At 41.9% G+C, this 284554-nt stretch overlaps 8 protein-coding genes and 1 long non-coding RNA gene across 13 annotated transcripts; 5 read left to right on the top strand and 4 right to left on the bottom strand.

The window, feature by feature from the left end:
- Positions 1 to 27036: 27036 nt before the first annotated feature.
- On the top strand, positions 27037 to 65593 carry LOC116695521 (glycine receptor subunit beta). Its single transcript, XM_032525826.1, has 11 exons — positions 27037 to 27289; positions 37549 to 37672; positions 50983 to 51089; positions 55808 to 55875; positions 56028 to 56254; positions 56497 to 56579; positions 57348 to 57485; positions 58948 to 59100; positions 62716 to 62864; positions 64106 to 64267; positions 65218 to 65593. Exons 2-11 carry the CDS (start codon positions 37554 to 37556, stop codon positions 65521 to 65523), a joined length of 1512 nt encoding a protein of 503 aa, XP_032381717.1. The 5' UTR covers positions 27037 to 27289; positions 37549 to 37553; the 3' UTR covers positions 65524 to 65593.
- Positions 46623 to 48890, bottom strand: LOC116695684 (uncharacterized). The gene is made up of 3 exons (XR_004333533.1): positions 48880 to 48890; positions 47379 to 47383; positions 46623 to 46862 (listed from the first exon to the last, which is right to left on the bottom strand). It is a non-coding gene; the product is annotated as an uncharacterized LOC116695684 (long non-coding RNA).
- A 5459-nt stretch (positions 65594 to 71052) lies between the features above and the next one.
- LOC116701446 (glutamate receptor 2) lies at positions 71053 to 138599 on the top strand. Its single transcript, XM_032535157.1, has 21 exons — positions 71053 to 71451; positions 82593 to 82733; positions 94152 to 94391; positions 94918 to 95039; positions 95604 to 95678; positions 96609 to 96662; positions 99459 to 99617; positions 101415 to 101590; positions 101960 to 102056; positions 102151 to 102258; positions 102835 to 102907; positions 103786 to 103848; positions 106823 to 106965; positions 107491 to 107706; positions 109052 to 109206; positions 109868 to 110066; positions 110295 to 110542; positions 117801 to 117915; positions 122200 to 122334; positions 126450 to 126625; positions 133723 to 138599. The coding sequence occupies exons 1-20, from the start codon at positions 71349 to 71351 to the stop codon at positions 126618 to 126620; spliced, it is 2793 nt and encodes a 930-aa protein (XP_032391048.1). The 5' UTR covers positions 71053 to 71348; the 3' UTR covers positions 126621 to 126625; positions 133723 to 138599.
- A 2969-nt stretch (positions 138600 to 141568) lies between these two features.
- On the top strand, positions 141569 to 150364 carry LOC116695540 (zinc finger protein 239). The gene is made up of 3 exons (XM_032525864.1): positions 141569 to 141795; positions 144573 to 144657; positions 147643 to 150364. The coding sequence occupies exons 2-3, from the start codon at positions 144640 to 144642 to the stop codon at positions 148744 to 148746; spliced, it is 1122 nt and encodes a 373-aa protein (XP_032381755.1). The 5' UTR covers positions 141569 to 141795; positions 144573 to 144639; the 3' UTR covers positions 148747 to 150364.
- A 13852-nt stretch (positions 150365 to 164216) lies between these two features.
- On the bottom strand, positions 164217 to 184359 carry tmem132a (transmembrane protein 132A). Its single transcript, XM_032535170.1, has 14 exons — positions 184267 to 184359; positions 181019 to 181032; positions 180403 to 180640; positions 179708 to 179920; positions 179395 to 179600; positions 177258 to 177398; positions 176882 to 177139; positions 176621 to 176767; positions 174796 to 174961; positions 173521 to 173723; positions 172472 to 172767; positions 168274 to 168340; positions 165268 to 165442; positions 164217 to 164432 (listed from the first exon to the last, which is right to left on the bottom strand). Exons 1-14 carry the CDS (start codon positions 184357 to 184359, stop codon positions 164217 to 164219), a joined length of 2433 nt encoding a protein of 810 aa, XP_032391061.1.
- A 17801-nt stretch (positions 184360 to 202160) lies between these two features.
- cd5 (CD5 molecule) lies at positions 202161 to 210866 on the bottom strand. 2 transcript variants are annotated; one of them, XM_032525940.1, is made up of 6 exons: positions 210596 to 210863; positions 205551 to 205949; positions 205010 to 205141; positions 204162 to 204212; positions 203613 to 203678; positions 202162 to 203189 (listed from the first exon to the last, which is right to left on the bottom strand). In XM_032525940.1, the coding sequence occupies exons 1-6, from the start codon at positions 210645 to 210647 to the stop codon at positions 203119 to 203121; spliced, it is 771 nt and encodes a 256-aa protein (XP_032381831.1). In that variant the 5' UTR covers positions 210648 to 210863; the 3' UTR covers positions 202162 to 203118. The 2 variants fall into 2 exon arrangements, with proteins under 2 accessions (XP_032381841.1, XP_032381831.1); XM_032525950.1 differs by lacking the exon at positions 203613 to 203678 and having other exon boundaries at positions 202161 to 203189; positions 210596 to 210866.
- A 9060-nt stretch (positions 210867 to 219926) lies between these two features.
- Positions 219927 to 228428, bottom strand: vps37c (VPS37C subunit of ESCRT-I). 3 transcript variants are annotated; one of them, XM_032525889.1, is made up of 5 exons: positions 227754 to 228428; positions 227303 to 227419; positions 224989 to 225160; positions 224156 to 224238; positions 219927 to 222016 (listed from the first exon to the last, which is right to left on the bottom strand). In XM_032525889.1, exons 2-5 carry the CDS (start codon positions 227393 to 227395, stop codon positions 221297 to 221299), a joined length of 1068 nt encoding a protein of 355 aa, XP_032381780.1. In that variant the 5' UTR covers positions 227396 to 227419; positions 227754 to 228428; the 3' UTR covers positions 219927 to 221296. The 3 variants fall into 3 exon arrangements, with proteins under 3 accessions (XP_032381780.1, XP_032381773.1, XP_032381766.1); XM_032525882.1 differs by having other exon boundaries at positions 227303 to 227415; positions 227750 to 228428; XM_032525875.1 differs by having other exon boundaries at positions 219928 to 222016; positions 227303 to 227412; positions 227751 to 228422.
- Positions 228429 to 242408: 13980 nt separating this feature from the next.
- Positions 242409 to 253463, top strand: tmem176 (transmembrane protein 176). Of its 2 annotated transcripts, none has more exons than XM_032526001.1 (7): positions 242409 to 242596; positions 245023 to 245151; positions 246652 to 246762; positions 247058 to 247114; positions 248638 to 248643; positions 249811 to 249927; positions 252499 to 253463. In XM_032526001.1, exons 2-7 carry the CDS (start codon positions 245026 to 245028, stop codon positions 252556 to 252558), a joined length of 477 nt encoding a protein of 158 aa, XP_032381892.1. In that variant the 5' UTR covers positions 242409 to 242596; positions 245023 to 245025; the 3' UTR covers positions 252559 to 253463. The 2 variants fall into 2 exon arrangements, with proteins under 2 accessions (XP_032381892.1, XP_032381883.1); XM_032525992.1 differs by having other exon boundaries at positions 242549 to 242596; positions 245024 to 245151; positions 248638 to 248784; positions 252499 to 253462.
- A 22570-nt stretch (positions 253464 to 276033) lies between these two features.
- Positions 276034 to 277863, top strand: LOC116695598 (putative claudin-24). Its single transcript, XM_032525978.1, has one exon. The coding sequence runs from the start codon at positions 276184 to 276186 to the stop codon at positions 276856 to 276858; it is 675 nt and encodes a 224-aa protein (XP_032381869.1). The 5' UTR covers positions 276034 to 276183; the 3' UTR covers positions 276859 to 277863.
- The last annotated feature ends 6691 nt before the right edge of the window (positions 277864 to 284554 follow it).

Consider the following 284554-nt stretch of genomic DNA (forward strand, 5'->3'; position numbering starts at 1 on the left):
TTGTTTCCAGCTGCAACAGTTGCAAAGCTCCTTATTCCTCCTGTAGGCTACATACTGTACCTTCTCCTTACATCTCAGTCTGAGTCAGAAAAGATAATGAGCTACCCTACTTTAAACTGCATTTATAGAGAAAATCGTCTATTCTGATTAAAATGTCCTACCAGTCTTTTTTTTTTTTTAGTTTATTTGAACATGTAAAAAAAACATTAAATAAATATTTTTACATACATTCATGCATACATACAGTATATAATAAGGCCGTGTACTTCTCAGCACAATCTCCCAACATTGAAAGTCATTTAAACAAAAAAATTCCCACGTTCAAAAAGAAATAGGAAGAAGTTCATAAACAACTTATCAGGTCCGACCCCCTTTGTCTATTGTTATCCTTTAATAAATACAAAATCTTATGCTTCACTTATTACACATCATAGACACAGATGCATACATACATACATACACACATTTACACTGTTTTGGTTTCTTTTCTTCCCTTTCTTGATCTTTCTTTACCATCTATCTATAGCAGATTAAATAATAACACATCCATACTAGACTTAGTATATAGATATATTAGTGTATAGATATATTAATATAAAGATATCAGTATATAGATATATCGGTATATAGATAAATCGTCATATAAATATATCAGTATATAGATATATTAGTATATAAATATCTTAGTATATAGATATGTCAGTATATAGATATATCATTATATAAATATATCAGTATATACTAGTACATAAATGCCAAGCAACCATACAGTCATTATACAGTACTATCACTTTAAATCCTTTTCGTATCCCTTTAATATTTTCCTTTTAAATAATCTCTTGAAATTGCTCATTGTTGTAGATGATTTCATCTCTTCACTGCAGCTGTTCCATAAAGTAACTCTTTTAGTTGTGATGCAGTGATATTCAGCATTTGTTCTTTTAAGTTTCTTTTTAAATACAAATGTTCCTCTTAAGTGATGTTTGCCGTCTCTTATTTGAAACATCCCCTGGATACTGTTCGATAGCTGATGATTATTTATTTTGTACATCATTTGTGCAGTTTTGAAGTCAACAATATCTCTGAATTTTAGTGCTTTAATTTAGAAAAACAGTGGATTAGTTGGTGCTCTATAAGTGGTTGTATTTACAATTCTTAATAATGATGAGATACCCTACTTGTAACCACATTTATAGAGGATGTAATCCGTTCTGATGGACGTTTACCACGTAACAGAATGAGCCACCTTTAAAGCACTCATTATGCTTATTTTCAGCTTCATAATTGTATTTTGAGGTTGTACCAGAACAGATTCACGTAGGTAAATTTTCAAAAAACACCATATTTTTGTTGTACTGCACATTGATGCTGCTCCTCTTTTCACCCTGTGTGTTGAGCTCAATGTTTTAGCTCCAGAGTGAGACATCTCACTTCTGTTCCATCTTTGATAAGCATGCTAGTGTGATCCAGAACCAACCCACCTCGGCCGGATCCGATCTAGCATCTATCTACAGGTAACGGCTTATTTAAATATTTCATATGTAAGTTTTAATTCTGCACCGTGTCTAACATCACAGTAACAGCTCTATGTCCACTGACTGCCTGGAGGGTATCTAATGTTATTTTTTTATATTTAAGTGTACTTTTGGAAATTGCTCGACAATGCCCACTGAAGTTGAAAACATATTCTGCCAAGAAATGGTAATTATAATGAATTACAATGTTGTGTATTAAATAGCAACAGTCATGCAAAGTGTATATGATTTTGACTAACCTTCCTCGTGTTGTAAAACACTACAAAATGTTTATGTTTACCATGTTTTAAATTGTGGAAAATTAGCGTCAGCCACTGGCAGTCACTTTTCCAATATGGCGGGTGACTTTGCCTTGTATACCAGCCACAGTGGCGGGTAGATTGTAAAATATTCTGTGTAACGGATTGGACATCTTTTGTCTACGAATGCTGTTGCTAAGTAACAACAATTCACAATGGCGCGCGTTACGTTACTGCAAATGAATCCCCAACATTTCCGGATTTTGTTGCTTCATAATAAAAACATTCAAATACCGAAATAGCGAGGACTTTCATTGTGAAGAACTTATAGGAGATGAAACCATTCGCTGCCGGGGCTTTGACCACACATATTTCCGTCAACTCCATACCTTTGTCAAACAGTTTACAAGTGCTAGTCCATGACACCATGTAGCTGAGCTGAGATACAGACAAAAGGAAAATTACCATGTGGCGAACACATCTCCGGTTTTAGGAGGCCTGCCGCGGAGTCAGCAGAGCAACTGTTGAGGGCGAAGTAAAGAAAAAGAGAAGGTATTTTTCGAAGTGGTGCATTGATGATGAAGGGAAAACGAGGGAATGGTTAGCCTACCTTCCCGACAACCCCATGCGTAGCAGGTATGCTCCTTATTCAACGAAGGGACTGTGTATGTATTTAGCATGGGTAATGCGCCCTCTGCTGGTGGATTAGTGTATGTTCTGTTTTCTTTCCCGGCGCTCGTCAGATGATGGATCTGGCCGAGAGCGGCGTGTGTTGACCAGCGCTGTGTTTCTCTTCTCTAAAACACTGAACAGTTGCAGCAGCAATAAATGTCCTGTGCCAAAGCCCGAGTCTCCAGTCGCCCTGCTTCACACGTCAGACACAACGCAGGTAACCGGTGCTGAGGCCAGGTTACATTGGTGCCGGGACCCAGATCCATCGGGGATCAACACCTGCTTGGTCACCGCAGGTTGCTGAACACAATCGCAAGGTTTTCTTTTGAGAATGCACTGATTTTGTCACAGTACTTCTTCACTTCTCGTTGAAGTGACGTCACTTTTATTGAGTGTTATGTTTTTTTGTCTTTTCCACACAAAAAAGGGGGAAAAATTAATTTAATGAATGAAGTAATACTGTCACAGTTGGAAAACAATACTTAAAATGAAATTAAAGTGAAATTTCAGTTGGATTTTTGTGTATGTTTTGCTAAGAACTGTTTTTGTTGTTGCCTATTGTAATAAGGGTATTTTCAGTTTTTTGTGGCTCTGAATTAAGTGTTAAGTGAAGAAAATGACAATTAATGTTGTGAAGGGAGACAATGTTCCCTTTGTTGATTCTGGACTTAGTTCGGGAGGGTGAGACTTAAGTGAGCTGTGGAATACTCCAGTTAGACTCCAGGTAAAGAGGGCTCACCTGCCTTAAGCTCCACCAGGATATCTAATAGTCTATTCGCTAACAGTAGACCCACTGCATTGCTTTCAGCTATCCAAGATATTGCTGACCCAGCTCTAAGTAATCTCAAAACGCACATTGTCCAGCATGTGGTATGTGTATCAGCTCAATTAAAGGGGGAGGTGAAAATTGATGAAGGTGCACAGGCTCAGAACTGAGGTGCAGGCCAGATACTTGCTGACTCTACCCTTAATCTTACTGGTATGAAGTTGGTCATGCAGTCCGATGTGAATGATCTCCTGTTTTTAGAGGAGATGGCTCAGACAAGCATCCTGTATACGAGTGGGAGGAGTTCAGGAACAGTTGCGTGAGAAAGAGAGGTTTGAAACTTGAAGAGCAGTCTGAAGAGATTCTATCACAGTTAATGGGTAAAGCTAAAGACGTAGTGAAGATAACCCTCCGTAGCAACCCATCACTGAAGCCCCACGAGAAACCAAAAGTAATAACCAATATACTGAAACAACATTTCTTCAACCATACCCCTTGCCGACTTCTACAGCACAGTGCCTGTTGCAGGAGAGAACCCAGTCGAATATTGGATCTGCCTTGACTGTCGATGCAGCTGAGCAGACAAGTGGACTGCTAGTGAAATACAGCAACATGTCGACTGTTATCAGATTGAACTGAAGGAAAAGTCACTTAACAAGCCAGGTTGCAAGACCCTCATTGGCCTCCTTGAACGTGCACTTGCTCAAAACAGTCAAGCAACAGCAGTCAGACAGCACTCATCTGACCAGTTTGAAAAGAAATTCTGCAAGTCTGTTGAACACTCCACGCTGGCTCACTGTAGACATGAGCGCTTGTGCTTGTCTTGCTTCAAGCCCGGTCACATCAAGAGGAGCGGTCCAGATAACCATTTCCAGACAGAAGCATCTGGCAACAGAGTCACCCCGATTAGCAGACTTTATAATAATTGACCCGCATTCCGGGGAGGGGATATGGAGGAGGGTGAAAGTAGTAGCAAAGAACACATAAAGAGAAGTTGAACTGTTCTATGCTCCTGTCAGTGTGAATAACAAATTTCAGTTGAGAGGAATGCTCGATTCAGGCTCCATGGCCTGCACTTTCAGCAAAGAAAAGGATGCTCGATGAAAGCATATTGTCAGTGCCAAAACAAATGGATGAAGAAGTGGTTTCAGTGGGGTGTAGAGGGAAACTCAGAAAACCAATGTGCATTTACGAGGTTGAACTGAAGGTGTATGGGGAAGGTTGCATTGTGTTAGGGTCTGCTGCTGGTAGCGCTCTGTCTCTGCTCTCCTCCTCCCCTCTGTCTGTCCCTAATGGCAGGAGTGACGTCTGGTGTGCAGGAGTCAGGGTTGCAGCTGCAGCTCATCTACTCTAATCACCTCTGCTTCAAATACCCGGTCAACCTCCCACTCTCCGTCAGATCTTAGTCAAGACGACCATGTTAGTCTTGCGGTTGACTCTACCCTATTGTACTAGTTTTTGTGATATTTGATTGTCCTTACTATTCTTTGTCTGCCACAGTTCCGTGAACCTGACTCCTGCTCTCCACACTGGATCTCTGGATTATTGGACACAGACCCTCGGAAACACGGTACCACACGCGCTCTGTACCCCGGATTCCCATTGGATTTGGACTTGGGTTTTCCCTGTTGCAACTTGGAAATTGGAATAAACCTGTTAACCTGTCATTTTTGTCTCTGTGTTGCCTGTATTTGGGTTCAACCTAGTTCCACACGTAACACATTGTTCTAGTCCTTGTAGTCAACAGATGACCTAATCATTGGCACAAATGTGATTAAGTTTCTCATGCACCGGTTTAGCGGCTAGTCACTAATGCCAGTTTATGCCAGGATTTTGGAGATCTTTCGGGGCTTTTGAAGTTGAGAAAACCGCTCCTCCAACACATCCTAACAGAAAGGGATCAACAAGGGATAATGCAGAAGTCTGTGAGTGACTATGTCTCACCGTTGGTGTGGATGGAAGTTTGAGGATCTGCACAGATTTTGCTTTGTTAGGGTTCTTTACATTCATCCCTTGTTTTTCCCCTTCAAACTGTTTTTGTTTGTCCTCTCTGTGTGTTGTGTGGGTGTGTCTTCTCCTGGATCGTCACCACCTGCTGTGCATATTCACTTAACTGTAGATGTCCGCATCTGTACCCTCTCCCGTGTACCATAAGAGTGTTGGCTGAATGCAAGGACACCCACCCCCCCCCCTCACCAATCAGACAGTTTGGCCTGCTTTGGGGGGAAACGCCTTTTTAGCACAATGGATTTGGCATCCAGCTTCTACAATGTACCCTTAGCCGAAGAGGACAAAAAATAGTCTTCACTACGCCACTAGGCCTACATGAGTATAACTGTATGCCGCAATAATCCTGCATCATTCATTTCATTTATTTGAAAAGGGGACAATGTACACTGATCAACCATCGAAGCAAATGTAAGCGTAACCGAGTTAGCCATAGGCTAGTTTTCATCGGCAGTCCCATTCATGCGCACAATGTTTATTTGGTGATTTCAACTTCAGCAGCTTGTTATGCTACTTGGATGACTTGCTTGTTTTGATGAGGAGGCCTTACAGAGGCTGATAAATTGTTTTCAACGACTGCGAGGCCACAATCTCAAATTAAAAAGTGCAATTTGATACGAGCGTCCGACTTTTTAGACCATATCATGAACGGCAGTGGGGTGACTGGATCCGGTAAAGGTTGCAGTCATTTCCGAAATGTCCAAAACTGATCTCATGGAAAATGATGGGTGCACAACCTTGGTGCGGAGGATAAAATCCTTTTTGGGGATGATCTTCTACTATCAGCACTTTATTCCAAACTGCTCTTCCATCGCTAAACCACTCTTTGCTCTCACTGCTGGGCAGAAGAGAAGAGGAAAGTGAAAGTAAGGAAAATGCCGGGACATACAAGGAAAAAAATAACTGATGACTGGAGTCCAGCATGTGACAAAGGCTTTGTCAGTCTGATAGAGTGTACTGAACTGTGTGGTTCTTGGGTGAATAAAGCTCACAATGTGCATCACTAACACTCCAATGTGATGTTTACATAGGCAGCATAAAATGAAATACAGGTATGCCTGTTTTTTTCCAGTAAACCCACGAGGCACCGTCTTCTGTGTACTTTTTGAACAAAGATGCATGAAATCCTTTCTGTCCATCTGCGTTGGGTGTGCATGAAGAATGACATGACGGAAGCCATTGAGGCCAAGTTGGTGGGGGAGCTGCAGAGTCGCCATTTGGCAGTGCCGATGTTGCGCCGACCACAATTACGGTGCCTCAGATCGAACCAAACGACTGTTGGGCAGTGCTGAAAGCAGCCAAGGTGGACTTTTTAAAAGTCACTGGAAAGGTGAACAATGACAAAACTTCAACCCAGGAGCTGATAGAGGTTGTCTTTGTAATGTACTTAAACACCTACAGCAAATCGGTGTGCGAGGCGCACATTTCAGCCTGCCAAGTGGGGTCGGGAAATACACCAGTCAACCAGTGCTCAGGAAACTGGATATGTTTTCTTCCACACAAACAAGAGGGCAGCCCATGTCCAACGATGCCTATTTGGCTGTGTGTGACTGCCACTCTGAACAACTGACCTTTGGCAGGTTAATAAAACCACTCCAGGAATTCATTCAACCTAATACCCAGGCTGTATACCAACGGGGTAAAATGTGATTATTTTGCCAGCGAGATTAAGGTGAACGAGGAGCTCCAGTTTGACTGTGGAGTGGTCTCAAAGGCCTTTGGAGGAGATGGCGTAGACCTTACTTGGCTCTGATTTCAATCTCTGCCAAGACACCGGCTTTCAACGCAATCAGAATAGGGATGTGCCAAATACAAGGAATGAAAGAGGAGGTATGGCGGATTCCGTCTAAACCCCAAAGAGGACGCAAATAAGTCAATAGAAACAGAAGGTTGATAAGTATAGGAAAAGGTTAGATAGACTGACTAAGAAGCATTCCACTGAGCAGTCCCCAAGAACTAAAGCAAGAAAACAGATGAGGGGAGGACATGGTAATGTCAGGAAGACACTTGTGTTCCATAACACGTTAGTCTCACAGCTGCAACAAACCTACTAAAAAAAAAATTAAAGGAAAACAAATATATAAGGTGGACATTGCTGGAAACATTTTGAAGAAGTAGCATTTAGTACATACATCACCCCTGCAGTGTACCTCCAGAAGAAGCTCCCCTTGGCCAGTCTGAGTCTGACAGCCCTGTCTGCTCTGGACCTTCTTTTGAGAGGCCACTAACAGGCAACCATCCAGTTGAAGAAGTTTTTTTTTGCCATATTACCAGGTACTTTGGGATTTTTGTTACCTCATGTCCTTGCCCTGATTTCAAAATCTCATCCATTTCTGGGCAGGCTGAGTGGTTTGCTGAGGCACCTCTTGCCAGCAGACCAGGATATCCAGAGAGAACTTTGGTGGTTCAATGTTGACCTGACCGTCCCCAGTTTTAAGGAGGGAGTGAGCATCATGAAGTGGTGGGGTCATGTCTTTGTCAAGCCAGATAAGTACCCCTCCCTGAGTATGATGGTTAAATGTTGCCTCTCCAGCTTTCACGGACCAAGAGTTAAGTCTTCTTTAAGTTTGATGAATTGTGTAATTGACCAAAGGACGGCAACATGAATGTTCCAACATTTAATGCAACCCAGATGGTCAATTACACCCTGCAATCCAGGGGGAAGACAGCCATGCAGCTCTTCATAAAGGAGGATGTGAAGTTCGGGGAGACAGAACACTATGCAAGAACATCAACTCTGCAGCAGCCATGCACAAACGCCAGCAGAAGATGAATAAGAAAGTAAAGCCGCAGTAGAGCAAGTATGGCTCCCAAGCCTCTGGCAGTGCTCAGCAGACAAGAAATAGACTGTTGAAGAAGAGAAAAGGGCGAGGCTGAGACATGAAAGCGGGCCATGGAGACACTGGTGGGCCAGGCAAAGAAGAAAAATGTAGATGTGGTTCTGAGAGTAATGCAAAATGTAAATTGTTATCTTTGCCAATAACATTGTATTGGCTGTCGATCATGATGGAAGAGTAGACAAGTTAAGGACAGCTTGTCCACCATCTCTTGTGGGGGTTATGCATTAAGCCATTTGTGGTGCCCTTACCACATTGTTCCTCATATATTGTAAATGTTAGACTCAGTGTCAGGCTGGCCTGAAATGGTTTGCATAATACTTAGTAAGGAGGCCATAATATTTTTGAAGTTAAGTTTATCCTGCTCTCTCCAGGTTGGCACAAAAATTGCATCTCCAAATGCATCAGATTGATGCTTTAAAATAATACATTTTCTTCTGGGGGAGCATGCCCCAGGACCCCCCTAGAAGGGTAATATCCTTCTCACCATTATCACCCATGACCCGTTTTCATGCCTTGTCATATCCTCTTTTACATCTCATTTATCAAGCTGTCACAAGCAGTGTAATGTTACACATACTAATCAAAGTTTATATTAGAGAAACAACAGAGTATCGGATAATGGGTCAGACATTGATAGTGAAGTACAAACAGTGCAGCAAGGTGTCTAACCCAGGGTCAGCCCAGGATAAATTCACTGAAAACATTGCTTTTTCTTTTTTTCTTGGCTTACCAGCAAAGTATATGGTTACTGCATCTACAGTCTCAGAGAATGCACATGAAAAGCAATACTACAGGATATGTAGCACGAGTTTACTATGGATTTGTTTTAAAGAGGTCTCCCAGAATATGGGGTGCAAGATGAGGCTTTACCAAATCTAGGAAACTGAAATCAAAGTGTATAGCATCAAATGCTAAATCCTATACATGCCGACGAGAGCGTGCTATGTGATATTGAAGATGGTTTGGTCTCTAAATCTAGTGAACTGTTTGCCTCTGACCAACATACTGTAGACCTCATGTTGTTTCAAGATGCTTTTGAAGTCACCAACCGTCTTGGGTCTACCAGGCTAAAACACAAAGTTCTTGCCGTGTACTACACTTTAGATAATGTCTATGCACACCATCGATCCACCGTTGACTGCATACAGCTATTTTGTTTGGAGAAGGACTATGAGTGGTTTGGACCGGAGAGAGTTTTTCATGTTTTGTAATTAGACTTGTGACCTGGAGTCAAAAGGCATTTGTGTTGAAGGGAAAACCTTCTGAGGTGCTCTTGCCTGTGTCATTGGAAACAATCTTAGGTCCCACAAGCTCAGGGGATTTACTGATCATGTTGGCTGTGTAGAATATTTTTGCAGGTACTGTCATATTAAAAAAGAGGATTTTCAAGGAAATCCTCTTTCTATAGGCACTGAGCGAACGTCAGCTAGTTACAGTGAATCATTGCTGCAGCTGGAACATAACCCAGATATCCTAATGCACAAAGGCATCAAGTCAAACAGTGTTTTGAACAAACTCACACATTTTCATGTTTGTGCACCAGGACTCCCACCCTGCCTTGTATGGGGCGCCGTTTGTAAAGCGGCTCGTGCTGAAAATAACACCAACATTTTGTCACATTTAGCTTTAAATAATGTTTAAAAAACTGGTATGAAATTTTGAGGGTCACTTTCTTGCACATTTACAACAATATTTGTCAACTTGGAAATATTTTAAATAGTTAAATCCAAATATTAAATGTTACACCTAAATGTTAAATGTTAAATCTATATGCTAAATCTAAATCTAAATGTTAAATCTAAATCTAAATCTAAATGTTAAATCCAAATCTAAATGTTAAATCTAAATATTAAATCTAAATCTGAATGTTAAATCTAAGTCTAAATCTAAATGTTAAATCTAAATATTAAATCTAAATCTAAATATTAAATCTAAATCTAAATGTTAAATCTAAATCTAAATGTTAAATCTAAATCTAAATGTTAAATCTAAATGTTAAATCTAAATCTAAATGTTAAATCTAAATGTTAAATCTAAATCTAAATCTAAATGTTAAATCTAAATGTTAAATCTAAATCTAAATGTTAAATCTAAATCTAAATCTAAATGTTAAATCTAAATGTTAAATCTAAATCTAAATCTAAATGTTAAATCTAAATGTTAAATCTAAATGTTAAATATAAATCTAAATGTTAAATCTAAATCTAAATCTAAATGTTAAATCTAAATGTTAAATCTAAATGTTAAATATAAATCTAAATGTTAAATATAAATCTAAATGTTAAATCTAAATGTTTCAGGTGAAACTAAATATTTAGCTAATATGCAAATTAAATGCCGGTAACCGGAAGTAACAAAATAAAAGCTCGAGGAGGTCAGTGTATGTTTATAGTGTCAAATAACGAATAAAAATCATCTCATTGGGAGATATGGACTCTTGAACTTGGATAACCGTGAAAATAACTACCTAAAATAATAACTTTGACTGGTCTGTCACGTTCGCTTGCACTAAGGTCAGCAAGAGCCTATCCCTGCCCGCCCCCGACAAGGCACGGTACTGTTGGCCATGGTCACACTGCGAAATGTTAACGAATCAGCGTTAGCCGAGAACATCGCCAGAGCCGTCCTGGTGGCTGTACAAACTTATTCAACAGCGACAGCAACAGCCTCAGGGCCACCTCGGTAAGCATGTTTTCCAAATCACGGAGCTAGCATTGTCTTGTTGTCAAGGTAGTAGCAAATATCTACTGGCTAGCTACCGTTAGCTAGTTTAGTTAAGTTAGACTTGACAACAAGACAATGCTAGCTCCGTGTGCAAGAATGTGACCCTCAAAATTTCATACCAGTTTTTTAAACATTATTTAAAGCTAAATGTGACAAAATGTTGCTGTTATTTTCAGCACGAGCCGCTTTACAAACGGCGCCCCATAGCCTTGTCCATGATTTATTTGAGGGCACAGTTGATAAGGATTTGGCGATGTAACTGCAGTTTCTAGTAAAATCAAGGTTAAGTTATGATGTATTTAACCGCAGAATTGTGACTTTTAGAGGTGAGAGTCAGACAAGGCTATTGTTCTACCTGCCAATGGGACCAAACTTGGGGACATGCTGCCCAAAAAAAAGGAGTACATGGAAATGATGCATCTCCTCATCCCACGTTAAAAGCTTAGACCCAAACATCATTACCTTTGACATTATTCAGATCTCACATTACAGTGTGTAATGTGACCCTTAATTTGCATATGGACTATGCGATTTGAGTGTTCGGGCAAGTAAGAACTTCAGAAACATCACAAAAAATCCCTTTCAGAGAGGCATCAGCTGCTGCAGGCCTACCAAAGCAAGGGCAATGTGTTCTCTCTTGAGTTGATCATGTTTGACTGTCCAAGGTTTTACTTAGTGTTGTATGATAGTCAGGTTAAGGACGCGCTAAAAGTGTTTGATGTCTCACCATCAAATGCGGTAGTGACAGACAAAATTACTGTACGATGCACATGCTATGCAAATGAAATGCTTGTAATTTTGAGCTGCGAGGGTGGAGAGTTAACTCTCGGGCTGATTGCATGCACTGTAGTGAAAAAACAAGGCTTTTGAAGTGCTTCTTTTGCTTTGACAGAAAAGAGCAAGTCTTGATTCAGATCATGGTGTTTTTGAAGTAGAGAGTAAAGGTGGTACTTTTATTTGCAAAATTCTTGATGGGCTTTTTGATTACATCCCCCTTAGACACTACCATAGAGGTGGCAGACTGCTGGTTGCTGTTGAAGTAATACATTTGACCAGTTCAGGTCTGGCCAGAACTTCTCTGACTCCAAAAGAGCAACTTACAGATGTTCCCTTTAAGTTTTAATTCACTAGGAGGACGATAATCTGTTAATTAGTTATTAGTCTATTGACTAGAGTTCTATGACAGGGGATTGCAAAACAGCCGCTGCAGACAAAGATGCAAGCTAACACAGCTATGGAGACCAACATTGACCTAATCATGTCTTTTCACATGGGTTCCAGCTACATCTCAACACATTCAATACATATACTGGTCTGCTTTGGTTATGTTACTCACTGTCACTATACTATCCCACCTAGGGGACTGTCTAGGCAACGTTTTTTTAAGTAATGTCCATCTGGACGTCAGCTCGGTGTCGGCTTTGTAACCCCTGGAATCTGAGTGTTGGAAAACATGGTCCCAATTAGGACAGAACTCTGTGCAGAGATAGATTTGATTGGTAACCCTCCCTCTTGCCTCGAACCCAAGTTGTTGGCCTGAACATGAGTTCACAGTAAATGACTGCGTTCTGCCCCTGGTTAATGTTATTGAGTGGGTTGCAGAGCGTTGTTTTACTCGTTGATGGTTGTTGGTGGTAGTTGTGGTTGTGCATCAGTGGTAAGGGTTACATTTGGATTTGTAACATTGAGTTTGGCTATTTCTTTGTTTCATAGTAGCTGTACATCGTGCCATAACATTGGTACGAGTATAATTAGTGAAGCTGTGGAAAGGAAACCCATCATTCTGAGACCACATTATGTTGGCGATCCATTTTATTGGGTTTCTGGTTAGAGACTCCTTAATGATAAGTCTAGTTCACTTTTTCCACTAATGTGGTTGAGGGATGCTATCTATCTATATCTATCTATCTATCTATCTATCTATCTATCTATCTATCTATCTATCTATCTACTTTAGTTAGCAGGGCGATTGATGAGAATGTGCTTATTAAATGTCTAATATCCCCTTAAGCCTAATTTTCACCTCTTGTATTTCTCCATCTCCCTGATCCAAGGCTCAGCTCCATGATGTACATCTGGTAATTTCTTCTCTAGTGTAGTTCCATATCTGTATGTCCCCATGGCTGATATGTGACAGATTTAGGATCCATAGGATTAATTAATTAAAGGAGCCATTGGGTGTGTTTGCTGATGCTGTTGTGGCATCTGAGAGGCCTGTGGCTGTGACATTGATGGATAAACAGCAAGCTGCCCAGAAGCCATAAAACCGTGCTCCCCTGCTTTTAACCCCCCTCCCCCAGGCCCCAGTACATCTGAACTCATTACCATTACCCATGGTGGGGCCTGAAAGGAGTCCAGAGGATGGGGCCTGTGAATCGAGTGAACCAGGAAATTCCTTTTCTTGAGGCTATGTCTGTGTGGTGGATTGTGACTGAGGGTTCAGGGGATCAAATGTGTGCAATAAGCTGGATGATGGATCAATTGTCTTAAAACTTGGTAGCAACTGGCACTAAAGCTGCTCATGCTTGACAGACTGGGTGGTGTCATGATGGTGACTTTGCATAAAGCTTCTCCATCCATGTACAGACCCATTACATCAGGTGTGGAAATTTTAGATGCCATCAACTGGTATTTTTTTTTTTTTTTTTTTTTTTTTTATATTTGTTTTGTTATAACTCCTTACACTTTTCGGTTCCCTGTATCTGTCTTTTATTGTCTGTAAAGCGACCTTAAGTGTTCAGAAAGGCACTGTTAAATATAATGTATTGTTATTATTATTATTCCAAACTGGTGATAGTGCTGTCTGGGGAAAAACTCAAAAGGAGAAGGGAGGATGGAGAGGGCATGGAAGGCAGAATAGGATAGCAAGGGATGGACAGGTAGGAGAGGACAGCGAGGGAAGCACTGGGAGACCGGGCCAAGGCAGCCGAGGAGTAGACACTGCGGTACGGGGTTCTGAGTCACCCATGGGGCTGAAACAACGATCAAGCCAGGATGGTAAGTAGAGCCGGAGTTTAAATACTGAGCTTGATTGTAGCTGATACCTGGAAGGTGTGTACGGCGGGAAAGGTGATGGTGAGATGACAAACAGGTGTGCGCAGTCAGCTGGCTGGTGAAGGCAGGAGGGGGAGAACGGGGGAAACACAACAGAGACAGGCAGAGGCAGGGCCAATAGAAAAACTGACAGGACACAGTGGAAAAAAAAACAAAAGAGAAAATGTAAATAAAAACAAATACTCCCAACTAGCCAGCCCCAACCATCACCGTTGATAGTTTATTTTCATCAGTTAACAAAATGCAGTGAATCAACATTTGGTGGGACCACCATTTGTCTTCCTCTAGGCACACTTGCACCCAGTTTTTGAAGGAACTCAGCTGGTAGGTTGTTCCAAATATCTTGGAGAACTAACCACAGCTCTTCTGTGAGTGTAGGCTTCCGCAAATCCTTCTGTCTTGTCATGTAATCCCAGACCCACTCGATGGTGTTGAGATCAGGGCTCTGTGGGAGCCATGCCATCACTTCTTGTTCTTCTTTACACTGAAGATAGTTCTTAATGACCTTGGCTGTATGTTTGGGAATCGTTGTCCTGCAGCAGAAGGAATTTGGGGCCAATCATACGCCTCCCTGAAGGTATTGCATGATGGATAAGTATCTGCCTGTATTTCTCATCATTGAGGACACCATCAATCCTGACCAAATCTCACACTCCATTTGCAGAAATGCAGCCCCAAACTTGTGCTTCACTGTTGCCTGCAGACTCTCGTTATTGTACCTCTTACAACAAACTGCCTTCTGCTACCATCAAATATTTCCTTTGGACTCATCAGTCCAGAGCACCTGCTGCCATGTTTCTGCACCCCAGTTCCTAAGTTTTTGTGCATAGTTGAGTCACTTGTCCGAGGTCTGGCTTTTGGTGGCAATTCTTCTATGAAGACCACTTCTGGCCAGACTACCGGCCTTTTTGCAAGTTTACCTATAAGAATTGGTTTGAAGTCAAAGGGTAGTAACACAAAAATATTGATGTGATTTAGGTTTTTCTTTTGTTCGATCACTGTGCATTCTGCATTATTAACAGTATATATATTTTTATATGTATATATATTATATACATTTTATATTTTTTTCAGCATTTTTTCACACCTGCCCAAGACTTTTGCACAGTACTATATAACAGTATATACTGTATATATACTGTATATGTGTGTGTATATATATAATGTATGTATACATACACATACTGTATACATTAGACAAATACAACAATTAGTTTGTTGAGCAATAGTCAAATTTGATATGATTACACTTACAGGTTTATCTTAACTTCCACTACGCTCAAAAGATTTCACTTTGCTTTATTATTAAACTATACTTGATAGTGATGCTAATTGGATTTTTTTTCCTGACCGATAGCCGACCCGTGTTAACCGATCATTGACTCACAACAGGCAACGGAGTCCCACTACATGTCTAGGACAATCGGGCAAACTTTATGCACTCCGTGTCCGTAGACACTGTGGACTTCAGTTGTGCAGTCGTGATGTTGGGCATTGTTGTGGACACGTGAAGCCACTTTCCTGGAACCACTTGTGCGACCGACACTAGTCCGCAGCCGTCGTAATCAGTGTCCACCTCAGCCCCCTGCGAGGTTGTCAGCTGTGTGTGCCAGCAGGGCTTAAAGTACTCTGGAGTGGTGCTGGATTCCCGGCATATGACTATTTTTGGAAAAATAAGAATAAGAATTATCTCCTGACTCTGCAGCTCCTCTCAGCTCTACAGAGTTTTTAACTCATTGTATTTTTGGTTTTAAAGTCAAATAATAATAATAATAATAATTTGATACATATCGTCCTTCTATGTAGTCATTTTGTATTACTTCGAGTGCTAATTTTGGGGGAGGACAAAGGCTAGGTGGGCCGACGCCACAGTGGGCCTTCGTTGCCGTTAGTTCCTGGCCGTCGGCGTGGTGTGTCAGGGCCTTTTGTTTTCCAGGTTTTGTTACCAATCATTTATTCCAGTTCCCTAGCCCCTCCAGCTGTGCCTTGTCTCGTGTTTAGTTCCTTTTGTATTTTACCTGTAATGCTCTTTAAGTTGTTATGTTCATCTGGTAATAGGTTTGCAGTGTGTATTCCTTGGCGTTATAAATAGTAAGATATTTTTGTTTCTCTATTCTGGCTGCTGCTTTTTCTGCATTTTGGGTCTGAACCATATACGGTTAATAATAATGGACAGATAATGCATGAGATCACCCATTGGTTTGTGAAGATCTGCAATGAGTGCTTGAGTTTACCCTTACGGGCGCAGCCACCCTGGTTGTGGATGTGACCATCATAGATGAGAGGGAGGAGTGGCGTAATGTTATACACTTTCACTGGCAGTCAAAAAATTAACATTATTCTGTGTTTGCAGAAGATTTAAAGGATTCCAACACGTAGCCTACCCATGTGCAGTGATTCCTTTCAAGTAAACACTTCAAATCTGACTGCAGTAGATGTGACAGAAATGTTGTGTTAATCCATACCTCCGTTTGTTTCCTGTTTTTTTGGTTCATTGTCAGAGTCATACAATCCAATATTGTATTTGTTCGACAAAATGGGATGCTATGACCAAAGTCAATTTTGGCCTGTGGATGTCCTCAGGCCTGGACTCTTGTCAAACGTGAGATATTTCTGGCAGAAATTAAAATGTACGCTCAAGACGTCGTGGCCGCCATGTTTGTCATTTAATAACTTTTCATCTTTAAGGTTTTATGATGGCACAGATAAGATTTGAAGTCCATCAGTTGAAATCTCTAGGAGGAGTTTGTTAAAGTACAACATGATGAAATGGCCAAAATCACAATAATTTTGAACTGTCAATTCCAAATGGCGGACTTCCTGTTGGATTTAGGGTATGGCGCCAATGAGCTACATACATTATGTGTACCAAGTTTCATTACTTTAAATGTACTGCAGGAGCTTAATTATTTTAATTTGGTATGGGCACTTATCATGATGCGACCGCCAGTTTTGGTGAGTTTTTAAATAGCTTTTACTGCAGTACCTTGAGTGTATTTTACTGATAATATTTCTGTACTTTTCCTAAACCACTGCAGACATTTGAATGCAGGACTAACCTGTAATGTCTTCACATTAATGTTCGGTTATTTAAGATATCAGAGTATTTCTTGCATCACTGGCAAAAAGTCAGGAAAATGTTCTTGAATCACGTCCAACTCAAAGAACCCAACAGCATCAATATCTTTAACTTCCTTCCATCCTTCCTTCTGTTCCTCTCTCAGCCTGCAACTTATCTGGAAGGTATTTATTACTCAACCTTGGGTTTAAATATGTTGTAGTATTGTACTTGTTTAGAGATTATTATTAACTACAGTAACAAGTCCACTGAGTGTAGGATTTAAAAACAGATCAACTTTGGCGTCATCCAGTGGCCGCATCAAAAAACGATCCTGGGCACAGAGAGATGCATGCCTCTGTTTCACAGACACACAAAACAGAACACAGAAAACTTTTACTTGTTATAAAAAATTTCAAAACTGTGGTATTTCTACTTTTACTTAAGTAAAGTAGGAGTTCTTCCTTCTCCACTGACAAGCCGACCTCACTTGTCACTTGATCATTGAAGCAGTGCATTTTTCCCAAATTATATATTTTATAGAGTCCAATAGTGTTTTACCAATGAGTCCTCCAAACCTTACGACCATATCAGTTGTTTGTTCCTACCCTCTGGTACGACCCACAGGAACATTTTATAAGTTAGTGCCCCTACTGGGGGCAGGAGATACATCCTCATATCTAAAATGGAGGAAACACTTTGTAACAAGGTACACAACAAAAGGGTAGTTACTGTTTTTGAAAGAGTAACAAATGATTAGTTACCCTTTTTAGAAGGGTAGGTACCCTTTTTCAGAAGGGCAGTTACCCTTTTTCGGAAGGGCAGTTACCCTTTTTGGGAAGGGCGGTTACCCTTTTTGGGAAGGGCGGTTATTCTTTTTGGGAAGGGCAGTTAACTTTTTTCAGAAGGGCAGTTACCCTTTTTTGGATGGGCAGTTACCCTTTTTCGGAAGAGCAGTTACTGTTTTTCAAAAGGGCAGTTACCCTTTTTCAAACGGGCAGTTACCCTTTTTCAGAGGGGCAGTTACCCTTTTTCTGAAGGGCAGAAAAAGGGTAACTGCCCTTCCGAAAAAGAATAACCGCCCTTCCCAAAATTTCAGTCTCTCGATGTGCAAAACTGATAGAGACATACCCCAAGCGACTTGCAGCTGTAATCGCAGCAAAAGGTGGCTCTACAAAGTATTAACGCAAGGGGGCCCAATCATTTTGCACGCACCACTTTTCAGTTTTTTATTTGCTAAAAAAGTTTAAAATATCCAATAGATTTCCTTCCACTTCACACTCCATTTTTTCTTCACAAAAAACAAAAATGTTATATCTTTATGTTTGAAGCCTGAAATGTGTCAAAAGGTTGAAAAGTTCAAGGGGGCCGAATACTTTCGCAAGGCACTGCACACCTTTGTGGGTGTATACAGCTCCCGCAACGACCCTGGCCAGTATTAAATCAAATTTCTCTACGGCCGCGGCCTCGGCCTTACGTTTTTTTTTTTCATATAGTACTCAAAATGCGAGAAATTACTACTAATTATTATTATAATTATTAATTATAATGGTATGGTAAAAAAAAAAAATCCGAAGTAATGTCCTGAAAGTGTGAAAGTCCCAGAGACCCGAAGGCCGAGGCCTAACTTAGACACTAACACTAACTTCCTTCTAGAGTTCTGGTTGGTGCAAATGCTGCAGAAAAACAGGAGGTCAGAAAACATCAAATAAATATATAATAGAAATAAGTTAATTTTCAGGACAATACTTTGGGTATTTTCAGGACAATACTTTGGGTATTTTTTTACCCTACCATTATCATTAGTAGGGATGAGCCGAGTACTCGGCTGAAACGAGTATCCGGTACGGATAAAGCACTTTTGCCGAGTACAAGTATTATACGAGTAATGCGAGTCAATATCTGTACTCGGATTCAATGCAAGTCTTCATTGACTGTGTCTCCGTTCTGTGATAGGCTAGTCACAGTGCTAGTCACAACGCCTCTCCCTTACACTATTCTGTGATAGGCTAGTCACAGCGCCCCTCCCCTACACTATTCTGTGATAGGCTAGTCACAGCGCCCTCCCTACACTATTCTGTGATAGGCTAGTCACAGCGCCCCTCCCTACACTATTCTGTGATAGGCTAGTCACAGCGCCCCTCCCCTACACTATTCTGTGATAGGCTAGTCACAGCGCCCCTTCCCTACACTATTCTGTGATAGGCTAGTCACAGCGCCCCTCCCCTACACTATTCTGTGATAGGCTAGTCACAGCGCCCCTCCCCTACACTATTTTGTGATAGGCTAGTCCCAGCTCCCCACAACACAGATTCCTTCCTTCTTGTTGTTGTGTCCAACAGGCTGTGCTCACTCTCACACGGAGAAGTGAACAGCTCTCTCCCTCAGGTCTGCGGGCTTTTCCGTTAACATTTAGGGTTTCTTCAGCTTCAGGTTTGTTTTATACTTAGGTTCAAACTAGAACTTAGTAACCAGGAGACTTCTGGTAACCGTGGGGTTTGTTCAGACATGGTGTTGGTAGAATGCGACTCGGGTTGCATCTCTGCCGTCAGAGTTTTTTTTTTTTTTTAAACTGCCTGCTGGTTCTAACCAGTTTTTTTGAGAGTCTGAAACGTTCTTGCTGTGTTAAAAAAATAAAAATAAAAGGCAGTTGCGGTATAAATGAATAATATTACAAATTAAGATACACACACAAACACATTCCAACCCCCCGCCCCCCTGTCTCTCTTTGTTTCTCTCTCTCTCTCTCTCTCTTTGTTTGTCTCTCTCTCTCTCTCTGTATCTCTTACTCACTCACAGACACACACACTCACACATGCCTGGTGTGAAAATAAAAAAGAACCAAAATAGAAAAAGATCATAGAAAAATTTAAAGTTAAAAAAAGAAAGTTATATTATTGAGTATGAAAACTCTTGTTCATTACATTTTACTTAATAATTGCAACTTCATTGTTGCAATTATGTATTTATTGTTGCAAAACTGTATATAGTTCGTTTGTTACCACGACAACACCACTGATCTGCAGCTCAATGCTGATGCTGTCATGGAAATAGTTTTCTAATCAGCAATAAATATAACAATTTCTGATCAACTCATATCAATTGCAGGCTTAAAATAACATACCGGTTAAAGCCCCGCCCATTTCAAAACAACCCAACCCACTTCCGGGTTAAATTCGGTCCACTTCCGGGTTAGGCCCCGCCCAGTCCGAGTACGGATACGGATACAGATACTTCATGTGGTAAACAGATACAGATACAGATAATGCTGTACTCGCTCATCCCTAATAAATAGTAATTACTCACATTTTGAGTACTATATAAAAAAAACCCTGTAATTTATTGATTTGTTTTTGAGTATGTTGGACCTTCTATTAGGTTCAACACAATCAGCGTTGATTGAACTAATTCTATCAGTTGTTCTGAAACCAAAGACTTTGAGTTTCACCTCTCAGACTCAACTCAGGATAAAGCTCAGAGTTTGTTAAGCCTGCTTCCTGAAACAAGGCCCTGATATGTGATAGGATGTGGTAGGGTTAATGAATACGTCTCAACACTTTGCCCACTCTGCCCTCAGAAGCGTTAACCCCTTTTTCAGATAGATGGCCTGTCAACACTTTTCGGCCGAAAGACGATCCAGTCTGGGAGCAGGAGTGAAACTTAGTTCAAATTGTTAGCTTAAACATTTGAATTAGTAATAAAGTGATTAAGGCATTTTCTTTTACATACTGATTCATCATCTATTGATAAACAACAATATGTTTGGTGATCTAATTAAATATAAAAACAGCATAGGCCTAGCTGGGGTCAGCTTTTTATTTACTTTAAGATTAGCATTCAGTAGCATATGTAAATGTACTGTATTTATATAGCGCTTTTCCAGTCTTAACAACTACTCAAAGCACTTTTACATCATACAGGATACAGTTCACACACATTCATACACTGTGGCTGGGGCTGCCGTACAAGGTGCCACCTGCTCATCAGATAAACATTCACACACATTCACACTCCGATGCGCAGCACCGGGAGCAACTCGGGGTTCAGTGTCTTGCCCAAGGACACTTTGACAATGACTGCAGGGGCGGGGATCGAACAACCAACCTTCCGATTGGCAGGCAACCGCTCTAATACTGAGCCACAGCCGCCCCAGCATACCATTTTTTTAAACAACCACTTGCCTTACTACTTAGGATTGCTTCCGAGTCACAAAAAAATGTAAAGTTGAGATTTATATACACGTATTTTAATTCCTGATTTCCATCTATAACACATCAAAGACAATCGATTACGAGATTGGGTCGTTTTCCGTTTCCCTATTTACTAATGTGCTGTATTTATATAGCGCTTTTCTAGTCTCAACTACTCAAAGCTCTTTTACATCATACAGGAAACATTCACCATTCACACACATTCATACACTGTGGCCGAGGCTGCCGTACAAGGTGTTTTGGTTTTTTCATTTCAAAACAAAAATCCGTTGGCCGCCAAGTACATGATATGGTAGTAGAAGGAGTTGTGTACTCTGTATTCTTTAGTGCATCCATCAATATGCTATGTTGAAATGGCTCAAGAGAGACTTTAATGTTAAGGCAACCAAAACGAAGAAAAACTCACACACCTCCAGCAGGCTATGATGTTAGTCCAAAAAAGTGCCAGCTAGCTAATGAAAGCTGACAGTTAATTGTTTAATTAATTGTTAATTCGACCTAATAAAAATCCACACTAAGGGCAAAATCAAAAATTTGTCAATCAAGGCCAAACCTAATTATACTTGTGGACTACAAGTAGCACAAGACAAAGGGATTGTGATGTTCAATCCACATCTGCAGACAGCAGACGGCCTTGCTTGGTCGATACCAAATGAGAAATGGGGGGGGGTCATTCTCATTCTAAGACACAGTGTAACTTACATATATAGTTACGCAATTTGGTGATGAAAAAGAAGATTTGAATTACACGTTTGTTATATCATACAGTATGTTTGATTTGTTTGTCATTTTGTCATTTGTTAATTTAAACTGATATATTACACACATACATCCCCTGCACTCCTGCGGTCACATCTGTCGTCAGTTACGCATTACGTTATTAAATCCTGCCACGACGAGCCAACCTCTCCGACACCCTGCCACTGAGTGTGCTTTTTAATCAAAATATATTGCTACAACCTGGTCCAGCAATACTTTAGCTAGCTAATGTGTCTTTTTGGTTTTGGTTCTGCACAGTGCTGTGACAAATTATGCTAATGCTAATTCCTATGCTAATTTAGTTTACACACAAAGTCATGGCCAGTCCATATTCACTTGGCTAACACTAGCTCTCCCAAAATAATTTTAATAGCCTATCTAATGTAACATCTGTTCATTCAATGTGCGCTTTTTTTCTGCTGTTGTTCAATTGACTGTTTTTGAAGAAGTAGTAGGCTAATCTGTTGTTTTTCATTTTATATAGTCATTTTTATAACATTCTTTCTTGCAGACTTGCATGCACTTAATAATTAATTAGGCTGTACGTTGTTGTGGCGCCATACACAAGCAGTGAATTAACCAGGTTATCATGTAGATACATGCATAAATAATGATTGTCTTCCCCTCCAGCTAAGGGTCAAGGTCAAAGTTTATTTATATAGGACATTTACAAACAGTAATTACTGCCCCAAAGTGCTATGCAGAGAACAGCATAAGATAAAAAAGGTAAGCTGAAAAAACCTTCTAAAACAGAATATGCCAAAAACAATAAAAACAGACAACAGATAAAAACTATACTAATTTCACAGCTCAGTTTATGATAAAAGCCAGTGCAAAAAGATCTAAATCTCTCAGTAGAAGCAGCTGCTCTTATGTTGAGGGGAAGAGAGTTCTAGAGCTTAGGACCTGCTACTGGAAAAGCTCTGTCCCCTCTGGGTCTCAGTCTGGATAGAGGACAGTCCAAAATCAACTGGTCAGTGGACCTAAGTGCTCTGACTGGAGTCTGCAAAATCAGACTTTTAAAAAGTAATTAGTTACAGTTACTAGTTACGTTTTCCACAAAGTAACTAAATTAGATACAAGTAGAAACTAATGACTTCAGAAAGTAACTAATGCGTTACTTTCAAGTACATTTTTAAACGCTCAAATGTGACGGAACATAAAATACAAGTGTATGTTCAATTATTTATGGTAAATCTGAATATTATAATGAAATGGACACTTAACACAAAATGTATTCACTCTTTATAGTGCAAATAACATATGTGCCCTGATGTTTATACTTGTGCACTTTTGTGTGCATCAAGCCGGCGTGTGTTGTGTGTGTGTGTGTGTGTGTGTGTGTGTGTGTGTGTGTGTGTGTGTGTGTGTGTGTGTGTGTGTGTGATGAGTGACAGCGATTTGCTTCGGAGCAAGTAGCCTCTCTAGAGTGCCCCCCCCCCCCCCCCTCTCCCGTGTTTTCCTACCACGGTGGAAAATCTTTCGGCTTACCATCTTACTCAACCTCAATTGTCAGCATTTATGCGCTTGTCTCGTGCACGGCCCACTAACCAAGGAAGAAATTAAGTTTGCCTCTAGGCGGATCAAGTAACGGTAACGGCGTTACTAAGATGTGAAGAGTAGTCAATTAGATTACTCGTTACTGAAAAAAGAAAAACTTTTTTCAGTAATTCAGTAATTCAGTAATTCCCATCACTGGTCAGCATTCTGAACTAATTGTAATCGGCGAACTGAAGACTGATCGAGGCCATAGTACAATCCAGTAGTCCAGGCGATTTGTGATCAGGGCATGCACAACTGTTTCCAGTTGGCTATGCGGCAGGTAAGGCTTGACCTTCCCAAGAAGTCTGAGCTGAAGCTTGTTTTTACCACTGAGCTAATCTGTTCATCCAGTTTAAGAGAATTGTCAACAAAAGCACCAAGACTTTTAACAAATGGGCAGCAGTTTGAGGATATTGGGCCAAGAGCACTGTTAAAACCAGAGACATCGTTTCCCCAAAAATTATAACTTCAGTTTTTTGTCATTTGACATCCGGTCTTTTACTTTATACATTCAGACATTTTCTCAGTGCTTCAACTGAGTTTGTTTTAGTATTCAGAGGTAGGTAAATATGGACGTCATCTGCAAAGCAGTGAAAGGAAATGTTGTATTTTTCATGGATGAACTGGATGATGTCACGGCATCAATTCTAAATGGTGTGCTATGTCTACGTGTTAAAAGCTGCATACTACTGTGCGTTGTCAGATAAGTTATGAAATACACTGATCTCAAAACAAAACTATTTTAAACTTTTATCAATTTTATTCAATTTACTCTTAGGCATGAGCAAGACATATTAGATAATCTACAATGTACTGTGTACTTTGACCTCCATCCATCCATCCATCTTCATCTGCTTATCCTGTATCGGGTCGCGGGGGCAGCAGCTCCAGCAGGGGACACCAAACTTCCCTTTCCCGAGCCACATCAACCAGCTCCGACTGGGGGATCTCGAGGCGTTCCCAGGCTAGGTTGGAGATATAATCTCTCCACTAGTCCTGGGTCTTCCCGAGGCTCCTCCCAGTTGGACGTGCCTGGAACACCTCCCTAGGGGGGCCCAGGAGGCATGCTTACCAGATGCCCGAACCACCTCAACTGGCTCCTTTCGAGCAAAGGAGCAGCGTCTCTACTCCGAGCTCCTCTCGGATGACTGAGCTCTCTCTCCCTATCTCTAAGGGAGACACCAGCCACCTCCTGAGGAAACCATTTCGGCCGCTTGTACCCTGGATCTCGTTCTTTCGGTCATGACCCAGCCTTCATGACCATAGGTGAGGGTAGGAACGAAAATGCCCGGTAGATCGAGAGCTGCCTCGGTCATCCAGCTTTGTCCAGCTTGGCCATATTTGGTGCACGAAGGGACCCTCAACCGAAGTATACCGCCGGCTCTCCATTTCCACCAGACTCGTCTCCTTCTCCGCATCCAAAACACCATGTACTGGTTAACCATCCCCCCAGGGTAGGACAAGCTAACGATCGAATCCTCCATCCGGTTCGTGAAACCGGTCATTTCATGAGGTTCTCACCGCCACACACCCGCTGTCAACACCTGAGACTTCCAGGGAGGCGAGAAGTGATACCCTGAATGGACACCATCGGTCCCCGAAGGGAACAACCCTTCCCGCGCCCAGCTACGCCTCAGAATCCGTCCAATTCAACATTCCAAAAACCCTGCAGGGCTATTTCATACTTCAATTGTTTCCAGCTAATACTGCAAAGGGAACAAAGCTACGCATTTGGTTAATCAAAGATTGATACACCCTAGAAATCGGAAAACCCCATCATTGTGTCCCAGCAGACTTCCACTTAGTTTCGTGTCGGGGGAGTCGGGTCGGAGTACGGCTTCCAGATCCAAAACCATGAGACTGGTTGGGCATACTCCCAGGCCCCTCCAGATCCTTGCAAGAGTAAAGATCTGATCCGTGTTCCATGGCCAGGACGAATCCGCATTGTTCCTCTTCAATCCGAGGTTGACTATCGGCCAAACCCTCCTTTCCAGCACCTTGGAGTAGACTTTACCAGGGAGGCTGAGAAGTGTGATACCCCTGTAATTGGTACACACCCTCTGGTCCCCCTTTCTGAAGAGGGGAACCACCACCCCGGTCTGCCACTCCTTAGGCACCGTCCCAGACTTCCACTTCCACTTCCCCAATAAAACACCTGAGGGCCATATTTTTCGATATTTTCAATTGTTTCCAGCATAAATTGATGTAGAAATGGGTAAAAATAGGTACAGAATGTGTTTAATGCTCAAAATTATACATCTCCTCACAAAATCTGAAAACAAAACCTATGCCATTGGGTTGCCAGGCAAGCTATGACTGGTCCAGCTGTGAGTGTGTGTGTGTGGGAAGGGGGGGGGTGCAGATACTGGGAAACGTTGGACCACTATTGTACGTAAATGCTAAATGCTAATACCTGTTGATACAACAACAATGCAAAGGCTCTTAACCATACAGTTTTGCACATATCATGTAAGATATGACTCGACCTTTATCCATTTCTTTGCACAAAACTCTCCAGAAATTGCTATTTAATGGTTTATTTTTCCAAAACAATTCCCAGGGGAGGGCATACCCCCTAGGGAGAGCCCCCCAATCCTCCCACACATAACAAATCCCAATTTAAACCCTGAAGGATAATGATGCTGAATGAGCCAAAGAAATTGCTTTGTACGCCGCAAAACGTGGGTTGGCCCCACCAAATCTCACTCCAAGGTTTTTGGAAAAGTTGGCAGCTCTGGAACACTGCCAGTGTGCGGAACTCGTCTGGTGAGTATTTCAAAATAAAACAGGAAGTCAAGACAAACAAAACACACATGAACTAAGAGCGGGGACCTGGACCTGACACCCACTAACGTATGGCTTCTGCCTGCAGTGAGAGCCAAAAACAATAAGTTACTTGCAAAATAACGAGACGCTTTACTCAAAATCACAAATGTGCTAGATGCAATAGAGGAACAGTGAGGGGACTCCATTTTGTCTCCTCCTCACACCCTCTGAGTGATTTCAAAAGCATCTCTGCATTTGATGCTAGTTAACATTACTTGGCAGCAGGTAACGTTAGCCTACATTTATCTAATAGCTCACTTAAATACGGTTAAAATGCTGACATTTTTAAAGTATGGCTGTATTTTACTGGATCCGATTCCAACACTGGGACGTACAACAGTCTGCAGCTAAAGACAGAGTAGCTGCACCATAGACATTGATTCCCCAAGACAGACAAGTCATACAGCAACATTGAGCATCGATCCAGAAATGGAAAAGGAAAAGATCGCTGCGGAATGGTGATATTAACAATTACAATACTGAGTTAACATCAGGAAGTTGTAGGTCATTCATGTTTTATGTCAGTAATTCATACTTTAACTGATTAGTTTCTATTAGATGAAGGTTTATGGAGTAATATTGCCTAGAAAAAGCAAATATAAGGTGAAAACAACTGGTAGAAGCACAGAGCCTTGTGACTAAATTTAGTGTCCATGGTGGATGACTTAAACCTGCTTTCAGTGACGGGCTACACTGACGCAAGAGTGTGTTTTGTCAATTTGACTATCTCTCTTTGTGTAGTGGTAACTGGTAGCAAAAACAGAAAGTATTTCTTTTATTACTAAATCATCTCATCTGGGTAAATTAATACAAAAGCAGCCGATTAATGATGAAATGTCAGTACATCTATTAACAAGAGAGAAAAGTGTCCTACTGTGCTACCACCCCCTAGGAACTGGGAACAGGATGCAAGAGCAGTGCAGATAAAGGAACACACACAGGACAGCGCAGCAGAGAGAGAGGGAGAGAGAGGACATGCAGTTGGGCTACAGCAGCTCAGTTACTAACCACTGACTCCCTGTAATGCCGCAGAACTGATGATCTGACACTCTAGAGGTAAGAATCAGCCAAGTATGCAATGTCTTTCTATGTCTTATGGTTCTTTGCAGTTGCAGTCATTGTGTACAGCATGTGTGTGTGCGTGTGCAAGAGAGCGAGAGAGAGAAAGAGAGCAATACAGAGGGAGTACTAGATCTCGTTACCTCAGACTGAAGGGCAATGCCTAGAATTTTGGTGCTGTCCTGTCCTTGTGTACATGTATGTGCGCACAAGTCTTTGTGAGAGCCTGTTTTGTACGTATAGGAGTGCAGCACATTACACTTCCATGACTTGTTACATTTGTCCTGCCTAACACATAGAGAACCATGTCTGTGTGTGTGTGTATGCGTGTGTGTGTGTGACCATAACGGCTTCAGCGAGCTGTGTCATCGCATCTTGACAGCGTAGTCTAACGCCGCAGTCCACCCCCCCTCTCCACCCCCACCACCTCCACCCCCTCACACTCCTATAGTCCCCTCTCCTTCCCTCTCCCTATCCACCTCTCTCTTTGGTTGATTCTTATGTTTTATAATATATAGTTTTGACTCTCCTGTCTATTATATTTTACTGTTATACAAATGTTTAGACTTAAAGGCAGGGTCTAGCCTCTCAAAGACCACAATAAAAAAAAAAAATTATATATATATATATATATATATATATATATATATATATATATATATGCATTTCTGAATCCATTTGTATACGTGAAATGGGTTTTGCACAATTGATTGCTTCCTGTCAGTTTGTGGGCCATGTGACATTTGTTTGCAGATTTTTGTCCCATTCATACCAAGGCGGCTCTGTACAAAAGTATCTGTGTTATGTGCATTTACTAGCTACACCAGCAGGTGACAACATTCCCTCACATGAGCTGATGGACATACAGTCTGTACTGAAATAAATCTAAAACTAGCAAGGGCATCTGCACAACATGAGAGTGGAGGATCTATATTTAACCAAACGATCATGATTCAGGATCAGGATCATCATTGTCATCTACAGGTGAGTGCGCTGGGCTTGTTAACTTGGTTGTTATGCACGAGCTAGCTCACATTAGATCACTGAGTCAGTAAGTACTGAGATATTTTGAATGTAAGACATGAATATCAGAAAAAGATGCGGCCAACTCCATGGATATTGTTAATGTCAGCTAACGTTAAACACAACCAGCATCTGTGGGTGGAAATGCATGTATGAAATTTAATTCCCAATACAACAGGAATTCAATAGTCTACATTCACCACTGTCAGGTGATCAGTAAATATTGTGGTTCCATAGTGATTGAATCAGATGTAGGACAGTTGCAAAATGATCATTATCCCAGTGACAGTAATTTAAAGGTTAAATTCTTTGTAAGCCATAATGTTTGTTTCTGATACACGATTGTGAAGTTTTGTCCAATATATCATTTCATACCTTTCTTTCTACCTGTCTTCTCAGCAGCACCTTGTCTCCATCCGTCCTGTCTCAGAAGTTAACGTCACTAGTCTCCATGCCAGCATCAACACTGCATTCTACTGCTGCTCCATTTAAATGTTTCTGTAAAAGGATATAGTTTACTTTTTAAGAAGTTATTACAATGTGTTTCTATATTCAGATTTAAATAAATACAAGTCTGCTTTTGAAACCTTTAGTTTAGTCATATGAGTAAAGTGCCAAACAAATAGCTCTAGTTAATAGGATTGACCCAAATGCTTATTTGAATGATTATTGTTATTGTGTATGCATTACCCCATAATCCCAAATAGCTCATAAAATAAAAACTAGTATTCACTCACTTGAATGGTGTTAAAGAAATTAACATAAGTAATCCTCGCTCACTTGCCGGCAAAAGTCTGTTGACTGATGAATGCAACTGTGTTGCAGTTAAGTTTTATTTATTTTAGGTTCCACTGTGTTACACTGTGTAAGTGAAGTTTAAGTGAAGTATGCATGTATGTGCAAGTAAAGTGCGCATGTACTGCAAGTGAAGTGTAAAGGCTATCTATGTAAAAGTGAAGTGTAAATGTATGTGTCATATACGTGTCATATATGTATATATGTCTATGTGCAAGTGAAGTATATGTGCAAGTGAGGTATATATGTATGTCTATGTGCAAGTGAAGTATTAATGTGCAAGTGAGGTATATTTGTACAGTTTGTCTATAATTCTGGAGAATATAATGTCAAGCTAGCTGTAAAGATGAAGAATGCGTTCCCTGCAACCACCTTTACGACGGACAGCATAATATACGATTGTGCATGTGAAGTACATACTTATGTGCAAGTAAAGTATGCATGTATTGTATGTGCAAGTGTTTAGTACTAGAACATACGTCAAGTATTCCATTTTGGCTAAGTCAGCTAACCATAGCACCACACAAAACCAACTACATTTAATGTGGTCACTAATGTTACATATCATGACAGCATGCACATGCCCAGTAATCATTAGCAATACACACTTACAACCCATGGACAGTGAACACAATCACGACATTTTGGAACGACTATTTTTATATATAATGATAATTTTTCCAAATAAATCTTAAAATACAAAAACAAAGTCCACGCTTCTGTCCTTTTGGATTAATTAGTTGATGACGGGGTCATGCAACTGGTCCTTTGTTTTTAACTTCATCAGCAATTCCTTCTCAATGGAAATTAAGGCCAAGTCTGACAGTTGGATCCAGCTCACTCATGTTCCTCAAGTAGGTTTTCATGTGCTTCAGCATACAAATTCATATGACCTCTCCAAAGACGCAGTAGACACAGGGATTGTCAGGATGAGACATATGAGGTTGTACACTTTTTTTTTTACAAGAAACTGAGCTCTTAACCTGAAAAGACATGCCATACATGACGGTGTGTTCACTGTATAGTCAGGGGCTTGTTGAAATATGCATCTTAGCTCTCCATCAAACCTGAAAAAGCAGCATTAGGAAAATGGTCACTGTAATGCAAGAAATGTGGACGTCTCCATGAGTGAAACCTTGGTTTGGGAGAGTTTCAAAGACAACATTTGAGTAGGAGAAGATACCGTTGAAGGGATTTCAACCAAAAACAGCAAATAGGGTGATGTATCCATCAGCACAATGGACAGTGTCAGCATCAAACTCTGCGTACTGGTCTACGATGCTCTCGAACACCTAGGGGAGTTGCTGTGCATGGCTTTTCATCATATGGAAACATGGAATTTATTGACAATAAACATTGTTATTATTTACCTTTTACTTTCTTTAATGTTAATTTATAATCAGTGCATTTTGTGTTTCTGAGTGGGTAAATTCATCACCTACACTATAATTCTTATGATTATTATTAGGGTTCAAACCCCAAAGGGGTAGAACCATATTGTTTTGCTCCGGTTTATCATCATTATTTGTCGTCTTCCGCCACGGCTCAAACTGCTGTGAGCTGGAAAAACAAAACTTGGCCGAATTTTTGAAAGGCCACGCCACTCACAAATAAGTCCGATTGACTTGAAATTTCTCACACATACAGTGCAGGCCAAAAGTTTGGTTAAACCTTCTCATTCAATGCGTTTTCTTTATTTTCATAACTATTTTCATTGTAGATTCTCATTGAAGGCATCAAAAATATTAATAAACACATATGGAATTATGTACTTAACAAAAAACTGTGAAATGACTCTTAAATAGGTCTTTTATTCTAGATTCATCAAAGTAGCCACCCTTTGCTTTATTGATAGTGCTGCAAACCCTTGGTGTTCTCTCGATGACCTTCATGAGGTAGTCACTTGAAATGGTTTTCACTTCACAGGTGGGCCTTATCAGGGTTAATTAGTGGAATTTCTTTCCTTATTAATGGGGTCGGGACCATCAGTTGTGTTGTGCAGAAGTCAAGTTGATAAACAGCCAATGGCCCTATTGGACAACTGTTTGAATTCACTGAAACTCGCAAATTAAAGCAAATATTGCGGAAACTTGAGAAGATTTGGCATTCCACCAAACTAGAAAATTCTTGTTTAATTTGGCAAGATAGTCTTAAAACGTATAGGAAGGCCCTCCGTAATGCCAGAGCATCGTACTACTCGTCGTTTATGGAGGAAAATAGGAACAACCCCAGGTTTCTTTTCAGCACTGTAACAAGGCTGACGGAAGGTATTCCCATAGCCCTTAACGACTTTATGAGATTCTTCAATGATAAAATTGTGACTATTAGAAGCAAAATTCACCAAGATCTGCCTTTACCTGACTTATCTCTAAACTCAGGAACCTTAGAAACAGCTGTAAAACCAGATGTATGTTTAGACTGCTTTGCTTCACTTGATCTTTATCAATTTAATTATATTATTTCTTCATCTAAACCATCAACCTGCCTCTTAGACCCCATCCCGACTAGGCTACTTAAAGAAGTTTTACCATTAGTCAACACTTCTCTACTAGACATAACCAATCTATCTTTATTAACAGGCTATGTACCACAGGACTTTAAAGTAGCTGTAATTAAACCTCTTCTGAAAAAGCCCAACCTTGATCCAGATGTTTTAGCCAACTATAGACCTATATCCAACCTTCCATTTCTCTCTAAAATTCTTGAGAAAACAGTCGCCAAACAGCTGTGTGACTTTCTGCATAACAACAGCTTATTGGAGGATTTTCAGTCAGGATGTAGAGTTCATCATAGCACAGAGACAGCACTTGTGAAAATTACTAATGACCTCCTAATTGCATTAGACAAAGGACTTATCTCTGTACTGGTGTTCTTAGATCTTAGTGCTGCATTTGATTCCATTGACCATCATATCTTATTACAGAGATTAGAACATTTAATTGGCATTAAAGGAACTGCTCTAAGCTGTTTAAGTCTTATTTATCAGATCGATCTCAGTTTGTTCATGTTAACAATGAATCCTCCGTGCACGCCAAAGTTAGTTATGGAGTCCCACAAGGATCTGTGCTCGGTCCAATCCTGTTCACTTTATATATGCTTCCTTTAGGCAATGTTATCAGGTAACACTCCATAAACTTTCATTGTTATGCAGATGATACTCAATTATACCTATCAATCAAGCCGGATGAAACTAATCAGTTAGCTAAACTTCAAATGTGTCTTCAGGATATTAAAACCTGGATGACCTGCAATTTTCTTTTCTTTAAAGTTATTTTTTGGGGGTTTTTTCCCTTTATTAGGCAGACGAAGATGTGTGAAAGGGGGAGTGACATGCAGCAAAGGGGCCACAGGCCGGATTCGAACCCGGACCCACTGCGTCGAGGAGTAAGCCTCTGTATATGGGCACCTGCTCTACCCACTGAGCTATCTGGGTGCCCAACCTGTAATTTTCTAATGTTAAACTCAGATAAAACTGAAGTTATTGTTCTGGGGCCCAAGCACCTCCGTGACGCACTATCAAAAGAGATAGTTACTCTGGATGGCATCACCCTGGCCTCCAGCACCACTGTGAGGTATCTTGGAGTTATCTTTGATCAAGACATGTCCTTTAATTCTCACTTAAAGCAAATTTCAAGGACCACCTTTTTTCACCCACGTAATATTGCAAAAATCAGGAATATCCTGTCTAAAAATGATGCAGAAAAATTTGTCCATGCATTTGTTACTTCTAGGCTGGATTACTACAATTCTCTATTATCAGTCTGCTCTAAAAAGTCCATAAAGACTCTTCAGCTGATCCAGAATGCTGCAGCACGTGTTCTGACAGGAACCAGGAAAAGAGATCACATCTCTCCTGTTTTAGTTTCTCTGCATTGGCTTCCTGTAAAATCAAGAATAGAATTTAAAATCCTTCTTCTCACCTACAAAGGTCTTCATGGTCAGGCACCATCTTATCTTTAAGAGCTCATAGTACCTTACAACCCTACAAGAGCACTACGCTCCCAGAATGCAGGGTTACTCATGGTTCCTAGAGTCTCTAAAAGTAGAATGGGAGCCAGAGCATTCAGCTATCAGGCTCCTCTCCTGTGGAACCAGGTTCCAGTTTGGGTTCAAGAGGCAGACACCGTCCCCACATTTAAGAGTAGGCTTAAGACTTTCCTCTTTCTCAGATCTATCTATCATATAATCAAGAATATAATAAAACTAGAGGGAGGCAGGGCATACAGCCCGATCCGGTTGGGGAGAGTTCTAGCCTGGCCAGGTTCCTCTCTTTACCATGTCTCTCTTGGTTATGCTGTAATAGTTTTAGACAGCTGGGGACTTCCTTTGACACACTGAGCTCCTCTCTCCTCTATCTTTCTATCTTTCCATTTATGTGCATCCATGTCCCAGAAATGCTTGTTACTAACTTAGCTCTGGGGAGTCATTCCCCGGAGTCCTTATGTTCGTTTTCGCCCAGCATGTTTCCTTGGATCAGGGAGGCTCCAAAATCATGGTAGCAGCTGTCGCCATGGTCCTCCTACACATTCTGCGATGCCATGTTCATCTTGCTACACTCTGCTGTGCCCTGCTACGTCCTGCTGTGCCTTTTAATGCAGCACAGTGCCCTGCTATGCCATGAACTACTACAAAGAACTGCTACAAACTACTATTTTTTAATGACTGTTATTGCCACTCTTCATTCTAACCCCAACCGGCCCGTCAGACACCACCTACCAAGAGCCTGGGTCTGTCCGAGGTTTCTGCCTAAAAGGAAGTTTTTCCTCGCCACTGTCGCACTGTTGCTTGCTCTGGACGAAACTACTATAACTGTTGGGTCCTTTTAAATACGGGAGTGTGGTCTAGACCTACTCTATCTGTAAAGTGTCTCGAGATAACTCTTGTTATGAATTGATACTATAAATAAAATTTAATTGAATTGAATGTTATGGCAAGAAACAATCAGCTAAGTAAAGAGAAACAAGGGGCGCCTGTGGCTCAGTGGTAGAGCGGTTGCCAGCCAATCGGAGTGTAAATGTGTGTGAGTCTGATGAGCAGTTGGGACCTTGTATGGCAGCCTCGGCCACAGTGTATGAATGTGTGTGAATGGTGAATGTTTCCTGTATGATGTAAAAGCGCTTTGAGTAGCCGTTAAGACTAGAAAGGTGCTATATAAATACAGCACATTACAAGGATTGTGAGTTTAACCCAAAGCGGGCGCCAAAAATACCATAAGTATGTACCGCAAAAGGTGGATCGAATTTCACCAAAATTGGTACACAAGGGCGGGTAGTAACCATAATCTGAAGTGTCATTTTTATTGGTGCATGTGGGCTATTTAGCAGTATATTAGCTAATTATATACCTCATCCATGATGACATGTACAGCCGCATGTCATTCTTCCACCTCTGGTTGTCAGGGGGGTGCCCAGCTAATGATGTGGGCCCCCCCCCAAGGAAATTTTGGGGGGGTTGGGGGAAAAACCTGGTCGGGGTTTGGGGAGACGAATTCATCCCCCTTTGACCAGGCCCCTTAATCAAAAATTTGACCCGGGTTTTAATAAACCCAGTGTCTGCCCCCCGACTCAGTCATTTTAAAACAAAGTTTTAACAAAAAGGCCTATACTTTAAACTAATTTTGGGAAATTTAAAACTACCAATTTTCCAAAGAAGAAAAAAGAAAAAGGAGAATTAGATTTTGGGGCTATTAATATTGAATTACTAACAACCTTCCCAAAAATTTTCAGAAAGGAATTGTCCGGTACTTTTGTAAGATTTTTTATGCTGCATTCAAAAACCATTGCCCTACCATCCTTAACCCGAACTTTAAAAATTTAGTTGGGGATTAAAAAAATCACATTCCCGCGGGTTTTTAAGGGCCTTTTTTATCGTTGATCCCCTTATTAGTTTTTCCCTAATATAAAGCTTCCCTACAATATTTTTAGGAAAAACCTCAATTTCCCTTTTTTGTTAGGGGGAATTGGGCTCCCAATTTTACCCACAATCAGCCAGACGAAAACCCGTTTAGTTAGCTAAATTTAGCATTCATTAAGTATTAAAATAAAGGGTACCTTCAAATTTTTTAATTTTAAAACCCCATCTCTTTTAAAAAATTTCCCCGGGAAACTCTTTCTTTACTATTTTTCAGGGGAAATCGGACGCTGGTGTGAATATCGTGCTTCACAATAAAACAAAAATAATAATTTTTTGTTTCTCTAGTAAATTAAGGAATTTTAAATCTAGATTGGTGGGGATCAATCCAAACTTGTGAGGGACAATCTAGACAAGGGTTCCCCCCACGTAGGGAAGTCTTATCGGGGTGTTTTTTTCCTTCCTACGCATTCGTTAAAAAATCACTGTGTTTAGGTTAAATCACCACAAATTCCCCCGTCTTTTTCCCTAAGTTTTAAACCCCTTTTCCCAAAAATGGGTTTTTCCCGTTCCTACGACACCTCCGGGTTTTTGGGCCCTCAGTCCCAGGGACGAAATGGGGTTGGCGGGGTTTGTTAACGATGAACAAAAGGCAAAAAAAAAACAGGGGGGTCAGGAAAAATAGCCCAAAATTTAGCGCCCAAAATTTAGGGCAAAACGGAAACTAATCATAGAAAAGTAAAACTTTCACTTCTAAGGAGAAACACAGCCGGGCCCTCCCGCTGACGAAAAATCACAGGGCAAGACAGCACGGCTCCGTCAAGTCGGGGAAATAAATGAAGGGTTTTGTTAGAAACAAAGGGGGTTTTTTTTTCTATAGGGGGAAAAATTTAATGTTTTGGGGGAAAAAAGGATAAAAGGGGGTTTGGGCTAGGGGTTTCCGGGGCCCCCAGAAAGGGGTGGGGCACTTTTACTTTTCATTTTGAAAGCATTCCCCGCATTTTGGTTTATGGGTTTTCCCGAAAAATATTAAAATCTTTCAAAACCCAATAACCCAAAAATTTTAAAACCCGCTACACCCTTCCTTTATTTTTTTTCAAAAAGGTTTTCTTTTTTTACAAATTTTCCCCCCTCGCTGAACCCGAAATTCCAAAAAACCTTTTTTTTCCACTGCTTTGACTGCTCCAATTTCCTGGATTTGTGGCTGGCTACCGCCATCCCACTTTTTTAACTAGTTTTAGGGTCCCCTCTTCAGCCTATTAATTACCAATTCATATCTAAGCTATCTGAGCTGCTCACCTCTGCCTGCTCCAGGTCCCCTTCCACACTCCTCCTTGGTGACTTTAATATCCATGTGTACTCCACCGACTGCACACTAGCCACCAAATCTCTATCTCTACTGGACTGCCTCAACTTCACATAGCATGTCCAAGGTTCCACCCACACCAGAGGTCACACATTGGACCTTGTGTGCTCTACCGGCGCTACACCCCTCCCTCTATAATGCCTGGACCTTGCTGTCTCTGATCATCATGCTATCCTCTTTGCTCTCTCAAAATATCAAATTAGTGAGCACCCTAGCTCTAACAAATGTGTTATCCACCCACTTGGCCACCAAAACAGCCCTGACCACGGTGGATGCCATGGCAGCCCACTATAACACTGCACTGTCTCTAAGCCTAGACTTTCTCGCCCCCCTTAAAACTTGTACGGTCTCCTTCACCTGTTCTGCTCCTTGGTACACCGCAGAACTTCGCTCCATAAAAGCCTCTGGTCACCGACTAGAGAGACTTTATAAAAGAACTGATCTCACTGCCCGCCTGTAGGCCTACAAAGGACATGCTGTTGAAACTATTTCCAAAGCCCTTATCGGCAACCAGCAAAACCAACCCCCACCTCCCACTCCGATTCAGCTCTGGCGTGCCTCAAGGCTCTGTGCTTGGACCCATACTCTTCACCCCTACTCATGCTCCCCCTTGTCAGATTATCCGGCAACATGGTCTCACTTTCCACTATTCAAACTGAACAGCAGTAACAGAAACAGTACCTCTCCAACCGCCTCCATCCATACACCCCACCCCAAAACCTGCGGTCCTCAGACGCTGGCCTGCTTTGCATCCCCCACACCAGACTCTGTACCTTTGGAGACAGAGCCTTTGCAGCCTCATCACTCTGGAACACCCTCCCAGCAGATAGCCAAAATGCAAAAACACTTGGACATTTAAAAAAAAAAACTCCGTTTTTTAAACTCTGTTTAAGGAGTAAACAACCTCATTTAGCTTCACCACAGTAATTCTGTTGTTTGGTTTCTTGAAAGGCTCTATATAAACAAAATAAAATAAAGAAAAACGTATTATAGTAATTTACAATAAAAACAACAGAGATGGAGCTCCCCTTAAAACAATGGGGATCAGTGTTTGGTTGTTAGGCACACTCAATTTCTCACAAAAAGTCATTAGAATTGATCATTAACTCTTAAAAGTTGTCAAATCTAGCAAAATTGCTAAATTGGCAACACTGTTAAGATACTTCTTTAATTATGTGTTACATGTACCATGTGTTACAGCCAGCTTTTAACTCTGTTTCAGGCACCATGGCTGCTGGATTGAGGCCGGTGATCTTGTTGCTGTCGTTGCTGTGTTGTTGGAAACTGACCATGGGCAAAGAAGGAAAATCCAAGGGAAAGGCAGGCAAGCAAGTCGTCTGTCCATCGTAAGTTCACATACTTTATCTCCAAGTTCATCTCAATACGTTACCATTTCTATCACCATTTTCTTACCAATGCCATATTATCATTACTACTGATACTGAGAGCAAGGCAATGCAAGGATATTTTTAGTTGTTTTCAACACAAGTTTTGTTTTTTCATTGTATCTTTATGTTTTCTGCAGTATTATAATATGCATAATCTTCAGGTTTAGACAAATACTGTTTTTCTGTTGTCTTGTTTTGTAATACTCATGTAACACTAATTAGTTTCATTGGCTACTTGGCTAATAATTATAATAAAACGGTTGCAACAACTGACCAATCATTAAATTTGTCAATACGTGTATAATAGCTAAGCCTAAAACTTAAAGCCACTGAGGGGCTGCTATATGGACTTAAACTTACCGCTCAGTAGCTTCCTGTTGAAATCACAGACTCCAATAGTTATTGTTACATTTTGATGGTCATTTATTGATCACAAAGTTCTTCATAAATCCATGTGTCCATTAAGCTCCATCAACAAACATTTCATCATCCATGTGGGGCACAGGGCTCCACTATTACAATAACATCTCCTGCTTTTAGATTTCTCTTTTTTTTAATTTAATTTTTGCCTTTCCTGCAGAAAAGGTATTCGAAGCGAAGATATTCTTACATTCTATATACAGATCATGTGATTCAAAGAATCCAGGTGGCAATGGTTGTTGTCCTTTCATTAGGAGAATATGGTTGGGAGTGAGTAGCTCAAGATCATGTAGATCATCTGACAGCTTGGTGATAGGCCGAGCATTTAAAATGGCCTCAGCCTCACACATAACTGTACTGCCCATCATCTTCCAACATCTGCTGATGAAGAACGAAGCTGAGAATTGTTCTTATCATGCGGATTACTTGCTCCCATAGGCCTGCGAGTCTGCAGGAGGATTAAAACACCCCCTGACTCTATGTTGCAGCAACATTTCTCATCATCAACTTCAGGCAGAATCCTCCCCTTTTGGCAAATCTGCCATATTTTGCTCCAGCATTCTGCCATTGTATGTTCTACAGAAGGAACATTCTGTTCTGATTTAGTAGGAAATATAATATTTAAATAGGGAACCATCACCTTATTGTGGTGGAGAGATTTGTATGTCCCTATGAACCTGAGAGCTGTGTTGTCTGGAGCTGTGTGCTCCTGGTAGGGTGTCCCATGGCAAATTGGTTTCAGGTGAGGGGCTAGACAAAGACTGGTTCATAAACCCCTATGAGTCATTGAGGAAGAGTTGAAGTTACCCCGCCCAAAGGAAGCCTGGGGACCCCATCAGTAGCCAGGCCCAGATGGGGGGCTCGTCAGTGAGTGCCTTGTGGCCGGTTTGCCACAGAGCGCAGCCGGGCACAGCCCGAAAAGCAATGTTGCACCTCCCTCTCCATCCCATGGGCCCACCACCTGTGGGAGGAACTGCCGGTAAGGTGCTGGCTCTGGGGAGGTTTGTCTCCTCTGACTGTTGTTTGTGCATATGCACCAAACAAAAGCTCTGAATATTCGGCCTACTTGGTGACCTTGAATGGAGTTCTTCATGGGGCTCCAGTGGGAGACTCCATAGTTTTGCTGGAGGACTTCAACACGCATGTTGGCAATGACGGAGAAACATGGTGAGGCGTGATTGGTAGAAACGGCTTCCCTGATCTGAATCCGAATGGTTGTTTGCTGTTGGACTTCTGTGCTAGTCATGGATTGGCTATAACAAACACCATGTTCCACCATAGGTATGCTCATAATGGCGGTTTTCCACTGCGTGGTATCTACTCGACTCGCCACGGCTCTACTCGCTTTTTTTGGTTTTCCATTACAAAAAAAAGTCCCTGGGACCTGCTACCAGGTACTTTTTTTAGTACTACCTCAGTCGAGGTTCCAAGCGAGCCGAGGTGATACCAAAAGGTGACGTGGTTACCTGCAGACTGCTGGTTGGTTGGAGAGAATCGTCACTTATGACCGCGTTGTTAGCAAACCAGAATGCGGAGTGTGTGTCCCAGAACAAACGGACATTTAAAACAAATCTAGCCGGACACCGACAGATTATCCACTCTCTGCACTATTCTCATCTTTTCAACTGTTCGGGGCTACTAGCGGCTTCATGTCGTTTCCAATATTGCACACTGTTACTTTAAAAAACAAGACAATATATATATATATAACAAAAGTTTTATTTAGCTTTTCAAGTAGCGCATCAAACCCTCCGTACGTCCCGGTCTTTTCCTCTGCACCCTGTGACAGTGTCCCCCCTGCTCTGGCTGTCCCAGATGCATCCCAGTCGTTGTCATAAGACTGTCCGTGACTCTCATACAGATTATAGAACCAGTAGTCAGAACCAGAGGTTTCACCGGTCGGACATCGCCCCCAGACGTTTCTGCGGCGGCGATTTTACAAAGCGTGAATGCTCTGAAACACAACAGTCCACATCAGTCATGTTGGTGTGTAATCATGGTTGTTCATTGTACTTTATAGCGTATATAAATACTGACTGCGACGCTGAACACATGCAGATGTTAGCTAACGTTACCAGGAAACTTAACTTACCCTGTTGTGTCGGCGAACAACGCTCATGTCGACGTCTCAACTCCTCAGAATTCCCAAACTCCCTTTTTTTTAGCGGGGTGATTTCTGTTGCTTCCTTCAGCTTCTTTGAAACAAAACATTTCTTCTGGCCGCGGCGAGTATGCCGACGTGCTGTTGTGAGTCGCGCTGAAAATTACGTCATCACGCGTTGCTATAGTGACCAGCCACGCTCAGGCTTTACGCAATCTGCAAAGGAAAACGAACATAGAATGGGCCGAGGCGAGCCGAGCCGTGCCGAGCCAAGCCGAGGCGAGCCGTTACCAGCAGTGGAAAAACGCCATTAGTGATCAATTTAAAATCGTTTTATCTGATCTTAGGCTGATCTTATCTATTGGACACTCGGGTGAAGAGAGGGACGGAGCTGTCAACCTATCACCATCTGGTGGTGAGTTGGGTCAGGGGGTGGCGGAAGACCTGGACAGATCTGGTAAGCCCAAACAGGTAGTGCAGGTAAATTGGAAAGGTCTGGAGGAGGCCCCTGTCCGACGGACTTTCATCTTACACATCTGGCGGAGCTTTTCGCACATCCCTGTGGAGGCTGGGGCCCTTGAACCCAAGTGGACAAGGTTCAAAGTTTCCATTACTGAAGCTGCGGCGGAGAGCTGTGGTCTTAGGTGCCTCAAGGGGTGGTAACCCATGAACACCATAGTGGACACCGGTGGTCAGGGAAGCCGTCCGACTGAAGGAGTCTTTCCAGGATATGTTATCCCAGAGGACTCCCTAGGCAGTTGCAAGGTACCGAAGGGCTTGAAGGGCAGCAGCCTCTGTCGTGAAAGAGGCAAAGCCGCGGGTGTGGGAGAAGTTCAGAGAAAGCTTGGAGAAGGACTTTTGGTTGGTACCAAGGTGCCTCTGGAAAACCTCAGTAGGGGGAAGCGGGGAACCATCCAAGCTGTGTACAGTAAGAGTGGCAAAATGTTGCCCTCAACTGAGGAGGTAATAGGGTGGTGGAAGGAGCACTTTGAGGAACTCCTAAATCCAACTAATTCAGAGGCTGAGCTGGCGGATGATGGGGGATTGTCGTCAATTTCCCTGGTGGAAGTCGCTGAGGTAGTTAAACAACTCCACAGGGGCAAAGCCATCCAGAAATGCTGAACGCTCTGGTGTGGAGGGGCTGTCTTGTATGGCATGTCTCTTCAAAATTAAGTTTGGGACGGTGCCTAAGGAGTGGCAGACCGGGGTGGTGGTTCCCCTCTTCAAAAAGGGGGAACAGAGGGTGTGTGCCAATTATAGGATTATCACACTTCTCAGCCTCCCTGGTAAAGTCTACTCCAAGGTGCTGGAAAGGAGGGTTCGGCCGATAGTCCTTCCTCGGGTTGAACAGGAACAATGCGGATTCCGTCCTGGTCGTGGAACAGCAGATCAGATCTTCACTCTCGCAAGGATCCTGGAGGGAGCCTGGGAGTATGCCCAACCGGTCTACATGTGTTTTGTGGATCTGGTGAACGCGAATGACTGGGTCCCCTGGGAGACACTGTGGGAGGTGCTGCGGGAGTATGGGGTGAGGGGGTCCCTTCTCAGGACCATCCAATCTCTGTATGACCAAAGCCAGAGTATGTCAGACTTGTCTCAGGTGAGGGTTGGCCTTCGCGCTTTGTCACCAATCCTATTTGTAGTATTTATGGACAGGATATCAGGGCCTAGTCGGGGTGGGGAGGGGTTGCAGTTTGTTGGACTGGGGATCTCATCACTGCTTTTTGCGGATGGTGTGGTCCAGATGGCATCATTGGCCTGTGACCTGCAGCACTCACTGGATTGGTCCGCAGCCGAGTGGGATACAGCTGGGATGAGAGCCAGCACCTCTAAATCTGAGGGCATGGTTTTCAGCAGGAAACCAATGAAGTGCCTTCTTCAGGTAGGGAATGAGTCCTTACCCCAAGTGAAGGAGTTTAAATACCTTGGGGTCATGTTTGCAAGTGAGGGGACCATGGAGCAGGAGAATGGCCGGAAAATCGGCGCAGCGGGTGGGGTATTACATTCAATTTATTGCACTTTTATTACAAAAAGAGAGCTGAGCCAGAAAGCAAAGCTCTCAATCCACTGGTCAATTTTTGTTCCTACCCTCACTTATTGTCATGAATGCTGGGTCATGACCGAAAGAACGAGATCCAGGGTACAAGCGGCCAAAATGGGTTTCCTCAGGAGGGAGGCTGGCGTCTCCCTTAGAGATAGGGAGAGAAGCTCAGTCATCCTTGAGGAGCTCGGAGTAGAGCCGCTGCTTCTTTGTGTCAAAAGGAGCCAGTTGAGGTGGTTTGGGCAGCTGGTAAGGATGTTTTCTGGGCGCCTCCCTAGGGAAGTTTTCCAGGCACGTCCAGCTGGGAGGAGGCCTCGGTGAAGACCCAGGACTAGGTGGAGGGAATTACATCTCCAACGTGGCCTAGAAACACCTTGAGATCCCCCAGTTAGAGCTGGTTAATGTGGCTTGGAAAAGAGAAGTTTGGGGTCCCCTGCTGGAGCTGCTGTCCCCGCAACCCGATACCGGGTAAACGCACAAAGATGGATGGATGTATGGATGGATGGTTGGTTTTAGCTATTCAACAGATGTGTGTGTATGTGACTGTTGTGGCTAACAGTGTTAGCTGTTTACAACATGTGTGTGCGTGTCTGGGGTGAATGTAAATGTGTGTGTAAGTAAGGTTAGTGTCAAAGAGGGGAGGAAAGAATGTTCTAGAGAAAGGAAAGACACTTCGGATCTTGATTATCGATAATGACCAGTCCTCTCATTCACCCATGTCTGGAACTAACGTGAAGTTAGGACAGACTCTGACATTTTTGTCTGAACATGATCACGTTCATTATTCAAGCTAAACAGCTGATTCTTCGCGGAGATAAACACAGTTCCGTCTGGTCACACAAGACAGGCTGTAATCAGACGGACCCACGGAGCCTTTTATCTCGCTCAACAGTAATTTGACTCCGTGGGCGGAGTAATGTCGCATTTACAGGTTTACAAGCTACAATATTTAACACGACATACCAACCATGCACCTTGATCAGTGGTGCCTTCACAGCAATTAATGGGACAAGGCGGTCTCCGTCAGATGAGCACCAATACCACTTATTAATCAGTTCACAGTTATATCGTAATACAGTTGCATTACCAGTTACTACACTCATAAACACACGTGCATGTTTTCATAAGATCCACGGTGCTTACAGCACCGAAATTAAATGTGAATTGTTTCTAAAATGGAAGTTTTGGCACAAGCTTGGGTGCTTACCTATTTCAACCAGTCTTGAGGTGGAAAGCAGTGATTTTCGTGTTTCAGGATGTTTTATAGTTTTGCCGGGTGCGTTAGAGGACTGTTAGCCAATGGTATTGGGACTTCTAATCTGGAAACACAGCTGGTATTTTCTGTGTAATAACCATGAATCAGTGGGGCAAAATGCAAAATTACCATCTATTTCTTTCTATTTAATCCTCATGTTGTCCTCGGGTCAAATTGACCCGTTTTTATATTAATGTTCTTTTTAACTACCTAATTGTAATTACCCAAAATAACATGATTGATTCCACACAATGCTCTTTGGGGTGATTTTGGTGGGTGGTTTTGAGGTGTCTTATTCAATTTTATAGCATTTGTATTATGTAATTTGACATATTTCAGTCTGTGATTATCCATCAACATACATTTAGTCGAAATAATTCCTAATTTCTGCTTTTCTAAACACCTTCCACCGTCAAGCCCAGGAGACTGGGATCATCGACACTCAGTTTTTTTGACTTACAAAGTTGGAAAGTGGGACATGAAGCACAATGACCAGTTACAGTCACGGACATAATACAATGATAATTGTAAAAACAATATAACTACATGAAGCACACCGTCAGACCAATATGAGCTATAAATCCTCATCAAAATATACATATTGCACGTCAAACTTTCTGACAATAATTAACCGAGCTATCAGAACAGTATGTCAGCCTCTATTTCACATACTGAGAATGCTAACAGAGGCATGTAACGTCTTGAAGCAGATAGTATGGAGAGATGATAACACAAACCATGAGGCTTCTGACTACATCCCAAGGTGCAAACCTGCTGCAGTTCCGCCTACATATATTACCCCATTATTATCATGTTATTACAATATTAATACAACTATATTATCATTACCCAGATATAGTATATTGTTTTTTTCCACATGTGTGTATGTTCCTTTAAGAACTGTAGGAGCTTTTCATCCTGGGATTACATTTAAAAGAGCAGTATGATTGGACCAATTTCAAAAGTATGTGTTTTGATTTGTGGCGTGGTTTTGTGGAATAGTCTTGGCGTATAGATCAATGTATAAATATAATTGTTTTACTATAGTTTTGAAAATACAGATTTGAGGACGGAGCGTGTAAATGGTGCTTGTTTTTTGCTTATAGCTTTGTAGAGTATGACATGAATTGGAGTAGTATTTTTGTATTATTTTAAATAACTGTTGTTTTTTTCTGTTTTAGTTTAATTATTGGATTGTGAATTTGTCTATGGTGGACTGGGGGTAGGACTTCCTAGGCTTCTTCCTATCCCTTTTCAAATGGGTCTAATGGGTGTAACCTTCCTATTTGGTTGTCTTCATATTTTATAATCAATAAAGATTGCATTCATTAGGTTTTGAACACGAGCAGAAATCTTAACTTGAATACACCTGACCTAGTCCGGGGGCCTCATGTCTTAAAAACTACGCAGAAAAAAAGACTATCTATGGATTTTTTTAGAAAACTGGGCTACACCAGGTCCTGGACACCTTTCCTTTATACATCACAATCAACATGAACTACGTGAAAGAGCCACTGACCCTGCAGTGTCTTCTCCCATCAATTACTATGCAAATAAATATCACAAAGGCTAATCCTGCAAAATGCAAAAAAAGGAAAATTTCAGACTGTGAGATCAAGGTGCTGATAACAGAGATGGAGGCAAGGAAGAATATTTTTGGAGGTCTGTCATCAGGTATAAGCAACATAAAATCGTCAGAGTGGGAAATTGTCACTAGGACTTTGAATGCAGCAGGTTCAGAGAACCGGACCTTGGCAGAAAAAAAGGTCAGTTTTGAAAGAGGAAACCAATAGTGTCAGCGCATCAACTAAGTGTTGCAGCTACAGGTGAGGGGTCGCAAACTCCGGCGCTCACAACACAGAATGGAAAGGTGGCTGCAATTACTCAGTAGTAGTAGTAATCTCAGGAATCCTGCGAGCATGTGAGAGGAACTCAGACATGTTGGTTACTCCTGTAAGTATGAAATATTTATACATAAATACACCACGACTCACACAGACACATTTACACAACAGTTAAAAAAAATAAAAAAAATACATTCAGTGTCAGTACACACACACAATACGCTTCCTAAACCAACTGTTGTAATGTAATTTATTGTCAGAAAATGTAGAACCTGAGAAGTCCGGCGCGAGGGAGACCCAGGCCAACCCGAGGAGGAGGAGAAGGGGGACCCATGTGAGACCAGGGAAGGGGAAAGTGCACACACTGGATTCGCCGGGCCACGTGCTGCTGCTGCTGAACCCACAATGCGGACTGGTCTGGTTTAAATGGTTTATTCCAAATTCGAAAAACTCAAAAATGGACGCTGGGTGTAGAGACAGGCAGTCAGGGTAGTGAGTGGTGGTCTGCATGCAGATTGGGGACAACAGGACAAGGCTGGTGAAATATGTTTTGCATTGTACTGTATAATTGACTGGATGGAAGGCCCAGGCAGTAGATCGATAGCACAGTTATAGGGGCGGTTAGGGGGCAAAGACAGGGCTCTCTCTTTATTAAAAACATCACATGTCATGATAACCAGGGGGCATTTTAGATACTTAGACAGATCAGGTAGAGAGACCTCAGCAAGAAGAGACGTTAAGAGCTCCACCTGTAGGAGGTAGGGGAGTGACACAGTTAGCTCCATCCCACAGTCTTCCTGTCAGTTAAGAGACTAGTCTATGTGCAGGTTATGTTGTTTAAGCCAGGGGTTCCCCAACATGCGTGGATTATTTGAAAATAAATGGTTTATTGGTGATTGCCAGAGATAAACCAGGGTTAAAGGAGAGGATTACCTTGGCAAAGACTTCTCTATACAAGGCTAGTGCTGGGATGGGTCTGGGAGCAGGCCAGCGTCTGAGGACTTCAGGTTTCGGGGTCAGGTGTATGGATGGAGGAGGTTGGAGAGGTACTGTGGAGATACAGGACTTGGGATCCAGTGAAGGTGGATGAGGGTTGGTGGGATATGCTGCCAAGTCTTGGTGTGGGTGAGGACCCTGGCGGGTGACTTTTGGACATACTGGAGCCTGTCTAGGGTTTTGCATTTGTTTTGACATGTACTTTTGTGAGAACCCCCAAAAAAATACTATTTAAAAAGAGAAGCCTTTCCATTTTATTTTCCATGCATCGTTATTTAAAAACGCAATTTTCTAATTTTGCGGTTGATGAATGTTAGTAGCAAAGACTAAAGGGAAAAAAATGAGCATATTTATGTGTGGTTAGATTCAACATCAAACTTCATTATTATGTGTTTTAAATAAATTACTTCTTTGAAATAATTTATGGTAGGCCTATCATATTACTTATTATATTCAGAAGATAATCCTCATATCAATCACCGTGGTTACGGCTTATAGCCATCCTAACCTTTGTAGCCTTTCCTGATTCTACCTTTTCAAAATTAAGAAGTGACTAGTTTGAGGAACATTTTTCATAAAATTTAAAGGATACGTAGATTGTTTCTAAGGTTTCTGTTCACAGAGTAAGATGTATGTAGCTTTTTATATATACAACATGTGTTTTGGCCTTTTTGCACACTTCTACCTCAGCCTACTGCACACAGACAAAAGTACTTTTGCATATTCTGCTGAAATAGAGACCTGTGGACAATAAAGTACCACCTGCAAAGTCTCAATGATATGTAAAAATTGAAATGTCGTAGGACTATAGCGAACACATCAGTAAAAAGGTCCCAACCTGGAGCATAACATATGTCAGTCTTAAGAGAATGCATTACTTCGGCTTTGAAAGATTGACCTCTGAACCTTGAACCCAGTACCAGTTTGAAAGCTTGGGATTTAGCAACAGAAGGTGCTATACACATAGGACCAAATTCTACTAGAAATACACCAATATAATTAAAAACTACAACTCCTACTAGAGATGCGCCCCAGCACCTTTTACAATACTAGTCCACTTGTAGTTTTTCCGGAGTGGGTAGGTGGACTTGTTCGCCCGCCGGCTGACGTCACATCCGGAGTATTCCGCTGACTAACTTAATGGAACAAAACTGAGCAACGTGTCCTTAAAAACACGGTGATTGTTGTCCGATTCTCTGATATGAATGCCTGCATTGCATCCTGGGATATCGGCTTTGAATGTGCCATTTGAATGTGGACATTTCACAAACTCTAGTGAGACTGGGTTGAACATTAAATGAGAAAAGTTGATCCACAGGAGAATAAATATTTGAACGCATTACAAAATGCCTAAACGCCTTACTAGATTATATTTCAATGTACATTGTATTTTTGTATATTTAATTCTGATAGATGGATGCACTGCCGTCTACTGTATCAGCATTTAACTGAGACGGTTTCATAACTTGTGAAAAAGTCTCGTAGTCACTTAGCAACCCGCTTATTAACGCTCTGCGGTGCCCTGCTACGTCCTGCTGTGCCTTGTAATGCCGCACAGTGCCCTGCTATGCCATGAACTACAACAAAGAACTACTAAAAACTACTATTTTTTGTGACTGTTATTTCCACTCTTCATTCTAACCCCAACCGGCCCGTCAGACACCGCCTACCAAGAGCCTGGGTCTGACCGAGGTTTCTGCCTAAAAGGAAGTTTTTCCTCGCCACTGTCGCACTGTTGCTTGCTCTGGAGGAAACTACTAGAACTGTTGGGTCCTTGTAAATTCTGGAGTGTGGTCTAGACCTACTCTATCTGTAAAGTGTCTCGAGATAGCTCTTGTTAGGAATTGATACTATAAATAAAATTGAATTGAATTGAATTATCCCTGCCCACGATTGAGGTCAGAAAGTTCTCCACCTTTCGGCGAAATTCGCAGGGTCACTTAGGGGATTTGTGCAGTTTTATACGAACCCCAAAAATATTTGTACACGTCTTCCATCGCTACCCCAAATAAACACAAACGAAGAAAAAGCCCCCAGCCCCCACCCTGCCCACTCACAGACATGCCATGGAGACATGCACTGGAAAGGTCACGACTCCATCAGTGGAATTATTATACATCCATGTCCGAGACTCACTGGCAACATGGTTGGTGGTAAGTAACGGTATCTAACGTCACAGTATCAACTGGAACGGCTTTAAAGATGTTCCATCAAGCATGCACCCAAACTTCTTAATGTTGTAGTGGTGTCTTAATGTTGTGATTTTATTGTTGGTACTATTGTTGTGGTGTTATAATGTTGTGAAATTGTATTGTAGTTGTACTGTTGTCTTCATGTTGTGGTTGTTGTTGTTGGTGTCACTGCCCGATATGAGGCAAGTGCATATTTGAGTTATGCAGATGTAAACAATTTACGGCATAACTGTAATACTAACATTTGTGAAATCCATGAAATAATAAAGTTGTCTCTTTACAAACTATAACAGAAGATGGAAATCATTTCAAAAACCTTGTAGCCATCTATGATTGATTGATTGCTAAAGTTACTTCAAAACGCCATTCAAGTGACAGTTAATTTTCAATTTTGACGGCAAGACAACACAAGGGTTAAAAGTCAGTTTACCGGGCTTTAGGCTCCTTCATTACAGATTGAATACACACAAGATGTTTTGTGGCACCACTCTCCCTGTCATGCCCAGCTCCAACTCCTAGGTCATGTTTTCAGTTTTATTTCACATTCATCTTACTTTGCTCACTTCCTGTTTTATTTTGATAATCACTGGTGTCGACAAGATGGACCCTGAGAAGGTGCGAGTGGTGAAGGATTGGTCAACTCCCACAAGGAGGTAGCAATTTTAACGTTTATTGGGGTGTGCTAACTTCTATAGAAAAGTCCTAAGAAGCTGCAATACTGTTGCTGCCCCTTTGCATGCTCCTAAGCTCAGGTTCCAGTGGACCCCCCCCAAGCCAACCAAGCCTTCACTCAGCCCCAATCCTGATCATCACTTTTGGTCAAGGTGGATGCTCCACATGAGGGAGTGGGAGAGAACCAAGGGATGGAAAGTTACACCCCTGTGCCTTCCTTCCCAGGAAGTTGTCGGCTGCAGAGAGAACCTATGACATTGGGAACATGGAGCTGTTAAGTTGGCCCTGGAGGAGTGGCGCCACAGGCTGGAGGGGTTGGAGCTGCCGTTCCTTGTCTGGATGGACCACACGATCTTTGAATATCTACGCACTGCCAAGAGATTAAACTCCCGACGTGCCAGGTGGACATTTTTTTCCAAGCATTTCCCTTTTAACTTGTCTAATCAAGAGCTGGAGAAGGGACTGTGCTGTTTGGTTCCTGGAATCCATTATCAATCTGGGTTAAGTACGCCCACAACACCCTACCTTATGCATCCACCGGCTTTAGCCCCTTCAAATGTGCCTATGGCTACCAGCCTCCCTTATTTTCTGTGCTGGAGAAGGAGGTGGGGGTCCCATCAGCTGGTGCTCTGGTCCGCAGGTGTAGGCGCACTTGGACCCGCCAGATCTGAGAAGTTTGGCACATTACAAGAGAATGGTTGATCGTATTAAGTGGGCTAAAGGGTGTGGCTGGCTATCCGAAATCTCCCACTGCGCATGGAGAACCGTAGTGGCCTACACGGTCGCTGTATGGAGAAGGGGGCGTGGTCTGCAAAATCTGGTCAACTGGGATGGATGTGGACCTGAGGAGAGGTCATGCGTTTCGGCCAGCAATACCCTGGACCCTAACCTCATTCGGGAGTTTCACAAGCAGCACCCAAATGGGCTTTGGGCGTCAGGAGTCGGTCCTAGAGGTGGGGGTACTGTCATGTCCAGCACCCGCTGCCTAGCTCCCACCCATGTTTTCTGTCACATTCATTGTACTTTGTTCACTTCTTGTTTTATTTTGATAGTCACCGTGTGTTTTAGTTCCTTTCCTTCTGGTCTTTGTCTACCTTCCCAGCCCTAATGTCCTGCACCTGTCTTTAATTGTCTCCCCTCTTCCATCATGTGTATATATTCACTCCCTTGCTCTTTGTTTTCTGCCAGTTTGTCTTATAACTTCGAGTTTAGTGTTCCAGCTTTTTTTCCCTGTGAGCTTGTGTTTTTTTGACGTGACTCTGAGTTCAGCGTTTTTTGGATACTGTCGCCTGATCTACTTTTTGTTTACTAGCTGGCAGAGTTTTAGGAGACTGTTGCCTGTTTTGTGAATAGAAACTTTGCTCTTGCTTGTGAGATTGCAGCCTTGTGTCAACAATTAGCGCTGCCAGGCTACCGACTGCGGTGTGATTGCTGAGCACAGCAAAATACAACTGTTATTATAAGGGCGGGTGAAAAGAATCATATTTTCTTTTTATACCACCCCCCACCCCCCATAACTAACTAAATGATTATTAAACCCATTTAGGAAAAGTCATAAACTAATAGGTGAAGGGGTTTTATAATTACAGTTACATGCATGTTAACATGCATGTAACATGGTGGTTCTAGTGTTAAATAATGATTTATTTCTGGCTCCATTCCATTTCCCAGTTTTCCCAGAGGAAAACATAGCATTTTAGATTATTGTTAATAATTGTTGTTAATGGTTTTCCTTTCTCTTTAACAGCCAATTGACCCCAGAAGATTTGGCCGATGTTCCAGCGAATGCCACCTCCAACATCTTGAACCGTCTGATGGCCAGCTATGACGCAAGAATAAGGCCTAACTTTCAAGGTAATAATCACACTGCACAGGTATGTGATGACCTTTTCCTTTCAGAAAGACTGTGGCCACACATTACTAACTAGTCAATTTATGTGTTATATATTTTCCATTAAGGGATGGGTTCAACGTTTTTTAAATCTTGGCACATTACTGAATTTAGCAAAGCTAAGTTGCTAAATTCAACTGTTAACGTCATCTTCAACCAAAATGAAAACAACCAATCAGATCCAGGGGGACTCTCTAACTTGATCAAGAGCAGACTCTTTAGGCAAGGTAGGCAACTACCTGGGGGGCCATGATGTTTGTGTTATGATGTTTAGCACACACACTATCCAGCAGAGACTAAAATAAAGAAAACCCTCGGTTTCAGGCCTGATGCGAAGCTTGGGAGCAGGGTAATCCAAAATGTATCTGCCTTACTATCTGCCAAAATAATAACAACATGTTAACAAAATAATAACAAAATATAATATTCAGAACCTGGGGGATGGATCCTGATCAGCCCTCATGAAGACATGGGAAAAGGATCTGGATATTACACTGGATGTCGAGGAATGGGACGGAATATGTAAGACTGTCCAGACTCTTTAGACTTGGATTGACATACTGAATTGTTGGAAATGTAAGACAGAGGAGGGCCAATTACTCCATGGTCCTGTAATAAGGTCAAGGAATTTTGGACGGGGATACGGGATATCCTGTGTCAGATTGCAGGGACCTAGATTCCATTCAGCCCAAGATTATTTGTTCTTGGAGATCCTAAACAGGATGGTAAAACACATGAAGACGCTGGGTCCAGACTAGTTTAATGATAGCCACACAGATTATTTAAGAGGATGGAAGACTGAAGCAGTGCTGTCAGATCAAAAGTGGCAAGGTGGCTATGGTGGCTGCATTTGAAAAGATGTCCTATGAATCATCCATCCATCTATCTTCATCCGCTTATCCGGTATCGGGACGCGGGGGCAGCAGCTCCAGCAGGGGACCCCAGACTTCCCTTTCCCGAGCCACATCAACCAGCTCTGACAGGGGGATCCCGAGGCGTTCCTAGGCCAGGTTGGAGATATAATCTCTCCACCTAGTCCTGGGTCTTCCCCGGGGCCAACTCCTGTCATATAAATGGTTTGCAATTTTGAATGGCTATACTAGAAAATGGGGTAAAGTACTTTCTGGAGGGCCGTGAGTTTTTGTTTTGTTTACAATTTTTCTGAATTTTCTGTTGGTCTGTCCTGTTTCCCTGCTGTGTTTGGTTTCTCCCTCTCTCCTGCCAAAGCCAGCTGACTGCGCGCACCTGCTTGTCATCAGTAATCAGCTGCTCCCGCTGCTCACCCCTGCTTGTCATCAACCATCTCCAACAGTATTTCTACCCTGGCTCTCCATTCTCTAGCTTCACTTGATCGTTGCTCCGGTTGTGCTGCACTATCCTCACGCCCGTTCCGCCGGTCAGCTGGCTTCACCTCTTGGTCCTCCTCCTCCTACGGCTCCCCGTGCTTGTGTCTCCTCTTCGGCTCAAGCTCCCGGTTCTTCCATGCTTCACCTCCCGTGTCTCCCCCTCGGCTCCCAGTTGCCATATATCCTCACTTCCCAAGATCTCCCCAGCCTCTTGTCCTCTGTGTCCTTGGCATCAACCTTCCCACTCCCCTTTTCCCTTTGTTCCCTAAATAAATCCTTTTTTCTGAGCCGTGCATTTGAGTCCTCCTGTAACAGGAGGGGCGTATACTATGGGCTTACTATTGTTTATTTGGTTATTATTTTTTTGTATTCCAAATTAAGGTTATTATGTTATCTTGTCTCATGTTTTGTCTGAGTAAGTGGTGGCCAGTGAGGGTGTTTGGGCGGGAGGAGATGTGTCCCTGTTTTTTGTTTTGTATGCAGTTTTAAAAATAAAATAATACACTGCATACTAATAATAAATAATTCTCAATCATAAAAAAGAGCAACAAACTGTGCGGTACCTTGGATAAGAGTTCTGAGTCCAATTTGCAGCTTTTAACAATCTTTCAGCCTGTGAAGCATAGTCCAGGGAACTCTGAGCGTTGACTTGTAGCACATGTGATAAATCTTACGGGTTTCCATGATGAAAACAATCAATAGGAGCCAATAGCATAAGATGGATTAGCTATAAAGTGCCTAGGAGTCCCTTCCCTTTGCTAAGGAATGCTAACAAAATACACTCATTGGCGAATTCACAGAGCTGAAATCCAGTGTTGGGCAAGTTACTTTAAAAAAGTAATTAGATATTTATTGATCCCAATAAAACGGGAAATTACAGTGTTGCAGCAGCAAAATCAGTCACACAGCACAGAATATAAATATAAATGAAATACTAGGATACAATATACATAAAATAATAATAGGATAAAATACAAGAACAAATACTTAAATATTTACAAATTGAGAAAACAAAAATGTGCAACTGCTTCAATGGTATGATAAAATGTAAATAGACCAATTGTGCAGCTTGCAGTATTGTGATGTCTCAGAGTCTTATAGCACCCAGTCATGAAGTGTTAGAGAGTTTTATTGCCAAATTATTAGTCACAGTTGCTTGTTACTTCTTCCAAAAAGTAACTAAATTAGATACTCAGTTACAAATTATTAAAGTAACTAGTAACGCCGTTATTTATAACGCCGTTATTCCCATTACAGCTGATGTGTGCATTGCTTGCAACCGCTATCTCCACTGTTTCATGGTCTGATTCACAAAAGATATTGTACTAATGATATTATAAACAAGCATATAATGCTTTCATCTGATTGCATGTGGTAAAGTATAAATGTTACCTTTGCTGAAAAACCACAGTAGACAGAAAGGAAAAGAAACATTCAAATGTTTTTCAGACTGCTAGGCACAAGTCCTCACGACTCACAAATCCCAACTGTTATCCAGCAGTCATTACAAGCTGCCGGCTGATCGAACCTATATTTTGTGACCTCATCATCATCTAAGTCACAACAGAACCAAACCCACACTGCCGACACTGACAGGTTTTTCATAATTTATTCAAAGAAAAAGCAGTGACAGCAGTGGTGTTAATGGCTTTTTTTCAACAGGAATGGGCTAATATATTGGGTTCCTGTGCCATTAGCCAGTCGGTAAGCGGTCTCCTGGGTGCATTCAAGGGCTCTGGGCCCTTGCCTACCTGAGGGCTGCCTCAGGTAACCAACAGAACATCACAATACCAGAGCTGAGTCTGGTGAGTGGAGAGAAAGCCTTACTATAGTCCTGAATAAAAACGCTTATAGAGACCCCAGGAAAGCACCAGCCACTCTTCCACTGCCCACTTCTTTTCTGGATCCACAATGATCCTCCCACACTAAAAGATGCTTTTACAAATAGTTTGTTTTCCAGCGTGCACCTCGGCTGACTGGGAAAAAAGGAGAATATCGTCTAAGTAGCAAAAACAAACTGGTTGAAAAAGTCACTGAGAAAATCATTAATGAAAGCCTAGAAGAACGCGTGTTTATTAGTTTATGTGCTGATTATGTTGTTTCAGCCAGGGGGGCTCCAACACTACTGGGTTAGGGGGTTTGGTGATTATTCAAGTTCAAACAACTTTATTTATCCCAAAAGGCAATTCAATTCAACACACAGCAGACAGGAGTCCAGGAGTATGTCAGAAACAACACATGAGGGCAATGAGTAAAATAAATAAATGCATTAAAAAAATAAGGTTCCCAGAGAAATAAGGCACAAGCAAGACCTCAGAATAGCAAAATAAGATGTTCAGTCCTAGGTTTCAAAGTATGATAGTGGACAGAATAAAGGACTTTGAATTCTGGGTGATTACCAGAGAAGAACAGGTTATAGGGGAGGTTTTGTGGGTTACATCAGCGAAAAAACCTCCCCATATAAAGCTGGTGATGGGATGGGTTTTTTCCAGAGGGTCCAGATTTCACCCCAACTGCACCGCCAACCCCTCATCCAGGAGATTTTCCTCCTCTCCCCATGATTTCACAAGCACCTATACCGCCTTCAGACTTCTCGCCCTATACAGATAGTGAGATGGCCTTTAACCCTTGTGTTTTCTTCCCGTTAACCATGACCTTGTCCTTCCAGGTCAAAATTTTTTTGTGCTTTTCCAATGTTTTTGTTGCTTTTTCTGATTTATGTGTCACTTTTTCCATGCTTTTGGGGCTTTTTTTTAAAACCTCATGTGGTTTAATAATAGGTCTTACATTTATTCTTGGTATTCGTGGTCAACAAAGCTCATTTATATCAAATTATACATGAGTTTTTAGTTAAAAAGGCAGAAATTATGAATTATTTTGACCAATAGTTAAGATCAGAAGATGTTGCGTGGATCAAAGATGGGTAGATGTCAAAGTTCAGTCCGGATACTGTTTTGAAACCATAAAAAAAAAAAAAAAATTCAAATGCTATAAGATTAAATAAAAACACCCAAAAACTTAAATGAAAGTAATCATTAATTTTACCTGAATAATGTGGAATCATTTATGTTATTTTTGGGCAATTTGGTTGAAAGAAACCCACATTTCGGATATAAAACTGTACGTTCAGTGCATTCATGTGGCATTTTCTAGTGGAGAAGGTGTTTTTCTCCAAATACAGTAACTGATCAGCATCTGTTACTGCTTGTAAATTCAAAATGATCTGTTACTGTTAAAGAATTGAACAGTCTGGGGTCGTATTGCTTTAAGTTTGTCTCATGTGTGTGTGTGTGTGTGTGTGTGTGTGTGTGTGTGTGTGTGTGTGTGTGTTTCAGGCATCCCAGTGGAGTCCAGGGTGAACATTTTCATTAACAGCTTTGGGTCCATCCAGGAAACTACTATGGTGACACATTACACACACACACCACAACCACACTTAGTGTTATTTTTTCTTGTATTTAGTTTATATATTGTATTTAGAACAAATCTTTGAATATATGTGCAACTGCTTAAATAGTATGATAAATCTGTAGATGAACGTGTCTCTGTCTACAGGACTACAGAGTGAACATATTTCTTCGTCAGAGATGGAATGACCCTCGCCTGCGACTTCCCACAGACTTTAAGAACGACGCACTGACTATTGACCCCAACATGTTCCAGTGTTTGTGGAAACCAGACCTTTTCTTTGCCAATGAGAAAAACGCAAACTTTCACGATGTCACCCAGGACAACATTCTCCTCTTCATATTTAGGAATGGAGATGTATTAATCAGTATGAGGTACACACTCACACTTTTTTTGAAATCTTTTTTTATCAATCTCCCTCTTTGTATTATATGTCTCTGCATTCCCAGCTACACAGCTGCTGCTTATGCAGTCGACCACTAGAAGACAGCATAGAGAGAAGATCTGAATAAGTGTAAACAAGTGATACATGTAAAATGCAATAAGTAGTAGTTTGTGTGCGTGTGTGTGTGTGTGTGTGTGTGTGTGTGTGTGTGTGTGTGTGTGTGTGTGGTAGGCTGTCCGTGACGCTGTCCTGTCCCTTGGATCTTAAACTCTTCCCGATGGACACACAGTTGTGTAAGATGCAGATGGAGAGCTGTAAGTACACACACACACACACACACACACACACACACACACACACACACACACACACACACACACACACACAGATGTTGGATATTAAGTCAGTAACCGCTTGTGACAAGTATTACAGTCAACTGTTAACATTCTCAAAGCCAGGATACACACCTTTGATTACTTTAAAGTGTGAGCAACCTATTGTTTTTGTAAAAATTATTATTTTTCTGGTGCACAATCGCAATTTTAAGGCATTCGGATGGTCAAAAACTCACAAAATTTGAAAAAATCTGGACAAACCAAAAAAAAGACATGAGGTTGGGCGTTGTATGCAGCTCTATATCACCCCCAAACACAGCCCAGGGTTGGGATGAAGTTCCTATGGTGTTAACCAAATTTTGCTCAGCATTGCTAGCATCTTGAGCATTACATTTTTTTAGAAAATGAAGTCACACATAGAGGAAGTGGGACTTCCTTTGGGCGGAAGTGGCTCAGGTGGTAGAGTGTTGTCTTGGGCAAGACAATGAACCCTGAATCGCTGCACCATCGGTGTGTGACTGTGTATCTGATGAGCCACCAGTACATGAATGTGTGTGTGAATGATCCTGTACTATGTAAGAAAAGCGCTATATAAATACAGTCCATTGTATATTTTAAAAGAAAATCAGAAGAACATGAAAATCTTAGCTCATAATGTACAAATAATGTGTTTGAACCCAATGCCTGATGTGGTAAAACTGGGGATGCTGAACATATAGATTGTTCATTTTCATTTTTATGTTTTAGTTGGCTATACCACCAGTGATCTTGTGTTCATGTGGCAGTCTGACCCAGTTCAGATGGATGAGATTGCTCTCCCTCAGTTTGACATCAAACAAGAGGACATCAGATATGGGAACTGCACAAAGTACTACAAAGGAACAGGTTAGTATTTATTTTATTTTTTTGGCCATTTCAGCCTTTAATGGACAGGAAAGCTAGGTGAGAAAGGTTAGCGAGAGGCATAAGCCTCAAAGTACAGTATATGTGTGCCTGCTCTACCCACTGAGTCACCACAGCCACACAGGATAGTATTTATGAGTAACATAATTATATATAATACATACATTGAAATAACTAAAGCATCAACACTAACACAACCATAAGGATGAATGTACCAAATAAGCGAGTTACAACTGCCACTACAAACGTCCTGCAGGATGTAAAGGGGTTTTAAGCCCATTCTACAACATGACCCAAATCCCATTCAACCAGCACTAGAGTTATCTTAGAGTGTCATGTTTTACAGTCTACTGTTCTATGTGCTTCTACACAAGGGTTTCAATTAAAGGTCAATGTGTGAATAAGGACTAGAATGTGAAATCTCGGCCGCTTGAGTATTCATATCGCCATGTGTGTGCTAGTCCCACTTCTTTACAATGATGACTGAAAGCTCTGCACATTCTGACGCATGGCTTAGATCTGGTTGTTGGGGGGGTTGTCTGCTGTCTGGGACATGACACAGACACACGTACCCTCCTGCTACTATGATGCCTGTACTTTTATCAAAGATAAGGTTGAACACTTCTTTAAAACATGTTGGGTTGTCTTCATTTGGTGCATAGATATGGCATAGCAATCATCTATTACTCCATTTACTGATATATTTACAGTATATATGTGCCCCTTGAGGCTTAACCCTCATGTTGTCCTCGGGTCAAATTGACCCATTTTCCTACATCAATGTTCTTTTTGACTACCCAAAATAACATGATTGATTTTATCTATGATTGTATTTGATTTGACATGATTTTATGGCATTTGAAAAACAAATTGAAGTGGTTTTGAAATAGTATTGAGTAAAAGTTGACATATTCCAGTATGTGATTATCCATCAACATCCATTCCTTTAATTTTAGTCTAAATAATTCAAGATTTCTGCTTTTCTAACTCAAACATTAGGTATAATTTCCTATAAATGAGGTTCATTGGCCATAAATTCCAAAAATAACTGGAAAACTAAAGTTAATAAGTTAGTGTTACGTAGTGTTGAAAATGTCAAAAATGTGACAAACGTTGAAAAAAGGGAAAAAAACGTAAGAAAAAGTCAAAAACCAATAAAAAAGCGTCAACAAAAGTGTTGATTTTCAATTTTGACGGGAAGACAACACAAGGGTCAATATTGAGAGGTGGTTGGGATATGTAGTACTCTACTTTTTAGTGTTGGCACACCTTCTTTTTGCTCTAATATGTAAGAGGAGAAGAAGACTTTGTTTGACCATCTTCTACTGAGTTTTTATGATGATTAATGAGTTACCTGAAATAAGCAATCCCACATCCAATGAATCAAATAACAACAAAAAAGAAAACAACACAACATGGCTTATACTGCTCTCTCTGTTTCCAGGATACTACACCTGCATTGAGGTCATTTTCAAATTGCGTCGGCAGGTTGGCTTCTACTTGATGGGAGTTTATGCTCCAACTCTGCTGATTGTTGTTTTGTCCTGGTTATCATTCTGGATCAACCCTGATGCCTCAGCTGCACGGGTGCCATTGGGTGAGTACCACACATGTATATACATTTTTCATGCTGCATTTGCATTTTACTTTCCTGTTTGCAGTATGCGACTCACAGTTAGGTGCACCATGCAATGCAGAATTCTGCTACTGGCTATGCTTTTGAGTTTTTTTTGCAGAGTAAAAAAACAGTACAGGTGTACATCAGTACAAATGTTAGCATGGATTTAGCTGAGTTTTTAAGCTACATGCCTATTGACACACCTGGTAGCCCCATCTGACTGTTGACATTACTTCTCCTGGTGAGATTTGATATTTGTTTGAGAACTCCGAAACAAAAAGGATAGGTTTTCACTCTCTACCTCGCCTGCTTGCATAACTTCTAGGTTAAGGCTGCCAATTATCAGTATTGTTATCAAGGGTTAATCTGGAATAGCGTTCAACACCTTCAATTAACAAGTCAATTAATCTAATTGGCAGTTTCATACATCAGTGTTACCCGTTTGTTTAAGAAACACAAAATATCCATTTTATTGTTTTCCCTATTATTCCTCAGCAGCGGTTATCAGTCCCTGAACAAGGCAAGTGTGTGTGGTTAGTTAACATGTGTGTAACAATAGCAGGAAGGGCGAGTGTCAGTTATCTAAACTCATAAAGTCAGTAACAATGACAGATAATGTTCAGTTAAACAGATCACTGAAGCCTTTTCCCCTCGTTGTTCACCATGCCGTTTGCTGGGAGTGATGTAGCCTTGATGTGTTTTATATGGAGTGACTGCATCGGACTCCGTTGGGCCAGATTGCCTAAACTTGAGGATTCACTGTGCTAGTGGAATCAAGCTGGACAGTTTTACAGTAGATCCTGCAGCCGTGTATTTCAGGTTGAGGGGGCTGAAAAAAAGAAAGCCTTTTTGCCAAGCTCAGTACGAACTGATGGGAAGGTAATGAAGGCCTGGGGGAGTACGCTGTGACTGCAGTGCTTGTGTGACATGTAACTGGATAAATAAGTTGGCAGCAATCCAAGGATGGATTTGTAGATGAAGCTATACCAGTGCAAAAGTGTAGGTATGAATAATAATGGCCAATTGAGCAGAGAGTACAGAGTGCAATGAACCCGTAATTAATGGTAGTGCTCCGTGATAGACAGCATCTGCAGAGAGCTGGAAGACACATTCACATAAACAATGTCGCCATTATCCAGGAGAGGTGAGAATGTGTCAGAAAGAAAGATTTTCATCAATGTAAATGCCTAGGTATTTATAAGAGGCTACAATAGGGGTGCCTTGGTGGATGTAACAGAAAGGAGAACTGCTGACACCTTGTTTTTGTCTACAGCATTCCTTTTGTTTTCTCAGCTTATAACACCAGTTTGTGATGCAACAGGTCTGACTGTATAGCGTCAAATGCAGCCTGCAGATGTTCAAAGACCAGGGCAGCAGTGTCTGCACGACTATAAACAGTTGTGTCATCGGCATACATGTGTTAAGATGCATCATCAACATTCTGACCCACATTTTTGTGAAGAGAGCGGGCCCTAAAACTGACCCTTGCGGCACACCTTTGGTGACTTCTGAATAACTGGATGAGAGACCATTAAACTGCAGACACTGTTTACAACCAAAAGTAGTTTACAAACCAGCCAACAGCCTGGTCTGAGAAGCTTATATTGGCTCTTCAAGAGGAAAAAATAGTTTTTATATTCTTTTTATAGAACTTAAATCTGACTCTTTCACAGTGACTCCTCAATTATTAAGCTGATTTAATTTCCTTTGCGCATGAGATTTGAAGATGTAGACATTCAATTAATTAAAGATATGTTGGAATGAATTAGACTCAAGCCCTAACCCCCCTGTAAAGGGACTCCTTGTGTACATTAAAGCCATGGCCCCACCCTGTACGAGCCTCTGGATAATGGGCTGCCCCGTCACGCTGAGGACCATGTTAGTTCCTCATCTTGTTCAACTCCCCACTAAAATCAGGACAGCAGAGTCCTTGACCATCAGAGTCACTGACCAGCAGAGTATCTGACTAGCAGAGTCCCTGACCATCGGAGTCCTTGACCAGCAGAGTCCCTGACCAGCAGAAACCCTGACCAGCAGAGTTGCTGACCATTAGAATTACTGACCAGCAGAGTCCCTGACCATCACAGTCCCTGACCATCGGAGTCCCTGACCATCAGAGTCCCTGACCAGCAGAGTCGCTGACCATTAGAATCACTGACCAGCAGAGTCCGTTACCATCACAGTCCCTGACCATCGGAGCCCCTGACCATCAGAGTCACTGACCATCAGAGTCCCTGACCTTCAGAGACTCTGACCATCGGAGTCCCTGACCATTGGAGTCCCTGACCATTGGAGTCCCTGACCATCGGAGTCCCTGACCATCAGAGTCCCTGACCAGCTTCAACAGCAGATTAAAAAACACCTTACTCCGACTGCAGCATGGCACCTTGTGTCGATGTCAGCACTTGCTGTAATGATGTGTCATTTCTCATAAACACAGAGAACCCTCTAAGAACATGTACTGGAACACTGAGTGTGCACTGGAAAATTAGCACTTCAGGTTTTTATGCCATCTAGCTCTTGTTCTTATGGAGGTTTTAAGCACAAACAGCAAGTTGTTTTTTTTAAATGAATGTAATAGTATGTACTGAGTATATACTATGCATACTGTACATGGTTGGTACTGGTACTTATGAGACTCTCCAGTAGAACTGATTTTCTCAATTCTGTCTTCATCAGACAATCCATCGTGCTTTTAGTCCATTATTCCATCCATTGATCAAACCAGCCTCGCTTTATCATGCCCTCTCACAATCTAGTTGATTGTACTTTACATGCTGACATCATCACACACCTCAGAAAGTCCCTGAGGGTCACTAAGGACCCAACACACACCCACACAACTGCCTTCCTGCTTGTTGGAGGACCCCCAAAACATGCACCAGCAGGCTGACTAACAGCTTTTTTCCCCAGGCGATAGGACTGCTTAATAAATCACTAACACACACACACACACACATACACACACACACACACACACACACACACCCTGTGTGCAATAGTCACTTGCTGTGTTCCAAATATGTTTTCTTTTTACTTTTAGTTAGTACTGCAGCTGACCTGACAATACGAAGTACTGTTGTGTGCAGTATGCATACAATTAGGACACACAATGTGTCTTAAAACTTTGACCCTCTTACTCATATATGCTGTACAGAGGATTGTGGCTCAGAATAGCCAGAAAATCACGCTGGCTCGCATACTGCAATGTGAGCGGATGCAGTCAGACATCCTGCTAATTTTGGCAGACTACTATGGATTGGGATCTCTTTCTGGCATATTAAGCAGTATGGTAGTATGGGTATTTGAACAGACCCGCTGTTTTGTAAATAGGCCTTGGATGTACAATATATTTTTTATAATTTTTATAATTGCTTCTTATAGTATATTATTAGATTGAATCCTTTTTATCCTTACATTTTCTACGTACTGTTTCTGTCTTTACTGGAGCCTATCAGGATAAGCGTTTCACACTTTACACCACTTTTTGGCTCCCCTTTTCTTCCCTCTCTAAGTCGTTTTAATTTGTCACTTATCTGAACATATTCATTCACACGTGGTAACCTTAATGTGTTAACATCTGTGTGTTTCCAGGTATTTTATCAGTCCTCTCTTTGTCCAGTGAGAGTATGCTCCTGGCAACAGAGCTACCGAAGGTTTCCTACGTAAAAGCCATTGATATCTGGCTCATTACCTGCCTCCTTTATGGGTTCTCCTCACTGGTGGAATACGCTGTGGTGCAGGTCAGCTAATACACACACACACACACACACACACACACACACACGTAAAACTGTACATATACATCTCCATACTCATGGGTTATACCTCCATGGCCAGAGAGTCTTGGATTATGAAAGAAGGAGAAAAAACATACATATATGTGTGTACATATATATATATACTGTATGTTTTTTCTATGTATGAGTATATATATCTCTATATATATAGATATATATCTCAGTATTTTCCGGGTTAAAGATTTAGTTGAAAGTTAAAGTCATGTAATATGTCACAATCACTGTTATTTTTTGTGATCAAAATAAAATGTTTTGTTTTTATTTTTACAATCGTTATGAAAACACGTTTCACCATTAATATTATTTGGTTAAATTTGTTAGGTTTGCTACCTTGGCATTAATGTTGTTAATAGCTAAACTCACATCGTCTTCGCTGTAAGGAAAGGATATACAAAGAGATTCATCCAAGAGTGGTTGGATTTGGGGACTGTCCGTTGCCTTTCAGTAGAGATCAGTGCTGCTCGCAGTCCATTTGTAGGACTGTGGAGAGGTTTGTATTTATACTGTTACTGTATATATACTATACTATACTGATATACTGTTATTTTACTATGGTCAGACAGAGGAGTAAGGGGACTGACTGTGAATGCCTTGATATTAAAAATCAAAAAAGGTCAGAGATAAAGTAATCCACAGTAGGCTACGGCTGCCAAAGGAAGAAATGTGGGTGTATGTACCAAAAGAGTCTCTTCTTACTCTTACTATATATATATATATATATATATATATATATATATATATATATATATATATATACTGTATACACATATATACTTCAGCTCAAACTATTTCTTTAAAATGTAATAACAAAGTGTACAAAATATCTGCACAGATACGTAGTCACTCACTTTGTAGACAAATGGGTCTAGATTTGAGATGTTTTCTTGTTCATCCTGATGGTGGCAGTTGACAGTTGTTGTTTTTTCAGTTATACCGCGAGTATTTTTATTGTTTTCCTTTGCAGTTTTTTCTTCCTCCTCAGGTGTTTCATTTTCTTCCTCAAGGTAAAGTTTTCAGTGCAGATATTTGGGAGTTTGTGTCATTTTCAAAAACAAAAAAGGACCAAATCAGGAGCTCATTTTGATGCAGCTGCTTCTCATGGAACTCTTTCTCTGATCTTCGCTCCCATAACTTCTCTCTCTCTCGCTCTCTTGCTCTCTCTTTCCCTCAACCTTTCTCTGTAGGTGATGCTGAACAGTCCCAGACTGATTGAGGAGGAGAAAGCCAAAATGGCCACGAAGGAGAAAGCTTTGCAAGAGAAAGAAGGAAAGAATAAAACTTCAAATAAAATTAACAACACAGTGAATGGGACTGGTGGAACACCCATACATGTCAACACTCTGCAGGTAAATGGACCAGCAGTGTGCATGAATAGATTTCTGACGCTTACATTATTTATAGTAATCATCACATGCATCCTTTGAAGAAAATCACATGTATTGTAAAATGTTTCAAGCCTCCAACTGAGCTTGAAGACGTAGATGTGACGTGAGCAACCTGTCTGAAAGTTGTAAGTCTTCTGGTAGCTGTGCAAGAGAAATCTCAATCATTCCCAATCAGCAGAGATAGAGAGGTAGGTATATGTTAGGAGATAACATAGACACAGGCTAATGACTGCTAACTAACATGCTAGTTAACATTAACATAGGCACAGGCTAATTACTGCTAACTAACATGCTAGTTAACATTAATATAGGCACAGGCTAATTACAGCTAACTACCATGCTAGTTAACATTAACATAGACACAGGCTGATTACTGCTAACTAACATGCTAGTTAACATGAACATAAACACAGGCTAATTACAGCTAACTACCATGCTAGTTATCATTAACATAGACACAGGCTAATTGCAGCTAACTAACAAGCTAGTGTGCTTCTCCTGACCTGCAAGCTTTTCCTGACAATAAAATGATTTGTAGGTATGTGACAGTAAGCATGATTATGACACAATCGTTAGCCTGTTTTTTCAAAGACGTCTGCGACTCATAACGTGAGATATAAGGTAATGGAGCCTTTTATACATTGTCGTGTGTGAACAATGGACAACTTAAGATTTTAAACGCTTCAGATGTAAAGTTATTTGCTGTCGAAGTGGCGCCAAAACGAATAGCAGTCAATGGAATGCTAACAGCAGGTGAGTGCTTTGTAGCATTAAAATGGCGCCATAGGAGCTACGCTTCGTGGACGCCCGCTTACCCCCTTGGCTAGAACTAGAAAGCTGTAAGACAAGACCTGACCTCATGATGACTCTCAGTCCCTGACAATACTCAGTCCTTCTCTGTCTTTCACCAGGTGGTAGAAACTCGCTGTAAGAAAGTTTGCACCTCCAAGTCGGACCTTCGCTCCCATGACTTCAGCATTGTGGGATCTTTACCTCGAGACTTTGAACTTTCCAACTTTGACTGTTACGGTAAACCAGTTGAAGTGTCAGGGGCCCTCAAGTCCCAGACCAAAGCCAAAAAGAAACCGTCACCCAACCCTCTACCTGCCGCTCCCAAAACGCTGACCCTATCGACCCTTTTCCCCCTTTACCTTTTCCTCTTTTTTCAAGTGGTCTACTGGTCTGTCTTTTGTGGGGGGTGGAGAGGGGCGGTTTGAAATAAAAGGGTTTTTCATCTGTAGTTTTTTCCCATAGATTGAAACTCCCATTGCCCTCCAAACGCGTGCAAATTCATATCCTAAACTATATACTTTCCTTTTGCAAATTTTTAGCCGTTTACGGCTCGAGCCGCTTGGCCCCGGGGGAGAACTTTAGGTTTTGGCTTGATTTCCCCTTTAAACCCCCCCGGATTAAGAGCACGCAGTGTGTCTCGTCTATCGGACGGGGCTTGGTAAACCAAAACCCCTGTTGGTGTAGTGTGCTTAAAAAATATATCTTTTTTTAATGGGGGTTTAAAAATAGGTCCCCGGTAGTTTTAAAAGGGATTTTTTTGTTTTCAACCGGACCCTATGTTTTTTGGTTTAATGCTGATGATCTTTGAAAAAGGTCGAAAAAAAAAAAGACAGGCAGTCGGGAGCCCGCGAAAAACCCGTTCAATGTAAGTATTGGGGTATTTGGTTTTTCAGTTTGGGGCCAAAAAAGTTTGTTTTTGCCGTTGACAGGCCGGGGTTTTTTTCAAGGTCTGACAAAACATTAAAAGGGTCCCCTTTTGGGAGACCCCTTTAGTTTTAAAAAGTAAGCCTTTAAATTTATATGAAACAGCCCGAAATCCCTCACCAAACCCCCCCAGACTCCGTGTAAAAATCCTCTTTTTTTCATGTAAAAAAACATTTCATTTTAAACGCCAGAAACAAAAAAAAAAAGCCGTCTTTGTTTTCTCTTTCCCCGTTCCCCAAAACCCCTCTGATTGAATAAACTTAAATCCCCCATTTCAGTGGAAATTTGGCTAACAACTTAAAATACTGATTTTTCCATGGGGTTGGGGGGATTCTGGCTCTATCGCTAAAGTAGTGATTTTTAAAAAAAGGGGGTTTTGGGGGGAAATGCTGGCTCACTAAAAATAGGGATTATTTTCATGGGGGGTGGTGGAGATATGCTGCTCTATACACACTAAAAGTAGTAATTATTTACATGGAGTCTGGTGGAGATATGCTGCTCTATACACACTAAAAGTAGTGATTATTTACATGGAGTCTGGTTGGTTTGGTGATGGTTATTTTGGGGCTGTTTCATGTTAAACTATAAAGATCTTACTCTGTAACTAAAAGGTCTATCTCTGTAGGGATCCTTTCCAAAATGTTGTCAGCCACTTTGAATAATAATCTGAGTCTGTCTACGGCAAAAACGGAACTTTTAGTGGACGCTAACTCTGAACATCTGTCCAGTAAGGTTACATTGCATCCCGGTTTACAGCTGCCGGTTACAGCATTCTCACTCAATACTGGAGCAATTTCAAAGATTGTTGTTCACATTAGTCACTTAGACACCTATGCATAGGAAAATAGTGACCAGGTTAAAAAGAAAACACACAAAATTACCTTTTAAAAGGTATAGAACTCCAAAACGGCCAATAAGACATGACAAGGAAATAAATGTATGAAAGAAAGAATAAACATATTATTAAATAATTGAATAAATCATTACAAAAAATAAAATGTCTGTTGTTTCATCATCCCATTTTAAACTCTTTTATTAAACGTATTTTTAAAGATGTATATGTCATGGTTATAATGTGGAAATAATCTTGTATAAAGGAGAGGGGGGGGCAAGTAAACCCACACAAACATGGGGAGAAGATGCCGGGAGGCGCAAGGCTAGAGCGTCCTGACAGGGAGCATCACTGGGCAAGTTTCTCAGAACGTGTAATATCTTACTATTTACTTATTACTCCTTAAAAAAGTAATAATATTAGTTTACTTATATAAGTATCAAAAGTAATTGCTTACATCAGTTGTTATGTTGCTATATTACGTTTGCGTTCCCACCCCAAAAAAAACCGCACAACCTCCCAGCTCCTTTTTAAATAATTCTACTTCATTGGAACTATGAGTAAAGGTGCTGTAGGCAGGATTGTAAAGAACCAGGACTTGGGCTGAATCTCATTTCTCTATCTTACCCCTTCCCCTTACCCCTTTCCCTAGGTTTTGCGCGTTCACGTGAGACAAAGTGCTGTCCCGATACTCTTTTTATTAAGGGCTAGGGCTAAGACAAAGGGGTGTATACCCCTTCAAACCTAGGGAGGACGCGAGCTTACTTGTAAACAAGGGCTATTGTACAACAAGCAACAAAGGCTGCCGCAGCGACCTGAGACACCCATAAATGTAAGTATTTTTTGACTTAAATATTTGATTAAAAAAATTACAACAGTCTTGTTTCGTGGTCTATACAGTCCTGTTTATGTGTACAGTACTTGCCACCATGTTCTTAACCCTTGTGTTGACCTTCGGATCAAATTTGACCCGTTTTTAAAGTTCTTTACATCAGAAATTTGATTTTTTTTTTACCAAAATGCCCAAATATAACATGGATGCAAGCATGTACGTTGTATGGAACCCAGACTACATTCTTTGCAGGTGAAATGAACGATTACATTCATTGAACCTTGAGTGTTTTATTCAATTTATTTCATTTAAAAAACCTGTTTATACATGTTTTAAAACAGTATCCTGACTGGACTTTGACATAAACCAGTCTGGAATCAACTCAACATCCTTTGAGCTTAACTATCATTTGTCAAAACAATTCATAATTTCTGTCTTTTGAACCAAAACATTAAAAAGGTAAAATGTCATATCAATTAGGTTTATTGACCATGAATTTAAAACCAAACTTTGGAAAAAGATAACATCTGCCTTTGCACAACCAAAGACACAAAATAACTGTAAAATACACTCACCTATAGGATTATTAGGAACACCATACTAATACTGTGTTTGACCCCCTTTTGCCTTCAGAACTGCCTTAATTCTACATGGCAGTGATTCAACAAGGTGCTGAAAGCATTCTGTTAGAAATGTTGGCCCATATTGATAGGATAGCATCTTGCAGTTGATGGAGATTTGTGGGATGCACATCCAGGGCACGAAGCTCCCGTTCCACCACATCCCAAAGATGCTCTATTGGGTTGAGATCTGGTGACTGTGTGTGCCATTTTAGTACAGTGAACTCATTGTCACGTTCAAAAAAACAATTTGAAATGATTCGAGCTTCGTGACATGGTGCATTATCCTGCTGGAGGTAGCCATCAGAGGATGGGTACATGGTGGCCATAAAGGGATGGACATGGTCAGAAACAATGCTCAGGTAGGCCATGGCATTTAAACCATGCCCAATTGGCACTAAGAGGCCTAAAGTGTGCCAAGAAAACATCCCCCACACCATTACACCACCACCACCAGCAGCCTGCACAGTGGTAACAAGGCATGATGGATCCATGTTCTCATTCTGTTTACGCCAAATTCTGACTCTACCATCTGAATGTCTCAACAGAAATCCAGACTCATCAGACCAGGCAACATATTTCCAGTCTCCAACTGTCCAATTTTGGTGAGCACTTGCATATTGTAGCCTCTTTTTCCTATTTGTAGTGGAGATGAGTGGTACCTGGTGGGGTCTTCTGCTGTTGTAGCCTATCCTCAAGGTTGTGCGTCTTGTGGCTTCACAAATGCTTTGCTGCATACCTCGGTTGTAACGAGTGGTTATTCAGTCAAAGTTGCTCTTCTATCAGCTTGAATCAGTCGGCCCATTCTCCTCTGACCTCTAGCATCAACAAGGCATTTTCACCCACAGGACTGCAGCAAACTGGATGTTTTTCCCTTTTCACACCATTCTTTGTAAACCCTAGAAATGGCTGTGCGTGAATATCCCAGTAACTGAGCAGACTGTGAAATACTCAGACCGGCCCGTCTGGCACCAACAACCATGCCACGCTCAAAATTGCTTAAATCACCTTTCTTTCCCATTCTGACATTCACTTTGGAGTTCAGGAGATTGTCTTGACCAGGACCACACCCTTAAATGCATTGAAGCAACTGCCATGTGATTGGTTGATTAGATAATTGCATTAATGAGAAATTGAACAGGTCTTCCTAAAAATCCTTTAGGTGACTGTATATAACTATATAAATGCATATGACACTTGTCAAAACCCACGCAATCGACAAAGACACACTTGCAGACGCCATCTTGGAAGTTTGTGATCAATTTTGCAGGGTGATGTAACGAAGTGCTGACTCGTTTCATAGGGGTATGTTTTCAGCCCTAGCCCTTACCACTTGGTTTCAAAAGCCAAGGGCTAGGGCTAAGGGGTAGGGGTAAGATGGAGAAATGGGATTCAGCCTTAAACTCAAGTCCTTATCTCTTCCTGGGTCCAACGATGGTTTACGCCACATAATAACAAAGATTTCTCAGTTATTATTTTTAGAGTAATGTTAGAAGGATAGAAGTGGCACGACTCAAATGTTTATCTGATATAATCAGAATTAGCTTAATGCGCCAAATGTATTTGTAGACATTCAAGGAATTTGACTCTGGTGTTTTGCATTGCTCTCAGTGAACTTAAATGAAATATACAGCTAAGAACGAGAACGTCTACAAAACTACTTTTGAACGTACACGTTCCACCAAAACAAGTTGTTTCCCGAGGCTATTTTGCAGCGGCACCGTTGCTCCGTCTGATGCTTAGCGCCGCCCAAGATGATTGTGATTGGTTAAAAGAAATGCAAATAAACCAGAGCATGTTTTTCCCCCGTCCCAGAATGCTTTGTGGACTAGCCAGACCCTCCTCTGCCGATTTGAAGCCAATTGGAAAGGCCGCAGTTTGCCAGAAGCAGCAGCCATCTTCTTTGTTTTCAAGTAGCAGGGAATTCACGTGAAACCATCGCATCTGCCATGCTTATGTTAAGCCCGCCCACCGACTCTATACACGATGTGATTGGCCCGACAAGAATTTGTTTTTTCTCACTCCATGGTTTTTTTCTGGCTCCCTTTCTAGCTCCATGGTTGAATTGGTACGCAAAGAATAATATCTGTGCATGTAATGTATTATATATATACAGGTTTGTATACTGTATATCATTCATGGCAAAATGTTATGTTATGGCTGTTGAGAGTATTTTCTAAAGGTTTGGGGTGATATAAGGAGACATCCAAAATCCCTTCTGAAAGATCCTTTGACTCCTATATATGTCAACAATATCACATATTTAAGAAGATAATGCCTTATTTGCATATTTAGACCTCAAATTTCAGTAAACTTGTAATACAACACATATTTGTCATAATGTCAGTAACCAACAGGGCTGTTAGTTTATCACCCCCCCCCCCACCCCCCTCAATTCACCTGCAGTATCTCCCCTTGATCCATTCAGCTTTACATAAGTTAATATAATATAATCTATGGTATTTTAATATTATAGTGTAACATATTTTTGTTGCTTCTCTAGTGGACTATGTTTGTATGTGTTGATGCTATTTAGTATGCCTATTTGTGTATTTGCTATTGGACAATTGTATTATTCTTATATGAATGATGTCACTGTGTGCCACCATAGGGACAAACTGAGAGCTGGCAGCCTTCAGACAGGCCTGTTATTGTGTGATATCAGTTATAAAAATGATACCGAATAGTATGTGTTAGTCCTCCAGAAGGCTATGCATCTGTCATGATGACATATACGGCCGACTGCTAGCTTCCTCAAGCCTCATTTGGCTCTCATAAACGCTGTTTTACGTTTGGCTGTCGGTTGCTCTCGGTTCTTCCTCGTGCCTCATCGGTATTCCTGGGCAATCCTAGGCGCGCGCCCCCAGTCCAGCAGCAGCAGCAGCAGCAGCAGCGGCGGCCGCGGCACGCGCATCTTCGGGGAGAGGAAAGGGCATCTGCAGAGCTCGAGACGCTTCCGAGGAAGAGCGGGAATGACGCCATGAGCTCGCGCCGTGTGTGATGGAGGAAACGTTTTGGTAGTTTTTGGCGCTGCCGTGGCTGATGTGGAGTCGCGTGAGGAGCCTCAACACCACCATGAAGCTGCTGTTTGTGCTCGCGCTCTTATGGCGCGAGGCGCTGTGCGGATCTCCGAGCGTCCAGATCGGTAGGGTTGTCTTTTCTGTCGTCACCCCTCCGTTCTCATCTTCACCTCTCCCGTTCAGGCTAACAACGACGGTTTGTCTTAACCATTCTCGCTGTTAGCTTATCTCCATCCGACGTTCATCGCTCCCTGTCTTCCTCCCACTAAAGCGGGCCTGTTCCACTCTGTCCTTCTGTCCGCTCTCAGTAACATGAGGCCTCCTGACAGCACGGCACGGCACGGCACTGCCGCTGCAGTGTTCTAATTATATCAACATTTTCATCTTTTATATTATGTAGGCCTATGTGCTTATTTGCGCGTGCATCTAACCACCAGTGCAGCATGCTGTGCATGTGCGCGCGCACGCATATGTGCACGCCTCCATGTCTTTAAGGTGTTACCTGGCACATAGTACATCCAAAAGAAATAGGTTGCCTCCATTCTCTTGCCTTTATACAGCGACCACTGAGACACATGCTAATATATTAGAATATTAATAGTTAACCTACTTAAAGGAGCAGCGTGTAGGATTTCAGCAGAAATGGAATGTATATGAAATAAAAAAGGGGAGGGGGGTTGATTATGCACAACAGAACAAAACATGCAAGAATTAAACCACCGTTCCAATTCCAAACCTATACCATGGATATAGTGCCACTCAACCAGCCATGCCAAAACACTTATTTATGAACATGTAAATAAGTGTGTTATTAATGGAAAATAATCTCAAAATGAAATAGCACAGCGTAGTGTCAACATAAAATACAGCACGTTTTCACATCCCGGTGAAAAAAGCAGAGGCATGCAGACCAGAAAAAGGGAAATCCCCCAGAAAATTGCACCCTAAATATAATATTCATAATTATGTACAGTGTTTCCGCTAGGGTGGGGGGGTAGGGTTAATGTTAGGGTTGGAAATGTGTGGGGGTGCACTTGTGGCATCACTGCCAACCAGAAGCAGCACTATAGAATAGTGTAGGTGTAGGTGTTATGGGTCCTGATCGTGGTCCTACATGGACAGATTATGCTGGTTGGACAACGAATGGCAGCAGGCAGGAATGATTTCCTATCAGTGGCGGCTGAGCTGCTGTCTGATGTAGAGGCGTAACGTATTAAATCAAGACAGTTTCATAACTGGTTAAAAACTCCTCGTACTCGCGCGTTAAATATAAGGCTGGGCAATATGGAGAAAATCAGATATTGCAATATTCTTGTCCTAATACCTCAATGTCGATGTTGTGGCGATATTATAGGGTTGACAATTTGTGCTTTAACAAAATGTCTTTACAATGAGATTTTATATAAGTAATCATCAGTAATGTAGTTATAATTACAGAGTGGGTAAAGGTAAAAATAACAGAAGAGCTAGAACAGTCTGGAAAGTTCAGAAAATGACATCACTTTACTGTAATGCAGCCTTTAAAACCAGGAAAAGACAACACTTAAGCCATTTATTTTGATATCTAAAATCTAAGACGATTTCTAGTCTCATATCACGATATCGATATAATATTGATATATTGCCCAGCTCTAATTCAACTTCCATGTTTTGGAACAGTTGGTTTCTACACCTGATGCAAACCGTACGGGAGTACGCATGAACTCTTAAGTAGACTAAGGCTCGGATCAGGTCCCCGATGTAAAAGCCCATTATATTTTTATATTTTGAAATGCCACCTGTGTGTTCTTCTTCAAAAAGGCAAAAAAAATATGTTTCCAACATACATTTGTGCATAAAGATGTTACCGAATGCAGAAAATGAAGTGTTTGACGCTCAAAATGTTCTAGGGGGGGGGGGGGGCAATCAGTAAAGCTACGTCATTGTGATGAAACAGTATATGAGAGGTTGTGCCTGACCAGCTGGGTGATTTCATATGTCCAGGTGAAGTGATCAAAGATGTGGACGCCCAGGATTTAAAGCTGCTGACCCTATCCACCTCACATTCACATATGTGTGTTGATAGTGTGTTAGGCATGGGGCCAAGGACACATCCTTGTGGGATACCAGTGTTCATCGAGATTGTAGGTGTTCCCTAAGTGAAACAGCGTGTAGTTCCTTTTCGGCAACAGTTTGTTTTATTTGCAATCATTTCTGAAAAGTATCAAATTTCTTACAATTACAGTCCAGGATATACAATCCAGTCTCAAGGCAGTTCGTGAAATGTCCACGTAATTAAATCTATTGATTTGTGTACACAGACATGTTTATTTCGTTTTGTTTTTCGTGATGGTCAGCACGTTTTTTCAAACTAATGTATTTCAATGGGAAGCATCTTCCGTGATCACAGCACGATTCTTTCTGCCATATGGGCTGCACAAAGAAGCTGTATACACCTTTGCTATTATTGGTATATATACCAATAATGGTCCCTATAACCGCTGTTTAATCGCCATTCACCAGATCTTATCATGGTTTATGCCTATTTCTTTTAATGTTATTATTTCTGTCTTGTTGCCAGGAGAGCTGGATTGCTTTGTTGTTTATTGATATTTTAAAACTATAATGCTACAGCTATCAACATTTACACCATGATCACCACTACTGTCATTACTAAACATTGTGCCAAAATATGAACAATAACGTAGGGCTTATTTGCTAACTTTAGCTACCGTTACCTCCAAAAAATCCAGCAAATAGACCGCCCCGCAGGAGACTGTTAACTGAAATAGGTGATTTAATGTCACTGCTCATTTTGCACAATTTAGCAACAAAACAAAATGCTGAGGGAACATTACTTTGTTTTATCATGTTGGTTTTAAGTGGTATGTACCCCCACTAACCTGAAGGTGCATCAGTTCCAGAAGCATTGCATCTCCAGGCACCTGCAGTACCTGCAGTACCTGCAGTACCTGCAGTACCGAAGTATTGGTTCCCTTTCGGCCCAAGGTTTGTAAATCTACCTACTCGTACTGTAGGAGGTTCGGATAGAAAAGAGAATCGAAACTTGTATGTATCGTGATTTTTAAAATGGATTCTTTTCCTCAGAATCAGTAGTTATTCATATTTTTATTAATTAATTAATTTAATGATTTAATGATGAAAATTTTCAGTTTATATGGAACCGCCGATGGCGACTACACAGCATATCTGTTTACCGCAAAAGCAGCAAATGCAGAAAATCCATGTTATGTTCTTCTTTACAATGAAATAAATTTCAGACTGACTGACTTGTAATGTGCATACTTCTTAAAAAACGCAGGTTTTTAGAAAGGTCTCATGATATATTGTCTCTAGAAGTGTATTATTCTACGGAAGCCGAGAACAGCCATGGATTTTTTTTTTAATGCACTGTTATCTCGTGATAACGACTTATTAATTCGTTATCTCAATATAACAAAGTTTGTTTTCTCGAGATAATGACTTACTTATTTCAATATCTCGACATAAAGATCTTTTTATCGAGCTAAGGAATTAATTAATAATGTGTTTGTCTTGAATTTAAACTAATGCGCTGCCACGAACGGCTTCCGCAGATGTAGCCTACCGGTAAGTTGTGCGATCCATCTGTACACAGATGGGAGGCTGACAAACTCCTATATATCCAGCTGCTTCAGCTACGGTAACCTAAATGTGGGCTAACGTTAACTAAGCAATGTGATGCGAAACGTAATTAAATGTTTATTAATTCATTTAATAGTGCTTTGTACGGAAGCCGTTCGTGGCAGCGCATTGGTTTGAATTCAAGACTAACACATTATTAATTAATTCCTTATCTCGAATAAAACGATCTTTGTTGTGTCGAGATAACAAAATAATTAATTTGTTATCTCGAGAAAACAAACTAATTAATAAGTTGTTATCACGAGATAACAGTGTATAAAAAAATAAAAACCCATGGCCGTTCTCGTTTTGTTTATGAAGGAAAATCAAATCCCAATGCTAAACACTGTTGAATCACAATATTTCTAGAATCGCAATAAATCAAGATACAAATTCAATGGGCAGCCATGTATAGGGAAAGAATCCCATCGTCCAGCCCTATTTGGTGGTCCAGTGACTCAGGTGTATCACTCTGGAGGATTTCACTCTCTGATTGGAGACTGCAAAATAGGTGTGGAGTGAGGCCATGTCTGGGGATATTTCCTGAGAGGGTTTATTCTCCTTGGGATTTATAATTGCACTTTCAAAAAAAATGCCTGCTACGGAGTCATAACGTGAGGTTCAAGGTAATGGAACCTTTTATAAATTTTCATGTTTCTTAATAAACAATGGACAACTTAAGTTTTTAACGCTTCAGATGTAAAGTTATTTGCCGTCAAAGTGACGCCAAAATGAATGGAAGTCAATGGAATGGTAACGGCGGGTGAGTGCTCTCTAATTAGCATTAAAATGGCTCCATAGGGCAGTCCCTCCAGGATTTTGCGGCCTTTTTTGAGATTGTTGCAGCCCAAAATGCCTGATGTTGCGGGAGCTTATGTAAAAATTGCGATTAAAAACGTTTTTTGTATGTTTGTTGTAAGGAAGTTGCTGGAGACAGAGAAAGCAAAAAAAAAACACAAGCAGGGCCTGCCATGGCTTCTTGTATTTGGTCCGAAAGTCCAAACCATCCAAAAAATGCTTTCACACTATAAACAAACCGGGCCATGGTTCAGACCGAGACCACCTCTTTTTATCGTCCCAAAACTTGGTCTTTTGATGAGGACCATGAGTCCGGGGGAGGTTTCACACCGATAATTTTGGTTTGGACCAAATGACGTATGTGTGAAAACGCCCTTAGAGCGCTGTGGGATGTAAACAGCACTGAAATAGGTAGATGAAAGGGTCGGCACTTCAACAGTAGCAGTTCCACATCTGCCAATCTGTGTTTGTAGAGGGTCTGTACATCTCCACACCATGCAGTGTTTACAAAAATGCACTTACCTCCCCTGTAGCCTCATGGGAAGCATTGTGTTCTCCTCAGTGGACGAGTGAGTTTGTAGCTGAACCACTGAGTCCGGCCCCTGGATGACAGCCATGTCTTTGAGAATATTAGGCCACAGTTGTGTTGTTATCCTGGCTCTCTGCTCAGCAACCTTATTTTCCAGTGGCTACGTTAGCTAGCAGGAGGCTCGGTAGCAGTGTTCCATTAGCACGAGCTTTAAGCCAAGCATGAAGGCCTCCCCTCCTTCCTCGCTTGTGCCTCAAGAGGGGTCTCCTCTGGTTGCATCTTTACTCGTGTGCGGTTATTGAGGGCCTCCTCGGAGGGGGGGTGGCTTGGTGTGGAGTAAACAATGTAGTCCAGGTTTGGATATATAATACCAGTGAATACTATGTTGTGTTGTAGCCTAGTGATGTCAATGCCTGCTTGTCAAAAGTCAGTAGTGCGTAATATTTATTTAAGGTAGTACAAGAAAAAGGCTGCATTCAGGAGCACGCAAAGATGTCTGCCACTGAGGGCGCCATCTCAGGAGTAGTTATATGTGCAGCAAGAGACCGTCACTAGCCATAATGCCACATTGGGCAAAACTGTGGTGACAAAATACGTCCAAAGACATATAAACACCCGGCAAAGTACTCAAAACCATCTCTGTGGTGGTTTCTGGCTACAGTAGGTGTCTCCAGGTCCAGAAGGACTGACACAGCTGCAATGTATAATATCAGATGAAGAGCGCCCACCCCCCCTTCATGCCCAGAGCTCTGCCAGAAAGACGTCTGCTGATGTACTGCATGTACTGCATGTACTGAGCTGCAGTAACATAGAGACAGTCAAGGGCACGCTTTGAACGCATGATGTGAGTGGCACCGAAGAGAAATTGGAGCCAACATTTTAAAGGTCTGCTCTACGCTCCATCCACATCGTCCCCTCCCACTCATGCTCCCTGCTCCGCTCACATGCTCTAGTGTTAACAGCGGAGCTCTGCCTGTCCATCTCAGCCAAGAACGTGGAAATATCTGCCTGAGTTATAACCTAGCAGTCTAACAGTGTTTCCTTTATAAAAGTACAAGCCTGGCAGGCCCTGTAAAGTCAGAAACATCAGGTTTTTTTTATTCCAACAACAACGCCAAATATCCATTGGGGTTTCCCTATATTATGTGCAGCATCGCTTCAAAATATATGCAAATTAGCACATATTTAATTAGATATAGGCTATTTAGCATATTTTAACATAGAATTACAGAAAACTCGCAATACATTTTTTTCTGCTATTCATGATGAACTGTTAAAGTGTCATGGTGATATCTGTAGGTTAAAATGTTCGCCCTATTCACCTGTAGTGTCTCGCCTTCCAACCTTATCCCACTCTATATGGCTTTGGGTGTAGTGCCTTATTTAAAGGCATCGAAACAGGTCCTTTGAGGGTAGTGTGAACTGGTTGTGTTATTCGGATAAAGATTTGAATTCAGTGCCCTCAAAGCGCTGGCTGATCGTGCTCAGGCCATTAGGAATCCACTGGTCCACACTGATGGGAGGATGTCTACGTTGCCAGGGCCCTATTTTACCGATCTGAGTGCACGGATACACTTTTGCTAGTTTGATGGCGGAATAAAAGAGTCCATACGCTGGGTGCATGGTCCTAAAGGGTTGTACTTAGTGTCTTCATTAATCAGAGGTGTGTTCTGGGTAACATGCAATCAACCAATCAGAGGTCCTCTCCCATTCCCTTTAAAACCATAATATTTTTATTTTCAATCTTTTGCGTGTGTGTGCTGCTGCGCTTCCCTGTGTGTGTGTGTGTGTGTGTGTGTGTGTGTGTGTGTGTGTGTGTGTGTGTGTGTGTGTGTGTGTGTGTAACAGGCATAGTGTGCACGCACTGTGCACGAGCCTAGGCACATTTTAATAATGTGATGTTAAAATAACAATTAAATGCTGCGCTATTGACTTTAGAGGTTTTTGTTGGTCAATGGTGTGATCATTTTCTGCTGCCCCAAGACAGCAATACGCCCAGAATGCACCTGAACACACCTCCCTGTAAGACCAGCACGCCCAGAATGCACCTGAACACACCTCCGTGTAAGACCAGCACGCCCAGAATGCACCTAAACACACCTCCCTGTAAGACCAGCACGCCCAGAATGCACCTGAACACACCTCCCTGTAAGACTAGCACACCCAGAATGCACCTGAACACACCTCCCTGTAAGACTAGCACGCCCAGAATGCACCTGAACACACCTCCCTGTAAGACCATCACTCCCATGGGTGTAAAGATGGGCACAGGTGCATTTGCTAGTTAAATGATACACAGGACGGGAAACCGACTGCGTCGGTCTTGAACTAGCAATGACTCGTGCCTTAAACGGTACACATTACAGTAAACATGTAAAGCATGTTGAATTGGCACTTCCTCCGCTCTCTACCAAATTGTACCCAACTGAACTGGAAACCACGATGAGAACCAAACACTAGAGTCACTTGGCAACCGCCAAAATCCTGTGATTTTCCTGTACCGAAATGGGTCATCAATATTTTATACTGCACCCTGCGTGGGAGAGGAAAAAACATAACACACACATTTGGATAAGCTGGTGGATGGAGATTGTGAGCCATGCAGAGAGAGCTGTGGCTGGGCACTGCAACCTGAAGTGGATTATAAAATCAGCTAGAGGTGTGGACTGTGTAGGCGCTCCATGGGTGGTTGCATTGCTTTGTCGCTTTTAAAATAGCTTCAAATGTGCTGCGCTGAGCGTATGTGTGTGTTAGAATGTGCCTGGCTGTATTCATGTTATTCATGTCAGTCCTCTTTTTATATTAGATTTGGTTATGATTTTACTAGGGTTTTTGTTAAGCCAAGGACCGGTTAACTAAAAGAGAGATGGAGCAGAGACCCACTACTACATATACATTCATATTCATTTACAATGAAGTTGCATATTAAACTGGTCCTACAATAACTTGGGGGCAGCCTAAAGCCTTTATACCAAGCATGGCTATCATCAGACCAAGCTCAGTCTTTTAAGATTGAGAAGCATTTTCGGGAGTCTGCTCTGTATTTTCTCTGCACAAGAGGCGGGACCAACGGGCATAGTTCAAATGACTCTGTACGCAATTGGATAGTCCTTCCACCAATCAGACCAACAATCTGGCTGACGACAACGGCATCAACTGGTGGCTGCGTTTTGGTTTTACCCAGTCTACTTCTTACTTTTTTAGTGCAAAAAATACTTAGCTATTAAAACAATAGTTGTTGGCATGATTTTATAAGTCATGTTATAATGTTAAACATACATGTGGCTCAGTGATTCCTTAGGATTAACTGTATCCCACGGAGATGACCTTAGTGACCAGCTTACCTGTAGGCCAGTTAGCTTTTATCACTCATGTCTTTTTCCCAAATAGGCTGATTTTATCTTGATAATAATTTCTTGGAATCTTAGAATCCAAAAAAATTACTACAATTTGTGGCCTCACTGCAGTAACTCGGAGGACCCCCTAGGGGTCCCAGACCCCTCTATTGCAGATTTCTGGTTTTGTATGTGGTAAAGAAGGTGGATTTTTGGCTGATGAACTGATTTCATAGTGAATGGTGATGGTGTGACTGTCTTGCACAGGCTTTCTATGAATATTGTAGTGTTTTGGCCACCCACACTGAAATGGTTCAAAAATGAAATAAGTTATTGTTATTGCATGTTCAATAAATCATTTAATCTAACCATATGTCCTTAGCAATAAACAAGCATTCTTTAATCTATCATTTTTAATTTAATTCTAGTGTTTTAAGATACAATACTATTTCAGTTGCACTTTTGGTAAGAGGAAACGTCAGTTGTTTTGCACAGTTTATAGAAATAAAGGAGTATTTTTACTCAGTTGATTCTGAACTTTGAATGATGAGTTGGGTGTATTGTTACATCCCTGCGTCAACACTGACTGAGCCACACTGGAATGGGATCTGATCATTACGGGTTCAACTATAAATCCACCTTCTTTTGGACCAAATACATTTTTTGACCCACTTTTGGCGTGGTGAACATTATTCTGCCATTACCATATCATGGTTGAAATACAGAGTTATTCACTATCAGTGAACTAAAACACCCTGACCCCAGTAATGTTTCTACTGTCCCCCACTCTATAAAAGGATTGACAGCCGGCCACAAAAGAAGTAGGAGCCCATGGGACGTCCTGACTACGTTAATGGTCGGTTATTATAGTGGCCTTGTTTCTGATGACAGAAGCTCAGCGAGCATGTTAAGACTTGTCAGTCACAAAAGCTAATAATTGTGCCTCAGTGCAAGTGGCCATACTCGCCCTACTCGGGGCCAAAGATCCTGTGTGTGTTGTGTGGGGGGGGGGGGGGGGGGGGGGGGGGGGGGGGGGAAATGACCTCATTCTGCCAGCTTCACCACAAGGGTTTCAGCTGAGCTGAGGTACAATTCTTTTAATTGATATTGATTTTTTTTCTTCTTCTGCAATGTAAGTAAGTTTCCGTGTTACCACATGCCGGTATGCTCTCACTGATAGCATTCACTATGCATATCTCAGTTAGGGGGGGTCAAAACAAACTAATCTGAGATAATGACCGAGGCCTATTTTTCATGTGACACGCAAGCGTGTTAGAAGTGTTTCCATGCCAAATAGAATATGAAAAGATGTTTCTGTGTCATTAATTTAATAAATGACATTTTGATGTTTGAAAGTCACTAGGTTTTGACCTAAATGCAGATATAAATGTTATTAAAAAAAAGAAATATTGATTTTCAAATTTTGCACCTGTCAAAACACAACAAAATATTCTGTAGCGTATATTCCTTCAATACTGCCGACGTTGTCATTGCTGTTATCAGTATATATTTATGTTTAACGTCAAGTATACGACTGCTCACAACTCTCTCCCCATATGTCATTTTATCAATACATGCATCAGACGAGTTTCTGGTGTGCAAAGACATAGAAAACGCCACGCAGGCAGTGTGCAGGAGCGACAACAGATTGGATTTGGTGGTCTTTGATGCAGATTTAAGGAGTCTCCCCCTGCTGGAGATCAGCTATAATGCAGCTTTAAGGAGTCTCCCCCTGCAGGAGATCAGCTATAATGCAGCTTTAGAGTCTCCCCCTGCAGGATATCAGATATAATGCAGCTTTAAGGAGTCTCCCCCTGCAGGATATCAGATATAATGCAGCTTTAAGGAGTCTCCCCCTGCTGGAGATCAGATATAATGCAGCTTTAAGGAGTCTCCCCCTGCTGGAGATCAGCTATAATGCAGCTTTAAGGAGTCTCCCCCTGCTGGAGATCAGATATAATGCAGCTTTAAGGAGTCTCCCCCTGCAGGAGATCAGATATAATGCAGCTTTAAGGAGTCTCCCCCTGCAGGATATCAGATAGAATGCAGCTTTAAGGAGTCTCCCCCTGCTGGATATCAGATATAATGCAGCTTTAAGGAGTCTCCCCCTGCAGGATATCAGATATAATGCAGCTTTAAGGAGTCTCCCCCTGCAGGAGATCAGATATAATGCAGCTTTAAGGAGTCTCCCCCTGCTGGAGATCAGCATAAATGCAGCTTTAAGGAGTCTCCCCCTGCTGGAGATCAGCTATAATGCAGCTTTAAGGAGTCTCCCCCTGCTGGAGATCAGCTATAATGCAGCTTTTATGAGTCTCCCCCTGCTGGAGATCAGATATAATGCAGCTTTAAGGAGTCTCCCCCTGCAGGAGATCAGATATAATGCAGCTTTAAGGAGTCTCCCCCTGCAGGAGATCAGATATAATGCAGCTTTATGGAGTCTCCCCCTACTGGAGAGCAGATATAATGCAGCTTTAGGAGTCTCCCCCTGCTGGAGATCAGATATAATGCAGCTTTAAGGAGTCTCCCCCTGCTGGAGATCAGATTTTTTTTAAAATACATTGGCCAATATATCAGAATATTGAATTTTAAAATAACCAAATTATTTGAATCGGTATCGGCCTTAAAAATCGGCCGGGCTCTACTTCCTATTGCACGTTGTTTTTGTTGTGTGCCTCTAGTAAAGTGCATTGTCCTCTAGGACTACAACTACCATTGTTCACTAATTTGGGATTCCAGAGGCATATTCATGGTATCCACCTCGCTCCCAGATGCCACCTGGTGGTTGTTGGAGTTGTTCAAATAAAATGAAAATGCTGCACAGGGCCGTTAAAAGAACAACTGATATTACTTAATGAATGTCTACGTGGAGCAGTATTCAGAGTGTTTAATCCTGTTTTTTGAATACTTATTGTATAAATGTCCTGTCTTTCTGACCATGGTCCTGTCTGTGTGTCTGTCTCAGGTGGTTTATTCCCCAGGGGTGCAGATCAGGAGTACAGTGCATTCAGAGTTGGCATGTTTCAGTTTGGGATGGCAGATTTCAGACTTACTCCACACATAGATAACCTGGAGGTGGCCAACAGCTTTGCTGTCACTAACTGCTGTAAGTATCACTTTTCATATATTTTCTGAATACAATTTGATAAACAGATCTTATCAGATATTTCTATGTGTACTGTGTTTTTTGAGGCTGCTATCAATATCCATATTTGATCTGATGTTATTATATATATATATATATATATATATATATATTAGAGCTGGGCAGCAATTACAATTTTTAATTGCGATTAATCGCATAATTTCCCAGATTAATCGCAAAATGAAATAATGAATTCAAAAGTAGTGTATATAGTGCTATTTTTTTTTTTTAAATGTTCTGCCATATGAACAAAAGTGCCGTAACATTTGTTCTGCAAAAACTTACCAGCATTTTGTTTATAAAGTAGCAGTTAAATAAAATGTTTAGTGTACATCTCAACTCAAACAATGTATTTATCATGTCCAGAGTTGAATTCCATCTGGTTGGAACGTGTTGCATAAGCGACTCCTCCTTATGTACACGTTATTCTGTTGTTGCTCTAACTCTGCAGCACTTGCTGGACTGGGTTTAGAGCCCCACAACTTTTCTGCACTTTGCAAGGACACTGTCCAACAGTTGTTAACAAGCTGTTAAGCAGAGACACTGAGGGACACTGTCCAACGCACTGTTAAGCAGAGACACTGAGGGACACTGTCCAACGCGCTGTTAAGCAGAGACACTGAGGGACACTGTCCAACGCGCTGTTAAGCAGAGACACTGAGGGACACTGTCCAACGCGCTGTTAAAGTAACTGTTTAACGTAAAGCAGAGACACTGTGACAGAGCGCTGGAGACTGTGCGCAAAGCAGGGGACATGATCAGAAGGCAGAAGGCTCGCAGCAGCGATCATATTTCGTATCTATTCGTGCTAACTGTGCTAACTGCGGTGACTTTATTTGACACATTCCACTGCTGTGCAACTTCAATAAGTGTCCCGCGCATGTTTCAGCATAATGTCTCTCCTCTGCTTTCAGTCCAGTCATAGCATAGGGCTGAACGATATTGTGTTTTAGCATCGACATCGCGATGTTCGCAAGCGCGTCACATTGCAGGACGTTATGATGTTGACGCTAATCCTTTTTGGCTTAGTAAACGTCCACCGTTCTCCTTTTACATGATTATTACCGTCCGACCCTTCCCCTTTAAGACAGGTAGCCATGTGGACAGCGTTTGTATTTGAAGTTAGTCCGACAGGGTTTGTTATGGGAAGTGAGGATTTTCGTGTGCAGAAAAGTAGCGTAGGCTGCCGCTGACACAGGGATGCGCGTAGTTTTGATGGGTAGCCTAGTCAGTGAAGTTGCAGTAGTCAGTGTTTTATGTTCGCTGCAAAAACAAACTAAATCACCTGATTAATGCAACATAATCACAACGTCTCCCGGTCATTTCCCCTCGCAGAAAGTTGCTACCAGCCAGGCTAAAGCTAATATAGTTAGCCTAAAGAAACAAGCAGAAAGCTGTGACCAGCCAGGCTAAAACTAATATAGTTAGCCTAAAGAAACAAGCAGAAAGCTGTTACCAGCCAGGCTAAAGCTAATATAGTTAGCTAAAGAAACAAGCAAAGCTGTTACCAGCCAGGCTAAAGCTAATATAGTTAGCCTAAGAAACAAGCAGAAAGCTGCTACCAGCCAGGCTAAAGCTAATATAGTTATCCTAAAGGGGTGGCTGTGGCTCAGTGGTAGAGTGGTTGCCTACCAATTGGAAGGTTGGTGGTTCAATCCCTGGCCCTGCAGTCCCATGTCGAAGTGTCCTTGGGCAAGACGCTGAACCCCGAGTTGCCCCCGGTGCTGCGCATCGGAGTGTGAATGTGTGTGAGTGTTTATCTGATGAGCAGGTGGCACCTTGCATGGCAGCCTTGGCCACTATGTATGAATATGTGTGAATGGTGAATGTATCCTGTATGATGTAAAAGTGCTTTGAGTAGTCGTTAAGACTAGAAAAGCGCTATATAAATACAGCACATTTACATTAGGGCTGCACGATTATGGCCAAAATGATAATCACGATTATTTGTTGATTTTAACCAAAACAAATTTTATCGTCACGTAGGCTATTTATAACTGCGAGAGGGAGTGTGATGGACGCTACTCACAGAGAGACGGCTGATCATTGTGAACGGGTACAGCACGGGTCGAATGGTGGATACACACGCTCGTGTAGAATGTGTCTGTATCGTCACTGCGCTGCATTTTATGAACATGATATTCTGGCCATGGGTCAAATCTCTGGTCTATGGGGCGCCGTTTGTAAAGCGGCTCGTGCTGAAAAAACAGCACCTTTTGTCACATTTAGCTTTAAATAATGTTTAAATAACTGGTATGAAATTTTGGGTCACTTTCTTGCACATTTACAACAATATTTGTCAACTTGGAAATATTTTAAATATTTTAAACCCCAAATATTAATTTTTTACACCTAATTTAAAATGTTAAATCTATTGCTAAAATAAAATCTAATGTTAAATCTAAATCTAAATTTTAAAAATCTAACAAATGTAAATCAAATCTAAATCAAAAGTTAAACAAAATATTAAATCAAAATCTAAATGTTTCAATAAAAATCTAAATTTAAAATCAAAATTAAAAAACTAAATCAATTTTAAAATCAAAATCAATTAAATGTTAAATCAAAATTTTAAAATCTAAATCTAAATTTTAATCAAAATTTAAAATTTTAAAATCAAAAATCTAATCAATGAAATCAAATTAAATCTAAATCTAAAATTTAATCTAAATCTAAATTAATCAAATCTAAACAAAATGTTAAATCAAATGTTTCGGGGAAACAAAATTTTAGTATAGAAAATTTGCGGAAACCCAAGTACCAAAAAAAAGCCGAGGGGTAGTGTATTTTATATGTAAAATACCAATAAAATCCCTCTGGGGAAATTTGGACTCTTAAACTGGTCCGTAAAATACTACCAAATAATAAACACATTTGGAAAAACTGTATTTAAGATCCTTGAGTTTTTAGTTCACTTTTAAAGGTGTGGAATTATACCCTTTAAAAGCCACCCCGGGGGGGCTCACTTTGACTGGTCTTCACGCCCTTTCCCATTGGTCCGAGCCTATCCCCCCCCGCCCCCCGAAAAGCCCTGACAGACCGCGTGTCCAACAATCCGCGTTAGCCGGAACCCAGACCCTTCCCGTGGTTTTAACAACTTTAAACCACAGCGCACCTCAGGGCCCCGCGGGCCACCTGGGAAAGCATTTTTTTTCCAAAAATCCCGGAGCTAGCTTGTTTTTTTGTAAAGGTAGAAAAACTCTCCTGGCTGCTACCTTTTTCCTATTTATTAAAGTTACCTTAAAACAGGTTGCTAGCTCCGTGATTTGGAAAAAACTTCCCCGAGTGGCCTGGGGTGGCCCTGGGCGCTGTCGCTGTTGAATAAGTTTGTTCCCACCGGGACGGCTCGCCGATTTCTGGGGGCAAACGCGATTCGTTAGCATTACCAAGTGACCTGGCCAACAGTACCGTCCCTTGGGGGGGCGGGGGGGGATAGGCTCTTTCCCTTAAGCAAGCGAAAGGAGACCAGTCAAAGTGAGCCCCCCCTGGCTGGGTATAGTGGTATAATTCCAACCTCATAAATGCCTAAAAAAATCAAAATACTCTTCAATACAGTTTTCCCCAAATGTGTTTTTATTTTTAAATTTTTTTTCCCCTTTTCCAATTTCAAGACCAATCTCCCGGAGGATTTTTTTTCGTTATTTGACACATAAACCCCCGACCCCCGAGCTTTTTTGGACTTCCGGGTTTCCGACATTTTTTTGATATTACTAAAAATTTAGTTTCACCCGAAAAAAATTTAGAAACATTTTTATTTAAAAGATTACATTTGATTAGATTTTAAATTTTAGTTTTTGATTTATAAAAAACATTTTGATTTAGTTTAGAAACAAAATTTAGATTTAAAAAGATTTAATTTAAATTTAATTTAAAATTTTAATTAATTTGATTAACATAGATTTAGTTTTAAATTTTAATTTAAAATTTGTTTAGATTTTTTTAAATTTAGATTAATTTTTATTTAGATTTTAAAAATTTTAGATTTAGATTTAAAATTTTAATTTTGATTTAACTTTAGATTTAATTACATTTTGATTTAGATTTTGCATAGATTTAAAATTTAAAATTTAGGGGTAACCCTTTAATTTTGGATTTACTATTTAAATTTTCCAATTGACAATATTTTGTAAAGGGGAAAAAAGGCCCTCAAAATTTCAACCAGTTTTTTAACATTTTTAAAGCAAAAGTGACAAAAGTTCTGTTTTTTCAGCCAGCTGCTTTACAAACGGCGCCCCTAGGTCCGGTCCAGGTCCGTCCACGCTCCGTCTCACCCTGTTTTCTCTACCAAATGAAGTTAGTTGCATTTAAAAACTCTTTCTTTTTCTTTGTCTGGCGGCCGGGGTAGCAGTTACCACGAAAACTGGTACAAAACAGGTTTGCCCCTCACACTTACAAATTTCAGCTGTTTAAAAAAAAAATTTTAAAAAAGGACAAATGTCGAAGTGTGACGCGCTGTGTGCCGGGGTGCGCAGATAAAAAAAGAAGGGAAAATTCACACGACAAAAGGGTTTACAGAAAAAGGGGCTGTAGCAAATTAAAACCCTATTTAATAAACAGCATTTCAGCGGATGAGGCATAGGCCGGGGCTCCTGAGAAAACTAACAGCTAAAAAACCTACTACACCGCTACACTGGTCACTGCTTTCCTAAAAAAGGGGGTAAAATTTTTTTTTACGGTAAACTGGGAAAACCCTTAAACCCCGAAAACCCACTGCTTTTGTTATTTTTTCCTCCCATTACTCTGCCCCCTGTAACTGTCTCAATAAATAATAAAATAAATTTTTTTATATACCCCCTTTCTTTCAAAAAAAAATTCAAAGTGCACTGAAACTAGCACCTACTGCAAGAGAAAACTCTGCTGGAATATCAGACAAGTTATGGAGCGGTTTTCTTTTTCAAAAAAAAACGGGGCGTTCTATGAATACCTTTAAAAAAAAAACGCTCGATCACGCAAAATTTTAATGTGGGGAATCAAAATCTGTCGCGATTAAAAATTTTATTAATTGTGGCCCTATTTACATTAAAAAAACACGAAAACTGCACCACCCGGCTAAAGATAATTTTTACCTAAAGAAAAAAGCAAAACTGTACCACCAGGCTAAAGTAATATTTAGCCTAAAAAAACCCGCAGAAAGCATCTACCCGCCAGGCTAAAGCTAATATAGTTAGCCTAAAGAAACAAGCAGAAAGCTGTTACCAGCCAGGCTAAAGCTAATATAGTTAGCCTAAAGAAACAAGCAGAAAGCTGCTACCAGCCAGGCTAAAGCTAATATAGTTAGCCTAAAGAAACAAGCAGAAAGTTGCTACCAGCCAGGCTAAAGCTAATACACATAGCCCAAAGAAACAAGGGGTCCGTCTGTCCCAACTAACGTTACGGTTTGGACCTGCAACACTGGAAATGTAACACTAATCTACAACAGAAGTCTGTGTCTGATCTAACCTCATTTCCACTGATTTAATTGTTCTTGGATACAGAGTTTGTTTCTAGTGCGCGTGACATGCAGGTCTGATCAATTTATCAAACTAACGAGCTGGCCCAGCTAGTCGACCACAACCTGAAATTTAGAGGAAGCAACATGCCGTCACTGTCATTCACGTTAGCCTGGATTGATTATTATATGAATACAACGGTGTCATGCTAGTCAACCAGCGGATTTCTACCTAATTTCCCTTCAAAACCACTTCAGAAGAGTAACGTTAGTCACAGCCTACTTTCTTTGGTGTTTGTAAAGCATTAAAGTTCAACAAAGAATGGTTCACATTAGAAAAGATTCTTTTTCACTTTTTACTCTAATGTAAATGCACTCCCCTACAAAATCAAATTATTTCCAAATAGAGTTATTTATGTAATCTTTAAAAAAATTACCTTTTCTTTTTTCATATCGCAATATATATCGCAGGGGGAAAAAATATCACAATGTAAGATTTTTCCAATATCGTGCTGGCCTACTCCCGACGCCTTGATGGAATTTCTTCAAATTTAGCCCAATCGCCCACTTGGATTCACAGATGAACTGATAACAATTTGGTGGTTGTCCCACGCGTAGTCGTGAAGATTGTTTTCACCCCCCGGCCTCTCTTCCATTTGCAGTAAGTGTATTTAACTGCTGCAAGACCTGGGATCTGCTCTCAACAATCAGCATTTTCTTCAGTCAGGGGGTGTGGGGGGAATCTGGGACAATGAGATTAGAGGGGCACAATTTGTAACCTGGCAAATTCGATCTATTTATCATCTGCTGTTTATTTTTTTTATGGATAAGACCAAATTAGTCACGGAGTCCTCACGCATCACGCAAATAGAAACAGATGAATTGGTAAGGTGATGCGTTGCAGATGTCAGCCACTGAGTTCCCTCTGATCAGGGCTGTGGATGCGGACTCCCATGGAGTGGGCCCGGATGCCCTGAGGTAGGCTCCACTCCTTCTACATTGGGCTGTAAGGTTGCTGCACTCCCGTCCTCTCTAATAGAAAGGAAGGACGGTGAGACCGACAACGCGCTGTCATTCACTATCTTAGCCAACATCAAGGCTAGGAGGAGCCAGGGGTACCAGAAGTAAATCCTATCGTGGTGCCAGAGAACAGGTTTCTATTATCTGACTCCCTTTGAAAAGACTTTACCAAGGGATGTGCAAAAACCATCTTTCTCCCTAGCCTTGTGGCAGGATGAAATGGCTGCAACATACGTTTTAACTGTCGACATAGCCAAATCATCATCCACCAGCATGAAAGTAGGTTGAGAGGCAGAGGACACAACGTGGGTATTTCTCAACACACCAGTGCTATAAAGCGGACCATAAACAACGCGCTGTAGTAGAGGGAGCTCCAGCACTCTACATAATACACACTACTGCAGGGGGCCGGCCTAAATTTTCCAAACACTCCTGTTCAGAGGCCAGACCCACAGCTGTGGGCTTATCGTCGGGAGGTGCAAGATCGCAAGTCCAGCTGTGACAGTGTGTCTCTGTGCCATGCACGTTGTGCATTGTCTTGTGAGGTGAACAGATCCACCTTCACCCGCATGAACCTGTTTTACAGCATCTGAACTAGAATGGTATTCAGTTTTCACTCACCGTGAAAAGGACCCTCCTATTGCTGTGCAGTACTTCCGATGTAGAGCAGGTGTCTGTGTGACCACACCAGCATGCTGCTGGCTATTTCCAATAGCCGGGGAGAGCGAGTTCCGTCTGTTGTTATTACTACATGCCTGTTTGACAGTATCAGAGCACAGTGTTTCAGAGCTTTCAGTACTTTCAGTACTGTGAGCAGCTCCGGGCCATTTCTGTGGAGGGATGGAGGGCTTGTCCACTTCCCTCCCACAATCTGGGACCCACACTTCCCTCCCCAGCTGAAGAGAGATGCATGCATGTATACTGTTATGTGTTACCCGCATCCGGTAGGCGGGCACAGAACTGGCAGGCAGACTATGGATTGAATGCTAGCCTGGTGTGGAGGGGGCCGAGGCAAGGGCCCCCTGACAGCAGGACGTAGCCTTTTTTTAATTAAAAAAGCCAGTGAATTTCTACCACTGAATATGTCTGCATTGAAATAATATGTCTGAAATTTTTGCTTTTGAATTTTACAAATTTTCAACAACACTTTTTTTTTTACCTTTATTTTTAAAGTTCACAAATTCAGAATATTGAATTCAACGTTAAAATATGAAATTTGCCAATTTCAGATGCAAAATTCAATGTCTAAAATTCAGTGTCAACATCCAAGATCCCAAGTAAAAGCAATCTGCTATTTCATCACTACATTCACTTCTGACATTTTATTATGCGAGAAATCAACTGTGTAGAGTTTGAATATATATAATAATAATAATTGCACATATGTTCCGCCCGTCCTGTGATGCTTACACACCCCGCTACCAGCTGGAGCTCTCTCAAGAGACTTGGGGACAAGAGGCTTTTACATCCTTGATCGCTCGTTTAAATATCACAACACAAATATCAATTATTAATGGGAATCTAGGGTCATCTGCCTTATTGGAAAAAAGCTTCACAAGCGATTGCGGGCGTACTGAGCTCGCTGATCGGCTGTCTCTCACTCACACACACACACACACCACACACACACACACACCACACACACACACACACACACACACACACCACCTGCCACAGAGCTGGCAGAGGAGAGGGACAGAGCAGCATCTGGCAGGGCAGAGTTGTAGTATGGTCCTCTTTAACATAGTTGGATTTAACAGGGGGAGACTTTTGCTCAAACTTTTAATTAAGTGAACAAAACAGTTAGTTTTTCCACCTTTATTTGATATGACAGCTAGGTGAGAAAGTGGAGAGACATGCAGGAAATGGTCACAGGTTGGATTCAAGCCCTGGACCTCTGCGTCGAGACATACAGTAAACCTCTCAGTATACTGTATGTGTGCCTGCTCTACCCACTGGGCCAACCCGGCCACAAAAACAGTTAGTTTTAGTCAGTGTAAACTAATGTTAGAGTCCCGTTGTGATTCAGGTCTGATAATGACTCTCTGAATGTATACACACTGGTCTGTCCTACAGATGTACATTAGTGTTATGCTGAAATATATATTTTATATAGATGTACACTTATACATGCCCAGAGACAACAGATGAGAATTGGCATTGTGATATTTGGTGCAATTTATTTATTGTACACTGCCTGATTTAAATAAGCCAATAAATAACTGAAAATTATAAGCTTTGGCATCTCCCATTTAGTCTCAATAACATATTCTGACGCTTAATAACATATGCCACTATTTATTATTTACAAGTATGTTACAGAGAGATGGAAGCAATGGGAATGAGGACTCTATGCATGCAGTATACTCTGCCTTGATCAGAGCCTGATGGAATGATGGCCTGAGGCTCAAAGCTCTGCTATTCAAGTACAGAATATTGTCATAGCAGTGAATGCATAGAGTCTTCTTTTTCTGCTTGATTCACTCTTGTTTGTTACCTGCTACAAATTTATAATTTATGTAAGATGTGCAGGGTCCTGAGATTCTTTCATTGACTGAGCCAGTTTGGGATGTTAGTGACTAGCTGTACTGCAATCTCGGTTCCAAGAATGAGTGGGTCGACTTTACAACTTTTAATAAACAGCTGAAGGAGCGGCGGTGCGCAGTGTACATAGCGGAAACCCTGTTGTGCGTCTACCCTCTACCATGGCGGCGGAAATGTTACCGTGGCGGGCCGCCATCAGCATTTCAACAGAGGAAACACTGCTTACCCTCAAACCCCTGCCCTCACACTCAAATAGTCTTTGCTCATGCTTAGATTGGCCTTGCTTCTGTTTCTTGTTCTCTTTCAGTTAAATTAGGGTTTAGAAAGATAGATAGGTAGACAGATAGGTAGATGTAAGTTGATAGATAGATACAGTAGATATATAGATAGATAGATACAGTAGATAGATAGATAGTCCTTAACATATCAGTGCATCTAACAAAAATATGTTAAACAGTTACATAAACACATTAAAAGGAATAGAGAACAATAGCTGAATGGTTTAGTGCAAGATGTGAAAAAATCAGATCAGCATTCCGCTTGCTTTCCCTGCCACACACACACACACACACACACACACACACACACACACACACACACACACACACACACACACTGAGGTCACTCACTTAATAGAGTGAACACTTATGAAGGAGTGTTGTCATGGTTGAGTCATGTTCATAAATTGCAAGGTCAGCCCACAGCATGACCTTTTTCTGAGCAGAGAAGATGAATATATGCATTGAGACAGTATGTAATGCACATGTAATATCCCAAGGAGATGGAACAAGACTTTTTATTTCTAGTGTAAGAAGGTCATTGAAGTAGGACAACTAATTATAGCTGGAGATAAAGTGCTTCTTCTTCTGTGAACCCCCTTTAAATAAAAAGCCCAAGTTCTTACATCACAGCAGCTGTTCGCTCCCTTTGATGACATATCTAACATGCTGGGGGCCACCCTGCTTTGCATGCAGGGCCCCCAGCCCTCTCGGGCTTGGACCCCTAAAAATGTTTGTCCAATGACTGATGCCTACCATACCCTAGAAGACTTTAAACGGACTAAAGTGTGACACCATCTCACGTCTAAAGACAATCATCTCACATCTAATGTTAAAGAGCCCATATTTTGAAAAAAATCTATATTTCTGTGATTTGGGGTGTTATTTTGTGTCTCTGGTGCTTCTACACACATACAAACTTGGGGAAAAAAACCATCCATGGTGTTCTGAGTGAGATCCGGTTTCTGAATGTCCTCTGTCTTCAGTCTCCGGGTGAGCTGTTCAACATCTGCACGGCTTTCTACGTCACTAGAGACGAGGTGGCTAACCCTAGCATGCTAGCTTGTTCTCAATGGCAAAACACTGCTCCAACAGCCACTAGGTGACCATAATCTCCAAAAGAACTACTTCCTGTCCCTGTAGTGCAGGTATTCCTTAAGTGGCCCTGGTCTAGAAGAAGTCTCCAAGCTAATCCTGCCTTGGACTGACTAAAGCTGGAGAAAGAGTTATCTAGCTGATGTGATCTTACCTAGCTACTGAGCATGTGCAGCTCCCAACAAAGATGGTATAGAAGTGAGATGTCTCACTCTGTAGCTAAAACAGAGACTCAAACACACAGGGTAAAAACAGGATCTGCAGCATTGTGCAGTACAACAAAAATATGGTGTTTTTTGAAAATGAAACCATGGAAATATATTCTGGTACAACCTTAAAAATACAATTATGAACCGGAAAATGAGCAGAATATGGGCGCTTTGAAGACATAATATTTAAAGACTAGGGATCTCACAAGGTCACACATTGCAAGACTACAACTAATGTCATTGGATGACTCGCTTCAGAAGGGTTGAATATCAGCAACTTTCCCTCTTAAGCTTTTAGCTTAGCGTCATAGCAATCAAAAGTAGCACTGACTTCCTGTTCCATTGGTTGTTGACAATGTTCACATGATTTAACTTCACTACCAAGACTTAAAACTTAGAATAATATCAAACAGGTTGGATTTTGTTGGAACGTCAAGACGGGAGACAGACAGACAGCGCGCGTGTGTGTGTGTGTGTGTGTGTGGTGTGTGTGTGTGTGTGTGTGTTTGTGTGTTTTCATGCTATGTTCATTGGTGGTGTTAGGAGGTGTGTGGCACTACACTACTACACACACAAGCTCAGAGTACAGAAAACAATACATATCGATCCTTTTTACACTCTGGTTGTCCAACTGTCCGTATTTATTTAGACATCAATTTACACTTAATTAAGACATATTTAATAGGTATTTGACCCTAATGTTGATCATCATCTTCAGCTATATACAAGCCTTAATGTTTTTACAGCTGGCTAAATCTCCTTTTTTGTTACAGTTTATTTAAATGTTTCCCTCTCTGTCTCCTAGTTTGTTCCCAGTTCTCCCGAGGTGTCTACGCCATTTTCGGCTTCTACGATAAGAAGTCGGTAAACACCATCACATCCTTCTGCGAGACACTCCACGTCTCCTTCATCACGCCGTCTTTCCCCGCAGAAGGGATGAATCAGTTTGTTCTCCAGATGAGGCCGGACATCAAGGGGCCGCTGGTTTCATTAGTGGAGTACTACAAATGGGAAAAGTTTGCCTATCTCTACGATAGTGATAGAGGTAATGGAAGTGTTTCTTTTGTATCACATGAAGCATTGTGATTTTAGTGCTGCTGCTTACTGTAACTTCTAACACACCTGCAATTACAGGATCCTTTGATTTGGTGGAACTGATTTGAACTCTTTTTAGAGTCTCTGGTAGACAAGCAATGTAAAACATATTTTTTCAATTTCTTATACATCTGTGATCTAGCATATTATCATTCTGGCATTTTGATATAAGCTCATATATTGGCGATGTTTTTGTTTATACCCTCCTTTTAGGCAAGTCTAGGTGTATTAGGGTTTGTGTGGGCCATGTTAAGTTTCTAATTGGATTTCATTCGCATATGGTACACACAGTGTGATGAAGTACTTTGCCAATGAATTTAATTCATTATTACTTATCAACCATATCCCAATATACATTACTGTGACATAGAATTCAGGAAATTCAGGAAAAGCTGTAAGTGGTAAGTGGAATGTGTGTGTGTGTGTGTGTGTGTGTGTGTGTGTGTGCGCGTGTGTGTGTGCGTATGTGTGTGCAGGTCTTTCTACTCTTCAGGTAATACTGGACACTGCAGCAGAGAAGAAATGGGTGGTCACAGCGATAAATGTAGGAAACCTGAAAGATGAGAGGAAGGATGAAGCGTACCGCTCCCTGTTTCAGGTACTGATCTTCTGTTCATACACAGCACTGCACACTGTTCCACTTTCGAGCTAGATTCATCATTTCCACACACAAAGTATCTGGAAACCAAATGTTTCCCACGGCCGGTGACACAAACATACACACACACACAAATGCAGAGTGGGTGTTGAGACCCCGCATGCGGTGGTCTGATGCTCCTCTCCCTATCCTCTTGGAGCCTCTGAGGAACAGTGGAGGGGGGTCAGCCGGCATCCAAAACACCACCCACCCTTTATTTTTTCCTTGAGAGGTTGTTGCTCTCTGTATGACGTTTTATCATTATTCCTGTAGAAGCCCACCACTGTCGTGTCATCAGCGAACTATATGATGTGATTAGATTTTGACTAGTTGTGCAGTGTGTGTGAAGCAAATTTTCAGTCATTGGTTTAAGGGATTTTGGGGAGGTCTACATTGGTGCATTAACCCACCAAGTCAAGTGACAAAAATAGAACAGAAACCCGGGTACAGCTTCCACAGTTTGTCCCTGACCTCGCCTACGCTGGCTGACTCTGATGAGTCTGTGCTGCAACTTGTGTTTTTTAGGACCTGGAGATCCGTAAGGAGCGGCGCATCATCCTGGACTGTGAACAAGACAAAGTCAAAGACATCATGGAACAGGTTGATACCAGTCTTTTCACTACTATTAATATTATAAGGCAATATCTATCCATCAACATAAAGCATCTTCTAACCATTCTACATACTACAGATCCATCTTCTGCACTATATTATATCTGTCAAATACATTACCATTCTTTTTTATTTCTGTATGTTTGGTTAGCTTAGTTTTTGTTATAACTCTCTTTTTAAATACCTGTTTGCAATGACACAATGGCCATCTGGAGCACCGGGAGTTTTCCCAGTGGGCTGCTTGATAATTGCTGCAGATTTAATGCAAAATATACATGGTTTTAAAAAAGACAAGCCCCTGCTTGAGCAGAAATAACCAAATGTTGTGCCAAAAAGGCTGAGTTTTACAGTCTGTAAAAAAGCAGATAGAACATCCTGCTAAATCCTTGCCAAATGAGAAAGAAAGAATGAGTCTCTCAGAGAACTGCTTGCTCAAATTGTGTTCTCAACAGCATATTATTGGCTCATATATTTACCACATGTCTGGTATAGGCACTAAGTAACAAGATTTTTTTTCCCCTAGCTATTACTTTCATAATTGCTGCCAACAAATGCCACCACAAATACTCCCCTCCTCATTCTTCAGTATTGCAAAACAGAAACAGAAATATGAGCTGGCCGTACTTGCTGGCCGATAAAAATCCATGTACACAACATTTGTTTTCCTTTTATGAGTTGAGAATGTTGTTCTACTTCTTCAACTAAATAAACCATTTAAAATCCCTGTGAATTATCCTTTGTATTTATAAGCTGAAAACTGTTTATAATCTTGTGAAAAGCAGACCTTTTGGTGATACATGGTTTTCACGGGACAAACACAATAGACTGGCAAATGGTACACATCGAGTAATGCATTTGATGTTCATGACAGTTTTTTATAGTATTATATTATTGAGCTTGTTCTCTTTTTCCCACCAGGTGATCACCATAGGCAGACACGTGAAAGGATACCACTATATCATCGCTAACTTGGTGAGTCCCCGTCAGTCTCTGGTCCAACTTGACCAAACGCTGCTATGTTTGGCTGTGAAATCAAGATAGATAGTGATGTACATGTATGTTTATATATCTATACATATATATATATATATATATATATATATATATTATATATAGCAGAGCAGGTAGTAACATGTGCAGGTAATCAGACAGGCGGCAGGTTCAGCTAGCTTACAGGGAAACAGATTATACACATTGATAACAGGGTGGCAGAAACAGCTGCAATAAGGCTCAGATGCAACAAAGATGACCTAGCAATGGGTAATTGCTGGCTGATTGGTGTATATATAGTCGGGCAGTGGTCCCTGAATGGGTTACGGTCCTAAATTCTATTCCAATTTGATTTAGAGGACATGGGTACATTCATTAGAAACGTTACTCAAACATGTTGCAAATTTCGGTAACATGCTTTTTTTCAACATCCATTCTGTTTCACATGAAGAACATGCAGTGTCTAGGTTATCAAGGTCTTGCAGTTAGCTCGACCTTAGTTTACACAGCATTCTGGGATGGGAGAAAAGAATTCTCTGGTTCTTGGCATTTCTTTAAACCATTCACAATCATGGGCAGTGCTGGACACAATGACGGTGCCTCTGCAAAATGGTCTCAGGAAAGAACCTATTTTGGTGAAGCATTAGTACGTTCAAAAGCTTTTTTTGTGGGACTACAGAAAACGCCAATTGGACACATAGTGTAGCTATCTGTCTGGATGTACCCTGCAGAGATCTGAGGAGTAGTTATCCATGGTCAAAGGGAGTCACGTCATCGGCTGGACGGAGATTGTGGCTTGAGACAAAGCTCCCAGCCCAACTTTGTCAAATACTTGTTTTGTATGGTTCCTACTCCGGTATCCTACCACTGTATGCTCAACATAGTTACGTATGGCAGAATGGCAAGCCAAGGTAAAGCACAACGCAGCGATACTGACGCTATTGCAGATCTAGTACTGGAAAAAAAGTTACCTCGAACCCCAATTTTCTCAGAGCCAGTCTCAGATTCAACAGGTAAGCAACGCAAGTATTCTGGACAGCCACGGCCACGCTTTTTGGGAGATGGAGGAGAAGCAAGCAGACATGGAGGACAGGAACTGAAGATGCAACATCCGCATCGTCGGGCTGAAAGAGGGGCTAGAACAGGGGTGGGCAATTAATTTTTGCCGAGGGCCGCATGACCAACCCGAGCACTGCGGGAGGGCCACATCGACAATATTTCAATTAAATTTTGCTCAGTATTATTTTTGATATACCGTAAGATAAATGGTAATAATTTCATTTAACCTAACTTAACTTTTTACAAAAGCAGATTGCTTTTGATGGTTTTATTTAAACTCTTAATCCTTAAATATTTATTAGGCTATGTGAAATTAAAATGAAAGTAAAATAAGAAAAAAAAAAAATCATTGAATTGGTGATTGAAACTGCATCTCTGGGGGTGTGAAGTTTGGTAAAAAGTCCTAGTTGGGTTTGCAGTTTTACCATCAACCGTCAGCCTCCCTCGCGCGTCATCAGACAGATTCCCGTATTTATCCTCATGCTTCGTCGTGTAGCGGCGATTCAAATTATAATCTTTAAACACAGCAACCTGTGAACCACAAATTAAGCACACGGCTTTACCTTTCATTTCTGTAAAGAAATACTTGGCAGTCCATGTCTGGTTGAAAACACGCATGCGTCATCAACTTTTCTTTTTTTAGCGTGAGCGGACATCTCGGGGGGAACCGGACATCTCGGGGGGGTAACTGGGCATCACTTGTCGCTGTGCACCTTCACTCACAGGTTACGCACGGACATACGTCCATAAATAACACTTTTCAAAATAAAAGCAGCACAGTTGTATTGCACGCACGACATAGATGTTTTTTAAAATGTATTTTGTAATTTGTGATTGCCGCTGTTCACCTTCACTCACAATCATGCACGTGCATACGTCCACGTATACAATACAAATAACGCTTTTCAAAACAAAAGCAGCACCGTTGTATTGCACACTCGACATATATATTTTAAATTTATTTTGTAATTTATGATTGGCAACACGCGGGCCGGACTGGGACGCACAAAGGGCCGGATGTGGCCCGCGGGCCGTAAGATGCCCAGGTCTGGGCTAGAAGGTGCTAATGCTGTCCAGTATCTCTCAGGGTCGCTGCCTAAGTGGCTCCCAGATCTAGTAGATGTCAGATAGAGATTATTAGAGCCCACCAAATTTACAGTGACAGCCCAAAGAAGAATACCAATATCAGTCCTATGCTGATTTTCAACGTGCTTCGTTACAGGCAATTCAGGCAGACAATTCTACAAGTTGCGTGGAAACCCCTCCTCATAATTAAGGGCAAAAAAATGTAAGTGTAAAAAAGTAAAAAGGGGGAGGTCTCAAGAGTGTGATAGAAAAGAAGTCTACATATTTACCGCTAATCATCTATTCACAAGCCTGGTTATTTTTCAGTAGGACGACTCAAACTTGTGGCTTAAACTGCTACTGACAAGCACTGTTCTAGGCTAATAACAACCTCTGAAAAAGGTGGTAGTTATATATTAAATTTAGAAATGGTTGGTGGTGTTAACATCACTATTTTTCACTATGATGTACTTTAAAACACCAGTAGAGCCCTGCTACAGGTATATGTAGGGTTTCAGTAACAGACACATGCTATGTTCTTTAATAGAATGTGTCTGCATCACATGGCATGCATAGACTGAGGTGCCATCAGATCCTCTCAGAGTGCAAATGCAAAGTGCTCAACTAACAACTTTTCTGTTGTTTTTGTTCCAGGGTTTTGTAGATGGTGACCTCTCTAAAATCCAGTATGGGGGTGCGAACGTGTCTGGGTTTCAGATAGTAGATTTTGATGATCCTGTGGTGGCCAAGTTTGACCAGCAGTGGGAGGCCCTGGAAGAGAAGGAGTATCCTGGAGCTGATGCACGTATCAGAGTAAGATTGTAAATTAACTTCTGGGATGATTTATGCAGTCATTGAGATTTTGTGTACTGACTATATTTGTATGTTGCTATGTGTATATCGATCAGGGATGTACCAAATCCAGGACTCGGATTTGGCAGAATATTGGGCTTTTTGACGAGGTTGCTCAACTTTAGAATTCATTTCCACCAAACCTTACTCTTGCACTAGGCGCCTAACGCTGGTCGACGTAATGACGCCAATGTTGATCACGGGAAGGTATTGGTACGTGGACCGCTCAGTGCAGTAGGCTGTGGCAAAGTAAAAAAGGAACTCGTGAGCAGAAAAGGTGTTGTTTGGCAGTACTTTCAACAAAAAGAAGGCCGTGGTGACGAGGACCCTAAACAATACACTATATCGCCGCTGTTAAGACATTTGTGTATGAAACATCCGAAAGAATATGCGTTGTGCATGAAGGAATCTACAGACTGCAGCCAACATGCAGCAACTTCAGGCAAAGGAAGGACAATAATGTGTTAATGTTAATGGAGGATTTTTGCTGAAATGTGCCATACAAATAAAGCTGCCTTGCTATGAGGATGGAGGAGATTTTGGATTTGGCAGAAGAATCTGGATTCGGTGCATCCCTAATATTTATATGTTGCTATGTGTACTGACTGTGGAAACAATTATTCGTCATGATAATCTAAATATAGTCTGATATGCTGCTTTAAATGACTTGATATTGTTCCAGAAGAGAAAGAGGCTGTGAGAAGGATTCACATTACCTGGAGCTAGTCCAAGGATCTATTAAATTTATTTATATAGCGCCAAATCACAACAACAGTTATCTCATTGCGCTTTCCATAAAGAGCAGGTCTAGATCGTACTCTGGGATGTTATTTACACAAACCCAACAATTCCCACCAAGAACGAGCACTAGGCCACAGAGGCAAGGAAAAACTTCCTTTTAAGAGACAGAGAAACAGAGAGAGAGAGAGAAAGACTGACAGAGAAGAGACAGAGAGAGAGAGAGAGAGAGAGAGAGAGAGAGACATGGAGAATTTTAGCAGAGGGGGTCGAGCAGGAACATGGTGGCTGCAGCTGACTCCAACCATAGATCCAGACTCCACAGATCCAGAGCCAGAAACACTTGCAGGAAGCGATAGGAGGAGAGAGGAGAGGCCGAGAGAGCACAAGACTCCGGGGGCGAGAGAGCACAAGACTCCGGGGGCGAGAGAGCACAAGACTCCGGGAAAGGGAAGAAGTTGAGTTAGTAACATGCATTAATGGGATGAGGTTAATGATGAGGATCACTGTAGTATAATCATGCTAATATTGGATTCATTACTCTAACTCAACTCTCCATGCATTATGGCTACACAAGCTTTAGTTGCGAAGCCCTTTGTAATGTTTGATGTGAAATGCTATAGCTTTTTGACATGATATGAACTTTTAGGGCTTGCAACGACCAACACAAGCAGCACCTTGATCGTTTCGCATTTTCCTAAATTCCTTTTGTCAGTGTGCAAAGTATTCTGGTGACCAGTGCAGTGTGCAGGAGGCTTAAACACCTGGAAGGTCCATTCAAATTGGGCAGCACAAAACCAATTGTTGGAAACTCTGTGGAAGCCATGTCTTAGAACCACGCCTATATCTGGCACAACATAACTCTGTGTCATTAAAGTGGCAACCCACTTATATGATTTTAGATGCAGTTCAGCAGGCCATGGTACCCACAGTGGATGGTGGCTTTCAGAATTTCAGAACGCAGCAGGTATCCGGTTATTAAGGTGTTAATGTTTTTGTCAATGTTTCTGTGACTTTCAGTATACCTCTGCCCTCACCTATGACGCCGTACACGTGATGACCGAGGCGTTCCGCTTTCTTCACAAGCAGAGAATAGACATGAGTCGTCGTGGCAACAGTGGGGACTGTCTGGCCAATCCAGCGGTTCCCTGGGCACAGGGGGTGGAGATTGAACGTGCCCTCAAACAGGTGAGGATGGATTAAACTCTCTGGACTGGCCCAGGTCCATAACAGCTGTTTAGAGTTAGGGGTTAGCCGTGGCGGGATACTAAAAAACCGAGACTGTGTTAAAAACTCTTCTGTGTCTAAACTGGCTCTGTCAAAAAATGCAGGGTCATCCAACAAAAAACCTGGCGCAATTTTAGCTGCAACGCAGTGAGCATCATTGGCAAGGCAAATGTGTCAATTGAATGATTGGGCTTAATTGTTATCGTGTGTTTATGAGTGTGTGGTGTGTGTGTGTGTGTGTGTGTTGTGTGTGTGTGTGTGTGTGTGTGTGTGTGTGTGTGTGTGTGTGTTGTGTGTGGTGTGTGTGTGTGTGTGTGTGTGTGTGTGGTGGTGTAGTGTAGTGGTTTAACAGGGAACATTCAGTTTGACCAGTACGGGAAGAGAATCAACTACTCAGTGACAGTCATGGAGTTGAAAAACAATGGACCTGTTAAGGTAACAAAAGAATCTATTTGCCATGTCATGAACACCATTATGGCATGTAGCTATGTGATAAGTAACTATCTGGGTATGTGTGTGTGTGTTTTAGATTGGCTATTGGAATGAGGTGGATAAAATGGTGGTGACAAAGTCCGACCTTTACCCCAACGACACCATGGGAATGGAAAACAAGACAGTCATCGTCACAACTATACTGGTAATAAACAAATGAATATCACTCAATTTTGTTTGGAGGCACAAAGGTTTATCTTAAAATGACAAATCCATTCCTAGAAGCAGTGTTTCCTTTAGGATTTTTTTTTTTAACAATGGGGGCAGGTCTGTCCAAACAACCGACTTAAAAAGAGTAGAATAATCATCAACACAATAAGATGTGGAATTAACACTGCTAGATGCATTAATGTCTTTATAATACACAGTGTAACAATTCTAGTGAAATAAAAAAAAATTATTAAAAGAATTGTTTATTTGTAATTCATATTATTAGAAACAATTAGCATCACATACCATCAGTACAATCCTTGAAGTCTCAGGGTAAGATGAACCAGTTATACTGGGTTACAGTGGTTCCCATAGGTTGAGTGCTCTGGGGCACATCTAGAATGCTTAGTCTCTTGGGACTGGCTGAATGGCCAGTGACAGTGGAGCTCAGACATTAATATTTTATAAATTATGTGGTGTTGTGTTTGGTGTGGACCCCAAGAAGAATAGCTGCTGCCTCAGCTACAACTAATGGGGATCCTAATAAATGGAATGAAACTGACCAATCTAGGTTTGCATAGGCAATGTTCTGCTAAACGCAGATGAGGAATTAAACAAAAACTGCAACATCAAACACAGGGATGGTAACATTACACAGCATACAGTATATAGATTGGGATCAGAGTGGATTGTATGAACAGATCTGAATGATAGTAGAGCGATGCTCCGGGGAGTATAACTGCACGTCAGCCCTGCAGCCTGCAGAGGTAAACCCTTTGCAAAGTGCTCGTCTCACCATCCTAAACCCTCGCAACTCTCCCTGGTCAACATTTTTGGTATCCTAGACATGCAAGAGTTTCATAGTTCATTGTCCTAATCTCATCTGATTACTCTACCATCTATTATCAGCTCAAATTATAACAATATAATTGTTATTGGTTACTTAAATCTACATATTGCCCTGGTAGCTCACCTGGTTGAGCGTGCACCCCATGTGCCAAGGCTCAGTCCCTACCGCAGAGTAGAGATGGGAAGTACAAATACTTTGTTACTGTACTGAAGTAGATATTTCAGATATTTTTACTTTACTATTTATTTTTGTACCAACTTTTTTTTTTTCCTCCTTACATTTTACTAACTTGGCTAAAGTAACCGTTATTATTTTTTTGCGTCATCAATACTAAATTCAGCTAATTGTTGTTTGTTTTAGTAACTTTATAAACTTAACTTTATTTATTATTATATGTAAGGTGTATTTTAGGTTTTAGGTCTCTGCACTTTTCCTGTCTTTAGCTATAAATAAAGGCCTAAAATGCCCAAAAAATAATCTTAAAAAAAATAAATGAATTCACATGTTGACAATAACCTAGATAAGAAGGTTTTTTGAATTCTGAATCTATTGGAAGACCTGATAGCACTGTGTGTGGTGTGTGTGTGTGTGTGTGTGTGGTGTGTGTGTGTGTGTGGTGTGTGTGGTGTGTGTGTGGTGTGTGTGTGTGTGTGTGTGTGTGTGTGTGTGCAGGAAGCCCCTACGTGATGATGAAGAAGAATTCTGAGCTATTTCAGGATAATGACCGTTATGAAGGTATGTTTATATACTGTATTGATTGAGTGTGTGTGTGTGTGTTTGATTCTTTAACCAAGGATGATTAGAATACATGTGTATTGTTTCTTATCATAAAAGCATGAGAGAATTATTGACAGAAACCTTATAATTTAAAATTTTCCAAATGTGTCCACTGACAAATAATAAATGATTGCTGATGTAGTCTTGCTGTTTGTCTTAGTTTGCTACAATTCTTGAGATTCTTGATTAGTTAGAGTAGTGTGAAAAGTTTTATCTTTTATCGTATTCACGTAATAAAAAAATTGCATATTACACGGCGGCAGAGCTCTCGACCCCAGAGGATTAAAGCTACAGAAATGGGTTTGTCCCATTTCCCCAGGCCCATACAGGGCTCTCTATAAATAACACACAATGGTAATGCCGCCTTCTAATGAAGCATGAATATACAGCATTTTAAGATTTTCACACAATATACATAATATGTTGGTAATATACAGTTCCACGTCAGTGCAATGGCGCCTGTGTTTGGCTTTGCCGCTGCGGCTGGTTGCTCGTCCCAGCAACCAGTTTCCTGCGCTATATTGCTACTAAATGTTGGCGTGGGTGTACGATCGCCAAACAATGCTGCTGATCCGATCCTCCATGGGGGAGTGTGGTGACGGATGCACCTTTGCAGCCCCGTTCATATGTCCGCCTGCAACTGGTATGCGACATGGAGAGGGCCTAATACGACCTAAGAATAAACGGCAGAGAAAGAGAGGAAAAAGGGCAGGGAGGCAGGTTCATCCAATAAAACTCCTGAAGCTGGGGGTCTTTGACTGTGACTCCAGACCTTCATGTCTTCGTTCTGTCTTCCCTGGTGTCCTCGGGGCTCTGGTCCCGGTGCCCTGGAGAAAACCTACCGCTGGTTGCGGTGTGTGTTCTGCGCATCTGAGGTCGCTGCCGTGAGCCTCTTTCTCTGCTTCAGGTGCTCCTGCACCGCTCAGGATGGGTTTAATAAATGCCCGTTCTCTTTTGCTTAGTGATTTATTTTCTTCCAGAAACATGGACTTCATGTTGCTCACGGAGACGTGGCACCGGGAACTGGAATACTAATTCCCTGAATGAGCTCTGTCCTGTGGACTGTACTTTTATCAGCACATCACACTTTTTGATCAAGACTCACAGGCCGTGGTGGAGGTCTTGCTGTGGTATAAAAAAAACATTTCATCTGTCAGTCAATGAGCGCTGCCACGTACTCTTCTTTCAAACTACAGATTGTTGGTTTCAATTTTAAATTTCTCTCTTCAGCTGGGCCAGGTCCCTGGCTGTTTTAAGCATGCTCTTGTTCAGCCTATCTTGAAAAATAACAATCTAGATGCAGCTTTGTTTAAAAACTACAGGCCTATTTCTAAATTGCCTTTTATTTCGAAAATTTTAGAAAAGGTTGTTGCAAACCAGCTAAATAATGATTTGGATTCTCATAACATCTTTGATAAGTTTCAGTCTGGCTTTCGTAAAAAACATTCAACTGAGACTACTCTCCTTAGAGCCTCTAATGATATTTTGATGGCTGCTGATGGGGGTAAATGTTCTGTGCTGGTCCTACTAGATCTCAGTGCAGCATTTGATACTGTTGATCACTGCACTCTGATTAGTAGACTGAAAACAACTGTAGGCCTCACTGGATCAGCTCTGGAATGGTTTTCTTCCTATCTTTCAGATAGGAGTTTGGTTGTGTCCATAGGAACATATATGTCAGACTCTGCTCCTCTGTCTTGTAGTGTGCACCAAGGTTCTTTGCTCGGCCCCCTGCTGTTCAGTCTGTATTTGCTTCATCTTGGAGAGATTATTAGTAGATTTGAGGAAATATCTTACCATTGTTATGCTGATGACATCCAATTATATTTATCTTTTACTCCAGATAGGCTAAACAAACTGTCCTTGCTGTACACTTGTTTAGCCTCCATTAACAAAGGGATGGCTGACAACTTTTTGCAATTAAATTCAGATGAAACTGAGGGGATGATTTTTGCCCCAGACAGCATTACCCCTAAGATCAGGTAGGCCATTGGGGCACTCACTCTCTGATTATAATGTTGTGCGAAATCTGGGTGTCATTTTTGACAAATCTATGTGTTTTAACAGTCATGTGAAATCCGTGGTTTGTTCCTGTTTTTTCCATCTCAGGAAGATTGCTAAGATCAGATCTGTGGTCTCTAAAAAAGTGATGGAGATACTTGTTCATGCTTTTATTTCTTCACGTTTGGGTTATTACAAACAGTGCGTACACTTGTTTAAACAAATCATCCATGGACAAATTCCAAGTTGTACAGAATGCAGCAGCAAGACTTTTGTCTAAGACCAGCAGGAGATCACACATTACTCCGGTGCTTAAGGCTCTTAATATGCTACCAATAGGTTTTAGAGTGCATTTTAAAATTTTAATCACTACTTATAGAGCCTTGCATGGTCAAGCTCCCGCTTACATTAAGGATCTATTACACCCCCACACTTCTGGTCGCTCTCTAAGGTCTTCAGACCGAGACCTTTTAACTGTCCCCTGAACACGTTTTAAAACCAGGGGTGATCGTGCCTTTTTTGTGGTGGATCCAAGGCTCTGGAACTCTCTCCCTTTAGCTTTGAGAGCTTTGGATTCTGTGGAAACTTTTAAAAAACACCTGAAGACACATCTTTTTAGACAAGCTTTTAACTAGCAATATGGCTTAGTATTTTATGTGTTGCTGTTTTATTTGTTTTTACTGTAAAGCACTTAGTGACCCTTCTTGTCTGTGAAAGGTGCTATATAAATACATTTTACTTACTTACTTACTTTTTGAAAGTTGTTGTATGTCACCATATATGTAACCATATGTTTCCCCATTATACCCAGGATGATTTGGATGGATAGCTGCTGATTATTGGATATTTTCCCCACTGTAGAGTGTATTTGGAGACGGTTTTCTAACACTGCTGATCTTTATCTCTTTTCGTTTTCTCTGACTGATGCTAGGTTACTGTGTTGACCTGGCCGCAGAAATTGCAAAGCACTGTGGTATACGCTACCAGCTAAAGATTGTGGGAGATGGCAAATACGGAGCAAGAGATGCAGAAACCAAGATCTGGAATGGCATGGTTGGAGAGCTGGTGTATGGGGTAAGATTTAGAGGCACAAACAATAATATAATATGCTTTCTGAAAATTCAGTTTTTCTAGTGTTGAAAGTAGCAGTGAGGGATGTCTAAGTTCCTCCGTTGGCTAATGTCATTACCAAGACAGATTCCTCTCCAGCTGACATCATAAACCAAATTAGGACCAGTTTGGCTGTTGGGAACCCAGCCCCTTGTTTGTCTGGAACCTGAGTGGCTAGGCCGGCTGAATAATGTAATAAATGTCTGGCTTTGTAAAAAATGCCTGTTGCTTTGACTCCTTCGTCTGAATCTTCTGTGAGCGGAACTAAGACATGAGGGGGAGGCAAGGGAAGGAATCAGGGATGCACACACTGGGAGTAGGGAAAGGTCCCGGTGAACCAGATGACATTGCTTTCAGACAGCAGGAGAAGTGTTACACCGTAAAAAAACAAGTGCCTTAGTAAAATTGTCTTGCACGGTTCTTTTTCCTCTATCCAATGCACAGAACCCACTGTCAAACCCTCTCCTTGTGTCTTTGTCTCCCCAACAGAAAGCAGATATAGCAGTCGCCCCGCTGACCATCACTCTTGTCCGTGAAGAGGTGATAGATTTCTCCAAACCCTTCATGTCTTTGGGAATCTCTATCATGATCAAGAAGCCGCAGAAATCCAAACCAGGAGTTTTCTCCTTTCTGGACCCACTGGCCTACGAAATCTGGATGTGCATAGTCTTTGCCTACATAGGTGTCAGTGTTGTTCTCTTTTTGGTAAGTCAGTCTGTGTATGTGTACACGACTGATGTGTTTAATTCCTATCAGAAGGACTCTACTGTTCCCTTTGCTGTCAGTTTCCTAATGTGGCTTTGTTATGTGCATAAATCTTCTGCCTTGAAAGTGCTTACTGAATATAGTTAAAGCTTTAGTGCATACATTTTTGATATTAATGAACGTCCGTAACATTCAAAGCATTGCCAAATGAGTTGCTACAATGGATTACAGGGACCTGCAATTGACCAAATTCTGTGAAACTGTTGCTGACCAACCCCCATGAGTTAAAATCCTGAATCCCAAACATGACTCGTACGTGGCATGCCTGCCAACATACATCTGTTGCAGTCAGCCCCCTGTGTGTTAAACAGAACGAACACACATTTCAATGAACGTACTAAAACATATCCGACCTTTTAAGGGGATTGTGTTTATCTGTATGTCAAACTAATCGCCACTAACGTCTGACTGCACAGCAGTCCAGAGCATCTCTCACACTACACTCTTGCACACTCGTGTTACAAATCAGCACACATGAGACGAAACCATCTCTCTTCAGGCTTTCCAGATCAGTAATACCCTTGTTATTACACCTTAGGTTGTTTTATCAACTTTTATAAGAGTGTTTATCCGAAAACTCTGGCTGTGCTGTTCCTTACCGTACCGGCTACTGTCCTTGGACTGCAACGTCAATGTGTGACGTCATATGAATGTGCTGCATTCTCAGTGTTCTTCTGGACTCAAACTAAGCTCTTAAAGGTCCCATGGCATGAAAATGTCACTTTAGGAGTTTTTTTAACATGGTGATAGGTGTAAACCCAGCCCTGGGCATCCTGCTCTGTCTTTGAGAAAATGAAAGCTCAGATGGGCCGATCTGGAATTTTGCCCTTTATGAGGTCATAAGGGACAAGGTTACCTCCCCTTTCTCTGCTTTGCCCGCTCAGAGAATTTGGCTCACTCATGAGAGAGAGATATCATGGCTTTCAAACAAGCAAAGTGACAGTTAGTCAAGGTCAACCCTCCAGCCTCCACCTTGCACTTTAAAGTTTCAATTTCACAACAGAAAGTTAGCCACTAAAATACTTCATAGGCAGACTGATATAACAACCCCCCTTCCCCCCGGCTTACTTCAGAAACCATGCGTAACTGCCAGTGATTCCACAACTTGTGACCGTTCATGCTTCCTGTACATTAAACTTTTGCTTCTGTTAATGCAAAATATTGCTTGTGTGCATTCCCCTGTATGAAAATCAACCCCTATCTGCCAAAGTAAAGGGGGGTGTTTTCATGTAGGGACAGCATAACAGGGAAAATCAGAGAAATACATCCTAATCTTATCTTGCAGGTATCCAGATTCAGCCCCTATGAGTGGACTCTAGAGGAACCAGAGGACGGAGCGTTGCCGCTGACAACCGAATCCACCAATGAGTTTGGGATCTTTAACTCCCTCTGGTTCTCTTTGGGGGCGTTTATGCGGCAGGGTTGTGACATCTCACCAAGGTTGGTATGCAGTTAAATCACAACTCTTCCCATTGCTTTAGTGTATATTATTTATAATTAATTTCTGATATATTGTGTTATACATGATGGTTCTCAGTGGCTGAGTTTCTGAGGTTGTAGTTATGGATCAAGTTGTATTGAACTGCTCTGTACTAAAAGGCCTTTCTAATAATTTATCAACTCTAATTCATATGTGTTTGAGAGATGGGTAACTGTGTGGTCTAGTGGTGGATGTAATAACAACAAAGTAAATATCGGACCTATTCTCTGTAAGAGGATATCTCCAGAACATTCTGACAAACATTTTTTTGACCTTTTTTTGTATCAGGACCAAACTCTCGCCAGATCTGTCGTTTAGCTGTGGAAGTATCTCATGTTAGCAAAAGGAAATAATAATAAATTATACAAACTTTTCATCTATCCACATAATGTTCACTACACTTTCAAATGAGGCCAATACCCATTAGGAGACAGGAAGTGAGGACGGTTTCATACCATTGGCGCTGCTTGAAATGAGCTATCTTTAGTATAAAGGATCTTTGCTACTTCTGATCTCTGAATTCACCGTCCTCCAAACTCAGCCACGAATTTCTGAGTGCTTACGTTATGACAGTGTAATGACAGCATACTCTGGTGTGTGTGTCTGTGTGTGTGTGTGCAGGTCTCTGTCAGGTCGTATAGTTGGGGGGGTGTGGTGGTTCTTCACTTTGATCATCATCTCATCATACACTGCTAACCTGGCTGCCTTCCTGACGGTGGAGAGGATGGTTTCTCCCATCGAGAGCGCTGAAGACCTGGCCAAACAGACAGAGATAGCGTATGGAACCCTGGACTCTGGATCCACCAAGGAGTTCTTCAGGGTAAGGACCTACCAGGGGAGGGGCGAAGTGTCCAGGGGCGTGACGGGTTTGTGTTTTATAATGAGAAACATTTACCATGTTTATTAGGTCACAATGGTACAGATTTCTTTCCAAGGAAACTCCACAGTATACCTTTGAAATACCCTAGGATTAAAATGTACCTAAAGGTACCTAGGTTGTACAAACCAAGTTGTAGTATGTCATCTGTGTCTGTGTCTGTGTTTTTAGCGCTCTAAAATCGCCTTGTTTGACAAGATGTGGCAGTACATGAAATCCGCAGAGCCTTCCGTCTTCGTCAAGAAGACGTCGGAGGGCGTCCTACGTGTCAGGAAGTCCAAAGGGAAGTATGCCTATCTGCTGGAATCCACGATGAACGAATACATCGAGCAGAGGAAACCTTGCGACACAATGAAAGTGGGAGGAAACCTGGACTCCAAAGGCTACGGCATCGCCACACCTAAAGGATCTCCATTAAGGTGGGTGGATCAGTATAACAATGCTAGCCAACCTGCACTGCCATGTACCATTCACACTACTAACCTGCTGCCTAGTGATTGTCCCTCTCCCCATTCACAGCCTATTACTCCACACGTTTTAATAATCCCTGTACAGTTGAGGGTGGATTCAGAATCTCCCTCACTCAGCGCTCTAAAGCCTTAACATAACGATCAGACTACACTTGCTGACCCCCTGCTATAGCAGTCAGGTGGTGTCAGCCAGTGTGTGAGCTGTGGCTGTGTTCATTTGCCCCATGCTCAGGAAACCAAAGCCCCATGGGGAGCAGTGTAGCCTGGTCCCGAGCAGCAGTGCAAACTAGCTGTTGCAGTATGCGAGTGTGATGAATGGGGCATGGCGGCTTACTCGTTGTTATAATAATCCACCTACCCTGATGACATCATCTCAGTGGTTTGTATTTTTACCATGGTTACCACCTCTGACCAACGGCTGGTGGTGGTTCCCGTGACAACTGGGGGAGGGCTGTTTAAGTTTAAAAATTTCAGGTCTTAAAGAAAAACTTCATCCCAAACATTCTAAGCATGTGTTGTATGGAGTCTAAAGTTAGTATTATGTAGTGTCTTAATATTATTAATGTGAAATATTCTCAGCTATCCACTGCTGTATCCATTTCTATTAAAACTGATTGTTCTTTTGTGAGAATATATAACAATTATGATGAGCTCGCTCTTTAAGACCTGGATAAAGGAGTTTTTGTTGTCCGAAAGGTTTATGACCTAAACGTGTGTGTGTGTGTGTGTGTGTGTGTGTGTGTGTGTGTGTGTGTGTGTGTGTGTGTGTGTGTGTGTGTGTGTGCGTGTGTGTGTGTGTGTGTGTGGTGTGTGTGTGTGTGTGTGTGTGTGTTTGTGTGTGTGTGTACATATTATAAATGTGCTGTCTCCTTCCAAAAGAACTATGTTATATTCTAGATTATAGACAATATATTATGCAGAAAAGATGTCAGTCATTCATCCAAATCCCTGAGAACGTCCGGTTTAGTCCAGTTTGACACCCAGAAATATTGTTACTCCTGTCTCTCAGCATTCAAAGTAGCAAGTTTCTAAGTGGCAGTTTCTTGAGGCCAGACAAAAATATTCAACTAAGAAAAAATAGTCCCTCTTTGTTCTGGTTGCACCTGCATAGGCCCAAAATTTGTCTTCTGTATATTAAGAGCCACATATGAAAAAGAAACAGGTGTGCGTGTGCAAGTGTGCGTGTGCTGTGTGTGTGTGTGTGTGTGTGTGTGTGTGTGTGTGTGTGGTGTGTGTGTGTGTTGCGCTGCATGCTACTCACTGAGTTTGTTTCTCACTCTAATGTCTTTTCAGCCCACTACAGGTGGTTGTATGGTTCTGTGTGCCCTGCCTACTCTCTCCTCTGTCTCTTTGTGTTGCTGTCGACTTTCTTCTGCAGAATGTTTTCAATGACGATTCCAGTTACATGAATTTGTTGAATTTGCAGTTAAAGCTTCATTAAGCGATTTCTGAAACTGAAACTGTTGTCATAGCAATAACTTATTGAGCCCAAACCTGTACAAATGCAGATTTTTTCTCAGAAGACGTAGAAGTTAGCTGGATGACAATTAACAGGATTTGTTTTAGCTAGCTAACATGATGTAATGCTGGATTAGGTTAACAATTCACTCCATTTTTGGCATTGTTAGGCAAAAAGTCTTTAATAAGCTTACAGCATATTGTAATTCAAGTGGAATTTGCAGGTTGGTGGGGTTAACCGTTAGCCTAGCACAAATATTGGCTTGTTTCTTCTATTTATGTTTTCTCTCACACAGCCTTTCAGCCGGTCCTTGTTTGGATGGCAGCATTAAGGCACCTGTAGATAGATAGACAGATAGATAGATAAATAGATAGATAGATATTGATCCCAATAAAATGGGAAATTATAGTGTTACAGCAGCAAAATCAGTCACACAGCACAGAATATACACATAAACGAAATACTAGGCTACAATATACATACATACAATATACATGAAATAATATCAAAATAAAATACAAGAACAAATATTTGAATTTATACAAGTTGAGAATAAAAACATTTTTTTAAAACTGCTTAAATAGTATAATAAAATGGCATTTTTCCGGCTCCCCCTTGTGGTCCCCACCGCTGCAGCCTAAACACACAACCCCCATTCAAAATGAAGCCACGGCACCGCTTACTGCTGCCATCCGAACGGGGACATGCCGGAGGCAGTGTGAGGGGGAACGTTAATGCGGCAGACCAGCCTGTTCAATTCAATTCAATTCAATTTTATTTATAGTATCAAATCACAACAAGAGTTATCTCAAGACACTTTACAGATAGAGCAGGTCTAGACCACACTCCAGAATCCACAAGGACCCAACAGTTCCAGTAGTTTCCTCCAGAGCAAGCAACAGTGCGACCTGTTGTTGCCTTGAATCACAGTACGTTATCTCACAGGGCTTTGCAAAGAAAACAGGATGTCAATCTCATAGAATTGCCATATATAATGAAATGAAAGATTAGTATTGTACCATCAGATGAGCCGGTGCATACCCATGCTCGTCTGATGGGAGGGGCTTTACGGAGAGGGGAGAGGAAGAGGTTTAACTCTACTATAAAGCCTCCGGAAGCTTTAAGCCATCAACTCCAGGGACAAATATCAGAATCTCTTCTGCTTTCCCAGTGTTCACTCACTTTACCAGCTAGTTGTTAAAGTTGGCTTTTCAGCACTTTTTTATCCAATCATATCACTGGAACGTGCCAATGAAGAGAGTTCAGTTGGGTGTGGTCATTGTGGGGGGCGGGGGCTCAGAGAGAACCACTGGGCTTCAACCAGATGGACTTGTGAACCAAAGTTGAAAGAGCTAGAGAGTTGGGTGCTGACTCTGAGGTCAGCAGCCCAAGCTACCCTTTGATATTACTTGACTCATCTTTAATCAAATCGCTTAATGGAGCTTTAAGTCTAACTAATAGATTAGCTGGGACTGCTGTTGTTGTACTATAGCATGGTAGAACCAGAGACATATTTGTTTTTATTTCTACAACCTTTGAGTAGGAAATCTTTAGATTCAGAGCTTAATACTGGTTGAATTATTCATAGAATTCCATGTCTCTGCTCCTAGCATGATCTTATCTTGTTGTCATCGAACGTCTTTTTCCCCTTGTTCCCACTATTGCATTCAAAGTAGATGTTTAATGGTATAATATCAATGTTGGGTTCAGTTCAGAAAAAAATACACTCACAACCCTTTGGCATGTAAAAAACACATTCAAATTTTGAAAATACAAAGATATAGTCATAACAAATGATTTTTGAGTATTTGCAACTAATCAAATCTGAGTGAACTGAGCCCATACCAAGTTATTTGTCACATCAGTACACTACATAATATAGAGAATGTTTTAGATGACTTTCAAATATTAGCCTCCATTAATCACCACCATACTTGAGGTTTGCTATTGACAAGCTTGATTCAATAATACAAAATACCACACCCCTATTAGCACCAATTTCACCGCCTTTTCATCTTGCCATTACATTTTTACTATTGTGTAAAAAGCTCTTCCTGCTGGGTTGTCTATTCTCCTTTTCAGGAGTTAATTAGTACATGTAGGCACTTTAAAAGATACAAAAAGGCACTGGCCTGACCAGTCTTGCTCTGGTTTAGGTTAATGAGACAGTTTATCCAAAAAGAAGCCTGAATGGATTTGAATTTAAAGCCTAAATTAATTGAAGCCTTTTTTAGAAATGTGCCGTGTTCATGCTACGTGGAATGATAACATTAAGTACAAAGCTAGCCCAAAGTTCTTTTTCTAACTTAGTTGGGTGTTGTACTATGGAATATATAGACCACTCCTGGACTGCTCTCTCAAAGCCTCAAGGTCTGTTGTAAAATGTGTCATAAAGGGGACAAAATCTGGCTTGGGCTGCTGGCACACCTTTGAGAGCCTCAGTGCAAACTATAAGAAAAATGGGTTTATGGACAAAGCATGCAAGCCACTCACCCGCTTAGCTGCGGTAAAAGCTAAGAACCATGCAATCTTAATGGAGAGAAACCTCAACCCTAGATCTTCTATGGGCTTTAACGGGTGATGAAAGAAGGGAGTGTTCTGCCCACGTGACAATCTGACGTACTGTAATTGTAATTTTCCTGTGTGTTGTCCTATAATGCAATGACGTATCTCCACAGCGTGAGGGTTAAAGGTCTACTTCCCATACAGGGGTCTCCCTCTGGACAGTAGATCTGTGCGCCTGTTCAAAATACATATGCTGCTCCAGATAATTATTATATTATTTTCTGGGCTTCTTGTGTTGGAGTGAGTGCCACCCTGGGAGTTGATGCAAGCTACCACAGTCTGTTTCAGTGCTAAAAACACTGCCTCAGAGACCAAATGCCCTTCACTGCTCTGCCCAAGATTTTGACATTTTGAGGAGCCCCAATGTTACTACAGATATCACTGAAGACATGAGGCGGACAAGTTGCAGGCAGAGTCTGAACGACACAACTTTCCCCAGCTGACAAATGGAGAGTGACACCGTATAAGATGCTATTGCCCCTTCTGATAGCCTGACACAAATGTTTTGCACATTGCACAGGATTCTAACCAGCTCTCTGTCCAACTTATTTGGATCCAAGAGCCCTAATCACCAAATCCGAATCCCAGTCTGCCTGCTCACGTGAGTGTGAGCATATGAGATAGTAAATGTATGAAAATATTCAGAATTTCCTGTGGAAACAAAATGTGGAAACGTGTCAGGAAGATGAGGTTTGACTGGTCTGTCACAGGTTAGTATTAAAGGAAATTTCCATAGTAAAAACACTAAATGAAGTTAGAAAAAGAACACTTTAGTCTACGAGCTTGTGGCATTCTTACTTTTTCCCAGGTATTGAACCTGGATTGAGGCTGGCTAAGTTTCAAAAGCCTGGATGCTCAACCACACAACCAACGATTAATCCTCACTAGTTATTTATTTACTGTTGGACTGGCAGTAGGATGCCCAAACACCAACTACTAAAATCCAAACAGATTTCATACTGTTGAATAGCTGGTTGTAATGTTAGCAGCTTTGCCAACCATTCTAAATACATTTCTTCTATCAGTCTGTAAATTAATCCTGGTCAGAATAACCAAGAAGAACCATTCCATAGCTTGACTTTGCTCTTGTGCTAAACAAATTATTTGCCCATAAGCCATCTGCTTCACCAAAGTATACATGAATTTGTCCCTTTGCTCTGCTGAAATAACAGCTTCAGTTACTTTTGGTCTAATGATGCAATCATCTACCATAATTTGAAGTAACTGTTTAACAGATTTAAAAGTACCCATTAAAACTAAATGCCCTTTTCTTAAATGTAAAGACAGAGTCTGTCTCCAGAACCCAGACTGGGAGCTGGTTCCACAGGAGAGGTGCCTGATATCTGAATTCTCTGGCTCCCGTTCTACTTTTAGAGACTGTAGCAACCACAAGTGCTCTAGTGGGGCAGTAGGGTACTATGAGCTCTTCAAAATATTAGTGCCTTAACATTTGGAGCTTTGTAGGTCAGAAAAAGGATTTTAAATGCAATTCTGGATTTTACAGAAAGCCAACGCAGAGAAATCTCTTTTCTTAGTTCTTGGCTGTACACGCTACATTGGTCAAAGAGCCTTGTGGAACACCGTTGCTAACTTTAGTGTGCATGGAGGATTCATTGTTAAATTGCAAAATACATAAACTGAGATTGATCTAATAAATAGGAATGTTATAGTCTCTGCAACATGATTTTATGATCAATAGTGTTGAATGCAGCACTAATAACTTTCTAATACAAAAATGACTTGCAGAGAGCATGCTAACCAGACAACAGCCACATGTAGTTTTGTCCTTTGTCAGGTCATTTACAACATTTACATTAGATAAGAAGTAAGATATAATCTGCAGTTGGCAACTTCTGACATTTCAACCAGCGAAAAAAACAACGGTCAATGCAAGCTAATAATGTGAAGCAGATTCATGGATGTTTTTCATAGTGTTCTAAGCTAATAGCAAAGAAATCATTTAACAAGAGATTTGTAATAAAACGACCACCCAACCATATCTTTATGGTTTTGTCAAGTTATTCTGACTTAGACATATTACTCAACATTCATTCTATGTCCATGTTATTCCACAGGTTGTGCTTAGTGGCTAAGACATGCTAGTCCTATCTAATACTGACGAGTTTGCTGCTTATTAAAGAGAAGCATCCCAGCTGTGTATATTCTGTTAATGCTATGGATATACTGTTCATGCTGCTAACGTGCATACCAGCAGGAGGACTGACAATGACAACAACTGAACTGCTAACAGCCACTGTGTTCATGTAGAAATGCTGTGAACCTGGCGGTGTTAAAGTTGAACGAGCAGGGGCTGCTGGACAAACTGAAAAACAAGTGGTGGTATGACAAGGGAGAATGCGGCAGCGGAGGAGGGGAGAGCAAGGTTAATACGCACACTCTCACACACACACACACACACACACACACTAACATGAAGGTAACACGGGGTTATCAGGTGTGAAAGAAGTAGCATAATTATAACGCCACATGTGAAGGTAGCAATGTTCTGTAGCTGTGTTCACACAAATATATTAGTAAACAAATACTCGTAAATGTTACATACAATTAGATTTGGCAGTTGCTGACAGACAGCCCCAGCAGGTAGCGTTGTAGTCTGTGCTGCTTCTTCCATCGATGTGTTGCACCCTGTTTGGTTGAGGTCAGGGTTAGGGCAGGCTTCAGGGGCAAGGTCAGGGTCAGGCGACCTCAAACCAGATGGCAGCAACAGTGCAGGAGAAGGGCTGTTGATAAAAAAGTTTGTGCAACCTGGACAAACTCTGTTTATCTATGGCTCTGGCCTGGAGCAATACTACTGTTGAAAAAAGCAGAAAGGCTTTTCACTGCAGCGTCTCTCATTCTCTTTCTCTGGGGCCAAACAGAGGGGCCCTGCCCATACACACTTTGTCTAATTGATCACAGTGATAAAAGGTTTTAAATTAAAAATTTGCTCTAAACTGAACTTTGGTTAATCACACATTTCAGCATGGTCTTTAAATGTTAATGAATGTGGCAAATTATTGTAAAGCCAAGCTTTAAGGTTGTATCATTCACAAGACATTGCTGCAAATAACAAACATTAGTAGACCCTGTATTGGTTGCTAGACCAGAGAGTGAGAATAGCTGCCCTACTAATAACATAAGATAACATTGATAATGATGTTATTTATGTTATTCCCATTAAAGAGTGCCAGTAAACCTTGCCGTATTGAAACTGAATGAGCAAGGGACCCTAGACAAGATGAAAAACAAGTGGTGGTACGATAAAGGAGAGTGTGGCTTCAAGGACTCCACCAATAAGGTCAGTTGTATATGTCTGTGGATCAAACACACTGTATGTTCACACATTCAACATGCCCAGTAAACTGGTTCTATATGTATCAGCAAAGTAAAGCACAGCTGCACTTAAGGATTACAGGTGTTCCGTTTGTCTAAATGTGTATGTCTGAAAAAAAGGTTAAGTACAGGTTAATTCCGCTCAATGTAATGTCCACTTGTTAAAGCATAGTGGTTCAACTATCAAACTGTAAGTATGTTGCTGATAAATGAATAACAAGTGATGCCCTCAAGACAGAGTGGACCTTTTTAAGACAAAGGCACAGTGCATTAGCAGTTAAGCTCACTGTAGTGTTTGTTTTGTCTGTTTTAACACTTACGTTAAAGTCTGTCTCTCTGTCTGTCTGAACTTATTCACATTAAGTTTTCAAGGAAATGTCTGCAAAGTAAAATATGGAAATGGAGATTTATCAAATATCACACATTGTGCACACAGAAAAGGGTTTAGCCAAAGGTTGCACCCAGACTCTTCAGAGGGCCCTGGGCTCTTTGAGGTGTCATACGGATCACAACGACATGTTGTGAGGCGACATGTTCATGTTTACGAGATGAAGCATCTGTATTGTGCATATTAGGTTTAGATTTGTGTAGATCTGTTGATGTTTTCTCCTTACATTTCCCATGACTCCTAGGACCCCCAAATTCAAGACAATCTTTATGCGGCCAGTGACATCAGCAACAGTTATATTTATATTAATCAGTTTGTAGCTTTCACATGCTTCAAATATATATATATATATATATATATAAGGAAGTTAATGGATCCCCCCTGTTAGCAAAATATGCATAGACGGCATTTGGTTAAGGGTGATAGGAGGAAGGTGGCCTGTATTCAGTCGCCCATGGTGTCCATCAGACATATCATCATAACACTAAGCCCATGAGCACACTTACCTGCTTACCTACATTAGATTTTAATTTAATTGTATGTATTGTATGCATTTCGTAGATCATTCATCTGAGCATTAGAATAGTTTTTTTTAGTTTTTTAGTTAGTTTTTCAAGACACATTAAAAACTTGAAATGTTGCTGGGAGGATCTCCGGCCTCTTTTGAGGGAGCTTAGCCCCCGCTAGCCCCCCACTGATTCATTTGTATCAGCATTCATTCAAGTGGCGTAAGGGAAAGCCTCTAATAAGCAAGTAGTGTGAGCACGGAAGTAGGAAACCATAGACACTGTGACTCTGACTCAGCAGCTGTATTGCCAAGAATAGGCTGCCATGTTAAGATCCCTCTTCCAATGTTAAAATGCTGGTTGTGTTAAGTTGTGTAAGTGTGCTGGAAGCTAACCCAGCATGTATGATGATGTATTTTAATGGCCATATTTTATTGTTAACATACTGTAGGCTGCAATCTATGTGACTGGCTCCTGAGCACAGTATTGCATGATAAGCCAAATATATGCTTAGCCAACTCCCTTGAGCATTAAAGCCATAGGCTGTAAAAAAAAATAATGGACGAAGCATTCAGGTCTAAAAATTGAAGCCAATGCTGAAGCCGCTTTAAGCTGCCAGCTTTAACTGTGCTATCTCTAGCTGGTAACTTTAGGGAAAGTAAATGCAGAAAAATTGCTGCCTTTAACTGCCGGTAAAACTCTGCTGGATGACTCACAGATAGAAGGCTTAAAAATCAGCAACTTCCCCTCTTTAGCATTTAGCTTAGCTCACTGCCCTTTCAACCTTAAACAACACTGGCTTGGCCGCGTCATCCTCCCCAGCCCACCCTCTGATCCAAAAATCGTCAAGTCCGCTTTCAAAAACAAGATGGTGATGTCCAAATTGCCAAACTCGAGGCTTCAAAATGGCAGTCAACAAACCAATTGGGGACGTCACCGCTGCTACGTCCACTATTTTTAGAGTCTATGATGAGAGCACTGATATGTGCTTTTTATCATGCACACATGCTAACCAAGGTAACCATGTGTATTCTGCAAAAACTGCTGTGATGACATAGGGAAACCCTGCCTGTGTAAGCCACATCATCATCAAAGATGTCCCTGTGGAAACTTCTCGCCGAGATTCAAGTTATTACCCCATTGGTCAATTTTCCAAACATTCTGGGGACGTGTTTTAACAGCATAATAAAACAAAATGTTTGGACAAACTGTCATTGATTTATAGACAAAATAGCACAATGCACATGTTTGGAACAGGTAGCACCCCCTAATGAGCGATTTAAAAATAGTTTTACATACGCAGTTCAACACTGTTGTACAACACATCCTCTGGCTTTTGTAAAGATTACATACATGTATCAATCATCCACCCAACATAATGCAATCTTTCTAATCAATTATTACACACCTTTCAAGGTTTGGAGCACAAATCAGACTATCATCCAAATAGGGGAGGATTTAAATTCCAGTGGCTTGTATAGGACCAGCGTTGCTGCATGCACCTTGTAAAGACCCGTGGGGCTAGGGAAAGATAGGCCAGCCCTTTGAATGTGAAGCTCAGGCACAGCCTGTGATGTGGCACTATCAGAACGATGTGTCCTTCTAATCAATGGATGTGAACCTACTTAGCCGTGTCACAGATTGAATCTGCTATTCTTAGCATGTACCACGTTTTGGGGAATGCACTTTATGGCACCCTTCTACAGAAGGTTGGATATTTCCTGCCAGAATGCCAAATATCTAGGGGCCAGGGTATGAATTGGAGATTGTACCCCTGGGAGAATGTTGCCACTATCCAAGGATCTGCAGTGCAGCTTTACCAGCAGCTAAGGTGCAACTGGAAGACATCCCAAATCACTTTAGGCCTGTCTCCCTGGCCTTTTTGGGCCCCTAAGGGGGCTATTACCTCACCCCCGACCCTTCTGTGTCTGAGGTGCCAACCATGTGTGAGCCTGGCAGTGGTTATCAGGCCTCAGTAGGGGTCTAGCTCCCTGAAGGCTACCAAACTGCAGTGCTTCTGGGCCAAAAAGCTTCCCTGGAACTACAGAGAAAGTGCAAAGGGCCCTCTGGCATGGCTCTGAAAGTGGGGATTGGGGCAACTATACCTGGCAGTGACTCCGAAGAAGTGTTGACATCATCCCATCAAGCTCCCTGGTCAAGAAGGTGAACGCCTGCAGAGATGCATCACTGAGACTGAGAAGGCACCACGCTGGAGGATTCCAGGGACTGGGACAGGGCTAATTTCAAGTTAGACAGGGAGTTTTCAACACGGCCCATGCACGTTATCGTAGCGCTTTTTTTCTTGGTGACACAATGAGGGATGCAATAGATGGCTCCACAGCTGGAATTGGGTCCAGTCTGTAACTGCTAAAATTCTGTAGCAATGCCAAGGACCTGTTGTCCCTGGCGTGGTGTGAAAGGGTTTTGGGGTCTGGCAGGATTTAAATGGCTCCTCAATGTGTGGATTGGAGGGCAGCACAGAAAGAGAAGCTTGTGGCGGGACCTGCCAATAGAATGCACTAGCCTGAGTTTGTTGGGGCCCTATTCAACCCTATGCATGCCACACTTTGCAAGGCGCGAGTAGTCTACTACCACGGGTAAAAAACAGGCTCATTTAAAAAAATGTACTAACGTTAAAGCTCACAAAGGAAGATTACTTACTTTTTTAGCCAAGCTTCAGAGCTTAGCTCTGATCTGGTGTCTCGCATTACAAGGCTACTAGCAAAGCTAGTGGTAAGCTTTTAGCTTTAACTGCATTCACTGATTGGCTGCAAGAAGATACAAAGGACATATTTGATGATGACGGGGGCTTCTATAGACAGGGCAGCCCTACATCTTCCCAGGTCACATGTGACTCTGTTGATAATAAATTCTTGACCTGTGCAAGCACCAGATGGATAACATCCAGTGTTAAGCACTGCCTCTGGCAGTTAAGAAGAATGAATCTGAAGTTTCCGTGGTTTCTATTGTTTATTATAACTTGTACTCATCAAAGTAAGTGCCGAGTCATGTATACACAGTGACATCACTAAAATGAAGTCAGACCTGCATAAATACGGTATACACAAGGGTGCACGTAGGACGTATACACAAACTGATAAAGGGCAAGAATGGTTTAAGTTGCAGGTGTAGTCTAGTTGTTTGTGACTCTGTGTTGTCCTAATCTAAAGCTGTAATTATCAAAAGGTTTGCTGTGTGCACATCACAGGTTAGTTTAGTTTAAAGCTGCCAAATAAGGAAAAAATGCAATTGTTCAGTATGTCAGTCATTAAAGTAAGCTGTTAACATACAAACCCCACTAACAGTTTTCTCTGGGTGGCTGCCCTCTGTTTTGCCTTTGTGTGTGTGGACGTAGGAGAAGACCAGCGCCTTGTCTCTCAGTAACGTAGCAGGAGTCTTCTACATATTGGTTGGAGGTCTGGGTCTGGCCATGATGGTAGCGCTGGTAGAGTTCTGCTACAAGAGCCGTGCTGAGGCCAAAAAAATGAAGGTATATTTTCAAATGCCAGTTTAACTTTCTGTATTGAATCTGCTACGTGTCACTAAAATGCTATCTGAATATGTGAGATGATTTACGTTAGAAAACAAATTCCATTCCAGTCAGAAACCAGAAAGGCTAAATCCTTTGTGGTTAATGTGATGTGTACTGTATCATTTTTATGTGTGAAATTCATACCACAAGTGAATTCAATGTAAGTAAGGTAACACTCAGTTGCCAGTTTATCATTAACACATTTATGGTATTTTTGTAAGTTGTAGTTTATGCTGTTGAATTTTATTGCATCTTACTTCATACTGAACTGTCTTTCTAATTTTGATTCCATCTATTTAGATCAATTAGGGGGTATACAAAATCATTGAAACACCCATTACTGTAACACAATGAAACTTCAGCCTCCAAAATGACCATGAAGTTCAATCAACATCTCTCTTAAACAAAAATGTATTATCAAAAGCTTCATGAAGGTAGGATTTATTGCAGGGCTGCTGGACTAGAATACATTAGTTATAGCTAACTAGCTAGCTCATACCGGACGCAAGATGTCAATAGTGTGTAAGCGCTGCAGAAGCATCAAGTCACTCTCATCAGTACATATCAATTCAATGGGGGGGGCTGGGCCTTGTTGAAGAAACTGTTCTTGTGGAGTGAGGGGAGAGGTTCTGAAAGTTTGCCATCGCATTACCTCTAGAGTCACAAAAAGCCTTTTGGAGCCATCCCCTGAACCAAGGACCCCTTAACTGAGCAGGGACCCCCAACTACACATATTGTAAAAATGAAGTTGCATATTAAACTGGGCCTACATTAAAGTGTAGGGCGGCCTAAAGCTTTTATAGTGCATAGAATACTAAGCTATTAAAATATTAACTGTCAGCATGATTTCATGAATGATCTTTTAATGTTAAACACACCTGTGACACAGTGAACCGTTAGGATGAGCTGTCGTTGTGGGTGGCTAGCTCAGTGACTAACTTACCTGTAGGTTGGATTCATGTTAAGACATTTTCATTTTTGAAAAAAGTTTCAAATATGAACAATAATTTGGAGGCAACCCGCTGCAGTGACTATGAGGACCCACTAGGGGTCCTGGACCCCCTGTTGAAGACCTTAACCCAACAGTATGTCAGACATATTAAATTTACTGTGCCATTATTTGATATTTTTTACCATTTCTAGAGGTCTTACTTTTATTTTATAGATTTAACCCAATTCTACGAAGCCCCCCCCTGGATTCATAATCCATGCTCTCGGTTTAATAAACAAAATAGGAAAGATATTCTATATATATATTCATACTTTAATTGTAACTTGTCTCCTCCTAGTTGTACTACAGCACTTACTGTTAAAACATAAGTTTGGAGACACTACCTTATTTAATCATTAAATTAATTAATTAAGATGAGGACATGGTGCATGAAACAGGAAGTTGTTGTATGTTGAGTGTAAGTTTCAATCTGCCCTAAATTTCTCGTGCTTGATATGCCTGAGGACATCTACATGCCCACATTGACTCATAGTCATAGCTCCACATAGGGCAACAGGAAGTCAGATATATGACAAACATAATCCGATTTACATGAAATGTACAATGTGTGGTCTACAATAGATGTTGAGCAACAAAATGTTGGTCTCGTGCTTCCCCCGTACTTCAGCCATGCCCCTGTACTTCAGCCACGCCCCAATGCTTCAGCCATGCCCCTGTACTTCAGCCACGCCCCAATACTTCAGCGACGCCCCTGTACTTCAGCGACGCCCCTGTACTTCAGCCACGCCCATGTACTTCAGCCATGCCCCTGTACTTCAGCCATGTCCCTGTACTTCAGCCACGCCCATGTACTTCAGCCATGCCCTGTACTTCAGCCAGTCCCTGTACTTCAGCCACGCCCATGTACTTCAGCCATGCCCTGTACTTCAGCCATGTCCCTGTACTTCAGCCACGCCCATGTACTTCAGCGAGCCCTGTACTTCAGCCACGCCCATGTACTTCAGCCATGCCCCTGTACTTCAGCCATGTCCCTGTACTTCAGCCATGCCCCTGTACTTCAGCGACGCCCCTGTACTTCAGCCACGCCCATGTACTTCAGCCATGCCCCTGTACTTCAGCCATGTCCCTGTACTTCAGCCACGCCCATGTACTTCAGCCATGCCCCTGTACTTCAGCCATGTCCCTGTACTTCAGCCACGCCCATGTACTTCAGCCATGCCCCTGTACTTCAGCCATGTCCCTGTACTTCAGCCACGCTCATGTACTTCAGCCACGCCCATATACTTCAGCCATGCCCATGTACTTCTGCCACACCCCTGTACTTCGTCCACGCTCTTGTACTTTAGCCACACCCATTTACTTCAGCCACGCCCATGTACTACAGCCATGCCCATGTACTACAGCCATGCCCCTGTACTTCAGCCATACCCCTGTACTTTAGCCACGCCCCTGTACTTCAGCCATGCCCATGTACTTCAGCCATGCCCATGTACTTCAGTCATGCCCATGTACTTCTGCCACGCCCCTTTCATAACTCATGGACCGTTTGTTGTAGACTCTTGTGTGAGGCATAATGCAGTCATTAGAAAGTTATTTTTTATCATTGCTGGTTTGCCCCCGTCCTATATGTTTCAACCCCCTCTCCTTTCATGAAAAGTAAACTGTGTGATGTAGTCTCTTGTGTGACGCATCATCGTAAAACATTTCTTTGACCACATTAATTGTATATCTGTGGTTCCCTTTTCTCTTAAAGGAATGTGAGGAGAGTATTTTTCTTCTCTCTGTAGCTGTTAAAACAGAACAATTCAAAACATAAATCATAAATCAGCAACACAAATTAAACGTCCTCTAAAAAGCTTACAAGACACTTTTTATAACTTCAACTAAATAACAGGTTTTAATCAGAAACCGAAAACAGAAGGTTGCTGTAGTAAGACTGTGACGTATACATGATGCCGGCCCTGTGTCCTGTGACTGGACCCACACTTTATTATTGTTGATGATAATGATAACAGACCTACAAAAATTAGGAAGTGGGCGTCAAGCAGGACCACTGCTGCCACAATCTAAGGAAATCTGCAAGATGAGAAGGCATAAGGACTTGAGGGAAGAAATTAGGAACTAAACAACAATGTTAATGGAACTTATATACACATAAACACAGATGGGGGGGGGAGCTCAGTTTGTCATAGGAAGTTTAAAAATATAGCAGCATAACTAAGAGCTGCTCCAAGGTGAACCTGAACCAGCCCTAACTATGAGATTTATCTAAGAAGAGAATTTGAAACTTATTCTTAAATGTGGAGCCCGTGTCTGCCTCTGGAACCCAGACTGGAGCGGGTACAAGTAACCCTGCATTCTGGGAGCGCAGTGCTCTAGTGGGGCAGTGAGGTACTATGAGCTCTTAAGGGTATGAAGGTTCCTTAACATTAAGAGCTTTGTAGGTCAGGAGAAGGATCTTTACAGAAATAGGATTTCTTTTCTCAGTTCTTGTCAGAACACGCGCTGCAGCATTCTGGGTCAGCTAGAGAGTCTTCAGGGACTTATTTGAGTAACCTGATAAGGAATTACAATAGTCCTGCCTTGAAGTAACAAATGCATTTACTACTTTTTTGTTGTGCCTAATTGTTAACAGGCTTGATAATAGGCTTTCCTTAAAGTTTGTTTTAAGTGGGCTATAAAGGATATATCCTGATAAAAAAAAACTCAGAGATTCCTTATGGTGGTGCTGGAGGCCAGGGCAATGCTATCCAGAAGAACTATAGCTTAACAGAAAGTTATCATTCTGTCACAATCTAATTATTGTATTTTTATTATTTTTTTCAGCATGATATTTGGGCCTTGGAGTACACACACACATGCTGTTGCTATTTCTTGTATAAAAAGAGTAACACGATTTTTCATGTATAGACAGACCATGAAAGGCTATTCTATCTCTCTCTCGTTCTCGTCCTCTCTTGTAATGCACACCTAAATTGCTTTTGCAGTTATCTTTTATTGGTGCTATCAGTATTCCAACTATTGTTGTCATGTGAATCAGTAATGACATCAGTCACACAGCAAAAGACTCATCATTGTCAATCAGTACAGTAATAACAATGACTTTATTTTTGTTATGAAGGTGGCAGCCAACACCTTGTCGTCCCCCCAGCACACAGGAAACTACACACACACTATGTCGTCTCCTCAACATGCCCCCAACTTCAACCTGCTGTCCCCCAGCCACCAGCCAAACTACGCCACGTATAAAGAGGGCTACAACGTTTACGGCATTGAGAGTGTCAAGATCTAACTCGGGTAGGAGAGTGATGATTGATGGCTAAAACCTTCCTCACTTCACAGTCATAGACAATGTTTAGACAAAGAACTTTTAATTGGCATTCATTCATACCATCCCATCCAACAGCTGCATTTACATTATGGTGGTGCATGACAGCTTCAATGGCAAACTGCAATCTCATTTTCAATGATCCAAAATAGCACTTGTGGAAAACTTTTTGAACCTTCATGTTTCACTTTACCTGTTGTTGATTGTTGTTAAGCTATCATTAATGGAACTCAAATTCCCTTTGTGGCTCAAATGCTCCTTTTTTGTAGGCTGTTGAGGAACTGTTTAGTTTTAATGGCAGTGACTATTCGCTATAAAAGAAATGGCAAAATTAAAAAAGTCTAAATAATTAGTAAATGAAAATATTATTTCTTTTAAAACAAGGTCTTCAATGTCTTCTAGCACCCAATAATGGAGTACCTGAAAATGTAAAAACATTTGCACTTAAAATGTTCTGCCTGTAGGCGTCTCTCAATGGAAACACACACTTATTGATGACATCGTGAAGTTGGGTGGGATCATGGGAGTTGTTGTTTCACTACTAAACCTTGACCAAAAAAAAAGAAATCTGTTTATTGTTTATAAGCTTTATTTACATTTTGTGTAGTATAGTTATTCATGTTATGTTTTTCATATGAGAAAGAAAATATTAATATATTATGAACTATTTTGATTTTATTTGTGGTGGTAGTTGACCGATTGCTGGGACAGTCATACTCAAAATAACTTTGAGTGTGTTGAACATTGTTGTAACCTGATAATGTTACCATACGTATTAGCCTCCAAGCATTAGCATTATCCATATGTATTGAAATTTCATATCAATATATACTGTACATACATTAATTTTCAATAAGAGAGCATTTTTGAGATTATGCATCAAAATGATCAGTTTTGGGGAAAGAATGACCCACCTGGAAAATGTTATTACAACATCAGTCTGGACATTGTATTACATTATTGGTAAAGTTATTCCATTATTGGGTTTTACTATTATTTTTTATTACATTTCAGGAAATGATGCATTGTTGGCTGTTACAAGGCCTTAATCAGCAGTCACCACAGGTATTTTCGAGACCTCACAATTATTTGAGAACAAAAATGGTTACTTACAGCTTGAAAAATAAGACCCATTATTTAAAACAGCAACAAATAAGTCTACTACTGCAATGACTACGAACATTTTATGGGACGGTTACGTTCTAAATTCATAAAATGACAGACGTGTTAGCCCAGTCCTTATGTTTTCCTTTTCCTCCAAAAAATGCATAGCCTTACACTGTCCAAAGAAAATAATGTAAGACACAACAGTGAGACAAAGAAGTTGCCATTGAGGCCTGCTGGCATTGCTGAGTATTATGATTGACTTTATATTTAGGACAAGATGTCAATGCAGTTGTTCTTGATAAACAAAAGTAACATGGAGACCATAATAGAGTCTAGATTAACACCACATTCAAGATAGCCGGTCAAAACTGTGTATGGCTGTGATACTCCATTCCTTTGTTCACTCATTACCCAACAGCTTACTCACCTCCTCTATCCCTTTTTTATTTCTCCTGGAGTCTCTTCTTAACCACTACTCCTACCCTCTCTGCACTCATCCGTCCTCCTCTTCTTTCTTTCTTTCCTCTTATCTCTTCCGCTCTCCTTCTTGTGTTCTTACCCACCTCCACTTTTCCCTTTTTCCTTTTTTCCTTCCCTGATTCTAGCCAATCATCCTCTTTAATGGACTGACTCATTGGCCAATCACTCCCATCTGTCTTAATGTCAGCTTTTCAATTGGCGGCCCCATGGTTTAATTTTAAAGATGGGATGGTTTGGCCTGGTAGCATCATCAAACACTGGACATGTTGATAGAACAAATGAAAATGTAACACCACTGAATAACAGCGATAAATAGCCTTTTTCCTTTTGAGTTGATGAACTCGTTACAACAGATACAGTGTGGGATATCACTGCTTGCATGGCCTGTTTGAAGATGCTCTATTCACACCTTAGAGCCAGGTAGCCTGTGGTGGTGTGTGTTAGGCTCAAGCTGCACATTTATACTTCAGCCACTGCAGTCAGTGTCACTTCTTAGGCTACGCTGGTTCAGGTTTCATTACATCAATGAATGTAGTCTTGGCCCAGAGGTTGAGGTTATCAAGGGGTGTCCAACCTTCACAGAGTGTTTAGATCCTGACAACAACACTCTTTAATTGGTGGGTCGGCGGTGGTGTCCAATTCACTCCCCCTCTCCTCCAGGCTTCTAGTAGTGTCCACTCTTTAATGCTAAAGCCAACAAGAGGCTCTTTCCGCCGCTTCCCCAAGTCTTCAAGCAGCTGTCTCCTTTCAAGGGCTTTCAATGGATTCCATGACATTGGGCTGGGAATCTGCAACATCCCACCTCCACAGTGAACAACCACGTCATCCATCCTTTTTCTCGGCTTTCCTGTACCAGTTTTTGATACTTGGTCTTCTTACTCTCTGCTGCTTCTTCACAGCCCTCTTCCCATGGAACTGTTAGTTCCACCAAGGTGATTTATTTCCTCCTAGGGACCCGATAAGGACATCTGGTATCAAGAGTATTGAGGGTACTGCTTCTGGAAACTGCAGTTCTGGACATGGATTTCTGTCCTCTTGGATAAAGGTGAAGGTGTTCAGCAGTGATCTTGTTTTGGATGCTTCTTTCTCCTGTGCTGCTCGAGGGTGTCTGCTTGCGTTTTCAACACCCTGTCATGATGGCATCTGTACCTTCCCTGGACCAAAGCTATTTTGCACCCAGACAAAATGTGCGCCATGGTTCCTCTCACTCTGCACAACTTAAAAAAAGGGTCCTCCTTCACACCCCACATGTGAAGGTTAACTGGTGATATCAGTGTGTCATAAACAGCTCTAAGAAAGAAGGTAATTCGAAATAGCTCCAGTCTCAAGTCTCCAGTCTCTCAGCCCATGTGATGTTTTTCCTAGGGAGATCTCACCTTGTCCAGGCACCTTCTGCTCCTTGTTGCATGGCTTTGGCTCTCCGGACATCTTCATGGACATCATTCTCTTTTCCCTAGGGTTAGATTTTGACTACTGCTGAATATGACAAGTCTCTGCCTTCCATTGCAGTGGTTTTCAGTAATGTCTCTGGTCTTAAGAGACATTACTAGCTCTGGGGAGTCATTCCCCGGAGTCCTTATGTTCTTTTTCCCCCAGCATGTTCCTCGGATCAGGGAGGCGTCCTGCTGTGCCTTGTAATGTCCCACAGTGCCCTGCTATGCCACGAACTACTACAAAGAACTACTAAAAACTACTATTTTTTGTGACTGTTATTGCCACTCTTCATTCTAACCCCAACCGGCCCGTCAGACCCCGCCTACCAAGAGCATGGGTCTGTCCCAGGTTTTTGCCTAAAAGGAAGTTTTTCCTCGCCACTGTCGCTTGCTCTGGAGGAAACTACTAGAACTGTTGGGTCCTTGTAAATTCTGGAGTGTGGTCTAGACCTACTCTATCTGTAAAGTGTCTCGAGATGTCTCTTGTTATGAATTGAGTACTATAAATAAATTGAAATTGAATTAAAATTAAGAAAGCATTCTGACTGGCTGACTGCAGTGCTGGCGGCCCACTTCCTCCAAGTGCATCTTGGTTTGTCAAGGAGAGTCTGCATTTGTGACTTTGTATTCCTCTACTACAGAGGACAGGGGAAGCTGTAGTAAACCTACGGATGTAAATCTTGGGGGCATCCCAAGCCACATAGGTGCTTACTGACTTTTCTATCCACTCCCTCGGCTGTTGTCATAGGCACTTCATACACAGTAAGAAATGTTTCAAGCGAGCCACACATGATTTTTCCATGTGGTTCTCCATATGGGATATGCCATTTTTGTCAGTCAGAGTGTCCTTGAACTATTTACCAAGGCACTTTATTGGATTACCTTGCATTGTGGGATCTCCTCTCCTTGGAAATGCTTGAACCGGCTTGTTGGTCACTGGGAACCTTGATTTTTTGGGGCTTGAATGTCATCTTTGCCCTGGGGGCCTCGATCGAGTTCTGCTTGGACCCATTTTCCCTGCACGTCAGTTGTTGTGGGTACAATAAGTCATCCATGAATCCCCTGGTTACCAGATGTTGACTTCTTGTGATGATCTTTGGTCCTTTGGATTCATTGCTGGCTGGTGTAATGATTAGGTTCATCCCTGTGATGAAAAAAATGGGAGAGATGGTGCACCCCATTATGAGGCTTTTCTCCCCAAGCTGCCACTCTGTTAAACTAGTGGTTTGAAAGCGTGATCTGATGTCTCCGAATAAACTGCTGATGAGACCATGGATGTGCTTTAGGATATGGTATTGGTCCATCGCTACTTAACTGAAATGATGGGGGATGGACCTATATGCGTAAGCGCATTCGAGCCAGACCACAGCAAGGTTTTCACGACTAGCACTTTCTGTTCTGTCTGGGGTATTCCAACACTAGACCCTGGAGTAGAGGGGGCATGTGTACTGTTGGGTAGCATAGAAACTGGCATCAGAGTAGACCTCTCCTTTGCTGGCTAAGAAGCATTCGAAGTTCACATGGTTTTCCCTCCCCCTGAGCCAACAGCAGTTAGGAACCCCTGCCGCTGTTCCCAGACTAAGTCTTGGAGTTGACTTCCTCGTGGAATGACTACAAACCTGGGTCACAATCCTGGTTGAGGCCAGTAATTTGATTAAGTTGGAGCTGAAAAAATGGCTTTGGTCAATTTGCCAGGCTATGCTTACCATAACCTGGTTTTTTTTGGAAATGCAGCTAGAATATAATTACCAGGAGCAGACAGGCTTTGTTGGGCCATGTACTCATGCTGCAAACTGTGAGGGTCCATTGACCCTAACATCCCCTAACAGTCTTAGATGTGGGATCATTTCTGCAGTGTCTGTTTACGTCCAGGGGTAATTCCTTGTTCTTACTCAAAACGCCTTACTTCTGAAATTAAGTGCAGTGTGTTTAATTGTTCAATTGTTCTCATTTGGTTAGTTCTGTTAAGTTTTTAGACAGCAGGGATGTTTCTGCTTGGTCGACAATGCGTTAAAAATGTACTTCCTGTGTGACTTATCTGCGAGTCGAGAATATTTGTCCCATATTATGTGTTGTACCGAGTGAATTAACCGAAAAGGAATGTAATGATAAATATAATGATTCCTGAAGGAGAAGAATGAGGTACACCACCATAAGCCACACAAATATGTGATATCCTAAACTGTATGTGTTATTATTGTTTTATCTCCTTCAGGGAACAAAAGCCTTAGTTATAAAAAAAATAAAAAATTCTAAAGGAAACCCATTCAGTGCAATCAAAGCACATTCAAGCACAATATGATGTAGCAGCATCAGTCACCATAGCAATGGATCTTAACAAGATAATGTGAGAAGTTTCTTTCCTCCAAACCAGAATTCATACTCGCATAAATCAATGTTGCTTTCTCGATGATTTGATTTGCCTCCAATGTCTCTCTACGCTCCTGGTCATACTGCAACATGCAACCATAACCCGATACATTGCTTTTACACACATTATCCATTCATTTGTTACATAATGCTACCGTATGTCTTGCTGCATTTAGTGACTTAAAGGCTAAAACAATTTATAAAGGCAACATGCATTCATTATTTAAATAATTTTGAAGAAGGAAAATTATCTCTGCAATGACCACATTACAAAGAGTTGGAAAATGAGTGTGTGATGTGAAAAGATATTCTGTCATGATTAGGGCTGGGTATCTTTAAAACGATTTTGATGACGTGACTTTGATACCGGTTCCTAAACGCTTCTTTTTTAGATACCAATTTTATAAAACAAAAAGAAATGACTCTACACATTACAGCAAAAATCTTTTTTTTTTCTTTTCAGCTCCTACTTTGTGAGTCCATCTCTGTGTAACATAGAGCTTTTCGTGCGTGTCTCTAAGACGTGTAACGTTAGACAGCCAATCACAGAGACCTAGGTATAGAAGCATGCTGCGCGCTGATTGGCTCACTGATGCTGATTTACTCCTTAGATATTAAAAATTGGGTGATGAGGTATTTTTTGACATTTAATACTAGAGGCAATTCGGTCTGTGCCTAAAACGTATTGAATGTGGTACCCAGCCCGAGTCATGGTGTATTTTATTTTATATTGCAAAAAAAAGACATTTTGAGCTAGTGTACATTTCATAGAAAAGATAGAAATATTGAATGTTTATGGATTAAATAACCAGACAGGTATGTTTTGTTTGTCTTGTTTATTACAATGATGCAAAAATCCTTTAATATGCAATATTTCCATACACTACACTGACAGAGCATAGAATTGCATTCAGTAATTATTACCAGATTATTTTCACTTTCACCTCTGTGTCTTTCCTAGCTGCCCACTTTCTATTCATATGTATGAAGCAGCAAGATACTTAAAGCATGATGTGTTGAGGATGTGTGCACATGTGCACATCACAATGTCGATGCTGAAAAGAAGTCTCCTGCAGCCCTATGACGAATGTGTTTTCACACTAAAAACTATGAAACCTGATTACGCGATGAGTCTTATAGTGCTGATTGAAAATCCTGGAAGATGGAATTAAACATTCAATCACTGATGACACAGCACCGTGTTTCAGACATGGCACGTAAGTCTGAACCACGCAGGTTGCAGCAACGCTGCAACAGAATGAATAAGTCATTTCTGGAGGCAACAATCCCTTAATGAAATACTGAAATGAAGCAGGTAAGGTCTGAACAACACTAAAAACCCAACTCTGCAGTGTACTGACAGCCCGTTAGTGTGATAATAACTTTCAGGATGCTCACGTTTCATGCCATGTTCTCAAAGGTCATCAAAAGGAGTTCCCTTTCTGTTCTACAGTACGCCTTTTTTATCACAAGGTTGATGAGGATTTTAAAGGACAGTTCAACATTTTAGGAAACATGCTCCTCATGAAAATTTATTCCTGACACGAGATTGATATCAGTCCTCACCTGTCACTCTCATAAAGAAAAGAAAGGAGCATATTTCCCAAAACAATGAACCATTCCTTCAAGTTTCATTTTCTGCCAGAGCACGGTTAACATGTCTTTTCCTTGTACAGATGAAATTCACAGATGCAATGCGCTCCAAAGCTCGTCTATCCATCACAGGATCGACCGGCGAGAACGGGCGCGTCCCAGTGGCTTACCTCCGTCCAGGATTACCCATGAGCCTCAGCATGACTGATCTCTCCTGACCACATCCGAGCCAGTGCCTTACAGCCAATCAACACACATCCTCCCTCCCCCTCTGAAAGTGAGTGGAAATGCATGTCATTTCCTTCGGTGACCAATTACCACTCACCGTGGGTGATCTGCCCTGATTTGCAACCCGGAGTTTAGCCAATCATATCTCTCTGAGGATCTCTAAGACTGGACATATGTTGTCCTCCCTCCACTTGGCTGTCAGGCTTTAGCAAAGACCTGCCTAGTGAGTCCCTCGACCATCAGCGAGAACGATTGCTGCTCATTTACAATTCATGAAAAACAATCAAGCACAGTGGACAGTTTTGTACACAAACACACATCATTGTTTTGTAGATTTTTGCCAGGGAGGCTCTAGAAAGTACAGTTATGCTGACGTTAATGCAATAACAACATCAATCAGGGTTGGGATCAGGAAAAGCAGAATCTTGGTTTAAATAAGTTTGAATGCTATGAACACAAGTTGACATCCTGAAAAATCGCATCCATGAACTAATAGTAATTGTAATAGCAAATGATGTTATTGTTCTTAATTGTTTTCCTTATTGCTAGCTGAGAATCCCTAATAAGTAGAGACTTTTGCCTAACCCAAGAGATGCATGGACTGACACACACACACACACACACATAGACAGACACACACACTATACACAGGGATGGGCAAAAATGAGTCAAAATGTATGTTGATACAAAATAATCCTAATTTATTTGAAAGCCCCCTTGTGTAGGATTTTCTGACTTTGACACACAATGGTGACATCAACAAAGCATCATCATATGTAACCTGTGGACGCTGACAACAACATATCCATTGCACCAGTTAGACTCTTTTTTTTTTACAAAAACAAACAAATAAGCCATCACAAACGTTTGAGAGACACTCAGTCCTTTACCTTTTTATGATGAATCACTCGTTCTGTATATGGACTTAATAATCAAACAAAAGCTCGTAAAAATGTACGAGTATTCCGATACAAATGTACTACTTTATTTGATAAGTTAGCATTTGGTTAATGGTGTTACTACTGTCCTTATGATATTAACAGCATCTTATTAATATGTTTTGTGGTGTTTCAACTTAAGTATTACTGTAAATGACTTTGACTCACTAGTCTACATGTGGCTGCCATCTACGCTTAACACTCTTCTACCATATGATAGTCACAGGGCAGAAGGATATTATAGCACTTATAGGTCATGTGAAGTTAGTTTTTTATTATCCAGTGTTAACAGCATTACATTGAAAGCTCTAGTGCGTATTGATATTAATGAACGTCGGTTACATTCTAGTCATTGCCAAATGAGTTGCTCCAAAGCTAATTATGGACTATCAGCTCCACACAACTCTGTCTGTATTTATCAGTATGAAGATCGTGGCGTCTTGTGGTGACTTTCCGGGCAGAAACCCGAGTGAAGATGATGACCTTTTGTAAAGACTCCATCATGTTTTTTTAATCCTCCATGTCCTCCTTGGCTACAAGCAGCTGTGTGGAGGAGGGAAGGGGGCTTGTATCATGTGGACCACAGGCAGTGTTGTTGTCATTACTTAGAATTCCTCATGGGGGAGACAGAAACTACGCACTATAGCTTTAATGGATGTATTTGGTAAGATAGTACCTAAGGTCAGACACTGGACCTGGAATAAGTCCCCCATCAGTGAACACAAGGTAGTGTTTGTGGGTAAGAAAAGCAACCTGCGATAAACAGGGACAATATCTAAGTTGAGTAGAATATGACAGAAACCTGCCAACTGTACGTTGCCAAGAAATGGGATCCTGGTAGGGGTTACTTTAAATAATGTCCCCCAGCTGTATCTGGTTTAAGTTTCACACTTCAAAGCCCAGTCCAGCTGCAGGGTATTATCAAATATCATTTGCTGAGAAATGTCTCATTGGGCCCGTCATCTCTGTCTGCGCATGACATCTTACAAGTAGATACACAACGCATTATGGGGAGAGCAAAGAGACTAGAGAGTGTAGTGTGAATGGCAATAGCCAAGCTAATAGTCAACACAGTGCGGTGTGTTCAGGGGCGTCGGCTCTGGTAGAAGGGTGCAATAACTTGTCTGCTCGAGCCGTGCCGTGTGATGACAGCAGCAGTTAATCTACATTGGCTGTGAAGATTAGCATGTGGACAGTTGTATTTCTTCAAATTAAAGGTATTACATCAGGCTTGCATGAGACCGACATGACAACTGACAAAGGCATCTGTTGTAGTCAGCTGGCTGCCAGCCCAGATATCAGTTATTGTTCTGTCATTCACAATATGCAGAAAGTGTCCAAATATTTATTGAGTGTGGATACAGTGGGGCTCGAAAGTTTGGGCACCCCAGGTAAAAATTTGATGGAAAAGTATGGAAATAAAATCTAACTTTTTTTTACATATTATACTAATGTCTAATCTTTCATTTGATGCCTTTTGGAGATTTTTCCATCTTTTCTTGGCGTTATGCACATTAATACAAATTATTACCAGGGGTGCCCAAACTTTCGAGCCCCACTGTAAGTGGCATTCTGGTCCCAGAAAAATACATAGCATGGCTACTCTCAGGAAGTTTATACTGTCTTTAGATTTGCTAATATCAGTGTATTTCACATTGCAGTTAACATGTTAAATAAGCTTCTCACGTATCTTCAAGGCAAATGACTGAGTGTGTTTGGCCTGCGGCCATCAGTATGCTTTAATAAGAATCCTACAGCGCAGCTCAGCCAGAACACAGATTGATATTGAATGCACACAGTGCACCTTAATGTGTTAGACAGGCTCAGCACAGAGAAACGTTGTAACACAGTAAGAAGAAATGCAGCTGATGTGTCAGGCTGAGGCTTTTACATAAACTGAGAAAATGGGTGAAAGTCCAATGTTACGCAGAATGGAAATGTATTGCATGGCGTTGAGAATAATAACAAGACAGGACTCCTGTAAGTCCCTAGTCTGGCTCCAAAAACTCACAATCCCCCAGTCAGACAGTCCAACCAGTAGTGGTACTGCAAACTGTATGAGCCTTCCTCACTGCTGAATGCCCATCACCTTCTATCTACGCCCCTCGTCTGCTGTAGTCTCATCGATAACTATCATCTAGTACATATATGCTGTACACACACACACACACACACACACACACACACACACACACACACACACACACACACAGCAGCTGGCACTTTAAAGTTAAAGTGCTGTCTTATTTTCGTTTTAAGTTTTCTCTTTTTTTACAAAATGAAAAATTCCAATTTCATCTCGCAGTAGTGTTAGCTGACTTTATTCAAACCAATACCACTGTTGTTCGCCCATTCTCTCTGGGGTGCTGGAACGGATCTATAATAAACCAATCTAAAAAAATATCCTTTAAATCAAACACAGGATTGACTGCCACGCTTAGAGTCCCAGTTAGCTTCAGGAAACCTTATGGGAAAATGTCTCCTCATTAAACAACTAGAGGATCAGAAAGAAGATAAAAGAATTCACTCAGAGTTTGTTAGTGAGAGATCCAGTTGTGTCTACCCTAAAAGCCTCCATCCAAGACATTTCTTTCTATATCTCAAAAAGAAATGGAACAATCAGAGAAATGAGTCTAGTCAGAAAACATATACAACTGTTTTCACATGCTGATGAGGACTAGTAGTTGAGAGCCATGTTGCCATGGTGCCCAGCCCTGTCTATAGGTCAGTCCACACACAGACACACAGAACATTGGCACACACGGACTGATCCCTCATCACACACACTTCTCCCTATCATTTACAAGTGCACATGCCAATGGTGTTGCCATACGAGTTCTGAAGCCAACCGGATGATGTGCCAAACAGACTGAAAAACCAATCAGAGCTCTCCATGCTCAGCCAATGGCAGCTGCTGATTCTGAAACCTGAGCCAATAGGAGCTCTCACGGCTGTGAGGCGGACAAGAAACTGTGAATAAAGACTTTCCTTTTAATAAATGCACTGCACCGAGGACAGCCACGAAGACGGAGAGTGGACGGAGACAGGACGCCAACGTTTGCATGTCACTTTGAGTTTTTTCTTTCAGATGAACTTGTCAGCCTGGCTGCATTTAGTGTTTATAATGATAGTAATAAGAATAATATTAACAATATTAATTACAGTACTAATGTGGTTCTTGTTATGTATAGTGTAAGTTTTTAAGAACTCAAGTCTGCGATTTCCTTTCACCAGGAGGCTGTTCTTTGTGCTGCTAGTTAGAAGCTAACCGGTTAGCTGCCAAAGCTTCTCCTACAACACGACAAATGGCCGAGACGTTTAAGTGAAGCTGAAAATGTCAAGGTGTCTACAGCTACTTCCATTTCTTTTCATGGATTCATATCATTTTTGCAATGACCACATGTGGTAATTATCATGAGACGTCCATGATGTTAATATCAAGGCATAAGGAGCTAGCCCGTAATGGCTCCACTGAGACAAATGTGAAAATGATCACTCTTCACTTCGCACCTTGCTCTGGTATCATTTTATTTTCTATTAAACTCATACATTTTGACCAATATCTTGTTAGTTGCTTTTCAACAGAAATATTGAAGTATTGGACAAATGGACAACCCAGAACTCTAAGTTCTTTTTGACACATTACCACAAGTATTAACAGATATTATATTTAAAGTTTCTGTGTGATCTGAGCATTTTCAGTGTATATTTAACATGCCTGCCCTTTAAATGTTTTTTTTTCTAAAAACCACACAGAGACATTAAACGACACTCTAACATAGACTGTCCTCAAAAGAAAACCATTTGCATTTGTCGTTTGTTCCAAATTACTTTTGTTTATGTTTTCATGACATGAATTATGACTTCTGTCTGTCAGGAATAAAGGCTGAGATGTGAGCCGTGAGGAACTGGGCCCGACGGATCCCAAACAAAGGTTTGTTGGCGTCTGTTAGGAGGTTTTTGGGTCTCAAAGTAACCGAACCTTTGACCAGTCTCACACGTTTGTGAAATGCAGCGCTACAAAGCAGCTGAGGATGAAAACCTGAACAACAGCCAAAAACTCGACCATAGACTCATTATGAAAATGTTTATTGAGGTAATAAATCAAGAGAAAAGCAGGCTAATTTTTTTCAGACTTCTATAGAAACCTTGGCTTTACTGTTTCAGACATGGAAGCTGTGTCTACTATTTGTACAGTCTGTGTGTTACTACACCCTACTTAGGAATGGAAACAATTATATTCTATATTGTCTGACCTGGTATCCCCATCTTCTCTGAAATATTTCTGCCATGCTTAAGATTTCCTATACCTGAGAGGAGTAGAATCAGATTCCGAGTTATAGAACTGTGGATATTCAAAGACTTCATTCTTATTTGTGAAAAGGGCAAAGAAGGGAAAAGAGTGCCTAATAATTTACAGTATGGATCACCAGACTACACAGAAAGATTAAATAGAAAGGGAGAAATGCACGTTTAGATGCAAGAAAAAAGATGCAGTAGTTATCCAGATTGAGGTGTGGGCATTGGGGACTCTGGAGAACCTCTTCTTACCTGCTCACTCTACTTCATCTGGAAAGACCCTGACGGAATATCTACATCAAATGATGTGGACAACTGACATAGACATAGATGACATAGAAAATTTGTGTAGCTAACTATGAAAACATCAACTTTGCCATATCGCGGCCAAAGTAAATGTTGTCAAAGCCAAACTTTAGATTATTCCTTGTTAGGCTCTAACGCCTATACCACGCATTAAACATCTTTAGATCCTCGTGTTCACTGAATCACGCCCAGTCTCCTGATTTAGGCCACGCCCATTTCTGCTCAAAGTTCTGTCAATTGCAATATCGCGCCAAGCGCAAAACCAACTTTTTCAAACTCGTCCTAAGCCGCGTGACAGATCTGCACAAAACCTGGTGTGTAGCATCTGCAGATGCCCACGACAAAAAGTCATTCACAGAATTTTGCTACGTTAACGTGTGCGCATTTGACGACCAAACTAATTTTCTATGGCAAGCTACCAAACACATATCATATTATATCTCGACCAAATTAAATGGTATCAACACAGAACTTGAGGCCAGTGTTCACCATGACTCCCCAATGGTCTTTTCCAAATTTGGCAAAGATCGGAGGCGCTATAATCAACGTTATTCGTTTTGTCTGAAAACTCAATGCATTTCTATGGGAAATTTGCAATATCTCTGCCACAATAAATGCTATAAACACGAAACCTAGGGTGAATGGTCGTCATGCCGCTCGGAGGCTCTGTACCCATTTTAGTAAAGATTGGCCTTTAGGAGGCGCTATAATCAACGTTTATTAGTTTTGTCTAAAAACTCAATGCATTTTAATGGGAAAATTGCAATATCTCTGCTACAATAAAGGCTATAAACACAAAAACTCTATAATCAACGTTTGTTGGTTTCGTTGCAAAACTTGCAAACATGCATTTTATGGGAAATTTGCAATTGCAATATCTCTGCCACAGTTAATGCTATCAACACCAAACTTGTTTGTACCAAATTTGGCAAAGATAGGCCAGTAGGGGGTAATAAAAATGAACGTAGACCATTTGGGGCCATTTTTCCCTTCTGAGGACGAGTGCGTCATATTTGACGCTAAACGGCACTTCTGATTCATAACTTTGTAACTTAATGATATAACTAGTAGAAAGATTCTGTCTTTTGGAGCTAAAAGCTAACAGTGGCCCCGTTCCGCTGATGTCTGTTGTCTTCCTAGCCCTTACAGAAGGTTTTGTATCCAGCCTAGAAGCCCTGAGTTTTTCGCGGTCATTGTGCTATTAATCCGTACTGTTACGTGCAACATTGATACACTGCATGTAAGAAACGTAACTAATTTGTCCTTTATATGAGTTTTAATGTTCAGTATGTTTGTTTTGCTCTGGATCACTCCAAGTATGTTTAGAACTGTTGTAGACAACACAAATGCTCATGTGGAATAGCTGTGTGTGTTATGTCAATATACATCTGTGAGATTCATGTTCCGTTTTATTTTTTTTTATTATTTATTTGTCTGTATGGTCCTACGACCTCTGTAACATTCAAGTGACCTCAGTGTAGAACAAACTTTCTGAAATGATGTTCATAGATTGACAATGGCTAACAGGGTTGATGTTTTACAAGCGTTTATAGAAAATGAAACCAGACGGACCAGAGGTTATTAATAATCCTTTGGGGCTCTGGGATATGTGCAACAGCACTGGACCCCCGACCTTGAGGCTCACGCCTCTCAATATTTCCTGACGTTTGCCTCCAGTAGTTGTGATGGTCCCGAGCATTGGAAATATTAAAGGTATATTGTGAAACATAGGCCCAGGGCTTAGGAGTGGGCTGGTTCTGATTGTGAAACACCTGGATGGAAAATATGAGTGTGGAGACTCTGAGAAAGTAAAATGCATCTTGATCCAATGCAAGAACTATTTGCACTATTCACTACTATCCATTCTGAATTTAGGATGTCTGGACTAAGTTGAAGAAGCTCATGGATTTTCTATGTAATATTGGACTTTATAATTACATTTGAATAAGTAAAGACAATGTTGGTGCCTAATCCAAAAAAAGAAATGAAGAATGAGCCGAGTCCAGGAGGAGCTTTCATGTAGACTTTCCTCATCACCAGCGGGGGGCAGCAGTGCACTAAAAGGGCCTTATCTGCCGGTAAGCAACAGAAGAAGAAGAAGAAGAAGAAGAAGAAGAAGAAGAAGAAGAAGAAGTTTAAAGCGGTGTAAATGCTATATCACATCTGCTAGACGTTACGATGTCGTTAGGTTCAGGCACGAGAAGCGCGGACTGGTTAGGGTTAGCCAATCAGAGGCAGAATAAGACGAAATAAGGCGGGCCACGAGGCACATCATGTGACGTCTTGTGGATCCAATCTAGCATCGACCAGTCAGCGGGTTGTGTCCAGATGGTAGCTCATTGAAATAGACAACAACGTAGAAGATAAACTGTCGGAGAGCAAGAGGTATCTGTTCCAAGCTGTTTTCTTCGTTTGTCTGGGTTTGTTAGTGGTTATTGATATTACTCTGGATTTAAGGGAGCCGTCTAGCCGTGGAATGTAGCGGCTTTTCTCCGGCTCCTCGCTGCTGACCTGTTACGTTATGGTACTAACGTTAGGCCGCTGCTAACGCTAACGCTAAACTAGCTAGCCGAGGCTGGCCGTTATCCGCTGGAGGGAACGAGATGCGTGGGCAGACTTCGGGTTTAGCCCGTTGGAGTTATCTTCGATAAACTTCTTCTTCGAACGTTAGGTGACATGCTGAAATGGATGTGACGTTAACGTTATTCTCTTATATTGTTATTACATATATCTATCTTAACGTTAACGTTCATTAGATAGGTCTTCTTTACAAACATTAACATTGCATGTCCATTTACTGTGAGTTTGGATAATATTAAAGGTCCCATGGCATGAAAATGTCACTTTATGAGGTTTTTTTAAATTAATATGAGTTCCCCCCGCCTGCCTATGGTCCCCAGTGGCTAGAAATGGTGATAGGTGTAAACAGAGCCCTGGGTATCCTGCTCTACCTTTTGAGAAAATGAAAGCTCAGATGGGCCGATCTGGAATCTGGCCCCTTATGAGGTCATGAGGGGGAAGGTTACCTCCCTAGATTATCTTAGGTTAAGGTCAGGGGACCACTAAGGTCTATATAAAAGATACTTCACATACAGTATTAGGGGACCACTAAGGTCTATATAAAAGAGACTACAGATACAGTATTAGGGGACCACTAAGGTCTCTATAAAGAGACTTCAGATACAGTATTAGGGGACCACTAAGGTCTATATAAAAGAGACTTCAGATACAGTATTAGGGGACCACTAAGGTCTCTATAAAAGAGACTTCAGAGAGTATTAGGGGACCACTAAGGTCTATATAAAAGAGACTTCAGATACAGTATTAGGGGATCACTAAGGTCTATATAAAAGCAGCCAAAGAGCACCATGTCTTGGGACCTTTAAGCATCACAGGTTGTGTGATGAACACAGCCTGTCTCCTCGAGGGGCCAGGGCTGTGATCACTGAGTCTGGACACAGGTGATATCTGTTTGGAGCCAAACGGCATTGCAGTTTGTTTGAGTTTTTTTGGTAGATGTCAACAGTTGATGTACTTTTCCTTCTCTTTAGCTATGATTTGGTTGGACCAGATTGTGCGAGGGCTGTCCCGTTAGAGGTGGGCCTCAGGGTCAGCAGGCTAATGGGACTCTTCTCTATCTTTGCCTCTTGGCAACGGAGGGCTCTATATTTTATCCTAATTAAAAGGGGAACTTGTCCCAGTTCAGTCTCAATCTCGCCGTGCAAGGTTTGGATCACGGTGATTGTCACCTTTCTTAAAGTTTCTAACCTCACTGTCATCCAGTAAAATAGGTTTGAATATGGATTGGAATATATTTTGAGCCAGATTTTAACAGGGATGTCTGTTTTGCCTTTTTTTTATAGCATAAAAGGCCCTTCTTCCATTGTCTCTGAGGACTGCTGGATTAAAAATCCTTTTTTAGACCTAAATATGTGTAGCTGTGTGTTTGTTCCACGTCAGTGGAGCCCAGTAAGAACCTGGTTGGGTTTTTCCGACATCTGGGTCGTTTCTGGAACACAATAACTCTTTTCCAGATGAAGTGTCAGGGTCCACACTGCAAAAACGGGGAGTCTAAAAACAAGATCAAAACACAAAATCTGAGGTAAAAGGTACTCAAAACATGTGAAATTATCTGTCCGTGCAGCAAGATCATTTCACCCATTCCCCCTCTGCTATGGGGGAAGAAATCTGTTCCCAAATTTAACAGCACATTTATTGTTTATATACATTGTTTTAATAATACAATAGGTGTTACACCTTTTCATTTAATTTTAGAAACAGACCATCATGCCCAATTGAGTCAAGGGCAGTTTTTGAAATCTACAAAACGAGAGCATGTTTATTACCGAGGGTGTTGAGGGTATAGATATGATCTGTATGATTCTGTGTTTTGGTGTAGATCTAATCTGACTCAGGACATTGTCTTTACTGAGGGCGCTAGGACGCTCTACAAGGTCCCTGTTAGTGATGGCGTTGCAAAGTCTGTCCAACAGAGGACACTGTACAGCGTCCTTGTTAGTGATGGTGTTGCATAGTCTGTCCAACAGAGGACACTGTACAGCGTCCTTGTTAGTGATGGTGTTGCATAGTCTGTCCAACAGAGGACACTGTACAGCGTCCTGTTAGTGATGGTGTTGCATAGTCTGTCCACCAGAGGACGCTCTACAACGTCCTTTTTGGCAACACCGATTATTTTTTGTTAATGTGTTTTTGTTCAAAGGACTTTAAGTTTCATATCCTAAGTTTGTATTTTTATACGTTTTATTTATCAGAACCTTAATATACTTTGGTTCCTCTGTTATGTTGTGACAATAAAACATTATCATATTATTTGAGTGAGAACTCATAAATAACAACAATTAAATAATGTTAGGGAAATCTGTTTGTTTTGTTACGCGTTTATGGATTAGAAAAATATATATATCGGCCGATATATTGGATTTTAAAATTTGCATCGGTATCGGCCTTAAAATCCTTTTTTTCGGGTTCTAGCTGCTTATTAGAAAATAGTGTTTTCAGTGAAGACACCAGTCGGAGTTTGACAGCCACCTCCTAGTTTTCTATGCAGAAACCACGGTTGAAGCTGGAGCGTTGCTGTTTTGTGTGTGTGCGTGCATGTGTGTGTGTCTGCTCTGACCAGTCTCTTTCTTCTATCCTTTCAGGGCTGAAAAGTGCTGATGGGAAGACAATAACTTCAAGGACATTAACTTTCCCCATTAAGCCAGTGACATGAGTTCTTCAGAAGAGGTGAGATCAAATAGAAATGAACATTAACCCGTGTTCTGTCGTGACCACAGGCACCCCCCTGGCCATCACACACACAGCACTGCCTGTCGGGTCACACACACCCGTATGGCTGCTCCCTAAAGAACCAGTCATTTCATACCCACCACCACTAGTACTGGGCGGTATGACCAAAAATTAGTATCATTGTTTAAGGTTCTGGCGGTTTCACAGTATCTCACGATTTCCTTCCCGTGCTTGACTGAGCTTTTATATAGGTTACTGGCTTATTGTACTGTCAGGAGTACATAGAACAGACACATTCGTTTTTCAATATCATCATGTTCACTAAAATGGATTACTAAAGGGTTTGCTTGGCTCCACAACATTATACAATAACGTTCTATGAAGGAGATTGCATGAAACAGTTACAGAATGTAAACAATTTTTACTGTGCAAACAGCAGAGTAGTAAAATAAACTTAACTGGAATGAGTACTGGGGGTGGAACGGTACACAGAAGTCCCGGTTCGGTACGATTTCAGTACAATGGAGGGAAAAGCAAAACAAATGCAGAAGGCAATTTGTATTTTTATTTGGCATGTCTCAGGCTGGACCACCTAGTGTCATACAGTCTCTCCCCTGAGCTAGCCCACATCATCTCTAGCCTCAGAGCTAAGGGGGGGGCTAGAATCTGCGTATCTAACAGCAGTTCTGCATTACATTAATTCGTTTGCACGCAAGTATTATTTATTTTTATACCGCGTGTTCTCCGGACCGAGACGCCCGTACTGTTTCTGTTCAATACGAATACATGTACCGTTCCACCGCTAATTAATACACATACAAACCACTCTAACATTGTTTCCAATGTTTCCATCATAGTTGTAAGATAGGTGTTTAAATACTACTCCGCTGGCAGACAAATACGGCACAGGCAAATCCAGTAGTGACCCAAAAGGTTGTGTTGTGTGGGACGGCCAAAAGCCCAAGAGTTAGCATTGGGACTTTGTCTTGGCCCTTAATTTGTCTTGGCCCGTCAATCATGCACGCCGTAAAGCTTGAACTGTTAAGATCCACCTCTTTGTTTAATTTTTGCCTCTTTGCTATACCTCAATTGAAAAGCGCATAACAATCTGCAGGGCCAAAATGCATGTATGAGGTCTCATTTGAAAGTGAACATCTTCTAGTCTCTGGATATGTGCTGTTGAAGCATGCAGGTGAAACACAACCTACACTACACTAGTTCAAACATAAATTAAAAACGTTGTTTTTTTTGTCCTCGCCTAAAATGAGTCATACTTGAATAACTAGGCTTCATGCCACTATTTCAAAACACCACACATACCTTCTATATCTTGTCAATAACACATTTCAAAGTTTCAGATCTCTAGGCATAACCATTAGGGTAACATAACGTACTGTAACACCTAATTCTGTGTTACAACTTCTAGCCAACTTATTCAAACTTATTCCCAGTAGTTTTACACTCATCTTGGTCAATGAACCACATTTATATGACATTATACCTACCTTTTGAGTTAACTATGAATTAATTTGACTAATTAAAATCAGAGAAATGTTTGTTGAAGGGTTAGGGTTTTTTAGTTGTTGTTTTTTTCATGGCAGCAAATAATCACATCTGGAGTAGGAAGATCATGCTGTCTGCAGTAAGGCAGTGTGTTGCTGTGTCCGATCCAATCATGTGACTTTTCTCCCCTCTCTGAGTGCTGAAGAAAAGCAAGTGAGGATGAAGAAAATGACGATGGCATTAAACATGGCCGCTGCACTCACTTGATTAAATCAAGCTTGAACATATTGTTAAGACAAAACATGAATCACTCACTCAGTAGGAGAGACAATGCCAGCTGGCATTATTCTGGTTTGTTGATGAAATATAATGTAAGTGAATAACTTTTTGATACATGTGTAACAAGAAGCATGGTGGGGACATAAACTGATCATAATACTCAATGTATTGTTTTTCTTCTACAGTTTTAAAGAAGTATGGCATATACAGGACCAATAAGAGGTTGTTCTAAGAGTAGTAGTATAAAGTTGTTGTTCCTTCCTTATTCCATCAGTGTCTCGTCGTTGTGTTTCCAATGAAACTGAAGGCTCCCTGCGGATGTTTCATGTGAAGAGCCAACCATGAAAGTGAGGCTCTATGCCCTTCGAGCTGCTGAAAAGCTTTTTGTAAAATGTATTTATTGGATTTTCATCATATCAAATACAATTTATTTTATTAGGGCTGTACCTGAATCTGATTTTTTCTGATTTAAAATAGGATCTGGCCGTTCAATAGGAGGATTCCACTATTGCTTTTGTAGGGGTCCAAACTTTGCTTATCTTGAACAAATTAAATGCTATCAACACAAAACTTCAGAATCTTGTTTGGCATGACACTCTGAGGCTCGTCAGTGCGGTTTTTGCGAGGATTGGCCAATAGGGGGCGCTATGAATATGAGAAGTGTATACCTCATTAATGGCTCATTTAATTTTTACAAAATTTAAAAGGCAACATCTAGTGCCCGGAGTACCGGTCCAGGACATACTACAGTCTGTAGCTAAAGACAGCGTAGCTTACCGATAGCCTGCATGTTTACTGTTCCAGACACCATGACCACTGCCAGAGTCGGAGAGGCCACAGAAACAACAGAACACTTAAATCCTAAGGCTTCTCTGAACATTTTGCCTTCCCCGTGCAAGAGTCACAGAAACAAACCCTGAACGGTGAAGCGTGTGGGCATCGATGGGACTTTATGGTGCACTTAGGTACATCTCGTAAAGTCATGATGCACGAAAATAATGCATGTTTTCAAAGTAATTGTAATGGTATTAAGTAATCATATGGGTACTCTGTATCGGCAAATACCCAAATGCAATTACTTGTACTTGGTCTGAAAACAAAGGTTCTAAGGGGAAAAGCGGTAAAAATGTAGCAGATGTAACAATTTTAGATGTGAAGTTCCATAGTACGTATTTTCTTATTTCTCTCTGTTTTTCTCAGTTGAAACAGACTGACAGCGACAGGAGCCGACCTCATCAGTGTCAGGAATGTGGGAAAGGTTTCAGTCGGATCTGCAGCCTGAAAAGACATGAGCTCACTCACTCCGCGGAGAAACTGTTCCACTGTGAACAGTGTGACCGCAGTTTCAGCCAACTAAAGAAATACACGCTCCACCTGCACAGCCACACTGAAGACGAAGCCTCTTACTGTGAACAGTGCGGGAGGCACTTCAGCAACCAGAGTTCATACAAGAAGCACCTGCGGGACCACACCGGCCCCTACCAGTGTGACCAGTGTGACAAGACTTTCAGTTACTTCAGTATCTACAAGATCCACATGCGTGTCCACACTAAAGAGAAGCCATACTGCTGCGACCAGTGTCCCAAGAGCTTTAGTTTTTTAAGTTCGTACAAACGACACCAGCTGAGCCACAGCGGAGAGAAGCCGTACCAGTGTGACTTCTGTGGGAAGAGTTTCACCCAGTCGGGCCATTTCAGTCTGCATCTGCGCAACCACACTGGAGAGAAACCGTTTGAGTGTGGCCAATGTGAAAAGAGTTTCAGTGACTTAAGTAGTTACAAGATCCACCTGCGTGTCCACTCAGGAGAGAAACCATACCGCTGTAACCAGTGTGGCAGGAGCTTCTCTCAGTTGGGCAATTATAAATCCCATTTGCGGATTCACACCGGGGAAAAACCATTCCGCTGTGAACTCTGTGAGAAAAGCTTCTCCATTTCAAAAACGTACAAACAGCATGTGCGCACCCACACCGGAGAGAAACCGCACCAGTGCAAAGACTGTGGGAAAGGTTTTGGTCGCCTGAGTAACTACATGCGTCACCTTCGTATCCACACTGGAGAGCAGCCGTTCAGCTGTGACCAATGTGGGAAATGTTTCAACAGTTCCTATAGTTACAGCAGACACCTGCGTGTGCACACCGGCGAGAAACCTTACTGGTGTTCACAGTGTAAGAGACTGTTCACCCGGTCCCAGTCCTTAAAGAAACACCGCTGTGTTGCAATAGATGAAGAAGCACCGCTAAGCTGCTCGCCAGCAGCAGCAACACACGACGACGACGATGACCAACAACAACCAACAAAATAAACTACTACTATATTATACCATACTGTGTGTGTGTTTGTTAGAGCTGCCAATCTTCCTCTATAATACCATTCGAATTTCATGTTATTTTTTAATATTTGAATATTTAATGCCTATGTGCAGTCTGTTATATGTTCTACACTACTCTTTTTGTCAAGGATACTACAAGCATGTGGTTGTAGTTCCACGCTCTGTCCACTAGAGGGACGTCTAACAGCAGCCTGGCCTTGCAGGGGACCTATGTCACAGTGCATTGCATTTCTGGCACGCCGCTCTCGCTTTACATTATATTCCACCACGACAACACAAATCAACAGAACTCTGTGATGAAATGTTATCTTACAAGTGTAATAAAGCGTTTCTGTTGTAAGGCTAACGTTGCTTGGTTAGCACAATGACGTGCTAACCGAGTGACCGACGTGATTCTAAAAAGCACAGCCAAAACGGTTTGTTTTTAACTAGGTAACAATAGTGTTAGCCACAATGCTAATGGCATTCATAACTAAGCCAGACGTTGCTTTCACTACTATTTTATTGATTTAATAAGCGACCTGTTTCTTGCACATTGTCACATTACTGAGAACAGAGCTGTTAGAAGGTAATATATGACGTTGAAGCTAACTCTGACAGCTGTAGGGCAACTGACGTTAACTTTAGCTGTCTCCATAAAGCTCCCAGCTAAGCTAACGCTGACAGCTGTAGAGCAGCTAACGTTAACTTTAGCTGTCTCCATTAAGCTCCCAGCTAACGCTGACAGCTGTAGAGCAGCTAACATTAACGTTAGCTGTCTCCATAAAGCTCCCAGCTAAGCTCCTAGAACTTGCAAAGCAGTTAGGAAACCAGAATGAGCTATCTATTGATAGCATAAGCATTTTGGCTAGGTGGGTGGTTTTTAAAAGTCCTATTAAAAATATTTCCCATCCTCCTTCCAATTTCCAGCTGCAACCTGTCACTCCCCCTGTCCTAACGTTACTCGGTACGTAACGTTAGCTCACAATGCCTTGTGTTTCTCACTCCTGTAAATTAGTATTCATCAGACCTGACATGACAAGAGGGAGATTAGCTTATGTTAGCCAACCTATTTATAAAACAAATCTCATTCAAATTGTAATTTCAGTATTCAGACAGCATAGATTTTTTTACTATTCAAGTTGTAATAGTTGGAGCAGTGAAAAGTGGAGCTCTTTGGCACAAAGGTAGAAGAGCCATCAGGCTGTGGTTACTTACATTGTACTTGATAGATACATTCATAGTTGGTTTGGGTCTCTTCATGGGAGTCTTAGATATTGAGTAGAAACATAAAATACATCACCAAGCTTATCGTTTAACGTCTAATTTATAGACGCAATCACACGTATATCCTAGTAGACCCCAGCTGCTTCATACAATTTAACGGCGCTCATCAAAAGGGGGCAAGGGACATATAAGGGATAGACTTTCCTCTCCTTTATCTAAAATGCATGTTGGATGCTTCAAATTGATGATTTTGAGTAATATCTATTTCTTTGTGAAAAGCCGGTGTTTACCAATAACTGCTGAAGTTTGCTAGCCAGCTAGCTTGCTAATGTCATTCACACAGCTCATAATGTACTGCGTACTTTATTAAAGGAGACCTTTTCTGTATTTTGAGTCATTGTGAGTCATATCTATAATGTTAAAATATCTGATGTTCATATTAAACTCAAACAAATCTTTAAATAATGAGGTGACCGCATGTAAAGGATGTATGTTTGAATGTTTTTGAACATTAAAGCATGTGATCCTGTTCTATTAGAAACACAGAATACAAGAATGAACGTGAAAACTAGATAATAGGTTTCCATTAATCCCACAAAGGGGAAATTACATTTTACACACACACACGCAATCTGGACCTCTACACATGCAGCTTTCTAAACGGGGTGGTGCTCTGAGCTTTTGGGGGTGTTGTGTCAGCTTAGCATTTATTAGCTAAATGTGGCGTTAATATTGCCAACTCAAATGGCTTTTTTTCCGATTCTACTCACCTATTTTTGGTTTTCCATTATGAAAGAAGTCCCTTTTTTTTGTAGTACCACCTCAGTCGAGGTTCCAAGCGAGCTGAGGCGATACCAAAAGGTGACGTGAAAACCTGCAGACTACTGATCGGTCAGAGAGAATTGTCACTGCGTCATCATTGCTAGCAACCATAGACCGTTAATATTAATACTGACAACAGACGGGGGGGGGGGTGTCCAGCAGTGTTTTTTTGCTGCCTCCAGCGTCTTTTGAAACAAAATTTGTCTTCACATGAGAATCAAAAATAATATACCTTCGATGTTCGGTGTGTGTGTCGCGTTAGGTCACCGCGGTGTGAGCAGAGCGGAGCTGGTGCTAGCAAAAAAGCGCTAATAAAAGATTACTGCTGAGATGACACTTAAACAGTTCAATATTTAGGAATCGAGAGCTCGGCTCACAGATAGAACCTGATGTTTTAAAGTCAGGACCTGCAGGCAATCTCATTGGCTCTGAACCCCAGGGCCTGGAGCTAACTTTTTGGGATGACCAACCTCATAAAGGTGTTTTTAAAGGTGCTTTTCACCTTTTATAAAGATTTAAAAAGCCATCCGCCACAGTGACTTTTTACCAGCAAAAAAACCAGGAATCCCAACGTTCCCAAACGGCAGTTGCATCCTCTCCATCTGCGCTGCTTTCATGGACGTCGGTGCCTTGACCGTAGCGGTCTCCTCTTGAAGTCTTTGATAGTTTGCTGATCGTGTGTAGAGGGCTTTTTGATTACTCGTGGTCCTTAATTGCTTCTGAATTTAAGTTTTTAGTCTTGAATACAAAAGGCTTTGACGTTGCTTTCTCTGAGCCGTACACACGACAGTCACTGCAGTAAATTTGTTCTGTACTGACCAAGCATCCATTTTGTTTTTAAGATCAGGTGTAGTAGGGGGCCCCAGTGAACCAAATCTGCCTTTACAGCATCTAGAAGAGGTTAAATAAATACACTCTCAAATACACAAAACCAAAGGGCCACAAATGGAAAGGTAAGGGCTCTGGCAGGATAGGGACAGATGTTATGGCGGTTTTCCACTGCGTGGTATCTACTCGACTCGCCTCGACTCTACTCGCCTTTTTTGGTTTTCCATTATGAAAAAAAGTCCCTGGGACCTACTACCAGGTACTTTTTTTACGGAGAGAATCGTCACTTATGACTTCTTTGTTAGCAAACAAGAGTGCGGAGTGTGTTTCCAGAACAAACGGGACATTTAATACAAATCTAGCCGGACACCGACAGATTATCCACTCTCTGCACTATTCTCACTTTTCAACTGTTCGGGCTACTAGCGGCTTCATGTCGTTTTCAATATTGCACACTGTTACTTTAAAAAAACAAGACAATATATATATAACAAAAGTTTTTATTTAGCTTTCAAGTAGCGCATCAAACCTCCCTCGTACTTCCCGATCTATTCCTCTGCCCCCTGTGTCCCCCCCGGCTCTGCCGTCCCAGATGCATCCCAGTTGTTTGTCATAAACCTCTCCGTGACTCTCATACATTTTGCGATTTTTGCAAAGCGTGAATGCTCTGAAACACAAACAGTACACAGCAGACATGTTGGTGTGTAATCATGGTTGCTAAAGTTCATGTTCTTTATATAGCGTATAGTAATACTGACTGCGCGCTGAACACGGCAGATGTTACTAACGTTACCATGAAACTTAACTTATCCTTTTGTGTCGGCGAACAACCGTCATGTCACGTCTGAACTCCGTCAGAATTCCCAAACTCCCGTTTTTTTAGCTGTGGGTTTTGTTGCTTTCCTTCAGCTCTTTTGAAACAAACATTTCTTCTGGCTGCGGCAGGTAGCCAACGTGCTGTTGTGAGTCGCGCTAAAAATTACGTCATCCCCGTTGCTATGTGTGACCAGCCACGCTGAGGCTTTACTCAATCTGTAATGGAAAACGGACACAGAATGGGCCGAGCCGAGGCGAGCCGTTACCAGCAGTGGAAAAACGCCATTAGAGACCCCAGACCCCTAAAAGTCCCTATTTGGACTCCCAGATGTGAAAATGGTTTGGGTCGGGAGGGGGTCTTTATCTGTGTAAAGACACATTTTATGCATTTTAAGAACCCCGACCCAACTGACAAATACCTCCACCATCTTGGCTCAGAGAAGAAGACCAGGGATAGCTGAATGACGTTAAGGAACATTCTCATGTTATCGCAGGACATCCTACCTTTAATGTTAAACAGTCTGGTCCTCCTTACAAATGGATGGTAGCCTTTTTTGTAAATGTGAGTAAGGCTATTGGCCTGTAGGAGACCCAAGTGTGAGGGTACTTTACTTTGGCCTCCATCTGGCCCAAAACAGGAAATGCAATTGCGTTATTATTTTATTTCCCTGTGTCTCCTGTATTTGAAATTGCATAATACGCCAAAAAATGGACAACACCAGCTACAAATGAAATCCTCTATATGCTTATTGGACCCTTTTTGGGGGTAAATACCAAGAATGGGGGTTGGGGTTTTGTTATGGAAAAAAAAAAAAAAACTAAAAAGTTTCTGCCAAAAAGTGAAATACTCGGTGTCTGAACTAACTGGCTGTGGTAATTTCTATTTAACATTATCCCTTTTAAAACTGTTGAAGCATTTTTGTAAATTATCTTTATTTTTCTGTTTTTGGGGCCATTTTTTTTTGTATGTGTGGTTTTTTTAAGCCTGTATCTTTTTGTTAGGCCTTTGTACTAGCAGTTTTTTAAAAAAATTTTGGGCTTTAAACCCAAATGTGGGTGTCGCAACCATTTTTTTTTTTTGAAATTTTCATCGGCCCCCAGAGTCCCCCCCTGGGGGGTTGGGCCCTCGAGCCTTTTCCAAATTTTGATGCAGTATTTTGTATAGCAGAGTAATGTTTTATTGGTCTCGGTACCATGGGGGATAAAAAGTAAACACGATGAAAATATTATAAAAAACATACTGCCTAAAGGAGAATAAAAAAAAGTGTGAATAAACTGCTTGTTAATGACTAAACCATTTTGTCCCATATACTCCCTTTTTTAATCAGTGAAGGGGGTTTTTTGACAAAAAAAAGACAAAAACCCCTGGTCTGACAAGTGTGCTTGTGAATTTGGGTCCAAAAGTCCCCACACCCGAGAGGCTTTGGGGGAAAACTCTTGGGTAATAACAATACATGCTATTTAGAAGGATGAGTATAGAAAACATTTCCCTTTAAGTCTTTCCCTTACAGTAAAAAACCCCCCGTTTATGCGGGGGTTACGTTCCGAAATGCCCGCGATAAATGAAATCCGCGAAATGAAAAAATTTTTTTTTTTTTTACAATTTCAACTTTTCATTTAACAAATCGGACCTCAGTGTAGGCCTTTCCCTGCTCTTGCTGGGGGCCCCTGCATCCTGACTGCGCTTGCAGTGTTCTCTTCTTCGGGGTTTGTACCAGTTTTTGTTTTTTTTCTGCATCATTAATCCACAGAGCTATCCGTCCCATCCGTACCAGGGGCTTGTTGCGAACGTTACACCCTTTTTGCATTGTATTTAAAATTTATGTGCTGTCGTCCCTTTGTTTTTTTCCTCCTCTTTATGTAAAAGAAAAAGGAAGTTCATTGATTCCGTAATGGCACAACGGCTCATAGCTTTTCCTTCCCTTTGGTCCAAAATTTTTTTTTCTGAGGGGTAGCATCTTCCGCCCTTTGGGCCCATCCGCAGGGCTTTTGTCGGTCCCCGGCCTTTCGTCAAATATTGGGTTTAGGAATGTTCAAATTCAAGTAATTTGGCCAATTAATGTAAATTTTCCAGCTGTTTTATGTCTACACATAACGCCGGACGACAAAAGATAGCACAATTCTTGGGGATTTTTGATAAAAAAGCGGGGGGGTTTTTAGGCGAATCAGAAAGCAGAACAATGCACCAAAAAAAAAAAAAAAAATGATTATAAAAACCGCGAAATACGAATCCGCATAAGGAACCGCGAAGTGGGGAGGGGCATGTCAACCTTTTTCCGCCTTCTAGCCCGGCTATAGAACACTCCATCCTGGTTTGATTTAATCGAATCTTATCAGAGACAGAAAAACCCCTTTTTTCATTGTTTTTTTTATGCGAGTAGTAGGAGGGTTTTTTCCTATCTTTATTCCGAGCGCTTTTTTAATTTGGAAACATTTCCCTGATTTACCCCTTTAGATTTTTAAAACTTCCCTCAAAATCTTTCTCTTACTCAAAAAAAATCATTCTCCGCTTGGATCTGTTGTATTTAAAAACAAAAAAGGGGATAAATTTTTTGTTTTATTAATACAAATGGAGATGATCCGTCATAACATGTATAAAAGTTAGCAAAAAGCCTTCAATTAGCTAATTAAAAACTCAGTTCAAACATTTTAAAGGTTACATAAACCTTCTCATGTTGGTCATTTGAGCGGCGTTTCCCATCAGCCCCGGGTTCAGTCAGTGGAGGGAGGGAAACAAACTCCCCTCCGCCGCCCAAAACCCTTTTTCCATAGAAAAAAAAAAACATGTACACATTTTAAAAAATGGGTGTACTTCCTTTTTTTTTTCAATGTAAGTAAAAAAAGTGGTTTTTGTTATTTTGTGCAGCCCTAAAGGGCCAAATTGCGTATTACGTTTCATGCAACAGCTGTAAATTCAGCATTACAAAAAAACCTGAACCAGCATGGTTGGGAAATTAGATTTGGTTTTATTGTGGGAAAAAGCCTGAGTTAGGAAAATAAGGGAAATCTCCCAAATTTTCAGAGCGGCAGGGGGGCTGTACAAAGAGTGGAAAACCCCCCCCACTAAGAACCCCTGAAAACAGAAAGCCCCCTTTTTGACAAAAATAAAAGTTGAAAATTGGGGTGAAATTGAGTCCTCTGTTTAAGGAAGACCAAGCAATCCAAATAATGTGCAAATATGATTAAAGAAAGACTTGAGCCTTGACTTTCTATTGTTTATGTCGGGTTTTTTAAATAAATTTTCTGTGTATTCACTAAGTCTTTTATGAAATCTAACTTTACTTTTGTTAGGAAAATTTAAACCCCAAAAACAAAGGCCCATGACACCACTGTCAAACCCCAACCCCTAAAACCAAGTAATTAATGCTCACATAAATCAAATAATCAGTAAAAAAAAATTTTAAAAGCTATGACCTTGATGACAGGGGCATTTACTAGTTTAAAATTTTACTTTCAAACAAAGCATCTCAAAAAATGGGAAATTTTCATTTAAAGGTCATAAGTTACCGAAAAGAACATCACACCATTCAAAAAACCTTTAGTTTGACACCCTAAAAGCAAAAAGAGGGCTCCATACAATCGCAGCTGCTCAATCATAAGGTGTCAGCCTATTTCCATAGCATCAAAATGAACACTTGAACAAACATCAGTGTGAACTACCTGAAATGACAATGATGACATCAAAATGACAAAAAACATCTTTGGGGAACCTTTATTTGGCTTTTGACATATAACAGGACTGTAGTTCTTGATCCCGGATTCGGACTAGTCCGGACTTGTGTTGGACTCGTTTGTATTTGGATTCAGACTCACCATGGACTCAGTCATTAGACTCGCCAAATATTGTAGTTGGTCTGGACCAAGTCCAGAACTATATGCTAAAATTTTTAAAGTAACTCAGGTATTAGTTTCATTCAAAATCCATCAAGAACGGTTAGTGACATTGGTCGCCTGGTATATCTCTGGCTCCATCATCAGGCATCAATTAACCACAATTGACAGAGAAATTATTTTTATAAGTCTTTTATTTCATATTTCTCTGTAGTAGTGTCTTAAAATATTATAACTTTCATGCTTATTTTATATATATTCATATCTTGCTTGTCATATATTCTTACTGCTTATTATTATATCTTAATGCTTATTATATGCACATTTAACAAAACTGTTTTCTCTTTGCTCTCCCTCTTTTCTGTGTTGCTGCTGTTTCTTACAAGAGGTCATAAATGTCTCACTGTTGTATATCACAGAGGTAGCAAATGTCTTAGATTCAAGGTCATTTAAAGTACAAGTCGTTCTCTTAGCGTAGGCATAAACCAGATAACGAATGTATCAACAACTGTGAATAAAGGAACAGAGCTGCAGAGAAATCGCTGAAGTTCCACCAGAGCCTCGCTGGAGGATAGGTGGCTCTTGTGTGTGTTCTTCCCTTTTGCAACTGTCAATTTAACTACACATTTGCCGTCTGCGTCTCTTTTCTTGCTTGACCGTGTTTATTTAGTAAGTTAAAGTGTTATGAACCTGACATTTTCTGGTGCCGAAACCCGGGAGTCAACAGCTGAGAGGACCAGGACCGCGCTCGATCAAGGCCGGAGAATCTGTTAACAGCCGTCCACCTTTTGTGGGACGGGGCCATAGGTTGATCCGGCGCTGCCCTGCTCTTTTCGGTGACGACTTCCACGGTCAAGGAGCGAACAGACACGGGTGAGTGATGCAGTTTTTATGCTTCTGAGTGGACACACGTTCTACTGCAGGAAAGGTGCACAGGGGGCCTGGGGTCCCGTTATTGCAAAGCTAAGTGAAAGTATCATTGATGTTTATTCTTACGGTCTGGGACCATATTGAGTAATATATTCTGTTGCCTGGGGCCAGATATAAAGCTTGAAGTAAGTGTAAAGTTGGTGTTTATTTTCGGTCTGGGACACAGCTGAGGCGATAACAGGGAAATATCAGTTGATATTTTCAATGCGACATTTTTCCCCGAGCGGGGAAACGGGAATGTCTAGAGGCCATTCTGAATAATTTCAGGAGTTCGGCAGGGTGATCACATGCTTTATTGATAGCGCTATCTTGTGATTCTGTTTGTTTGTTGTTCTGTGAATTAGTTTTGTGTTTTTACTGTTTTGTGTTTTTTGCTGTGACGCTATGTTTGTTGATTCATAGCGGGTTACTGTTTTGTGTTGTCTGATACGCTATGTGTGTCTTTTCATAGCGGGTTGTTGTCTGATACGCTATGTGTGTCTTTTCATAGCGGGTTGTTGTCTGATACGCTATGTGTGTCTTTTCATAGCGGGTTGTTGTCTGATACGCTATGTGTGTTGATTCATAGCGAGTTGTTGTGTTGTTTGTGACCATTTACTATTTGTTTGAAAACAATAAGGTTGGTACTGCACAGCGGTTTATTGTGATAACTTGTGGTTCTTTGTGGGATTTTGCTTAGACCAAGGCAACAGGTTGGTGCAGTGCAGCTTTTATTGTGGGATTTGTGAGTTGTGAAGTAAATTTGGGAGGAGATATGGGTCAGAAACAGAGTGTAAAAGTCCCTAAAGATGTGAACTTTATGGAAAAAATCTTCCCGGGAAGCATAGAATTTGTGAAAGAATGGGTAGATGAGTATGGTTTTGATGGAAAGCACAGATAAGCGTCTGTGAATGGTTTACTAGAGCAGGCAGGCACAGAGATTGAGAGAAAGAAAAAAGAGAAAGAATTAAAAAAAAGGACCAGCTACAAAATGTGCTATAAAAGACAAAATTCCAGGTACAGAATGTACTGTAAAAGACAAAGGTCCAGGTATAGAATAAAAAAATAATATAAAACTATTATTTTTATATTAATATTTTTATATAATATAAAAAAAATAATTAAAAAAGGGTCAGGAACCACGGAGGGCTCGCTGATCCCACTCTGAAGTCCAAACGAAAAGGAAGCAATTTCAAACAGCGGGGGTAAGTTGAAGTTTCATTTAAGTTGAAGTTTTGCCTATAAACAATTTGAATTGGATATTGAGACACTTTGTGGGACAGAGATTGGCCGTGGTTCCACTGAGGGTAGTCGGTGAAAGTCTATCTTTTGTTTTGGGAAATTTTGGGTTGTGTGTGTACAAAACAGGAGAAAAAGGTTTTTTGTTGTCACCCAGATTGTTTGGTATGACAGAGAAAAAGAGCCAATTGACATCATTGCATCCAATACGGACTAGAACGGGGTGACGAATAGATTTCAAAATCATACAGATAAACAGACATCATAGCTGCTTATCAGGATTTTCATCGAAAAGAAATCTATCACAGATAAACAGTCATTGTAGCTTAAATGGAGTTACAGCTGTTTGCAGGTTTTCCCGCAAAGTTTACCGAGAACTAAACTAGGCCGTATAGTGACGATTATACGTAAAAGAAGTACTTCGGCTGCTTGTTAACTGTTTTTGGAAATGTATAACAAGAGCACAAAATCACACGTTTCTTCAGGGCCGGTAGTGGATGGAATGATGATGAACCATGGTCCGCAGGCTTTAGAATGCTTGGTTTATTAGGACAACAAAACACAGGTTTCCTGAACATGGTTCTTTAAGTTACAGGTAAACTTCTAAATCCTGCTAAAACAGGATTTAGACGAAAAAGAAAAATTATTGAGAGGGGGAAAGACGATTAGCACCCAAGATCTGATTCAAATAGAAAAAAAACAAAGAATGTTTTAGTCAGTGGATGAAAGAAGCCACTCGTAGGGAAAGGAAACAGATAAAAAACAAAAAACTAGTTACTAAGGAGGGAACAGGTAATGCTGTTGAAATACAGAAAGGAGATATAAACCCACTGTCACTAATGCATTTTCCTCTATCCAAGTTTTAAAGATGGTGATCAGGCTCGACCCACCACCCCCCTACCCTCCCAACATCCGGGCCCGAAGGGAGAAACACCGTTGTAACAATTCCCAAACCACTCGGCAAAGAAAGGTACAACGCTTAAAATTAAGGTAATGGGGGGATCCTGATATCAATCGGCTAAAACCCTTGTCCTCCCTATTTTAAATACACACACCTGAATGACCCCCCCCCAACACTACCAACCCCCCAATCCCTTTTGGGGTCGGTCAATAACCAGCTATTAAAAAAAAAAAGTAGACCATAGATTGTAAGTTTAACTGCGTGTATAATGACAAAACTTTACACATCGGACACACCCCTCGTACATACACGTCAACGCACTTAAAAGTGACCCACCATTTAAACACCTTTCCCCCCAACACCCCAACAAAACCCAACACAACCAATGTCATTAAATAAACTTAAAAGTCCGGATCCAGAGTAGCAAACACACAAAAACAAAAAAAACATGGCCGGAGAAAGCGTGGCAGAAGCCGCGGTTAATAACTGTCCGCACGGACAACTCACGCAACCTCCCCACGGTCCGCTCAGCACCAGGGTCGCCGCCGTAGCACCAAGGAGTACCCAGTTTGTAATCCACCGAAAACGTATTTGATCGGAGGCCGGGGTCTCCTGGAAAAATGCCCGCTGCACCCTCTGGGGCCGACCGCTTCTCCCCGTCTTCTCCGCCCAATCGATCAGCCTCCTTTTTAAACGTCACAACCCAGTGTCTTTATTTTGAGGTATGCATTAGAAAATATTTCAAAATAAAAGGAGTTTAATACCCAACGTAAGACCATACACGTGATACCAATCCAGGTCACTGATAACGGCTACAAAATTTTATCACATGGGAATACAACAATACATACTGCATGTTCCCACATATAATATAGCCTCTATTAAAATGGACATGGGCAACCATTACTTTCCCCCCCCCCCAAAGCCAGCGGTTATCGGGGCCATAGAGGGTTTCAGGTCTACCACATTATTGGTCCACCTTCGCATTATCGAATAACCCTCGACACGGTAATTTTAAGGCCCCTAGCTTTTTCTTTTACCCAAACGGGCCCCTAACCATTTGGGTGCAAACTTAGCAGAGAATTTGGCTGAGGCTTTAGACGTGGATGTGACCAAACCCCAGACCAGATCCCCAACAGCAAAGTGTACATCTCTGCGTCGTGCATTATAGTATCTAGCTTGTCTGGCTTTGCCACCCCACGGTTTTTAACCTCCTTCAGCAATAGCGCTGTGTGTGAGTGTGTTGTATGTAGATGTGCTGGGGGGAGGGGCCTTATAAATAAGTCGCTCCAAGGGCCTTTGAGGTTGCGACCCAAAGCCAACCAGCAGGGACACCCCATGGTCTCATGCACGGCCGTGTTAATAGCCAACCGGAACTCAGGTAACCATCGATCCCAGTCCTGATGAGTTCCCCCACAAACGAGGCGATCATGGTCTTCAGGGTCCGAGACCCTTTCCGTCAGATTCGTCTGTGGGTGGTATGCGGTGGTAAGCTTTTGCGGACACCCAGGATTCACAGAGGCTGGACAGTAAACAACTGGTGAACTGGGGCCCACGGTCAGACACAAGGAAGGGGGGGTACCCCCACGTGTAAAGATGTGTTCTTAAGGATCTGGCAAATTTTTGGTGTCTGCATCCTTAAACGCAAAACAGCTCCCCCACTTACTGAAATAATCAACCACCCCCAATCAGAACTGAATTCCGGCCCTTGCTGAGAGGAAGGGTCCCATGAAGTCCACTCCTACCATTTCCCCGGTGCCAGACCTCTTTTGACTGGAGTACCCTGAGGGCTTGACATTGGACCCTTTTGTATTGTTGGCAGATAGGGCAACTGCGCACTGGCTCCAAAGTCCTTGCGCACTGTGGGCCACCATCCCACGTCAAGGATCTTCAGGGGTCTTCATCCCCCCTAGGTGACCCCCGAATGGACTGTATGGAAGTAAGCCAGAAACTCTGGGACTAACACACGGGAACCACCAGCTGGTAGTTGAAAACCCCCATACTTAGATGGTACACCCGGTATAACACCCCATGCTGTTGTTGATAATGGAGGGTCCCGGTGTTGGATTGCAGATGGAAAGGCCAAGCTTTGGCATAAGCCGGTCTCCTGAGCTGTTTAAATGTCCTGAAGGTTTGGGTTTAGATCAGACCAGTAAGATTTTGCACTAGCCAGACCTACATTCCCATCCGGTTGAGGAGTGCTCGGGACAGGGCATCCGGTACCACTTTACCAACCCTTTCTTGTAATGGACCCAAAAAGGGGAATGCCTGCAGCCGCAACGTCCATCGGGTGAGCCGGGATGAAGTTTTGGGGACAGTTGAATGCACAGGCTAGGCGCTGTGGTCTGTGTAAACGTCAAATGCTTCTCCTTCCCAATAATGCGCCACTTTTCCACCGCCCCACAACAGCCAAGCATCCTTTTCTGAGGGGAATACTCAGTTCAGCACCAGGAGAGCTCTTGAAGAAATGCAAGGCTTGGTCTTCCCCTTTTTTGCCTGCATCGGACCGCACCCAAACCTACATCGCTGGCATCACAGTGCACTTGAAAACACCCGTGTGGCTCGGGGCTGAGCCAACAGGTGACGACTGCAGCATCGCTTACAAGTTCAAAGGCGGCCGGACACGGGTGCAGTCCAATCCCTTTTGACCCCTTTTTTTCTTGAGGTTTTTAAGGGGGGGTGACGATATCGGCCAGCCGGGGATGAACTTGTGGTACCAGCCCACCAACCCCAGAAACCTCTGGAGACTCTTCAAATCCCTAGGGCGGGGTAAGCCGCAATTGCTTCCACCTTTTTTGTTTCCACTTCTACGCCTTTCCGGGGGACCACATGTCCTAGGAAGGTGAGTTGGGATTGCAGAAGACGGCATTTAGTGACATTGAGAGTTAGATGTGCATGATGGAGTTTTTAAAACACCGCCTCAAGGTCACGTAGGTGTTGCTCATGCGACTTGGAGAAAACATGATGTCGTCTTGTACACGAAACATATTCGCCCTTTAATCCCCAAACATTTCCATCAGCCGTTGGAAGGTGGCTCCGGCATTCCAGTCCAAAATGGCTGACCTAAAACTGGAACCGTCCTAGGTGGGTGGTCAGGGTGTTTTTAGTTTACTTCCTTCATCCATGGCCACCTGCCGGGACCGCTCTGAAGATCAAGTGAGCTAAAAACACTGCGCTCCATGCATGGATTAAGATCTCTGAACCCGTGGCCCGGGATAAGCGTCATGGTGTGTTTTTGCATTAAGTCCCTGAAATCCACACAGAACCGTGGAGTTCCGTCCTTCTTAGGGTCAACACCACGGGGACGCCCAAGCCGACGTAGAAGGCTCTATACATTGTCCTGAGCTTTTCTTCACTGTTCTTCGATGACCGCTTGCTTGTGTGGCGATACCCTGTAAGCTCTCCTCCGCACTGGGAGTTCATCGGTAGTCAAGATCTTGTGTTTTATGATGGTAGTAGCCCCGGTGGACTCTGTCCAGACTGTAGACCATTTCTGCAGCAGTGGTCTAACAAGCTCCCGGCTGTTCGTCCAAGAGGGGGGGAAAAACCCCGTAGGCGGTTTTCATGTCAGATCCCCCACAGCCAGTAAAGTTCACTGTAGGCCCCCACTGGGAGGACTTCAACGCCCGTAGGCAAGAACCTATGCTCTTACCACCTGAAGCACATTTTCTTAGGTGGGGCTTCAGACCCAATCTGGCTGGGTGCACATGACGTCCAATCCAAGCAGCCCAAAAGGGATGCAAAGTTGATTGGCGCTGAGTATGTGTATGTTTCGGTGACGTGGGCATCGTGAAGGGAAAGGAGCAGGGTGGTCATTTCCCCCAAAGGCCGACTCTCCTGCCCATTGGCCATGATGAACTTTGGAATGACGTCAGGCTTAATGTCTCTCCTGCTTTTGACCTGGTTCCACAGGGTTTCACTCAGGGGGGAGTACGTTTCAGCCCGAATCCAGGACAGCTCACCAGCCCTCGGAGGATAGTGGGACCACCAGGAGGGGTAGGATCCAACACCGAGCACATTCGCCCTTGACCCGCCTTGACCCCCTCTCAGCTCTTCGGGTTCTGAAGAGCGGTCGGCAACCTGGGACTGTTGCACTCATCCATAAAGCTTGGAGTTTCCCAGCCTTTTCAAGGCCCCCCCCTTGACCATCTGGTCCACCGTCACAGGTGCCCCGCAGCCCACCCCAACCGGGGTTCAGCACTAAGTATGCGCCGCACCATCTCGTCTTCTGGCTGTCTGGACCCATTCAGGCAGAGCGCTCGATGTCATCGCAAAGTCCCGAAGGCCTGGTTAGGCGACTTTTCACATGGGATCGAACTGCCCTCAATCTCCGACTGGTGTCGTGGGCAGAAAGCCTCAAGAAATGCGCTTTTGAAGCTCACCCAATTAGATATATCGTTGCGGGATTTCTAACCACCAACTCCGTGAGCTCTTTAAGCACAGTGTTGAGGTGTGCCTAATAGTTCAGTCACTCGTGGGGCCCCAGAGTGAGAAGTTGTCACACTGCTTCGATAAAATCCGTGACGTCAGCCGAATCCTCGACTCACCAAACTGGGGAAACTCCATCCTAATAGGAGGTTTGGCTGTGGCCGCAGCAGAGGCTGGAAGGGAAAAACCCTTGCCGGGTCGTGACTGTAGCGCTGCAGGTGTGGAGAAACTGGTGGCCCCCAGGAGGAACGGTTTTTTTCCGAGTCTTTCCAGGTTTTCACCCCACTGCTTATCTCTGCGTTTAAGCAGGCCACCACCACTGATCAAAACTCGCAGCTTAGTGTCGATATATTCCTTTGGCCCCTTTCATCCCCTGTCTCAATGGCCACTCTGAGGGGCCCCCCCTCCCGATGAAGGGGTGCTTCGATGGTGTCTTTGACCCGATTCTCCAGGGCCCCCATCCTCAACTGCCCGTTCTTGGAACCCGCGCCGCTCTCAAAACCACCTCAGCTTCTTCCTCCCCCTCCTCATCTCCTGACGCCGTGTTTTTTCCCGGCAGGTGGTCTAGGTACAGGGAGTCCAAATAGAGGGTTTTGTCACTGATGCTGTTGATTATGCCTGGTCGTGAAGTGTCGGGTGGGGTGGCCTCAGTAGGCAGGCGGGGTTTTGTTTTCCCCGTCTATGAGAGAGAAGCCCCACCTTGAAGTCATCACTTTCTGCGCGGTCCCCTGTTGGTGCGTGGCATCCCTCCTTGATAAACAGCCCAAAAAACCAAAGGAGCGAATGTAAGTAAGTAAGGAATGTACTGCTGAACGTCTTTTGGGGCAAATGTGTGTTGATACTGTGTAACCCTAGCAGGCAACTTGCACCCCCCCTAATCCACAGCAAAAATCCCCAAACTTTCTTCTTTTTTCTTTTTTTGTTTATTAGGAGAAAAAACCCCGGCTGCGTTTTAAAACTAACCTACAGCAAGGCACAAAGTAAACATAACCCACAATATCACAATTAATCCCCCACCCCCATATGGCACCGACTGTAACAATTCCCAAACCCCCCTCGGCAAAGGAAAGGTACAACGCTTAAAAATTTAAAGGAAGGGCGGATCCTGATATCAATCGGTATAAACCCTTTTCCTCCCTATTTTTAAAAACACAACACCTGAATAGACCCCCCCCCCAACACTACCAACCCCCTAAATGCCTTTAGGTCGGCTCAATAACCATGCTATTAAAAATAAAAAGTAGACATAGATTGTAAATTTAATGCGTGTATTAATGACACAACTTATTTCACATCGGAACACCCCTCCGTACAACACGTCAAGCACTTAAAAGTGACCCACACATTTAAACACCTTTCCCCAACACCCCAACAAAACCCAAACAACCCAAAGTCATTCAATAAACTTAAATAGTCCGGATCCAGAGTAGCAAAAAACAAACAAAACAAACAAAACATGGCCGGAGAAGCGTGGCCAGAAGCCGCGGTAATAACTGTCCGCACGGACAACTCACGCAACCTGCCACGGTCCGCTCAGCACCAGGGCGCCGCCGAGCACCAAGGAGTACTCCCAGTTTGTAATCCCCGAAAAGTATTGATCGAGGGCCGGGGGCTCCTGGAAAACTGCCCCGCTGCAACTCTGAGCCCGACCGCTTCTCCCCGTCCTTCTCTCGCCCAATCGTCAGCCTCCTTTTTCACGTCCACAACCCGTGTCATTAAAAGAGGTATGCAAATTAGAAACAATTTCAAAATAAAAGGAGTTAATACACCAACGTCAGACCATACACGTGATACCAATCCCGGCCACTGATACTAGGCTACAACTTATCAAAAATGGGAATAACAACAATACACTACTGCATGTTCCCAATATATATAGCCTCTATTAAAAATGGACATGGGAACCATTACACCGTCAGTGTCTCCCCCAAGCGAGAACAGAAGTGGAGCAGATCCCACACAGCCCCCACCTCGCGCACGCTCTCTCTCTTACAAGCAAACCACGGCCTCTCCCCACTCCATCTGACATTTAAAAGCAGCATCAGGTACGGGCATCCAATGCTACAAACCCGCGGAACAAGCTGAAAAGAAAAAAAAAACTTTGACGTGGGAACATTGGGTGGAGAGGGGGGGGGCAAAAGCAAAGGCGAAGCGAGAGGAAAGGCGAGGGCGAGGTGGAGGGCAAAGGCCAGCAGTGGACCGAGACACATGTTCTCAATGTGGAGGAAGAGGTCACTGGGCAGACGAATGCCCCTCCCAAAACAAGAAGGGAACGACAACCGAGGGGTCCCCCAGCGGGTTTCAACCTACAGCCAGCAACGGGCGGACAAAGGGGAGGGGAACGGGAAGTGGGGGAAGGTTAGCCAGTCTGACCGGATAAGGGAAGTGAAAATGAAAAAAACACCACTAACAAATTGCTTCAATAAAAATTAAATGCTTCACACTACAGCCATAAAATCCACTTTTCCCAACCCCGATAGGGAAAAATTCTAGACCCCAATTTTTCACCGGGGAAAAAAAAATTTAGAAGGGTTTCTATAGCAATTTTTTATCTAGGGTGTATGAGGGTCTACGATCTTAAAGGGTGGGAGGGATGTAGGTTTTGGTTATTTGGGTTTTAAAATTTGAAAATTAGTTAAAAAATCTTTATTTTAAAAAATCAAAAGTTCCTGTAAGTGTTCTTAAAGGGGTGCAAGGGACTTTTTTTCCAAAAATTTTTACCCCGGGATGTGTGAAATGGGGATCAGAGATTCAGGCAGGGAGGGGAAAAAGGTTTTTTGCTTCCCCTGGGCCGGAAATTTTTTTAAGGGTCTAATGTTCGGAAGAGGGTATTTCAAATTTACGGTCTCAAGGTTTGAGATTAGAAGTCCCCCCGTCTGATTTTTTCACATAAACCAAACACACACCCACCTTTTGCTGATTTTTTAGGGGATATTCTCTCGGGCAGGTTTGCAGGCCTGCGCATAGGCCAAGATTGTTTAAACCCCTTTTTGGACTTCATGTCAAACTAAATACATTCATTTATTTTGTCTCATCAGAAACGGGAGTTTTTTGAAGTTTTTTTTTCAAGGAAGATAAGATAGTTGGTGTGTACAATTGTTTGAATATGATTTTGCAGTAGAAGAACCCTGATAAGAAAGAATTTTTTTCAGAATCCACCCCCATAACCCTTATCTTCTTTTGTCTAACCCGCAAGATCATTTGGAGAAACTGGGGACCTTTGGCCTGACGTGCCCACTGACTGAGGACGAAACCGTGGGGGGGGGACGTTCACCCTCCCTTCCAGGGGGGTTTAGGGAAAGCTCCTGTCAACAGGACCACCGGCGCAGGTTTCCCAGCGGAAGAAGCGAAACAAAACCCCAAACCACTTTTTTGTTAAGCTGGAATATTTCCCCCCCACAAAATCTCCCCTGCGCCCCAATGCAGACGCACCGTGGGAACCAAAAAGTGTAAAAATTTTAACATGCACCTATGTCACAAACCCCGCACAGACTTCAGGCCCAAAAATTTTCAAGCCTCGAAACAAAAGGGGGAAACCGACCGGTCCAAAATCCTATTAAAACAGGGGTTATTTTCCTGTCGCCCGCCCCATTTTTTCCGTCAAAAAAATTCGTGATAAGGGGAAACCGCTCAAATGGCGTTTTGTTAGGACCCAAAAGCGAAATCAGCGGTCCACGCCGGGCACCCAAAGTACCACCCGACACTAGGCTTTTCAAGGAATTCCAGGGGGACAAATTTTTTCGTTGTTTGTTTGCTCTCGTTTTTTTTTTTAGTTTCCAGTGGACCCAAAAACAGCCCTTTGGTTTGCATTCCGTTGGATGGTAAAGGTAATTTTCAAAGTTTTTGGGCCAGGTTTGTGACAGTCCAACGGTCTAAAAAGCCCCGAGAGAGAAGCCTTGAGAGATTAAAATATTAACTGTTACTTTTTTGGTCACCTGGCAAAAGGGGGGCACAAAAACAAAAAAAATGCAAGAAACTTCCCAAATGAAAGGGTGATGGCTTTTAGTGGTGCACCTTTGTTTGTGGCCTAACCCGAGAGTCGGGCCCGCTTTCCTAAAATTTGGGAGCTAAGGGCCAGGGGGGGGGCCTGTCTCAAGGGAGGAATGGTGTGCAGAAGGGGGTTTTCCCCCTTTTAAGGTTCAAATCTTACTTAAATTTTTTTTTAAATAATAATCCAAGGGAAAGTGGGAAACCATGGGTAATTAGCTGGGCAGGGGGCCTGGCCAAAAGGGGGGAGGGGTATTTTTTAACGAAAAATGGTCTTCCAAACCATTTCATAAAGGGTAAAATTTGTAAAGGGGCATTTTTAGATTCAGATGAAATTTGTTGACTCACACCGTCAGAGGGGAGAAAGTGGTTTTCAAAAAAGCCCCAAAGTTAAGAACAAACTACTACTAGGAATGAGGGGGCAGAACGCCCCCAATAATTGTTTTAGATCCTTTTTTGGGAGACCACCCTGTATGAGGGTTAAACTTCTAGAGCTTTTTTGGGGGTAGCGAGATGGTTTTGAGTGGGGGTACCTGTCTTTGTCTTCTGACAAAGAACCGGTTTTGCTGCCCGCCCCACCCAGCGGGGGACCCCCTCCAGCTGCAAAACCCGGAGATTTTGGGTGTAAGAAATTAGGAGGAAAAACGGCAGTCCAAACCCTGAAGGTCCCTCCCAGGTTTTCTGGTCCCCCACAGCGTAAAAGGGTTTCTGAAGGGGCGACGGGGCCCCCCACACACTGCAAGAGGCCCTACAGAGGGCAAAACCAGCCCCCCCAGAAAACCCAAAAACCGTGACCATTGAGGCTTTTGTAAAAAACGTTGCAACACGCAACACCAGAAAAAAGGCATGGGAAAAATGACTCCGACGGGGGGGTGCTAGGGACAAACCCTGACACCAGAAAGGGCCCAAACCCGCACACAGCCCTTTTCTGCATCCCCCCCCCCACCCACACGCACTTCCTGAAGGGCACAGCACCGCGTCGGGAAAAACAAAGGAAGAGAAAGAAGGTTATGCAAAAAAGTATTCTTTTTTTCTGTTTAGTCCTGGGGTGGGGGGCATTTTTTTTAAACCCGATATGATAGACACTCTGACCATAAAAGATGGGCCAGCAAAAAAAAAGTATAAAACCCCCCCGAAAATCTTTTTAACTATTTGGGCCAAAAGGCGTCCGCTTCCCCCAAGGGGGGGGGTTTGAGAAGGAATTTTTTTTTTCAAAGAAAAGTTTTCCCTTCTCCCTTTTTAGGGAGATACAACCTCCTTGGGGGGCTGTGGCTCATGGTAGACGGGTTTTTCCTGCCCAATGGAAGGGTTTGGGTTAGATCCCCCCCCTGCATCATTTTCAAATTCCTTTCAAACCGACCCCCGGGGCCCGGGGCTGCCCCTCGGGCGGAGTGTAAAGTTGTAATGTTTTTTTCTGATGAGCAGGGGGGGCACCTTTACAGGCCCCCCCCCAAAAGGGGTTTAAGTTTGTGAATGGGGAATGTTTCCTTAATGTAAAAACCTTGACTTTGTTAAGCTGGAAACCATATAATCAAACTTTTCATTTACCTTTACTGGGATGGTTTTGAAAAAACCTTTTTGGAGAGTAAATTTTGACTTTTTGTTAAATGTACAAAAAAAATGCAGAGAAAATTTTTTTATAAACTTTTATTTCATTTTTCTTGTATGTGTCTAAAATATTATAAATTTTTTGCTTTTTATTTATATTATATCGCTGGGGAAAATTTTACTGCTTTTTATTTTATTCTTTCTTTTAATGCCTTTAACAAACTTTTTTTCTTTGCTCTCCCTCTTTTCTTTTTTGTGCTGTTCTTAAAGAGGTCTAATTCACTTTTTTACACAGAGGAGCAAAAGTCTAATTCAAGGGCTTTAAAAAACAAATGTTCTCTTAGGGAGGGAAAACCAGATAAAAATGTATCAACCAAAGTGAAAAAGAAACGAGTGCAGAGAAAAACGCTGAAGTTCCCCCAAGCCCCCGCTGGGGGATGGTGCCCTTTTTTTTGTTTCTTCCCTTTTGCAAGTCAAATTTAAAAACACTTTGCCGTCTGCTCCTTTTCTGCTTTAACCGGTTTTTTTAGTAAAAAATGTTTTTAACCTGACAAATGGATTTTTAAAAGAGAAGTAAACCGAAATGCTTTTTATAGTGCACCTGGTTGTGATACAGTTTTTTTTTTGGGCTCCCAAAAAAAAATAAAATTGTGTTAGGCTAGTTAGTTTGTAGTCCAGGGCTCAGGGGCTATTTTGTGTCTGTTAGCTCACGGGGCTTGGGCTAGTTTGTGTTTTTATTACAGGGCCTGGGGTGTAGTTAGTGTTTCCCTCACAGGGTCTGGGGTGCGTTTGTCGTTAGTAAAGGGGCTCTAGGGGTGTTTGGTCTGTTAGCTCCAGGGTCTAGGTGCTAGTAGTGTCTTTTAGCCCGGGGGCTCTAGGGTCTTTGGGGTTCGTTAGCTCACAGGGTCTGGGGTGCGTTTGTGTGTTAGCTCACAGGGTTTAGGGTGCTATTTTGTGTTTTTGTGAGTAATCGCTTATCCACCCAAAAATTAATATGAAGACATAAGGAGCATGAAAAAAAAAGGGGACGTTGAAGTTGTGGGGTTCCCCGGACTAAAGGAAAAATTTGGTTGCACCTAAAAAAAAGAAATTAGGAAAACAAAAAAATAAGAGAATATAGCCCAATACAAAATGGGGAAAAGCAGTTAAATTCTTTTCCCCCGGCCCTGTTTTGGGGTCGAAAAAGGGGTTGGCTGATACACCGCCCTAACTGCCCCACCCCCGGGGGCTTGATCCGTTTTTTTGTTTCAGGGGTACGCCTAGTTCAACCCCTGGTTAAAACAGAGCATGTCTTTATGCCACCCCTTCAAAAAAGAACCAATTTGTATTATAATTAACAAAGTTTCTTTGAGATTAAGAAATTATTTAAAATGAAATATAAAACAAAATCCCCACTAAGTGCAACAAAATCCCCTAGCCCGGGGAAAAAGGAGATGGGTCCCATGTGGGTACGGAACCCCGTTTGGACAGAAGTCTAGTACTGCTGGATTCCCCTGCGAGATCTGAGGACCAGAAACCCTTTTCCCTCGGGTCCACGGAGTTAGAACGCCCCAAACAGAGCGAGGAAGGGACGGACATCTGGCCCAAAAAGGGAAACCCCGTGGACCCTGAACATCCCCGAAGGGGACCGTTTTGATATAAAGTTCTGGAAAGGGGGAAAATGGTACAAACCCGGATAATCTTCCCTGGGTACCCTGGCCGTGCAAGTGTATCAGAAAAACATCTTACTTCTTTTCATCCCTTTATTGTCCGTGCTTGGCTCTTTGTTTTTCTAACTTGTTTCTTTCTATCTATTTCCTGTCTTCTCCTTTTTTCCCCTCCCCTTTCTTCCTCCCCCCTATTGTTTTTTGTTTCCCTCCATGATTGTCCCCTCTGTCCGCGGGCACAGGGGGACAGTAGCTAGGAAAGGACACCCCGAAAAAAGGAGAGAGAGGCAGCGGCCACCCCCCACTCCACAGCCCCCTTCCCGCCCAGCCCTCCCCCCCCTCCCTTCCTCCTCCGGGTTGGGGGAAAGTATCCGGGCCCCCCCCCTGCCGGCTCAGCACACCCTTTTTCCAGATTTTTCCGGGGACCCCCCTTTTCGTTGACCGCCCTTCCCCCGCCAATTGTGCCCCTGTTTAAACTGTCCCCCACCCTCTTTAAAAGTTTGGACGTATAGACTTGGTGTCGCTCCACCCATGTTGAATGTCCAGCCAAATCACCCCCGTGGCTGCAGGAACCCTGGTCTACGGGACTCTTATCCAACCAATCCCCTGCCCAACCTCCTGGTCCCCCCCCCCCCCCCCGGGCCCAAACCCAATCCGCGCCTTATGAGGAGTTGGATGGGTGGTGGCGGGCAGGTAGAAACCGATTTCTGAAGCATAAAGGCCCCCTCCGGGCCCCGGGGCAACAATGCGCGGCGGGAACCGGTGTACCAAACCACAGTTCAGAAAATGAGGAGGACGCGGGAAAGAAGGGAAGGCCCTTTTGGGGAGGAGAGGGGGGGGCCCCCGGTGTCGCCTAAACGGAGCCAGCGTGAGGAAGCCCCTGCGGAGAAAACCATACGGTGCAAAGAACGTTACATTTATGTTTATGATTTATGAAATTTAAATGTATTAGTCGGGGTTATTTTTCTTGCCCCTCTCTCTTTTCCTTCTTTTCGGTTTCTGTCCCAATTTGTTAAAAAACAAAATTCTAAAAGTTTTTTTTAATTAAATGTCGAAAAGTCAATAATATCCCGCATAATATAGCATTTTTAAATAAGGGTTTTTTTAAAAAAAAAATTAAAAAAAATTGAAGTTAAGCTAAATAGGGGCCCCCTTTGGAGGAAATAACTGCCTTTCCCCAACAGATTTTTAACATTAAAACTGATGGCCCCCTTAACATGCAACTTCCCTTTCATAAAATAAACAAAATATGTACAGAGAGGGGTCCCTGCTCCACCTATCGGCGTAACCCCCCCCCCAACAAGCTTTTTTTTAAGACCTGCTCGTTTCTTTAAAATGTGTTCCCTCTCACCCGGGCGGTTGTATAGAGTGTTGTGGCGTCATGTTGCTGTGACAGGACGGGGTGGGCGGGGTAGCCTGACGGGCATGCCAAGGCCCCGACCACCGCACGGCAGGTCCCCCGGGGAAAGGGGGAAGTCACAGTGATGTCCATCCCCGCACGCCATCCACTGCTAGAGATGACCTGAGACACAGGTACAATGAGGTGATGATGAGAGGATGATATGATAAGGATGATGCTCAGGAATGAAAGGGCCCCCTGAACCCCTATCAAAATAAAGGGACGTCTTTCCCGGTTGTGAACCAATCAGGTAGTTTTGGGGGCCAAGGGAAGCCACCCGAGGGTCCTCTACTCTCAGCCATTGGCCAACCAGCTCTGTCACATCCACGAACCAATCAGACGAGCCCAGCAGGTGTGTGGTTCTGCTGTGAGAGTCCTGAGCTGTGAACTGAGTCAGAACCTGGATCGAGGAGCGTTGGTACACTGGCACACACCTATGGAGACAGTACACACATGAGAAACTACAGGCCTCAGCATATCTATCGGAATGTCTAATATATCTAAATGTTATAATATGGTTAAGGTTAAACCAGACCAAAATGTCTAATAATGAGATTAAGACGCCCTGCAGGCAGCTTGGTTAGCTCCGCCCACCTCTGAATGCTCAGATTTCATTGGCTCTCAGTGGGGTCTTTGAATTTCCTGGATTTGTCTACGTCAAACGGACCTACGTTGTCTTGCTGCTGCACGCTCCGAGTCGGGTCCATTCAGAGGTCGTCCAGAAGACGACCAATCACAATTCAGAATTACAGGGCACCTTCCAGAGCCCTCTCTGACCAATAATGACACTAAACAAACCTTACACTTGGTCTAATATAAGTTTGTCTGTACATTACTGTATATAGACTACTTGTGGATATCTAGTCTAAATGTAAATACTTTGGTCTCTGAATGAAAAATCATTGTTGTAATAAGAAGAAGATTCTCACCACAGGACCACAACAAAATTTTGGAAAAAGTTCTTCTTTTATATCCAATTTAGATTTTTCTCTGGTGAAAAGCTACAAAAACTAGTAATATGTTTCTCTTTTTTTGGCCACAGAGTGCTTGACATTGACTGCTAGGGTTTTACACTGCGGTGGGTCTCTTCATATAGAGAAACACACACACACACACACACACACACTCACATAAATGTATATATATAAAGAGGCTAAATAAAGCCCAGTATAGATTCAGTCTCCCACCCTTTCTCAGTGAAATGGTTCCAGCCGGCGATGGCGTTGAGAACGGGGTCCGCCACGGACACTCGCAGGGGCACGGACGGAGCCCACACCTCCAAACACACAGAGCCACTGAGCGCGCCCAGTAGAAACTCCACCACTGCACAGGTGTTACCCAACCCGGACTCGCTGCCGTCCACAAAGAGGGTGGAGCAATCGCTGGACACCTGCGGTTACCATGGAGACAGACAGAATGCAAGTGGCGACACGGCATCATTGCACTGGCGAGTTGTCACATTTCCTTGGAGACAGGTCTTTCTCTGATGTTAAATAAATAATATATATAAAAGTATTCCACGTTTAATGTGATACTTGGTTGTTTATCAAATGTTCATATACTTCGTCTTCTTCCTTTTAGTCAACTTAGTTACATATCTAACTTGACAAATTTGCCATTTTCTTCGCTTGATCTCTCAGTATCATACAACGGTCAATTCATCATCAATCCTGGGGGATTGGGACATTTGTCACAGTTCTATTTTTGCAGGTCATATTTTCATGATTTGGAAAATACCCTTGTTCCCCCCGTCAAATTCAAATCCCCTTTTGTTCGGTTTTTCACTAAAAACCCACTGGCTTTAAAAATTCTCCACTGAGAAGTGAGAATGATCTATAAAGAGGTTTTATTACTACTGCCCTCTTAACATAAGTTTTCCCAGAAATATTCCCAAAAAAAAACAGTTTCTCTCGGATCTCCCCTTTTAACATACCACAATTCATTACTCCCCCCCCAAACTCAACTGACTTTTGTTTGACTTGACTGTGTTGCCCTTGACGGTCCTCTTTGGGTAAGTCTGTACTGCAGAGGTACATCTGCCCCTTTCCACCCGGTCTATGGCCCACAATGCCCAAAGTGCACCCGGGTTGGGTCGGATGGCCGTTTGTGATTGGTTCTCTGGGAGAAAAAAGCTCAGATTAGGGGGGTCTTACTTCCACTTTGTGTTGGGTGTGTATGGTGGTGGGGGCTGGGGGTTAATGTATGAAAGTTAAAGGGAGGGTTTTTAATGATAGGATAATAAGGGGTTTTCCCTCACCATTGTCCCCCTGTTGCTTCTCGGGGGGGAATTGCAAACTTTTTTGGGTCCTTGTAAGTTAAGAGTGGGTGTGCCCCTACCTACTTAAGTTTTCTCGGAAAATCTTGTTTGAATTGATTCTAAAATAAATTAAATGGGAAGTGAAGGCTGAATGTTTTTAGTGTGTGAATTGATAAAAGGGTGAATTGAGGAGGACGGGATATACCTCATGAGGAATTGCTAACATGTCGATCACAATGAAAGCGCTAACTGCTGCCCCCTTTTTGGTGAAGGGGCAAAGTCCGGTACTCCAAAAACCTTTCAACCGTCGGGCACCCCGAGCCCCCTTGGGGCCGTCCACCGACAGACACCCACCTCGACGGGGGGTGGGACTGCAGGGTCCCAAAAAAGGTCTTGTTTATTCTTTGGCTTTCTAAATTTAAATGGCCGTGCTGTATACTCTACCCGCTCAAGACCACTCAATAAAGGTCGGGGTCTTGTCTTGAATCAACATTTCTACGGGGGCTTGTCTCCCCTCGGGAAAAGGGGTTTTCGGATTTTTTTAAAGAATGGGCAAAACCCCAAAGCGGGTTCCAAATTTCCCGGTACCGTCTATTTTTGTGTTAAAATCGATACGTTTGGGGGTAAAAATAAAAACTTGACTCTTTCAATTAAATGTGTTCGTGGGCTGGGCTGTTCGGGCTGGTCGATCGGGCTCGCCCGCGTGGGTTTAACCCCTCAAACTTTTTTTGTCTTGGGCTAGTTTCCCCTGGTGTTGGGCCCTTTCCTTTCAATGCCCTTTCAAAAGATACTCCCCCAAATTTATATAAAAACCAAAAATTTAAAAGCCTGTTTTCTCATTTCTATGGCAAATGTGCAACTCTGGTTTTTAAAGCCCCCCAGCCAAAATTGGTATCTTGAATTTGGGCCAAAAATTGATCCAAAAATAAAAGCTGTTAATATTGAAGGATTTGGTTTTGAACACAAGGGGAAATTTCTGTACTCAGTTTTTTTTTTTGATATTTTTTCTTTTTTTATTTTTTTTTGTGCCTACTTTTTTCTTTTGCGCCTTACATTTTTCACATGAACATTAGTACTATCTACTCCTTACATTTTTCTTTAATTGGCTAAAGTTAATTTAGTTTCAAATAATTTTTGTTTCCGTTATTATTTCCATCATTATCAATAATGAATGCTATCTATTTGGATGGGACTGTATGTTGCACCAAGACCACTCGATGGCTTCTGCTGCCATCTAGTGGTTGTAATTATAAAAGTACGGGGAACTACTTAATTAATATCTGTTAAGTAATTCATATTTTATCCTTTATTTTCTTTCCAGATGCCTCACACACATACATGTAGATTCCTTTAAATGATAAGGGGAAGATTAAAAAAGAGAAACTGGATCTGTGAATTCTCACAGAATCACAGCTGAATTCATATCTCGCTACTCAGTCAGAATCTTATTAACCTGGAGTCACAATAATCATATATGGGATGTTTTAGGCATGTTGGCAGATATCCATTTAAAATGTAGCCAACGGCATATAAAGAGCTTTTTTCTATGTCTACTGAAGTTTCACAGCGTGCACTCTAGTAACGTGAATGTTCCAGGTAGCTTTGCATAAAAAATGTCATTGTCAAATCATTTGCAAGGCTACTTTAACTTTTATACTTTAAGTAAATTCCCAAGCCTGTACTTTGTTACTTATAGTAAATAAGTTAAATCAGTATATCTACTTTTACCAGAGTATTTATGTTTCTGTACTGACTTAAGTACGAGAAGTGAGTACTTTTGCCATGATCCATGATGATCACATTACACAAAAACATCAAAGTGTCACATTGTCAATATTGTTAGAGACCCCCAAAAATTTCACAAATCACCTTTTCTAGGGATCCCATGTCTTGGTCCTTGGTTAGGTGGTCTTGACTACAACATTACTGGCCAATATATTTTCATCTGTATCATGAGATTAGTTTAAGACACTTGATCCTTTTGCGTCTGTCGACACACTGAACTGAGATGGAATAAGTTCCTGACCTACCTGTGTGTGTGTGTGCTGTGTTTGTGGCAGAGGATGGACACCACGTCATGGTTGGAGCCTTGGCTCCTCTCCAGGCTCACTGCCCACAGGTCAGAGGTCATAGTCCTCTGGGCCACCATTGACACCAAGCCCTTCTTCACCTTCAGCCTGGACACACACACACACACACACACACACACACACACACCACACCACAGACCGTCAGTGTGTTGGCAGCATGATAAGAAGATCAAACAGTTCCACTGATTGCTTTTTTTTTACCTTATGACAACAAACTCAGCACTGAAGTTGGCTCTCAGATTCACAGACACTCTGATTGGCTGTCCTAACAGGACCGGGCCCCTGTGATAGCTGATCAGGACATGGGGGTCCAAGCTGAGCTCTTCGTCCTCCTGCCCGTTCAAACAGGTTTCTTCTTCTTTGGTCCTGCTCTGCTCTCGGCCCCCCTCCTCCTTCAGTGTCAGTGGCCGGATATGGATGAGCTGCCTCTGGGACTGGGCCGCGCTGTCCTCAACACATCTGGATGGACCCCCAAGTTGTAGAAGATCGGAAGATGAGAGAATGGCAGATTAAGTAAATTCTCAGGCAGCAATGAAAAAAACTCGAAGTCTCTTAACACATTGCTACATTTACATACCCTGCTGGTGTCAGATGTGGGTCGGCCGCGCTGTCAGAAAAGGAGTAGTAAAGCTGTATTTGGTTTCTCATGGGAATCCGATGGTGTCTGAGGGCCCGTGGAACATCCCCCCGGGTGTCCCCATCCATACCTAGATGGCTTCTGAAGTCAGAAATGAATCAATCAACTACAACTCATAGAGGGAAAGGAGGATCCATGGAAAGTGCTTCAAACACATCTGTCCATTAGGCTTCACGCAACATTATTTTCATATCCATACCTGAAAACATCTTTATATTTCATTTCATTGACAAACTGTTACCCAAGAAAAACTTCCCACTGTAGAGTTGGCACTACTCTAAAGAGCTTAAAAAGCTTGTTACCCCCGGTCTAGGGGGTCGGAGTGTGACCTCATAAATGAAATTGTGAGCATGGAGATGGATGATAACAAAGTCATATGAAAAAGGGTTATCTCATGATTATTTAGCTAAAGCTTAAGGTGAATTGTTGGGTGACTACGCAGACAACTACAGGGATTTGTCCACTTTGCTGTTGCTAGGTAGCGTTGCATTTCCCTTGGTTCTCCTTCTCTGTGAACAACGTCAAATCAAGATGAGTGTTATCTTTTCCTGCTACCGCTTTTTCACCGTCTCCATCGCCAGTCATAAGCTAATCACTGTCACTCTCTCGCTCGCTCTACCACACACACACAGACACAGACACACACACACACACACACACACATGGGCTGAGTAATGGTCAAGTTAGAGTTATAGCCACAGCTATTTTGTCACCTGTTATTAATTTTAGTCTTAGTCTTGTGCCAATTGTCCTCGTTGGTTTTAGTCACATTTAGTCATTCGCATATCTGTTTTGTTAGTCAAGTTTGAGTCTTGTCCTTTTAGTCTCGTTTCAGCCATTACAAAACTCCATAATATCTCAGACATCTCAATATATGTTAAATGTCATAATTACCTGACAAAATACACTTGTTGAATGATTTTTGTTAAATGCAACTTTGTGAACCGTGTCTGGTTTTCTGATGTGTTTCTCCCTGATATTTTCTGTTTGGACTCCACAGTGCTTCCCGTCAGTCATAATCACACATTCTGACTTTTTGTCAATGTCGTTGTCCGTAAAATGCAACCAAATATCGAGCATCTGCCTTCCACCTAGCTGGCTGTTGAGTTCTGGCTCCATGTAGTTTTGTGTTGCAGCCACAGGTTGGCAGCATTCAGAATATTCAACAATAATGCATATTAATTTAGTCTTAGTCAGAGTTTTTTGGACATTGTTTCTGTCTCATTATCGTCTCGTCTTAGTCGTGAAAACAATTGTCATTTACGAAGGCATTTAGTCTCATCTTGAACAACGAAGTTAACACAAGCTCATATAACTCATCCCATAATAATCCCAGACCTAACTAAGTACAACGTTTGGAAGACTAGGAGCAAGAGTTGCAGCCAACATCGGGCCTCGGCCTCCTAATCAGCCAATCAGCAGCGAGTACGCCATCCATGCTAACGACTGTCAGAACAAAGGTTCTCAAGGAAAAGCAAGCTGTCACTCTCACATTATTTAGCTCACACAATCTAAATGCAATATACAAAATACCACTATGGGCGTAACAAGCTAACAGCTCTTTCCTTCTCTTCTGATTCTAGGCTGGCTTCCTAGTTTAATAAAGTCTAATATGTTTTCTCTGATATACTATACTCATTCATCATTGACCATCATTATAGACTATTGATTTGATCTATAAATGCTTTAAAGTTGTGAGTTTGGCTGCTTAACCATTAAAACGAAACCCTGGGGAATAAGGACTGGTGACCCCAGCAGAGGGGGACGTCACCAGGCCTACTAATAAAATACAGCGTCTTTATCTTAATCCCGGAAAGAAAGTAGTAGAGAGTCATCTGAACTGGGTTACAGTGATTACTGGCTGCTATGACGCTGCAATGACCGACAAGGAAGACTGGAGACACTAACCAATGAGAATGGACCTTTTCAGGAGGGGGTTAAAAGTCAGGCGCTAATGTAATACAGGTAAATTCAGGCAGGCAGAATAAAGCATGTAAAATGTAAAATGTTCTAGTAAAACCAAAAATACTACGATTTTTTTTTTGAAAATGAGAATATGTCTCCTTAAAGGTTTTACCTCAGTGAAGGAGAAGTGGAATGTTGCCGGTTGACATAGTTGCCTTGAAGATGTCCCATCCGCTGCCGTTCCCTCTTCTTCAACCGGTGGCGAGGGTGGATGTTAGTGGGCCGCTTCACCAACTCCTGACGTGATTGGTTGGTGGGTGGATCCTCAAACCAATCAGTGGGCAGAGTCAGAGTTACCAGGCACAGGCCTAGAGGAGGCTGGGAAACAAGACGGACAGATGAAAGGAAAGAAAGGGAAGTGGTTTAGTGAAGAAGTGAGAAGGACATAGAGAAAAGCCGAGGTAGAGGTAGAACCTGGTCCAGACCTGTGTGAGACAGGAGGCCTTGTGCTCCTCTGTCTGCCTGAAGGCATGCAGGGTGATGCAGGTCCCGTGGGTGCTTGTTTGGCCCCGCCTGTGGAACAGCGTCCTCACCCTGAACCTCGTCTTTTTGCCCTTATCCTTGTCTCTCTCCACATGCTCTGAGAGGAGGGAGGCCGACAGAAGAGACGAGAGAGGGAGGACAGGCTCTGATACCAGCTGTGGAAAAAGAAAGACGTACAGAATGTAGCTAGTTAGCTTTTAGCTTTTAGCTTTTAGCTCACGTTGGCATCTTCAGGAAACCCTCCTATTGTCCTGGACAAGGTCCTAAAATTTGGGTTTCTTTTAACCAAATTGCCCCAAAGTATCCTGGATGGTTCCATTAACATAACAGGCTGTGACTATCCTTTAACAGTACATTTCTCTGAACTGAGTTTAACCTTTAGTCAAAATAATTAATAATTTTGGTGTTTATTAACTCAAAAATTAGGTTTAATTTAACATGACTGAGATTTCTTAACCACGAAGTTACAAAATAATTGTAAAACTATTGTGGTAATAACTTGGAGGGAAGTTGGCTTAGAAGATGTAACACAAAATTATAATGTAATGACATGTAATGTTCCCTCCAACGATCATTTATGTTTTGTGCTCTATGAACGGGCTAAAGGGTTAACTCTGTCCTCTCCTCTTCCTCTTACCTGTGTTACCGAGTGCGGGCCAAAGGCAGCGTGAAGGTGGGGCCTGGTGGCCTGGCCGGGCCGGGGCACCATGAACAGGCTCTGGGAGAAGGAGAAGGGGCTGGAGTTGGAAAACAGAGGGCCCAGCTCCGCCTGGGACACTGGGAGGAAGTGCCAGGGGGGGGGACGGCTGACATGTTGACAGGCAGGGAGAGGGGGAGGGGGAGAGGGAGGGGAGGCTGCAGGAGGGATGGCTGGACTAAGGGAACAAAACAGAAAGGTTAGGAAGGTGATTGAGGCAGGTTGGAAAGTCAAGTCTCTGAATATCAACCAATCACGTTTCAGTATTCAATTTACACAGTCGGATGTGGAACATTAAAGATGTAGGAGACATCTTGTGTCCCCCAGTTTAAAGGGTAATATTTTTTTTATTTATTTTTTTAAACTTGGACCCTATTGTCCCATGCATGTGTGTCTAAGTGAAGACTGAAGATTTCATTTATATCGTACTACAGTTCACTGTAGTACCAAATTACGTGCAAAATTCACAGCTTAAAAGAATACAGCACAGAAATAATTAAAAACACTGCTCCAAAGTACAACAGACAAAGAAAAAAAGAGTATAGTACAGACTCACCTATTATGAAAAGCCTAAAGAGTAGCAAAATGCTAACTGGTCTTCTGCTCCAGCAGACCCGGGCCCAGCTGGCGCCTGCCATCCCCACGCACCTGATGCAACACAGGGTCACATGACACCCAGAACTCTGCATTACATATTCTCGTCCAGTGGCAATATGCAGTACCAGTGCAGGAAATGTTTAATTACTCAACCATATTGTCCTAGCCTTAGAGATCCTTAAGGACATGTACAGGGTTATGTTGCCATGGCAGCATTCTCTAATGTTAACCAGGTGCTTCTGGTTGTTATTATAGCTTAATCATACTAAATATGTTTGCCATGTGCAAATAATAAAGAAGTGTCTCATTGAAATGACATCCATCTCAGAGTCCATAGACACTCAAAGCGCTTCGGGGGGGGGGGGGGGGGGGGCACAATGGTCCATTCAGCACTGACTGCTGAATGGACGTTTAGTAGAGCTAGTCCATATTAACAACTTGCGTGTGTGTATACTGTATGTACTAATTCACAGCCACACACACACACACTAATTCATAAGATGCCTGATAGAATAGTAAGGTTTTGAGTTTGCTTGTGAATGTGGACAGTTATGACAGTCAATAAGAGAGGGTCCGACTGGGATCATTTTTGGCCAGAGACAAGCTTGTAAGCTTCCACACAGTTACTTTATTGTACAACATAGACCATAGCATGCCAGGTCTCCATAGCGATATATATTTACTAATCAGACATGAGCAGTCGAACATATAGCATAACCTGCACCAAGTCATAAATGATGTCTCTCTTGTTGTCCCGAGGAGAGTAGCAACACTGTTGCCCGCTAGTACATCACAATAATAAAGAAGGAGGCACCACCTTCTGGTTGTATGAGGAGTAGCAGATATATTTCGGTCTGTTACAAGTGGGAGGCACACGCAAACCTCTGTACTGCTTCTTCTTCGTTCCATTTTATGGCAGATTGCTGCAGTCGGCAGCGCAAAACCAGCTACAATGTAAGTCAATTTGGTCCACTAAACCTTTTGTTATTGCCGCTGACAGACTCAGATTAATGTCTGACGACATTATGGAAAGGATCCCGACACAGATAGACCTTTTTTTCCTTAAAAAAAAAAAGGAAATCACCATCACCAAACCCACCAGACTCCATGTAAATATTCAGTATTTTTATCATTGTAAAACACACTTCATACAAAGGGGACAGACACAAAATAAAACTATCAAAAGCCGTCTTGGTTCATCTTTCCACTGTTCTGACAATCAACACTCTGGTCTGGTTGAAATAAACTCCTAACTCACCCATTTACATGTGGAGATATGCTGCTCTGTACACGCTAAAAGTAGGGATTATTTACATGGAGTCTGGTGAGTTTGGTGATGGTGATTTCAGGGCTGTTTCATGTTAAACTAAAAGGATCTTAGGAGTCTATCTCTGTAGGGATCCTTTCCATAATAGTGTCAGACACTTAATAATAATCTGAAAAAAATAACCTTATAATTAATAACCTAAAATCTCACTCCCACACATACAGCTATAGGGTAAATGTGCAATTGTAGTTGGTGTGATGAAACACACACCACACACACACACACACACACACACACACACACACACACACACACCACACACACACCTATTCTTTTACGTACCTGTATCTGTCTATTTCAGCCCCCTCAGTTCTTGCTCAGAGCCACATTACTACTTCCAACAGGATTTTAAAAAATGATTTTACAACAAAAAACCAGAACTCTCTCACTCTTATTTTCTGATCTGCCGCTGACATAAACCCCTCTCTCTCACGCTCTCTCTCTCTCTCCCCTCCCTGTGCCAGACTTACACAATACAGATTTATTCATTTAAAACAGTAAATAATCCTCTCCCCCTCTTTCTGTGTCATGTCTTTACCCCTCCCCTTTTTACAATCTCAGTTTTTTATCAGAGGTTTTGCTTCTCCCTCTTTCCATCCTCATCGTCTGTGTGTGTGTGTGTGTGTGTGTGTGTGTGTGTGTGTGTGTGTGGTGTGTGTGTTTCATCACACCAACTACAATTGCACATTTACCCTAAAGCTGTATCTGGCATGTGCTGTAATTAGAAACAAATTGCCGCTCTAATCCTGAGATAATATATAGCGGGTGTGTGTCTGCATTAACATAATAATGTGACATTTTAAAGCTCGCAGTTAGAGCTAAGTGCTGGGCAGAGCAATGTAAACTAATCCCATATTTACACACTGTCAGCTGCACGTTAGTTTTTCATCTCACTGTTCGTCACGTGTCATGTTATGTGATGGCAGCGTTGACTGGATGTGACCATATTTTCATTGTTTCAGAAGTGGAGAGATGATGTAATTAAATGCATTTTATATAGCACTTTTCTAGTCTTAACAACTACTCAAAGCACCAGGAACCACCCACCATTTACTCACATTCAAACACTGTAGCCGAGGCTGCCGTACAAGGTGCCTCCTCAGATAAACATTCACACACATCTACTTGGGGCTCAGTGTCTTGCCAAAGGACACTTCAACATGGCAACCACTCTACCACTGAGCCACAGCCACCCAATGGCCACAATGTGAATAGTGAGTGATGTAAAGAACTAGTAAACATTGCTCAATATGGGAACACCAACAAATAACCAACACTGGACAAGTTGTAGCGCTTACAGACAACTGTTTTTTGAATCTCGCTGTTTGAGCGTCAATTTGCTTGTCGTGACCTTTGTTGGCCACTTCCTTCGCGAGATCCTGATAAATTAAAATTATTATCTAAAATAGCTGTTATATTTTGCTCGTAAATTAAATTCAGAAAGTCTTTCGTCTGAGAGGAAATGCTGGGCGGAAATTAACAAAAACTTCTTCTTCTTCGTGTTGTGGCGGGTTGCAACCAGGCACGGCGTTAACTAGGCCCCCCCACTTTTCAACAGGCCCACCCAAAAAATTAAAAATAAATAAATAATGTAATTTAATTTTAAAGAATTATGAAAAATTGGCAAATTGTCTTATAATTTGTGCTAAAATAATCTAAATCTTAAATAGTTTTTAACTTAATTTAAAAAAAAGTTGTTTGTCTATTTTGATGTTTCTGCACAAGTTCAGCAGACACTGGGACAGTGAGGTTCGGGATAGGATGGATCTTGTCGGTATAGCGGGTATGCTAGGCTAACGTCAGTCTGAAAGTGCAGTGTGATTTCCAGTAAAAGACAATGTTGCAGCAGTCAATGTTTAGGTACCTGAAATGAAACGAACAGTCTCGGAGTCATCACTCCAACCAGGAGATGATGGAGCGTTGAGATCCACATCTTCGTCTCTGCCACCTCGGGATGCTAGCGCGGTTAGCATGGACAGCGCAGCAAGAGCGGCCAGCGCGACCACCGCCGTTGCTAGTGCCTCTGCCTCGCGAGTGGAAGACAGCCCTGTGGATTTGTCTTCCGTGGATGAGCCCGCAACTCAACCAGTGCTGAACTATCCGGTCATAATGATAGGTGACAAGGCAAGGAGTTTCTCCACAAACTGGTTCACCAGATACAGTTTCCTTGAGTACAGCAGTAGGAAAGATGCAGTATTCTGTAAGATGTGCAGGCACCTTGGTGAGCGGGGCAGGGAGGAGAAGTTCAGCCAGACTGGATACCGGGACTGGAAGCACCTCAATCACGCTTGTTTAAAGCACCAAAATAGCAAATCGCACAAGTTTGCACTGGATAAATTTAATAATTACAGGCTGTCGATGTCTGAGCGTGGCTTTGTCATTCATCAACTCAACAACACAGATGGCAGACAGGGTGAAATCATAGACAGGAATTGGGAGCACATCAAAGTCATTCTGGATGTTCTCATTACTTGTGCCAAACAGGAAGTACCCCTGCGTGGCACCCGTGAGAATGATGAGGTCAAAAACGCAGGTAATTTCCTGGAACTTTATAGACTTGTCTGCAGGCATGACATAGCAATTCGAGAGCGACTAGATGCGATCTCCAGCAATGCAAAGATGCTCAGTCATGAAATTCAGAATGACCGGTTGGATGCTGCGTGCACTCTCCTGTTGCTACGGATCAAACGTGAACTACATGAGGGATCTTTCTATGCTATTTTAGCAGACGAGTGTAAGGATGTGTCTAAAAAGCAGCTGGTGGCTGTTTGCTTACGGTATGTGCACAAGGGGACTGTGCGACAACGCGCTGTTGGCCTCGTGGCCACAGACAACTTGACTGCTGATCCAATAGCACAGAAAATATTGGAAGTTGTCGCACCTTTTGAGCTAGATCCTAGCCTTTGTGTTGGTTTTGGGTTTGATGGTGCATCAGTAATGGCTGGGCATGAGGGGGGTGTCCAAGCCATCCTTAAGAGCAGAGCACCTTTCAAAACGCTGTCTATGTGCACTGTCACTCTCACAGATTAAACCTCGGGCAGTCAGCTGTGGCCCGGACATTGCTGGATGCCTCAACCTTTTTTGACACTCTCAACACCTTGCACACCTTCATGTGCGGCAGCGATCAGAGGTCATTGGAGTTGGAGCGAGGGTGTGACACCAGGTGGGATTCAAGATCGGCTGCAATGACAGAAGTTTGAGAAGTTTTCATTCTGTATGATGTAATTGTGGAGGTGCTCGCACAGTACGCGGAAGAGGGGGAAATGAGTCAATCCCTGTTCGCTTCTTCTAGGCCTAGTTTAGCGAGTTTAATTCTCTATTATGTTAGCACAGATAATATAACAGTGTATTAGTCATTTGTATTAGGTTAAACAGTGATTTGATAACATGTTTTAATTTAAGGCCCACCCACAATTGGTCTGGCCCATCCAAAACTAGAATCCGTGCGCTGTGCCTGGTTGCAACCATAAAATTACCTAAAACTTAATCGCAATTCACTATTTATTCAGCATTAAACGTCTATATCTGCGTTTATGGTTCAAAGTTCAATCAAATTTTACGGTTTCCATAAGGCATTTTTCATTTTGATATCACTTAATTCCTATTAAAACGTGTTGATGGAAACATATCTACTGACTCACTGAGATAACACACACTGTCACTCAGAACACACAGGAAACACTAGCATCAAACACCAATACAGAACATTCTAACTTTTCATCTTTGCAGTTTCAATCATTTGAGTAACTTCACACAAATCAATTGTAATCAATGAATTTGTTTCACATGATTTTTGTTTAATTTATTTAATTGATAGTATTTCATTTTATAACATATGTTTTTAAGGTAATCGAAAAGGAATGAAAATCAGCAGTTTGATTCAATATATATATATATATATATATTGATTTTGTCTGCACTAATTTATGTAATTACTGGTACACAAGTTACAAACTAAAGGTATGTAATAGTAGCAAAGCATCACGGGGCTAATCCTGCCTCTCTGCAGCATGAGGCCACATGTGTTTCATCATCATCATCATCATCATCATCATTATATTGGATGTCTTCTCTTGCCATGCACCTACATCATCTCTAAATATAAATGAATGTAATTTGGGCATTCCATTGATTTCCACTTCCATTCATTTCTGAAAAACAGTAAGTGTGCAGTTTTATTGTAGCACTTTTTTAATATCTATGTGTGTAACGTCACATCTGACCTGGACAGGTTGGTGTCTTTGCTCTTTTACTCTCAAACGGCACATTAATTCTTATTTGGTGTTTCTTTATTTCCAAAAAAGGCTTTCTGAGCCTTCCCTGTGTTCAGTATATACAGGATATGTTCACTAACTAGTCTAAAACTAGACACCGGCTTAGGCTTTCAGCTGAAATTACAGTCACTGTAGTTACTAATTCATATTCAAACCTGGATGAAAACCAACTTCCTCCAAATCCACTACAATACATCTGACTTGATGCTCGTCAGCCTGAAATCCTTCACTAAGAACACCCATATCTTTGGTCTCCCTGTCAACAACTCCATCCTGTCTTCATTGTCACACAGGGTGGCTGTGGCTCAGTGGTATTGCGGTTGCCTGCCAATAGGAAGGTTGGTGGTTCAATCCCTGGCCCTGTGGGCCCATGTCGAAGTGTCCTTGGGCAAGACAGTGAACCACGAGTTGCCCCTGATGCTGCGCCATCGGAGTGTGAATGGTTCCTGTATGATGTAAAAACGATTTGAGTAGTCGTAAAGACTAGAAAAAGCATTATATTTACATATGTAACCTGGGAGACAGCAACGTCTCTTTTGATAACCATAACGACCTTCTTTCACCTTAAAACCACTGCCTGTCTCCGCCCATTACTCATCTTCTCTGCTGCCAAAACTTTGATTCACTCAGGACCAAGCACCATACCTGGGGTGACAGAGCTTTCACCATCGCAGCCCCCTCCCTCTGGAACTCCCTACCCATACACACATGTGACTGACCTGGACACATTCAAAACACTAATCCAAACATACCTCTTCAGATTAGCTTTCCACATACAGTAACTGATAGTTACTGGTTTTATTGTTTTTAATTTGTTTTGACATGCTTGTTTCATGTGTTCGTTTTATTGATTATCTGTTTTTAATGTGATATACTGTTTGTGCTGGTTTACTGTACAGTGTCTTTGAGTACCATGTAAAGTGCTATATAAATACAATTAAATATTATTATTATATTTATTTTAAAGACAAATAGCTTTGTGAAGGAAAAATGAATATTCAAAAGAGGACTAGACCTTGAGCTTCTGACCAATCTAAACCCCTCCAGCAAAACATCTGGCTCGATATCCGCCAACTGGCAATCATTCCATGGTCAGATGGTCAGCTCCTATCACTAATGGTGTTATCCTCTTTTTTCGGTCGCAAATCCACCTCATTTTTCTTCTATCTCCATCATCCCATCTCACATATCCCCCTCTCTCTGGCTATGTCCGTGTGTGTTGTGTGTGTGTGTGGTGTGTGTGTGTGTGTGTGTGTGTGTGTGTGTGTGTGTGTGTGTGTGTGTGGTGGGTGTGTGGGTGGGGTGGTGGAGATGTTAATGGAGCAGCAGAAGGGGCTTGCAGAGTGGATCCAATACAGCAAGGAGCTTAGAGAGTAAAGAGATAAACACCATCACATTTTATCAAACAGACCTCCACCTACTTACACTGCACCCATACCTTCAGTGCAGCAGAAATCTATTGTAAAAGATCATTTTGAGCATTTTTAGGCCTTTATTCAACAGGACAGCTGAAGACATGAAATGGGAGAGAGAGGGGGAATGGCATGCAGCAAAGGGCCACAGGTGGGATGGTTGGGGCTGGCTGGCTGGGACTATTTCTGTTTCTATTTACATTTTCTCTTTTGTTTTTTTTCCACTGTGTCCTGTCTGTTTTTCTATTGGCCCTGCCTCTGCATGTCTCTGTTGTGTTTCCCCCGTTCTCCCCCTCCTGCCTTCACCAGCCAGATGACTGTGCACACCTGCTCGCCATCTACTCACCATCCTGACTTAATCGTTGTTTCAGCTCCACCCTGGAGACACACAAGAGCTCTTTGAGAAAAACCTTGATACTTACCAATTCATGTCCGTTGTTGTTTCTAATCCTTCCTTGTGTTTCTCCCCTGCAGCCATCCTCTCCAGCCATCCTCTCCAGTCTCCAGTCAGCTGGCTCCTCCAAATGGTGGTCCACCTCTCACGGCTCCTTGCTCCACCCTGCCTCCGCTTCCAGTCTTCCCCTCTTTGGCTCCTCTGGACCCCGTATACCAGTGCCTCCTCCTTGGCTTCCTCTGTCCCGGTCTCACCGTGCTTCCCAGATCTTCCCTCGCCATCTTCTCCTACATGCCCATCCCTCGCCATCCTATTCAGCCTGCCCTTTTTTTCTTCGTTTCCAAGAAAGAGAAGTCTCTCCGTACCTGTACTGATTATGACATCACGGTCAAAACCAAATGTCTGCTTCCTCTCATGGATTCTGTGTTTGAGTCCTTCTCCCGGTCCACCATTTTTACAGTTCCTGGGCTTTTTTTATTGAGAGGGGGCAGCTCATCGCAGATTCAGCCAACACACAAGCAGTAGTTGAATGGCCCACCCCCACCTCCGTTAAGCAATTTCAGCAGTTCTTGGGCCTTGCCAATTTTTTGCCGTCCCTCTCACTCATCTCACCTCCACCTTTGTCCCCTTTGTCTGGTCTCGCAAGGCCGCTGCAGCCTTCTCCCTCCTTAAGACCTAGTTCACTTCAGCTCCCATACTCACCAACCCTGACCCTTCCCTTCAATTTGTAGTGGAGTTGGTCACCTCTGATGTGGGGGTCGGCGTCATCTTGTCCCAACGCTCCTCTTCCGACCACAAGCTCCATCCTGCGCCTTTTTCTCCCACCGCCTGACTCCCACCGAGCGCAACTACAGCGTGGAGACCGAGAGCTACTGGCGGTTAAACTGGCTCTGGAGGAGTTGAGGCACTGGTTGGAAGACGCAGAACACCCCTTCCTAGTCTGGACGGACCACAGAAACTTGTCATACCTCCAAAACGTGAGGCTGAATTCTCGCCAGGCTAGGGGGGCTCTGTTCTTTCGCTGATTCAATTTCACCCTATCTTTACGTCCTGGATCACGCAACCCTAAACCTGATGCCCTGTACCGTTTCCATTCATCTGATGACCTGGCTGTTCAACCTGACACCATCCTGCCCCATTCCAGCCTGATCTGTCCCCTAGTCTGGGAAGTGGAGTCCGCCGTCCGCCGTGCCCAGTCCATGGACCCTGACCCTGGTACCAGTCCCCCTAATTGCTTCTATGTCCCCTCTAGTGTCCGCTCCCAGGTCCCTGTTCCTGAGACTTTGAGGCAGCATGCGAAGTGTGCGTTTGTGCCAAGGGTACCCACCAACCGCCAAACCGTCTACTTTGCCCCGGTTGGCCCTGGTCCCACATCGCATTGGACTTTGTTACTGGACTGCCCTGCTCCAACGGCAATACGGTTATCCCTACTATCACGGACCAGTTTTCCAAGGTATATACTGTATACCTACCAGGAGTGGACGAGGCGCATGATATCTCGCTGCGTAACTCCCGAGTGCTCCTTGTGCCACAGGTGTATGGCGCAAAAGACAGGTCCCGATTAGACCCCCTACTGAATTCTACAGGGATTTTGTCAAAATAAAGGGCTGGCCATCAATTGTACTACAGGCTGTGGTAGACGATGTTGCATCATAAGGGACATTTGTGTCGGCACTCCTTGAAGTGCGCATGACGCAGCGATCTTCGCCACTTCTGACTTGTACAGGTGCGTCTGTTTACCTTGGTAGATGGTACATTTAATCAGTGTCAGACTGAATGAAAATGCAGTTCATATATCATCTTTCATTTTATTTTATTCCCTCCAATGATTTGGCTCTTTAAAAGGTGGAGTCACTTCTGGAGAAAGCTTGTAGTCAAAATCACTTTTTATCAAAATCAGGGAATATCACTTCACGATCCTCTACCAGATATTGTTGTGAGGAGATATTTACCATTGTTGACAACAAGCATTCTCCAGAATCACTGACTTATCACTGATTTAACAATTAACTCTACTGTAATTTAAGATAAGCAGTGAATGGCAAGTTCCATGTGAAGAGATGAGTGTGCAGCCTCAGATCTGGGTGAATGGGGAGCGTGGTGGTAGGTAAATTGGTGTTGGCCTTGAAATGTATTGTAATTTTCCCTACTTTGTTGTTGGCTCATCCCGGCTATGACTTGAGTGGCCTCTCGGCTGCATTGGCACATCACTCAAGACACTCAAGTGCCTGTGAAATGACCGTGGTGATGGACACCAATGTTTTTTAATCTTGTGCTGCCTTTTCACGTTGGTCAATTCAATTCAATTTTATTTATAGTATCAATTCATAACAAGAGTTATCTCTAAACACTTTACAGTTAGAGTAGGTCTAGACCACAATCTATAATTTACAAGTTCTCTCAAAAGCAAGCAACAGTGTGAAATTAGCGAGAAGGCATAGCGGGATACTGTGCTGCATTACACGGCACAGCAGGACCTAGCAGGGTATTGCAGAGCGCAACAGGATGTTACAGGCAGAGGTGGGTAGAGTAGCCAAAAATTTTACTCAAGTAAAAGTACTGTTACTTCAGAATAATATGACTCAAGTAAAAGTAGTCATCCAAATAATTACTTGAGTAAGAGTAAAAAAGTACTTGAAAAAACTACTCAAGTAGTGAGTAACTGTTGAGTAACGTTTTATTCTTAACACAAGCATCAATCAGACAGACAAAAATACCAAATAATCATATTTAGGCAAACTATTGTTCATCCAATCAATAAAATAAATTAAAATGAATTTATTAATTACAAAATAGCTTAAGTGAGAGACTTGTCACATAAAATTTGGATGGATACTGCATGTGTAAAACATACTGTATGTAACCTAAAAGACAAAGATCCACCTCTCCACAGCAAAAACTACAACCACCGCTACGTCTCCTCAGGTTAGATGTTGAGTTGTTGAATGCTCACGTGTCCGTTTGTTTTGGTCGACACTGAAGACGCCGCATAACGTAGCTGCTGTTTCGCACTTTTCCTAAAAGGTAACCATGGCTTTCACTATGAGGCCGGGGGGTTCCTCCACGTCTGTGTTGCCTTGGCGACGGTTGATTTTTTGTTTTGCTACGACTGTAAGCTAACACGTCCCGCCCATAGATATATACAATCTATGGTTCCGCCGCTGAGATCGAGAATGGTCACGTGACTGCACAACGCCGTTTGATTGGTGGAACACAGTCACGTGGTAGAGCCTTCAGTGGAAGATTCTCTCTCTCTGTCAAAATAAAACAATAAAATAAGATGTACGCTGGAGTACAGTTTCTTCTTCACTTATCTACTCAAGTACAAGTAAAAGTATAGTGATTTAAAACTACTCCTAGAAGTACAATTTTTTCAAAAACTTACTCAAGTAAATGTAACGGAGTAAATGTAACTCGTTACTACCCACCTCTGGTTACAGGGCATCGCAGGACGTGTAGCGGGACCACGGCGACAGCTGCTACCCTGATCTAGGAGCCTCCCTGATCCAAGGAAACATGCAGGGGGAAAAAGAACATAAGGACTCCAGTGAATGACTCCCCAGAGCTGGGTTATTAACAAGCATTTCTTGGACATGGATGCACACAGATGGAAAGATAAAGGAGAGAGGAACCCAGTGTGTCAAAGGAAGTCCCCCGGCAGTCTAAAACTATTACAGCATAACTAAGAGAGACAGGGTAAAGAGAGGAGCCTGGTCAGGCTAGAACTCTCCCCAACCGGATCGGGCTGTAGCCTACGGGCCTGCCTCCCTCTAGTTTTTTTTATATTATTGATTGTATGGTAAATTAATCTGACGACTATGAAGAGAAGCAGAGAAGAGAAGGTGTGCAGTGTCTGCAGAAATACACCCTCCCCCCGCTGGTCTCGTTCTTGATCGAGAAAGGACATGTAGAAGGATCTTGTCTGCCCTAAGTCATTCTTTCTTTGGTCTCTCTTTGACTGGGATTGCCATGATCTTGGTGGGTTACTATTCGTCAATGGGCAAGGATTTGTCTAGTGCTTCCATAGTGGCAGACACGTTTTCATCACTCAAGTTGTTCCATCTCCTGACTCTTCTGTAAGGTTTCATGAAAATGTAGATGTATAAGTCCTACAAGACATTATATCTACACAAGTTGTTTATTTAAGTTAGCACACAATGTTTTGGTTGCATTTTGTTATTTGCAATGCTATATGTCCTTGTGTAGTTTCTGTTTTATTGCCTTTTAATTGAAAAAGGGGAATCTGTTGATGTCATGTCCGTTAGACAGCCGCTAGGCGGCGCTGTTGTCTGTTTATCATTATTAAACTTACTGATTTAACAGCTGAACAGTCGCTGTTGTTTCTAACTCAAGTCAGGCTTTGCCTTCCCCTGTTCAGGGATACATCATGTGCAGCTTATGCATTGATTTATATGGTAAAACAATTCAGCAACCCGAACCATAACCATACACAATGTAAAGCCCCAGGATTGATTTCTTTTTACCATATACTGTACATCACTAACACTTGAAACATGAATTTAATTGGAAAATAATCTTCATACCTGTAGACTCTGTAACGTCTCCCTCATCATTGCTCTGTTTCTCACCAATAATTGAAAATGAACAAGATACAAACGTGAAATGACGTGCAGTCCATGCTTAACGCGTTCCTCAAAATAAATGAGAACGATAACATGAAGTCTTACCTGAGCTGTTAATCTTAGAAGCCGAGGAAGCTACGATGGGCCTTTGGCCAAGGATCTGATCCATCTCATCAAAAAGGTCGAACTTGCCTTTTATTGTCCCTCCGACACCGCTGCGAGACAACTCTGTTTTGAGACATGTTTCGCTGTTTGAGCGCCTTCCATTTACTCCGGAGGACGTCCCACAGTTTGTCGTAATCTTTGTCAGCCATTTCCTTCGCGAGTTCCTGAAAAATGTTGGCATTTCTTAGATTTCTAAAATAGCTGTTATATTTTTGCTCGTAAATTAAATTCAGAAAGTCTTACTTCTCCTCGTTCGTCCACTTCCATCTGTCTGTGTTGACTCCTCCAGCCATGTGTGCAGACACACGTTTTGTGTCGAATTGCAACCATAAAATGACCTCAAACTTAATCGCAATTCACTATTTATTTGGGAAATAACGTTTCCATCAGCATTTATCGCATAAGACGAATATCGATCAAGAGAAAATCCGATGAGACCGAATGTATTTCCTTTGAGTCGATATTCATGAAATTAAGTTTTTCCCTCTAATGAAACCTGTTTATTGCCTAGCATTTGGGTCCGTTCTGTCTCTATCCGTAACCCAGAACTGCTGTGTCCAGGAGTAAACTTCCATAGCTGGGTGCTCACTCTGCCAACTGAGCTATCCAGGCACCCAGAAGAGATCTATTGTTGTATCACATTACCTTGGATTGTATTAGCATCAAGGGTGTTGCAGTGGCTAATATCTGTTTAATTAATAAGATGTTGCACAAATTCTTAAAGAGCCCAAATTATGCTTGATGATTTTTTCCCATCTTTTGGTGTGTAATTTATTTTTTTGTGTATGTAGTAGATGTATAAAGTGAAAGAAAACACATTTCACAGTACTGCCTGAGACACCTCGCCCATATTCCTGTTTGAAACATAAGTGGTGTGATGCTGAATATATACTGTATTCACCATCCTGTATGTCTTCTCATGGGGGAAATTTGACTAGAAGTTGGACATTTTCCATTTTCAATAGAAATGCTGACAAGTCTAGTTCTAGCTGGCAACAATAAACATCATTTCTACGTTCATGTGATATACTGTCAACTTTTAGGACTAAAAGTAAAAGGTTTTCTGTATTTTCCTCCAACTTACAGTAGGAAATGACACCTATCTGCTACAGATACATATACATACCTATATCCATCATTTTGATAATGCTCTTTGTTTCATAGCATTTTGCTTAGCAATGTAACAAAGCACTTTATAAAATGAAATAGACAAGAAAGATAAACAAATAAGAACATTGACACAGAAAAAGTAAAGACAATGATCAAAATCAAAATCTACCATTTTCAAAAGCTTTAAGAAAAAGATTTTAAGACACTGTAGAGGACTTAAGTTTAGTAGACAGAAAGTTTGGTATAGTGGGGGGTTCATTTTGGGTAAAATACTTTTTACCCAGCCATCCAATCACAGTGAAGGAGGGGCGGGAAAATATTACATAACGGTATGTGTTAGTAACAGAGTTTATTTTTGTTTCCCCTGATTGCCAAGACTTGACAGAACAAGTTTAAAAAGTGTTCAGTTCTATATTGGTCTCTAGGGATTTCAATGCATTTCTGTGAGATTCCATTTCCATTTAGTCTTTTCATTTTTCCTTATAGTTATATAACAATGTATACATTCCTGTGACATCAGTAGCGTACATATCCTGATAATCCAGGTTCTAGATGTCAAGAACTTCACTCAAACTTCTGTTTTACAGCATGAGCATTCTATATGGGAGCACTATTGAATCTCTTTTAGGTAGTGGTGGACTGCAGAAATGTAACATATCACTGTTTTAAGATGGCCTCTCCAATTAATCAATATCCTGCCCAAACCACTCCTTCTTCTGTCTCCTTAATAACTTGTCAATAACATTTATTCATCCGTCTGCATATATCACACACTCTTCTGTTTCTAGCTTCTATTTGCCCTATCCCTTCATTTCTGTCCCCCTGCATCAATCCCCTGCGGGATAATCTGCTGCTGTAATCTGCAGTCATCTGTCATTGTTCCTCTGGATGGGACATTTGCAATGAGGCCAGATTATCATCTCATACCGTGACCTGACCAGGAGAGGAGCAGGCAAAATACACCCACTCATACACAGATGGATAAGCTGAACACACACCACCACACACACACACACACACACACACACACACAATGAGTTACAGTTGAAACAGGCCCGGATGGATGACTACAGGAATGGATGGATGGATGCAGGGATAGATAGACAGTGGATGGAGGGATGAATGGATGGATGGATGGATGGACAGATGATGGATGGCTGGATGGATGAATGGATGGATGGATGGTGATGATGGGCAGATGGAGGGATGGATGGTTGATGGATGGTTGGTGGCTGGGTTGATGGATGGATGGATGGATGGAGGGACGGATGGGTGGATGATAGATGAATGGATGGATGGATGATAGATGAGTCGATGGATGGATGGAGGGAAGGATGGGTGGTGTGTGGTGGATGATAGATGGATGGACAGATGGATGGATGGGTCGTGGATGGTGGACGGGTGGATAGCTGGATGGATGGATGGATGATAGATGGATGGATGGATGGATGGAGGGATGGGTGGTGGAGAGTGGATGATAGATGGATGGATGATAGATGGATGGATGGGGATGGATGGATGGATGGAGGGATGGGTGGTGGAGAGTGGATGATAGATGGATGGATGGATAGGTGGTGGATGGTGGATGATAGATGGATGGAGGGATGGATAGATGAGTGGTGGATGGTGGATGATAGATGGATGGAGGGATGGATAGATGGGTGGTGGATGGTGGATGATAGATGGATGGAGGGATGGATAGATGGGTGGTGGATGGTGAACGGTGGATAGAAGGGTTAAAACATGGAATCACTGTTCTCTTCAAAAATGCATCATAAACCTGCACATTAATAACTGTAAGTCATATGAATCTTATCTAACAACATGAAACTCACGAGATTTAACTGCTTAACTGTTTTCTGCTCCTGGTTTTATGCCATCTGGCCTTTGACCTCTAGGGGGCCTCCAAGACCCCACTAACTTTAAAAGCCTCATCCCATGTTATTTTGGAAGTTGTTTTTTGTAAAATAAAATAATTCAGTGTGTGTACGTGTGTATGTGTGTTGCAAATGATTTATTTGCAAATAACAATATCAGTTTCACAAAAAGGGAGAAGAATTATGTCCAGGCACTCAAAGATGGTGACAAAAGTGATATAAAGGCCTTGTTTTTTACTTTTTGTGCACAACTTTGAGTGCTTGGACATTTTTATGACTTTCTTAGTCATAATTCCTCTTCCTTTTGTGAAATATTCCCTTCCATGAGCACAGGACCTTAGTGGTCCCCTAATACTGTATCTGAAGTCTCTTTTATATAGACCTTAGTGGTCCCCTAATACTGTATCTGAAGTCTCTTTTATATAGACCTTAGTGGTCCCCTAATACTGTATCTGAAGTCCTTTTATATAGACCTTAGTGGTCCCCTAATACTGTATCTGAGATCTCTTTATATAGACCTAGTGGTCCCTAATACTGTATCTGAATCTCTTTTATATAGACCTGAGTGGTCCCTAATACCTGTATCTGAAGTCTCTTTTATATAGACCTTAGTGGTCCCCTAATACTGTATCTGAAGTCTATTTTATATAGACCTTAGTGGTCCCCTAATACTGTATCTGAAGTCTCTTTTATATAGACCTTAGTGGTCCCCTAATACTGTATCTGAAGTCTCTTTATATAGACCTTAGTGGTCCCCTAATGCTGTATCTGAAGTCTCTTTATATAGACCTTAGTGGTCCCCTAATACTGTCTCTGAAGTCTCTTTATATAGACCTTAGTGGTCCCCTAATACTGTATCTGAAGTCTCTTTTATATAGACCTTAGTGGTCCCCTAATACTGTATCTGAAGTCTCTTTATATAGACCTTAGTGGTCCCCTAATACTGTATCTGAAGTCTCTTTTATATAGACCTTAGTGGTCCCCTAATACTGTATCTGAAGTCTCTTTATATAGACCTTAGTGGTCCCCTAATACTGTATCTGAAGTCTCTTTATATAGACCTTAGTGGTCCCCTAATACTGTATCTGAAGTCTCTTTATATAGACCTTAGTGGTCCCCTAATACTGTATCTGAAGTCTCTTTATATAGACCTTAGTGGTCCCTAATACTGTATCTGAAGTCTCTTTTATTACCTTAATGGTCCCCTAATACTGTATCTGAAGTCTCTTTCCCAAAATTCAGCCTTGGTGCAGAATTAAGCGTGTAGAACCCAAAAATGTTTCCATAAGTTGCTTTTCAGACGATTTGGCTTTGCTCGCTACTGTCCTGCCCTTTTGCAGCAAAGATTACTGATGCTTCAATAAGACGGTCAAGCTGATAGTGAATGTTAAGAGCACACTCTACTGGGTCACAAGGCAAACTACTTCAGTCTGTGGGCCATGTAGACAGTACATTTCAAATTTCAGCAGGTCTTTACAGTTGTATTAAACACAATACAGTCCCTGTCGCTTGTGTACAAATTGACCTGAAATGCCGCTGAAATATATTTCTAATCAAGATTTATTTACAAGAAATGGCTCATTTTAATCCCAACAGCTTTTGTAATAATGTTTCAGTGCAAAAAGAAACTGTCAAAAAGTATTCTAATATTCACAGCTTGGTAAAGCCCATTGAGTCAATTTTTGCAAAGACATAAGTGTTGTCGCCTTGTCATATGAGCTTCACCTGTGACTAATAATGGATCAATTAGGTCTCAGGTGTGTATAAAAACAACCCCAGTACACTAGACCTTCACATCAACTGCAACTAGACCTCTGCAAACATGCCTAAGATTCACCCTGAGACTAAAGTTTTGATTATCAAGAGGCTGAAGACCAGATCCACTGCTGATGTGGCAGACACCTTCAATGTGTCTCAGCGTCAAGTACAGAGGATTAAAAACACATTTGTCGAGAGGACCGTTTGTTGGCTCGAAAATCCAAGGCCAACCCATTTTCTACTGCAGCAGAGCTCCACCAGACCTGGTCCCCTGAAGTCCCTGTGTCAACCAGAACGGTTTGTCGGATTCTGTCTCGAAATGGCCTCCACGGTCGAATCAGTGCCCAGAAGCCAGCACCAAACAAAAGACAATTGAAAAACCGTGTGGCATTTGCCAAGGCCCACAGCCTGCTAAAAGGATGGACGCTGGAGAAGTGGAAGAAAGTGGATTTTTCAGATGAATCTTCTGTTGAATTACACCACAGTTGCCGCAAATATTGCAGACGACCTACTGGAGCCCGCATGGATCCAAGATTCACCCAGAAAACAGTGAAGTTTGGTGGCGGAAAAATCATGGTCTGGGGTTACATCCAGTACGGGGTGTGCGAGAGATCTGCAGGGTGGAAGGCAACATCAATAGTCTCAAATACCAAGAACTCTTAGCTACCTCTTATATTCCCAACCATAAAAGAGGCCAAATTCTCCAGCAGGATGGTGCTCCATCTTATACTTCCATCTCCACTTCAAAGTTCCTCAAGGCGAAGGAGATCAAGATGCTCCAGGATTGGCCGGCCCAGTCACCAGACATGAACATCATCGAGCATATGTGGGGTAGGATGAAAGAGGAAGCATGGAAGACCAAACCAAAGAATATTGATGAACTCTGGGAGGCATGCAAGACTGCTTTCCTAGCTATTCCTGATGACTTCATCAATACATTGTATGAATCCTTGCCAAACCGCATGGATGCAGTCCTTCAAGCTCATGGAAGTCATACAAGATATTAAATTTGAATCTCACAGCACCACTATTTAATTTGCTGACATATTTTAGTATTTGTAGTAAATTTGTTCAATTTATGTATAGGCGACAAAACTTTTGTCTTGAAAATTTGACCTTTCTGTCTTGTTTAAATAATAAATCTTTTTTTAGTGAAACTAATTTATTTCAGTGCATTGAACATCATTTGGGAGGGTTTTAGCTTTTCATATGAGCTATTTCTTACACCAATTGATTAATTACAAGTCAGGTTAATAGCAGGTGTTTCTACAAAATAGATAAGCGACAAGACTTTTGTCAGGGACTATATATGTTTGAAGAAATTTTTGAATTTTGAAAAAAAAAGTGACAGCCATAAAATATGTTACTGTACATTTGGACAATGAAATTCCTTATTGGGTCAACAGGTACTGTTAAAACCAACATAATATTACTACACTAACTTCCAGTGTTATGTCCTTTTAGCTCCCACACATGGCCTTATGACTGTTGCCCCGGTGAAGAACCCAAGGTCCAGACCCCCCACATAAGACATGCCTGAGACCAGAATGACTGCAATCACAATGCACTAGAGGCATGTGAATTTGCGTAACGTGATTTGGAACTGTAAACACATAATAAGACTGTTGAGTTCTACTAACCGTATTAAATAGCTAACATGGAAAGTATTTCTGAAAATTGAGAGCATATAAAAAAGAAGAAGTGACTTTAACGACGTTGACAAGCTCTTAAAAAGTCAAATGGGCTAGGGTTAGTGTTAGTGTTTAACTGACCTTTGAGGAGTCGGCTGAGTCGTTAGGCCCCTTCAGGGGTTTGGACTTTGACTCCCACTTTTTGTGTAAGGATTGTTTAGCAGAGTTTTTCTTTCTGAACACAGCTATTGATGAGAGAAAATACACTGTCCTCACTGAGAATGGTATAAAGTTAAAGGCAGGGTTGGTAACATTTTACAATCTACACTTTTTTATATACTGTTTGAAATGGTCTTCATAACCCTGACAGCAATAAATAACTTTTTTTAGACATTTACAACTGGGGTATTTTCTTACAAAACATAAAGAATAAGAAAAATATATAAAGTTTAAGCTGGAAATGAGGTTGGAAGGGTTCATCTCCAAGTTATATTCAACTTTTTTGTTAATGAACCCAAACAGCACTATAGAAATAAAAGCGAGATGGGGGGGTGGAAATGAATGCTGACGTCTCATCAGATACCTGGACAGAGATTTGCAGGGAGACACATCAGGTAACGCCTCTGGAGGGAGTTCACATGGAAAGTTATGAGATGTTTCCGGACACCACAAATAATGGCAAAGTGGGTCCTGACCTCCTCAGACAAATGTTGGAGAAACGGTGGCGGAAAAAGTGGGAACTACGCTCACGTTTTCTGGTCCTGACCGAAGTTGAGCATTTTTTGGAAGGAAGAGTCAGACGCCCTGAGAGAAGTGTTTCACCAAGATGTCCCTAATGACCCGAGGGTAGGAGGAGCCTAAATCTGTAACAGGTACTCTTAGTGGCTGTGTATCACGATAAGATGGTTGAAACCGGAACCACCTACATATAATATATAGCTTAAAAAGTGCGGGAACTGTATGAGATGGAAGAAATTACATATGGAATAAGGCTACAAAGACCCACCGTTATATAGAGGTGGAGCCCTGAAATGAGGTTGCTAATGCAATAAGAAAAGTGTGCTTTTGTCTTATTTATTATTACTTTTTTAATTATTATTATTATTATTATTACTTTACTTATTTTTATTATACTTTCTTTTTTAAATCTTTTTTTTATTATTTTTTTTATTTTTTTATTTGATATTTTTCTTTCTATCTTCTTTTTTTTCAACTTATTTGTGTATTTTGTAGCAGCTGTAAATGTGTGAGGTGTAAGGTAAAAATGTAAAATTGTATTGTATATGAATATTTTGGTGAAAATAAATACATGAGTTCCAAATTCTTTTTTTATTTATTTGGTTAAAATTGTGTGCAGGTATATTTTGTTTTGCTGTGCTTTATTTATTCCTGATTTGTGTGTTTTGCATGTTTAGTAATTCATGTGCTTTGCTATATTTATGGATTCCATTTTTGTTTGCTTGTCTAGTTGCTTTTGGTATTTTGGTTGGTATAACTGCTTTTTGAGTTTCTACCGTGCGACCCTGTGGACATTAACCTGACTGAGGACATTAACTGACAACCTAAGCCACCAGGCAGTTATGGGCAGGGGCCCAAGGGACCAATCGGTGACCAGGAATGGGCGTGTACCACTGGGGCAGAAGCCAGGAAATACACATGCAGAAAAAAAAAAAGGAGAGCAGACACAAACGAGAGAAGTGAGCGGAGGGGAGCAAAAGGAGAAACACGGTGAAGGAGCGACGCACTGACGGGATGTAGCCACAGTCTTTTAACAGCTTTGATCTAACCCAGTTTTAATCACTTGATTTTGTTGGAACAGTTTTTTCAGTTATGTTTCCTGTGATAAAATCAATTATTATTTTATCTGTACCCTGCTGTTCTTTTGGGTTGCCAATGCTCTCTTCTTCTTTTCAACATTACCAACTCTGCCTTTAATGTAAAGTTCTTTAATATCAGCAGAGGTCGTGCATTGCATTGCTCATTTCAATTCAAGGCAGCCCAATCCCACCTAGTAATGTATTGTTAGTTTGAAGAGAGATGTGTGAACGTCGGAACGAGCAATCCACCTGAAGAGTGTCTTCACCGTGCTGCAGACGAAAGGAGAAAGTGGGAGGAAGAAAGAATTAGAGGCGGACAAAAGAGAAGACAAGAGACCAATGAAAGGAATCAGGAGGGATTGGAAGAAACACTAGCAGAGAACAAGGAAGAAAAAGCGATATGGGGACTGGGAGAGAGGGGGAAGATAAACAGGTTACGACAGAAATAACACAAACAGGAAGTTGGTGTCAACGGCAGAGGAAACCACATCTCTGCACTTAGTAACCACGTTCTCTCTCTCCTCCTCCTCCTCTTGGTCGCTCTGTCTCCTCCAAAATCTACATTTTCCACTCACCTACTTCAAAGACAACAAATCAGGTCAAACACAACTCAGATCCTTTTACTCAAAGCTAAAGCTTTGCAGTATTAATTCAATTCAATTTTATTTATAGTATCAATTCATAACAAGAGTTATGAAAATGAGTAACACTGAAAAACAGAGGAAATGAATCACTAGAAATAGGTAAGACATCCAAACACGAGGGGCAATCCAAACAACAAAAGAAATACAACTTCTGTCAAAATGTCAGTGCATCAGATTTCATTGAATACATATTCCCACAGTTGAATTATTTTTAGAGCGTCTGATTAAAGGAATATTCAGACATTTTGGACGCTTTGAGTCCGCAATGCGTTTCCTCTACACTAGTGTAGAAACAGGAAGTAGGAAACTGCTAGCCTAGCATAAAGTGGAAAATGTACCCTCTAACAACTCCAAAGCTCTCTGATATCGTAGCTTGTTAGCTAACAGGCTAGTCAGCGATCTATCCAAGAGGCAACACCCAACACCCCCCTCAGTTTTTGACGCTCTGGGTCGGGACGTACGAGACAGTTATGGTTAGGAAGAGATCGTGAGTGGGGTCAAAAGATGTACGTTTCAGTGACATATTGGTCTTTCTTGGTCATACTACCGTCTACCGTTGTCTCTCTTAATACTACGTTATACGGATTTTTGGCCAACCACTTTGCCCAGCAGCGGTCATTGAACAAGTAGCTCCAATGCTAACCGCTAAAAGCCGAATCTATGAGTACACTGTACTGTAATGGTGGTGATAAGTGGTTTTACATTAAAGGGTGCGTTAAAATATCACATCTTAGTATAACTTCAGTCAGCTTAACAGGATTTGTTCTGCACTAATTTCCAGTTTCATGTATAAAAAGGTTGCTAAATTGAGTTTAGATACAAAACTATATATTGACGGTTGTAAATATTGACTTTTATAGCTGAAGTTTTAGTACGTGATGCAGAAAAAGCTGATATAGCAAGAGGTGAAGGATCAGTTTTATCTTATCCTGAATAATGTCTTGATAAGTTATATCTACGCAAACAGAGGTGCTGTTAAATTAGCACATATGTTTGACCCATATTTAAAGATGGGGGATGATGATGATGATGATGATGATCATGAGGATGCAGGGAGAGCAGGCGTTTCAGAAGTTGTAATCACTGTTCCTGTTGGATGACGGCTCTCTGCTGTCACTGACGGCCAGTCGCTCCAGAGCTGATTGGACGACACAAAGGGATTTAAACCTGTAGAACGACTGGAGGCTGGAGGAGCTCTACATGACTGGAATGACTGGAATGTTGGTGTAACGTGGGTTTTAATGTGTGTGTGTGTGTGTGTGTGTCTGTCTGTCTGTCTGTGTGTCTGTCTGTCTGCCTGTCTGTATGTGTGTGTGTTTGTGTGTGTGTGTCTATCTGTCTATCTGTCTGTCTGTGTGTCTGTTTGTGTGTGTGTGTGTGTGTGTGTGTCTCTGTCTGTCTGTCTGCCTGTCTGTTTGTGTGTGTGTGTGTGTGTGTGTGTGTGTGTGTGTGTGTGTGTGTGTGTGTGTCTGTTTGTGTGCGTGTATGTGTGTGTGTGTGTTTGTGTGTGTGTCTGTCTTCTGTCTGTCTATTTGTGTGTGTGTTTGTGTGTATGTATTACCAGGGTAGGACAGTCTCTTCTCTGCATCATTGGTTTTAACTGCAGTTTTTCCTCGATGGTAAGACACTAAGACAGAGACATGGACAGGTGACAGACTAACTTTAGGGACACATTTGCTGTTATTCTACATTGTTCTTATTGCCAACTAATCTCGAGATGATTTTCTTTAAACACAGCTGATCAGTGTCCTTTTTTAACAAACAAAAAGCAGGAGGGGACTATTTTCGGTGGAGGATGGATCCCCCTGTGGTGGAGTATTTGTGTCAACATGACGGTGTGTGGGGGATTAAGTCACAATGAAGTTCAGTGTGTGTGTGTGTGTGTGTGTGTGTGTGTGTGTGTGTATGTGTGTGTGTGTTGATGGTGATGAAGGATCAATGAACAGTGTGGCTCACTGGTGTGTGTTTAATAGTTTTTGGACGACAATGGAGCTCTTTGCAAAGCGAAGAAGATAGATCAGGCTCTGGATAAATACACAATCAAATATTATTATTTCTCTCAGTAGCCTCATGTAAAGTGTGTGTGTGTGTGTGTGTGTGCGTGACTCACCACTGTGACTCTGTGTAGGTCCGACCCAGCGATTCTGCCTCCTCTCTGAAACTGAAAAGCAACAGAGCAACCAAAGCGTTGAACATGCATGTTGACGCTGCAGGGATCATTGAGAGAACAGCCAGCTGGAGATTTCATTCAGTCTCAAAGTCCTAGTCAACTCTACGCGGTTCTGATTTTGTGAAACATGGTGAAACAGGTTTTTGGCTGCAGTGACTTATATATACGACACGTTGCATGTTGCAAAAAATTACACATTTTACTCAAAGTGGGAATGTTGCAGGGCATCAAATATGTATATAAGTATACATTCAATTTTATATTATTTGAAAAAACAAACTGAAGTGGTTTTGAAATAGTATTGAGTAAAAGTTGACATATTCCAGTCTGTGATTATCCATCAACATTCATTCCTTTAATTTTAGTCTAAATAATTCCTAAATTCTGCTTTTCTAACTCAAGCATTAGGTATAATTTCCTATAAATGAGGTTTATTGACCATAAATTCCAAAAAATAACTGTGGAACTAAAGTTAATAAAATAGTGTTACGTAGTGTTGAAAACGTTAAAAAGAAGTGACAAACATTTAATAAATGCATCAAAAGCGTTGAAAAAAGGGACAAAAACGTAAGAAAAAGTTAAAAAAACATTGATAAAAAGTGTCAACAAAAGTGTTTTCAATTTTGACAGGAAGACAACACGAGGGTTAACTATATTCGTGGGGTCCAAAAAACGGGACACCAGTATACTTGAGGGGACCCAACAGCGTGTGTGTGTGTGTGTGTGTGTGTGTGTGTGTGTGTGTGTGTGTGTGTGTGTGTGTGGTGTGTGTGTGTGGTGTGACTCACATCTCTTCTGCAGGGCTTTGACGGTGGGTCTGGTGAAGCGTATCAGCATCAGAAGCAGCAAGAGGCAGCAGAGCAAAGCTGTTACCACTTTGTAGGCCTGGAGCTGTCCATGGCCTACATCTACATCTACATCTACACACACACACAAACACACACACACACACATACACACACACACACACACACACACACACACACACACACACACAAGCACACACGCGTGGGTGTTGTAGCCATTTAGTTTTCACTAGCGTGGTAAAAATTTAGAGTTAAGATATCTGTAAAACAATTTTGACAAATATATTTTCACATTAAATTCAAATATCAATATCAGTGATTCCTGTTTCACTAAAAAGAATAACAATTACAGATATCTTCACACATCTGTCACTAGTGGACATGTCATTTCCCATTACAAATATCAATTATTGTGTTACAGTACCCTTTGCTCGACGTTTTAATGACAAAAGGCCGCCGAGTATAAAATGTCAAACCACAACAGGACAAACACGCACGCACACACACATCCACAATGACACACCTTTGCATCGGACCCTCAGTGTGTGACAGCCGTTCTGCTCTTCTGCGCCACTCGCTGTGATGTTATAACCTTTCTGCGTGCCTCGGCCTTCATGCAAGCGCAGCGGGCCTGCACAACCTCTTTGGTTCTTACAAACGTTACTCAAAAGACTCTGGATGTGTGTTAGACTGGCGTGACAGACGGGCAGGGGGGAGATGGGGGGTTGGATGAGGCTCAGGTTCACATCTCCTTCACATGTCTTGTGCCATGTGACTGTGAGGAGACCCAGGGCACCTACAGGAAGGCTTAGGTTAGAGTCTGGGTGAGGAGTGGCTTCTGAAGGGATGATGGAGGTGCGGCTGGGAGTGCTGGTCTTATTGAATTGAGCCACAGTGGAGTTTGACCCAAAAGATGTTTGGCCTGATGCAGGGAGACAGAGACCAGTTAACAGTTTGGAGAACAACACACTGGCCTACATCAATATCAAACCAGTATTCAGTTAACCCTCATGTTGTCCACGGGTCAAATGGACCCCTTTTCCTATATCAATGTTCTTTTTAATTCCCCAAAATAACATGATTGATTCCACACAACGCTCTTTAGCAAATACAAATCTCTACTTTCATTCATTTTGGGGCGTCTTATTCAATTTCATAGCATTTGAAAAAAAGATTGAAGTGGTTTTGAAATAGTATTGAGTAAAAGTTGACATATTCCAGTCTGTGACTATCCATCAACATCCATTCCTTTAATTTTAGTCGAAATAATTCCTAATTTCTGCTTTTTTACTCAAACATTAGATATAATTTCCTATGAATGAGGTTTATTGACCATAAATTCCAAAAATAACTGTAAAACTAAAGTTAATAAGTTAGTGTTAGGTAGTGTTGAAAACGTCAAAGAAAGTGACAAACATTGAAAAAAAGCATCAAAAGTGTTGAAAAAAAGGGACAAAAAAGTAAGAAAAAGTTAAAAACATCGATAAAAACGTGTTGATTTTGATTTTGACGGCAAGACAACACGAGGGTTAGTTAGGCCCCCATTCTTCTGAATGTCCAAACCTGCTGGGTCCGACTGTTCCACTGTGAAATCAGAACTTTACATTGGACAGTTTAAGTTTGATTAATCAAGGCAAATTTCTCTCAACGTTGTCTTATTGCTGTCCATTTAATAAAAGTGTGCATCTGCTTCTCTGAGTTACTTGCAGTATGTCAATGTACTCACAGCGGGTACATTTTACATGCAGTACTTTCTAGCTTCTTGGAGAGTGTGTGCACCCCCAGAGGAAAGAAAGATTCTAGAGAGAGAAAGGACAGTGTACTATTACTATAACTGCCACTGTTATCCTACCAACTGCTACAATTATGATGAATCATATTTTGCCATACCTGTACATCTGTCTCAGTGGCAGATGGCCACCCACCAAGAGCCAGTTGAATCAACACCGTTTTAATGCCAGTCTAAAAGATGTGTACATGTGAACATATGTGCAGCTACATTTGGGCTAGTGGCTTTTCTAAACTAGAGATTTGACTCTCTGGGTGTCGTGGGGGTGACGTTGGATTCCCGTCAGCGGTGTCTTAGTTGTGCGTTCCAACAAACACAGTTACAAACTTTGCGGGTGTCAGTGTTTGTGTTTCAATTTACCGTGAACAAAATCAAGGCTCCATTTTTTGGATGCCGATTCTAATGCATTCTGAGCAGATTAACAAATGGAATCATCAAACAAGTCAAATGAATTCTCATTTAATGCTAAAGTTTAAATAATGACAGACTTTAGTGTAATATAGTAGGCCTATTATTGATGTTTGGTCCTCCCAAGTGTTGAACCAGGATTATTAGGGCTGTAACAATACAGCAAACTTTGGTTCGGTTCGGTTCACGATTTTTGACCCACAATTCCATACAAACCTTGATTCTTTTTTTCTTTCTTTTTCAGTAAACGTTGTACAAATTTATTTCTGCTACATGGCATCGTTTTGTCACTGATTACATCCCAGTTTGCAACACATTAATACAACAGAGACCTTAATTATTGATAGTGATTAATTTCAATATTGATCGATCCAACACAAAGATTCTATTGTACCTTAAAATAATGTTCCTAAATCGTTTCAGTGGTTCGTTCAACTTGTTGGAATGAGACATAAGAATATTGGTAATGGTACCAGGAATGGACAATTCCGCTCCAGGCCTGTAGGGGGACCAAAGAGGAAAAGTGCTTTGGTGCCTACTGTAAAGGTGCTGGTTGACAAGTAGCTAATGCTAATGCTAATGTAATTCTTGGTGGTTAACGTAAGATTACAACACCATTCAACATGCTCATTTATTTTTAGTATGATTGTTTTGACCACGGTTAACAACTCTGGGCTCACCAATAAATTATTCAATAACATTAACTGTATAGATAGACGACTAATCTAATGGTAATTTAGCTAGCTAGAACACCCCTGTCTTCTGCCTCAGACTCCCGGCGCTGCAACACTTCAGTCAGGATGAGAGCTGACAACAGCCCCGGGGACACATCCACAGTCAGCCCCCAACCAGCTAGCAACCATCCACTATCATTACAGCCCCGGGGACACATCCACAGTCATCCCCAGCCAGCTAGCAACCATCCACTATCATTACCCCGGGGACATCCACAGTCAGCCACCAGCCAGCTAGCAACCATCCACTATCATTACAGCCCCAAGGACACATCCACAGTCAGCCCCCAGCCAGCTAGCAACCATCCACTATCATTACAGCCCCAAGGACACATCCACAGTCAGCCCCCAGCCAGCTAGCAGCCATCCACCATCATTACAGCCCCAAGGACACATCCACAGTCAGCTCCCAGACAGCTAGCAACCATCCCGGTCAGCACCTAACTCCGGTGCTAACGGCAGTTTACTGAACCGTTGGGAAACAGTCCCAGACCTAGAAACAGCAGCCACTTGTAACGTTGGCTACATCTACGTTAGCATTACCGGCACCCCCTCTTTCACTTTTAGCCGTCTGTACAGTTAGCTACATTCACCAGACAAAACAGGAAGAAGGCATCAAAAGGACTACTAGCAATTTAAAGATGTGGTGGCACTGGATCTGGACGAGAAGGATAACTCTTGGAGTTGGAAGGGGTGTATCACCACAGGATTGTGGTGGAGTGTCGCGATTTTGGTTTTATTTTCCATATCGTTATAGCCCTAATGATCATCCATGTTTGTGTTCTAGCGATCATAATGCTGCCACTGTCAGTCCTTTAGGGTTCACGGAGCTCTCCACAGCTGTTCACACACAAATACGGAGGAAACACGGTATGAAAAGTAACTGTGAGATGATACAATGTGCTCCAGGATGGGTTTTCCACATATACACACATTGTGGCAGCCATTCATTTAAAATAAAACTGTTGTTGTTGCATTTCACTCTGAGTACCCTTAGTTTTCTTGCATTTTGTCAACCTGTTACAACTCCCCCCAGTAGTGGGGTAGGTCGTAAGAAAGGACCACCTCGTATTTCTCATCATCTCACATCTTATAGTTGAAGAAATTTAAATTGTTGGCTTTAAAAGTGTCAGAAATGTAGGTAAAAAAAGAGGTAGTTTTAGGTCCAGCCATACCTGGTCTCCCCTACTGTGCAGACTTGTCATGTTTCCCTCTGGGCCCAAGTTACAGTTTTTATGTTACAAATGCATTTGATGCACAAATGAGTTATTTATGCTCTTAATATTGTTTATGGTCCTCTGTGTTGATAGAGCGTGCCTACAGCAGACAGTGGGAGCTTTTCTTCCTTTGAGTGGACACGTTTCTGATGCAGGCTGGAGAGGCCTCTGTGTTGTGGTACTCAAGAGTGATTGATAACGTTAGCTTGCTAGCTTTGCTAGCCTCACTCACACCTAGCTGAGACAGAGACAAGACCAAGACCACCTTTTTAAGGTCCCGGTATCGGAACCAACTGCAATTTTCTTGTCTCTGTCTCAGCTAAGTGTAAGGGACACTAGCGAAGCTAGCTAGCTAACGTTATCAATCAGCTCAATTAAGGAATGACTCGGGTTAGCATTTTCCCTGTGTTATCCTGCCATGCAGTGTGGGACTCGCACTGGTCTGGTCTCGGTCTCGATACACTCTGGTCTCGGTTTACAACACTGCCGTCTCTGACAGCAAATTAATTCAACAAAGACATAAAGTCTACATGCACACACTCATTGTGTCTGCACAATAAAACTGCGCTAACTGCATAGCTTGAAATGATTTAGAAATACAATTATTATTAGCATACACCAGTGTACGCTAACATTTAAAGCAAAAAGCGTACTGTAAAATGTCACATGTTGAGTTACTTCAAATAACTTTCTAAATTGTTGTTAAATCTACTTTATTTCCAGATCTGATTACTACTAGCATGTGAATAACTCATATTAGATTTAGATTTAGCACAACTCTTCAAGTGATTTTACAACCAAGTAGAACATTGGTCAGTAGAACAGATGACAAAACGTTGTACTACACAATCAACACCAAAGTTAGCTCTGGCAGGCGCTACGGTTAGCTGCTGCTGCGCTACGGTTAGCTGCTGCTGCGCTACGGTTAGCTGCTGCTAAAGTTGAGACATTTGACTTTCTGGGAAATATTAGTTTATTTTATTATAAGGATCCCCGTTAGCTGACGCCTAGAAGGCCATTTAACTTCCTGGGGTGCAAAACAACTTTTCATGTAGCCTGCATGAACAATTTTTTTTATTTACATAACAACAAAATTTACGTCAGAAACAACTTAACAAGCAAAACAACTAAACAAAAATATATATCTTGAAAACCTATATCTTTGGGAAATATCTTGGGCAGAAATGGAAAGTTCTTCATGAGAAAATGAGTCCATATTTGTATTATTTGTTGTGTATGGTTCAACATTTTTAAAATATGTTCTGTGTTTTCTGTCATGTTGTGCTGAAGCGGTAAAGTTGAAGAGTTGAAGCCCAGAATTTGTTTGGGTTAATTCTAATATCATACCAAAGCAGTTTATCTGCCTGCATATTACATTTTTTTAAATTCTTTTTATTAAAAAAAAAAAAAGTGAACTTACCAGCAGCGATGAGTAAAAGAGTTGAGAAGGTCACAACAACCTTGAGGTCCATCCCAGGAACAATGAACAACGAGTAGAGGAAGAAGACGGAGGGACAGGGAGGAGAACAGACGCCACAAATAAGATCAAGACGGCGACGACAGAAAAACAGATGACAAAGGAAACAGTGCAGAGGTGTAAAACTCCTCTCTCTCTCTCTCTGTCTACCTCCCTCTCTCTCTCTCTCTCTCTACATACAGTGAATCACTCCATCCCTGGCCTGTTGCTGCTGCAAAAGTGCAGATTTCCTCTGTTCAAAGCGAGCTCGCAGAAGAGAGGGGGAGGGGGGGGGGAATAAGAAATGATGATAAGAAGGGAGGAGGGGGAAGAGGTGAAGGGAAGGTTGACATGACTCTCGTGAACTAAATGTTCCTTTTTCACCAGGTTTGTGAGTCACAAGCCTCTGCAAGTGGCAGAGTACCCGAGTACAGCCGAACCGAGTGGGATTTAGCTAATGAATAATCACACTGGAAAATGAATGTCATAAAACAGATGATGCCATACAAAACTCACTCTGACATGTCGAGAAACACCACTTTGAGTGCTTCTGGTCCTGAGATTGTCTATCAACACACGTTGTAGTACCCAGAAAATAGTTCAACTCGCAATACGTTTATTATAGTTTGGTCTTATATAGCCAACTTAAAGTCAATTTCATGGCAAAGGTTGCTGTGTAACTGTTGTAATATACACTCATACTACTACAACTGCTAGTACTACTAGTACTACAGAAATATTATAGAAATCTTATAGTATATATGTATATATATACTATATTATAATATATATATATATATATATATATAGAGAGAGAGAGAGAGAGAGAGAGAGAGAGAGAGAGAGAGAGAAATATTCAACACACGCTTCCCCCAAAATGTAGTTGACATATGACATACTATATGGAGCTCACTGCTGTACTGAAAAAATGGTTTTACATAATTGTATTATATATATATATATATATTATATATATATATATATATATATATATATATATATATTTCATTATGTGTTACGTAGTTAACACATAATGAAAAATAAAAAAATAATTTTATTATTTATTTTTATTTGCTAAAAAAGTTTAAAATATCCAATAGATTTTGTTCCACTTCACAATTGTGTCCCACTTGTTGGTGATTCTTCACAAAAAATAAAAAGTTTATATCTTTATGTTTGAAGCCTGAAATGTGTCAAAAGGTTGAAAAGTTCAAGGGGGCCGAATACTTTCGCAAGGCACTGTATATACAGTGCAAATAAAACAATAAAAAAGTACAGTAGTCAGCTACATATATATATATATATATATATATATATATATATATACATAAATATCCATATATATGTACACACACATATGCAGTCTACATACTGTATGTACATATACAGACTCTTGTTATTTTAATTTTAATTAATTGTATTAATTAGATATATTTACAGTATGAAAACATCTTTGTTAAAGATTTTATTATTTTTTATTATTCTATGCAGCCATCTTCTCTTAAAGTCCATCTTCTGAAATGGCTCACAGCACACGGCCAGACATCAACGATGTCTCTCTCTGTGTCCTTGTGTGTCCAACTCTCTCTGTCCCTGTTTTTCCAACTCTCTGTGTCCCTGTGTGTCCAACTGTCTGTGACCCTGTGTGTCCAACTGTCTGTGACCCTGTGTGTCCAACTCTCTCTGTCCCTGTGTGTCCAACTCTCTGTGTCCCTGTGTGTCCAACTGTCTGTGACCCTGTGTGTCCAACTCTCTCTGTCCCTGTGTGTCCAACTCTCTGTGACCCTGTGTGTCCAACTCTCTCTGTCCCTGTGTGTCCAACTCTCTGTGTCCCTGTGTGTCCAACTGTCTGTGACCCTGTGTGTCCAACTGTCTGTGACCCTGTGTGTCCAACTCTCTGTGTCCCTGTTTGTCCAACTCTTTGTACACAGAAGAACAACAGAGAAATCAACATTTAACACATTACATTTGGGAGAAATTACTATTATTTTAGTAGTGTACAACACTAAAATATGCATGAAAATATGTATGTATAGTTTTAGTGTATACTAAATATCATTAGTATTGTACACACCACACACAATATATATACAGTACATATGCTGTACATATATACTATATATATTATATACTTATATTTTTAGTGCTGTACACTTTATAGATGGACTGTATTTATAGTAATTTATATACATATAGTGTATATACAATATTTAAATATGTGTTTTGTAAATGTTATATATAAAATATATTATATATCACTGTCATATCTTTAGTGTTTTATACTTTATAAATGTATCAGTGTTGTACATTTCAAAGAAGATGTCTAATAAATGTCTGGAAAATATTTAACAACTAGTTTTCATTTTGTAAATAGATCTCAATCAACATCAAGTCCTTATATACACAGTACATTTCTTTACATATAAATATATACGTATAGGAATAAAATCATATATATGATATACATATCTATATAAATAGTATACTGTATGGTGTGTGTATGTTTGTCTTTTTTAAATGTTTTATTGTATGTACATTACATAAAATACATATTCTGTAAAAATGTTGTTTGGCGTGGCAAAAATAATTATAAATAATACAATAAAGCTTTTCCCTTTCTGATTTGATTCATACCTATCACATATACTGCCTGGTTATATGCAGGTGTGGTAGAAACTGTATATTTGTGTTTGTATTGGTATTCTCTATGAAAATAACATATTTATATACAGGTCTGCAGTAGGAGCAGTATGTAATACACAATAAGAATGTCAGGAGTATTCAGCATAGAAGAGGAGTCTGAAAGTTAGATGAAACGTCCTGCCGTTGATTCCAAAGCATATGAATAATAACGTTTCTGTAAATAATGGTGCCATGATGACAAGCTTTCAAATTCAGAACAGAACACGCTCATTCATTCACAGCAGTGAAATATCTTCTCCTCCTGACTCATCAGCGCTCCACTCCTTCACCTCCGCCACTCTCGGTTTTTCTCATCCTCCGCCTCTGGTTTACGGCGTCGTAGAGACGACAAAAGCCCCGGCGACTTTCACCTCCCCCTCCTCTGTGCTCGGCACGGCGGTTCTCATGACACGGAGGCTGTTCAGCTAATCAGCATGGCAAACGGTGAGGTCTGCATCCCTTCACATCACACACACATTCATGCTTAAATCCATCTACTGCCGGCAAGATCTCCAGATACATTTCAAAACATCGTAAGATTTCTTCAGATATTCACTCAACTAGGCAAAACATTTTTCCATTTGGCTATTTGTCGTACATAAAGACATCTATTTCATTATTATTATTTATTTTTTTTTTTTTACCAGATATAGACGTCCGCTGCTGTGGAATTCATTAAAGCAGTTTCTTATGATAATTCTGTTGATTGTATTTTTGGTGTGTCTCAAAGGATTGTATATACTTGCTTTATCTGTGTCTAATTACCTGATGTGTTTATACATCATGTGTATGTGTACTTCTTTTTTTTTTTCGTGAAATGATCTTGATTTTTTTATTTTTGGGCTCTCTCCCCTCCTGCAATAAACCCTCATGTTGTCTTTCCGTCAACGTTGAAAAGCAACACTTTTGTTGAGGTTTTTAATCCATGTTTTTAACATTTTCTTACGTTTTTGGCCCTTTTTTCAACACTTTTGACGCTTTTTTTTTTTGCATTGTTTGTAACTTTTTTTGAAAACGCTACATAACACTGACTTATTAACTTTAGTTTTACAGTTATTTTTGGGAATTGATGACCAATAAACCTCATTTTTAGAGTTTAGAAAAGCAGAAATTAGGAATTATTTCGACTAAAATTAAAGGAAAGTATGTTGATAGATAATCACAGACTGGAATATGTCAACTTTTACTCAATACTATTTCAAAACCACTTCAATTTTGTCTCTCCAAATGCTATAAAATTGAATAAGACGCCCCAAAATTAATGAAAGTAGAGATTTGTACTTGCCAAAGAGCGTTGGGTGGAATCAATCATGTTATTTTGGGGAATTAAAAAGAACACTGATATAGGAAAACGGGTCAATTTAACCCGAGGACAACGTGAGGGATGAAATACACTGAGTCTCTGTTACTAATACAATCTGACCAACATTCTCCTGATCATTTATAACTGACATTCATATTTAACATCAGAGACAACACTTTGAGGTGTCGACTGCATGCTTTTTCTTTTCGCACGCTCATTTCAGAGATGATGAAAACAACCAAAAGCAGGCCATTGTGAAAGAAAGAAAGAAAGAAAAAGAAAGAAAGAAAGAAAGAAAGAAAGAAAGAAAGAAAGAAAGAAAGGCGTTTGTACTGAGTAGGGTCTGGGGCGGAAGAACTTCTCTGTGGTCACAAGACAAAAACAAAAATCAACATTTGGATGAAAGTGTATAGGTTTACCTCTCCAGACCTGTCATACAAAACCATGTGTACAGGAGAAGTCTCTCTCTGATTCTCTGAGTCATGCATCCTTTGATATGATTCTTTACAGTCGAGCACAACATGTAGGAAGACAGAAACATTCCAGTGTGTTCCATTCTGGTGTTAAATCTTAAATAAAACCACTTTTGTGGATAATTATTTACCATTAAGTGTCGGCGCTGCTGTGTGTGAGTTATCTTATAATTTAAGCTGAAGAGTAGTTTTTTTCCCTTGAATGTTGCGGTTTTTATTCTGTAACAATAATCACAACTACAGCAGTTATACTACTATGTTCGAGCCGAACAAATAGCTGATCAATCAGGTAGTTTATTGGTAATAAATGTGCAGCTATCAACACACCAAAGTATCTGCACAGCTAGAGGAAGGGAGAAAATATGTTGGCTTTATAATTCGGGGGAATTGACCCTTCATCTAGGTATATCACGATTTTTTTTTGATGGTCCATCTGATCTTAATTATTGAAAATTTGAATGAGTCAATCCCATTGTAAAGATGAATTATTGTGGGTTTTTGCCCACAGTATTTATATTCATATTCATATTTAAAGCCACGGCTATTCCTGACTGATTAGAATTGTTGTATTTAAGAATCAATAAAAACGTATTTATTTTTGTGAGGTTTATCAGGACTAATGCCACAATTAGGGATTCACCAAAAAGAAAATCCTTGGTTGAAGTTGAAACCGAATATAATGAAAAACTTGGCCGAACACGTTGTTAAATTATTTTTCAATTGTTTCACCATTGCATAAACTAGTCAGTGCTTATTTTGTCTTGATTTTCAAAGAAAAAATCAATTACAAAATGACAAATCAAAAATATATATAAAAATATATATATTATATTCTATATAATTTAGTATATATAAATAACATGGTGCTTAGCCACTGGGGGACCATAGGCAGGCTGGAAGAACTCATATTAATGTTAATAAACCTCATAAAGTGACATTTTTTATGCCATGGGACCTTTAACACTGAACATTCCAGCAGACATTATAACAAAAAAGCACAATATAACTTAAAATTAAAGAGTAAAAAAAAAGAAAATAATAAAAAAAACTGCTATGAATTTTTGAAGGTAGTCCTAGAAGTATAAGTTTTTCAAAAACTTACTCAAGTAAATGTGACAGAGTAAATGTAACTCGTTACTACCCCCCTTTGGTCAGGGCCGGCATGGAGTATGATCATAAGGTTGTATATCTGCAACTGAAATGATATCTTTCAGATATTTATGATAAATTCCAATCTTGTTTCTGTATCTCATAGCACAGAAATCCCTATTTTAAAAGTTGTTAATGACATGAGGACCAACAGGGACAATGAAAGAGCCAAAGTCCTATTACTACTCGACCTAAGCTCTGCATTCGGCACAGTGGATCATGTGATCCTGCTAAGAGGCTAAAAAACTGGGAGGGTCCGTCACAAATTTGTGTGGGGTTCAGCAAGGCTCCATCCTGGGTCCTCCTCTATTTAACCTATATATGCTTGCCATAGCTATATCAAACACAACATCAGCTACCATAATTAATAAACAAACGACATGCAGCTTTTCGTCTCACTATCTTTTATATTAAAATAACCCATAATAAATGCAAAAATGTTGTTCTAATGCTATAAAATGAACAGCACTTTGAAATTGTGAAATGAAGAGTCAGACCATTTTGATTTAGATCAACTTCTGTTTAATTAGTCACAACCCAAAAGAAGAGAAAGAAAACAAAAAAAAAGCTCTTTAACAATCTGCAGTCATCATTACCATCATATAATTCATCACAATCAGAAGAACTGATCTATCCATCTGAATGCTATTTCCCTCTGGATAATATTTATGCTAGTCTATATTATATTACAACATCTCATTTGTGCTTCTTCTACAACACCGTCATTCTCTCTCCTTGGTACAAACTAGAATCATTCATGTCTTAAAGTTAAAGAAAAGTGTGTCATGCTCAAGAGTACTTCAGTATCTTCATCTGAAGGGGAGTCACCGTGTTGTTGACTCAAAGCCAACAAAAGCAGCCAAACACTGGTCTGTGGCGCTGAGGAAAAACTCAGACTCCACTGAAACACACGTGATATACAAGTAAAGAGAATGATGTCAGCACCGAGGTGGAAGTACAGGACATCAACATCATGTCCTGTGAGACAATTAACACTAACTCTGGGCTTTGTGTTTACATACACACATACAACATGAGGGACCAACACCCGGTCCCAGGAAACGTGTCAGAGCCAGACTGGGACGGCCTGAAGGTGTGTGCTATGGTGTGGCAGCAGCCACTTCCTTTATCACATAATTGCGTAAGGCTGCCTTCATAAAGGGTTTATACATAACTAATGGCTTATTAATGGTTAACTAATCATGTACTCATTTGTAATCATCGTACACATTTTGGGTTTGCAGGTTGAGCTTCTTGACTTGGTAATGATGCAGATCTGAACGTTGATTTTCCATGGCTAAATGTGCTTGGCTTCCATCAGGTCTACACGGCAGTACGTAAAGAATGTTGGTTGGTCCAGAGATCAGAGGACTGGTCCTGATAAATCCCTGAGCTAAGAAGACAAAAGAGTGTCTTGCTGGAGGATAAGCAGACTAGTTCTTATGTAAAGGCTAGTTATACTACATATGTACACCCACTAACGTACTAGCTAACTGACAAAAGTAACATTAGGTTGAGCCAATCAGATGAAGAGTTAAGAGTTAACAGGATATAGACGACACGTCTGACCTGACCAAAACGGAAGATTGTAAATTATTATTTCACAAATATAATGTAATAACGCCCACATTACAAAAGGTAATGCCTAATGGCATTAAATAGGTTAACATGACTCATTGTGCATGAATACTTTTAACTCATTTTTTTTTGTTTTCATTTATATTTTCAAAGGATTGGCAGTTAAGTTAAAGATATTGTTTGGGGAATAAGGATATAGCTCATGATGCTACAATGACTTCATAATTCATAGCTCTTAAAGGCAGGGTTGGTAATGTTGAAAAGCTAGCAAGATTTGAAAGTAGCATCGCTCCTGGGCTCCGTCTAATCATTGGTTCTTTCCAAGCAGAGCGTGAGGCAGTGATTGGTGGGCGTTTCTGCAGGATTACCTGGCTACAGATGTTTCCTAACAACCAATTTACACGTTGCTAAGGTCTTAACAAGCTATAACATTTTGGACGTTTTAATTGTGCAACCTGATTTAGTAAATCCTTAAGTTTGGAAGAAATTAGCAGTTACTTAGTAATGGATTTATGATCTGCTGCATTCTAGTTGCCATTTTTATGACTTAAAGCTTTTAAAACTAATCTATGAAGCATTAGTACATTATGTATTAACCATTATTAAAACCTTTAGTTACAGCCTATAATGCTTTATAAAGGATGGCACCGGTGACCGCAGAGGGCACTTTAGCGTGTCAAAATGGCATCCATACACTTGGATGGGCCATGGATCCCAGCCTTTCTGCTACAACACTTCCTGTTGCAGTCTGGGCCTGTGATCAGGAGCATCTGGACTTTATATGAGCAATCCATGACATGTGACATAAATGTATATTCTGAAACTGCTGATTTGCCGTTTCAATCACGTCAGGTGGCTCTTTGCTGGAGAAAATTCTCGGAACAAATGTAAGCTGCTATTGTTCTATATAATACAGCACATATTCTAAGCTCTGGATATGATGAAACCATTGTGAACAGAACATGGGGACCAACATTTGGAAATAAATATCTATGAGCACTCTTGGTACCAGAGATGTCATTTTAAAGACACCTAAAGGATTTAGACGGGTCCAACAAAGAGTGTGAGCGCTCGGACAACACAATGGCAGAAAACAAAAGGACAGTTATTATCAGTTCATGGATGTGAGGTGATAACAAACAGCCGAAACCAGGAACTCTAAACCAGCTTCTAAATAAGAATAAAACACAACTGCAGAAACAGTAACCATGGTGGTCTCTTAGTGTTGGAGTGGGCCTGTGGAGGTGCACTATGACTTCCTGCACGGTCCCTTCTGTTGACGTCATGAGGATCACAAAATAAAAGAGAACTGCTGGTATAAGCTGTGTGATGTTGCTCTGCAGCTGTGTACAGTTCCAATCACACAACTACCAACTGCTACAGCACACCCACCTCCTAACATTTACACTTGATGACCCATTCAATTAGGACCTTGCAAATCAGTACTCCATTACAGCTCCCTTTAGTCATTCCCTTGCTCTGTTATTGGGGACTTAATAGCAGCGCTGTGTTTTAGAGGCTGGGACCAATTTGGATTCATTTCAATCACCTCTAGTTACAGCTCGGTGAAATGTCCAACACACCTGTGTGTGACAGTATTGGCACAAAGACACATTTTGATCTGGGCTCTGTTGGGGCGCTACATATGCCAGAGAATGTTGAACTGGTAGTGATACTACTGATTAAGGGCTTTTACATAGCTGAGAGGAGATGTAAAAGATAAAACAGGATAAGTGTGATGAAATGTTAAGTTGCAAATGAAATGTGACGTTCCAGTTTGGTGATGATCCCAAAAGTGTGATACAATTTTAGAGAGGCGGTCTGTACTTCTTAAAGATCCTTACATGATATGACATCGATCACCTACATTGCATTTCCAATGATATAATTTACATTAATTCAACTGACACAAACCTTTATCATTTTACCCCAATAAACTATGCACACACGTGTTCTCACTGATAGTGAACTTATAGAAATAAAACTATTTTCTTCTGGTAACATATTGTCAAGCTTCAGTTCATATGCAAGGAGCATATATGGAGGAGGTGTGTGTGTGTGTATGTGCATGCGTGTGTGTGTGGTGTGTGTGTGTGTGTGTGGGGGGGGGGGGGGGGGGGGGGGCAGACAGACAGAGTGGGAACAAAGAGCCAGAATATGCTTATATGCTTGGTTCAAACCACCAGTCTCCACCAGGTATCAAGGTGTTACTACAGTGGTCCTTACACTGCACATTCAAGATTTGCATGTGTCAATGACAGACAGGCCTGCCCGGCTCTGTGTATTTGCTGGAACCCAGGATAACTGACTTCCACGGCAGCACGGTGATGTTTGTGGGATAAGCTACTAATTTAACATATGCTTTGTTAAAGCCCCATATAAATTAATTTTAGCTACACTTTTTCATTATTTCTCTGGATCAGATGACTTTGTGCAGTGTGAAAGATGTCGCTCTCATTAATTTTTAACAAGTTATCTAAGCTCTACAAGCAACTGTCTTGAATGTAGAGCTAGACTGCACTGTGGGAAACAAACGAAGGCTTAGAAAGTGTGGTTTAGGCTTTGGGTGTTGCTCCTGGCACCATGTCCAGCACCTGTTGGTGTGACTGGGCCTTTACAGCGATTAAAGGGGGCCCAGCAGCTGACACACAGCTGCAGCGAACTTCCTCTTCCAACCCTAACGTTAAAGGGAAGCGCTGCCGTCGCCACAGCTTCTTTGGTTGACCAATAGAAATTACTGGTTCTTCTTCTGCCCACAGGTGATTGTGCATTATGAAAGCCCCCAGCCACATGGATGGAAGAGCCAAGCAGCTAGGAGGAGGAGGTGTTCCCAAAGCCCTGCATCTTAGATTGACTTAATATAAGATCCATTATTATAACCAGCCATCTACTTGCCAATTTAATTGCAATGTATGAGCCTAAGAGCCATGGACATACATCTTCCATTAGGGTGCTTTTCTTAATGAACAACAATGTGACCCAGACAGATTGTGGTCAGACAGCTATTAGACACTGATATGGTGGTATACATTTTTTTTAATGTATTTGTCATAAGGGGGAGTGCACTTGTTGTTTATAAGGACTTTCTGATTGCCAAATAGCAACACACACCCACACACAAGAAATGGAAGAAAAAGGGAGCAATGGAGAGGGAGGGTATGAAGGGACAGATACAAGTGTTGTAACACTTAAACACAACGCAACAACCTGAGACTAGTGTTGGGGAGTCGCTGGATCGTAGGGTGAAAGAGAGAGGGAAGAAAGAAAGACTTGTATTCAGAGAAAGGGAGAAATAGTGCAACAAAGATAAGTAAAGCGAGAGACCCCTCAGCATGGGAGAATGAGAGAGGGAGGGTAGAAAGGTAAAAACACAGAGGAGGACAGAGACCTGGGGCAGAGGAGGCTGGGAGGAGAAAGGGGTGAGAAAGCAACAGAAGGGAAGAACTGAGACAGAGGAAGTAGAGAGGAGTAGTAGTGCCTTCATGAGTACGGCTGTGGGACTCCGTATCCTGGTCTGTAGATGGGTCTCCCTGTTGGCGACTGAGAAGAAGAATACGGCGGCCCGGCCGGGTAGCTGTAGCCTCCGTAGCTGTAGGAGGCTGGGTAGGGCGCTGGGCCACTCTGGGGGGGGCTTGGGGTGTACTGGCCGAATGCTGAGCCCGGGTGCGGGGTAGGGAAGGAGGGCTGGCTAGGGTAGGGGCAGGCAGCTGAAGCTGTAGGCCCGAACGCAGGCCTGGGGCCGTAGCTCCCTGCTGGGGTGAAGGGTGAACCGGAACCAGGGTACGGAGGGAACTGTGACGGGGGGTTGGCCGCGCCGGAGCCCGCGGCAGCCGCAGGGGTGGGGTTGGGTGGGAGACAGGTAGGGGTGTTGTAGGGGAGGCCGGAGGGGCCCACTGCGGATGTGGAGGGCGGCTGTGAGGGGTAGCTGCAGGACTGAGCTGTCGAGTTTGGCTGCTGCTGATTGGCCGTCGTCGCCGTTGTTGTCGGTTGATTCCAGGGTGAAGGCGCGGCCGCGGGGTCTTGGCTGACGCCTGCTGATGATGTCATGGCGCTGGGATTGCCCTCGCTCCTTTGTCGTAGGATCTCCTGGAGTTTCTCTATCCTCACCCGTCTTTTGTGAGCTAGGGAGCGCAGCGAGAGGAAGGCATCGAGGAAGGAGTCCAACGGCAGAGAGCCCTCCAGAAACTCATCAGCTAGAGTCTGCAGACAGAGACGCAGCAGTCACAGTGAGACTAGTCTCCCTTCAACCAGACACTTCTCTTATTGGCCACTGTCTAACACACACCAGGTTGATCTTGTGAAGTGGCATATGTATGTTATCAAGACGCATATTTGCTTTTTAGAGTATATATCAGCGCCGTTTGGCCTCCTTTGACTTACATTACCTTGTGATTGCATGTGAATTCACGCCGTAGCGAATAGTATTAAAAGAGCGAAAATCCGCGTAGGGAAGTTGGTCGGGGGGGCGGATGGGTAAAATGCAGAACTTTCACCCAGGACAACAGGGATCGTGTCCCGCGTGTCACGTTTCCTAAACCCACCCCCCACTCAGCTTTAGAAAGTAGCGTGTGTACAATTCAGAAACTATCACAACTCAATTCAATGTCGATTTTCCATTCAAAAAACGATTCACAGTGTGTAAATGTAGTTACTTTTCGTATATGTATGTATGTATGTGTACTGTATGTATGCATATTATTCATAGGGCTGCACAATTAATCATATTGTAAAAACAATTTTGGCTTCTCACGATCAAATCTGCGTGATCAATCGATTTTTTTTAAATGCGTCATTTCATAGAACGCTCCGTTTTTTATTTTTGCAAAGACAATCTACGGCTCCGTAAACCACTGTCTGATCATGAGCCGGTCAGAGTTGTTTCTTCCACCGCGCAGCTTAGCTTCTAGATGTAGACAGTCACAGGAGACAGAGTAACGTGGGGAAAACTCAACAGATACTGCTATCGGTTATACGTCGGTCTCAAGGTTTACCAGTAAACGCAACATTTTGTCCCGACTGTGTTGTTTTTCAGACAACAGCAGTGACCAGTGCTAGTCGGTGGTAGTTAGCATCTGTTAGCTCACAGGGCTTTAGGGCGCGAGTAATATATTTCCTCTAGGTCGCACAGGTGCACCTAATGTCCTCGCACCCGCTGCAATGTTGTTTATATGGATATGGTTTAATTTTTTGTTACATAACCCATTTCTTCTGTAAAGCCGTGCCTGTGTTGGATCTCTCCTCTACTCTCTCTCCTCTTACTCTCCCCACAGCCCCGCCACACTCAAGTGAAGGAGCTTTCTCAGAGATACATTAAAAAATATATCCTACGCTATTAATTTTCATTTACATGTGCTGCAGCTGTATGTTTATACAACGTACAACTTCAACAGAAGTAGAATGTAGCACAATATGGATGTAAAAACAGTTATAAATAGCCTATGTGACAATAAAATATGTTTTGGTTAAAATCAACATACAATCGTGAGAATTAATCGTGATCACAATGTTGATCAAAATAATCGTGATTATCGTTTTGGCCATAATCGTTCAGCTCTAATTATTCATGTGGATTTGTTTGTTATTTGCTATTTCATCATCCTGTTCTTAAATATGAATCAATTTTTGGAATTCTATTCATCAATTTTGAATCGGTAGAGCTTGAATTGTGATTCGAATACGAATCAATTGTTTTGCACACCCCTAATGTTTACGTCCGCTGTATACAACGTAGACATACACGCGGATTGACCACAATGTGTACGGATTAACAGGCCACTTGGCTTAAGAAAGTGGGCGGTTGTGACAAAGTCATGATGTCACGTTGCACACAGACTCAAAACAGAACCAGTGGGAAGCTGTTTGAAACGGGCCAACTGCTTGGCCTCCTGTATTGCTGCTACAATTAAAATGTGGAATTATTATGGACATTTGCCTCGTGGACTTAGGGTGGTGCCCCATGCATCAATCCCGCCTGTTATGAGAGCCAATCAGCAAAGAGATGCGTTAATCAACCACCAGAACCGGACCGAGTCAGATATCACCACAGTCAGTCTCGTCTCCTCATTACCATCGTTAACAAATCCTCAGCTTAGTGGCTTGACGCGTATGTATTGTATATATGATTATAAAGCAAAGTTAAAGTATGTATATGTAGTATCAGAACACTTACACAGGATCTGTTGCTTAATTCTCTTAACTTAATGCAATATGGTGTCTGGCTTTTTTGTTGTTGACCACTACAATATTTCAATTCAGTTATTTTTATAGTGTCAAATTCTATAGCACACTCTATAATTGTGTGTGTGTTTGTGTTTGTGTGTGTGTGTGTGTGGTTCTGACCTCTGAATCTGCCTCTGTTTTGCTGCCCTCTGTCTGTAGTCTGGAGAACAATGCCTCTGGAGACACCTGACCCACCATCCCATCTGAGAGAGAGAGAGAGGAGAGAAGAGAGAGAGAGAGAGAGAGAGAGAGAGAGAGAGAGAGAGAGAGAGAGAGATTAATTTCAAATGAATTGCAGTTTTTTTTATCTGTTCTAAAAGTACTTTAAAAGTACTTCATTTTCTTAAGTTTTAAAAGCTGAAGTGGTATTAGAGACTCGACTACTCAGTTCACATGGAGAGTACATGCAGACAACTTTTGGAGAGAACCATCTGGAAGGGCTTGCCATTTAAAAGAGCCTTTTCTCTCTCAATATCTTCTCAAGGAGCTTTGTTTCTGATGTGCTGTATCAAATGTTGAGGATGTTGATTATAATGTGTCAGCTTTGTAGGCTGATATGCACGTTTTCCTCCCCTGTGTAGCTTACTGTAACACAGCTATCCATTCACCTTGCACTGGTATTTGTCTGTCCTCGTACTGTGTCTACTGTGTGTAGAACATGTATGTATTCATGTGTTTTATACTTGCTGCACACCTTTGGGAACACAAACAAAGCTTCTGCTTTTTATGTAGCTCTGATGGTAATGAGTCAAATCTCTTTTAAAGCATTCAGCTCTTGATTAGAACAGAATATCCTACGTGACTGTGCCATGCGTGACATGCACTTGACTACCTTTTAGAGATAGTAAATTCAACTGGCTCAGAAAGTCTCGGGACTATCCAGCCTTTGTTCCTCCCTCCCTAAAAAACGAGATTCTCTTGACTGTGCCACGCTGGAGGAATCTCCGTCCTACCTCTCAGGGAGCAGTGTTGTCTGTAGGTTTCTCTGATGGCCTCTAGCTGAGAATACCTCTCCACCAGCACCTCCTTCTCCACCTCCAGCCGAGGCTTCACGTCCAGGTTCTGCTCAGCCAGGCTGCGGTTGGATGCCAACGCCATCTCTCTCTCCAGCTGGATGTTCTGGATCTGAAGAGGGACAGAGACACTAATTCATTTCACTGCTAAAAAAAACGACAGAACAGAGGTTGGGGCAGACAAGGATGCAGCTTATCACCTTTGCCTTTTTTATTGAGCTTTTAGCTCAAGCAGTCCGAGAAAAAAACTAAAAACTTACAGGTTACACAATAAAAGGCGTGGAACAAAAAATTGGACTTTTTGCTAATGACATATTAGGTATTCTCAGGATATAGAATCAATATTTCATAAACACTGAGGCTACATTTCCATTGCTATGTTTTGGTGTAAAAAGGAATATCTTCTGCTCCGTTTCCCCGTCTCATTCCCCCCTGCTCTGGCGCTTCTCCCTCTCATTCCCCCTGCTCTGGCGTTTTGATTTAAAAAGGAATATCACCTGCTCCGTTTCCCCTCTCATTCCCCCTACTCTGGCGCTTCCCCCTTTCATTCCCCCCTGCTCTGGCGCTTCCCCCTCTCATTCCCCCTGCTCTGGCGTTTTGATTTAAAAAGGAATATCTTCTGCTCCATTTCCCCCCTAGTCCCCCTGCTGTGGTGTTTCCCCCTTTCATTCCCCCTGCTCTGGAGTTTCCCCCTCTCGTTCCCCTCTTCCCGTTCTGGCACTTCTCCCCTTTAGCTCAAAACTCAAATGCTTCAAAACCAAAACGTAGCGGTGTAAATGTAGCCTGATTTGAACATTCAATTATCTACCATCAAAAGTAATCAACCTTAATTGGAATCTAAGATCAATAGCATGACAAACATGTAAATAGGCTATAAAATCTATTTCTTAACTGCTAATTAACTTGTTATTCCTAACTTTGAACTAGCAAGCTGCGCTTTAAGCTCCTATTTTTTCTGCTACGTGACACATGAAACTATATCTATGAAGACCGGCGAGTTAAAATGGCCGTCCTATAGAAAGCTATAGAAAGCAGACACACAGCTGGGGACGGACTGGGACATACGCGCCGCGGCCCACTGTGGACTTGTGTCAGTCCCGCAAGCGGTTTCAGGAAAGTGGCAGCACGTGTCCAACAATAAACAGAACATCAACAACGGTACAAGCCCACAGCCGTCAAAGTGTGTCCCCACTGTCAAAAACATCTCCTCACTATCTGCTAACTGCCTGTCCCCTGAACACACTGTAGAAGCATCTCCTCACCATCCTACTTTTTTGTCTTCTCCTGGAAAAGATGTAACAGGCGAATAGGAATGGAGAGATATTTCCTTCTTTATAGAGCTGTGTAGATTGAATTATTACTTTATGTTATCACTATTATTATTACTTCAACTTCTTTCCCCAGAACAGACTGTAAAAAACATCTCCTCACTATCTGCTAGCTGCCTGTCCCCAGAACACACTGTAAAAAACATCTCCTCACTATCTGCTAGCTGCCTGTCCCCAGAACACACTGTAAAAACATCTCCTCACTATCTGCTAGCTGCCTGTCCCCTGAACACACTGTAAAAAAAAAACACACACACAGCACATTAATGCCAGCTACCCAGTACAATAACAGGTTTGTACCACCATCTTGTTCACCTCTCCTTAGTGGTTACTGATGAGCAGAGCTGGGTAGTAACGAGTTACATTTACTTAAGTACGTTTTTGAAAAAATTATACTTCTAAGAGTAGTTTCAAATCCCTATACTTTTACTTGAGTAGATTTGTGAAGATTAAACTGTACTCTTACTCTGCTACATTAGGCTACAACGAGCTTGATACTTTTCTTTTTACCTATGTTTTATTTTGACAGAGAGAGAGAGAGATTACCGCTAAAGTCTCTACAATAAATTAATTCAAATTTATATTATATATTGGATGAACTATAATTTGCCAAAAGATGATTATTTTGTATTTTTGTCTGTTTGATTGAACGCTTGTGTTAAAAAATAAATCAGACGTTACTCAACAGTTACTCAGTACTTGAGTAGTTTTTTCACCAAGCACTTGTTTACTCTTACTCAAGTAATTATTTGGATGACTACTTTTTACTTTTACTTGAGTCATATTATTCTGAAGTATTAGTATTTTTACTTGAGTAGAATTTTTGGCTACTCTACCCACCTCTGCCGATGAGGGAAAGCATTATTTAGGGACTTCCCCCCCCCCCCCCAGGTTTTAAATAAGAACCAATAATGCGTATTCTTTACCTCGTCGGACTCCAGAGCCATGGACTCCACCCTCTGTGGGTTGTCCAGGAGCTCCTGTAGCTCTGATTGGCTCAGGTCCTGGAGCTTCTCCATTTGATTTGCCAGGATGGCTGCCCGTCACAAAGGAACCAGGAAATAAGAGTTAAAAACAATGTTGGACACAAAAAGTGGACAGTGAGAGGCCTACGTCTGTATTTTAAAGCTACTAGATACTCATTAGCCATTGGGCTATCAGACCATTGTTAAATAATTAAGACAAAACTAACGTAATGTAACTGGTGGTATGACAAACGTGGCCCTTCTTTTACAATAGTAGTGACAGTAACACAGTTAACATTCTAAATTCACAATACATAACATATAATGGGGCTAAGAGACACACAAGAGAACAAGTGGTAACGTTAGTGACAGTGAAGCAAGGCAGCGGGTAGACTCGGCGGCTACTTACCCGACGCTAGCAAACCAGATTGAGCCTGATGACAGGGACTGGTGGTGACATCCAACACCACCTCTCTATTCCGACTGACGGGCGGACACGGGACCCAGTTCAACGAAAAGCCGCCGACTCGTTTTCAACGCACTTGACCCGCGAGCTAGCTAGCTACTCGGCCGACGGCCAATCTCAGCAGGCGGTTCCGCGTTGAGCAGTGTGATGACAACAACACTCGGTGCGAAAGAAATGTCAGCCACTTCACGTTAGCCACCGTCAACTTCGAGGGAAGCCCGGCGATTTGGCGACCAAAACCAGTGCCCAGAGTGACGCTGCTCGGTCCTGACGATCCCTGTCAAACGCCTCTGTAGTCCGGCAATGCTTACTTTGATAAACGGGCGACTTCAATATGTTAGAATAATGTCAAATTCTTCGCTTAAAATGGGAAAGTTTCACTCCACACTGACAGATACCGCCGCCATTTTAGGAACCATCCAAGTTTGCCGGGGATGTCCGGACAAAAAATATTCTAAAGATGCACCGGTAAACTGTAACAAATTCCTGATATAGAGTTTTAACATTTTTAAATAGCCACTGTTTGCTGACCTATTTGTGTGTAATTATTTAAAACTGGGGCCGTTTTTCCTCTGGTGTCCCCTGTGTCGCAGGGGAATGGTAGGGTCCTGTGCTCAGCTGATGTAAGGGAAACCCCTATGTGCCAGTACTTCTGTCGATGGGAAAATATCTGTCACCCTGCACTGCTGGAGGAGCTGCACACCACTGCTTTTTTCTTTTTTTAGAAACGAGCACTGTTATTTTTAGAAATGCAAAGATGTTCAGTAAAGACAGACAGTAGGTTGGTCTAATAGAAAGGATAACAACAATGGAGTACGGATATAGCCTAAATAATATCTCATGGTTGCCCATGAGAAGAAGACTCCATTCTGATTAGACATTTTAGCAGAAATCCACCTACATAAGCCTGAAAGGTGATACTTCCTGTTATTGTTTGGTGCTGTGCCTTTCACAATACTGAGTTCACTTTTCATTGCTTTGACTCAAAACACATTCAAAGACCACATTGTTTTCTCACTCAAACTCAACCACCACCCAAAACTCTGTCCATTCTGGACATGTTGCACATAACTGCCTAAAGTGTCTTTATTACAGCTTTTGTTTTCCAATTGCATTAAGACTATTCATAAAACTGGGATTAGTTTTTCAGAACACTAGGCTACACACAATTAGCACAACCACCCATCCAATTAGCAGAAATCCTCAGACCCGTTGCAAAATGAAACACTCTTGCAAAAACTATACACTACTATATAAAAATAAATGTTTTGTTACCATGTAAAAGACGTTTCATATGACTTAATTCAAATCAGACGATGTGTTACGTAGGCTACGGCGAAAGCTCTGCATGGAGCTTTTAGGTTTAACAACCTATGAAACTAATAATGAACAATATGAAACTAAAATTATGTTTTTAGAATGGCTTAGGAGCAATAGGCTATTTAGGGGTGGGTAAACACTATTTCCGAATTTTGTGATGTGCGTAGACGGTGTTTTTGTGCGTTTAGCCTCCACTACATTCCTGATTGCGGCGTCCGGTAACTTTCCCGCACTAAAAACTAGAGTCTCCGTTTCCTCCTTGGCTACTAGCGACAGCGTGGAAAAGGAGGCGGGTCCAGGTGCTGGCACGGAAGGCTTGTATCATGTGGACGCGCCAAGAGTCTTGTTGTCATTAATTAGAATTCCTCATGGGGGAGACAAAAAAACGACACACTAGAAAAGAAGAAGGGAACAAGTCACTGCTTGTGACTACACTACCACGATACAGGACGTCGTCACCGGTTTTGGATGAGACGGACGAGACCGAGAACCGGTCGGACCTCTAGAGGAACTTCAGGCTTCTGATTGGCCAACATGGCCTAACTGTTAGGGTTATATCGCTACCTGTTGGTTCTGCATGCTCTTGACAGCACTTGATAGCATGTGGAGGGAGGTTTCTTTAACACAAGAGTAGTTAAAAGAAATTAAAAAAAAGAAATTAAAAAGAAATTAAAATTAAATTAAAATTAAAATTAAATTAAAATTAAATTAAATTAAATTAAATTAAAATGAAATTAAATTAAATTAAATTAAATAAATTAAAATAAATTAGATTAAATTGAAGTAAATTAAAATAAATAAATAACAATAATACATTAAATTATTATGTATGTATATTTTTTTTTCTTTTTCTTTTAAATCATTAATTCAACAGTATTTTACACACATAAAACAATCTCAGTAAGGATCTCTTAGATTTCTCTCCATTTTTTTTATTGTGACCCAGACATACTGATTGGGACATTTTACAATATAAAGTTCAACTGGTGCTCTCCGTGTCTACATGACCTCCAACTGTACTGCATTTACTGTTAATGATCAGACCACGTATAACCTGATACCGATATGTAGGCAATACGCTGATAATGGTATTTGTCTAGCTTTAATACTAGGGTTTGATATTAAAAAACGATTTTACTTTCGTGTAAAACGTTAGTATATGCCAACGCCATGCAGGCAAGGTAGGCTCTGTTGAAAGCAGAATCTGATGGCTGATCTCATGAGCAGACCTTTGTGTTAGTGCGTGGCTTTTAGGATTTTCTCAGTCTGTTTTTAGTGCTTTGAGGGCGGAGACAGACAGGAGGGAGTGCAGCAACACGGCTGCCATGTTGTAGAGCAGCAGCAGCAGTGTCAAACACCAGCAGTAGGCCTGCAGGAGACAAGAAAACACATCATACTTCTACCCACGGAAGTGATCTGCAATAATCTACATTTACATAATCAACGCTGCATCGTCTCATGAGACGGGACTATCCACTTCCTTTTCTCTATCCATCCATCCATCCATTCATCCATCCATCAATCCGTCATCCTCCTCCCAGCTGGACATTCCTGGAACACTTCCCTAGGTAGGCTATTCCTTTTCTCTTATGTAAAAAATTGGGTACCTTCTTTCCGTCCACACATTAATTTCTCTTTATCATGCATTATTGGTCTATTTACATAGTTATCATACTATTTAAGCAGTTGCACATATTTTGTATTCCCATCCAGTATATACTCAAATATTTGTTCTTATATTTTATTCCTATTATTATTATTATTATTATTATTATTATTTCATGTATATTGTATGAACAGTATGTATATTATATCCTAATATTTCTTTTATATTTATATTCTGTGCTGTGTGACTGATTTTGCCGCTGGGACACTATAACCAATTTTTTGGGATCAATATCTATCTATCTATCTATCTATCTATCTATCAATCAATCACTCACTATTCCTCCATATCGCCCATCCAACCATCCATCCATCGTCCCTAACCTCCCCCACTAAGCTGTCTGAATCTGTCGATCCTATTACCTATATTTTTTATTGTTCTTTAAGAAAAGAACAGCAAAGAAAGGTTTGATGACAGCAGCACACTGACCATCAGGTGTTCCTCGGGACATCCAGAACTTCCTCTGTAATCATAGTCAGCGGTGGAGGTCACAGTGGGCCCACACAGCTCCTTGCTGTGCATGGTGCTCAGGCTGTAGCAGTAGAGACAGAAGGCCAACAGTGCCACCAGCAGGCCGACCACATTACTGCATGCACAACCTCGAAGCTGTGGAGGGGAGCATCAGGTTCCATCACAGTGCACTGTGACACTCCCATACGTTATATAATGTAAATGTAAAAATGATTGTAAACACAACGTATTATTTTGTGGGACCATAGAAACAACAAAGGCTAGGGCTGTCAGTTCACTTATGCCTCAGGCCGACTATGAGTTCTTATTTGGTATCCAATGTAAGACTTGAGTCAGACTGAATGTCTGCTGACTCTTTATGGACACGCAGAGGGTGGGACACTTCTAAGGTGTTTCAGATGGAATCTGTAATCATCCATCTTTAAAATAGCTTGTTATGTACATGTTGACGTACCAATAGTCTGCTGGAGTTCCTCTCATTGGCAATGGTCAATGATCCTCCTGCCACAATCTGCAACACCACACCACACACACACACACCACACACACACACCACACACACACACACAAATACACACACACAAATACACAAAACACATTGTTGGACTTTTAATTACGAGACAGCTGTTTTCATCACAGTAAATAAAGCAGAGATCCAGATTTTGTGATTAAGAGTGCAGAGCTTTTACACATATATGAAAGTCCGTTACATTTAAGGCACAATGTTGTTTTTATGATAATGTAACTTATTGTTTCAGATATGCATTCACATTATACAAGAGGGGTGAATAGTCGACAGATTCTCTTACACACTAGCTAAATCTGACTGGATGAAGAGACTGTGTTTTATAGGTCAGTTGTATATTGGAACAATCTTCCAGTTGGGATTCGGACAGCAAGGGAAAAACTGGTTTTAAAAAAAGACTTAGACTACATTTGTTTTCGATATCATAATATTGTCTGGATTGGTTGAGTGAGGTTGTATCGTGTGCTATATTATTCTTTATATATTTAGTTTGTTAGTATTTTTTTGCATTGTCCAGTTTTGTTTGTGAATTTATATACTGATATATTTGTGAGTAATTTTGGTTGTATTTATTGTCTTTTGGATGTTTGTTTGGACCCCAGGAAGACTAGCTGTCGTCTTGGCGTCAGCTAATGGGGATCCTTTGAAATAAAAAAAATAATCAAATAACCCAAATGCTGATTACCCCCTCTGACCACCAGGTAAAGGTGTGCATGTGTGTATAATATTATATTATATATATATATTGTTTTATTTTGTTTTGGATTTGTGGTTTTAATCATTTTGTTTGGCCTTCTGTCAAATTGCAAAAAACTATAAATATTACCAGAATACACCAACCCAAAATAAGTTATTGTGTCTTAGGTCTTAGGCTACAATAGTGCAAAGGCAGGCCTTGAAAAAAAGCTGCCGGGGTTTCATGCCAAAGCTTTTGAGTGCAAAATCCCTGATTTTCTACATCAAAAATTCAAGTAACCCGGTTAGCTCTTTTGTTTGAAACAAAATCCAAAATTCGGCATGTAGATTTAAGGGGAATTTGGGTTTAAAGTTAGGGGGGGTTAGGCAGCTAAAATCATTTTTATCCTTGGGGGGTACAAACCATTTTAAAATTTTAAAACCCTTTAAAAAATCCCAAAATTTTAAAAAATCCCCCGTTAAGGGAACAAAATATGTGGGTTTCATCTGCGTTTTAATTTGCGGGATATTTTGGCATGGTTTTTCACTAGGGGGTTTGGATGGAAATCAGTTTATGGTTTTCCCCCCCCTTTCAAATAAAAAGTTTTTGGGACGAAAGTCCGGGGTGGGGGAAATTTTTTGTTCAAAAAATTTGGTTGCCCCTTAAAAAAATTGTCCGGGGTTTTAAAGAAATTTACCCCCACCCCAATTCCCAAATATTCCTATTGGTTGAAATTTAATTTTTGCTTTTTTTCCCCTACTGAGGGAAAGCCCAGTTTATGGCCCTTTGAAGAAGGAAAAAGTAGCACCACACTATTCAAAATCCAAATTCAGGGAAAAAGGAAATGTTTCTTGCCCAGGAAAAAAAGGGATTTAAAAAAGGGAAAAAAACCGGGTTTTGAAATGGAAAGGGTTCCGTAGCTGTAAATGTCCCTTTTAACTGTTGGCAAGACAGAGCTGGTGCGAAAGTATGAAACCAAGCTAGAGGGGAAATCTCCACATTTGGTTTCCACTAATGTGTTCGCGGGTCTCCCCCTCTTTGCCTGCAAAGGATTTGGGGAATAGGGGAAAAAGGGCCCTTTTAACCAACAGGGTGTGTGCTGGGGAAAATCAAGGAGGGGGGCAAAGGTTTTGGGCCAAAGGCCCAACTGGGTACCCCGGGAGGGAGCGCCATTTCTTTTGGAGTCAAAAAACTCCCCGGCCCCTGAGGAAAAATCCCTAAAGGACAGAATATAGGTATTGGCCCCCAAAACATTCAACCCTTTTGGGTTTTTTAAGGGGACCATGGACTTTTGGCTTTTCTGGGTCCAAATTTATTGTTCTTTTTCAAGTTTTTCACTTATCCTGGCCTTTTGTAATTTTTTCCCCCCCTTTTTTTCACTTTTCGATGTTTTTTTTAGTCTTTTTCCGAGCTTATTTATGTTTTTGTAGAACTTTTTCGCAGAATTTTTGAAAAGGTTTTCCCAAAAATTTTGGAACTTTTTTAAAGTTCCCAAAAATTTTAACCCTTTTAAAATTTACGGAAAAAGTAAAGGGGCCTTTTCTTTTCTTTTTAACTTGTTTCAAGTAAAATTTTTGGGAAATTTTTGGTTTAAAGAAAACCCAAAAGGGTGATATAGAAACGTTTAAAAAAGGGCAAATTTTACCCCAGGAAAAACAGGAAGGTTTTAAACCTTTGGTGGAAAAAGCTTTCAAACACCCACTCCAGGGCATTTTTAAATGTAAATGGGTTTTTTTCTTTATTTCACATTTTGAAACAAGTTAAGTGTAGGCATGTGTAAAAAGAAAAATGTGTTAGGGTTTTTTAAAGTTAATTTAAAAAAAGGGGCCCAAACGGCCCCCCGTGTTTGGGGTTTAAAATTGTCCCATGTAGTCTAATTTGACGTTACTGTGGCTTAACCCCCATGTCGAAAATTTCGTCTGCCTTAAAAAATAAAATACATAAAACAGGAAAATTCTCCCCGGTCTTTGATTTGGGTTTTTTCTGCCTTTTTTGTGAAAATTGGGGGGTAGGAATTTTTTTAAAATTTTTAAAGCTCAGTGATTTTTTTTTTAATTTTTTAATTTTTTTAAAAATTTTTAACCCCCAAAGGGGGGGGGAAATTTTCAATTTTTCACTCTGTGTCCAAAACTTGTTGTAGTCACACCCAGTCCTGAACTACACCCCAACCCCCACATGTCAGGATTTTCACAGCAATAATGGAGAGATGTCCGAAATGAGGGGGTGAAGGAACCCCGGCCCTGAGGGGTGGGGGGGGGGGACGGTGCCTTGCCAAAAGAACCCGGGGGGGGCCCCGGAGGGAAGGGCACCCCCTCCAGCCACCAACCCCCACTCCCTTTTTTTGGTCCAAACGGGGGCTTGAAAACCCGATGCCGGGGAGTAAACCTTTTTGATGTTTTTTAATAGTGTAAAAAGTTAAAAAGGGTTGAAAGGGCACTATTCAGTAGAGTGGTTAGGCCGCACATTGAGGTTTAGTTTGGGGGTTTAGTCCGGGTAGAGGGGGTACAGAAAATGTAGGGGGCCCCTTTTTAGGTTCTTGGGGGGTTTTATCCTGAAAAATCCCTTTGTTTGGCAAGGCCTAGACTGGGGGGATTCCCAGGGTGCACGAGAAACCTTTTCCCCCTTCCAAATTTTCCCCTCTGTTAGCAACCTTTTCCCATTTGCAAAGTTAAATAAATTAATTCCCTTTCCCGGGGTCTTGTATCTATTATCCCCTATTCTCCCCCCTAAAAATTTTCCCTGTTCTCTTCTTGTCTTGTTTTTTTTTCCCTTTTTTGTTCCGGCGGGCTTTTTCTTTCTTGTCTCTGGCGTCTTTTTCCCAAACCCCCAAACGGTGAGGCAGATGGGGCCGCCCACCTGAGCCATGGGGTTTTGTCGAGGTTTCTGCGTTTTAAAGGGAAATTTTTCCTCCCGGGGTCCCAGGGCCCCTTTCTCCTGGTGGGAACGTGGGGTTTTTGTAAAAACCCCAAAAGTACGGTTAGACCGTCTTTTTGGAAAGCACAGTGAGATAACTGTTGTTGTGATTTGGCGCTATATAAAATGAATTGAATTGAATATATTACCCAGATTTGAGCTATATTTTGATGTCTTTGGTTATCTTTTTTAGATCTGAGCTGTGCAAGTGCAGACTATCTGCAAGAGCTTGTCACGTTTTATATATTCGGCCCCCCGAGATATAGCTGGTCAGACTAAGGATTAGAAAAAAAAATGATATGGTACATACCAGTATTCCTAAAACAAATGGCAGAATGAAGAGTTTTGGCTGATTTTGGTCAGCGTAAGCGAGTGGGACAGACAAAAGCACCTGGAACAGCCCCAACAGGATGGTTACCACCTATACACACACACACACACACACACACACACACACACACACACACACACACACACACACAGAGTTTGTTACACTCTACTCAATAATCATTTATTGGAAGTTAGACTATAAATAAAGTGGAGTCCAGACTGAGTGGTGTCCGGATCTCACCCCAGCAGTTTCGGGGTCGAACCAGGCAGAGAGGCGATGCACCCTGGGTTCAACTGCTGACACTGCACTCTCAGAGGACATGTTCCTACAAAACAGGAAACTCCAGTCAGAAAACAACAATGAAACTGACACCAGTTCTGTTAGAAACCATCCGTATTACAGTCAGTGCTAACACATGAACAAAACAATGTTGCTTTGCATGTACAAGGTCCAATCCCAGACCCCGTCCAGCAGCCAAGTGACCTGGACTCCAGAGGGGGAATGTCAATACTGCTGAACTCATCCTCGCTTTCTACTTCTATTCCAACTATGACAGCATTAGTTACAAATGAAGATTTTTACATAAAACACGTCTTTATGAATGTAACTGTGGATACTGCTTCCTTCCCAGTGGCCTGGGTGTACCCCCAGGACTCCCCCTGACCTTTGTATTATAAGTGATAGTAGTGCAGCACCACCCGCTCAGAACGTCTGTTTGGAGAAGGCCCCCATGGAAACCCCACTATATACTACTGACTTACTGTGTACTTCTACTCCAAACAAAAACATTGTACTACATTAACCTGACAGAGGAATGTTACTGGCTACGTTGCAGATTCAGACTTTACTCACAAAATATTAAAATTGAAATGAAATAGCATTTCTTCATTAAACTGTCAGAAACACTTCCCAAGAGTCTGCCTTGGTGGATGGTGCAAACATACACATAAACATATTCAAAGGAAGTAAACAACTTGATGAAATACATGTACAATATCACTGCTTAACAATAAGAAGAGAAGGTTGATTGGTTAAGAGCAGACGTGTAAAGATGTTGACGAATGTGCAAAAGTTAAGGAGATAGAGTTGGTGCCATGGACAGGTGTAAAGTCCAGGATGTTGGTAGTGTCACAGTGTGTACTGTAGGTATCCAGGATGACATAAGAGTTGGAAGCTCCAGCCTGAGCCCACGTTAAGTTCAGATATAAGACGCTGTTTGCCTGGGGCCCAAATCATTCTATCATTATATTGAACATTTCAGTTGACAAGTCACACCAAAACTAATTCAGTCATTTTAGTCAAACGGATTTAACCCTTGTGTTGTCTTCCCGTCAAAATTGAAAAACACTTTTGTTGATGCTTTTTAATGATGTTTTGAACTTTTTCTTATGTTTTTGTCCCTTTTTTCAACACTTTCTTTCAATGTTTGTCTTTTTTTTTTTACATTTAACACTACGTAACTCTAAGTTATTAACTTTAGTTTTACAGTTATTTTTGGAATTTATGGTCAATAATTTAAGATTTTAATTAGTTTATTAATCCCCAGTGGGGAAATTAAATGTAAATGGGCTGTATTTATATAGCGCTTTTCCAGTCTTAACAACTGCTCAAAGCGCTTTTACATCTACAGGAAACATTCACCATTCACACACTGTGGCGGGGGTTGCAGTACAAGGTGCCACCTGCTCATCAGATAAACATTCACACACATTCACACTCTGATGCACAGCACCGGGGGCAACTCGGGGTTCAGTGTCTTGCCCAAGGACACTTCGACAATGACTGCAGGGGCGGGGATCGAACAATCAACCTTCCGATTGGCAGGCAACCGCTCTAATACTGAGCCACAGCCGCCTCTAAATTACGATTTAAACTCTGTGTACATACTTTGTTAGTAATCACACACAGGCCTGAAATACACACACACGCTCAGGACCCATACATGCACTAATGGAGAGATGTCAGAGTGAGTGGGCTGCCAGCTGAACCAGCGCCCCGAGCGGTTGGGGGGGTACGGTGCCTTGCTCAACAGCACCTGGCAGTAACCAGGAGGTGAAGTGGCATCTCTCCAGCCACCAATCCACACTCCGTACATTTTGGTCTATATGGGGACTTGAACCCATTTGTTATTTCCACTAACCCCAACCGGCCCGTCAGACACCGCCTACCAAGAGCCTGGGTCTGACCGAGGTTTCTGCCTAAAAGGAAGTTTTTCCTCGCCACTGTCGCACTGTTGCTTGCTCTGGAGGAAACTACTAGAACTGTTGGGTCCTTGTAAATTCTGGAGTGTGGTCTAGACCTACTCTATCTGTAAAGTGTCTAGAGATAACTCTTGTTATGAACTGATTCTATAAATAACATAAAATTGAACTGAATTGAATTACCTTGGCAGGGATGGGTAAATTGTGCAGCTTAAATTGGCTAACTAATATCTTAGTTCAGCATCATCTTTATCAGAGAAAAGAATCACTTCATCCAACCCTAGTTAGAACTGAGCCTTGGCACATGGGGCACACGCTCAAGAAGTGTTAATGTTCCTTATGTTTTTAGCCAGACTTTTATTACGGCAAACAGTTCACTTTTTTGCCAAAAACATCATGTTAAAATTGGAAATGTCCCCCTATGTACTCTACCAGACTCAACTGGAAGTGGTCACCCCAAAACCATGATACGAACCAAACCGCTCCACCTCTACTAGGTAGGTAGGATGGATGCAATGAACAATAACAACAACAATGAAAAAGTTAGTTAAAAACGGTTGGACTCCAGGAAGAGAAAAAATAAAATACATGAATACATCCAAAAAACAACAGACAGAGCACAGAACATCACATGATTCTGAGAAAGAGCACTGGAGAGGGACAGGGCAGTGAACACCCAGCGTATTTGTAAGTGTATTCATGTTTGTGTGTACGTGCGCATGTGTGTGTGTGTGTGTGTGTGTGTGTGTGTGTGTGTGTCTGTTTGGACAGGGAGGAAGGAATTGAGAAATAGGGAACAAAATGAGGTAGTGAAAGGCTGGGAAAGGAACAGAGAGTGTGTGAGTGTGTTAGTTCATCAAAACCACATGTCATAATACTCTTAGGAAAGACAGGAATGCAGGATGAGAAGCAGATGTGGTGGGAGTACAGCGAGAGACGGAAGAGGAGGGAGCAAAAGTGAGTAAGAAAAGAGTGGGCTCTGAGGGTGAGGGAAGGGGGAGATTGGTAGTGATACAAATTGACAACGCGCCACAGAAGTGAGGGGGACATTTAGAAAATTAGTACTGCCATGTTGCTAAGGTGGTTTGAGGATTAATTTGTGATTTACAAGATTAACAAAATGCTATTCTTTTTGTTCTGTGTCTGTGCAAAAAAGCTGCAGTTACAGACAACATGCATTTTACTACAGAGAAGGCTCATAGATGAAGAAAACAGGTACAACCAATATGTACATATGTGCAAATGGATTACATACAGGTATAGACAGGGTACATACGTGGAACATATGGGTACAGATAGGGAACATGTATAGACAGGGTACATACGTGGAACATATGGGTACAGATAGGGAACATGTATAGACAGGGTACGCACGTGGAACATATGGGCACAGATAGGGAACAGGTATAGACAGGGTACGTACAGGCCACATATGGGTACAGATAAAGACAGGGTACATACGTGGAACATATGGGTACAGATAGGGAACAGGTATAGACAGGGTACGGACGTTGAACATATGGGTACAGATAGGGAACAGATATAGACAGGGTACGTACGTGGAAAATATGGGTACAGATAGGGAACAGGTATAGACAGGGTACGTACGTGGAACATATGGGTACAGACAGGGAACAGGTATAAACAGGGTACGTACGTGGAACATATGGGTACAGACAGGGAACATGTATAGACAGGGTACGTACGTGGAACATATGGGTACAGACAAGGAACAAGTATAGACAGGGTACGTACGTGGAACATATGGGTACATATAGGGAACAGGTATAGACAGGGTACGTACGTGGAACATATGGGTACAGATAGGGAACAGGTATAGACAGGGTACATACGTGGAACATATGGGTACAGACAGGGAACAGGTATAGACAGGGTACATACGTGGAACATATGGGTACAGATAGGGAACATGTATAGACAGGGTACGTACGTGGAAAATATGGGTACAGATAGGGAACAGGTATAAACAGGGTACGTACGTGGAACATATGGGTACAGATAGGGAACAGGTATAGACAGGGTACATACATGGAACATTTGGGTACAGATAAGGAACAGGTATAGACAGGGTACGTACGTGGAACATATGGGTACAGACAAGGAACAAGTATAGACAGGGTACGTACGTGGAACATATGGGTACAGACAAGGAACAAGTATAGACAGGGTACGTACGTGGAACATATGGGTACAGATAGGGAACAGGTATAGACAGGGTACGTACATGGAACATTTGGGTACAGATAAGGAACAAGTATAGACAGGGTACGTACATGGAACATATGGGTACAGATAAGGAACAGGTATAGACAGGGTACGTACGTGGAACATATGGGTACAGACAAGGAACAAGTATAGACAGGGTACGTACGTGGAACATATGGGTACAGATAGGGAACAGGTATAGACAGGGTACGTACATGGAACATTTGGGTACAGATAAGGAACAAGTATAGACAGGGTACGTACATGGAACATATGGGTACAGATAAGGAACAGGTATAGACAGGGTACGTACGTGGAACATATGGGTACAGATAGGGAACAGATATAGACAGGGTACGTACATGGAACATATAGGTACAGACAGGGAACAGGTATAGACAGGTACATGGAACATATGGGTACAGAAAGGGAACAGGCATAGACAAGGTACTATACCTTTTCCCACATTGGGTGTATTGTCACTTAGGTGTATTGTTTGGGTATTTTTTTTTAAATGTCTTTTTTGTTCCAAAACCCTTTTAAAATGTCAATGACGTCATGCACATGGTACGGCCGGAGACACTGCTTCACGGCGAGATAATGTTTTAAAGAACACGCCGAAATATTCACTGTAACATTCTGGCTCCGCTTCGGATGCAAGCGGGATCTCCGGTCGTAATCAGTCCTTTACTGACCAATCAGCATTCATTAGCAGAATGCTGGCGCGTCAGGGGCAACAACGACTCAACCTGTAAGAAATCGAAAGGACAGAAGTACTCGTTCATTCAACTTTCGACCTGGTGGAACTGCAACCAAATTCGATACAATGGGGCTAAATAGGGAGTAAAATGTCTCTCTCTCTTATTATATTCGCATTCCCATTTTCATATTCAAATATCTGTGGGCTTTTTATTACTCAAATACACATTTGAATTTAGAATACAAGGCTGCCAACTCTCACCCATTGGCCGTGAGACACACGCATTTGACTGGTTTCACACGCTCAAATGCCACACCCCCGATTTCGCACGCTGAAGTGTCAACCCGGTCGGTCAAATTTCTGAAAGATGAGTTTATCTATAGATCTACCTGTTGAGCCACTTGTGATCGACTAGTTGTGCTTTCAGAGACTGTGAGGGGGTTCAAGAGCGCTCCCTGTCTGTGGAATTTTCAAATTGTCGCAAAATGAGAACCTTTTTTTCACGAGCCATCCCAGGTGCATTCCCGGCTTCAGGTATGAGCTCTGAGTATTACAGACCCGTCCGTCGCTTCGTGACCACTCTCTCTGTAATAATAGAGGACACCAGCGCGGCTCCATACGTTGACCTCTGATGATGAGCAGCGTACAGCCACCTCTAAACTTTGTCAGAGACCCAAATGGGCCTCTGTGTCTGTCAGACGGTCTGAATGAGATACTACCATATCAACAGGTAATAGCCTGCACAGCAGACTATATTACAACTCTCCAAATCTCTGACAACACTGATGGGAGGAGTTATATTTTAAATGTGCACAAAGTTGAAAACATGAGCAGAAATCTGATGAAATACATCTGAGCTATACTATACTATTTAACTATACTATATATGCGATACTGGAACATTGGGCCACTATTGTGCTTCTCTAACCTCGGTGCATCTCTAAATGTAACTGTAAATAATTAATTCAATGTTTCATAAAAGGAACAAATAGTCTTTATTTTCCCAAAAAAAGTAAATACAGTAAGTGGGGCACAGAGGATGAGGGCCAAACATTACTGAACCTTGGCACAAAGGTTAAAGGAATAGAATTTATGTAAATCAGTGGTTCTCATTCTTTAGAATTTCAGTGGTCTTTTCTACTACATTTTTGGTAGAAAAAAGACTATATACATAGTTACATTACAGATCTGCACCATTAGTAACTGAAACACACTTAAATTTTACTTCAAATGTTAAGAATCCATTACTAAATTCATATATATTATGCATGACTCATATATTTACAATTAACATTTCAAAAAGGAATCTTATATGCCCCCTGCAGTATCCCAAAAGTACCCTTAGGGGTCCACGAACCCCAGTTTGAGAAACACTGTGTTAGTCAGGGTAGGCTACATACGGGTGTAGACAACCAGGACCACCTACTGTGTTCTGTTTCTGTTTTTTAATATTTAAATATGAATACAATAGTGGGAGAGAAAGCTCCTTACCTCAGTGGGCTGGCACGCGGAGGGAACGTTTGCATGAACTTATTAACGGCGAAAAGATGTCAGAATGCACCAAACCACCAAAAAAAGTGCGCGGCGAAGGAGGAGCTGAGACTGGGAACGCATTCTCTCTCTCTCTTTCTCTCTCTCTCACTCACTCACTCTCTCTCTCTCATAAACAACACATCCCCGCCAGCATCCGCTTGCAAAGAAGAAAAATCAGGGAGTGATCCAAAGAACTTTTAAAAAAAGGACTATATCGAGATAAAAGGTAGGGATGAGACATTTTGCTCCTTCTAATAACTAGACATCAGTCGAAATGTCTCCTGTTACCGTCCGAGTTTGACGCTTACGCAATCAGCTCGGATCCTGTGTGCGTAAAGTGCGCACAGACTGGACTGATGGCAGCACTCATCTGGTATGGCAAGCCGTTAAACTACTATCTGGGATCACATGTCAGGTATCCAGTCAGTCATCGCGTAACATTCTTGTACTTGTACTTGTTCAAATTCAAATAAAGTCCTCAAAAAGTATAAGATTAGCAGGCCTACGATTAACAGTAAGACTGGATATGTATTATTGCTATGCATTGATATGTGTAATTCAATTCTTCCTTGTCTAAAAGAGCAAAAAATGGGATTTCAACCAGTTCTCACAAATAAACAAATACATATAGTCAAACGTTACATTTGACTCCACAGTCCGGGTTAGTTGTACAACAACAACAAGTTGATGTTGAAAATTTCATTTAACATTTAAATGACTTTCTAACATCTGGGGTAGGTTGTAACATTTTGTAACCCAGACTTGGCAGTAATATCACAAAAATAAATTAGGTTAAAAAAAATGCTGTCTTACCTAAAAATAGTGTATTTTCTTTCCAAAATATGCAGTGTCTGTCACATGGGGCTGGTTCTATGGTAAGTCAGCCCAAGCTGGTTCCTGATTGGAGAAAATGGACCCGGGTTACAACTATCCCTGGTCTCCCCTACCATCCAACTGTTACTGGTCATAATTTTATTTCACATATCCACAATATACATTTGTGGATACACTGTATATCTAGTCGTAATTCTGATTGTAGTTATCTGAAATTGCATTTTTACTAGTCATAATGCCAATTACATATGTACTAGTTAACATGCATTTGGTATGAAAAAAAAATGAAGCACTTATTGGATGGATTGGAATAATATTGTTGCAGATGTGTTGTGGATATGATGAATGTCATTGAGGATATCTGAAATGTTGGTTTTGAACTCTCATATCCATATCTGGGAGCAGAGATCGAGACAGTTCCAATGGGTCTAGTCTCATGTCACGATATTGATATAAGATCGATATATTGCCCAGCTCTACTTTCCAATATAGTTTTGATATATTTTGAATTGTCATCTGTGTTTCATTTTCTTCAAATAGGCTCAATTAAGGTATTTCCACCGTAAATTGGTGTATAAAAGTGTATCCGAATACAGGAAATGAAGTTGTTGATGCTCAAATCTTTCCTGGGGGAGGAAAGTTAGACCCACTAGTATGATATTGCCCCCCCCTCAAAAAGGCAGATTCTGGCCCACTACAATACATTAGACTAAACCACTGGATAGTTTGTGTTTGAATGTAAAATAACTTTAACTGGGTCCTCGACCTGTAGTTGATTGGATTGTTGCACGGTAACGGGCTGTTCCGTTGGATCACATCACTACCAAAATTGGATTTTCAATAAAAGTGGAACATGTTTCACATGTGTAGCCGTGGGTAACAGCACCCACTGGGGACAGGAACAGGAACATCAGGACAGGGGCCTTATCAACACAGAAACCCAGCCCACTGCCATGAGTCATGTTACAGAACTGGGAATGACCAATGTGTGTTAGCAGGTTAAATGTGGATCATATATTTCTGCTGCCTAGTTTCTAATGAAAACTATACGTAGTTTTAGATTTTTTAAAGCTTCTTTGACATTTGTTTTCATTTATTTCTGTACAGGATGACAATCAATGAATAGACTGCATTGCTTGCCTACATAGTTTTATTCACCCCATTAAACATGAATGCTGCCTCTTTTTTTTACAATTTGCACATCATACAGAAATAATCGGAAAAAACACGTTCTGATACACAGCCGTACACAGCAGTATGGTTTGAGAAACAATGAGCCGTCATGTCTACTTTTACACTCTACACTGAAACCTGTGTTTCAATACTTTGAGCATGTTATCTCAATTTAATAAATGGGAGTAAATGGGAGGAAAATGGGAGTAAAACGAGCTCTGGTTTATTGACATTTCTTTAAACCAATCACAATCGTCTTGGGCGGTGCTAAGTGTCAGACGAAGCCATGGTGCCGCTGCTAAATAGTCACGGGAAGGAAGTTCTTTGGTGGAACATGTGTACGTTCAAAAGTAGTTTTAGTCGTCAAAAGAAAACTCTGATTGGACAGATAGTCTAGCTAGCTGTCTGAATTTTGTAATTGTCCTATCCCATAAGCCACAATTCCTTTATCCCATCCCATGAACAATCCCATCAACAGTCAGCAATGATGAGTTCATGTCACAATGCCAAACAAAGATGTGTTTGTCTTTGACACAGTAAATGCAGACATGAAAAGGAAATCCATATAACAGCGTTTCCTTTATTTCTTTGTGTGTTTGTTGAATACGTCGCATTGTGTGACGTGCTGGCTGGGCCTGTGTGCAGGCGATGGCGGTGGCAGTCCATAGGGATCTGACGGTGCAGGTGCTGCAGGACGGGAACGCTGCCAAGCTAACTGACAGACAGCAGGCGGTGCACGCGGCTGTCAAGAGAGGAGATCCCAAATGTCTGGGGGTGAGTACCCCCCAGCACTGAGCACACAGAGCGGGAGCGGGACGAGTGGGTTTAGTTAAGAAAAGGACTAAGATTTGCTCATTTTTATGGAAATGTCCTATATAATGAAAGATAGTTGTGGACAGGTCCAGGGATAGGCATGACTCACGGGGGGGACCTACCCAGTCTGACTTATGTGTGTGTGTGTGTGTTATGTGGAGAATGTGAAGATGTACTGCTACCTCCTCTGTCAGCTCTAGCCGTTGAAAAGAAATAAGTGGAGAAATCAGGCCAATCACAACAGCTGGTCAGTCTGACGCCATGTTGCCTTAGCTCATTAATATTCATGAGCTGGGTAAAGGATACTGATAGCTAGGTTCTCATTGGCTAGCTGTTAAATTTGAATGAGAACTGGGCCAAATGGAGCGGAGACTTCCTGCAGGCTTTCTATACCACACTTAAATGGCTTGAAACAAGGTAACCACAGTAACCAAGTTACAGAGTCCATGGTAGAACTTCAGACATTACCACAAAGTCAGGGCACCTTTAAGGTTAGTTGTGCAACTCCAGTAGCTAAGTATGCAAGGCTATTTTATTCACTTTAAAATTTGTGTTAAAGGAGAATTCTGGCCAATTGTTGATGATCGTCCTTCTTTATTCAAACCCGAGAAATCAGACAAAGAACTCGCCTCACAAGAGTTGGAAACCAGACGGTGAACTGTGTGCTAGTGTGCTAGTTCCCTTAGCCTGCCCGGTTAAGGGAACTAGCACACAGATGGACACTTCCAAGCCTCCTACTCACCAACACCAGATAGATCACACACAAAATGGATGAGCTACAAACACACACGGAACTGCTGTGTTATGATTTTCACAAAAGCCTGGCTAAACACACTAAAAAAATAGCAGCTAACAGCTAGGAGCTAACAGCTAACTATCTCTAGCTGCTAACCAAGCTATCCACCGGCAAGAGCAAGACAGGTTAGGTGAATTAAAACATTGTCTGGCTTAAAAAACGCATCTTAATGTTACGTAAGGGCCCTGTTCATGTTGTACAGACATATTAATTGCATTGTGTGTCTTTTAAGAGGCACAAAGGCTCTGAAACTTGCCCCGTTAACTGCCATTTTAGCTCAGAGGAAGCTTGTACACGTAGCTATTAACATAAAAATTGGCCGTAATTCTCCTTTAAGTGATTATTTTCACTGTGTCCTAGCTTTTGAAGATGGGGTGAAAACATAAAGATTTTGCTAAATATCAAAATTGAAAAAATAATCACGATGTCAAAACACACACACATACACACACACACACACACACACACACACACACACACACACACACACTCACACACACACACACACACACACACACACACACACACACACACACACACACACACACACACACAGCATATTAATAAGAAGTTAATTTAATGTAGCACCTTTTACAGACAAATTCACATGTTGTGTGTGTGTCTGTGTGTGTGTGTGTGTGTGTGTGTGTGTGTGTGTGTGCCAGGTGAGCCAGGTGATGCTGGGGCTGATGGTCATGTCCTACTCCATTCCTCTTCACTTCACTGAAGTCACTGAGGTTGTCCGCTTGGGAGTGCCATGGTGGAGCGGCCTGACGGTGAGTCTGTGTGTGTGTCTGTGTGCGTCTGTGTGTGTGTGGGGGATGGGGTTCATATGTATTTATTTGTTTTTAAAAGAAAAGAAAAGTCAACATGAACTTGTAAAGGCTTCGGTCAAATGTCTTCTGTCCCCTGGTTGTAATGTCCCTCTGTGCTGTCTGTCTCCTGGGTGTGTGATGTCCCCCTGTGCTGACTGTATCCTGTCTCCTGGGTGTGTGATGTCCCCCTGTGCTGACTGTATCCTGTCCCCTGGGTGGGGATGTCCCCCTGTGCTGTCTGTCTCCTGTCTCCCAGTTCATTGCAACAGGAGTGGTCGCTATCGTCTTGGACAAACACAGCACCATGAAGATTGTGAGTTTATAACACATATGCATGCAGCTAGAAGGTGTGTGTGTGTGTGTGTGTGTATTGTGGTGGAAGTTTCTTGTACAGCGAGGGAGAGGAATTTGGCTGGAAGTGAGGCTCTGTTGAAACAGAATAAAGACAGGCTGCAAACTGAATCAAAGTTGTAGTCTTCGGTGAAAGGTTCAATCGTTTTCTGCAGAGAACAATCAAAATGACAAGAACAGCTCTCACAATGCACAAAGTTACAGAGTGACAACACTTCTGTGTGAATGCAATCAGTAAAACTCTTCTTTATATCAAGTGCCCCCAGAGGAAAAAAACCCTTTTTTGGAAAACAGTTTAATCCTAAGCATAACCATTAAAGGATCTCAGGCAGGCAGTAGGATCTTACGTATTTCTGAATCTGCCCTCCTTGTGTCATGTTTCTTGACCGTTCATTCTATCTTAGCTGAAAAAGGACATCTTGTCTCTTGGATAGGCTATGGTCTCGACCTGGGACCTGCTATGATAAACACAGCTCTAGGCAACTGTTTCTGTCAGACTGAAAGACGTTAGACGTTATCTGTCCTTGGAGGAAGAATGCAAAGTCATAACATATCCAGTTGTCTCCTACAAGGAGAAGACACTGAGGACAGATACAGAAGTCATATACTCTGAGAGGCATTGGAGATCTTATTATGAATAATTCATATGAAAATCATTGGTTAAATGTCATTTTCCATTACATTATGCACTAATAAACACACTCTCACAAGCTCATGTTACTGTATTGTGTGTAACAGTTAAATTCATTTAATGTATGTGTATGGGTTTTCTTCGGGGGGGGGGGGTGCAGATGTTCCACCAATACCAGTTCCTTCCTGAGACTATTTAGCCATCACTTAAATGATTGGGATTGGTTTAAAGAAATGCCAACAACCCAGCGTTTTTGTTCTCCTATCCCAGAATGCATCTGGCGTGTAGCCAGACCTTCCTCCACAGCGCTGTGGATACAGAGCTGGATACACTAGACCTAGTTCTGGTCTTGCCCTGAGGCCAAAATTCTATCTGACTCCATTTTTGGGTCACTACATCATGTACCTTAAAGTTTGAAGTGTTAAATGGTAGATCACAATTCAAATCAAGACACAATATTGTAATACTTGCAATAATGAGATAGTATTACAATTGCACGTGCACATGGATCAGATACAAAGTCTACCTGTCCCTGGCCAACAGACATCTGATGCGGGCTAACTCAAAGACCCTAGCTTTTTATTTTAATATATCTTCGGCTCTGCCTTCCTCAGGCTGGTCGTCATGGGGATGTCTTATCAGCTGGACATAATCCAGGTTATATCTGGCTTTCCCTGGTTTTCTGGTACTCCCTTTTAACATATCAATCCAGATTTTCACGTTCAGAAATAAAGATTAGATATTGATATAGATTTTCCACACATTTTGGGTGTAAGACTCTAATGTCACTGCCGAAGCTGCTCATATTTGTGTGTGTGAAATAGTGTGTGTGTGTGTGTGTGTGTGTGTTTCAGCTGCAGGTGTGTTTGCTGGCGAGCTTGGGGTCCACTGTGCTGTCAGTGGTGGCGGTGATCATCTACTCTGTGGACATCGACAGGATCCCGGAGGTGCCCTGCGTTAACATGCACCGTAACGGCTGCGACGTGGAGTACTACGCCACGGTCGGTACCAGTGGAAATGGGGATTAGTGGGGGTGTCTTTTTGGAGACGCCGAATACTAGTGCAGTCCAAAGGAGGGGGTCAGGGACACTTTCTGGGCCCCCAACATCTCCGTCCAGACAACGCAGCAATGGGTTAGCTGCCTGGAAGGCGACGCTAGGGGGCTAAAAACACCTTTCTGTTCTTCCTCTGCCCTGCCAGACTCGCCCCCCCCCCCCCCCCCCCCCCCATTAAATACACAATGACTCTACATTTTGTCATCTTCCTCAGCTCTTTTATATGCAGTCCCTTCAATATCATTTATATCATGGTTACTTACTTTTGCTATTTTATTTTATTACATATTCAATTTTATTTTAACGTGACTTACTTACTTACACTGCAATATTTTTTGTACTATGGCCACCTCACTTCACTTTACTTTACAATACCTTTTATACAATGCCACTTCATATTATTTGAATACTTTTTCCCCACTGTGGGATGAATAAAGTATTATCTAATCTAATCTAATCTCAGTGGAGAAGATAGATTGTTAAAAGAAATACATTGTTAACACAACTTAAATATATAGTCATCATATTGTATTGTAATTCCCTGTTTTTGCTTGGAACTTACCACACATGGCCTACTGTTTATGTATTGATAGTTCTGTAAGTATATGTTTTATACAATTTGCACAGACTGCATATCTGATTATTCCTGACCACAATTGGTTTTGGTCTGCATCTCCTCCTACAATATTAATGCCAAGACGATTGATACATTAAATCATGTGTAATTCTCTCAGTAGTTCGATCAATAAGCTCAGTGCAAATTAAACGTGAGGTATTAAAAACTGGAGATGCAGACATTGCCAGGATGGCTTTTTCTATAAATGAAGAAACTGTAACTGGATCAGATAAATTCATCAACGGGATTTTTTGAAGGAGGAAAATCAATAAACGAATCCGTCCTGATCCATGTGCGGTGTGTGTGTGTTGCGGTGACAGGCGTTCATGTGTGTGCTTTGTGTCCTTCTACAACAGGAGCTGAGCCGGGGGATCAAGTCGGCCCTCCTCGTCTTCACCCTGGCCCAGACAGCCATCTCGGCCGTGCTCGGCTTCCTTCTCTTAAGGCACAGACGCGGCTTCGCGCAGTACGCTGTAAGACTCCGCCTCCTTCTCTAACAGCTTCACTTCAATTCATGGTAGTTGTAGGTCTAGACCACACTCTGTAATTTACAAAGACCCAACAATTCTAGTAGTTCCTTCCAATGCTCATTGGGCTGTGAGACATATTGGCCTTGTATCACTGTAAAAGCCCCCCCATCCATATGTGAAGAACAGAGAGACAGAGAGAGAAAGGGAGAGAGAGAGATGTACTGTATATATGATGAATTTCAAATCAAGCTGGATATTGTGTTAATATTCATGTCCCTGGCTGACAAAACTGTAGCATCTTTCAGCTAGTAACACTTTGACAAGGCTCTATTCATACATGGTACATGCCAAAGGATTTATGTCACTGTATTGTTGCTGTTGCTAGGGCGATTAATTCAGTTCTAGCACTAGTACTAGACACTTTGTTTAATGTAAATGTGCTGTATTTATATGGCGTTTTATACTCAAAGCGCTTTAACCCTCGTGCTGTCTTCCCGTCAAAATTGAAAATCAACATTTTTTGCTTTTAATCAAGTTTTTCCTACGGTTTTGTCCCTTTTTGCAACACTTTTGACACTTTTTTTCAATGTTTGTCACTGTTATGTTTAAGTTTAACACTAACTTATTAATTTTAGTTTGACAGTTATTTTTGGAATATATGGTCAATAAACCTAATTTTTAGGAAATTATACCTATTGTTTGAGTTAGAAACGCAGAAATTAGGAATTATTGAGACTAAAATTAAAGGAATGGATGTTGGTGGATAATCACAGACTGGAATATGTCAACTTTTACTCAATACTATTTCAAAACCACTTCAATTTGTTTTCTCAAATGCTATAAAATTGAATAAGACGCATCAAAAATAATGAAAGAATAGATATGTACTTGCCAAAGAGTGTTGTGTGGAATCAATCATTTTATTTTGGGGAATTAAAAAGAACATTGAAATAGGAAAATAGGTATTTGACTCAAGGACAACATGAGGGTTAACATAGTGACATGGGAATGCAGGGCCAGGGATCAAACCTTCTGATTGGTAGGAGACCACGCTACCAGCTGAGCCACAGCCACCCTGTTGGACAGTAAGATGCACTTGGCTTCTTCTGAATATATAACATAAATAGTTGCCAGTACAACTAACCAAGCTACTGTGGGTCAGCGGGGGTCTGGGGCCACGTTGGTGAGGCTGACTGCTGAGGGGAAGACCCTGACCTCAGCAATAATCGTGATAATCCATGCAGCACAAACATAACATCTTTCCAACCATCAGTGTAAATCAAGTATGTACAGCCGGAACAGGGGGAACACAAAAGGAGGTTATAGGTTATACACAGGAAATAAAGACATTAACAGCATATTTTCTATTTTGCTTTTTTAACTCTGTAATGCAGTCAAGGGTGTAACTTTGGGTTCAACATTTGGGAGGGGGGGGGGGTGAAACAATCTCGGGAGGTCCCAGGACATGGTACATGTATTGAGAAAAGTGACAAAAACATTGGAAAAACTGTAGAAAAAGAAACTGTTGGGCCTATAAATTGATGTTTTTTTTAAACACAATTTCCATTTGTTAAAGTACAATGTGAAAGACAAAGAGACAGAGATACTGTAGATACTGAGATACTGTCTGAGATCTCACACTCTGAGATACAGTATGTGACTGAAGCACCGGGTTTAGCCAAAGGTGGGGAGCTGGGCATGCTAGAAAATAAACCCCCGTTTTGACAACTTGGAAAATGAACATTAATGGGTTAAAATCTGCGCCACTGGTGTAGTGGTAGCATGCAAGATTCCCATTGTTGTGACCCGGGTTCGATTCCTGGGTGGTGCTTGCTTTTAGGGTGGCAGTAGCTCAGTCTTTAGGGATTTAGGTTGGGAACCAGAGGGTCACTGGTTCAAGTCTCCACAAGGAAGAGTATAAGGAAATAAAAATGAATAGCATCAGCTGTCAGATTGGTGCCAATTGGGTTTGAGTCCCACATTCAGTTCTTTAAGGATCTGGGTCCCAGCTTTTGAGACGGGTCCGGTCCCGGGTAGTACATTTTTGGGTCAAATGCTTCCACGTGTGGGGAATCCACATTCAGCCCTGTGTGTAATGTGTGTAATAATAACAACAGAGTGAAAACATTGTAATTGATACATTATTATTATTTGTATTAAGAAAGTGTAGTGTGTCAAACTGCAGTGTGTCATTGAGAGTCAGTACACAGCAGGTCCGCTGCACAGCTTTTTAACATACAGTATATGAGATCTTATTCGTCTTATAGTTAGTACTAAATGACATAGATATTTTCAGAAACTGTTAGAGAATTAATTATTAGCAGTTTGCACCATCCATTGGGAGTTCAAACAGCTTCCACCAATATCTAATATAAATCAGTCAGCCACTGGAGATGTGTCCTGGTTCAGAGACCGCCTTGTTCAAGGTCTACATTTCCAGACTGAAGTCAGTACATTATGGTCCCACTGGGCTGTCCTATGCTTTTCACGGTGCCTGAATGCATCTGAAAACGTTCTGATATGAGAAGAGCGATGTCATGGATGCTCACTGTCTCTTTCTGCTCTCGTTTCCAGTCTCTCACTCAGGCGGCGTCGTCCAGCCCCACATCACTCATCCCCCCCAACCTGAACTGACCAATCAGGGGACCTGTAGGACCTCATCCCAACCTCTTCCACAGAGCCAACTCATCCCATGTTTTATGTGCAGTGACTTTGACTATATGCTTGTAACTATGACTTATTCAATTCATTTATTTTATTTAGTTCCAAATCATAACGGACGCAATCTCAGGACCCTTTCTAGAGACTCTAGGTCTAGACCCAACATTCCCCCAGGAGCACAGTGCCACCTGACGTGTGACGCGTGGCCTTTCTAAGGATAAATGTGTGTTATACACAAAATAACTGATTGCTTATATATTCTGCTTATGTATTTTGTATTCTCCTGATTTCCTTTTATACCATTATTTTTTTTTCATTTTAAAGCTCTTATCAACATGTAGAAGTGGATCGGCTTGCTTTGTGGAAATGTTTTTTACCTTAAAAACAACATTGGCATATAGCCTACTGTACAGGGCTGGGCGACATGGCCTAAAAACTAAATCCCAGATTTTTTCTAAAATAAATCTGATTTAAGATTTAAATTGATAACTTCAAATCAATCTTCAGATGACAACAAAATTGTTCAAAACAAGTTTTAACTGTATTTTGATTTTGCGTCATACACACACACTCACTCAAAACGTAACGCTACCACTGTTTGGCCGGCTTGCAAGCATAGGAAGTTACAGAAAGAATGTGGCTCGTGGCTGTAATTCTGCATCGAGGCTGAATTCTTGGAAAGAGACTTCAGAAACAGTATTAGGGGACCACTAAGGTCTATATAAAGAGACTTCAGATACAGTATTAGGGGACCACTAAGGTCTATATAAAGAGACTTCAGATACAGTATTAGGGACCACTAAGGTCTATATAAAGAGACTTCAGATACAGTATTAGGGACCACTAAGGTCTATATAAAAGAGACTTCAGATACAGTATTAGGGACCACTAAGGTCTATATAAAGAGACTTCAGATACAGTATTAGGGGACCACCAAGGTCTATATAAAGAGACTTCAGATACAGTATTAGGGGACCACCAAGGTCTATATAAAGAGACTTCAGATACAGTATTAGGGGACCACTAAGGTCTATATAAAAGAGACTTCAGATACAGTATTAGGGGACCACTAAGGTATATAACAGAGACTTCAGATACAGTATTAGGGGACCACCAAGGTCTATATAAAAGAGACTTCAGATACAGTATTAGGGGACCACCAAGGCCCCAAATAAAAGAGACTTCAGATACAGTATTAGGGGACCACTAAGGTCTATATAAAGAGACTTCAGATACAATATTAGGGGACCACTAAGGTCTATATAAAACAGACTTCAGATACAGTATTAGGGGACCACCAAGGCCTATATAAAAGAGACTTCAGATACAGTATTAGGGGACCACTAAGGTCTAAATAAAAGAGACTTCAGATACAGTATCAGGGGACCACTAAGAAACGTGTCCAAAGAGCACTGTCATGGGACCTTTAAAGAATCACTGAGACAATAAAATAAAGTCAAGCAGCTGTAGTAACACTATATTAAGTAATACAGAACACATGTGGGCCCATTAAAGTACAGAGCCTGAGTATTCCTAGCCACCAGACAATAGGTGTAAGGCTGACGTCCACCAAGTCTCTTCCTTCTCAATGGGCCCCGTTGTCGAAACCTCGGTTCTAGCTCCATGCTCCCACACAGAATCAGAGCCCTCTGGCTTCTAATCTGTTTCTTCATTTGAAGTGGTGTTTTTGCAGTCTTCTGTTTTTCTCACTTTTGGATTAGATATATGTGTATTGTACAAAGTATACATTATGTGCACTGTTTTCTTTTACACAGTGATATAAATATATGTTCCTTTATTTTGTACAAAATAAAATCTTATGTACATATATATGAAATCAACCTGTGGCCCAGTGAAATACAGTCCCTGACAAAAGTCTTGTCGCTTATCTATTTTGTAGAAACACCTGCTATTAACCTGACTTGTAATTAATCAATTGGTGTAAGAAATAGCTCATATGAAAAGCTAAAACCCTCCCAAATGATGTTCAATGCACTGAAATAAATTAGTTTCACTAAAAAAAGATTTATTATTTAAACAAGACAGAAAGGTCAAATTTTCAAGACAAAAGTTTTGTCGCCTAAATGTGTACTAAAATATGTCGGCAAATTAAATAGTGGTGCTGTGAGATTCAATTTAATATCTTGTATGACTTCCATGAACTTGAAGGACTGCATCCATGCGGTTTGGCAAGGATTCAGACAATGTATTGATGAAGTCATCAGGAATAGCTAGGAAAGCAGTCTTGCATGCCTCCCAGAGTTCATCAATATTCTTTGGTTTGGTCTTCCATGCTTCCTCTTCATCCTACCCCACATATGCTCGATGATGTTCATGTCTGGTGACTGGGCCGGCCAATCCTGGAGCATCTTGATCTTCTTCGCCTTGAAGAACTTTGAAGTGGAGATGGAAGTATGCGATGGAGCACCATCCTGCTGGAGAATTTGGCCTCTTTTATGGTTGGGAATATAAGAGGTAGCTAAGATTTCTTTGGTTTTGAGACTATTGATGTTGCCTTCCACCCTGCAGATCTCTCACACACCCCCATACTGGATGTAACCCCAGACCATGATTTTTCCGCCACCAAACGTCACTGTTTTCTGGGTGAATCTTGGATCCATCGGGCTCCATAGTCTCCTGCAATATTTGCGGCAACTGTGGTGTAATTCAACAGAAGATTCATCTGAAAAATCCACTTTCTTCCACTTCTCCAGCGTCCATCCTTTTAGCAGGCTGTGGGCCTTGGCAAATGCCACACAGTTTTTCAATTGTCTTTGTTTAGTGCTGGCTTCTGGGCACTGATTCGACCATGGAGGCCATTTCGAGACAGAATCCGACAAACCGTTCTGGTTGACACAGGGACTTCAGGGGACAGGTCTCGTGGAGCTCTGCTGCAGTGAGAAAATGGGCTGGCCTTGGATTTTCGAGCCAACAAACGGTCCTCTCGAGCAGTTGTCTTGCGGGGTCTGCCTGACCTGGGCTTGTCAAAAACGTCTCCAGTGTCTTCAAATGTTTTTTAATCTCTGTACTGACGCTGAGCACATGAAGGGTCTGTCACATCAGCAGTGGATCTGGTCTTCAGCCTCTTGATAATCAAAACTTTAGTCTCAGGGTGAATCTTAGGCATGTTTGCAGAGGTCTAGTTGCAGTTGATGTGAAGGTCATGTATGGGGTGGTTTTATCACCCTGAGATCCTCAGACCATACTTAGTAACCGCAACTCATGACCGCGACCAACCACTTTGTCTTTGCAAATTGACTCAATGGGCTTCCAAGCTCTGAATATTAGGAATCACAAGATTCATCTGACAAATCTTTCTTTTTCACTTCTCAGCGTCCTCTTTAGCAGGCTGTTGGGACTTGCAAATGCACCGTTTCATTGCTTTGATTTAGTTGGTCTGGCTGTCACCATAGGTCAATTTCGAGACAGAATCCGAAAACCGTTTTGGTACAGGGACTTAGGACATGTGGTGAGCTCTGCTGCAGTAGACAATGGGCTTCACTTGGATTCGAGCCAACAAACGGTCTCTCAGCAGTTGTCTTGCGGTTGATGACCTGGCTTGTCAAAACACTGCTGTAAAGGATGGAGAGTTAGGTGGAGGAGAGATAAACAGTACTGGGAGGGCTGAAAACCACTGTGGGGCAAGACATGGTGGAGGCACTCAGTGTTGGAGACTCCAATTAGCAGTTTATGGATTCTTTTTTAACTTTTGGTGTAAAGTTTTTTACGATTGCTATGACAATATTTCCCATACTTTCAACAACTTTTCCTAACTCTTAACCCAGTTAGCACAACATCTGTCTGTGTTGGCTGTACAATTACAATTCAATTCAATTCAATTTTATTTATAGTATCAATTCATAACAAGAGTTATTTCGAGACACTATACAGATAGAGTAGGTCTAGACCACACTCCAGAACTTACAAGGACCCAACAGTTCTAGTAGTTTCCTCCAGAGCAAGCAACAGTGCGACAGTGGCGAGGAAAAACTTCCTTTTAGGCAGAAACCAGGTTCTTGGTAGGCGGTGTCTGACGACCGGTTGGGGTTAGAGTGAAGACTGGAAATAACAAAAATAGAAAAAATAGTAGTTTGTAGTAGTTCTTTGTTGTAGTTCATGGCATAGCAGGGCACTGTGGGCATTACAAGGCACAGCAGGACGTAGCTGGTGTTAGAAATGCATAACTTAACTCGCGTTCGTTCGGATTTCTGAGGAAAAGGAGGCTGAGGGTCGAATTGAGAATGAAGGAAAAGGTTTAATGCAACAGCAGTGATTAAGATGATAAGACAAAGACAATCAGACAAAACTAACACAATAACACTGCAGCTGACAGCGGACTGATCCACGCTCCTCCTGACGGAGTCACATGAAAACAGTCCAGAAACTTCTTAGTTCACACTTTTTATGCGCTGCACCGGGGGGCGGTTCCTTTTCACCTGGTGCTTTCAATTCCATTCTCATTGGTCCGCTGTTGTCATGACAACATGCCGTACATCTTTCCTGTGCAATGAGAACTGACCTGCCTTCAAACACTGCACCTTTGGGGGTTGTTTTGGTTACAGAACAGAGGTTCTGTTGTGTAAATGTGAAACTCCAACATCAACATATTCCAATCAACATTGTATTGTTTTAGCCTAGACTAAAACCCCAGGGGACAGGAGACAGAGAGGACCACCTTTTGTTGCATAGCAGAAAGCCCCTTTCGATATGTTGAATGCCAGACTTGACCAGATCAATACTTTACAGTCAGAGAAACAGGGGGGGGAAGGTGAGGAACAAATGGCTATCCTGCCTTCCTCACAGACATATATTAATCCCATCCTGGCTGCATAATACACAGTTTATAACTTTTTACAACTCAACACTGGGCACGCAGAGTGTAGCAAGATGAACATGGCATCGCAGAACGTGTAGCGGGACCATGGCGACAGCTACTACCATGATTTTGGAGCCTCCCTGATCCAAGGAAACATGCTGGGGGAAAGAACATAAGGACCCCGGGGAATGACTCCCCAGAGCTAAGTTAGTAACAAGCATTTCTGGGACATGGATGCACATAAATGGAAAGATAGAAAGTTAGAGGAGAGAGGAGCTCAGTGTGTCAAAGGAAGTCCCCAGCTGTCTAAAACTATTACAGCATAACCAAGAGAGACATGGTAAAGAGAGGAGCCTGGCCAGGCTAGAACTCTCCCCAACCGGATCGGGCTGTATGCCAGTCTCCCTTAGTTTTATTATATTATTGATTATATGATAGATAGAATCTGACAACTATGACGAGAAGCAGGTGGGCCGGGTTAGGCGGACGCTGCTACTCCTCACTCCCAAACAATATTCGATTCTATGCCCTAACTATAAGCTTTATCAAAAAGGAAAGTCTTAAGCCTACTCTTAAATGTGGAGACGGTGTCTGCCTCCTGAACCCAAACTGGAACCTGGTTCCACAGGAGAGGAGCCTGATAGCTGAACGCTCTGGCTCCCGTTCTACTTTTAGAGACACTAGGAACCACCAGTAACCCTGCATTCTGGGAGCGTAGTGCTCTTGTAGGGTTGTAAGGTACTATGAGCTCTTTAAGATAAGATGGAGCCTGACCATGAAGAGCTTTGTAGGTGAGAAGAAGGATTTTAAATTCTATTCTGGATTTTACAGGAAGCCAATGCAGAGAAGCAAATACAGGAGAGATGTGGTCTCTTTTCCTGGTTCCTGTCAGAACACGTGCTGCAGCATTCTGGATCAGCTGAAGAGTCTTTATGGACTTTTTCGAGCAGCCTGATAATAGAGAATTGCAGTAATCCAGCCTAGAAGTAACAAATGCATGGACTAATTTTTCTGCATCATTTTTAGACAGGATATTCCTGATTTTTGCAATATTACGTAGGTGAAAAAAGGCGATCCTTGAAATTTGCTTTAAGTGGGAATCAAAGGACATGTCCTGATCAAAGATAACTCCAAGATTCCTCACAGTGGTGCTGGAGTCCAGGGTGATGCCGTTTAGAGTAACTATCTCTATGGATAATGCGTCAAGGAGGTGCTTAGGTCCCAGAACAATAACTTCAGTTTTATCTGAGTTTAACTTTAGAAAATTACAGGTCATCCAGGTACAATTACAGTGTTTTATTGTTGCTAGGATACATTTCTGGGCCTTTCTGTATGGAGTTTGCATGTTCTTCCCGTGTTTGCGTGGGTTTTCTCCGGGTTCTCCGGGTTCATCCCACCATAATGACATGCATGCTGGGTAACTAGGACTACAGTTGAAAAACAGCCGATTGGCTAACACTGGCGCATTTCAGTTCACTTCACATTCAAAATGCACGAAAACTACCAAATCCCTTCATATACGTCTCAAATCAACTCCTTCTCCCATAACACAGCGAAGGTTGACAGCCAACAAACAAACTCTGTCACCCACAAAACAATGACCTAAAAATACAATACATGTTACTAGAATATATCAGACATGATGCAGTACACTCCAATATATTGTCCAAAATACAAGAATTTGTATAGACACCATCCACTGATACAGATACAATATGAACGCTAATCTAGGTTGAGACTACAGCTCTTCTCTTCTTCTTCCACCACGCTAATGAATTCCTCGCCCCCCCTCTCAGCCACTCTTCTTCCTCTTTCAGCCACTTCTCCATCTCTGGGGGGGGGGGGGGGGGTCCATGTCCTCCTTTTGTCTCCTTTAGTAATGAAATTGAAAGAGTAACACCTGTGTAGGCGTTGAATGAGAATCAGCTGGGGCTAGTCCAATTGTTTTCATAGAATTTCCTTTTTCGATTTGAAATACAACACATTGCTGTCCTACTCAGTTTTTAATAATGTTTTTAACTTTTACAGTTTAACCCTCGTGTTGTCTTCCTGACAAAATTGAATGTAAAATTTTGCTGACACTTAATTTTTTTTAATCTTTTTCTTACATTTGTGTCCCTTTTTTCAACACTTTTGGCCCTTTTTTGCAATGTTTGTCACTTTGACATTTTCAACACAACGTAACACTAACTTATTACAGTTTTTTAGAATTGCTATGACAGATTTTTCAATACATTTAACAAGTTTCCTAAACTCTTAACGTACCAACACACCTAAAACACACGGTTAATTTCATGCTCAAAATAACACATTGTAAACTAAACTCCAAAACTAATTTTCAAAATACAATAACATACTAAAAAAACACACTATGTCTAACAAAACACTGCAAACATGTTTCAGAATCAAATATTTATTCAAAACACTGACACATGTTCTCTTCCAACAGGAACATTTAGTCAATCATAACACAATGACAAAAAAACTCTATCATCAGCTGAAATTTCAGAAACTGCATTATTTTAGATGTGTCAGGTATGCCCTTATACAATAGACAGTACATTGTATTGATCATAGATTGTGTTTTACACATGCATTTTGTTTATTTTTCTGCAGAAAAAAAGAAATTCAATTCAAAAAATGAATGACCATCTCAGAGTAGCTTTATGGAATGTACAGTTTATGAAAAAAAAGACAGAGACAGAATTGCTGCAGTAAAGACTTTACTTGCAAAAGGACATTGCTGCAAGATATACAAACAGAAAGAACACCGGAATAATAATTTTAAAAAAGTAATCTTTACTCTGCTCGGTCTTCTGCATTTGGCCACATGTTCTCATCCACATCACACCTGATATCTTCTCCGGCAAGGCATCGTGGGAAGACTCTTTTTGCATGCCTTATCCACCCCTGGCAGTGTTCAGCTGTGATGTCTTGGCATGCAGCATCCATTGCATCAAGGAGGGACATTTGGTCATGTGGACGATGGTCGAAAACCTTCCATCTTCAGGCTGAGAAAAACTCCTCAATGGGGTGGAGGAAGGGAGAGTAAGGGGCAAGGAAGTGGGACATCACCCTTGGATGGGCGTCAAACCAGGCTGGGATTGTACGGGAATGGTGGAATGCCACATTGTCCCATGTGATCACATATACTGGCAAGTGGTCTCCCACTTGCCCCCTTTCTACCTATGGCACCAGTCTTTCATGCAGGTCTTCTAAAAACAGAAGAAGGCGGTCGGTGTTGTAGGGGCCAGTCTCACATTTATGCAGGAGTGCACCAATTTGTGGAGATTGTGGTGCACATGGTGATGTTAGCTCCTCTCTGGCTCACTTGTCTTCCTCACCTCGTGTAGGCATTTCTTTCTTTCTTTCTTTCTTTCTTTCTTTCTTTCTTTCTTTCTTTCTTTGTGTTGCTCTAAATTGTTCCTTTTCCAAAGAGTCCTCTTTTAGAACATATGATCATGTGATTGAAAGAACCTTAACACCTGAGTGTGCTTCCTAGATGGGAATCAGCTGTGATTTCAACAATTGCATAACTTCAATAAGCTGTTTCTCATTAGCATTCATTCTCATTTGTTTTTCAATTCACAATATGAATAGTTGTTTACTTTGACTTTAGCCTGTAAGGTTAGGTTTAGAACATGGTGTTATCTGTTCTGACATACAGTGTTAAAGCATTGGTAAATTTGGCTGAACAATCTATTGTTTTGGTCTTGTTTGAGCTTGTGTGTAAAAGGAGTTTACAGTTTTTTCCATTTGCTAACACACTAAAATGACATGCACAGCACAATTATTTAAACTGACACACAGAGAGCAAAACTTCCTCTCAAGTCTCCGAAAGTCTAAACACATTTTCTGCTTTACACACATTTTGCATTTTAAAATGGCACTTTTTAAAATGAACTGAACACAGTTTCCTGCATAAGACACAAAAATCTGACACAAAGTCACATGTTTGCCATTTCAAAACACTGCCATTCAAAATGACACTACATGAGCTATTTGGCTAATTACATGTGCCACCTGGCCAAACACCTCATTGGTTAATTGCCAACACTCCAATCAGGATGTAAGCACTATAAAAAGACCACAGGTGAGCACCTTTTTTAACAGCAACAATGGAAGACGTTGCAGAGAGAGGAAGAGGAAGAGGGAGGTTGAGAACAAGAGGGGGAGGAAGAGTGAGAGGTAGGTGTAGAGCAGGTAGAGGAGTTCATGGCCAAAGAAGACAAAGACTTTCAAATGAAATCCGAGCAACCTTAATAGATCATGTCATCAACCATGGGCTGACAATGCGTGAGGCTGGACAGAGAGTGCAGCCAAACTTGAGCCGTTTCACTGTCGCCTCTGTCATCCGGACCTTTAGACTGGAGAACAGGTATGTAACTAAAATTTCATGTAGTACACATGCAGTACACCCCATGACATAGTGCATCAGTTGGGTGACACCTGTTTACTTACTGTATGACATCACCATTTATGAACTGTACAAGTTTCCTGTACAATGTACTCTACTGTGGGGGGGAAATATTTAGGCTGCAATGTCCAAGCTCTGTATATTTCTTTATTTAATTTTTTCTAAAGGACTGAGAGACGACACCATGGTGGAGGAAGGGGCGCGAATGTTCACCGGGGTACAGGAAGCGGAACTGTAAACTTGGTTTGGAACATAATGAAATCAGATTACGAGAAATTCAAAGCCACATCATCCAAGACAACACCTGTTCCACAACATTCAACGAGTCAGTCTGTCCACATTGGCTCGCATTCTCAAGCGAAACCAAATTAGAATGAAACAATTTTATAAGGTGCCGTTTGAGAGAAACTCTCAAGGAAACAAAGAGGTCAGACGAGCTTTTGTGGATGTAAGTACTGTATTGACTGTATCCAGTAGAACTGGATAACACCATATTGACAGATTTTTGTTCTTGTTCTCTGTGAGTACTGGAAATGGATGCTCATGCAATCCCACATGAGTTCATCTTTATAGATGAGGCTGGGTTTAACCTGGCAAAGACCAGAAGAAGGGGGAGAAACGTCATTGGCCACAGAGCCACTATAAATTTTCCTGGCCAACGTGGTGGGAACATCACAATGTGCGCTGCCATCTCCAGTATGCATGGTGTCCTTCACCGTCAATGCCAACCTTGGACCTTACAACACAGCCCATATTCTCACATTTCTGGACAGACTTCACACATTCTAATACCACCAGAGCGTATGAATGATGCAGACCCTCAAGGAAACCGGTACTGTTGTAGTATGGGACAACGTGAGCTTCATCGTGCCGCTGCAGTCCAAAACTGGTTTGCTGACCACCCACCATTTCTCATGCAATACCTGCCACCATACTCACCATTTCTGAACCCCATAGAAGAGTTCTTTTCGGCATGGCGGGGAAGGTATACGACCGGCAGCCCTTTGTGCGCGTGCCTCTGTGCAGGCGATGGAAGAGGCATGTGATGACATGATGTGGGTGCAATTCAAGGATGGATAAGGCATTCAAGGCGCTTCTTCCCTCAATGTCTGGCAGGAAAAGATATTGCCTGTGATGTTGACGAGGCGTGTGGCCAGACCCGGCTGTGCGGCAAGATGCTGCCTAATTATTTTTGTTGCCTCTTTTTTTTACTGATATAGGAAAACGGGTCAAGGAGGGTTAACAGGTTCGAAAACAGTTTGTCAGCATGTACAACTTGGCCTGTAGGTACATAGAGTTCTGGTGGTTGTTGTGTTGAAGTGAGAAAAAAATGAATGTCATTTGAAAGATGTAGTCATTGAATGCATTTTGTGCCAAAGCAATGCTAAATGATCCACAGTGTAGCCCACATACACTTCTGTTGTGCTCACTGTGTGAAGGGTTTGGAAAAGTGACCCAAGTATTGAGAAATGTGTCCTAGCAACTGTAAAAAACTTCTTTCACACACTACTGCACATTACTGCAACCAAAGTCCTATTCCTAGTTTATTTAACCAAACCCGGCCACGACTGATTGTGATATTTTACAGTAGTACATACAGTACTGTGATATGTTACAGTAGTACATACAGTATTGTGATGTGTTACAGTAGTACATACAGTATTGTGATGTGTTACAGTAGTACATACAGTATTGGGATATGTTACAGTAGTACATACAGTAAAAGAGGACCTATATGGGCTGATGTCTGTTGGGAGATAACATGTGTTAGTGTCTGTATGATGTTGTTCTATGGCTGACTAAAATGTTACTGTATAGAGAACATTGTGTTAGTGTCTGTATGATGTTGTTCTATGGCTGACTAAATGTTCCTGTATAGAGAACATGTGTTAGTGTCTGTATGATGTTGTTCTATGGACTGACTAAATGTTCCTGTAGAGAGAACATGTGTTAGTGTCTGTATGATGTTGTTCTATGGCTGACTAAATGTTCCTGTAGAGAGAACATGTGTTAGTGTCTGTATGATGTTGTTCTATGGCTGACTAAATTTTTCCTGTAGAGAGAACATGTTAGTGTCTGTATGATGTTGTTCTATGGCTTGACTAAATGTTCCTGTAGAGAGAACATGTTTTAGTGTCTGTTGATTGTTCTAGGGACTGACTAAATGTTCCTGTAGAGAGAACTGTGTTAGTGTTGTATGTGTTGTTCTATGATGACTAAATGTTCCTGTAGAGAGAAACATGTGTTAGGGTCTGTATGATGTTGTTCTATGGCTGACTAAATGTTCCTGTAGAGAGAGCATGTGTTAGTGTCTGTATGATGTTGTTCTATGGCTGACTAAATGCTCTTATTGGGAGAGAACATGTGTTAGTATTTAGGAAGAAATATGTGATTTTGAAACAAAAAGTCACAATGTTGGATTTTAAATTTGTGGTTATTGAATGCTTTTTGTGTCAAAGGGATCCACAGTTGAGTTCACGTTGACTGCTGACCGAGAAGCTCTGGAAAAGTGAACTTAATATTGAGAAATGCATGTTAGCAAATGAAAAAACAGTAGATGTGATTGCAACATCCCATGTTGCTGAGGACGGGGTTTGAGAAGCCGATGCCATGCAGCGCTCCAGATAATCTGATGACAAAGCGACATTTCCAGCCCTGTCTCAGCAGTTCAGTAGGCTTTATTGACATGCCACATGAAATAAATAAATAAAGCAACAATGAATAATGGAATAAAATACATAAATGAAATAGCATAATACAGAGAGATTAATAAGTAAAGGAGATGGTGGTAATCAGAATGAGGTACAAGCAAATCCTACTGGTTGCCTTGTAGTCAAGACTGCATACTGTTTCTGTTCCCCCGGTAACATCTGTATGTTTGTGTGTGTGTGTGTGTGTGGTGTGGTGGGGGTGTGGGGTGTTGTGGTGTGTGGTGTGGGTGTGTGTGTGTGTGGGGTGGACTGTTGATAACTCCTGTTTGCTCTATAAGTTAAAGATAAAGATAAAGATAATAGAACTATGACTAGAAATAATAGTAGTAGCAGTGAAGGGCTTAGCAGGTCCTGCTACAATCCAGGTGCCACCACAATCCAAGGAAGTCTGCAAGCAGAGAAAGCCCAAAGACTCTGGGGAAAGCAGCAAAGTTAGTAACATGACTTATATAACATAACATACATACATAAGTTAGTAGCATCACTGGGACCTGCATGCACACCGATGGAGAGAGAGAAGACCCCAGGGCGTCCAAGGAAATCCCCCAGCAGTCTTATACTGTAACAGCATATCTAAGAGCTGGTCCAAGGCAGCGGTGGCTTGTTGATAAAGGGTTTTAGGGCACCGCCCCCCTCAAATTCCCGAAAAATAATGGTACTTAAAAAAAAGAAATTTAAATTAAAAAGGAAAAATTTTTTTCAAACCATGTGGGCTGGTAGTAAGCAGCAGATTTAGCGAAAATTTGGTTTTAAACAGTTCCCCTTTTTTTATCTTTTTTTGTTTCATTTGTTTAAGGGAGGGGGGCGGACCGGAGAGGCTCCAGGGCGTGGTGGCAGCTGGGCCCCTGGGCCGTCCCCGTTCTGCGATACCCTGTTCAATGCCCTTGGGGGGCCCCTAGTCCTGCTACACCTGCTGCCTTGTAATGCCCCAGTGCCTGCACATGAAAACAAAAAGAAAATGCTACAAATACAATTTTTTCTATTTTGTTATTTCCACTTTCTTTAACCCCCCGGCCCCCAGACCCCCTCCAAGACCTGGGGCCTGCCCGAGGTTTCTGCCTAAAAAAGGATTTTTCCCCCCCCCACTGTCGCAGTTGCTTTTTAGGAAACTACTAGAATGTTGGGGGAAAAAATCTATCTGAAAATGCCAAAATACTTTCTAATGAAAAGATACTTTAAAAAAATTTTTGAATTGAATTTTAATTGGAAATGGATGTCTATTAAATCCTTAAACCTCATGTTGTCCCCGGGTCAAATTAACCTGCTTTCCTTTGTCAAAGTTCTTTTTAATTCCCCAAAATACCATGTTTGGTTCCTCACAACGCTCTTTGGCAAGTACAAATCTCTACTTTTATAAATTCCATAATCCTTATTCAATTTTGTAGCATTTGAAAAAAAGAATATAAGTGGTTTTGAAATAGTATTGAGTAAAAGTTGACATATTCCAGTCTGTCATTATCCATCAACATCCATTCCTTTAATTTTAGTCTCAATAATGATGAGAGTAAGAGCTCAGATAACCCCTAGGATATGTTGCAGGTTGGTGGATTTTGTTGGATCTCTTGATGGAGCTTTGACAGAGCACCTAGACAGCGCCAATGTGTTAAAGGGTACATCAGAAACTTTACAGAATGAGCTACTGGACGGTATGTTGTTGAATGTTGAATGCATTGGCCGTGTGGTCCAGGGAAAAGAGACTTATTACTGAGACTTTAATCAGAGAGTATGAGAGAAATGTGCTATCCAGTTAGCCTGACCGCCAGACCCACATCCAGATGTTGGGTCTGGGAGCTCCCCATTGGCAGGGCTCAATCCGAATGGCGGGATAAACGGTTGTCTTTTAAAGTCACTGCATGCAATGGGATAGCACTACAACCAACCAGAGGTAGATTCAACTTTTGAATCTACTCCAAAAACTCCAAAGATAGGTTCCTTTGTGTTTTGGGGATCTTGGAGAACAGGTGGCAGTTGCTGCAGAGTATGGGGTGAGGGGGTCCTGGGTGAGCTGTGTCCAGATTCTCTGCAGTAAGTCCCACTTGTTCCAGGTGAGGGTTGGCCTCCGTTAAGGCTGCTCTCTCTCAACAATCCAGTTGGTGATGTTCATGCGCGATGGGCTGGGGATCTCTTGTGACCTCCTGATGTGGTCCTGATGGCATCATTGAAAGAGGTCAAGATCCTCGGGGTCTTGTATGCGAGTGAGGGGACAATGGAGCGGGAAAAGTTTGCACGCAGCCCATTTCTTTACTTTCTTTCCTCATTAGGTACATGCTTTTCTTTCCCTTTATATATTTATATAGTTTACCATATCAGCCTTTCCTAGCTATGTGTGGTGCTTATGTATACTTTCAGCCAAAGCATTGAAACATGTTCATATTATTTTGTTTTTATTAAAAGTTCATCCAGATCACATCAGACAGAGTGAGCGCATCACCAGCTAGGCCTTCACTATCTCATATTTAGTTCTGTTGTTTTGATTCTTAGTGTAGCTGTTGAACACAGCATTGAAAGAGAATAAAAAAAAAAAACAAGAAGGAATTCAAAAGTTATTGTCAAATTAAAATAACGAGAAATGGAAACATGTTTTGGTGTGTGCGTTTGTTCCCTGCAGCTCTGCTCGTAGTTCCTGTTGGTGTCCACCCGAGGGTGCCTCGACACCACACACCGGCCAAAAGCTGCTTTTTCTGAATGGAGTTCTGCAGAAAATGAACTGACGTTGTACTATTACCCACTCTGACATCTCTCCATTAGTGCATGTATAGATCCTGAGCATGTGTGTGTAGTTCAGGACTGTGTGTGATAAATAACAAAGTGTGGACACAGAGTGTAAATTGTATCATCATTGCAATATCTTAGAGAAATATAACTTACTGAGTTTTGATAGTTATTGTAAATTTTCTTCATTATGCTTCATTTATAAAGTACTTCATGGCCTGGCACCACCTCCACTGGAGTTTATCAAATATAGACACACTCGGATTACAAGAGCCGTTGTAAACGGGGACTGTGAGGTTCCTTTTAGAAAAACCTCCTTCAGCCATAATGCCCTATCTATTAAAGGCAGTGCATTATGGAACACACTTCCTCCAGCTATAAGGGAGCGTCCCACTCTGGCCTCCTTTAAGAGCCACGTTAAGCTGTGGCTTAGAGCTAACCAAACTTGTAATCACCGCTAACTTGTGTTTTCATTTTTTTTTTTTTTTATATATATATATTTTTTTTTTTACTAATGAATTGTCCTGTTTTTTCTTTCTCTTTTTTTCTTTTCTTTTTTGTTTCTTCTTGTTTTTATATACTAAATGCTATTATCCTATGTCTTTTTTACTGTAACTCCAACCTGCCTATTGGACTGCAGATGGAAATTAACCCTCGGGCTACAATCTGGCACATTTACGTGTACTCTTGTGCAGGTTTATCAATGTTCATTGTCCTGAATTAATAAAATAAATAAAATAAATAAAATAATTTCCCCATTGGGGATTAATAAACAGATTAAAATTAAATTAAAATTAAATTATTGTTGTTATTTCTATAGAAATATGATTTCTGTGTTTTTTCAATGCATGAATCTGACAGCTATTTATTTATATATGCAATATATACTGTATATGTGTGTGTGTGTGTGTGTGTGTGTGTGTGTGTGTGTGTGTGTGTGTGTGTGTGTGTGTGTGTTGTATGTATACATGATGTCAATTAACATTGAATGTATTAGAACAGAAATCCTTTAGTGTCATTACACATGTGCAATACCTGGGATTGATCAACCCCTTTCCACTATAAAATAAAAATATAGGTAGTGCTAAAGAAAGCCCCCCCCCCCTTTCTTTAGCACTACCTATATTTTCAGTTTCAGAGACAAGTATAAACATATATAAAATAGTAAGAAAGATAACTATGGTTTGTATATGCATTATGACAATAATATGACACAGTTTTGAAATTGCACAGTTGCTGGTGAATCTGGTGCACAGTTATGAAATGGTACAGAAGTTCCAGTTGTCAAAGGAATAAATATTTAAAACAGAAACCCAGATCCCCTCCCACAACAAAATTTCTACTTTCATTAATTTCGGGGTGTCTTATTCAATTTTATAGCATTTGAAAAAAAAAAATGAAAAGTTGACATATTCCAGTCTGTGATTATCCATCAACATCCATTCCTTCAATTTTAGCCTAAATAATTCCTAATTTCTGCTTTTCTAACTCAAACATTAGGTATAATTTCCTATAAATGAGGTTTATTGACCATAAGTTCCAAAAATAACTGTAAAAGTTAGTTAACGTAGTGTTGAAAGCATCAAAATAAGTGACAAACATTGAAAAAAAAGCACCAACAAACGCTTGATGATGGTGATTTGGTGATTTTTAATTTTGACGGGAAGACAACACGAGGGTTAATGCAAATGGTGATAGGATAAACTCTGTTTGAGTATCGGTTTTAATCATATTTACACAGTAGTTGTAATCATCACAGGAAGTAAGACAAAGCCAAGTTTCCAGTTTTAGAGTAGGAGGGTAAGTCCTGTTTGTCCTGGATTGTTGGGGCCCAGGGGTTCAGTATGCATCTCCTGTAAAGACATGTCTCTCTCAATGACGTCCCCATTTCTAATGTGTTAGAGCTGCATTGCTTCTTGCTATAGCATGTAACAAAGTGAGGTGTCTGCTTTTGCTTTTGCTGTGGTTTAGGATGGAGGAATTCATTCCTTTCAAGAGACAGAGCTCCAGTGTGTCTAAAGCGCTGCTGTATGTCTATAGACTGTATTTGGAAATCCAAATCAGAATCACATGCAGGCCTTATTCTCTGGATTTGTCCATAAGGGATATGACTACCAAGCCATGGTGGGTGAGAACTGCAACATGGCATTTCATTGAGTTATTTTTCTCAACTAAAAAACAGAGATCTGTACATCCAAAGTTAATGACTTGTCGGTCATCTTCCAAGCTTCACTTAAAGGTCTCATGGTATGGAAAGTTCGATTTATGAGTTTTTTTTTACTTTAATATGAGTTCCCCCAGCCTGCCTATGGTCCCCAGTGGCTAGAAATGGTGATAGGTGTAAACCCAGCCCTGGGCCTCTTGCTCTGCCTTTGAGAAAACGAAAGCTCAGATTGGCCGATCTGGAAGCTTGCCCCTTATGACCTCATAAGAGCCAGTTAATTTGGCCCCCCCATGAGAGAGAGACATCATGACTTTCAAACAAGCAAAGTAGCTTAGTCTTCTTAAAGGCTACAGACTCAGGCTGAATTTTGGGAAAGAGACTTCAGATACAGTATTAGGGAACCACTAAGGTCTATATTAAAGAGACTTCAGATACAGTATTAGAGGACCACTAAGGTCTATATAATAGAGACTTCAGATACAGTATCAGGGAACCCCTAAGGTCTATATAAAAGAGACTTCAGATACAGTATTAGGGAACCACTAAGGTCTATATAAAAGAGACTTCAGATACAATATTAGGGGACCACTAAGGTCTATATAAAAGGACTTCAGATACAGTATTAGGGAACCACTAAGGTCTATATAAAAGAGACTTCAGATACAGTATTAGGGGACCACTAAGGTCTATATAAAGAGACTTCAGATACAATATTAGGGGACCACTAAGGTCTATATTAAAGAGACTTCAGATACAGTATTAGGGAACCACTAAGGTCTATATAAAAGAGACTTCAGATACAGTATTAGGGGACCACAAAGGGGTATATAAAAGAGACTTCAGATACAATATTAGGGGACCACTAAGGTCTATATAAAAGGACTTCAGATACAGTATTAGGGGACCACTAAGGTCTACATAAAAGAGACTTCAGATACAGTATTAGTGTTGTGAACTGTGAGACCCAGAACACAGAGATACAACGGCAGGATAATGAAAAGGGTTTTAATGATAGTAGTAGTGAATCCAAGAGAGCAGATGACCGATCGGAGGGATAGTGGAAGGCAGCTGGAGGGTCCACGAAAGAGTAAGTAACAATCTGGCGCCGACGAGGTGGTTAGCCCGGGCTTATGAATGGCAGGAGTTGATGAGATGATGGGTGACAGCTGAGCGGATGATGAACAGGTGATAGTAACCACGCCCCCTTGGCAGGAACGCCCTCACAGCCAGCCAGAGAGACACAGCAACACAGAGGAGAAGTAGGCCAAAGGTTGGGGGAGGACAGCGGACCACAACAGTACCCCCCCCTCAACGGGTGCCCCCACGCGCCCCACCGGGCCTATCGGGATGGTCCCGATGAAAGTCAGTGACCAGTTGTGGGTCCAGGATAAACCTACGGGGGATCCAAGACCGCTCTTCCGGCCCATAGCCCTCCCAGTCCACCAGATACTGCAGCCCCCTACCACGCCGTCGGGAGTCCAGGAGCCGACCGACAGTGTAGGCCGGGTGGTCGTCAACCAGGCGTACCGGCGGAGGCGGATCCACCGGAGGGCAGAGGGGACTGGTGGACACCGGCTTCAGTTGCGAAACGTGAAACGTGGGGTGGACCCGCATGGTGGCCGGCAGCTTCAGCCGGACAGCCACAGGGTTCACCACCGCCTCAATCTCAAAAGGACCCAGGAACCGGGGGGAGAGTTTCCGCGTCTCGGCGTGCAAAGGAATGTTCCTGGAAGACAGCCATACCTGTTGGCCAGGCTGGAACGGGGGAGCTGGGACCCTATTCCTGTCCGCCCCTCTCTTATTCCGGTCAGCGGTCCGAAGAAGGGACTCCCGGGCCTCCGTCCACACCCGGCGGCAGCGGCGAATGTTGGCCTGGACAGAGGGCACAGACAGGTCCTTCTCCTGTGCTGGAAACAGGGGGGGTTGGTAACCCTGGGCCACCTCGAAGGGAGAGAGCCCCGTGGCGGTGGTAACCAAGGCGTTGTGCGCATACTCAATCCAGGGCAAGTGGTCAGCCCAGGTGGCGGGATTCCCGGCCGCCACACAGCGGAGGGACGCCTCCAGATCCTGGTTGGCCCTCTCCGTCTGGCCGTTCGACTGCGGATGGTAACCTGAGGACAGACTGACAGAAGCACCCAGCGCAGTACAAAACTCCTTCCACACACGTGATATGAACTGTGGACCTCTATCAGAAACGATGTCCACAGGTATTCCATGGAGACGGAAAATATGTTGGACTAGGAGGTCAGCCGTCTCACCGGCCGTGGGTAATTTAGGTAACGCTATATAGTGGACAGATTTAGAGAACCTATCCACCACAGTCAATATAGTGTCATTACCTTTGGACATGGGCAAGCCGGTGACGAAGTCCAGCGCCACGTGGGACCAAGGGCGGCTGGGGACAGGCAGCGGCAGTAGCAGACCAGCGGGTTGTCGATGTGAGGCTTTACCCCGCGCACAGACGGAGCAGGCCGCCACGTAGGCACGAACATCGGCTTCCATCGCTGGCCACCAGAAGTGCCGTTTCACCAGCGTCGACGTCCGGTGCCTCCCAGGATGACAGGAGAAGCGGGCGGTATGGACCCACTGAAGCACTTGGGACCGCACAGGTGCAGGCACGTAGAGCCGGTCAGCCGGACCATCACCAGGTCCAGGATCCAGGGCCTGGGCAGCTGTAACTTGCGCCTCGATCTCCCAGCGCACAGCAGCGACGACACAGGAGTGTGGCAGCACCGTCTCGGGCTCGGCACAATCCTCCGGGTTGTCGAATTGCCGAGACAGTGCATCCGGCTTCACATTCCGCGACCCCGGACGGTAGGTGAGAGTAAAGTTGAACCTACTAAAAAACAGCGCCCACCTGGCCTGCCGGGATGACAGCCTCTTGGTAGACTGGATGTAAGCCAGGTTCTTGTGATCTGTCCAGACCACAAACGGCTGCTCAGCCCCCTCCAAACAATGGCGCCACTCCTCCAGCGCCACTTTGACCGCAAGCAGCTCCCGGTTGCCAACATCATAGTTCCTCTCGGCCGGAGACAATTTCTTGGAGAGGAACGCACAAGGGTGGAGCTCCTGGTCGGAGGGAGAGCGTTGAGACAGGACAGCACCCACTCCCGACGCAGAAGCATCCACCTCCACCACGAATTGGAGCGAGTGATCGGGGTGCTTCAGCACAGGAGGGGAGGTGAACAGAGACTTCAGACGCTCCATAGCCTGACCAGCGACCGGAGACCAGAGAAACGGGACCTTAGGGGACGTGAGCCTAGTAAGGGGAGCCACCACCTGACTAAAATTGGCAATGAACCGGCGATAAAAATTGGCGAAGCCCAGAAACCGTTGTAACTGTTTACGGGTGGTGGGTGTGGGCCAATCAGTAACCGCCCTTGTCTTAGCTGGGTCTGCCGAAACCTGACCGCTCTCAACAATAAACCCCAGAAACGGGACGGACTGGCGGTGGAATTCGCATTTTTCGGCTTTGACGAAGAGTCTGTTTTCCAACAGTCGTTGGAGGACCTGGCGGACATGGGACACATGGTCGGTTAAAGAGGACGAAAACACCAATATATCGTCGAGGTAAACCACTACAAACCGGTTGAGGAAGTCCCTCAACACGTCATTAACCATAGTTTGGAAAACCGCTGGGGCATTGGTAAGGCCGAATGGCATGACGAGATACTCGAAGTGACCTAACGGAGTATTGAAGGCCGTCTTCCACTCGTCCCCCTGTCGGATGCGGACGAGATGGTAAGCGTTGCGGAGATCCAATTTGGAGAACACCGTAGCACCATGTAAGGGCTCGAACGTAGAGTTCATAAGCGGCAGGGGGTACGTGTTTTTCACCGTAATGTTATTCAGTCCGCGGAAATCGATACAAGGGCGCAGTGATTTATCCTTCTTAGCCACAAAGAAAAACCCCGCCCCCAAAGGAGACGATGAAGGACGAATAATACCAGCAGCGAGGGAGTCAGCGATGTAACGTTCCATGGTTTCCCTCTCAGGCCGGGACAGGTTATAAAGCCGACTCTTAGGGTACGGGGAGTCGGGTTGAATGTCAATGGCGCAATCGTAAGGTCTATGTGGAGGCAGGGACATAGCCTTTTCCTTACTAAACACCTCTGCTAGATCGAGATATTCGGCAGGCACAGAGGTTAAGTCGGAAGGTAAGGCCACAGACGCGGGGACGCTCTCGGTGGGTGGAACAGCCGAGCCCAGGCACTCGGCGTGACAGTGATCACTCCAGCTATGGATAACATAACGCTGCCAGTCAATTTGGGGATTATGCAGTTTCAACCAGGGGAAGCCGAGTATAAGTGGGGTAATAGATGCGGACATGATTTTGAATTGGATGATCTCACGGTGATTTCCAGATAATATCAACGTAATAGGTACGGTTTGCTGAGTCACTCTGGCGAGTGTATGGCCGTTAACAGCCGTAACCCGAATAGGACTGGTTATAGGCTCTACGGGAATGCCAGCCCGAGCAGCAAGACCACCGTCGATAAAATTGTCCTCTGCACCAGAATCAATCAGCGCGGAGAGGGGAAGGGAAAGCGTCTGGTGTTGTAATGTGGCAGGAACCAGTAACTGGGGCACAGTGGGCAAAACGTTAGTTGTAGGACCCGCTAACACGCCCACGTTAGTTAGCGAGTCACGTCTTTTGGCCGATTCGGACAGTCAGCGACACGGTGAGAAGGATCGCTACAGTACAGACACTCACCGGCCCGCATGCGGCGTTGTCGTTCAGTGGGGGAAAGGCGAGCCCGACCCAGCTGCATTGCCTCGTCTTCCTCCCAGGTGGCACGCACCGGTGCGTTTGAGAGCGACAATGGGGAGCCAGATGGCCGAGACCCCGACGACCTAGCAGTCTGGTCAGGAGGGAGAGATCGGCGGCCCCTCGTATGTTTCCTCTCCCGCATCCTGCTGTCTATACGGATAGCAAGAGACACAAGGTCATTAAGGGTGGCTGGCTCGTCCCGAACAGACAGTTCATCCTTAACAACATCACTCAAACCGTGAAAGAATGCACCCCGTAACGCCTCCTCATCCCACTTAGAGTCCGCAGCCAACGTCCAAAAGTCAACCGAGTAATCCGCCACTCCTCCTGTCCCCTGACGGAGAGCAAGCAGCCGCCTCGAGGCACCCCCCACATGGTCCGGATGGTCGAAAACAGTCCTTAAATCCGAAGAAAAAGAGTCAAAAGTTATACCTGAGAGCGGCCGATTAGCACAAACCGCTTCGGCCCACGCCAGAGCCCGTCCCCTGAGCAGTCCCAAGGCGTAATGAACCTTAGCAGACTCGGTAGAAAACGACCACGGCCGTTGTCGGAAAATAAGTCCGCACTGGAGCAGAAATCCGCGACATTTATCCAGGTCACCAGAGAAAGGTTCCGGCGAGGTGATGGGAGGCTCACGGAGGGGTGCGGCGGCCGCCATGCCTGCGGGAACAGACGGGGAGACAGAAGGAGCAGAAACAACAGACAGTTTAGCGACTTCAGCTGTGAGCTGGGTAACCTGTGTGATCAGCTGTGATTGTTCTCAGGAGTGTTGAGCAGCTGGTCGTGTTGTCCCAACAAACACACCCTGCGATGGATAGCCCGCTGTGTTCTGTTATCCTCAACCTGCGGTATCCCTGCGGAGTCCATTTTGGCCAGATTGTTCTGTTGTGAACTGTGAGACCCAGAACACAGAGATACAACGGCAGGATAATGAAAAGGGTTTTAATGATAGTAGTAGTGAATCCAAGAGAGCAGATGACCGGTCGGAGGGATAGTGGAAGGCAGCTGGAGGGTCCACGAAAGAGTAAGTAACAATCTGGCGCCGACGAGGTGGTTAGCCCGGGCTTATGAATGGCAGGAGTTGATGAGATGATGGGTGACAGCTGAGCGGATGATGAACAGGTGATAGTAACCACGCCCCCTTGGCAGGAACGCCCTCACAGCCAGCCAGAGAGACACAGCAACACAGAGGAGAAGTAGGCCAAAGGTTGGGGGAGGACAGCGGACCACAACAATTAGGGGACCACTAAGGTCTATATAAAAGCATCCAAAGAACACCATGTCATTGGACCTTTAACATTTGCATTTAAAGCTCTTTCTCTGAGCCTTAAAAATAACAAAATACCATCAATGTATCTACCCAACAGGTTGTGTGTTGTTCCTCCCATAATCCTAAAAATAGGATACTATATTGCATAATAAATAGCATAATTAGGTGTAAAGGACCTATAGCCGACCACTTTTCTTGTCTATTACGTTTATCTTGGAGTCCACTACAATTAAGTCACTAGGAGGCATCAGGTTATCAGGTTTTGATTTGAAATAGTGTCTCAAGGCCTCGGACCCTTCATCATGTGCCATGTGGCTATGGAGACTCCACATAGTGGCCTTAATGCAGAAACCAATATTCTGTATTTGTGCTACTTTCTTTAGGACCTGAGTACTTTCCTGAACATAGGAAGGTTGCCTGGTGACACTGCAGGGGGGGTGGGTGGGGGCTTCAAACAGAGAAGTGTGCAGTGATAACATCTGTCTGTGTTTGAACGACATCCTGCGTGCATGCGGCCTCGCGGCGGCTGAATGAGGTTGTTGTTTGCAGCGCCAGCCAATCACTTTCTCCGGACTGATGGAAGGAGGGGGGGGGGGGATCTAGGAAGGGCGTCCGGAGCTGGCAGCCTGCTCAGGATATTCCCTGGAAGGAGTGAAGGCTGGCGAGGAGTGACGGGGGGGAGTTTGAGAGCACACTCAGAAACAGGGCAGCCTGAGAGTCTGAGGACCGGCGCTGCCATGGAGCCAAGCACCCAGGTTCTGGAGCTGTTGGGGCTGTTGCTGTGCGGGGGGGCCTGGCTGTGCTCACTGGCCACCACGCTGATGTCCTGCTGGCTGACGCTGTCCACCGAGCTGCTGGCCACCGAGACCTACGAGCTGGGGCTGTGGCAGACCTGCGTGGTGCAGGAGCTGGGGGTGCTGGAGTGCCGGCCGTACGACGGCCTGCTGGGCCTGCCCCCCGACATCCAGCTGGCCCGCATCCTCATGTGCGTGGCGTTGGCCGCCGGGCTGCTGGCGCTGCTGCTGGCCGTCCCCGGCATGCACGCCATCAACAGCTGCCGCGGCCAGCTGCAGGACCGCCGCTGCAAGAGGGCACTAAAGATGGCAGGGGGGGCACTGAGCGTTGCAGCCGGGATCCTGGGGCTGGTCCCGGTGTCCTACATCGCCCACCTTACGGTCCAACGCTTCTTTGACGAGTCGGTGCCCGATGTGGTGCCGCGCTGGGAGTTTGGGGACGCTCTATTCTGCGGCTGGGCGGCGGGGGTTCTTCACCTGGGGGCCGGAACGCTGCTGCTGACTTCCTGTTTGTGTTCGCAGAAGGAAAACTGTAACACACCTGTCCACGTCCCCCTGATGAGGGTGGGGGCGCAGCTGGGACGATCCCCCATTGGGACCAGATCTGTGTACGTCTGAGACCACATCCCATCAGGGACGCCACCAGTCCATCTTCAAAACAAAGAACACTTTCCAGTTTCACAAAACAAATTCAGGCTTCTGTTCCTCCGAAGTGCAAAAGTAACAGAGAATAAAAAGGTATGTTTTCTCAATGAAGTTCTGAATGAGTTTTAGAAGCTAGAAGACAAAAGGGTCTATTTTAAGATCATTATTTAACCTTAATGAGTGGTTTTCACAGACGAAACTACTATGTGGATAATGGATGAATCAATTTTTTTTTAAATGGGAAAACAGAGAAACTCGTGGAATGTCAGCTTGTTAAATGTGAGTATGTTCTAGTTTTTTCTGTCCTCCGGGACATGAAAGAGTTGTGGACAAAACGAAACACTTGAGGACCTCACACCTCTTGCGAGTCCAACCTCTGAATCATGACTGCATTGAGAAAACAAGCCTTTTTATTGGTTGTTACTTGTTTTTTTTTAGCATCACAGAGAATAATGGACATGTTTATGATGAAGCCCTGTTTTAGTCCCCCCCCCCCCCCCCCCCCGAGAAAAAAAAAAACTTTAGAGATTTCAAGTTTTGTGGATTTAAACAAAGTTTGCACACTTTTTTAAACATATGTTAAACTGTTTAAATGAGCCCATAAATATATCTCATATTTTTATCATTCAGATGTTTTTGTTTTCTGGAACCAAAGAGACAAAACGTGCTGCTGTTTCCTGTTTTTATTGCTTCTGTCGCTGCGATAATAACTTCAGCAATAAATCAAATCAACAAACAAGTCAGCGCTTATGTCTTTGTAGAAATATCACTTTTGACCTTGAGCAGGAAGAAATTACTATGTGATTATAAAATAAGAATCCAAGTATGTACGCAGTCTGAGACAAAAGGTGGTTTTATGATTAAAAAGAGAAGAAGCTGCTTCACATTCTATCAGTATTATGATTATGGTGCTTTGAATGAGGCTATAGTTCTGATTGTGAATAACTATGCTACTCAATAAAAGTAAAGGTCACATGATATTGACGCCTGCATGTTTTTTGGAAACTGTGTGAAAAATGATTTTTGAACGAATGGAGTTGATGAATTATTATAATTTTTTTGCTCTGATGTGTCCTTCTCAAACATGTTTGAGTATGAAAATGAATCTGCAGACAGGAGTCTGAGTGCCAGCGTCTCATTGGCTCTTCTCTGCAGCCAACCAATGAGAGCTGAGAGCTGTCTTTGTTCTTGTGTCACAATCAAGTCATTATATGACAATCTTCCTCCAGCCGCTGCTGGCTCCACATCAGTCACCACGGCGACCGCATCACGTGACAGGTTCGACAGGGAGGTAATTCACTCAAAGAGTAACTTTGGTTATCCCAACCTGGACCTTGTTTTACCCCCCCCCATCAAATAAGATGTAGGCTAATGGCCTTGAATGTTAATGATTAGATCCTGTGATTGTTGTCATTAGTCATATTATTGTTGTTACTATTGTTATCAAAAGTCATCAAAAAATCATTGAATGAAAAATGTTCGACAGCTATGTTTATAAACTTATAAAAGATTAATGAAGTTTAATATAGACTATTAAAGTTCACAACAAGTTTCATTTATATATTGTTTGTATAAGATGATTCTCTGACGTCCCGTTCCCCTGTTTTTTACAGTGTGTTTGGGGGACAGGCAGCTAGCAGATAGTGAGGAAATGTTTTTTACAGTGGGTTCAGGGAAGAGGCAGCTAGCACATGGTGAGGAGATGTTTTTTACAGTGTGTTCTGGGGACAGGCAGCTAGCAGATAGTGAGGAGATATTTTTTACAGTGGGTTCAGGGAAGAGGCAGCTAGCAGATAGTGAGGAGATGTTTTTTACAGTGTGTTCTGGGGACAGGCAGCTAGCAGATAGTGAGGAGATGTTTTTTACAGTGGGTTCAGGGAAGAGGCAGCTAGCACATGGTGAGGAGATGTTTTTTACAGTGTGTTCTGGGGACAGGCAGCTAGCAGATAGTGAGGAGATATTTTTTACAGTGGGTTCAGGGAAGAGGCAGCTAGCAGATAGTGAGGAGATGTTTTTTACAGTGTGTTCTGGGGACAGGCAGCTAGCAGATAGTGAGGAGATGTTTTTTACAGTGTGTTCTGGGGACAGGCAGCTAGCAGATAGTGAGATGTTTTTTACAGTGTGTTCTGGGGACAGGCAGCTAGCAGATAGTGAGGAGATGTTTTTTACAGTGTGTTCAGGGGACAGGCAGCTAGCAGATAGTGAGGAGATGTTTTTTACAGTGTGTTCTGGGGACAGGTAGCTAGCAGATAGTGAGATGTTTTTTACAGTCTGTTCTGGGGACAGGCAGCTAGCAGATAGTGAGGAGCTGTTTGCTCTATGTGACAGCAAATGTTGTAGCCTAAAAAACGTGTGTCAGCACCTTTAATTTTCACCAGTCAAAGGAAAAACTTTTACTGAACGGAAACGAACGTTGCCCATTCGACTATTTACGTTACAGGGCAGCTTGTTTTGTCTCGCTTCATTCAGGACCAATGTCAAAAACTGTGGTTCCCATCAGTCACTTAGACACAGAACCATGGGAAAATAGAGTCCAGGTTGAAAAAAAACTTAGAAAAACCACTTAGCGAGTGACTACTTGTGTTGATTAGAAACATTTTGTCATGATGCCGCCAGAGATAATGGTCCTCACAGCGCTACATAAACACACTGAGCGACACACTCCCAGGACAAACATGAAATAGACGCCGCTGCAGGGCCCGAAGGCTGCTCTTTAATTACCATTTTCCTTTTTGGGACAATGGAGCTGCAAGTTACAAAAAAAACGCTGGTTTGGGAAATGAGTGGACAGACAGGACGTGAACCCCCTCACTCGCGCATTGTTTCACAGCGGCTCTCATCATGAAGCCAAAGAGGGAAACGCTGCCACCCTCGGCTCGCTCTGCCAGCACCGCCAACAGCTGCTCTGATCTGATTCACAGATGGCTTCCAGGGCTAATTAACTGTGGTTTCATCCACAGCACTGCATCTGAAAAGTAAAAAAAAAAAAAGCTGTCAGACCAATGTACTGCAGTAGAAAGTACAAGATGTACCTATGTACTAAAGTACAATGTAAAAGACAAATATATATCTGCTATGCCTAATGCAACCACAAGGTTGTGCCTCCTTATTATTATAGAGAGTCGAAGTCACGTCCATTCCGTTGGACCTCATGGGACCCATCTTTCAGCAAAAAAATAAGCGGGGAGGGGGCAAATTTCTTTTTTTTAACTCATTTGAATTGAGCCTTGGATTACAAATATGATGTTCCTCAATTTAAAAGATCATTTTTCAACTGAAGAAAGTCTTAGTTAGCTGTAGGTTTGTTGTATGGCCATTTAGTTTAGTGTGAAAGCGCTCATTGAACTCCATCTCTCATTGAACTCCATCTCTCATTGAACTCCATCTCTCAGTGGACTACATCTCTCAGTGGACTACATCTCTCAGTGGACTACATCTCTGTGAACTACATCTCTCAGTGGACTACATATCTGTGAATTACATCTCTCAGTGAACTCCATCTCTCAGTGGACTACATCTCTCAGTGGACTACATCTCTCAGTGGACTACATCTCTCTTTGGACTACATCTCTTAGTGAACTCCATCTCTCACTGAACTCCATCTCTCACTGAACTCCATCTCTCAGTGGACTACATCTCTCAGTGGACTACATCTCTCAGTGGACTACATCTCTGTGAACTACATCTCTCAGTGGACTACATATCTGTGAATTACATCTCTCAGTGAACTCCATCTCTCAGTGGACTACATCTCTGTGAACTCCATCTCTCAGTGGACTACATCTCTAAGTGGACTACGTCTCTCAGTGAACTACGTCTCTCAGTGAACTCCATCTCTCAGTGGACTACACATCTCAGTGGACTACATCTCTCTGTAATCTACATCTCTAAGTGGACTACATCTCTCAGTGGACTACATCTCTGTGGACTACATCCAGCTTTAATTTGAAATCATTGTGAAATCTTGTCTATTTGTATGGGACCACTCGAGTGAAGTATCTTAAATACAGCACTCGTTCATTAGATGATTTAATCAGCATCATCTCCGCCTGAAGATGACTTTAGGAAATCCTTTTTTAGAGTTTCTGTCATCTGTTTTCAAAATGTCTCTAATGATCACTAATCCTAATTAATGATCCCTTATTGATTAGGACACTCACATGAATCCCTTACAGCTGATCCTGTCTACGTTACACCACTCCCTCTCCGAGGGAAAGCCTGAACTGCACTCCGTTAATCTAACAGCTTTAGATACTTTCAGATGACAGTTCTTCACCCCCTTCTTTTCCAGTGAAGAACATGCATCTCCAGATGTGCTGATGTTGGTGTTTGTGAGGAACTGAAGGATGAGGTGTTTCTTTATGTGTTGAGAAAATCCTTCTGAAGCTAAATAAAGCCTTTTAACAAGCATGGGTCAGCTGGGAAATGCATCGGCACAAAGCTGAAAACAGGCTGTTTACAAAAGCCTTCACTTGTTGTGGTGTTAGTACTTTAACTGTGTGTGTGTGTGTGTGTGTGTGTGTGTGTGTGTGTGTGTGTGTGTGTGTGTGTGTGTGTGTGATGTTCCCTGGGAAACAGAGTGTGGACTCCCAGCATTGTAACAGTCGGGAACAAAAGATTGTTTTCATCTGTGTCCAACAGCAGCAGAAGAGCGGAAGTCATTGAGAGTCAGATGGGACGATGTGTGTGTAGAAACCAGCAACATGTCTCCATTGGCTCGAAAAATGCAAAGCAACCACAAAGAGACGCAAAGAGACGTAAAACTGCATAATGTCGATGTTTTTACATTCATTTGCACTGACTATTGACTATTTTTGGTACTTTTAATGGCATAACCATTTATAACTCAGGTCATTTAGTTATCTTTGTACTGGCAGGGACCTGGGCCCAGATGGGACAAACAGACAAACAGACAGACAGACAGACAGACAGACAGACAGACAGATAGACAGATAGACAGATAGACAGATAGACAGATAGACAGATAGACAGTAGACAGATAGACAGATAGACAGATAGATAGACAGATAGATAGATAGATAGATAGATAGATAGATAGATAGATAGATACAGTGGGGCTCAAAAGTCTGGGCACCCCTGGAAAAAACAATCAGCACCATGGCTTCTTCTAAGCAGTTGTCTAGAAAACTGAAACTGAAAATAGTTGACGCTCACAAAGCAGGAGAAGGCTGTAAGAAGATAGTAAAGGGTTTTCAGATGCCAATGTCCTCTGTTTGGAATGTAATTAAGAAATGGCCGTCATCAGGAACAGAGGAAGTTAAAGCAAGATCTGGAAGACCAAGAAAGATATCAGACAGAACAGCTTGAAGGATTGTGAGAAAAGCAAGTCAGAACCCACGTTTGACTGCACGATCCTTCCAGAAAGACCTGGCAGACACCATTCCACTATAAAGAGATACTCGTACAAACATGGTCTTCATGGAAGAGTCATCAGAAGAAAACCTCTTCTACGTCCTCACCACAAAAATCAGCGTTTGAAGTTTGCAAATGAACATATAGACAAGCCTGATGCATTGTGGGAACAAATTCTGTGGACCAATGAGGTTAAAATAGAACTTTTTGAACGCAATGAGCAAAGGTACGTTTGGAGAGGAAAAGGCACAGAGTTTAATGAAAAGAACCTCTGTCCAACTGTCAAGCATGGGGGGGGATCAATCATGCTCAGTGGCACAGCGAACATTTCATGAGTAGAAGGAAAAATAGATTCAACAAAATTTCAGCAAATTTTGGACGCTAACTTGATGCCATCTATGAAAAAGCTGAAGTTAAAGAGAGGATGGCTTCTACAAATGGATAATGATCCTAAACACACCTCAAAATCCACGGTGGATTACATCAAGAGGCGTAAACTGAAGGTTTTGTCATGGCCTTCACAATCTCCTGACCTCAACATAAATGAAGCTCTATGAATAGACCTTAAAAGAGCAGTGTGTGACAGATAGCCCAGAAATCTCAAAGAACTGGAAGACTTTTGGAAGGAAGAATGGGTGAAGATACCTCAAACAAGAATTAAAAGACTCTTGGCTGGCTACAAGACTCTGCAGTAGGGCTGTAGTCAAGACCACCTTTGTCGAGTCCAAGTCAAGTCCAAGACCAGGACTAGTCGAGTCCAAGTCAAGTCCAAGACCAGGACTAGTCGAGTCCAAGTCAAGACCGAGTCCAAAGAGGTTTGAGTCTGAGTCAAGACCGAGTCCAGAGAGGTTTGAGTCCGAGTCAAGACCGAGTCCAGCTCAGAAAAAAAGGTCTTATGCATGACAGTATCAAGACAATCCATTTGGGTTATTTGTTGATATAAAAGCAAAAACAGTGGCAGAACAGCCAGGATTTATGAGTATAGCCTTTCCCCTTGATATCATATGGTGATACCCTGCAGGGTGCCCAAAACCTTTGCAGATGCCATTTTTTTGTTTTCTGTTATTTTAAAAGTGTAAATGATGAAAATAAAATCTAACTTTTTGTGACATATTATACGAATGTCTAATCTGTCATTTGATGCCTTTTGGAGAGTAAATAGTGAACACTTTTGATATCTTACATAAAGGAAACTGATCAGGACTATTTATCTCATTCCACTAAGCTCTCTCCTTAAACCTTGAGTGGTCTTCCCGTCACCCATGATAAAAAACAACAACATTTTGTTCACTTTTTTTCAACATTATCACCTTTTCCGACATTTTTGTTGCTTTTTCAATGTTGCGGGTTCTTTTTTGACGTTTTTTCCAAAGTTTTTTGATATTGTAATGTTGACATTTTCAGCGCTTTTTGCGACGGCCCATTTTTTGTGACAAAAAGAAATTAACTGAAAACGGGTCAGATTTGACCCAAGGACAACATGAGAGATAAGGCACATCATGGGAATACATTGGTTCCTACAGAGCTGACAAGGTGGATGAAAACGTTCATTTCAAAGGTCACCAAAGCATTCATACATGCTCCATTTACTAGTTTCTTAGAGAAACAAGGCCTTTGAAAAAATGCATTCTATATCCATTACCAAGCAGATTTCTGTCAGTGTTGCTAGATAGAGCTGATGAACTTTTGAAGAGACTTCTGAGGTCGCAGCTTAACCTATTGTTCCACCAGACGGAGGATGTGACACTTCAGCCCTTCAAGATTTAAGACCTACACACATTTCAATCTGAACAATCCACCGATCAGTTTTCCCAGAGTCCATGTGTGTATGGGAATATTCAAATGCATTAAAAACCATGCATGTTCTCCACGTTGACTTCCAGTACTTACAGTATCCAAATATGTCCTTTACGTTCTTCTTACAGCACATCTGTTTATATATTATAGCTGTAATCATTTGTCTCAGTTGGTGTTTTGTTTCCAGAAGATACATTTACATTAACCCAGTTTTATAAACCTCTCCTTTACTGTATTAACTTATGTTGGAGGGTAATCCTTTTTCTTTGGGGTCAAAGGTACCATTTGTGACGTATGCATCCATTTTGGGTCTTGGGATTGTTTTCGGTTGGACATTTTTTGTTGTTGGTACAATAGCAATTACCTCAGTCCCACTATTTATGTATTTTCAGAAAATGTTGCAACCAGTATTCGTGCTTATCAATTCATTTAGCTCATCTTTTTCATGCAAGCTGTTGGGTTTATAAACTTTATGAAACTATCATTAAAATGACATCAT

This window comes from Etheostoma spectabile, chromosome 2 (genome assembly GCF_008692095.1).
Source record: "Etheostoma spectabile isolate EspeVRDwgs_2016 chromosome 2, UIUC_Espe_1.0, whole genome shotgun sequence".
NCBI classification, from domain to species: Eukaryota; Metazoa; Chordata; class Actinopteri; order Perciformes; family Percidae; genus Etheostoma; species Etheostoma spectabile.

Bases quoted from the DNA above. Each gene is read 5' to 3' on its own strand.
- LOC116695521 (XM_032525826.1), top strand. From the start codon at position 37,554: ATGGCTGCTGGATTGAGGCCGGTGATCTTGTTGCTGTCGTTGCTGTGT. The intron at 62,865-64,105 runs GTCAGCTAATAC...CTTTCTCTGTAG, and splicing joins TGGAATACGCTGTGGTGCAG to GTGATGCTGAACAGTCCCAG. The intron at 64,268-65,217 runs GTAAATGGACCA...GTCTTTCACCAG, and splicing joins TACATGTCAACACTCTGCAG to GTGGTAGAAACTCGCTGTAA.
- LOC116695598 (XM_032525978.1), top strand. From the start codon at position 276,184: ATGGAGCCAAGCACCCAGGTTCTGGAGCTGTTGGGGCTGTTGCTGTGC.
- cd5 (XM_032525940.1), bottom strand. From the start codon at position 210,647: ATGGACCTCAAGGTTGTTGTGACCTTCTCAACTCTTTTACTCATCGCT. The intron at 203,679-204,161 runs GTGAGTCACGCA...TCTCTGTCTTAG, and splicing joins ACCTACACAGAGTCACAGTG to TGTCTTACCATCGAGGAAAA. The intron at 203,190-203,612 runs GTAATACATACA...TCGTCCAATCAG, and splicing joins GAAGAGACTGTCCTACCCTG to CTCTGGAGCGACTGGCCGTC.
- tmem176 (XM_032525992.1), top strand. From the start codon at position 245,026: ATGGCGGTGGCAGTCCATAGGGATCTGACGGTGCAGGTGCTGCAGGAC. The intron at 246,763-247,057 runs GTGAGTCTGTGT...CCTGTCTCCCAG, and splicing joins CATGGTGGAGCGGCCTGACG to TTCATTGCAACAGGAGTGGT. The intron at 248,785-249,810 runs GTCGGTACCAGT...CTTCTACAACAG, and splicing joins ACGTGGAGTACTACGCCACG to GAGCTGAGCCGGGGGATCAA.
- vps37c (XM_032525889.1), bottom strand. From the start codon at position 227,395: ATGGAGAAGCTCCAGGACCTGAGCCAATCAGAGCTACAGGAGCTCCTG. The intron at 225,161-227,302 runs GTAAAGAATACG...GTCCCTCTTCAG, and splicing joins TGGCTCTGGAGTCCGACGAG to ATCCAGAACATCCAGCTGGA. The intron at 224,239-224,988 runs GTAGGACGGAGA...TCTCTCTCTCAG, and splicing joins ACAACACTGCTCCCTGAGAG to ATGGGATGGTGGGTCAGGTG.
- LOC116701446 (XM_032535157.1), top strand. From the start codon at position 71,349: ATGTGGAGTCGCGTGAGGAGCCTCAACACCACCATGAAGCTGCTGTTT. The intron at 82,734-94,151 runs GTAAGTATCACT...TCTGTCTCCTAG, and splicing joins CTTTGCTGTCACTAACTGCT to TTTGTTCCCAGTTCTCCCGA. The intron at 107,707-109,051 runs GTAAGTCAGTCT...CTTATCTTGCAG, and splicing joins TCAGTGTTGTTCTCTTTTTG to GTATCCAGATTCAGCCCCTA.
- tmem132a (XM_032535170.1), bottom strand. From the start codon at position 184,359: ATGCTAACCGCGCTAGCATCCCGAGGTGGCAGAGACGAAGATGTGGAT. The intron at 173,724-174,795 runs GTATATCCCGTC...TGGTAACCGCAG, and splicing joins TGTTAGCAATTCCTCATGAG to GTGTCCAGCGATTGCTCCAC. The intron at 165,443-168,273 runs GTACCCCCACTC...GACGTGAAAAAG, and splicing joins TTGTCAGAAGACAAAGACAG to GAGGCTGACGATTGGGCGAG.